General features: G+C 42.7%; 1 protein-coding gene across 17 annotated transcripts; it reads left to right on the top strand.

Annotated features, from left to right (window-relative positions):
* The first annotated feature begins 71,656 nt into the window (after positions 1-71,656).
* On the top strand, positions 71,657-284,021 carry EPB41L3 (erythrocyte membrane protein band 4.1 like 3). 17 transcript variants are annotated; one of them, XM_079943276.1, is made up of 23 exons: positions 89,652-91,271; positions 197,165-197,358; positions 200,294-200,491; positions 232,328-232,432; positions 233,957-233,999; positions 239,178-239,253; positions 241,263-241,481; positions 241,840-241,927; positions 247,476-247,628; positions 251,877-251,974; positions 252,685-252,860; positions 256,070-256,290; positions 259,995-260,558; positions 265,431-265,484; positions 268,372-268,407; positions 269,116-269,307; positions 277,240-277,362; positions 277,973-278,356; positions 279,149-279,280; positions 279,763-279,861; positions 280,290-280,370; positions 280,644-280,760; positions 281,968-284,021. In XM_079943276.1, exons 1-22 carry the CDS (start codon positions 91,208-91,210, stop codon positions 280,752-280,754), a joined length of 3,411 nt encoding a protein of 1,136 aa, XP_079799402.1. In that variant the 5' UTR covers positions 89,652-91,207; the 3' UTR covers positions 280,755-280,760; positions 281,968-284,021. The 17 variants fall into 17 exon arrangements, with proteins under 17 accessions (XP_079799408.1, XP_079799407.1, XP_079799402.1 ...); XM_079943282.1 differs by lacking the exons at positions 89,652-91,271; positions 259,995-260,558; positions 268,372-268,407 and adding exons at positions 71,657-72,537; positions 156,921-157,004 and having other exon boundaries at positions 281,968-284,017; XM_079943281.1 differs by lacking the exons at positions 89,652-91,271; positions 259,995-260,558; positions 268,372-268,407 and adding an exon at positions 71,657-72,537 and having other exon boundaries at positions 281,968-284,017.
* Positions 284,022-288,358: the final 4,337 nt, after the last annotated feature.

Here is a 288,358-nt window from a genome sequence, read left to right as displayed (position 1 = left end):
GTCAGTGAGCCTGTGAGCAAAGTCCCATGGGCAGATGGCACGTGGCACCCAAAACAGATGCTACGTACAGACAGGAATCTAGGCAAAGGCTCTGCAGTGGGGAGCCAATGCGCGCTTTGACCTCAGTGGGGAGGTGAGCAGAGCCGTGCTTGAGGAAGATGAAAGCAGGGCCAGTGGGCGGGATGGCTCTGAAGGGGGAGTGAGAAGAGGAAGTGGGATCGGGGTAATCACAGCAATGACAGTGGTGACCACGACTCCCCGAGGGCTCACTCGGTGCCAATCCACTGTGATACCCACGCATTACACCTCTCACCTGTGCTCGCAGAACGTTCACCAGATGGGTAGTGACATCCTCATTCTGCAGAGGAGGAAGTTGAAGGGTAGTTGGATGGGGTAGTTGGATGAGAGGCTTAGTAAATTGCTCAAGGTCACAGAGCTCAAAAGAACCAACAGGAGGACATCTGAGAACAGTATTATCCGAAGGGCCTACCTAATTTCTACTGCTTCAGATTATAAAACAAAGGGCCATCGCGGAAACCACAAAGCCCATCTCTGAGGAGAAAACTATCCGATCGGGGCTCACCTGAGGATGAGCTGTCACTGGCGGGAATGAGCAGCCCTGTTCTGCACCCTCCTCAGTGACAAAGAAAGCATTTCTGATGGCTTTCCACAAAGAAATGTGAGGACGTGTGTCTCCCCAGCTTAAAAAATTCGGTGCACATGCCAGGTAAATAATTCTGAGAGGCTACTTGTTGCTGCATTTGGTTTCTCATCATCTTCTCCTCTGCGCTGATCTGCAGAGCCATTGGCACCTGTGACCAGGTCTGCTCAGTTCACCATCCATCTCAGCTATCGTGGTCCGAATGCAGGTTGGTAAAGGATTTCCAGACATAAGGCAAGATGTAAAGAAGATAGAATTTGTTAGAGGGAAGGGTCGCTGTCAGAACAGCAGGCCGACTTCCTAGTAGTCTAGGAGAGTCAAGCCTGAACATGTGCTATTGGTCAGTTTTTATAGCCAGAAAACAAAGGAATGGTCCGAGGTGAAAATTTCATTTACTGCTTGGTCGAGGCACATATACCTTCCTTCTATAGGGTGGGAGAGGGACAGGGCAGATGCCTTTCCTTATTTGGGACAAGTCCCGTTGCCCAGGTGGGCATCGCCCAGGTGGGCTCAGGAATTTCGTAACCATCGCAACATGGTGGGGAGGGAGAGTAAGAGTCCGGTAGGGGGTGTAACGCTGACACTTTTTCATGCAGGGTTGTCCTTTGTCCTTGGAGCACCACATCAGCCTTTTCTTCTGTATTTGTCGGTGTCACCAGAATGATTTATTTGATTTAAAACACACACACACACACACACACACACACACACACAGCAAGTAGGGGAGCACAGTAAAACCTTGATTAAGAGAAATGTTTGGTCAATGGGGTAGTTTGATTAATTTCATGTCCTACGAAACTGAGAGTTAAGTAAGAAATCCTTTCCGTTTCGATCCTTGTGATTGAAAACCTTTCTCAAACAAGCTGCTCCATCCTCCTGTCTTTGTACGCATAGAAGAGTGAACAACACCGCAGAATCTTCCTTGGGAGATGGAAAGTTTGGCAGTAAATCTTGGCCAGCCTTCCTGAACGCCGATGATAAGATGATTCATGTAGGTTTGGAAAGTATAGAACCTGGATGTGGGCAAATCCTGATACATTCCAGGAGCTGAGATTTTAAAATAAGTCTTTCCATTTTCTTTTTGTAATTTGCTGTTGAGGGGATGAAGAGGCTCTTGTTGATTGAAGGTCTTGATGGGTTGGAGGCCAGACCATTGGAGTTCCTGCTTTTCGTTTAGAATCTTAGTGAACAGCTGTTTGATTTATTTTCTAATTAAACTAATACCGTTTTCCAGGTTCTTGAGCCCACAGACTTGTGTTCTTCTGTAGATAAGAATACCTCATAAAAATAATGAATGTTGTCCAGAGAGTATTAAGTATAATTTTTTACAACATTGATTCATACTGTACATTAAGGGAAATACTGGCTTTTAAAACACTTGTGATTTTTTTTAAAGCAAGTAATATTAATTTATCTAAATGTGATACAAAAATGTCTGTTTTGGAGAGACAGCATAATATAATAGACTGAGTTCTGGCTTTGAACTGAGGCAGATCTAAGTGAAATTGCCGCTCTGCTCCTGCTGCGTGACCATAGGAAAGTCATTTAACCTCTCTGAGCCTCGACTTTGTCATCTGAAAAAAATGAAGATAAAAATCCCACCCGTCTAGGGCCAGGGTAAAGATTAAATGAAAGGCTGTGTGTAGGGCTTCCCTGGTGGTGCAGTGGTTGAGCGTCTGCCTGCCGATGCAGGGGACACGGGTTCGTGCCCCGGTCCGGGAGGATCCCACATGCCGCGGAGCGGCTGGGCCCGTGAGCCATGGCCGCTGAGCCTGCGCGTCCGGAGCCTGTGCTCCGCAACGGGAGAGGCTACAACAGTGAGAGGCCCGCGTACCGCAAAAAAATAAAAATAAAAAAAAATGAAAGGCTGTGTGTAAGAGGCTGGTCCCTAGTGGTTGACGAAGAAAATCAGATCTCCTTCCCGACCCCAGCATAAAAACGAATGGTATCATATATTTTATCATCAGACCCAAATAATCTTCGTATTTGTCGTAGAATGGTAATGCTGCCTGCTCAGGTCATAGCTGCCAAAGATTCTATTTGTGATCATTAAAGGGATGCCCAGGTATCTGGTTAAACATTATTTCTCGGTGTGTCTGTGAGGCTGTTTCTGGATGAGATTAGCATTTGATGGATTCTGGTGGATTCTGGAGGACAGATTGCCCTCCCTAATGTGGGTGGGCAACATCCTATCCCTGAAATAAACAAAAGATGGAGGAAGAGAGAATCGACCCCTTCTCTGCCTGCCTGCATGAGCTGGGACATCGGTCTTCTCCTGCCCTTGGAGAGGGATTCACACCATCGCTCCCCTCGTCCTCAGGCCTGCAGACTTGAACTCCAGCACTGGCTTTCCCGGGCGCCAACTCAACAGATGGTAGATTATCAGCCTGTATCATCTCGTGAGCCAACCCCTTGTAATAATTCCCATGTCTCTCTCCTGTCAGTTCTGTTTCTCTGGAGAACCCTGACCAACACACCATTTTCGGGAAGCGATCTCTACTAACCCACCTGGACTAGAGCTCTTTTTTTTTTTTTAAAGAAGTCCTTTTTCTTTTTTTTTTTTTTTTAATTTCTTTTTATTTCTTTATTTTTGGCTGTGTTGGGTTTTCATTGCTGCACACGGGCTTTCTCTAGTTGCGGCGAGCGGGGGCTACTCTACGTTGCCGTGTGCGGGCTTCTCACTGTGGTGGCTTCTCTTGCTGCGGAGCACGGGCTCTAGGCGCGCAGGCTTCAGTAGTTATGGCACGTGGGCTCAGTAGTTGTGGCTCATGGGCTCTAGAGCGCAGGCTCAGTAATTGCGGCGCACGGGCTTAGTTGCTCTGCGGCATGTGGGATCTTCCCGGACCGGGGCTCAAACCCATGTCCCCTTCATAGGCAGGCGGATTCTTAACCACTGCGCCACCAGAGAAGCCCCTGATTGACTTTTTTTTTTCTGTATTAATTTTTATTGCATCATAATTAACACACAATAGAATACACAGATACTAAGTGTTCATTTCAATGAATTTTGACATTTGTATATACCCACGTAACCACCATCCAAACTGAGAAACAGAACACTTCCACTGTTACCCAAGAAAGTTTCTTCAGGCTGTGTTCCTTTCTTTTTCTTTTTAAGAGATGCTTTTCTTTTGTAAGTCACCAATGTCTTTTTTATTTTTATTTATTTATTTATTTTTAAAACATTTTTATTGGCGTATAATTGCTTTACAATGGTACGTTAGTTTCTGCTTTATAACAAAGTGAATCAGTTATACATATACATATGTTCCCATATCTCTTCCCTCTTGCATCTCCCTCCCTCCCACCCTCCCTATCCCACCTTTCTGATCTCCCTGTGCTGATCTCCCTGTGCTATGCAGCTGCTTCCCACTAGCTATCGATTTTACATTTGGTAGTGTATATATGTCCATGCCACTCTCTCATTTCGTCTCAGCTTACCCTTCCCCGTCCTCATGCCCTCAAGTCCATTCTCTAGTAGGTCTGCGTCTTTATTCCCATCTTGCCCCTGGGTTCTTCATGACCTTTTTTTTTTTTTTTAGATTACATATATATGTGTTAGCATATGGTATTTGTTTTTCTCAGAATTTCTGACTTACTTCACTCTGTATGACAGACTCTAGGTCCATCCACCTCACTACAAATAACTCAATTTCATTTCTTTTTATGGCTGAGTAATATTCCACTGTATATATGTGCCACATCTTCTTTATCCATTCATATGTCTATGGACACCTAGGTTGCTTCCATGTCCTGGCTATTGTAAATAGAGCTGCAATGAACATTGTGGTACATGATTCTTTTTGAATTATGGTTTTCTCAGGGTATATGCCCAGTAGTGGGATTGCTGGGTCATATGGTAGTTCTATTTTTAGTTTTTTAAGGAACCTCCATACTGTTCTCCATAGTGGCTGTATCAATTTACATTCCCACCAACAGGGCAAGAGGGTTCCCTTTTCTCCACACTCTCTCCAGCATTTATTGTTTGTAGATTTTTTGATGATGGCCATTCTGACTGGTGTGAGGTGATACCTCATTGTAGTTTTGATTTGCATTTCTCTAATGATTAGTGATGTTGAGCATCCTTTCATGTGTTTGTTGGCAATCTGTATATCTTCTTTGGAGAAATGTCTATTTAGGTCTTCTGCCCATATTTGGATTAGGTTGTTTCTATTTTTGATATTGAGCTGCATGAGCTGCTTGTATATTTTGGAGATTAATCCTTTGTCAGTTGCTTCGTTTGCAAATATTTTCTCCCATTCTGCGGGTTGGCTTTTTGTCTTGTTTATGATTTCCTTTGCTGTGCAAAAGCTTTTAAGTTTCATTGGGTCCCATTTGTTTATTTTTGCTTTTATTTCCATTTCTCTAGGAGGTGGGTCAAAAAGGATCTTGCTGTGGTTTATGTCATAGAGTGTTCTGCCTATGTTTTCCTCTAAGAGTTTATAGTGTCTGGCTTTATATTTAGGTCTTTAATCCATTTTGAGTGTATTTTTGTGTATGGTGTTAGGGAGTGCTCTAATTTCATTCTTTTACATGTAGCTGTCCAGTTTTCCCAGCACCACTTATTGAAGAGGCTGTCTTTTCTCCACTGTATATTCTTGCCTCCTTTATCAAAGATAAAGTGACCATATGTGTGTGGGTTTATCTCTGGGCTTTCTATCCTGCTCCATTGATCTATATTTCTGTTTTTGTGCCAGTACCATACTGTCTTGATCACTAATTGACTTTTTAAAAAGCTGGCCTTTTTTTAAAAAATTTTATTTATTTATTTATACAGCAGGTCTTATTAGTTATTCATTTTATACATATTAGTGTATATATGTCAATAAAAAGCTGGACTTGACTTGTCAAGGTCCTGGAGCACCCGGAATTGTCCATGCATCGCTGGTGAGGTGTAAAGTGTATCCATTTAGGAAAATTGATAAAGTTAATCAGACACTTACCGTGTGACCCAGCAAGATCACTCCTGCATACACTCAAGAGACATGAGTGTGAATGTCCCCCCAAAAAAGACTTGTACAAGAATATTCACATCAAATAGAGACACAGATGTAGAGAACAAACGTATGGACACCAAGGGAGGAAAGTGGCAGGGAGTGGGGGATGATTTGGGAGATTGGGATTGACATATATATACACTAATATGTATAAAATAGACAACTAATAAGAACCTGCTGTATAAAAAAATAAACAAAATAAAATCAAAAATTCAAAAAACAAAACAAAACAAAAAAACTACCCATTCTATCCAGCGGTAAGAAGGAATTAATGGGAGGTTTGTATATCGAGGTGAATCAATCTCCCAAACGTAATGTGTGGCAAAGAATATGGCGCAATGGCATTTATATAAAGTTTAAAAATACGAGAAACTGTAAAAAAAGTATAGTCACATCAGATCTAGTCTTAAGAGCCCAAAATTAAAAACAGACCAAATGTCTGTCAAGTGGTGAATAGATGAACAAACTGTGGTTATGCATACAATGGAATATTGCCCAGCTATAAAAAAGAACTACTGTTCCATACAACAACATGAGGTAATCTGAGACATGTTATTTTAAATGAAGGAAGCCATGTATATGAGAAAATATATACTAGATCATCCCAAAGTTCAAGAACTTCAGTGGTACATGGAGGAACAGCGACTCGCTGCAAGGGTGGAATGGTGGTATTGGCAAGAAAGGACCCTGAGAGAACTTTCTGAAGTGACGGACGTATCCTAAATATTGATTTGGATGACGGCTGCCCAGATAGGTACAAAACTCATCAAGCTATATCGTTAAGGTGTGTGCACTTGATATTTGTATATTATACCTTGAAAATAGACTCGAGATTCTCTTCGGCAATGAATACCTTAAACAAACTCTCAGGCCATCAATGCAGTCATTTCCAGGAGCCGGAGAAGCCTAAACACCTCTGCCACCCCCTCCGTCGGCTCTCCCTGGTTGCATGCACGGGCATCGCATGCCTCTCTGATAGCAGACAGCTCCAGCCATTCAGCAGATGGTGATCATATTTCTGCCCCGTGATGAGATACAGGAAGAATACAGTAACATCTCCTCATTCTGGATTTTATAATGTGGTGACAGGAAGTCTCTAATCTGGTGTTGGGGAAGAGATTAGAGCATAGATAGTTGTGCGTATTTTGGTCCAGCTGGCGTTTTGCCTAAGAGCAAGAGGACCTGGTCCTGTATTACTCAGGGGACGGGAGCCTGACACTCCCCAGAGGAGCCTTTGCTTTACAAGGCAGTCCAATCACAGAGCCACCCTGCTGGGGTGGGGACGGGAGGTTCGCACCCTGAATCCCCACACTGTGACTTGGCAGGGTTTTCCTAGCACATCATTCCATGCCTTCCTCTGTTTTCCAAGAGTTTGAGAACATGTTGTTGAATTACTTACTTTTGTGGAACCTATTAAATTAGAAGTCTCTTTTCTTAACGTAACAAGTAGATTAAAATGTGAGTAATTTCATAGTCCGCAAAGACAGCCAAATGTTGATTTTGTTCTTTAAGTTGTGCTCTAATGCACGTTCATAAAGCAAAAGCGAGTTTCTTATGAACAAGGAATTACTGTCTGCTGGCAGGACAATGGCGGTGGCGAGGTTGCTAGGGTCCCTACTCACCCACCCTGAGGCCACCTAAAGCTGCCCACGTACTCTGGGCCTTGTGGGACCTGGTTAAGCTCCAAGAGGGCTGGCACCTTTTACGTGAATTTAGCCCAACCCGTGGGCAAAGACTCCCTCTACTCCGCGCTTCTGGAGAGTAAAGATTATTAACGACACCTACTGTTTCTGAAGTACCTCCTGTGAGCTGGGAATGGCTGGTCACTTCCTAGGCCTCGTGTTACTTAACCCTTACAACAGCTTTGGGAAACTGGGCTCGGAATTAGGGGCTAAGATTTAGTGATCACTTAGTCCAAGGCATTTAACCCTCACAGCAACTCCCCAGAGAGGGAACAATCCTTCTCCCTGCTTTATGATGAAAAATTTGAAGTTTAAGAAGCCAAGGAACTTGTCTGGAGGTCATGCAACCCATAAGCTGCAGAAACGTAAGATTTAATTCCACCTAACGTCAGCCTCTGGTCTCGCCAGCCTCACCCAACCTCAGACCAGGTTTGCGTCAAGGAGGGTGACAGGGAATAGGGGGAAGCTGGGGCACCCAAAGGCCAGTTTCCTGGATGTGAGGAGAGCAGGGCTGGGAGAATCTGATCAGCCACAGAGACCGGCGCTGGAGAAGGAGAGGAAGTAGCCCAGTAACCGCGTGCGTGCGTGTATGTCTGTGTGTGCACGTGTGAGTCTGTGTACGCACGTTGGTGGTGGTGATGACCATGGATGTGGAGATATGCGCGGTTGGGGAGGAACATTGGGAGGGATCCCTGGTTTCTGTCCTAATTTTGGAAACAGGTATCCTGTTTCCATGGTGGCCAGTCTCTAATGGAAGGGTCTGGAGCCAAAGGGAGGTGGTTTTCACTCCCAGAGAATTAAAGGGCTTGGCCACCAAAAATAAAACCCGACCCTATGTTCCGAGATCCCACAGGAAACTTTTTAACATGGCTGTTGATTTTGAAATGCTAAAGTTCTCTGTCTGGAATTATTAAAAATTCCTGTGTGTATCATTTATTTCCCCAAGTGGGATATCATTTCCTAGAAGGCCTGCGTGGCCATGCCTGTCAGCACCCCAGCAGGCCCTCCCGGTTCCAGGCACCCCTGACTCACACAGCAGGTGCCAGTTTGTGGCCTCCAGGTGGCCGTCCCCTGAGCCAGTCTGCACTGCCTGGGCCACAAGCGCGGGACAAATGAAGCCGTCAACCAATTTCTGGCAGGAGCATCGCCCGGGCTGCCCCCTGTTGGGAGAACTCAGAAGCTTGATCTATACTGTCTCCTGTGACTCCCCAGTGGGATTTTGCCCCAGATGGCGGCAGGCTGTGCCTGAGGCAACCTTCCTCCTCTCCCCCCCTTCACTTTCTCTCATCCCCGCGCCGCTCCCAGGGCTTCCTACGATCCTCTCCCAAACACATTCCCCACCCTGGAAATTTTGCCTGTGTTCAGCTCCCGAGAGAAATCCAACAAAGACAAATCTGCACTGACGTCATCAGGATTCGGCATCCAGGTCAGTGATCCTCAAAGTGTGGGCACCAGGCCAGCAGCATCAACTTCACCGGGAATTTGTCGGAAATGCAGATCCTCAGGCCTCACCCCAGACCTACCGCATCAGAAACCCATGTAGGGGAGGGGGTGCCCAGAACTCCGCATTAACAAGCCCTTCAGATGATTGGTTTTTCACGTCTTGTTTTTTTTTAGTTTCCAGCTTTATTGAGATGTCATTGACATATAATATTATATAAGTTTAAGGTGTACAAGGTAATGATTTGATGTATACATGTATTGCAGAACGATTGCCACCATAAGTTTAGTTAACACATCTGTCACCTCATGTAGCTACCACTTGTGTGTGTGTGTGTGATGAGAATTGTAAGATCTACTCTTAGCAACTTTCAAATATACAATAGGGTATTGTTAACTATAGTCACCATGCGGTACATTACATCCCTGTGACTTGCTTATCTTGTATCTGGAAGTTTTTACTTTCGGACCACTTTTACGCTTTCCTCACCACATTCTCGCCCCCTAACCTCCACCTCTGGCAACCATCAATCTACTCTCTATATCTATGAGTTCTGCTTTTTTTTAGAATCCACATATGCGTGAGATCGTGAGATACTTGTCTTTCTTCATCTGACCTATTTCACTTAGCATAGTACCCTCAAGGTCCATCCATGTTGTCACAAATGGCAGGGCTTCCTCCTTGTTATGGCTGAATAATATTCCATTGTGCGTATTCTACAACTTTTTTACCCATTCATCCCATTCATGGACACTTAGTTTGCTCCCATGTCTTGGCTATTGTAAATAACACTGCAGTGAATATGAGGGTACCCAAATCTCTCTGAGACAGAGATTTTGTTTCCTTTGGATCTGTTCCCAGGAATGGGATCGCACAATTAAGTGTGAGCACCACTGACCTAGACATAGTACAAGATTCTGTTGTCACATGAAATAGAGAAGGAAGGAGGGAAAGGAGTCTGCGGCTTAGTCATGACCAGTCAGAGTGAGAACTACACATCTCAGAACCTTCCCAGAGAAATCTGCTGCGCCTTTCAGGCCAGACAAGGTAAAGAGGAAACCTGTCCCGGGCGAGAGCTCGCCCTGCGGTGGGGCTGACCCAGGGCAAGCAGGGAACTGCAGTGTAAGGCGCCTGCACTGAAGTGGGTCGTCTCTCCAAATACTGCACTCGATTTAACAAGGCTTCATCTTTGCTTAGGACCCGGTAGCTGACAGTCAAAGCCTGTGTTCTTTGTTAATGAGCTTTTTGGGGATTTACAGTTTTCCTTCCTTCAGTTATCAGGCGTGACCCGTTTTTGACATCAGACGTGATCACAGAAGCAGCAGGCTCCCGCCGGAGAGGCAGTGGGGAGACCAAGTGCTGAGGGCCGCGCTGAGTCCAAGCCCCACGTGGACACTGCGAGGTTCATCAGCCCGCTTCCCAGTCCCCCAGCTTCCCCACCTCAAATCACTCCATCACACCAGCAAGAAGAGGTCGGAGCAGATGGCTGGGGCAGGTTTCAGCGACCATGGGAGGGCTGAAAGAATGGCCCGGAAGTGACCGAGATGTTTGGGGCAAGGATGGGGTAGATGAAGCTGCAGGACGTCCATGGGCAGCAAAGCCGTAAGCGCCGGGCTGAAACTGCAGGCTTCGCTCTCACACCAGTGGTGGCCCTTTATGCAGAGCGCTCGTCTCACCTCGCGGGGGAAAATCAGTGGAACCCAGGAGGGGAGCTTTCTCCGCTGTAGCAGAGCAGCTGTGCTCTCCGCACCCCCAGAGCCACAAACTTTAAAGAACTTTAAAGCCTTGCCACCCACAGATGTGTGACGTCCACAGGTGACCCTCCTTTCTGGACCCCGAGTTGGGACCAGCAGTTCTCACCCTATTCTTTCAGGTCTCTGATTCTTTACTGGCACTGATTCCCCACCACAGAGCCTGCTTTATCCGGTAACAGGGCAGAACTCCCTGTGCAGATGTCCAGGCCAGCAGCCCAGGGCAAGTGTGAGACTTGGGGGTCCTGACTGCTGCTCTGTCCCTCTCCATGACACTGCCCTGCCCTTTAGTCTCCACTGGCCTCGGCCTAAGCTCTGAGCGGCGTCATGCTGGGGTGACCTCCTAGTCGGGGGTCTCAGATGTCTTGTGACCATCAGCCTGTATTAGTGACACCGTCTACCTGGGGAGAGCTGCTCGCCCGAACATCACTCCCTCTGGCACCAAGAGATCAGAGATGAGCAGACCCTTGCCCTGTGCTAATGGGCTGATGGGAGAGAGCACTTTGCCTTTGGCCATCTGACTGCAGGTCCCTCATCTGTGAGCTAGCCCATCACTCATGCTAATGGAGGCCACATCTTGGGGAAGGAAGGGCTGCGAAAGACGTGGGGCAGGCAGACTCATAGCTGGCCTCTTTACGGGCAAGTGAGCACGGCTAGTGTGCTGTCTCTTGTTTCCAGGACAGGGCTCCTGCAGGACAGTTGTCCGAGGCTGTTTTAAGTGAAGACATTTGCTTTCCAAACAGTATCAATGGATTACAGTAAGCCAGGAGTCTAGATTCTTATCCCATTTTTTTTCCAATCAAAAAATAAATTAAATTGTAAAGGATTTGGACAGAGCCAGCAGCTTGCCGTGTAAAAAGCTAACAGCCTCAGAGGGATCATAAAGACAACCTTCAAACTGCATCCATCATATTCATCCTAAAGAATTAAGCTAATTAACCCAATCCCACTTAGCAAATTTTAAACAGAGGAAAGTTATAAAGTGAGAAGTACTTTGAAAAAGAAGTGATTTACTAGAAAAAGGTAACCTCAGTGAAACTGGGTAGCATTATTTTTTAGTTCATAAAAAATAATGCTACCTTGGGCTTCCCTGGTGGCACAGTGGTTGAGAGTCCGCCTGTCGATGCAGGGCACACGGGTTCGTGCCCCAGTCCGGGAAGATCCCACATGCCGCGGAGCGGCTGGGCCCGTGAGCCATGGCCACTGAGCCTGTGCGTCCGGAGCCTGTGCTACGCAATGGGAGAGGCCACAACAGTGAGAGGCCCGCGTACCGCAAAAAAAAATAATAATAATAATGCTACCCAGTTCAAAAAGTAAATTTTAGTTCAAAAAGTAGATTTTCATTCAAGTTTTATACTTATTTGTTAACATTTTTGGATTTTTAAGTGATACATTTCAATAAAAATATAGTACTTCCTTCAAAATAAATAAATAAATAAATGAACACGCGTTGTTCACGTGGTTTTTGTCAAGATGCCAGGAGGGCCACCAAGCTCCTCAGAGGTTACCTCTGTGTATTCTTTCCTGGCCTTGCTTACCAGGAAGGCTGTCACTCCAAACTCTGTGACCTTCAGGAGTCAGTGGCTTTGAACTGCCCTGTGTTAACCTGAATGCGTGTCAAGGGGGGCCTGGGACACTTGAGCCATTGGTGACTCTTTCCCATCAGAGTGGACCCAGAGCCACACTGGGAGCCTGCATTTCTATTGTAAATTACAACCTTTGCCACACTAACTGTCACCAACTCTTACTATTTTTTCTTTGAACCTGTTCTAAATTTTGGAGTACTTTGCTCAGATGCTTTGCTTCACCCACTGTAGCTATGAACGTGTCTTTCAGACAAGACATTTAGAAACCGACTGACATACCAGTGCTGAAGCCATAAGAAATGCATGCACTGCAGCACACACAAGAGAGGAACGTGCAACCAGCTTAAAAGACGGGCAAAGCGGGGGGTCCGTTTGTTGAAATAAACATTATATCCTATCATTGTATGAGTTCGTTTATTCTGTTCCAGAAATTTCTCATAACAAACTGTAAATTCGTTCATTCTAACAACATTCTCTAATTTCAGTAAAGAATGCAGGCCATTGAGCCAAGCTGCCCAACCTCAAAGCTGCTCCTATCACTGGAGACAGAGGCTTATTCCTCCTGTGCTTCAATTTCCTTTTTGAAAATTTTAAGTTTGAATTTGTTGTGTTTAGAACACAATAAACTGAAATCTCAAATTAGTGGAGGAAATGATGCCCGAGAAAAATGGTGCCAGAATAATTGGTAAAAGATTTTAGAGTGTTAAACGTTTTTAATAAAAATGAAAGAAAAATGAAAGAGACAAAGAGAGAGGGAAAGGAAGAAAAGGAAGGAAGGAAGGAAGGAAAGAAGGAAGAAAGAAAGTTAAAAGATTAATTCAAGAAAGTATATTTGGAACATAACTATAAAGGAAACTTTTGATAGATTTGATAATGTAAAAAATTAACTTTATCAAAAAACAAAATTGAAAGGCAAACGGTCAGCAGGGGAAAAAAATAACCTTTTGAATATAAATGTATAACAAAGAGTTGCTATCTTGGGCTTCCCTGGTGGCGCAGTTGTTAAGAAACTGCCTGCCAATGCAGGGGACACGGGTTTGAGCCCTGGGCCAGGAAGATCCCACGTGCCATGTAGCAGCTAAGCCCATGAGCCACAGCTACTGAGCCTGCGCTCTAGAGCCCGCAAGCCACAACTACTGAGCCCGCGCACCACAACTATTGAGGCCATGCGCCACAACTACTGAAGCCCGCATGCAGAGCCCATGCTCTGCAACAAGAGAAGCCACCGCAATGAGAAGCTCTCGCGCCACAACAAAGAGTAGCCCCTGCTTGCCACACCTAGAGAAAGCCCGTGCACAGCAATGAAGACCCAACGCAGCCAAAAGTAAATTAATTAATTAATTTTTTAAAAAAGAAGAGTTGCTATTTTTATAGAAAGAGCTCTTAAAATCAGTAAGAAACAATGAACACTCTAATAGAAAACAGACAAAAGAAATGAACGAGAAATTCACAATAGAGGTGGTGCAAATGAAAACTAAACCTGTGATAAATATTCCACTGCAACAGGAATTAGAAAAATGCACATTAAAAATATGACATGTTATTTGGTATCTATTTAATTTGCAATATTTATAAAGAATAGTAATAATAACGTGTTGGTAGTGGTTTGGGAAAACAGGCATTCTCATATGGAACTGATAGGAGCATAGGTTTAGTAAAGAAAAATTTCAATTTTTGTACAGTTTCAGCAAACATTTATTGAGCACATATGCATCTGGGCCAAGCACTGGGTCAGATTTGGGGATATAACTGTCAACAAATCTGTGAAGGATCCTGCCCTTCTTGGAGCCTGCAATCCAGTTGAGGGAGGTTGGAGGGAGAGAGGAAAGTGATGGAGAGAGAGTAATTAGGACATACCTAGTATACATTAGTGCTAATGATAGAACAATATTTACATTTCACAGCCTTAATAGCCCCCGCCTACATGGCCACAGAACTTCAGGGAGAATATATGCCCACCCATTCACCCTCAACAGACTCCCTCCAGGTTTTTAGAGGGGAATTTCCAAGAGGTTTCTCACATATTCAGTAAAAAACAAACAACAAAGCAAAGCCAACCTGTCGATATCCTTCCGTTCCTGTCTCCTTGTTGTTCTCCTGAGCGGGTACTTCACCACTGCCACAGCTACAGGAGCACTAGGACAAGAATTCTGCCCTGCTCAGGGCAGTCTCTCTGACGTCCTCCAAGCCATAAAGCAGAGCTGAGGAAGGCTCTGTTCTATTCAGGTCTTCCTTCCCCAGAGGAGTCGTACCCTCTTCTATAAAGAAATACGAACTGTCAGATTTCTGTACAGAAGCTGGCTTTCTTCCCAGGATCAACCCTAGAGAAATTACAGAAGCTAGAGGGAAGTATGTGCTCCAGGAACTTTTAAAATTGAGAAAAGCCCTGGGAGGACGAAGGTTGTTTTGAACTGATGTCCGTGGGAGCAAGTGACTGGAGGCAGCAATGAGATAATGGGATAAGGGAAGAGTTTAGGTCCTACTCTCCATCCTTCCTTGAGATGTCCTGAGACACCTTCTCCAACAAGTCAGCAGCCACAGTCCAGGTCACTGTATCAACAGGACACCATCGGGGGTGATGAGTTGATGAAAAAAGAGAAAACAGGGAAACAAGACAGAATATTCATTACAACCCACAGCTAGAATTCTAGACAATAGTAACTTGACGGGAGAGAGGGCTGGAGGAGTGAGAGACCAGAAGGACATGAGAACGTGCTCAAGTACTTACTAGTCAGTGGGGAAATAAAGATATTGTTGAGCTTAGAAAAAATCAATAGGGGTAAATAATCATGAACAATTTTAGGTTAAGGACACACAAGGACAAAAACAGAATGTTTAGCTTTTAAAACATCAGAAGAACACTCTATCTAAAGGAAAAGAGGAAAGGAGAAAACAGAAACAAAACAGAGAAAATGAAAATGGAGTACACGAAAAAGAACGGCAGAAACAATCCCTGATATTATAGTAATCAATAAATATAAATGGGTCCAACTCGCATATTAATTAATCTACAAACTAAATATAATCTTATTTAAAGTTCCAGTTGTATTTTTTTAATTCAACGAACTTAGCCTAAACTTTATATGAGAATACCAACCCAAGAATAACCAACTCATCTCTGAAAATGAAGAGTACAAAGTAAGAACTTATCTAGCAGATTTCTTAAGACATTATAAAGCCATGGTAATAATGACATGAATATGGGGATAAGAACAAAAAGAGAGCTAGAGACGGATCCACACACGTATACAGGATCACCATAGGGGACAGATGTGGCCTCACAGATCAGCTGGGGCAGGATGAGTTGTTCAGGGATGGGGCCGGGACACCGGCTCACTAAATGGGGGAATTAAAATGGAATCCCTCCCTGATACCACATGCAAAGCCAATACCAGATGGATTAAAAGTGTAATATAAAAACTCTGAAGCATGGGACTTCCCTGGTGGCTCAGTGGTTAAGAATCCGCCTGCCAATGCAGGGGACACGAGTTCAATCCCTGGTCTGGGAAGATCCCACATGTCGTGGAGCAGCTAAGCCCATGCGCCACAACTACTGAGCCTGCACTCTAGAGGCCATGATCCACAACTGCTGAGCCCACGTGCCTAGAGCCTGTGCTCCACAACAAGAAAAGCCACCGCAATGAGAAGCCTGCGCACCACAACGAAGAGTAGCCCCCGCTTGTCACAACTAGAAAGAGCCCGCGTGCAGCAACGAAGACCCAATGCAGCCAAAAAAGAAACTCTGATGTAGTCGGAACACAATGCAGTAGAACATTTTGTGACTTTGGAACAGGGAAAGACTTCCCATACCACAAATCTTCCATCAGACACACCCAGCAGAGTTCATTTCCCTGTTTTCCTGCTTGGTCCCAGGGCCATGACCAAATTCTCCCCTGAAAGTGCATTGGGTGTACCCATAGTTTTAATTACCATTCAGACAGAATCCCATTTTATAATCAGCTAAAACCTCCTGCCATATAATCTATTTCCAAGAAACAGAAAACAACATTATAGGAAAATCATGATGTTATATTTAAAAACCACCCAAGAGCAAACATCAAAATATAAACTAGAGAAACAACAGATCTCTTCTGGTGGTAAGATTATGCATTTGTCTGTTTTTACCTGGGTGCTTGCATACAGTTGGCAAATTTTCTCATCTGGGAGATAGTACCCTTGTAAGTAGGGGGGAAAAACCTTGTTTCCCCAAACGGGCAGGTGAAATGGGAACGTTGCGTTGAGTGGGGGTGGGACCACATTGGTCTGGAGAGAAGGTGTTGGTAGCTGCACCCACATAAAAGAAACATCGGTTTAAACTTCTCCAGGACGTCACGCAGAACACTCAGTAAACGTTGAATTGACTAGACTTGTTGTGCCTGAAGTCACAACTTCTGGGACAGCTCAGGAATGAACCTGCCTGAGTGTGTGCACTTTTATAGTCCAGCAAATACACCTGTGCTTGTACACACACACACACACACACACACTCCTCTGGACTCTGTGAATCTGTCCTGGTGAACCATTGATGCTGAGTGTCCCAGGGGCTTCTATTTCTATTTCTACTGACATCTCATTCCACCAGTTTGCTCCTAACTGGGGGCGAAAGAAGCTTGGTTCACTGAATTGAGAACACTCCTCCACTTAGACTATTTTACAAGCTCTCCCTCTTCGATAAATACATTCATATGTTTCTATTGAAAAGTTGTTGAACTTGTGATTTTCAACTCTGAAGCTCTCACTTTTAAAAGGTCCTTGTTCTCAGATGTGAAATCTGATGAGCATCTTCTAACTCAGCAGCGACGTGGTTCATGTGGGTGTTAAACGCACCCCATCCTCAGCTGAGGGTCATCAGCTCCCGAGGTCTAATTGCTTTGTTGTTAGTCTGTTTGGTATCCTCAGGAACTGTCACTTTGGAAGTGGAGTCTGATCAGATACTTTGTATATTCAGAGAGAGAAAGAGAACTGGATTTGCAACTTTAGGACACTGGCCAGACTGAGTATTTCTGTATATTAATCACACACGTGTTGGCATCTGTTTTAAAGCAAGCACTGTGCTGTTCTAGGGTTTCAGGAAAAATCGTGGCCTCCCTTCCTTTTTCTTTTCCCTCCCCCCTCCTCTCCCTTCCTTACTCCTCTCTCTTCTTTATTTCTTACCTCCTGCAGTGATTTAACTAAGAAACTTCTATGCCCTTTGGCACTCTGCTACTTGTTTTAAGATATAAAGCAGGATCCTTTCCCTTGCTTCCAGGAACGTGGACCCAGATAGAGTGCAATACCCTGGCACACACACAAAACGTCAAAACCCAAGATTAAGACTTGATGGCATGAAATTACAAGACAGAAGAGACGTGACAAGATAGCAGGATAAAAATAGATGGAAAGGAAGCAGGTTGTCTAGAGACCGCCCAAAGAAAAAGGAGATCATTTTTTCGCTGGGAAAGGCTTTTCACTCTCTAGCCAGTTAAACAAATGAGCATTATGGAAAGACCATAAAAGAGACAGAGGAGCTGTGTTTACTTGCAATGGATCACGCTGAGTGCTTAGCCAGGTGAGAGCTTAGATGGAGTGAGAATTAAGGTTTCTGGCAAAGCAGAGGTGAACAGGGCAGGCACGTGGTAGGGCTGGGGAAGGGACCACAGCCATCTGACTGAGACAGGAGTACCTGCCGGGCAATGAGGGAGAAAGGCAGGTTTTCCATCTGCCTCCTTTGTCCCAGTGAAGGCGAATTCACAGAGAATTTGGACAGGAGCCCAGAGGAGTAGGCTGGAAGTACTCATTTAAAACACGGCATCACGGCACACCTGTCAGGCAGTGTTTCCAGAGTGTTTGTGACTAGCAACTTCCCTGGACCCAACTTACATGGCCATCACAATTAAGGGGAAAATAAATCCTAAAGACCTGTGTCTGGAGCATGGTGAATGAGGCCAAGTCTATTTCATTGGGTGTCTACTGGATTCAAGGTTTAAACAGATTCAATCGATGTTTTAAATTAATCATATGCTTTGCGTCATTTTTCCATAATTGACCGAAATTGAACACAACAATTAGCTAACAGGAAGTATGAAACAATATATTTTCTCCATGACTGTACCTTAAACCTTTTATTCTAGGAAAGCTAAGGATAATTTCTGGAAGCTATTAAGCAACCGTGGCTGCTGAAAGAAGCTTACTAATTTTTAAAAATCTCCCTGGTGTCCTAACTGACCCACCCTTCTTAATAATAAAATCAGTCTTGCATAAAATGTTTAATTTTTAAAGGAATTTTAGGGGGTCATAGGAAAATTATCTGGAGACTCAGAATATTTTGTGGTCTTTAGGTACAATCAGTAAAATACTTTTGGAAGTTTTCCAAGTAAGTTACATACGTGCCACTGGAAACCAGTAAGCGGCCTTCAAAGTGCGTGGGTAAGGAGATACAGCTGCTCGACAGAAATAAGACAGCACCGTGAACTTGTCATTGGGCGAGAGGGGCAGAGACCCTGTCCCAACCTGCACTGATGAAAGTCCTCACGTACACGCAAATTCCTCCGAGAGGGAATGGTGGGTGCCTCGGCCACAGGAGATCCTGGTACTAACCAATCATGGGATTCTTTCTGCTGAGTCTGACTGCAACCTCAGAATTTTTCTCAACATGGTGCATTAACAGGTAGTACCCATTTATAAGATCTGTTATAGGAAATGGAATCTATTTGCATTCCTGACATGGATCATACCTGCATGATGTGCAGGTAGCACACTGACAAAGTAAAACATAGACTAAAAGCCATATGGACAGCGTGGTGATGGAGGGGTGGAGGGGACGGTTATTAGGGTGAATCATATAAAACTGTCATTTTTGTAGGTCAAGTGTAGGTCAAGAAATAGCAGCGATTTCATCCAGTCCGATCTGTTATTTAATGAGATGAGGGGGTGGCACTGGAGCTGATTACTCAACAACAGGAAGACGCAAGCACGCGAATACAAGAGAAGAGCACGCGTGTGTGAGGCGCCAGGGCAGGAGGAATATGCAGGATGGAGGGGCAGGTGGGCCAGACTGCCAAGTCACAGGGAACCAAAGAGAGATGGGAGAGAGGCATGGCCTGAGATGAGCGTGCCGGGGCCTTAGGGAAGAGGATGGACTTGCTTCTAGCTGCAATGGGGATTTTAGCAGGAGAGTCATATGATCTGACAAAAGCAAGTGTTATCGATAAAAGAGAGCTCTGGCTGCCGTATGGGAAATAGTTAAGAAAGGGTGGAAGCAGGAAGTCGGGTTAGAAGGATACTGCAGCAGTCCAAGCCAGGGAACAATGGTGCCTTGAGCAAGGATGGCAGCCGGGAGGCAGGTGAGTGTGGCTGGATTCCAGATACACTTCGAAGGTTGAGCTGCCCAGTCTCATGATAGTAACAACTACAATAGTATAGTCATAAGCTGAATCCACCAACAATTACTGTCTGTCAAATACTGGCTATGTGCCAGGCCTGTTGCTAAGCATTTTGTGCACATTATTTTAATTCACACAAAAAGTCTACAAAGTAGATGCTATTATCATGCACATTCTGCAGATGAAAAAACAGCTCAGAAAAAAAAATTAAATAGCTGATCTAAGAACATATGGCCACTAAGCGGTAAAACTGGCATTCAAAATAAATGGGTCTGTTTCCCAAGGCAGAGTTCCAGAATATTCTAAGTTCTCCACATCCAACCAGAAAGCCACAGGTGGTAAGCATATGTAACGGATGCCTAAGTGAGGAGGCTGGGGAAAGGGACATTTCCACGGAAGACATTCCAGAAGTGAAAAAGGGACGGAGGAAAGGACAGTAGGGGTGGGAAATATAATAAAACAAAAGCTCTCCTTTGAGCTTTAGTCAACGAGAGCTAACTAAGCACCAAGATGTTTCTCTTCTTTTTTTGTGTGTAAATAAGTTTATTTGTATCCTTTTTTTAAGCTTCCATATATAAGTGATATCATATGATATTTGTCTTTTCTCTTCTTAACCAACCCATTCCCACCCTATAATGTACACCAATTTACCAATCAAGCCAATATATCCCTCATTCAGATATAGCCTCTTACCCTGTCCTCAGCTGGCCCATTTTCTGTACGGCTTAAATATACCCAAATATTCAGTCTCTTCCCCAGTTTCATCAGAATTTGCAGGAAGCCATACAAAATGTTACGTGAATACCACAATCGCCCACAATGACACCTGAAATGTTTGTGTCCAGTTGACTTGCCTTAAATTCCTTTTTGCTCCTGCACAGTTCCAGTGCATTGGACCCCAAATCATTCTGGATGAGTTTGTTCATTCGATGGGAGGCATATTTTGAGTTTGAGTTGGCAACAAGAGGTATAAACAGGAAAAAAGACCACTCGTATTGGGCAGTAGAGTTGAAAAGCCAGCGGAGCCAAGTTATCATACAGACGAGTTTGTCCTCATCAAAAAATGAGCAAGGTTTTGTTTTTATCAGAGGCTTCCTGAGAGGGACAGAGCTATAGACCTCAGAGATGCTAAAAACACAGCTGTGGCTGAACATGCAGGACGTCTACACCTGCGCAGTGTGGAAAGGGCTGGAAGAACCCTCTTGCTGTCGCTTCAGTGTCATCTTTGAATTCAAAGGACACGTTAGAGTCTGCTCTTAATAATCCATCACGGGATCCTGTCCTGAGTGAGTTACTAACTGTTACCTGCCCTGCCCTTTTCAGGAGCTGACATTAGCACCCGCCTTGGGGGGAAACTAAGAGAGACTTGTGTTAGTACCTGAGTGTATACACCTGACCGCATTCCACATTCAAAGTAACGCAGCAGAATATTTCTCTCCTTTAAGTGATTGGCGTCTTTTCCCTTCCATAAGAATGACACTCAAGAGTGACATTCATATATAACTCAGTATAACACTTCTTAGAATCAGCATTTACTTGCAAGCCTCATGCCTCTCTGCTGGAACCAGAGAGGGCTGCTTTGTTAACTCGGTTCTCTGCCGGGGTTCCCAATAAAGCTCACTTCATATGAAGAATAATGTGATTATCCAATACGACCTTCCTATCAAGACTCTGGGCTCCATGTTTTACGTCCTCACATCAGACAGCAAAATTAATTAGCTCACAGCATTCAGAGGTCTGGGGACTTCGTGAGACAAGGGTCATGGAGAACCCGGGAAAGCGTTGATGGTAATGAAATGTTAACAGCTAATCATACATCTGAACAGGAGAGCTCAATATGACGCTGCAGAGCCTTCCTCTCTAATTGCCTTGTGGAGCAGCAAAATTCTTCACACATGAAAAAATGAGGCGCGCAAACACGATAACAGGACCGTTGCTTCTGAAAGTAACCAGGACAACCGGGGCTGTTAAGAGATGTCGGGTTTGACCTCCATCCTCCTGTTTGGGTGAGTCCCTTGGCCACTTGGCATCACTCTCTTTACATCTAAAAACGAGGAGTCAGTTTGGTGGTCCATGGCCATCAATTACAGCCATACCGCGGCAAGACGGTCACCTTTTATTTTCCAAGCTACAGAAGCTTGCGGACAACGTGTCTTCCATCTCACTTGTCTGTGATGTTTATAAAGCCAAAATGAATATTTTGAGTCTGAATCCATAGAAGGATATGCCTTCCCTCATTGGAGGAAGTATTGAAATGGAGGTGGCACTGTGATGTTAAGCCCAAATGAAGCCGCTTCACACAGGCACTTGGGATCAGTTAGCCTCACACTTTTCTAAGGATGGGGGTGCAGATGACAGAGAGGTCCTGAGCCTCTGTGATTCCTTAATAACCACATGTACCTGCCCGCAGCCCTGGAGTGGGCTCAGGTGTGCAGTGACAGAAATGGGAGAGGTTGTGGTGAATGTCTGCTGCTTCTAACTGAAAGGTGACATTTTCATAACAGTGCCCAGCTTGTTCCAAAGTCTCTGGATAAAATGGGCCATTGCAATAAAGCTTGCACAGGCGTGTTTGCACAGCAGACCAGCAGGATCACACCGGGACCCAGATCTCGGTAGAACTCTGGGTTATCAGTTGAGGGGGCTCACAGCTGAAACAAACAACCCTCAGGGTGCAGTGTCTTCACCCACAAAGGGTTCATTTCTTGCTGCTCTCACAGTTCTCTGTGGCGGCAGTTGGGTTTTGGGGTGCTCATGGGAGGACCCAGGCTCCAGCCATCTGGCGGTTCTGCCCTCCCCCAGGACAGAGCTTCTCAAACTCAGCACTACTAACACGTTGGGCTGGAACATTCTTTATGGTGGGGGCTGTCCCGTGCATTGTAGGATGTTTGCAGCATCCCTGGCCTCGGCCCACTAGATGCCAGTAGCACCCTTGGTTCTGACAGCCTGAAATGTCTCCAGATATTGTCAAATGTCACATGAGGTCCAAAACCACTTCCTACCTTCCCACCGCCTTATTCCCCCACCCTCGCTTAAGAAGCAGTGCCCTAGGACCACTGTCCTCCACTAGCTCCTCTATATCTCACCACTAATAAAAGACAAGAGAAAAGGCCCATCGCTCATAGATGCCTCGGCCTTAGGTGACACCCCCCCACTTGGGCTCTCATTTCACTGCTGAGAACTAATCATATATCCCCACCTAGAATCCAGGAGGCTGAGAAATGCTTCTAGCTGAATGCTCATGAAAAAAGAAAGAACTGAAATCTAATGAGAGCTGAAATGAGAGAGAAATACCGACAGGAAGAGGTGGGAGGGACAGAGAGGATGTTAGTAACACACAGGTGTTCCCAGGCTTTCTCTGCTTCGTGGCCTTAGTTCATTCTGTTCCTTCCCCTCCCCATCCTTTTCCAGAAGATTCCATCAGGACCAACTGGTTTCTTTATCTTTCTAGATGTAAAATGGAGGGGAAAAAAAGATAAAAAGGCTAGAAGGAAAAATAGGCAGGCTAGGTCTATGGGAGAAACTTTAGGTTCAGCTTTGAAGGAGGAGAGTTTTGGGAGGAGTGAGGTAGAGAGGGGGGTGGGACGGTGATGGTCTATGAAGAAAGCAGATGTGAGAGGAAAAGGGAATTTTTTAAAGTGTACACGTCATGATATTTAAGAAATACAATTAGAAATTTATCTTGAAAGAACTCTTTAGTCACTGAACTATGTTCTCTTGACCACACATCTCATGGGATATGCCTTCAATAGGGTTACAAGTAACTGGGGTTCAGATGTATCTAGATGGTGAGAGAGTTCTATGACTCAAGTAAAAGAATAAAAACAGGGAAGCTTTGGTCCATGACTGGAAACAGGTACACATTTTCCTCCTGTTACAGGTCCAAAGGAAACCAAGCTTATGGTAAGCAGCATGTGAGGGTCCATACTAGAAAGTGAAGACGAGTTTTAGGGGCCGAGACAGAGAAGTGCGCAGAATCCCAGAGGTCAAAAAGACTAAGCCTTCCCCAACTTTAAAATGCATGTGATATGAATCTGATTAAAATGAAGATTCTGATTCAGTGTGTCTGAGATGGGGCCCGAGGTTCTACATCTAATGAGCTCCTGGGGGATGCTGATGCTTTTGGTCTATGGACAACAATTTGGGTAGCAAGGAAGTAGTAAGACAATAGGTACCTGGAATATATCAATACAAATGACATTGACGCTGGTGAAAAGTCATTTGCTCAAGTAGACTCAGAAACTCACATGCCTTGAAAACTAGATGTTATCTCCGTTCTTTATACAATTTCTGACTTTGCTAGAGATGGCTCCAAGGTTTTTGAACATCTGAGCTGCAGGGTATTTAAAGGTGAAAGGGGAGAGGGAGAGGGCTCAGAGTCTCTGGGGAGCACTGGAAAGCAACAGAGCATTTTTATGAAAAAGCGCTGAACTGGAATGTCCTCACACTTCTTCTTTCCCAGCAACAGGTAGCTGTCCTAATCCTTTACAGTGAAATTGCTATAATCCTTTATAGCAAAATGGCAGAGCTCCTGACAAGTCCATTTTCTTCCAGCCAAATGAGACCCTGACAATATAACTAATACTTGCTATCGCTAGACCGCTACCTTAAATTCTTTGCATCACTGTGACCTGAACATTTGAAAATTTGCCATGGGGGGGCGGGGGAAATGTACACTTTGCCTCTAATACGTTTAACCATTGAAAAGGATTTCAAATAGACTTTTTCACACCTATACCTATTTGCTTAGGTGAATCCTTCCTTTATTAGTAAAAACATTGGCACCAAATTCTATTTCGTTCCAAAACAATTATAAAATAAAACACTGATATCCTTGGGATGTTTTCCCAAATGTACTCTGAAATTGTTCATATTCAGAGCTATTAAGAGAATTTCTATCATAAATGTTACACTTTCTAACATGCTAGCTTTTTAGGCAAATGCCTTTCAATATCAGGGGTGACGATCCTTATTACCTCATCCCATGCTAATAAGTGATTCATTTGTGGTGATGACAAATGGGAATTATTTTTGCCTCTAGGTCCTTATTTCTATGCAAATTTCCCTCTTATTTATTTTCAGAAGGTGGCAATTGCCTGGACAACCCGGATGAGACAATATCACTTTCCAGTGATAAGGCCACTCTCCAGTATTAAATAATGTTAAAAATAATGTCTTGTAAAATCATCCGAATAATAAAAATAAAATCTTAGCAAGCCCCATTGAGGAATAGGAATTCAAGACAAAGGTGTTTTGTGAAAAAGGAAAGGTAGCCCCCATAGAAGTGACTGGAAACTTTGGAAGCAGAAAACCTCCTCTCGCTCTGCTCCAAGAATGTTCCCTCCATGTTCCATGGCTGTCACCCAAACAGGCAGAGATGGAGTTATGTATACGCCAAAGATTCAGACACCTACAGAGAGGCACAGACAGCCAGAAATTTTTTGTTAAATCATTTATCTTCTCCTCATTTCTCCTTGGATTGCCTTGCAAAACACGCATTTGTGTTGGTTCCAGGCCTCTCGCTTTGGATTTACAGAACAGGTTTGGGGTTCAGAGATGTTCCCCATTTCTGTGCATAGGGGAGATCACAGAGAATCAAGTTCATGTTTGTTTAACCGGCACTTAGGGAACCTTGGGTTTGTGGCCACTTGCAGTATTATTGATAACTTGGAGTTCTATCTATCAAGTCACACTGACATTTTTGCTAGCTATCTACTTTTATGCTAATCATATTTAATGACTACTTTAAGATAAAGGCATCTAGATCTATAATGATTATTAAATAAAGCTCTTAAATTTTGAAATCAATTTTGATACTGAGCTCGTTTTTCAAGTTAAAAAAAAATCCTTTTTTAAGTTTAAAGAAAAACCTTGCTAAGGTTCCTAGTTAGAAAAATCAATACCAAGATTTTGCAATAGCTTTAGCTTTTGTTTGTGTAAATACAATTTAATTTTCTTCTTTTCCATTATGGTTTATTACAGGATATTGAAGATAGATACCTATGCTATACAATATGACCTTGTTGTTTATGTATTTTATATATAATAGCTTGTATCTGCTATTCCCAAACTCCCAATTTATCCCTCCCCACCCCCTTTCCCCTTTGGTAACCATAAGTTTGTTTTCTATGTCTGTGAGTCTGTTTCTGTTTTGTAAATAAGTTCATTTGTATTATTTTTTAGATTCCACATATAGGTGATATCATATGGTATTTGTCTTTCTCTTTATTTTTTCTATTATTATTATTTTTTTTTGCGATACACAGGCCTCTCACTGTTGTGGCCTCTCGCGTTGTGGAGCACAGGCTCTGGACACTCAGGCTCAGCGGCCATGGCTCACGGGCCCAGCCGCTCCGCAGCATGTGGGATCTTCCCGGACCGGGGCACGAACCCATGTCCCCTGCATCGGCAGGTGGACTCTCAACCACTGTGCCACCAGGGAAGCCCCTGTCTTTCTATGTCTGACTTACTTCACTTAGTATGATCATCTCTAGGTCCATCCATGTTGCTGCAAATGGCATTATTTCATTCTTTTTTTATGGCTGGGCAATAGTTCATAAAAAAAAAGAAAGAAAGAAAGAAAGAAAGGGAAGAAAGAAGGAAGGAGGAAAGAAAGGAAGAAAGGAAGAAAGAAGGAAAGATGGAAATAGGGAAAGGGAAGGGGAGGGAGAAAGGAAGAAAGGAAGGGAGAGAGACAGACATATGTAAGTATACAGGTGTGTGTGAATACATATTTCCAATTTCAGCAAGTTTAAGAAGAGCTGCAGGGAGGGGGAAAGACAAGTACAGTTGACCCTTGAACAATGCAAGGTTAGGGGCACCCACACTCCCTGCAGTCAGAAACCCTCCAATAACTTATTTTTTTTTTTTTTTTTTGCGGTACGTGGGCCTCTCACTGTTGCGGCCTCTCCCGTTGCGGAGCACAGGCTCCGGACACGCAGGCTCAGCGGCCATGGCTCACGGGCCCTCCAATAACTTATTGTTGGCCCTTTGTATATATGGTTCATTTTGGACTGTGAAACTTACTATTGAAAAATGTCCCCATACAGGTGGACCCCCTTGCTGTTCAAGTGTCAACCATAATTTACAGTTCAATTGGCTTGATGAGTCTTTTTCAATTACATTTTAATGTCTGTTTCTTCTAGAGCTTTCCATTTAATCCAACCCTTCCCATCATATTTCAGAAAGCCATCGAATCATAACAATACATAAAACCTCTCTATATTTAACGTTAAGACCCTTTGCTCTCCTAATTCTGGGCCTCACTGTCCTTACTACGAAGTTGGGATCCGATGACCTCAACAACTGAGTACAAGATAGTATTTAGGTTTGAAGCTGCAGATGGAGAGGAGAGAAAACTTAATTCATAACTTTAAGATCCTACGCTTCCCTTGGTAGGAATAACTTCGCCTCTCAGTGATCTGGGTCTGGGAATGGGAGGGAGGTGCAGAGAGAAGACGCCCCTGACCCTCTCCCATGAGCTCCCAGGCTGGGTTAGGCCAGGGTGGAGAGCAGTGTTCAGTCTCTGACATCTAATATAGAACATTCTGAAATATTTATTATGTTTTTAGGGTGCTGTGCTGGGTAGAGAGGGCGTAATGCAAGGAGTACATGATCCAAGGAGAGACACACATAAAATATTTAAGTTTTTTTAAAAAAAAACTATAACATTTTAACCATAAAGAAAAAATTTTTTAAGAAATTTTTCTCTAATGCGGGTCACGGGTCTCTTATTTCTTCTGGCTGATTCCAGACTACTTTTGTGATGCTTAAACCCCTGCACCAAGCACAGCCCTGCGAAGCTGCGAGGGGCTGTGAGCCAACAGGAGGAGCAGAGCTCTTCCTTGGGGTTGGGGGATCCTCCCAAAGCTTTATCCTGCTCAAGCCACCCCCTGCTTAAGGCTTTATGGCTCCCTTCTGTCTGTAGGATAAAATCTGTGCTCTTATTAGCCTGGCTGAAAAGAACCTGGACGATGTATCCAGGTCACCCCTCCAGACTCCATACCCCCCAGATTCTCCACTCTGACCCACAGAAAGCTAGATGCAAGTCTCCCAGCCCCCATGCTGTCCGTGCCCTGTGTCCTGAGCCCTCCTGTCCACCAGGAAGCCTCCCCGTGCCCCAATCGTCCCTCTTCATGTGCTCATGTCACACTGGCCCTCGCCTGCCCCACTCAGGTGTAGCACCTGTCACTTGACCTAACAGCCTACTTGCCTGTCTCTCTCCAACTGGGGCCTCCCCCAGGGACAAAACTTGCTGCCGTGCTGGTGTACAAGCCCCAAACTCAGCAAGTGCTTGTTGAGTTGAAGTGAGAAGCTCCTTCATCTTATGTGTTTTCCACTAATGGCAAGTGTTCTCCTGAAGTGGAGAGGGACGTTGGATCTGGAATCAGGAGACCCGAGCTTGAGCTCATCCTGCGGCATAGTGACAGCGATACCCAGTCATGAGAAGATAAACCTGAAAGCTCTTTAGGTACCTAAGAGATTATAGGCATATGATCTCCACAGATGAGAATCCCATCACACCAGAGGCTGGGCTCCAGTTTCTCCCTAGATGAAGCCCAGAGTGTTGCACGCCGTGGTGGTGCCTCTGATGCCTGGAACTATAGAGAAGGGGGCATTCTTGTCCCTCTCAGATCCCTCATAAGGGATAAAAAAAAATAGAAGGAGAAACAGGTGTGGCTTATTTAAAAGAGACAACACAGCATGTGCTATCTGGAAGACACACACACCAGAACAAGTCTCTATCTGCCCATCTACCCCATGCCCTTCAGGCCAGCAAGTTCAGAGCTATCATGAGTTTTCTCTAACGGTAGGCACACAGAGATCATACAGACCTAGTCAATAAGATTTACAATGAAGGTCTGAAATCCCCTTACGGATTTGAACGGAACTAGAAGAGGAATAATATCAAGAGCAAGAAAGATCTTTCCTTGAGTTTCTTTTGAGGTCTAGATTTGGGAATATGGGCCAAGATGGTGGTTATGATTTATCCCTCAGGAAAAAACGAATCCCCGCAAATATGCAGAGCTAAGAAGGAAAAGTAAGAAATAATCTAGCTTTGGGTGAAAATTAAGAGAGAAACCACTTGACTTCTTTCTGTTCTCAATGAGTCTACTCACGATCAGCACAATCAGGGTGCGTTACTCGTAGAAGACGGTAACTGACATTTTGACCTGCCAAGTACATCAGACAATTAATTAGGGAAATCGGCTCTTCACTAAGCCCATCTGGGTCTTGGGAGGCTTGTCTGATTGGGTAAGTCTCAGAGGGAAGGGAGCCCTATTAAACACAAAGACATGATGAGTGGGTTCTCAGTTCCTTAGGGATCCTGGCAGCTCTATACCAAGGCTGGGAAAACAGAAGAGACTCTGAAGCAGCCCCGTCAAGAGAGCATTTTCAGGTTCAGATGACCTTGGCTGCCATGTTGATCCCGCTTGGAAGAGGACTCACTCCAGAAGCACCCGTCAGCCCAAAGCTTGCTGACAGAAAATCCTGTTTCTTTTTGCTCATGACGCTCTCATTTATGCAAACCTTTCACGAAAGGTAATCAGTGTCACTCTCTACCCTATCCTTATCCATGAGAGCCTCAAAATTTTTATTTTGTATGATTAAATCCTCACAAAATCCATGTGGCCAAATCTATGAATAAGAGTTTCAAATGGGCAATGTTTGTGAGTCCTTGGATTCTCCAGTTATTCTCATGTCTAGCCTCTTCATGGGTGAGGCAGCCCTAAGCCCGGCATAGGGGCAGGACCCACCCTCTGAGAAAGCCCAGAGCCTCCGCGATTCTTCCCCCACGTGGGAACCCAGTTCTGCACATCTGGCAACAAAGACTTGATGGTCCCCAGACCATAGTCTAGGTATAAACTCACTCAGGGATTCTGCGATGAGTCCCTGAGTGAGTATATACCTAGACTTATGTGAGAGGGAAAGTGAGATAAAACTCTCCTCCCATTGATGGTTTTCAGAGAGTGAGCACGTTGACCCCGGGAGGCCGAGGGCGACTGGACAGGCGCGCTGTGACCTCCTGGCCCCTCCCACTGGCCTTCTGGGGGCGGGATCCTAAGCAGGGCAGGAAGTTCGTCCAGAGAGCAGCGTCCCTGCCCCAGGCTCGTCGCTCACCGACTTCCCTACGGCCAGGCCACATAGGGACCTGGGCCTTCGTGTTTGTGTCCAAAAGCTCCAGCTCCAGCCCGCGACGAGGTAAATTTGGCATTAAAAATGCTGCGTAAAACATACTATTAACCTTGCTTCCGTGCAAAGCTCATAAGGATGAGCCGCGGCGGGTTTCGGCTTTCTCCCCAGCGCAGCCCTGCAGGGACCATCTTTTACATTCCATTCTGAACTTCGCAGAGCAGGTGGCCCGACGCTGAAAGGGGACTCACGTCCTTGTCCATTAGACCGGGTTTTAAAACAATTTGCAGAATTTGTGGGAAAGTATCTTGTTTTCATCTCACAAGAATATGTGAGCCCAGGACCTGACCTACGTGAAGCTCTGCAGCGAAGTGAAGACAGAATCTCTGAGGGTGACTGAGATGCAGGCAGAAAATAGTGTTTGCTGGCACGCTGGGTTACACCAAAGGTATCCATCCTGGGTTAGCATCATTAACAGCTACTACACCACTGACGCCGGAATCCCCACGAGACCAAAAAGCAGGGGCAACCACCCCTCTGTCTGGCTTCCTCCCTTCCCTCGGCTTTAGATGAGCTGATTCCCTAGTTCCCATCCCATTGGCTTGTCTGGGTGTTTTCCTTTCTGCTCCCTCCTTCAGTGATGGTTAACAGACTTTGGGAACCCCTGCGGCAGAGGATACCATGCCCCCCGTCCAACTCTGGCTCCAAGCCTCAGGTTACACACCCTGGTGATGAGAAATGTGAGTTGGAGCAGGGCTGGGGGAGGGGGGAGTGGGACAGTGGAGCTGAAATGGTAAGGATGCTCCAGAGAGAATCTGCAGGGCACTCTTGTGGCCACTTGATTCTGGGGGTGAAGCTAAGGAAGGGCTTGGGGAGAAGGCGAGAAGGCAGAGGAGAATCAAGGAGGCATAAACACATAAGGGCCCTTCCTACACATCTTACCACCAAGCTGGCGTTTAAGAGAGGAAATGTAATAAAGAATCAGGATTTATTTCTCGATTGTGGCAAATGTTCTCCAAGGCCTGTGATGTGCAGTGTGTTACAAGTAGTTTTTAAACAATCTGAGAACCATGAGGGAGCTGCAGGGCCAGCGGGGAGAGTTGTAACTGCGCTTTCCAGGGAGTTACGTGGTTGGTCCGAGTTTTGAAGAACCGGTTCATCAGAGGCCAGAGGGCTGGGAGGTTTGTGCCTGAAAGAACACGACACATTTGGGGGATGTGTTTAGAATACCTGGAGCATAGCATTCAGGAATGAGGGTAGTGGTAGAAAAGATGCTGCAGAGGTAAGAAAGGGCTCTACAGTCATGATGAGGAATTTGAACCTCATGGAAAAATGGGTCTAATGACCCAGCGTACAGTTTAGAAATGTAATTTTCTTAGATTTTTTTTTTATTGAAACATAGTTGATTTACAATGTTGTGTTAGTTTCAGATGTACAGCAAAGTGATTCAGTTATATATACATATATTTTTTTCCAGGTTCTTTTCCCTTATAGTTTATTACAAATATTGAGTATAGTTCCCTGTGCTATACAGTAGGTCCTTGTTAGTTATCACTTTTTTTTTTAACATCTTTATTGGAGTATAATTGCTTTACAGTGGTGTGTTAGTTTCTGCTTTACAACAAAATGAATCAGTTATATATATACATGTTCCCGTATCTCTTCCCTCTTGCGTCTCCTTCCCTCCCTCCCTCCATATCCCACCCCTCCAGGCGATCACAAAGCACCGAGCTGATCTCCCTGTGCTATGCAGCTGCTTCCCACTAGCTATCTACCTTACGTTTGGTAGTGTATATATGTCCATGCCTCTCTCTCGCTTTGTCATAGCTTACCCTTCCCCCTCCCCATATCCTCAAGTCCATTCTCTAGTAGGTCTGCGTCTTTATTCCTGTCCTACCCTAGGTTCTTCATGACATTTTTTTTTTCTTAAATTCCATATATATGTGTTGTCTTTCTCTTTCTGACTTACTTCACTCTGTATGACAAACTCTAGGTCTATCCACCTCATTACAAATAGCTCAATTTCATTTCTTTTTATGGCTGAGTAATATTCCATTGTATATATGTGCCACATCTTCTTTATCCATTCATCCAATGATGGACACTTAGGTTGTTTCCATCTCCGGGCTATTGTAAATAGAGCTGCAATGAATATTTTGGTACATGACTCTTTTTGAATTATGGTTTTCTCAGGGTATATGCCCAGTAGTGGGATTGCTGGGTCATATGGTAGTTCTATTTGTAGTTTTTTAAGGAACCTCCATACTGTTCTCCACAGTGGCTGTATCAATTTACATTCCCAGCAACAGTGCAAGAGGGTTCCCTTTTCTCCACACCCTCTCCAGCATTTATTGTTTCTAGATTTTTTGATGATGGCCATTCTGACTGGTGTGAAATGATATCTCATTGTAGTTTTGATTTGCAGTTCTCTAATGATTAGTGATGTTGAGCATTCTTTCATGTGTTTGTTGGCAGTCTGTATATCTTCTTTGGAGAAATGTCTATTTAGGTCTTCTGCCCATTTTTGGATTGGGTTGTTTGCTTTTTTGTTATTAAGCGGCATGAGCTGCTTATAAATTTTGGAGATTAATCCTTTGTCAGTTGCTTCATTTGCAAATATTTTCTCCCATTCTGAGGGTTGTCTTTTGGTCTTGTTTATGGTTTCCTTTGCTGTGCAAAAGTTTGAAGTTTCATTAGGTCCCATTTGTTTATTTTTGGTTTTATTTCCATTTCTCTAGGAGGTGGGTCAAAAAGGATCTTGCTGTGATTTATGTCATAGAGGGTCCTGCCTATGTTTTCCTCTAAGAGTTTGATAGTTTCTGGCCTTACATTTAGGTCTTTAATCCATTTTGAGCTTATTTTTGTGTATGGTGTTAGGGAATGATCTAATCTCATACTTTTACATGTACCTGCCCAGTTTTCCCAGCACCACTTATTGAAGAGGCTGTCCTTTCTCCACTGTATATTTCTGCCTCCTTTATCAAAGATAAGGTGACCATATGTGCATGGGTTTATCTCTGGGCTTTCTATCCTGTTCCATTGATCTATCTTTCTGTTTTTGTGCCAGTACCATACTGTCTTGATTACTATAGCTTTGTAGTATAGTCTGAAGTCTGGGAGCCTGATTCCTCCAGCTCCATTTTTCTTTCTCAAGATTGTTTTCACTATTCTGGGTCTTTTGTGTTTCCATACAAATTGTGAAATTTTTTGTTCTAGTTGTGTGAAAAATGCCAGTGGTAGTTTGATAGGGATTGCATTGAATCTGTAGATTGCTTTGGGTAGTAGAATCATTTTCACAGTGTTGATTCTTCCTATCCAAGAACATGGTATATCTCTCCATCTATTTGTATCATCTTTAATTTCTTTCATCAGTGTCTTATAATTTTCTGCATACAAGTCTTTTGTCTCCTTAGGTAGGTTTATTCCTAGATATTTTATTCTTTTTGTTGCAATGGTAAATAGGAGTGTTTTCTTGATTTCACTTTCAGATTTTTCATCATTAGTGTATAGGAATGCCAGAGATTTGTGTGCATTAATTTTGTATCCTGCTACTTTACCAAATTTATTGATTAGCTCTAGTAGTTTTCTGGTAGCATCTTTAGGATTCTCTATGTATAGTATCATGTCATCTGCAAACAGTGACAGCTTTACTTCTTCTTTTCCGATTTCGATTTCTTTTATTTCCTTTTCTTCTCTCATTGCTGTGGCTAAAACTTCCAAAACAATGTGAATAAGAGTGGTGAGAGTGGGCAACCTTGTCTTGCTCCTGATCTTAGTGGAAATGCTTTCAGTATTTCACCACTGAGGATGCTGTTGGCTGTGGGTTTGTCATGTATGGCCTTTATTATGTTGAGGAAAGTTACCTCTATGCCTACCTTCTGCGGGGTTTTTATCATAAATGGGTGTTGAATTTTGTTGAAAGCTTTCTCTGCATCTATTGAGATGATCATATGGTTTTTCTCCTTCAATTTGTTAATATGGTGTATCACGTTGATTGATTTGCGTATATTGAAGAATCCTTGCATTCCTGGAATAAAGCCCACTTGATCATGGTGTATGATCCGTTTAATGTGTCTTGGATTCTGTTTGCTAGTATTTTGTTGAGGATTTTTGCATCTATGTTCATCAGTGATATTGGCCTGTAGTTTTCTGTCTTTGTGACATCCTTGTCTGGTTTTGGTGTCAGGGTGATGGTGGCCTCGTAGAATGAGTTTGCAAGTGTTCCTCCCTCTGCTATATTTTGGAAGAGTTTGAGAAAGATAGCTGTTAGCTCTTCTCTAAATGTTTGGTAGAATTCGCCTGTGAAGCCATCTGGTCCTGGGCTTTTGTTTGTTGGAAGATTTTTAATCACAGTTTCAATTTCAGTGCTTGTGATTGGTCTGTTCATATTTTCTATTTCTTCCTGATTCAGTCTTGGCAGGTTGTGCATTTCTAAGAATTTGTCCATTTCTTCCAGGTTGTCCATTTTATTGGCATAGAGTTGCTTGTAGTAATCTCTCATGATCTTTTGTATTTCTGCAGTGTCAGTTGTTACTTCTCCTTTTTCATTTCTAATTCTATTGATTTGAGTGTTCTCCCTTTTTTTCTTGATGAGTCTGGCTAATGGTTTATCAATTTCGTTTATCTTCTCAAAGAACCAGCTTTTAGTTTTATTGATCTTTGCTATCGTTTCCTTCATTTCTTTTTCATTTATTTCTGATCTGATTTTTATGATTTCTTTCCTTCTGCTAACTTTGGGGGTTTTTTGTTCTTCTTTCTCTAATTGCTTTAGGTGCAAAGTTACGTTGTTTATTCGAGATGTTTCCTGTTTCTTAAAGTAGGATTGTATTGCTATAAGCTTCCCTCTTAGAACTGCTTTTGCTGCATCCCATAGATTTTGGGTCGTTGTGTCTCCATTGTCATTTGTTTCTAGGTATTTTTTGATTTCCTCTTTGATTTCTTCAGTGATTACTTCGTTATTAAGTAGTGTATTGTTTAGCCTCCATGTGTTTGTATTTTTGACAGATCTTTTCCTGTAATTGATATATAGTCTCATAGCGTTGTGGTTGGAAAAGATACTTGATACAATTTCAATTTTCTTAAATTTACCAAGGCTTGATTTGTGACCCAAGATATGATCTATCCTGGAGAATGTTCCATGAGCACTAGAGAAAAATGTGTATTCTGTTGTTTTTGGATGGAATGTCCTATAAATATCAATTAAGTCCATCTTGTTTAATGTGTCATTTAAAGCTTGTGTTTCCTTATTGATTTTCATTTTGGATGATCTGTCCATTGGTGAAAGTGGGGTGTTAAAGTCCCCTACTATGAATGTGTTACTGTCAATTTCCCCTTTTATGGCTGTTAGTATTTGCCTTATGTATTGAGGTGCTCCTATGTTGGGTGCATAAATATTTACAATTGTTATATCTTCTTCTTGGATCGATCCCTTGAGCATTATGTAGTGTCCTTCTTTGTCTCTTCTAATAGTCTTTATTTTAAAGTCTATTTTGTCTGATATGAGAATTGCTACTCCAGCTTTCTTTTGGTTTCCATTTGCATGAAATATCTTTTTCCATCCCCTTACTTTCAGTCTGTATGTGTCTCTAGGTCTGAAGTGGGTCTCTTGTAGACAGCAAATATATGGGGGTTTTTTGGTATCCGTTCAGCCAATCTGTGTCTTTTGGTGGGAACATTTAGTCCATTTACATTTAAGGTAATTATCGATATGTATGTCCCTATTCCCATTTTCTTAATTGTTTTGGGTTCGTTATTGTAGGTATTTTCCTTCTCTTGTGTTTCTTGCCTAGAGAAGTTCCTTTAGCAGTTGTTGTAGAGCTGCTTTGGTGGTGCTGAACTCTCTCAGCTTTTGCTTGTCTGTAAAGGATTTAATTTCTCCATCAAATCTGAATGAGATCCTTGCTGGGTAGAGTAATCTTGGTTGCAGGTTTTTCTCCTTCATCACTTTAAATATGTCCTGCCAGTCCCTTCTGGCTTGCAGAGTTTCTGCTGAAAGATCAGCTGTTAACCTTATGGGGATTCCCTTGTGTGTTATTTGTTGTTTTTCCCTTGCTGCTTTTAATATGCTTTCTTTGTATTTAATTTTTGAGTTTGATTAATCTGTGTCTTGGCATATTTCTCCTTGGATTTATCCTGTATGGGACTCTCTGTGCTTCCTGGACATGATTAACTATTTCCTTTCCCATATTAGGGAAGTTTTCAACTATAATCTCTTCAAATATTTTCTCAGTCCCTTTCTTTTTCTCTTCTTCTTCTGGAACCCCTATAATTCGAATGTTGGTGCATTTAATGTTGTTCCAGAGGTCTCTGAGACTGTCCTCAGTTCTTTTCATTCTTTTGTCTTTATTCTGCTCTGCAGTAGTTATTTCCACTATTTTATCTTCCAGGTCACTTATCCGTTCTTCTGCCTCAGTTATTCTGCTATTGATCCCATCTAGAGTATTTGTAATTTCATTTATTGTGTTGTTCATCGTTGTTTGTTTCATCTTTAGTTCTTCTAGGTCCTTGTTAAATGTTTCTTGCATTTAGTCTATTCTATTTCCAAGATTTTGGATCATCTTTACTATCATTATTCTGAATTCTTTTTCAGGTAGACTGCCTATTTCCTCTTCATTTGTTAGGTCTGGTGGGTTTTTATCTTGCTCCTTCATCTGCTGTGTGTTTTTCTGTCTTCTCATTTTGCTTATCTTACTGTGTTTGGGGTCTCCTTTTCACAGGCTGCAGGTTCGTAGTTCCCGTTGTTTTTGGTGTCTGTCCCCAGTGGCTAAGGTTGGGTCAGTGGGTTGTGTAGGCTTCCTGGTGGAGGGGACTAGTGCCTGTGTTCTGGTGGATGAGGCTGGATCTTGTCTTTCTGGTGGGCAGGTCCACGTCTGGTGGTGTGTTTTGGGGTGTCTGTGGACTTATGATTTTAGGCAGCCTCTTTGCTAATGGGTGGGGTTGTGTTCCTGTCTTGCTAATTGTTTGGCATAGGATGTTCAGCACTGTAGCTTACTGGTCGTTGAGTGAAGCTGGGTGCTGGTGTTGAGATGGAGATCTCTGGGAGATTTTCGCCATTTGATATTATGTGGAGCTGGGAGGTCTCTTGTGCACCAGTGTCCTAAAGTTGGCTCTCCCACCTCAGAGGCACAGCACTGACTCCTGGCTGCAGCACCAAGAGCCTTTCACCCACATGGCTCAGAATAAAAGGGAGAAAAAGTAGAAAGAAAGAATTAGTAGAAGTAGAAAGAAAGAAAGAAAGGAGGGAGGGAGGGAGGGAGGAAGGAAGGAGGGAAGGAAGGAAAAAAATAAAGAAAGAAGATAAAGTAAAATAAAATATAATAAAGTTATTAAAATAAAAAAATAATTATTAAGAGAAACAAAAAACAGACGAATAGAGCCCTAGGACAAATGGTGGAAGCAAAGCTATACAGACAAAATCTCACACAGAAGCATACACATACACCCTCACAAAAAGAGGAAAAGGGAAAAAAATCATAAATCTTGCTCTCAAAGTTCACCTCCTCAATTTGTGATGACTCGTTGTCTAAGGGAGGGCAGGAAGGAAAGAAAGGACGAAAATAAAGTAAAATAAAATAATGTTATTAAAATAATAAGTATTAAGAAAAAATTTTTAAAAAAACGGACGGATAGAACCCTTGGACAAATGGTGGAAGCAAAGCTATACAGACAAAATCTTACACAGAAGCATACACATACACACTCACAAAAAAAGGAAAAGGGGAAAAAATCATAAATCTTGCTCTCAAAGTCCACCTCCTTAATATGGGATGATTCATTGTCTATTCAGGTATTCCATAGATGCAGGTCCATCAAGTTGATTGTGGAGCTTTAATCCGCTGCTTCTGAGGCTGCTGGGAGAGATTTCCCTTTCTCTTCTTTGTTCTCACAGCTCCCAGGGGCTCAGCTTTGGATTTGGCCCCGCCTCTGCGTGTAGGTCGCCTGAGGGCGTCTGTTCTTCGCTCAGACAGGACGGGGTTAAAGGAGCCGCTGATTCAGGGGCTCTGGCTCACTCAGGCGAGGGCGAGGGAGGGGCACGTAGTGCGGGGCGGGCCTGCGGCGGCAGAGGGCGGCGTGACATTGCGGCAGAGGACGGCGTGACGTTGCGCCAGCCTGAGGCGCGCCGTGCGTTCTCCAAGGGGAGTTGACCCTGGATCCCGGGACCCTGGCAGCGGCGGGCTGCACAGGCTCTCCGGAAGGGGGGTGTGGATAGTGGCCTGTGCTCGCACACAGGCTTCTTGGTGGCGGCAGCAGCAGCCTTAGCGTCTCATGCCTGTCTCTGGGGTCCGCGGTTTTAGCCGTGGCTCGTGCCCGTCTCTGGAGCTCCTTTAAGCAGCGCTCTTAATCCCCTCTCCTCGCGCACCAGGAAACAAAGAGGTAAGAAAAAGTCTCTTGCCTCTTTGGCAGCTCCAGACTTTTCCCCGGACTCCCTCCCGGTCAGCCGTGGCGCTCTAACCCCCTGCAGGCTGTGTTCACGCCGCCAACTCCAGCCCTTTCCCGGCGCTCCGACCAAAGCCCGAGCCTCAACTCCCAGCCCCGCCCGCCCGCCCTGGCAGGTGAGCAGACGAGCCTCTCGAGCTGGTGAGTGCCGGTCGGCCCTGATCCTCTTTGTGGGAGTCTCCCCGCTTTGCTCTCCGCACCCCTGTTGCTGCGCTCTCCTCTGGAGCCCCGAAGCTTTCCCCTCCGCCACCCGCAGTCTCCGCCCGCGAAGGGGTTTCCTAGCGTGTGGAAAGCTTTCCTCCTTCACAGCTCCCTCCCACTGGTGCAGGTCCCGTCCCTATTCTTTTGTCTCTGTTTTTTCTTTTTTTCTTTTGCCCTACCCAGGTACGTGGGGAGTTTCTTGCCTTTGGGGAGGTCTGAGGTCTTCTTCCAGCGTTCAGTAGGTGTTCTGTAGGAGTTGTTCCACGTGTAGATGTATTTCTGGTGTATCTGTGGGGAGGAAGGTGATCTCCGCGTCTTACTCTTCCGCCATCTTCCCGGAAGCCCGCCCCCAGTTATCGCTTTTAAATGTAGTATGTGTATATTTTAATTCCAATCTCCTAATTTATCCTTCCCCCCCTTTCCCCTTTGGTAACCATAAGTTTGTTTAGAAATGTAATTTTAATAACTAGGTAGTGTACACAAGAGTGGAAATACCTTGTGGGAAGGAGGCTGATAAGGAGGCCATTGAGGAAGGTCACAGAACGGATGATAAGGGCTGGTCTAAGGCAAGGGCCAGCAGAGAGGATGGGGTGTATCTGAGAGAATCTCGTGAGGAGAGTAAAAGATGTAGAGATATATTGGGTGAGAGGCTTAAGAGTGAAGGGGAGTCAAGGATGAAGGGAGGTGTGTGACTTGAGCAGTTCATTGTATTTTCTTTTCCAAGGACTGAGGGAACCCTTTCCCCTTTCTTTGATCTTGAAAGTGTTCATTATGAATCCCCTCCCCTTCCTCACCCTCCCAGAAAGGAAGACACAAAATCTTTCCAGAACTCTCAGGACATTCATTGTCATACTCATTCATTATACTCCTCCCCAGTAGGAAGCTGCTTTAGGCTGGGGGGTTAGCTTTGGTTAATATCGGGTGCCTGGTGAGGTGTACGTCACTGGCTCAGCCTTCTTCAGCCTTTCATTTCATTTATGAGAAGGGGGGAAGAACCAGAATCTTTTCCTGCTTGAAACAGATGCTAGCTCATTCTTGGACACAGCTGATCAATAAACATTTAAAACTCAAGACCTCGTTCCCATCAGTGTTGCACCATCCATAAAGTTGGCATTCCAAAGGGACAGGGCCCTTCCTTCTTTGCCAGGTTGGGAGCCTATAGTTTTACAGTAATGCAGCCTATGCAGTTGAGTGTGTCCCTTTTTGATTCAATTGTAGTTTTGGGCTCAAGGAATCTCACATTGTCTGCTATAGTCTTGGCTTATCACCAACGACTAATGCACAGTCCTGTAGCTGTGAGCCCATCGTTGGCTGGAAGGATTGGTCAAGCTTCTAAGAGTTGACTTGCAAACAGGTAGAGGGGATGCTGGAACTTGATGCACGGACCAAGTCAAATATTCTGAGCTATTCTGCAACAGCGAATTGCTTGTGAGGCACCTGTTCAGGTGGTTTTGAAAATCTTTAAATCATTGGTTTGTAAAAATGCTATTAGTCCCTTGACTGTTCCATTTACCACAAACTTTTACATCTATAAAAACCATCTTCTCCATTTAAAATGTATTCTATACTCTTTCTAATTCATTATGTAACTCTGGGCTAAGAGAAGAGAAACATCTGTCTTCAGCTGTTGTTTAGAGTTACTCCACAAATGTAGATTTCCATTAAAAAAAAAAAGAAAAAGGAAATAGAATCTAGAACAATTCTTCTACCTGATTTTGATTGCACTTCCTCAGGGTATTTTTTAGTGTGGCAGGCATATTTATTTTTATACATTGCACTGTGATTTTCAATTATCTTTTTAAAAAGCCTTTATTTTAAAATTCATACAAAAGTCTTAGTCTGCTACAGTTTTGTGTCTTAATCAGTAAAGCGTGGTTTAAATGAGTATACATGTTTATGAGGGCCTCTTAGATAATAAATCCCCTACTCTTAACAGTTCTGACATTTCTGAAACTGAACAAATCAACCATGATGTTTCACACAGCCTCAGGGTGGCCAGATTTAGCAAGTAAAAATACGGGATGTCAGGTTAAATTTAAATTTCAGATAAATAACAGTTTGGCTTTTTAGGATAGGTATGTTCTACGCACTATTTAGGACATACGTATACTAAAAAAATATTCATTATTTATCTGATATTCATATGGGGTGTCCTATATTTTAGCTGGCAAACCGAAAGCTTCTGTAAATTGAAGGTTAACATACAAACCCAGTAAGTCTGGCTTCCTTGACATTCTGTGTTTTTGCACAAGAAAATTTCAACTATTGGAATATTTTCTTTTGAAATGTAGCCTCTCTCTGTGTGTAAGAAGAGTGTTTTTGACAGGACAGTGTCATGCTTGATTCTTAGGAAATGAGCCTATAGACCATCTTTCAAGGAAAAACACTAAAGGAACCTGTAAGGGCAAATAGGAGATTCTGTGGTTGCATGAAAAGATGGTTCTCTCTCCATTTCACTCACAACTTGTGAAACAGAGCGAGGATCCAGTCTTCTGGGATTAATGCAAGTCATAGGCCATGAAGATCTTAGCTGGGTCTGTAACTAGGACTGTCATATGCTCTAAATTTGGGCTTTTTGTAGCCATTTCACTAAACTGCATTTGACAGAGACAAAGGATTCCACTTATATTCCAATGAAAATTGCTTTACTATTAGACAGACCCTCTTAAGCATGTGTCACTTCATAAGGGGAAGTTAAGGATCATTCTTTTCATAGGATCCCACGTAGAAAAAAGCTCCTATTATCTCACTTCCAAATTCCTTTGAAAAGTTGCTGACCTTAATTTCCCCCTTCTTTCCCAGGATGAGAAGATTAAGAGAAAAAAAAAAAAGAGACTCACATGTGCATGAGGTCATTTAAAGACAGCCCAATTAATAAAGACATTCTATGGCGTCCATGTTAACCCAGCCCTTAATTTGCTACCCCCTACACTGCCTTCTGAGTGCTGGTTAGTATCATGTGTGGACCTTAGCGATGGAGCTTTCCTAGGTGAGGAAGCTGATGCCCAAAGAGGGGCTTGCCTGGGCCAAAGTCACACATCGAATAGGAGATCCAATTGGATCTCACACTCAACCTTCCTGAATCTTTTCCCCAACAATTCTTTCTATCTCATCCATTGACTCTATACGTATAGGTGAAAACTCACTCAGGTGTATGATTGTTTAAAGAGTTGCCAGCTGGGACTTCCCCGGCGGTCCAGTGGTTAAGCCTTCGCCTTCCAGGGCAGGGGGTGTGGGTTTGATCCCTGGTTGGGGAGCTAAGATCCCACATGCCTCATGGCCAAAAAACCAAAACATAAAATAGAAGCAATATTGTAACAAATTCAATAAAGACTTTTAAAAAATCATCCACATCAAAAAAAAAAAAAAGGTCACCAGCTCACCCATGTTCACAGCAGCATTATTCACAATCGCCAAGAGTTGGAAGCAACCCAAGTGTCCATAGACGGATCAATGTGAAAAAAAAATGTGGTCCATACAGACAGTATTCAGCCTTCAAAAGGAATGGATTTCTGAGATATGCTACAACATGGGTGCACCTTGAGGACCCCATGCTAAGTGAAATAAGCCAGGACAAAAACTGTACGACTCCACTTACATGAGAGACCTAGAGTTGTCAGATTCATAGAGACAGAAAGTAGAAGGGTGGTCACCAGGGGCTGGCGGGGAGGAGGGAATGGGGAGTTATTCAGTGGGTACAGTTTTAGTTTTCAGCAAGATGAAGAGTTCTGGAGATTGGCTGTCAACGTGTGAATGTACTTACACTACTGCACTGTCCACTTAAAAATGGTTATAATGGAAAATTTAGTGCTATATATTTTTTACCACAATAAAGAAAAGCCTCATCGGACAAATGAATCTGATTTTGTGAGAGTCTAAGGCACTTGCCTCAAGTGCTTTGCCGATAAGAATTAGGTTTAAAATTGAGAACAGACCTTAAGTATTCAACTATGTAAAAGATGTAAAAGTGGTTAAGAAATCTGTATCTAGGGTGACGTTGGTGACCTTTGAGAGGAAGGATGGAGCGCTTTTCAGGTGGCCCAGAGTGGAGTAGGACAGAGAGCTGCATACAAGGGCTCTGAGAAGGCCATCCTGCCCCAGGGCACCCCCCTGCACTCTGCCCTGTGGTTCAGGAGATTCAACTCAGTCAAGTCGCCCTGGAAGAGTTACATTCTAAAACTGCTAGAGCCACACCATTGTAAAGTAATTATACCCCAATAAAGATGTTAATTAAAAAAAAAAAAAAAAAAAGATAGCCTTTAAGCGTATAAAAAAAAAAAATAAATAAATAAAACTGCTAGAGCAACACACTGGGCTTCTCTTCCCGGCTTCCCAACAGGTGTCCACTTTGCAATCTCTTCTCTGCACTGGATGCCCCCTTCTTTGAACTCCCAAAGCCCCTGAACCCTTTCTTCAAAGCTCTCAGCAAGGGATGTGATTTACGTGCTGTAGTTCTCTGTCCACCGCCAGCTCCCTGAAGGCAGGCATGGTTCCTCCCTTGTTTTTCTTGTGACTCAGCAGCTGCCGTCGTGTTCGGTACAGAGCAGGCTCACAAGGACTAATTTCTAAATGTCTGGGTCAGTCAACAAGCAGCTGAGAAGAGCGGTGGGGCTGTGAAGCTCAGCTGGGTGGTGGTGAAGCCAACTTGCTGAAGCCATCACTGAAGTACTCCTTTGCATCTGCTCAGCAGCTATAAAAATGGACTATTCTCCCCAGACTCTACAGCATGATGTGAAGGGCTCCTACAGGAAGCACTGAAGCTGTAAAATCAACCATTTCCAACTTTTAAGATGGGGGACGTTTTTAAAAAGCATATCATTTAATCGTTCATATTTCAGTCCTAACTATTTAATAGCTACAAATAAAACACCGTAAAGCTTCCCTTTCTGATACTTAGTGAGAGCCAGCACTAACTGTACAAATAGACACAACCACACCTTTCAGTGTTTTAGCAGAATGTAGTCAGTGTGTATGTGAATATATATATTTCCAAAACACTTTTTGCCCATAACCTTAATAATTGGACTTATTAAATATTCTTTTCGCTTCTGTGGGCATTAAAATGGCAAATAATAATCCTTTGTGAAATCTCCCTCTGTGACTGCCAATGTCCTGTAGATTTTCTGTGTAGAAAAGAATTTGAAAAAGAATAGATATATGTATATGTATAACTGAATCACTTTGCTGTGCACCTGAAACTAACACAACATTGTAAATCAACTACACTCCAATATAAAATAGTTTTTTTAAAATTTTAAAGAGAGACATTTAATTTAAAAAAAGAAAAAAGAAAAGAAAAGAAGTTGCAAGGACAGATGATTGGACTGAGTATGGTCTGGGGCTGAGATTTGAGAGTCTGCATTTTAAGTTTTAAGTTACAATGTTTTAAGTTACAATGTTACAGGTGTTTTAAGTTACAATGTTAAGGTGAACCACTGAGAACTGAATCTAGGTCCACATTGGAACCAAGATTTATTCACTGCCAACCACCTCCGTAGAAAAGCAAAACAAGCTAATGAATTACTGTATTACAATAAGTGATTTTAACAGAAACATTTTCCTTTTTTTTTCTCCTATGAAATTCCTTTTCTTTTCCTCCTATGAAAAATCAATTCTAAACATCTTTGTCTAAGGTTCAAAGGTTACAAAGCCATTTGAAAAGTCATTAGCTTGTTTTGGAAGTTGGAAATTGAGATGTTTCAAATACATATTCAACAAAATCGGGAAACATTGAATTCTCCACTTTCATCTTTTCTACGGAACAAAATATCCAAGGATTTAACAAAAATTACATGCACCTAAAATTCTCCTCTAATGAGGAAGAAGACCACCCAATCTCTCTTTATTTCATGTGCAGTGTACACTTCAACACCATGGTGACATTTCAGATAAATTTCTGATTGGATGAAATAAAGTGGATTTTTTGGTTATCAATTGGCTTCATCCCTAATGGACATTTGTTCTTTTTCCCCAAAATTCAAAAATAAGGACTTCCTGTATCTGCCCCTTGCTATTACTACATGGTTCCCTTTAGATTATGTGTCACCGTGAGACCTCAGGTGGTACAGCTTCTACTCTGAAATAATCTGAGAACGCTGTTGGCAGTGCCTTGCCTGGAATATCATAATTTGATCCCATAATACAAGACTTTCCAGTCTGGTATTTAAAAAAATGAAAGCCAACATCTGCTCTCCTTGGGGTCTAAGCTAATTGCTCTTAACTCAGCAAAACTACCTTTTCATTTCTCCTCCCAGATAGCTAGTTTTTATAACTGACAAGGAATACTCAGAGCAAGATTTGTAAAGCAACAATTTCTTGATGGATGCTAATGATTTCCAGATGTCCTAGTGTCTCCGCTCTTCTTGTTGTAGCATTTTAATATTTCCTTCAGCCTATTTAGGTTTTTACCACCAAAGTTCTTCTGTCATGAAACGATCGCAAAAATTAATAGCGTCAACCTCAAGTGCTGGCATCTATCTAAGCTGAAATAGGGATGGTAGAACTGCAACACATAGAAGTCTTATCAAGATGAAACATGGAATAAAATAACACAAAAATAATCTTTATGAAAAAAATCTTCCCTTGAATACAGTACGGCAGTTCCTCAAAAAATTTACAGTAGAATTACCATATAATCCAGCCATTTCCACTTCATGCAAAGAAATGTTCTTGGTAGATTACAACATTTACGGGCTGTTGCAGCAACTTAAACTGGCCATTTCCCTTTATTTTTATTCCCTTTTCCCCTTAACATTGTATTCCCTCTGGTCTAGAAACAGTTCTCCTTCCAGAAAAGGAATGCCTTGAGGCTGGCAGTGTTATCAATTTTATTCTATTCATAAATTGTCCAGCTTTAAGCATGCATTCGTCCAGCTCACTTCAGAGCGTGAATCAGAATAGAATATGCTAGATCTCGCTCCAAAATAATTTCTAACACTCCATCACATCCCTTTCAGTCTGGTGAAAAAGGACTCTAGTTCTATGGAACTAGATTTTTGGCCCATTCCGTGTGAAGAGGCCTCTGGTCATTGCCATAGAATTTAAGTCCAGGGAAAGAGTTATGGAAAGCAGATAATGCGTGATGAGCTTACAGACAACAGTGAGGTGTCTTGGTCTCCTCATCTATCATTCTAAGGGCTATGGGATCAAATCCCTAAGAAAGTGTGACCTGAACCCTCTAATATTTTGTTTGGGATTCCATTGAAACAGAAAATGAGCTCAAAATAGAGTTTTAACCATGTCTAATAGCCTAGAGGAATATCTACTTTTAATGAATGATATATAACAGTTTAAAAAATTACATTGTTCTGTTCCCCTGTATCTCAAAGGTACTGCTTTAAAATTGGGAATATCTGCACAAATAAATATCATAATAACATTGTTAATGTCATTTTGATTACAAAAAAAATCTCACACTTCGTCATAGACATTGTCTACAGAGAAATGTTAACCATTGTGCAATTGAAATCAGGCTCATGGTCTGAAAGATATTAATTCAACTTTAAAAGTTGTAAGATGATTTTAATAGAAGTTTATGTAACATCTGTCAGCATTACTACTCTATTTCTCCTGATAGCAAATTTACCAGACAGTCTTAACACTGGAAAATCAAAGATTGTTGGGAAAGATTTTGCAGGCCAAGAAAAAACTATAAGGTAAGATTTTCTGATATTATAAAATATTTGAAAGCTATATCATTTCATACTTACGAAGTTTCCAGAATTTATCTATCTCCAATCTTTTCAATCATCTTAGCTTTAGAATATTTTCCAACTACTCTACACTCAAAACTTAATTCACCCATTTCTCAAGCATTGAATGAATATAAAAGATCTCAGTTTTTTATGCCACTGGGGAAGAGCTTTTTCAGGCATGATCACTTGCATTGATGACTCTGTTCTGGCACTCGGTAATGGAAGCAATAGGAATTAAAGTTTTTGAATGTCAGGACATCATTATGGTTCCAAGATTACCCTCCTTTTCTGTTTCCTGGTTTGCACTTGACTGTTCAAATGGAACAAGTAACTAAGTTAACCAACTCATGTAGCTGGTTCTTACAGTCAAGAAAGTTCCATGGAGAGGGCTACTCTACAAATGTGCAAACTGAGAATAAGATGCTGATCCCAGAAGGAAAAGATATATGGGAACTAGGTCAGGAGTTGATTTTCCTCTTCAGTTTTCACAAGGGCCTTTTCTACCTCTACTGCTCTTGTCTGATGGTGATCCAGCTCATGAGAAGTCTATTTTAGCATCTACCATTGTGGCAAGAACCTCTCGATAAGCAGAACAGAAACAGCTACAATGGTAACATGATTTCAACCAGAAACTAGATTTGCCTCCAGGGAGTGAAGGCAGCTCTGTGCATATTAAATTCTGTATGTGGTTGAAATCTGCTTCTCGTTTACTGGGTCTGAAAGGGAATAAAATGCATGTTTGGATTTTTAGGTCCTTTATCTGTCATCAGAGGAATATTTTCATGTGCCTTATGTAATTCTTTCAAAGATGACACCAAGAATAACCTGCAAAACTTATGCTCTTTAGATTTGCTCAATTCCATCCAAATATAGCAGATAACGTTACTGCATCTATCTTTAATGTCCTGAAGTATTCCAAGTTTGACTTAAGTAAAAGAGAAAACATTCTTCTTTCTATTATTTCCTGACTTGTGAACAGCTATTTATTATAATTCTTACTGGCGAAACTTTCCTTTGGGGCACCTAGAAGGTGCTCATAGAATGCCCCTTGAGGCCTTTTAAAAATACAGGTGCCAACCACATATATAGTCAACTGATCTATGATAAAGGAACAAAGGCAATACAATGGAGCAATGATAGTCTTTTCAACAAATGATGCTGGACAGCCACATGCAAAACAGTGAATCCAGACACAGATGTCACATCCTTCACAAAAATAAACTCAAAATGGATCACAGGTGTGGAGAAAACGGAACCCTCTTGCACTGTTGGTGGGAATGTAAATTGATAGAGCCACTATGGAGAACAGTATCGAGGTTCCTTAAAAAACTAAAAATAGGGCTTCCCTGGTGGCGCAGTGGTTGAGAGTCCGCCTGCCAATGCAGGGGACACGGGTTCGTGCCCCGGTCCGGGAAGATCCCACATGCCGCGGAGTGGCTGGGCCCGTGAGCCATGGCCACTGAGCCTGCGCATCCGGAGCCTGTGCTCTGCAATGGGAGAGGACACAACAGTGAGAGGCCCGCGTACCGCAAAAAAAAAAAACTAAAAATAGAATTACCATACAACCCAGCAATCCAACTACTGGGCATATACCCTGAGAAAACCATAATTCAAAAAGAGTCATGTACCACAATGTTCAATGCAGCTCTATTTACAATAGCCAGGACATGGAAGCAACCTAGATGTCCATCGACAGATGAATGGATAAAGAAGATGTGGCATATATATAGAATGGAATATTACTCAGCCATAAAAAGAAACAAAATTGAGTTATTTGTAGTGAGGTGGATGGACCTAGAGTCTGTCATACAGAGTGAAGTAAGTCAGAAAGAGAAAAACAAATACCATATGCTAACATATATATATGGAATCTAAAAAAAAAAAAGGTTCTGAAGAACCTAGGGGCAGGACAGGAATAAAGATGCAGACATAGAGAATGGATTTGAGGACACGGGGAGGGGGAAGGGTAAGCTGGGATGAAGTGAGAGAATGGCATGGACATATATACACTACCAAATGTAAAATAGCTAGCTAGTGGGAAGCAGCCCCATAGCACAGGGAGATCAGCTCGGTGCTTTGTGACCACCTAGAGGGGTGGGATAGGGAGGGTGGGAGAGAGATGCAAGAGGGAGGGGATATGGGATATATGTATATGTATAGCTGATTCACTTTGTTATACAGCAGAGACTAACACCATTGTAAAGCGATTATATTCCAATAAAGATGTTTTTAAAAATTAATTAATTAATAATAATAATACCAAACTTCCAGGCAGTTGTAAGGATTGAATTAAGTAGAAAAAAAAATGGATCACAGACCTAAATGTAGAACACAAAACTATAAACTCCTAGAAGATAACAAATAAGAAAACTTAGATGACCTTGGTTATGGCAATGACTTTTTAGGTATGATACCAAAGGCAAGAGTTCATGAAAGAAGTAATTGATAAGCTAGACTTCATTAAAATTAAAAACTGCTCTGTGAAAGACAACGGCAAAAGAATGAGAAAACAAGCCACAGACTGGAAGAAAATATTTGCAGAAGGCACATCTGATAAAGGACTGTTGTCCAATATATATGGAGAACACTTAAAACTCAACAATAAGAAAACAAACAACCCAGTTAAAAAATGAGCCAAAGACCTTAACAGACATCTCACCAAAGAACATATACAGATGGCAAATGGGCATATGAAAAAATGGTTCACATCATGTGTCGTCAGGGAAATGCAAATTAAAACAAGACACCACTACACGCCTATTAGAATGGCCAAAATCCAGAAAACTGATAACACCAAATGCTGGTGAGACTGTGGAGCAACAGGAACTCTCATTCAGTGCCGGTGGGAATGTAAAATGGTACAACCACATTGGAAGAAGTTTGGTGATTTCTTACAAAACTAAACATACTCTTACCATATGATCCAGCAATCTCACTCCTTGATATTTACCCAAAGTAGTTAAAAATTTATGTCTACACAAAGCCTACACATGGATGTTTATAGCAGCCTTATTCATAATTTCCAATACTTGGAAGCAACCAAGATGTCCTTCAGTTGGTGAAGGGATGAATAAACTGTGGTACATCCAGACAGTGGAATATAATTCCTTGCTATCAAGCCATGGAAAAGCACGAGGAAGCTTAAATGCACATTATTAAATGAAAGAAGCCAATCTGAAAAGGTTATATACTGAATGATTCCAACTGTATGACACTGGAAAAGGCAAAACTATGGAGACAGTCAAAAGATCAGTGGTTGCTAAGTGGAGGGTGGTGGTGGTAGGGATGACCAGGAGAAGCACAGAGGATTTTTAGGACACTAAAAACACTCTATATGATACCATAATGAAGAGTATATGTGATTATACATTTGTCCAAACTCACAGAATATACAACACTAAGAGTGAACCCTAATGGAAACTGTGGACCTTGGGTGATACTTATGTGTCAATGTAGGTTTATCAACTGTAATAAGTGCACCACTCTGGTGGGGAATGCTGATAGTGGGGGAGACTGCACATGACAGCGTAGGGATATGGGATATCTCTGTGCCTTCCCCTCAATTTTGCTGTGAACATAAAACTAGTCTAAAAAAGTAATATCTTAACTGTCTTAATACATTAAAAAACTCGCCAACAAGAGATGTCCAAATTCTTACTTGAGTTTTACTGAAACCACATTCCTGACAGTGGGGGGTCACACCTGTGTATTTGAAAAAAGACTCCACATAATTTTGATGAGCATCTTAGTTGAAATCATTGGCATTGTATTAACACCTGCTATACAGACTGCGTTTAACAATGAGACATTTTAAACCTTTGACATGGATACTAAATGGTGGGGGATGATGGAGGAAAAAGATTATATTTTACTCCTTCTTCATTAACCATGCCTCTTCTGCTGGTATGCGAAAACACACAACAATGTGGGAATTCTATTACTATCATAGATCTGCTTCCTTAAAGTTCTAGTGTTAGGTGTGATACCATTTTTTAATGCCCAGTACTGCTTTTCAGTACATCAACTGAATGAAGTCTTTTCCGTTGTCTCCCCAATCTCTATTTTCCAATTTCTGATTCTGTTTGCAGTTTGGACACGCAATATATTCTTAAAATCTATTTAAAAACTGCTTCCAGGTTCTCTGAACAGGACCCTGGAGAAATGCTACAAAACGTGCATCACAAATTCTATATAATATAGATTTCCTTTTTAATTCTATATTACATCATTGGGTTTTTTTTTTAACATCTTTATTGGAGTATAATTGCTTTACAATGTTGTGTTAGTTTCTGCTGTATAACAAAGTGAATCAGCTATATATATACATATATCTCCATATCTCCTCCCTCTTGCGTCTCCCTCCCACCCTCCCTATCCCACCCCTCTAGGTGGTCACAAGGCACCGAACTGATCTCCCTGTGCTATGCGGCTGCTTCCCACTAGCTATCTATTTTTCATTTGGTAGTGTATATATGTCCATGCCACTCTCTCACTTTGTCCCAGCTTACCCTTCCCCCTCCCCATGTCCTCAAATCCATTCTCTATGTCTGCGTCTTTATTCCTGTCCTGCCCCTACGTTCTTCAGAACCTTTTTTTTTTTAGATTCATACATATATGTTAGCATACAGTATTTATTTTTCTCTTTCTGACTTACTTCACTCTGTATGACAGACTCTAGGTCCATCCACCTCACTAAAAATAACTCAATTTCATTTCTTTTTATGGCTGAGTAATATTCCATTGTATATATGTGCCATATCTTCTTTATCCATTCATCTGTTGACAGACACTTAGGTTGCTTCCATGTCCTGGCTATTGTAAATAGAGCTGCATTGAACATTGTGGTATATGACTCTTTATGAATTATGGTTTTCTCAGGGTATATGCCCAGTAATGGGATTGCTGGGTCATATGGTAGTTCTATTTTTAGTTTTTTAAGGAACCTCCATACTGTTCTCCATAGTGGCTGTATCAATTTACATTCTTACCAATAGTGCAAGAGGGTTCCCTTTTCTCCACACCCTCTCCAGCATTTATTGTTTGTAGATTTTTTGATGATGGCCATTCTGACTGGTGTGAGGTGATACCTCATTGTAGTTTTGATTTGCATTTCTCTAATGATTAGTGATGTTGAGCATCCTTTCATGTGTTTGTTGGCAATCTGTATATCTTCTTTGGAGAAATGTCTATTTAGGTGTTCTGCCCATTTTTGGATTGGGTTGTTTGTTTTTTTGATATTGAGCTGGTTGTAAATTTTGGAGATCAATCCTTTGTCAGTTGCTTCATTTGCAAATATTTTCTCCCATTCTGAGGGTTTTCTTTTCATCTTGTTTATGATTTCTTTTGCTGTGCAGACGCTTTTAAGTTTCATTAGGTTCCCTTTGTTTATTTTTGTTTTTATTTCTATTTCTCTAGGAGATGGGTCAAAAAGGATCTTGCTGTGATTTATGTCATAGAGTGTTCTGCCTATGTTTTCCTCTAAGAATTTTATAGTGTCTTGCCTTACATTTAGGTCTTTAATCCATTTTAAGTTTATTTTTCTATATGATGTTAGGGAGTGTTCTAATTTCATTCTTTTACATGTAGCTGTCCAGTTTTCCCAGCACCACTTATTGAAGAGGCTGTCTTTTCTCCATTGTATATTCTTGCCTCCTTTATCAAAAATAAGTTGACCATATGTGCGTGGGTTTATCCCTGGGCTTTCTATCCTGTTCCATTGATCTATATTTCTGTTTTTGTGCCAGTACCATACTGTCTTGATTACTGTAGCTTTGTAGTATAGTCTGAAGTCTGGGAGCCTGATTCCTCCAGCTCCATTTTTCTTTCTCAAGATTGATTTGGCTCTTCAGGGTCATTTGTGTTTCCATACAAATTGTGAAATTTTTTGTTCTAGTTCTGTGAAAACTGCCAGTGGTAGTTTGATAGGGATTGCATTGAATCTGTAGATTGCTTTGGGTAGTATAGTCATTTTCATAATGTTAATTCTTCCAATCCAAGAACATGGTATATCCCTCCATCTGTTTGTATCATCTTTAATTTCTTTCATCAGTGTCTTATAGTTTTCTGCATACAGGTCTTTTGCCTCCTTAGGCAGATTTATACATAGGTATTTTATTCTTTCTGTTGCAGTGGTAAATGGGAGTGTTTCCTTAATTGCCCTTTCAGATTTTTCATCATTAGTGTATAAGAATTCAAGAGATTTCTGTGCATTAATCTTATATCCTGCTACTTTACCAAATTCATTGATTAGCTCTAGTAGTTTTCTGGTGGCATCTTTAGTATTCTCTATGTATAGTATGTGAGATTACTTTCTGATGGAAAAACAAAACTTTGTTGTAACTGTCCCATGTGATAAAAAAAAAGTGTACATGCATTTCTGTTTTTTCTGCTTTTCCACATGCAAGAAACAGTAGCAAAGCTAAGACCAAGGAAGTAAAAACAATACACCACCTTTCCCTCCCCCATGAAACACTATCACCACCAAATTTTCTTCAGCTGATGGAACGAGGGAGTTAACTGCAAAGCCAGAATCCAAACCTATATACCTGGGAAGAAAACCTTAGGGACCTTTTCTCCAGCAGTGGTTCTCAGAGACTGACCAGACAGCAACACTGGCATAGCCTGGGATCTTATCAGAAACTCCTGGTGAGCCCCAGCAATCTATGCTTTAATGAGCCCTGCTGAAGTTCAAGAACCTGGTAAATATGAATGCCATTACCACTCAGGCAATAGGAGCCCACGGAGGAAGGTGGGAGTGGGGCAGGATTTTCAAACAAGAAAGCGTGAGTGAAAATGAACCATTGCCTTCTGAATGCAATGGAATGGTTGGTACAAATAAACCAAAGAAATAGAAATTAAATTAATAGAAAATTAGTGTCTCTTCATTTTTCTTCAAAGAGCATCTAATCCAATTAATATTTATATTTTGTTGCTGTTTTAATTAAAATCAATTTTTATTAAAAATTCTAAAAGAAACGTACTGAGCGCTAAGTATGTTGAGAGGGCTTTAAGTGCACCTTCCCATTTCGTTTATACATCATCCCACACGGTGGGCACTATTATCCCCATTTTACAGATGAGAAAACAGCTTGAAGAGGTTAAAGTAACTTGCCTTAAGTCACAGAGCTGGAGTAAGCAGCAAAGCCTGAATTTAGAAGTGGGTCTATCTGACTCAGCATCTGAACTTGCTCAGCATTTGTTGTCCTCTGTTGGGTGGATCTTCCTGGACAATGAACTTGAGGATAATCTTAGACCCTAACCCAGAACCATGTGTGACTCACCTTGCTCCTTTACCCCTTGGATACCAGCTGCTTCCACTTTCTGTCCATTATTTCTACTGAAAATCCCTACCTCGTGCCTCCCCCTTCGACCCAGGTTTTATTCTGCTGGCCAGTGAGTTTTCCTTAATCATGACTTTCAACCTGTCAGAGCCAAGTTCAAAACTCTTAAATACTAAATCTCTCTTTTCTTTACGTCCTCCTGTGAGGTCTCACCTGCAGCAATGGTTCAGGTGCTCTCCTGGCTACAAACCTTGGTCTGTTACCACCTCTCCTCTCAAATCTGTTCCCTCCTCCCTAGATGGGATAGTCTCCTCCTGGTCTCAGGAACATTCGATGGCCACCCAGCTCCATTCTTCAGCTCATGTTGTCTTCTAGACTGGAATACTCTCCCCTTTCTCTTCTGCCCATTCAAATCCCACCCCTGCTCACCTCCTGGCTTGAGCCCACCTTGACCCCTTCCTCCCCTGCCCTCCTTCAGCTCTCACTGAAATTAAAAACTGGTGCTTCTGGTCTTTTTTTCCTTCACCTCAAAAAGTCATCCTGAGAGGGCTTCCCTGGTGGTGCAGTAGTTGAGAGTCCGCCTGCCAATGCAGGGGACACGGGTTCGTGCCCCGGTCCGGGAAGATCCCACATGCCGCGGAGCGGCTAGGCCTGTGAGCCATGGCCGCTGAGACTGCGCGTCCGGAGCCTGTGCTCCACAACGGGACAGGCCACAACAGTGAGAAGCCCGCATACCACACACACACACATACAAAAAAAAGTCATCCTGAGAGCCCGTAGGGACAACTATCCTTGTCCAGTTTGTCACGTGCCCCTACTTTACATTCTTTAAAAATATGTTGTATGTTCTTAAGGGGAATAACTCTCTTTTCAGTGGCAAAAATGGAATATCACATACGAGGTGCCCAATCCTTTGTTGATGCAAGTTCACTGATGTCCACTGCACTCAGCTGACAAGTTAAGTTTCAAGGCTGCTGGTTACTGTGGGATCATAGCTTCTAGTCATTGCATAAAATGAGATGGTAGTGATCTCAGTTTGTCTAACTTCAAAGGGAAGCCAGGCAATTCATGTGTCCCGTGTCACTTGGCCAGTTCCTGTGAAACTGGACATTTCCAAAAGAACAGTGTGACTTGCAGCCAAAAAGAGAGTAACATATTTCACCAAGTCTTGGTGAATTGAGAATGGTCTGACTTTTTAAATTTCCTTCCCATCTCCCTTGCCTCTCTCTCTCTTTTTTTTTTCTCTCACAGCTTTATTGAGATATAATTGACATATAACATTGTGTAAGTTGAAGGTGTACAATGTGTTGATTTGATACATTCATATGTTGCAAAATAATTACCACCTTAGCATTAGCTGGCACTCCCATCCTGTCACATAATTACCATTTCTTTTTTTTGCAGTGGGAATATTTAAGACATACCCTCTAACAATATTCAAGAATCTAATATGCTGTTAGCTATAATCACCGTGCTGTACATTAAATGCCCAGAACCTCTTAATGCTATAACTGAAAGTTTGTACCCTTTGACCGATACCTCCCCCTTTCTTCCATCCCCCAGCCCCTGGCTCTACTCCCTGTTTCTCTGAATGTGGCGTTTTTAGATTTCACATGTAAGTGAGATCATGCAGTGTTCGTCTTTCTCTATCTGACTTATTTCACTTAGCATAATGCCCTCAGGTTTCATCCAAGTTGTCACGATTGGCAGGGTTTCTTTCTTTCTCATGGCTGAATAATATTCCATTGTATACATCCCGTATCTTCTTTATCCATTCATCCACTGACAGACACTTAGGCTGTTTCCAAGTCTTGGCTGTTGTGAGTAATGTTGCAATGAACCAGAAGGTGCAGATATCTCTTCCAGAGAGTGATTTCAGTTTCTTCATATAGACAACCAGAAGTGGAATTGCTGCATCATATGGTACTTCTATTTTTAGTTTTTTAAGGAACCTCCACACTGTTTTCCACAGTGGCTACACAAACGTACATTCCCACCAACAGTGCGCCAGGGTTCCCTTTTCTCCACACCCTCACCAACACTTGTTATCTCTTCCCTGCCTCTCTTTGAACCCTGTATAGATGTCCCTAGATTACCTGAGGGTCAGGTGTCATTTCCTGAATCACCTAGCAAGAGGAAAGTTGACACTGTGCACCCTGACCAACATCTAATGAACAATCTAATGTTTTACAGTCATGCCTTTTCTCTGAGAAAAGTCTCAGTTAATCATTGCTCAGAATAATAACCTTGGCTGGAAAGAGTTGAGAGTCCTATTACTGAGGTATGCTTTTTTTCTTAAAGTCATTTTCACATCTTTAAAGGTAGTCTTATGTCATTAAAAACTCCCAAAATGTGTCTCACTTCTTTCTGATCTCCCCTTCATGTTTTACACCCTTGTTAATTATCTGAGGGATGCAGAAAGTAGCACATAAGTGAAATTTGCCAATGCTGACAAATTAGATCGTTGCCAAGGGTTCAAAGAGAGGGAAGGAAGATGGTAGGAAATAAAAAGTCACACCGTTCTTAATAAATAATGAGAAAATGTCTAGCCATTGACATGAGTGACTCATCTGAAGGATTAGCACCCTAACTTAGACACACAATAATCCTGCCAGGGAGGACAAAACTCTGCAGCAAGACCTGGTTTCCATATTCCTTGGTGTAAAATGCCAGGGCGGTTGGCCTGTGGCATTTTCAGTGGAGGCATTTGATGCCTTGATCTTTTAGCGAAAGAACCTTACCAACCAATACTGTGATTTTGCACGTGACTTTGGAAGGCAGAGTCTGGCTAGGAAGGAGCCACTCTCCTGGCCCCTGCAGAGCTGGTCTTGGGAAGATTCCAACAGTGTGAGCCCTCGCTATCTACCCCTCAGCCCGACATCATGCAGAGAAGCACGGGGCTCAGCTGTGCCTGTAGAATCTTGGGGATGATCTCAGGTGGTCAAGGCCAAGTTGGGGACCTAGGTGGCAGTGAAGTTGCTAGTGTTCCCCTGTCCCTTAGACTTCTGGTGGTCTGGTGGGGGGGAGGGGCAGGTAGGGAGTAGACAATCAGGCTTATCCTTTTTAGCCAGGTGGCTTTTCATTTCCTGGCCATCTTCCCCGCTATCACCTATTAAGCATCTACCTGTGCAGAAACTATTATTTCACCTTTTCTAAAATCACCTGGCATAGCACATATCAGAACACCATTCTCCAGGTGAGAAGAATACTTTCAGAGGGACGAAGTCACTTGTCCAGATTCACACGGTTAGTAAGTAGAAGTCAAGACAGTCAAAGGTTGACCTCTAAACTCAAATCTTTCCATTTCACAAGGCTACTTCTCACCTGCATTATTGAGTGGCTACTCGCTGTGTATAAATATAGATCTGTGCACACATGTCCCCGCCCCCCCCACCACGTGCTAGCCCAGTCCCTCTAATTCCTAAATCCACCACCTTTCCTCTGAGTTTGTTGTCGCTGTTACAGCTCAGTCCCTTCTGGTTCCCTGTGGCTTCTCCGTGGAATCTCCAGCAGCAAGCAGCTCTGAAGGCATTTTTTTTTTTCCTGAAAAGTCATCAATTCCCACCCATCCCCCATTCCCTGCAGAATGAGCATCAAAGGAAGACATTTTTTTGTCCTTATTTTGATGGCATTTCAGACACAGGGCTCAAATAGCCACAAAGCCCATTAACTGAACTTCAACACAGTGGTAGAACTAAGAAGTTTTGCTTCTATGAATTTTTATCTGCTATTTCAATACTAGAGTTCTTTAACTATGAAGATTCTGATCTTGACAGAGGACTAACTTTGTGAGATGTAGGAGGTGGGAAAAAAATAGACTTCATCTAACTATGAGAAAAGTATCTTAAGGGTTATTTAAAAATCTTCCTTTTCCAAACACCTTTCCCACCTACATTCCAAGTTAAGAAGAATGTTACCAAATATCTTTTCCTAAAATATATCCTTTGGAGTCTGTGAAATAGCACTGTTATAAAGAGTATAAAGAGCTTTAAAAAAAAAAAAAAAGGAAAGGGAAAAAAAGAAGAGGATTTATTTATTCCCAGAAAATCGTTCTTAAAGTGTGGTCTTGGGAACCCTGAGCAGTACCTGACACCCTTTCAGGGCGACTGCTGAGTTCAAACAACCTTCACAACAAAATTAAGACATTGTTATCTTTTTTACCCTTATTCTCTCATGAGTACAATCCAGTTTTCTGGAGGCTACGTGGCATGGAATGACATCATCTGACAGCTTGTATTTTGATGTTTTTTTTAAATTGTAATTTGGTACACCCACTATGAAAAACAGTATGGAGGATCCTTAAAAAATTAAAAATAGAACTACCATATGATCCAGTAATTCCACTTTTAAGAATATATCCAGGGCTTCCCTGGTGGCGCAGTGGTTGAGAGTCCGCCTGCCGATGCAGGGGACACGGGTTCGTTCCCCGGTCCAGGAAGATCCCACATGCTGCGGAGCGGCTGGACCCGTGAGCCATGGCCACTGAGCCTGCGCGTCCGGAGCCTGTGCTCTGCAACGGGAGAGGCCACAACAGTGAGAGGCCCACATAAAGCAAAAAAAAAAAAAAAATATATATATATATATATATATATATATCTCCAAAGGAAACAAAAACACTAACTAGAAAAATATCTGTACCCCATTTCATTGTTGTACTATTTACAGTAGCCAAGCAATGAAAACAATCTAAGTGTCCATCAATGGATGAATGGATAAAGAAGTTGTGGTGTGTATATATATACACCACATTATATATATAAATGGAATATTATTCAGCCAAAAAATGAGGAAATCCTATCATTTTTGACAACATAGATGGACCTTGAAGGCATTATACTAAGTGAAATAAGTCAGACAAAGACAATACCGTATGATCTCATTTATATGTGCAATCGAAAACAAACAAACAAAAAACTTCCAAGATTATAGAAAAAGAGATCAGATTTGTGTTACCAGAGTCAGAGGATGGGCAGGGGGAATTGGAGGAAGGTGGTCAAAAGGTACAAACTCTGGTTATAAGGTGAGTGAGTATTAGGGATGTAATGTACAAGGAGATGACTGTAACTAATGCTGCAATATGATATACAGGAAAGTTGGAACGAGCAAATCCTACAAGTTCTCACCACAAGGAGGAAATTGTTTTCCTTTTCCCTTTCTTTTCTCTTTTATTTTTATTGTATCTGTATGACAAGATGGATGTGTTAGCTGAACCTACTATGGAAATCATTTCACAATTTATGTAAATCACGCCATCACGCTGTACACCTTAAACTCATACAGTGATGGATGTCAGTTATTTCTCAATAAAACTGGAAATAAATAAAATTTTCACTTTTATTTTCTAATATGATAAATGTGGATATAATCCACATAAGCAAAAGCTCTTTGGGATCCCCAATAGTTTTTTGTTTTGTTTTGTTTGTTTGTTTGTTTTTTTGCGGTTCGCGGGCCTCTCTCTGTTGTGGCCTCTCCCACTGCGGAGCATAGGCTCCGGACGCGCAGGCTCAGCGGCCATGGCTCACAGGCCCAGCCGCTCCGCGGCATGCGGGATCTTCCCGGACCGGGGCACGAACCCGTGTCCCCTGCATCGGCAGGCGGACTCTCAACCACTGCGGCACCAGGGAAGCCCCCCCAATAGTTCTTTAAGAATGTAAAAAGATTGTAAAACCAAAGTCTGCGAGCTGCTATTCCAAGAAAGACTTGCTCATTAGAAATTGGTATCTCGTGAAATATCCTGAAAGAAGGTACCATGTCACCATGGTGGTGAGTCCGGTGAAGGTCACAGGAGGAAAAGTAATACGAGTTCCGGTATTCCCAAAGACGCTCCGAGGACATCGGGCTGGGACGCACTTCTGGCAGGCTCTCTGCACACACAGTAGCAAACTGAAGCGATGAAAAGAAAAGAGCAGTAGTCTACCTACGATCTGAACACTCATTCAGAGCAAACACTCAGCAAAAGTGAGTGGATCTAGACGGGGAAGTCAAATGACAAATTCAAATGAAAGTGCGTGTCCACACACGTTGGGTTCGTTTGGCCACGCACAAGTCCCGGAAAGCAATCCGAGACGCAGCTCTATTTTGCAGCACCTCAGTCCAGAAGCCAAATCAGAGGCAAATGCTATGCCTGCCTGGCACGGGCTCTTCCTGCCTCCAAGTGACAGTTGTGGAGGAAAGCTACCTTTACACAGAGGCTGCCGGTTCCATCTTGTCGAGGAAGGCGCTCCTAGAACGAGTGAAGCAGTTCTTTCTCAAGGTTGCCTCATCGCCTGTCTTGCAAAAGCAGCCCGATTAGATATTCTTTGTGCCATCAAACAACAATACTACGTTTGGTGGTTTTGTTTGCACCGAAGGTTGCAATTATCTGATAAAATAAGAAGTAACCCTGATGTATTAACTTCTTTAGAACTTTGGGAAGTTGAGAATAAAGTGTCCACTCTTTTTTTTTTTTTTAGTTTTTATTGGAGTACTGTTGAGTTACAATGTTGTGTTAGTTTCAGGTGTACAGCAAAGTGAATCAGTTATACATATATATCCACTCTTTTTTGGATTCTTTTCCTGTATAGGCCATTACAGAGTATTGAGAAGGGTTCCCTGTGCTATATAGTAGGTCCTTGTTAGTTATTTTATGTATAGTAGTGTGCATGTGTCAATCCCAATCTCCCAATTTACCCCCCCATACCTCCTGGTAAGTTTGTTTTCTATGTCTGTAACTCTATTTCTGTTTTGTATTGATAGATAAACTCATTTGTACCCTTTTTTTAGATTCTGCATATAAGCAATATCATATGATATTTGTCTTTCTCTGACTTACCTTACTCAGTATGACAACATCTAGGTCCATCCATGTTGCAGCAAATGGCATTATTTTGTTCTTTTTTATGGCTGAGTAATATTCCATTGTATATATGTACCACATCTTCTTTATCCATTCCTCTGTTGATGGGCATTTAGGTTGCTTCCATGTCCCGGCTATTGTAAACAGTGCTGCAATGAACACTGGGGTGCATGTATCTTTTTGAATTATGGTTCTCTCCACTCTTAAGGGAAAGTGAAAGCTATCTCCTGGTATTGATGGATGTACTTAATGTTATCAGCTTTCTACAAAGCTCTATACAGTTGACCCTGGAAAAACATGAGGGTTTGGGGGGCCGAACGCTCTCCCTGCCCCAGTTGAAAATCGTGTAACTTTCCGGTTGGTGGTTCCTCCATATCCAACGTTCCACATCCCTGGATTCAACCAACTACAGATCATGTAGTTCAAATTTAGTGAAAAAAAATCCACAGATAGGTGGACCTGTGTTCTAACCTATGTTGTTCAGGGGTCAACTGTACCTCTAAGTAGTAACTGAGAAACTCCAAATTATTCTAAACAGTCATTCAAGACAACATCAGGAATGCTTTATGCAGAAGGACATTTCAAATATCCAGAAATTCCAGGTATTTGTGGTTAGCTGTGTGTTCTCAGCAACCACTGCTGGACAGAGAAAAGGCACCCAAAGAAACCCTGATGGTCTTCTTACTGCTTAACTCAAAAGGGCTCAAGCAGTGGTTGTACAATGTCAGTGTCCTTACTGCCACTGAACCGTGTGTCTAGAAATGGTTAAGGTGGTAACTTTTGTGTTATGTACATTACACCACAATAAAAAAGAAGGGGCTCAAGTTGTAGCAAAGGAAAACCACTCCAACCTTGCTCTGAGCTGCCTAAATCAAGACAATTTCCAGGGCTAGGCAGGTGGAACACGCCAAACCACATTTGATACGGCCTGATATCAGCAGGCATAGATCCACACTGGGGCAGTAAAATAGATATACATCTGTACTCTGAACACGGAGATTATTTTAATCACCGCATGTGTAGGTATTGTAAAAATCATCACATAGTGAACAACAGACTTTTGCACCCTGGACTGCCCTTGCCTTACTGGGGAGCTATTTGCACAATCTAACACTTTGTATGAGCCATCCTTATCATCCAGGTTTGACTGCAACACTTGTGCAGCTGTTTGGACTATTTGGACTCATATCTAGGTATCGATTTGCAGAGTCAGTATTCTAACACTCGAGCCCTTGAGAAATATGGCCTGAGATGCAGGGCTACAGCGTTTAAAAATAAGTAAAACAGCGTTCTTATTGAATTTAGAAAAATATATACAAGCACAAGCTTGTCAGAAATTTAAAACAGCAATTTTGATAGTGGGATAATCTGCGGATGGGAAGTGGGAAGTGTGGAAAGATATGCAGTCTTATTTTAAATCAGAAATGGAACTTACCAAACAACAAGTAAAATGGCCTTTAATATAAAATGATTTTACGCATCTAAATTTAGCCAAGGATAAACCAGCCAACAACTGAGGACATTAATTGTGTTCCAGTCTTCTAACCAAAATAGGTGTGGGTTTGACTCACTGAATTAAGGTATAATTTTTTTTTTTAATTTACTTTTGGCTGCACTGGGTCTTCGCTGCCGCGCATGGGCTTTCTCTAGTTGCTGCACGGTGAGTGGGGCTACTCTTCATTGTGGTATGCGGGCTTCTCATTGCCGTCTTCTCTTGTTGCAGAGCATGGGCTATAGGCATGCAGGCTTCAGTAGTTGTGGCACGTGGGCTCAGTAGTTGTGGCTTACGGGCTCTAGAGCACAGGCTCAGTAGTTGTGGTACACGGGCTTAGTTGCTCCACAGCATGTGGGACCTTCCTGGACCAGGGCTCAAACCTGTGTCCCCTGCATTGGCAGGCGGATTCTTAACCATTGCACCACCAGGGAAGCCCCAAATTAAGGTATAATTTTATATACAAAAGGCTTTTCAAAATGTGGTAAAGCAGACAACTAACTCATGTCTTAAGAGAATTTGGAAACTATTAACATTATAAATCAGAGGATATTTTTCTTCAATATCCAGTGAGAAGTCTACTCACAAATATGTACGCTTTTTATTTTTAAAAAATTGTTCCAGGATGTATGGTATAATGGCATTTAAAAACTACTCAATCATTTTGCCCAATTCTAAGGTATATAATTGTACATCTAAATCATAGCTATCAGTATATTATTAGAAAAGCCATTCCAACACAACGGGCTATGTTAGCATTAAGGGTCACAATGGTTTTTCTAAACTTTGTGAACTACAAACTGATAAATATGTTGTCATGAATAATGGACAAGTTTTGTAAAATAACCATAAGAAATGCACTGAGCTTAAAAAGAGGCAGTACAACTCTGGAGAAGTAAGATTTGAGCAATACAAATGTTATTTGTTACAGTTTTCTCCCAATCCATGTCATGGATGTATTCATTTAAAGAGAAAAAGAAATATCAAAAATATAGGTCATTAACATTACTTGAGGCAGGTTTTCCTGACATCAGCCAAGAAGCCAGCAGCTTGTCCTTGATTTTCTCCACGGTAATGTTTCTAATAAATACATTGTGATGACAATAAAATCATCTGAAAAAAAGGACAAAATATCTCTTCTCTCTTTATTAATTGAGATTTTCCAGACCCTTCTTTCATTTTTTCATCAAAAGAAATGCCAAATTTGGCTTCCTGACCTCAAACTTTATTACATAGTTAAAATCATCAAAACAGTATGGTACTGGCACAAAACGGCCACAAAGACCAATGGAACAGAACTGAGAGCCCAGAAATAAACCCACGCATATACGGTCAACTAATATTTGACAAGGGCTCCAAGAATGTGGTATCTATCTATCTATCCATCTGTCTGTCTATACAGTGGAATATTACTCAGCCATAAAAAATGATATCCTGACATTTTCAACAATATGGATGAATCTTTGGGGCACCATGCTAAGTGAAATAAATCAGAGAAAGACAAATACTACTTGATCTCACTTACATGTGGAATCCAAAAGATTGCACTGATGGAAACAGAGAGGAGAATGGTGGTTGCCAGGGGCTGAGGGGTGGAGGAAATGGGGAGATGCTGGTCAGAGTAGAAGTTTTCACTTATAAGATGAATAAGTTCCAGGGAATCTAAGGAACAGCATGGTGACTATAGTTAACAATATTGTATTGTATACTTGCAAGTTGCCATGAGAGTAGAGTTTTAATATTCTGGCTAAAACAACAACAATAAAATGGTAATTTTGTGAGATGAAGGATATGTTAACTGATCTTATTGTGGTAAACACTTTGCAATAAATATGTGTATCAAATTATCACGTGCTACACCTTAAATTTACACAATGTTATATGTCATTTGTCTCTCAATAAAGCTGGGGAAGAAAAAGTTGCCAAATTTGGGATTCTGTGGGAGCCATTTTAGGCTTCGTTTGTGAAGGAAAGGTAAAGAAAGGGTCAAAAAAAAAATCCATGACCACGTATGAATTGACGTATATGGCAGATCTGGTACTTTCGATGTTGTTTGTGCTTATCTTTTTTGATAAAGGGAAGGTTGTCACCCTTAATTCTGTTTACCAGGAGAATTTTATTTTCCCTATATTGTATTATATAATTTAAATCAAGGAAGAATTCTCCCAAATGATGAGGAAATCTGTGACCAAAGTAGTATGAATGAATCCATTCTATCCAAAATATTTTTGAGCGCCTGCTGAAATAATAACTTTGTTTCTCATGCACAGAGAATTCTTCTCGGTGCTTTGTGCCTATAAACTAAGTGAACCCTCACAATTTCCTGCTGTGTCCCAATTTGATGGGTAAATCCAATCGAGTAGGTATTTCAATGGTCCCTTTTCGCTGCTGAGGAAGTTGACAAACAAAGGTGTTAGGTCAGTTAGCCCAGGTCAGAAAGACAGAGCTAGGATTCACCCTGGGGGCAGTCTGGTGCCAGAGCTGGGTGAGAATCCACACAGGATAGCTTCTTTCTAGGTTCAGAAGTTGTAGATAAAGGGAAACACAAAACAAACAAACAAAAAACCCATCCCATCTCTGTCATCACGGAACTTACTGTCTAGTCTGAAAAGCACACCAATCAATCAATACTGAATGGTGAGTGCTGGGAAAACCGCACAGAAGGTTACGTGGAATCTGATTTAAATTGAGAGGTGCAAGGCGTGAGGCGAGTCCTCTCAGAAAAGTGCATTTCAATTGGGCCTCGTGGGTTGAAGAGGCTTTGGCAGGAAGAAGAGATGGCAAAAGAAGGCACAGGGCAAGTCCAGAGAAGGAGGCTTGGAAAAGGTGGGCAAGCGCTCACTGCCATCCTGGACTCCAAGCGAGGGCAGAGCGCAGTGGGAGGAGGTACAGTTGCTGGGTGGGCTGGCAGCAATCCCAGACTAGGTTACTTTAGGCATTTTCAAATTTTAGCTAGGGTGAACCGAAGGTCATTGAAAAGAACTAAGCAAAGGAAGAATCCCTGGGCTGGTATGAGAAGAATGTGCCAGAGGCAGCAAGGGTGGAAAAAAAACAAAAACAAAAAAACCCCCACAGCAGTTAGGAGCCTACTGACAGCCCAGGCAAGGGAAGATGGGGGTTTGGAAACCGTGGCGATAGAAGAGGTGGACACCTTAAGGAAATGATCTGGGGGCGGATCTGGCCAAACCTGACAGGTCTCCATGTGACTCGAGGCAGCCCCAGGAAAACCCTGAAACACTGGAATAAATATCCTTTTCTTACAGATTTGAAATTCTGGATTTTATTTTTAAAATCAGCATTGTTCTTTTCATGGATCAACCATATGTGAAATAAGAGAACGTTAACAAGTTTGCTTAAAATCTGATGATGGAGCAAACCTCTGCAGCAAATCCTACCCTTTTCAGGTGTCTCTCAGACAGTATCTGCCTAGGAAACTCTTTATAACATAGTTCCTTACTGTTCCAAAGGAGCCCTTCGTGTTTTAGAGATGCCTGAGCCAGACCTCTGTCAGATCCTTCTTGTGGCACCTTGGGTCTGGCAAAGTTCTGCACTGGCCCCTCCCCAGTGGACGGCCCCAGCACCCAAATAATTGACAGGATGAAAAGAGCCAGGGTGAGGCCAGAGACAGAGACTGACAAGGTCCAGGAGCCTTACTAAATCTCACTTAATGAAAATAAACATCACCAACCAGCTACAGTACGTGGCTCCTCATGGCAAAGAATGTAGCTCTGATTTGAAAAAGACAAAAGTAGAAACCAGATTAATATTCAGTCCAGTTATCAGCACCGGCTTAAGGTGAGCCAGATGGCAACAGCGGCCAATTTTAAATCCATCTTATATTGTATTTCGAAAACTTCTTGCTTTGTAAAACGTGGCAAAGAATTCACTTTTCAGATAATTAACTCCAACGTATTGCTAAGTTCGTATGCCTTGCCCCAGATCAGAAAAGAACCTAAACAGTTTCTGCATCTCGAGTGTTTTTTTCACAGGCTGGCATGCATCAAGCCAAGAAGCAGGAAACGTCAGGTCCTAAATCTTTACAATGAGTTGATGATCTGCAGTTGTGTGGAAGGTTTATTGCTCAGTCACTGCTGTTTGATATTTTTCTGCCAAGGGCAGAGCGTACTCTGGACTTTCTGCTCTCAGCAACTTGGTGAAACTGTTATTTATGATGTATAGTTTTTTGTTTTTCTTTTTAAAGGAAAACCATTCTGGGGCTGGTTTATGCCATGCCAAACCTAGCAAGTTCTGGAGGCATCATGGGAGATTCGATGGTTTTAAGTATTACAGTAGGATTTCACTTGGGGGAAAAGCTGGTCAGGAGGATGGGAGTATCTGACTGTAAAAAAAGAAAAAAAGTACAGGCTTCACATCCGTGTTTTTAAACTTCAGCTGTTATTCAATACAAGTGGCTTGAGAAGGAAGATGGTGGGCGGTGATGACAGCACACTGTCATTCTTAGGGCTCTTTCTAGTTTCGAAGCCCTTTCATCAAATTATTTCATTTAATCCTACCTATTCGATGAGGTCCTCCATGCCGTTCCCAATTTATCTAAGGAGACTGAGATTCAGAGAGGTTAATCCTGAGATTACACTGCTGGTAAAAAAAAAAAACAAAAAAAACAGCACTGGGGAAGAAGTTGCAAGACATTTCAAGAAATCACAACTTTATTTGACTTTTTGCTTAACATCTTGAAGGAGCAGGACATCAGTATTGGGAGGAAAAGATTTATGCTGCAAAGGCCAGTCTCCAGCTTGTGCATCAGGAGGCCTTGAGTTTTGCCAGGCTTTGTGTTAGCAAGGATGACTCCTTCGAGAAAACATGGAAAGGTCTTCCCTTCGAAAGAATGCATAAGCCAGATAGCTATTTCTGCAGAACCCAAACTTCATCTCAAAGGCTCCCACTAATGAGATGAATTTAAGAGAAATAAACCTCTTTCCAACTACCTCATTCCATTAAGGATGTGCTGAAAAACTTTAAAAGTTAGAACACCTAAAATTTCTATCGGAGCTGTATCTTTCATTCAATTCACTGAGTTCTACTGCAATATCTACCCGGACACCTTGAGGGAATTACAGAAAATAAAAATAACTGTTTTTGCAATTCCAAATATAAATCACTGTATCATATGTGTTGTCTCCAAGCAGCGTCGTCAAATAATAGTAGGACTGGCCTCAGTCAAACCTGGCTCTCTGAACAGTTCTGAAATGTACACTCAGATTCTCCTAAAGTATGCAGAATAAGGTACATTAAAAGTTGGATGACTAATCGATGCTGAAAATGTGTCCAATATGGATGAGTTTCCATTTCATTTTGTATAAATGTTTTCTAAGGACTTTCAGCTTATAAGGCCCAAGTTGGACCCAGAGCTTTAATAGTAGGAGAAAGAGATTCATTTCCCTTGTGAGCTGAGTTGCCACTTTAGAAAAAGATGATGCTAAATTTGAAATATCATTAACCCCTTTAATGAGTTCTTTCTGCTCCAAAAGACTCCTGTTTCACAAGAGGAAAATATCCAAATTCCTCTTAACAGACTGCATGATCTTAAAGAATATATTTGGAAATATCTGTAGAACTTTTCATTTTGATGTCTGGTGGTATGTACTTTCACCTTTTGGTCCACTAAATGGTCAGATGATACCTAACAACACTTTGTTTCCAGATTACCTGCTTTACCTCATATTCATCAAACACGTAGTCCTTTTCTGTCTTTACACCCTTGATACTCTTTTATTTACTCTGCTTTAATTATATAGACCTCTCTATGAAACCTTTCACGTTTACACAATTAGGCTTCAATTTCTCAAGTCACATTGGCAACCACTTAGCCTGTGGGTGTATCTAGTCAGTTGTAAATGTGTTTATGTGTTCCCGGAATTTCACCCATTCGTTTAACAAATATTTATTGAGGGTCTATTGTATATCAGGCTCTGATATAGGAACTGAGGGTGTAGCAGGAAACAAAAGAGACCAAAATTTCCTTTCTTGTGGCGTTTATAGTCATGGCAGGGGAGGGGCAGACTGTCAATAAGACGATCCATGCAATGTTGGACTATAATACATGCTATAGAGAAAAATCAAGCAGTGAGAGAGAGAGAGTGGGTTGGAAGGAGGGAGTGTAATTTCAAATATGGCTCCCAGAGAAGGCTTCACTGAGGAAGACACATTTGAGCAAAGACCTGGAGATGGTGGAAATTAGAGGGACCCCTGAGGAAGAGCATCTCAGGTAGAAGGAGGAGAATGCAAGTTTCAGGAGCATCTTGGAAGCCAGTAACCTGGAGTGGGTGCCCAAGGTGGAGAGCAGGAAGACATGAGGAAAAAGAGGCATTGAGACCAAAGAGGCAGATCTGTTTGGATTTGGAATTTTTATGTTGACAAAGTAGAAGCCATGGAGAGGGAAGTGAAAATGATATGACATATTTTGAAAGCATGATTTAGGCTGCTGGGCTGACGATAGTCTTTAGGAAAGCAAGATCCAACACAGGAGTCCAACATTGGTGTGCTATCTATATATCTCTATATAATAGATATTGAGATAGATTTCCCTCTATATGTTTCCATAGGTATATAGTTATAAATGGCTATATAGAGAAATAGATACATAGATAGACACACACATAGCAGTAGACATAAATGCATGTGTGCCTGTGTGTAAACATTTGTCAATTATTTCCTACTCTATCCGCCGAGAGAACCTAGAGGTTACGCCATGCCAGTAGCAGTGAGCATGTTGGGTGCCCAGATCTCATTCCTAAATGCCATCCTCCATGGAAAGGAACCAGGGCTCCTTGGAGCGCTGATTCCAAAATGATCCCAGAACATCTTGATGTGCCAGAAAGTTAGAAGGTACCCAAAGGTACCCAAAGAATGGGGACATGCCAGAGGGACTGAAGAGTCATCTTAAAGAGACACCCCTTGGCCAAATCTAGGTGATTTGAGCATCAAGATAAATAATGAAAGTAACAAAATGATTCATTGGATGGAATAGGAATTCCTGAGTCTAGACTGACATAAATAGATAAATGCAGGGAAGGGAAATATTTTCTACAGAAGAATGCCGATTAATAGTTGCAAAAGGAATGAAGCAAATGGGGGATAGTCATTTGGCAACCATCGTGGTGGGGGTGGGTGCTGATTCAGGCAGGAGTCATCAATGCCGGCTAAGACTGGTTGAGTGAATTTTCAATGAGAAACAGAATATTGATGTAGCCTAGGAGTGTATCCCTACAAAATAGTTATCAATTACAGGGCAAAATGCTGACTTCATACTGGAGGATTCCAGCGTCCGCCAAGCCAGGTGATCAAGGTTAATATCACAACGCTGGAACACTTCTTAATGTAAATGAACTGCCTAGAGTACAGTATCATTTCTTTGTTATTCCTGACAAAAATGTATGACCTGGGTCAAACATGAAGAAACATCACATGGATCCAGGTTGAGATCTCTGAAATCTACAGAATGAAAGGCATGTAGTTTTCAAAGCTGTCAAGGGCATGAGAGACAGGAAAGATGGAAGAACTGTAGCAGATTAAAGGAGAAGAACCAGACGCATCACCTCCATGTAATGTGTGACCCTAGACTGGATTCGGGACCAAAAGTGAAAAAGAGCCATTCTGTGGAAAGTTGGTGAAATCTGAAGGGGTTCTATGGATTGGTTGTTCTGTGCTTATGTGGGAGAGAATTCCAGTTTGGGGGAAATATACACACTGGAGTATTTAAGGATGATGAGGCATCATGTCTACACTTGCTCTTAAATGGTTCGGAAAAAAGAATATTGATCATGAGTACCTATCCATCTAGAGAAAAAGAGAGATCAATGTAAAATGGTAACAATTAGGGAAACTGTTTCCTCAAAAAAAAAAAAAAAAGAGGACTTAGCTCATAAGGAATAGTTTGCAGTCTCTAAGTCAAGAATATTAAAGCATGGTTAGTTTTAGCTTTCTAGGTTTACAAACAAAGTTGTTAGATTTGGCCTAAAGTCTGAAAACCAATGTATTAAATACTTACTTAAGAGGAGAAAAAAAAGAGTCAATCTCCCATTCAAAATAGATACAAAAGTGCAGGCCTCGCTAAGACATTGAGAAAGGTATTGCTGGCAGATGGGGCTGGAGCACTGCGTTCTTTTTTAAGGAGGTCAGAGGCAATTTGGAGGGTAAGAGATGGTGAAAGATTGTGAAACCAGGTCATATGAGGAAAGGCTGGAAGCCCGGGGCACTTTAGTCTGGACAAAATAACTCACGCAGGGGACCTGTTATTTGTCTTAAACGATCTGGAGTGCTCTCCTGTGAAACAGGGCTTAGACATTTATACGACCACCATGGGTAGAAACAGAACCAACCAGTAAAAAAAAAAAAAAAAGTACTCTTCCACATTTCATCTTCAAGTAAGGGAGAGGGAATGGATTTGGGGTTAGTGAGATTCTCATCATAGGGAAAGCAGAAGCAGGGTGAGCACCTGCCAGAAATATTCTATCAGAAACAAATATTAAAAGTCTTAGGTGACCTTTAAGCCCCTTTTAAACACTTTACAATAACACCTACAATTTATTGAACGCTTTCTATATGCCCAGCGTTACAGACGCATTATCTCAGTTAATCCTTCCCTCGGCTCTAGCAGACAGGCACCCTGATCCCCTTCACACAGATGAAGAGAATGAAACTTAAACAGCATGTCTCACTTGGAAACCAAACACATCACACAGAAGTGTTGGAGCCTGGAGTCAGCCCTATGTGTGCTGACTCTGTATGCCACTCCGGGACTTTTAGCTTCATATTTCCTGCCTCTGAGTCCCAACGACTCTCTTTTGTCTCCTCCTTCAGAATCTTGAGCCACTGGCATGTTCAATGGACCAAAGACCATCGGTTGATTTCTTTCACTGTCCACAGATGCTCCACTTCTCTCTCTTGTTGCTTTCTCATCCACTTGAGCCTTTAAGCTCCTTCCCCACTATGAAGGAAGTGCATCTTGTCTAGTTGTTTGTGCCTCCCTGGCTGTCCACACATCAGATGTTTAGATGGATTAATATCACTACGGCTGCCATCCACACCCCAGCCCACCCCACCTCTTATCAGGTAAACCTCCGGGTATTGAGTTCAGCTGCACTCACACTTGAGCCAAGCCACACCTTCATTCTACGCAGGGTTTCAGCCAGTTTAGGTCAAAGTGCAGTGCATTTAGCAAGCACTTAACGTGGAGTATGGAAATATCTCCTCGTGAATGCTTTGCCTCTGAATTGCGTGGCCCTAGTCTCCTTGGGTTTCAAGAAGTTTCGAGAAGATGAATAAGGACAGGCTTGCCTCTTCTTGAGAGAGGTAAACGTTAGCACTTGGCTGCAGGGAAAAAAAAAAAGTTGGCTACTATTTTCCGAAGGGGACCCAAGATGTTAGGATCTCATGAAACAAAATCTGCCTTAAGATGCAAGGAACTAGTGCCATGAAGCAGCATTCCGAGTCACTTAGCCACAGTTGACAGGAAGTGGCTACTTGACTGGTGCCTACTGCCCCCTGACTTCCTTTAATGAATCCCCTTTCCTCCCCCTCCCCTTACTGAGGAGTCTACAAAGCACAGCCAGACACGACCACGTGTGCGCGCTTGTCACGCTTAACAGTGCCACACCTGTGCTCACAAAACACAGGCGTGTCCCTGATGGGCTATAAAATGTGCTATTTGGGAAGTTAATTTTGAAATGTTATTAAACTAATAGGTACTTGGCAATGTACCTCTTTCCCATAGATAAACCTAGGAGTGAGACGTTTTGGGTTGATTGGATAGCTTTCCAGAGTGGTACTTCCATCTTTTTTATGTTTTTCTCCTCCGGTAGGCTTTACCCACTGAATTTTCCAGAAAGCGTGACTTCAGGAGGTAGTAAGCTGCAGAGGGAAGAGTGCGCATGAATGCCCTGGGAGATGGCGCAGTGAACTCCTGTCCCAGTCTTTGGAGCAGCAGTGGGAGGGAAAAGAAAGATAATGTGCCCTTTGTTTACTTAAAAGTCCCAAGAGTTGTGCAAAACGCAGGCCTCCTATGTGCACCGGCAGGAGTTTTCATGGCCTGGACTCCGAAGCGTAGAATCAAGCAAGCACGTGGCTGATAAGGCTGGGCCTTCAGGCCTGGAGGTTCCGTGGGCACCAGTGGGCGTGGGTGGCTCAGGGGCCGCTGGAGCCCAAGGCTCCTCCGCGGCACTGATGCAGGTTGGGTGAGAAAAAATTGCGACCCAGGACTTATCTTCATATTTTAGCGCTTCGTGTGAACTTGTGCGAAGCTTAAGCAAAAACAAAAACCTCCAACCACTCTCCGACTCACATCCCTGCATGCTTGCCTCTGTGGCTTTAACTCTTTTCAGGGATTGCACACATTTAATACCAGCAAACGAAACCGAGTTACAGGGTCCCCTTCAGGCACACTAAGGGCATTTCTCACATCCTCTTTCTCTCTCTCTCTCTCCTCCAATCCGCAGCCGACACAAAATTACGCGTGTTTTAGTATGTGTGCCCGATCCTTCCCCTGCTTGCAAAAGCCGGAGCAGCTCCTAGAACTCGCCAGCTATAAAGCCCGGGGTGGCCGGGCAGGAGCCGGGCACCGCGAACCGCGGCTCTGGGGCAGGAGCGGGGCGGGGCCGAGCGCGGGGACCGCCCGGGCGCGGGGCGCAGCCAACCAGCGGCCGGCGAGGGCGGGCCGGCGCGGGCCGAGGGGCGCGGGCAGTCACAGGCGCCCGGCGCGCGCTGCAGGTGGCAACTTGGAGGTGCCACCGCCGCCGCCGCGAGAGGGCCCGGGTCTGGAGGCCCCTTCCAACCTCTGGGCGCCCTTTCCCGCCGCCGAACCCGAGTCCGTATCCGGGACAATCCGAAGGAAAAAGCCGCTGCGCAGGGACCTGTGAGCAGCCCTACCTCTCCTCTGCCCTTGCGCTACTTTTTTTCTTCCAGGAAGGTTGTGCCGGGGAGCGGCGAACAGGCTCCGGGAGGGGCCGGAGAGGGACGTTCCCGGTGACCCAGGTGAGCCCCTTTCCTTCCCCTACCCCATCCCTCTTCGTAGACGGTCGCAGGTCGGGACTCCAGCTCTCCGGGTGGGCAGGGGCTGGTGCGTGGGCGCCTGCCCTTGGCTCGAGGTCGAGGAGGGAGAAGGCGAGGAAGGGGCGAGGCTGGCCCGGCCGGGGGCTGCCTTCCCGGGCCCGCCTGGAATCCGCAGGGACGGACAGAGAGGGCTCGGCGGTGGCCGGAGGGCTGACACCCTGGTCGCAGCGGGCCGGAATCGCCCCCGTGCGCGCCGTTCGGGAGCCGCAGCGGGAGCCGGGCGCGGCGCCTCTGCGAACCTTCGGAGTGAGCGCGCCGGGTTAGGCGAGCGCACGAATCTTAAGTCCCTGCGAGCCCCGAGTGCCGAAGGACGTCATCCCTCTCTGCCCCGCAACTCCTCCTCCGCCCCTTCTCGCCTCCACCCCTCCGCGCCGGCGGCGCAGCCTGTTCGGAGATTCCGTGTCTTGGCCAACGCGCGGAGTCGTTGCTGCTGTCACTCCCCTCCCTAACCCTCGCCGGAGATGGAGCGCCCCGGGGTCTGCCTCCCCTAGCAGTTCGCTGAGGGCGAGTGGGGCAGGCCAGTTCTCTGCGCCGAGGGCGGGGGTGGGCGCGGGCTCGCTCTCCAGTGCTCGCTGTATCCATCCCCAACCCCCTGCAGCTTGAACCGCTGGCCAAGGGAGCGGAGTCTCTGTAGCCAGACCTTGCTCGCTCTGGGAAATTGGGGGCCTCCTAGGATGTTGCAAACCTCGGAGGAGAGGCGGGAGCCTCTGCCTCCATCTGGGCGTTTCAGCCCCTGCCGTGAAGTGAACATTGGCTCTGACCTCCGCCTACGGGCTCTAGCATGGGGGTGCTGGCGGCAGTGTGTGTGTGTGTGTGTGTGTGTGTGTGTGTGTGTGTGTGTGTGTGTGTGTGTGTGTGTGTGTGTGTGTGTGTGTGTGTGTGTGTGTCTGTGATCCTCCGTGAGGCAGAGGCGCAGGAGCCCGCTTCTCCTGCCCCGCCGCGCCGCAGGGCTCCGCCGCCCCTCGCCGCGAGCGGCGCGCAGCTGCATGCCAGCAACTCAGCGCTGCTGGCCCCTCTCCTCCTCCCGCTCTAGCTGCTAGCCCCCCCCCGCCCCCCACGTAGGCGCGACCCAGGGTGAAAATCATCTGGCCGGAGGGTGCGGGTGGGGGAATCGAGTCGCTCCCGAGGCGAATGGGACAGGTTTCCAAAATCCAGAGGAACGCCGCTCGCCGGGTATTTCATCTTCCCGCGGCTCGGCTGTGAGGACCTCGGGTAGAGTCTGGTGGAGGCGAATCCGCACCCCAGGGAGGGTGTCGTGTAACTCGGGAAGCCGAAGTTGGGGTCGCTGAGCATCCGAACTGCCTCTGGCGCGTCCTGCGCGGAGGCGGAGGAACCGGGGGCTGGCGTGCGGACGCGCTGCGCGGGCGGTGAGGAGGCTGGGGACCAGCTGCCGGAGGGCGCCCCGGGCCGCTGGAGCCGGAGGGCTAGGCGCCGGCGTGGGAGGGCGCGTCGGGGCTGCGGTGGGCTCGGGGGCGCCCGACTAGCGCTGGAAGTTGAGGTCGGGGTCCGCGCCGCGTGGTGACAGCCCTCCCGGCCCCTGCGGATTCCCGAGCAGCAGCCACGTGGCGCGTTCGGTCTGCGCCCCGGCCCGCCGGCCGCGGCTTTCGCTTTTCATTCTGCAGAAGTAAAGCCTCTGCGTCCCGAAAGCCAGGGGTGCTGGAGGCGAAATCCTCCGGGGAGCGAGGGCGGCGACGAAAAGAGTCGGAAAGGGAGAACGCAGGATCCGGCGGGTAAAGCCGTTGAGCGCCAAAGATCCCCGAGGCAAGGCGAGGCTGACCCAGGCAAGAGGTCCGGCTCCTGGGCCTTTGCGCCGCTCTCCCTAGGGGACCGAGGGTTCCAGCCTCCTGCGCCCCCAGCTCGGGCTCGTGGACAACTGTATAATTCCCTCCGGAGTGCATTGGATTAAGACTGGGCGGGGAGAGGGCTGGAATCCATGAAATGAATGAAAGTAGAAAGGACTGTAAATCCCAAATATAATTCCGGTTTAAATCTAAATTCCGTTTGATTAGAAACAGACTTTAATCTGGTAGCGCAGGGTCTGGGTGCATTTCTCCTAATGACAGTGACTGGAGGGCCCGGCAAGGCTCGTCCTTCCCAAGCTGGAATTGTGCTAAAGGTGGAGGTTGGGAAGGGGTGGGAGTACGGGTGCACATACCCTTAATTTACAGCAGGGAAGCGGTCAAGTTCAGGTTGGTTGGGAAATGACCTTGCAGGCCTTCTTCCCCTTCTTACCTGCCACAGGCATTTCCCACCTGGATCAATTACATACGTTCAGAGACTTAAGCGACACCAGGGGGTTAAAGATCCTCTCCTGTAACGTTAGTTTCCAAAGAGGACTTTTAAAGAGGATGCTTAGAGCTGTGGTACCCTCAGGAAAACATTCTCAGTTCAGAGGAGCAGGGGTGGAAAGCGAAATTTCACAACTAGACTGTGATACCTCAGCCCCAATAAGGGAGGTTTCCTCCAGACTGTGGTGTACGTTATTGAGAGCAGGGCTCTCTGTCTCACGTTTTCCCCCCAGGGCCTGGTATATAGTAGGTGTTCAACAAACATATACAGACTGATGCTTATCATTTAAAATGTTGGCCTGAAAAGACATTTAATAATTTCTAGGGTCAGTCATTTTTAAACTCAGAATATTAAACCTATTATAATAGTCATTATGAGGCCAAATGTGCACTGTTTACCTGTATTTTTAAACTATTTGGGATTTGTGAAATCACTTTAAATAAAAACGCACTTAAGGTGTTAGGAAGTTTAGAAATAACAGCATGACCGTTGCATGTTTAAAGTTCCTCTGTGACAGTCTCGGATTGAATACCTCTAGAAATGGAGATCTCACTACTTTCACAAGGGTTCTATCCACTTTAGATAAACTCATTATTCAAATGTTAGGAACTCAAGGTTGAACGTGACAGGGCCTCTGCCCATACATGCTGGTTGGCAGGGCCAAAAAGGAAACGTGGTTTTGGTGCTACTGGGTAGACAACGGGAGAAAGTCAAGGGATCTCAGCGCTTTGAGTGGCAGCAGCAGCAAGGGGCACTTGACTTAGGATGGTCCTGTGCTTTGGCTTTGGAGGGGGAAGAGAACTATATAAACTGACTAATAAGAACTTTCTCGAAGCTCGGCCTGCTTATCTATTCCTTCCAGTGCCATCTCCTGAGCTATAACACTCAGCCCTCTCTCTCTCCTACACGCCCACGCTTCTTACATGTAAGAGCCGTCTCCAAGCCTCTGTGTTCCTTTTCTTCTTGAATCCTAAGATTCTTCATGCTATCCCCAACACCGCATTGCCAGCTCTGCTCACAACACACTGAATATTAACATGCTATCTCTGAAAATTTTTTAAAAAAGAAAAAAGAGGAGCAAAAACTCAAGCAGGGAATGATTTGTGTAGAACTTGAAGTCAGGGCGGTTGGCAGTGAGTGGTTCATTAAAAAGATCCAGGGATGGGCTTCCCTGGTGGCCCAGTGGTTGAGAGTCCGCCTGCCGAAGCAGGGGACACGGGTTCGTGCCCCGGTCCGGGAAGATCCCACATGCCGCTGAGCGGCTGGGCCCGTGAGCCATGGCCGCTGAGCCTGCGCGTCTGGAGCCTGTGCTCTGCAACGGGAGAGGCCACAGCAGTGAGAGGCCCGCGTACCGCAAAAAAAAAAAAAAAGATCCAGGGAGCCGGATGAGTCACGGTCCACTGTGGGCAGCCACTTCCTCATCATTTTCACCTGCCACACGGTGAGAACCCATTTATGACTCCAGCGTTCTCAGAGGCAGTGGGATGGAGACTGTGAGAGCGAGCACATGGAACGTAGAATTTTCCAGTTCAGAACCAGTTAACCAAGAACAGCAAGACCCACAATTAGTTAGAAAACACGCCTTTCCACGGAGAGCTGCTTAAGGGGCTGGAGATTGTAAAAGCCATCGAACCGTGCTCTTCACAGTAAAGATGGAGGAACACCAATGGCTGTTAGAAAGTTTCTGATTTGTCATTTTGCCAGGGACTCAGGGAAATGGCTATAGAGAAATCAAAGCAGCCACCAGATTACTGAGGGGAAGAAAATCTTTGTGTTTTAATGCTACTTGAGTAGCACGTGAGGCTTTTGTTTGACAGCATTCGGTGTCATGATGACATGAGGTACAAAGCAGGCCTGATAGATGGGCCACTTGTGTGCTGAGGGGCCGCCGGTCACAGAGCCCAAAGTTAATCCAGAGGCTCATATCCCGGTGGGATTGCGGACAGAAATCAGGACACCGGAGCTAGAAGTACAGCATCTTGGAATCCTCAGTAGCGAGAGAGTGAGCAGCTAACTAGGTTAAGCGCGGTGATTTGATAGGGAATAGCATTGCATATAACTGGGGTCCATTAGGAGGATTTCAGTCAAGTGACGTGAACCCAGATCAGAACCGGAGGAAAGATATGAATGGGCAAAGGAATGCCCAGTAGCACTCACGTTGGGAATTCGGAAACAGAAGGAGGGAGAGAGCTGCCGTGTCTCAGTGTGGTGGGGAAGCACGGGCAGGACTCAGAACTCAGACCCCTCACTGCTGCTCCATCGCGTTACGTAACGTCTCAGAGCCACAGTGACCCCATCAGTAAAATAGGGATAAGGATACTTCCTGGTGAGGAATCAGTCACATGTAAATACCTCACATTTACTTGTTATTATGGCGTGTTATTTCTGGCTCTTAGGTTAGCTACCCTGGCAACAAGCTTCCGGTTTGCTAGACCCAGGAGTATAGGCTGGCTGGATGAATTATCACCAGGTCTTTCTCTTCAGCCTCCATTAGAAATCCAGTCGCACATTTCCAACTGCCAAGTAGATATTTTTACCCAGCTGTTCCACAGTCACCTCAGACTGAATAGGTCTAAAACTTTCATTCATCAATTTCCTACTTTCCTCCCTTATCCCAGTACATGTCCTGAGTCGCCAGGCAGGAAGCCTGGTCTTCATTTTTTACATCTTCTTCTCATGTTGCTGCCCTGGAGACACACAGAAATGCCAGTGGTCTTGTTGTGGTGACTCCCACTGTCACTTCCTTTCTATATTATTGTCACCAGTCCTTCCCCAGACTCTTGTCACCTCCTGCTTGGACCGTTGTGGTCATCATCCCATCCCACTCTCATCCCAGCCCCCTAACCCGGGCTTCCAGCTCAGTCCTTTGATTGGACAGTTTTGATCACGTCATTGCCTGGCTCCAAACTTCAGGTCTCTCCTATTTCCTGAAGGATAAGATCTCAACCCTGTATATCTGTGTTCACAGCCCTGTGTCCAGCACTCAGTGTGATCTCCCGCTGGCCCTGGCAGGAAACCCATTGCACCCGTCCCCGTCTTGGATGCTCACCTTTAAATTTTATTTCTACGTCCTTTGCCCATCCACTTCCTTCAACGGAAATACCCTTCCTCTCCGTATCTTCATCTTGAAATCCCACCGGTTTTTCAAGGTCCAACTCAAACACCACTTCCCTTCTGAAGTTTTCCCTGATCATTCTCAGAAGGGCTCCCTCCCCTTTCAGCAGATCTTTGCATTTTCCTCTTATGTGGCACGTACCAGGTCTTTATTCTGTAGTGTGTTCCTGTTGATGGGACGACTTATTCATCTTTGTATTCATCATTGAGTGGTGCCCAGAGTGGAGACTCCATCACTTTTCATTCACTGAATGGTCATGTTGTGATGCCTGAGAAACACAATGAACGAAGGATGCTCCAAACCCAAGTCAAGTCCGTAGGGAGGAAGAAGCAGCCAACCCTTGATCGGGTCTTCGAGGGTGAAGTGAAAGAGAGGCAATTATCTGAAAGTCACACACTACCCTCTACGTCCTTTTTGTCTAATTAAATGAATAACTTAAGCTTTGGTAGCTGGAGGAATCTGTGTCATTATTGACATTCTTCATTGTAGAAATGAGCTTCTAAGTCATGTGAGTTGGACGGAGTTTTCCAAAACAGACCAGAATGTGGGGAAGCCAAAGCTGACAGTGACTGGGGCTGAAAGAAAACAGATATCCTGGGCAAGATGCCTGTAAATGCTGAACGTATCCAGAAGGAGGGAAGAATTCTTGTCTGGGGCTCATGAATTTGTCTGATGTAGAATTCCTTTTAGGAAGCTTTTCATCTGATTCCTCTCATGGCTCCTTGATTTGCAAAATATACATACTATATTATCAAAATATATAATCATGCATGTGTTAATTAGCATGGGTAGTTGTCAGAATGTTTCTGATCGAGAAGAATAAAAGGACTAAGCCAATCCTCTTGTGTATACAATATGTCTGAGGACAGGTGGAAAAACAAATTATTATAAAAAGCTTGCCAGCTTGCTTGTTCTAGGAAGAGAAATGCTTCCAAACAGTCTTAAATATACAAGCCTTCAAACTTCAGAGGATAAATCAATCCTCATCAAATAAACAGCCATTGCACACGAGGAAGGAACAAGTAGGAAAAAAAAATAGGACATGATCAGGTGCTGAGGTTTTGAATAGTTAGGACTGAGACACTTATTATATAATGTTGGAATTACACTCTCAAACCTCTTCTAGAATCTGAGCAATTGGATGATCTAAGTGATCAAGGGCTGTTGTATCTGCGCTATATAATTTTTGACACATGGTGTTTTAAAGATTTTTTTTTTGATGTGGACCATTTTTAAAGTCTTTATTGAATCTGTCACAGTGTTGCTTCTGTTTTATGTTTTGGTTTTTTGGCTGCAAGGCATGTGGGATCTTAGCTCCCCGACAAGGGATCGAACCCATACCCCGTGTACTGGAGGGCAAAAAGTCTTAACCACTGGACCGCCAGGGAAGTCCCCACACATGGTGTTTATAGGGTTTACATAAATATATTACAAAATAGAAAAGATGTTGGTCATCCACTGGGTGAAAACATTTGGCCACATGTGTGATTCTTATTCAGGACACTGTTCGATACTGTCTAATGGAAATGACAGCGTTACTATATCACAGAGAAAATGAAAAAAAAAAAACAACTAAATGGCATCTCAAAGTGAGACACAATATTTTAATTACTAGTCTGATAGTTGTGTTTGTTTTTTTTTAAATCAGCATTTTGCCGTACAAATCTGTCTCTGTAACCTCTTCGATATAAAAGTCCATCATGGAAGATTCACATGAACTAATTCAAATACAAGCAAATATTTGTTTTTTAAAATTTTATTGAAGTATAGTTGATTTACAATGTTGTGTTAATTTCTGCTGTACAGCAACATGATTATTTTATATATATATATATTTTTCAGATTCTTTTCCATTATGGTTTATCATAGGATATTGAACATATTTCACTGTGCTACTCCTTGTTTTTATCCATTCCATATATAACGGTTTGCATCTGCTAATCCCAAACCCCCAATCCTTCCTTCCCCCACCCCCCATCCCCTTTGGCAACCACAAGTCTGTTCTCTATATCTGTGAGTCTGTTTCATAGATATATTCATTTGTGTCATATTTTAGATTAAACATATAAGTGATATCATATGGTATTTGACTTTCTCTTTCTGACTTACTTCACTTAGTATGATCATCTCTAGGTCCATCCATGTTGCTGCAAATGGCATTATTTCATTCTTTTTAATGGCTGAGTAATATTCCATTGTGTGTGTGTATATATACACATATATCACATCTTCTTGATCCGTTCATCTGTCGAGGGGCATTTAGATTGTTTCCATGTCTTGGCTGTTGTAAATAGTGCTGCCGTGAACATAGGGGTGCACAAATGCAAGCAAATATCTAGTCAGAGACTAATATTCACCTTCAAAAGAGAACGTCTTTCTTTCCCCCCAGCAGCCACAAAATTCTGCAGCGCCAAATCATCAAACCAGGAGCCCGTGCGGGCAAAGACTGTTTGGATAAGCTAGAGGTCTGCGTTAAAACAGACCGAGATACATTTGCATTCCACCGAAGATAGTTGTTTTTTTGAATGTTGGATGCCCTTTTTAGTTTGGGTTGTGAAAAACCCAAAATCTATCTTTCTTATAGAAATCTGTCTTATAGATAAGATAATATCTATACAAAATGAGAATGTTTAAAATGCATCACGTGCAGACCCTAAAGAGCAGTGTGAACATGGTGATACAACATAAAATGAGCAGGAGAGCCTTGCTGTTATGGTCAGTGCCCATCCCACTGTATAGGAGCTCTACGGAGCGTACCTTTTGGGAAAGAGGGGAAAACAACGATCATATGTGGGTGGATATTGGGCTGGGAACACGTATGAGGTACCACACTTTGCCTGTTTTCCCTCTGTATCTCAGTGTCTTCCTTTCATGCCAATTCCTGAAACACCCTTTTATCGAAGTCTTCACAATGACTTTCAACACGGGTCCTTAGAAACTGTTTAAATACAGTAATGTCATTTTTGGAAAGCATTCTCCCTGCTTTCACCCACCTTCTACACGTCTGTGAAGTAAGCTTCCATCCCCTGCCCATACACATATGTCAGTGTCTCTATATTGTGGAGATATATTATTCTGGATTTCTCTGGAAACAGAGCCTGAGATCAGGATTTGAGTGCCAAGTGGAGACAGTCAAGCTGCCACACTCACCCAGCTGCACTCCTGTGCCCGCAGCTTCTCCTGAATGTCTGGGGACACATCACCTAAGTGTTCTGAGTCTAGGTTTCTTCTGCAAAACTAGTTTAGTCATACCTACCTAGCAGAGTTGTTATTAGGACTAGGAAAAATACTTATAAAATGTCTGGTATACAGTAAGTGCTTGAACAAGTGTACCCATTCCTTTGTGTCCTATGATGTATATTATATTAACATTTAATTCAGCATGAAATTTGTATTTAACCAATCAAATTTTAGTCTCAATATTTGTGTCTCAGACTTTTGGTTCTGACTCTATTTTTTAATCATTAAAAAATGAACTGTAATCCTGAGTATATTTAAATGTAATTTTCTTTTTGGCATTTTTCAAGTTTTTTGAAAAAATAGTAACCAGGGCTTCCCTGGTGGTGCAGTGGTTGGGAGTCCGCCTGCCGATGCAGGGGACATGGGTTCGTGCCCCGTGGCTGGGCCCGTGGGCCATGGCCGCTGGTCCTGCGCGTCTGGAGCCTGTGCTCCGCAATGGGAGAGGCCACAACAGTGAGAGGCCCGTGTACCGCAAAAAAAAGAAAAAAGAATAACCAAAGTACAATGCAGTTAGGAAGATAAACCTGATAATCCTACTGCAAAAGTTTCTGCATTTTAAAATCAATTAGACATTGTTATTTTGTCATGTATAACAATTGTTATTGTTATATTATTATTATTTGTTATGAATGATGCATCGTTCATACCTTCTCTATATGTGCCTCATTCATGTTGCAATAATGAGTGGCGTAGACATTTATCCTCTGTCTGCAGTAAGATGATCCATGACAAGTTCATGTGGACGCCTTGATCTTGAGGTGATGAACGTTGACCCTTTAATCACCAAGATAATTAGGTAAAATGGACAGAGCTGATCTATTTCTTGGAAGAGCAGTTTAATTTTCAGTGGCTATATCAGTGGATATAACTTTTTCCAGGCCAAAAAGCTTAATAACTTTAAGACAACTGACTCTGTCACCACCTGCAATTGTGGTAATTCTAAACGGAGTCAGATTTCTCCTAACTGACCTTAGGAATCCCTGGGGAATCCCTCCCCTGCTTCCAAGACCACATCCCCTCTGTGCTGTCTGTACCCCCCCCCCATTTTCACTTTCTTTTATTCAAGCCACGCTAGTGACATTTGACACTAAAGATCCCAGATGCACCAAAGGATGCTGATAAACCCACTGTGGCCTGAACCCAACAGAGAGGCACCCACGTGGCCAGGAGGCGACCTCAGCTCTCCTGAGGTCTGGATTGGGTGCAGGTTCTGGATCACTGCTCAGTCGGCTGTGTTATCCCCGTGGCCCGGGAGGTCCGGCATTCATCCCCTTTTCTTGGAGACACCACCACACAACAGTGCCACTTGGTGGATTCTGGGATTGAGGTGAAGTGGCTTTTTCACTCAGGACCTAGGCACAGGCATCTGGGTGTCAGGATGGAGGATGGAGCCAGGCATGCTCTGTAGCACACTCCAAATCTGTTCCAGCTTTCAGGGTTTCACATGAAATCCTTGGCACATAGCAAACGCGTGAACAGGTGTACCCACCTTGCAAGCTTGTGAAATCTTGGAGTTGATCAAATAGGCAGTGGGGAACCACGGGAGGGATGTATGCAGAAGAGTAATACAGGAGGCTAGAAATAGAAAACTTACTCTAGCTATGGGTGGGGTGAGTTTGATGGTGTAAGAGGACAGAAAGCTAGGTGGGCAACTAGGAAGCTTTCCCACCTAAGCACCACACCCCACACTAACCTGGGACCTTGATTCTCTTCTCCTTTGACCTGGGTTCTTTCCCAGGAGGCCCCTAACTTTTGCTCCTATGGTTAGATGTTGGAATAACAAAAGCTACAAATGTCAAGATCTCATTCTTCAAAGGTTGGGTGGCTCAGATACTTTCACAACTTTTATGAATCTTGGGGAATATTATCATATTCCAACGTCATCTATGGAATACGTTGTATTTATAAAGGATGAGTAACTTGTGCTATTCTTAGCTATTTGCTTCCTTTGAAAAACATATTAAAGATAAAAATGAATTAGGTAACTCAACAGTGAGTAATGCTGCTGAAGTGTATGTGTGACCCAGATGTCAAAACCTTTTCACTCAGTGAAAAAGTATCACGATGTTTTGATTTATGTCTCGTACTTCTGATATATGAGTATATGCCTGTCTTTCAGGTTATTTCATGTAGTATTTTGTCTCAAGTGTAGCTTTGCTCGCCCCTAGATATGATTAGAAGATAACTGAGTGTGTTTCAGGAAAAATAAGCAGTGATGTCATTTTCCAGATTGTGGGTTCATCAGCACTTAATTTCCCTAAGATGATGGTCTATTCATCTTTATGATGGAGTTACAGCGGCTCCAGCTTTCGAATCCACAATCCTAAAGCATCATCATGAATTAAAACCCTTTTGTTTTTTAAGCCTGATAACATCACATAAACTTCATGATAGATTTTACATGTTAGCATTATTGAAACACAATGTTAGCCCAAGGAAATGAAAATATCACTTTGCACAGGGTCTGCTGTACAAAAATACTAAGTATGCTGTGTAGTAGAAATTACCACAACATTGTAAATCAACTATACTTCAATAAAATAAAAAATGAAACAAGACAAAATATATACTAAAGAATTCTTTAATAACAATAATAATAGTAATAGTATTATTATTAGGAGCACAGGTAATATAGTTTTTGTTCTCCGGATAATTGGTCACATTAGCCGGACGACAGTCAATGTCTCGTTTTTCGGAATTGGCTCGGCACTTTCCCTGTTTAACCATGTTACCCAGGATTTCATGTTTATTTTCCTCTCCTTTCACCTCTCTGCCTAGATTTGGATGATCTCAGAGATATTCTGAATAATCTTTACAAAGTCTGGCAAGATGATTTATCTGTGTGGTTTTCACCAAAATCTATTGAAGTGATAAGCACAGGCTAAAGTATAGCACATCTTTCAAAATGCTTTCTCCTGGACTCCATTTGGCCTAAGGAAATGGGGTGTTGGTTACATCTGACAGCTGTTAGTCTAGTGGAAGGTAAGGATCCACTGGGCAGGGCTGGAAATGTAGCAGGTGGCTTTAGTGGTGAGCTGCTTGTCTGATGCTCCAAAGAACAGCTGGGCTGAGCCACCGGTGACATCCTATCGGAGTGCAGTTCACTTACTACCTGGAAATGAGTGGATGTGGAAAAAGTATCTGACCCATAAAATTATTGCTCTGACCAAAAGTATAATTTTAACAAGATTGAGAAAGAGAGTTGAGAATAGAAAAAAAATGAAACAAGGAAAATAACCATTCTCTCACGTTATACTTCACTGTGTTGGATGCCAATGAAAGTGAGTGCTGGGTATCAATAAAGAAAGTTGCATTGTGTTCATAGAAAATTAGTGTCAAATAAATATGCTCTCCCTCTTTCTCTGCCCACTGCCTCTGAATATTGCCCTAGTCCCTACCTCAAAACAACAACAACAGGCTTCCCTGGTGGTGCAGTGGTTAAGAATCCACCTGCCAGTGCAGGGGACACGGGTTTGATCCCTAGTCCGGAAGATCCCACTTGCCACGGAGCAACTAAGCCCATGTGCCACAACTACTGAGCCTGCACTCTAGAGCCCATGAGCCACAACTACTGAGCCTGCGTGCCGCAACTACTGAAGCCTGCACGCCTAGAGCCCGTGCTCCACAACAAGAGAAGCCACCACAACAAGAGAAGACACTGCAACGAGAAGACCGCGCACCGCGACAAAGAGTAGCCCCGCTCGCCCCAACTAGAGAAAGCCCATGCGCAGCAATGAAGACCCAACATGGCCAAAAATAAATAAATAAAATAAATTTGAAACAACAACAACAAACAAACAAAAACTCTTTTCTTTTCCTTCCAGTTTTATTGAGATGTAATTGACCTACAGCACTGTAAAAGTTTAAGGTGTGCAGCATAATAATTTGACTTACATTCAACATGAAATGATAACCCCAGTAAGTTTAGTGAACATCCATTACTTCATATAGATAAAAAATAAAAGAGAAAAAACCCTTTTCTTCCTTATAATGAGAACTCTCAGGATTTACTCTCTCAACTGTCATATATAACATACAGCAGTGTTAATTGTACTTATCATGTTGTACATTATATCCTAGTATTTACTTATTTCATAACTTTGTACCTTTTGACCACTTTCATCCAATTTCCCCCTCTCACCCGACACCCACCTCAGGTAACCACAAATCTGATCTCTTTTTCTCAGTTTGTTTTTTGTTTTTTTTGGAAGTATAATTGACCTACAACACTATGTCTGTTCTTGGTATGCAACATTGTGATTTGGTATTTCAATACAGTACGAAACGATCACCACGATAAGTCTAGTTACCCTCTGTTAACATACAAAGATGTTACATAGTGATTGATTGTATTCCCCGTGCTGTAGATTTCATCCCCATGACTCATTTGTTTTACAGCTGGAAGTTTCTACCTCTTGATCCCAAAACTCTCTTAACAGCCAAGAGCCAGATTTTTGTGGGGCTGTCCTTTTACATAGAGGACATAGTGGGTGTTCAATAAACGCAAAGAACCATAGTGACTTGATTTAGCGTCGTGAACCGGGATGGAAACGAAGCACATCCGTTCACTCGTTTTCAAAAAAGTTTAAGTTGCTGAGTTCATCAGAGTGATAGTTTAAAGCTCCTGTCTCTGCTAAACCTCTCCTTGTAACTTCAGCGAGGGGTTTGATTTTCCCTTAACACCCAATAGTCAGAGAGCTGTGAGAACATGCGTTCCACCCGGGCTGAAAACGCTAAGCTGCATTCCAGATGCCTTCTCTTCACGGTCCGATGCGTTCCTGGTTGTAGCCACAAGCTGAATTTGTCCGCATGGGGTTGCTTGCTCGAGATTTATGGTGTGGTTCTCCCCCACTTTGTGTTGACTCTTTGTTCACAAAGAGACACGCTGAATTCAGAAATATGCTTTTTGGCATTGACCTACTAAAGTATCAGTTTGCTCCTGATATGAAGGCCAGCATCAAAGATATGGACAGGACAAGGTCAGTGACCTCTGAACATCTTGAAGCCTTTCATTTTTCAACTGCACTCATGCCGGGGAGAAGCCTGGCTTTAGTAGTCCTGTGCCCTTTGGAACAGGTTGAGCAATGCTGCCTACAGAGTCTTCCTTTTCATTTGAGCCCAGGGTCTTTGGAACGTTTGCACCTCCCCCCATAAGGAATGCCCGCAAATCTCATACTTTGGCAAGTTTTGACTCTCCTTTTCTGAGTTATTTTTCAAAGCAGAAGGCAAGCAATGATCACAGGGGCATTTAATGTTTGTAGTGCATTTTGGTTTTTAGAGCATAGAAATGCTTGTGTTCTTCAGCCTTTGGCTTTTTCGGTCCTACGGGTGAAAAGATTAGATTGATAAAAGGCAGAGACCTACTTTTGGAATATAGGCATTCCCCATTTTACAGATGAATCCTTCTTCCAAAAGTGCATTTGTCAGTATTTGTTTGGAATTTTGAATTCTTTGCCCGGAGAGAAGATGTTGAAAATTATGGTTAGGTTTCCAGGCTAGTTCAGACAACTATACTCAATCTATGTCATGAGCAAATTTTGAAACTATTAGTACCAGTGGTGGGACTCAGACAGGAAGCCAGTGGGGCCCCAGGAAGCCATGGGGGCAGCTGAAGGCGCAAATCTTTGGATGCACAGATAGCATCCGTTCCTGAATCCCTCATCCATCTTCTGCCCATTTCTCTGGGCTCTGATGTCCACATACTATCTTGAGTCACACTTCTATGCTTATAGTTAGGCTTTCTTCCCAAAATACATTCCTCATTCCAAATGTATTACCTTCTCTCTTTCTCAAATAAAACTACCATTTTCTTAATTCTGCTGCTCTAACCTGGTAATAGTAGGAAAGCCACCTGATTAAATTAATCATATTTTTGTATGTGTGCAAGGGATTGATAACCCCATAACCCTTCATGCTATTTGCATTAAAAAATAGAATGTCTCACAGGTGGCCAACAGGCACATGATAAGATGCTTAACATTGCTAATCTTTAGAGAAGTGCAAATCAAAACCACAATGATGTATCATCTCACACTGGTCAGAATGGCCATGATCAAAAAGTCTACAAATAATAAATGCTGGAGAGGGTGTGGAGAAAAGGGAACCCTCCTACACTGTTGGTAGGAATGTAAATTGGTACAGCCACTATGGAGAACAGTATGGAGGTTCCTTAAAAAACTAAAAGTAGAGTTACCATATGATCTAGCAATCCCATTCCTGAGCATATATCTGGAAAAGATGAAACGCTAATTCAAAAATATACATGTGCCCCAGTGTTCCTAGCAGCACTATGAACTGGAAGCAAGACAGAGAAGCAATCTAAGTGTCCAATGACAGATGAATGGATAAAGAAGATGTGATGTATATATATATATATATATATATATACACACACACACACACACACACACACACACATAAACGCACGCGCGTTTCAAGCAAATCATCACGGGTTAGAGGATTCTGTTTTTAGTCTATTCATGAATTACAGGCATCCGTCTTCGCTGTATACTCATTCACTTCCTTTCTGTTTCTCTCTCTGTTACATATACGTCGTAGTTACCTAAAAGTTGAGCAGCTCTTGGATGGCCAGTTGTGATGGGAAGAAAAAAGGGAAGAAACAAAGAAAAGGAAATGCCATTTACTGAGCACCTACTATGCTCCAAGTATTCTGATCAAAGGGCTGAAAATGCCTTTATTTCTGGCTTTTCCCACACCTCTGTAGTAATGTTGAGACAACAAAATCAAGGCTGTGGTCCAATGGTTAGGACTCCGTGCTTCTACTGCAGGGGGCACGGGTTTGATCCCTGGTGGGGGAACTAAGATCCTGCATGCCATGTGGTGCACCCCCCCACACACACAAATACAGACTATCTCTATGAAATCATACCGGTTCCCTCCTTCACACCCTAATCCTACCCCTAACCCTTAAAACAAAGCACCTTTAAAGAAAAGCTATAATTAGATCCATTGAGAAGTTTAACTCCATGCATTTTTTGCTCATATGTCTTTAGCATTTTTAAAGACGTGCCCTCCTCTCCTGATGTTCTACCATCTCAGTCTTGATGGAAGGTTCTAGCACCTTATCAGTTGCTCTCTTTAAGGTACAGGCTGTCCCCTCAGTGATGCTGTTCCGGCAGGCGTCCCTGGAAATGTACTTGGATAAGAATGTTTGCTATGACCAGCCTTGTTTCCTGGCTGTGTTCCATCGTCCCCTTCACACACATTTCCTTACCTTGACATGCCTTAGATCTGTCTTCTCTCACTGATTTTACGAACGTACAATTATTTTCTTGTTATTAAAATCATAATCACGCTTTCAGTTGCTACTTATTCCTGGAAACTGCATATTAAGATTATTTTTATCTTGCCGACACTAAAGTTAACAACTCATAAATTTTATTTTATAGTCATGGATATTAACCCCATAGCTGGCTGCCTCTAGCTCCTGGGTGAAAAGAGAAGTGAGGTTTTTTTTTCCCTAAGAGTTAGGGGAATGCAGAAGGGACTTGAAGGTGGATAAAGCTTGCAACCACTTCTGAGGGGACAGGTACCAAAAGGCCAACAAGGAAGCAGAGAAGGTTTGCAAGCAGCAGGGGAGGGCCTCACTGAAGTCAGGAAGCTCCATTTCCTCCCACCCTACAGAGCATCCTTAGAGCTCTGAGCCTGATTTTTGGTTCCACTGGAATGTGGGCTCCTCTATAAACATTTGCCACTTCCCAATTAACCATAACGTGGGTTTTAAAAGGTAAGCACAATGCAGGCACTGCACTGACCATGTAGAGGAAGTTATTCTTTTTGAAAGCAACCTTGAGATTCATTATAGGTTGATGAAGCTCTATGTGGGAGCCTTATGAATTCATTTTCTATAATGAATCATTAGAGGCTGGAAACGTAGGTTGAACAGTGAGTGATTCTGTACATCTATCGCGTACCAGGAAAGAGACAGTGACTGCAGCCTTCTACACGTATAGACTAGTCTGACCCTGTTCTTAGGTAAAGACCAGAGTCCCACACGTGGCTTCTGGGGTCTCCTGCTTCCTTCTGCAGCCTGGTCTCTCATCCTTTGCCCTCCTGATCTGTGCTCTCGACACTGCAGTTCGCAAACATTTTGGTCTTAGGACCTCTGTTCAGTCTTAAAAATGATGGAAGACCGCAAGGAAACTTTGTTTATGCATGGTATATTTATTGATATGTATTGCATTGGAAAATACAGCTGAGAAATTTTTTAAATACTTATTTTTAATTCACTTACAACTAAAAGTCCATGCCACATAAACCCAATTCTTTTTTTTTTTTTTTTTTTTTTTGCTGTACGCGGGCCTCTCACTGCTGTGACCTCTCCCGTTGCGGAGCACAGGCTCAGCGACCATGGCTCACGGGCCCAGCCGCTCCGCGGCACGTGGGATCTTCCCGGACCGGGGCATGAACCCGTGTCCCCTGCATTGGCAGGCGGACTCCCAACCACTGTACCACCAGGGAAGCCCGGCTTTTTGTTTTTAATTGTAGTCATATGCACATAACATAAAATTTAGTATCTTAAGCATCTTTAAGTTCAGCAGCGTTACATCCTTTTGCATCGCTGTGCAGCTGCTCCCAAGGACCCTTTTCATCTTCCCAGTGAACTTCAACTCCCCATTTCTCCCTCCCCCCAGCCCCTGGCAACCACCATTCTACTCTCTATCTCTATGAATGAGCCTACTCCAGGGACCTCGTAGGAGTGGAATCACACAGTATTTGTCCTTTTTGTGTCTGGCCTATTTCATTTAGTGTAATGTCCTCAAGGTTCATCCATGTTGGGGCACATGTCAGAATTTCCTTCCTTTTTAAGGCTGAATTGTATTCCAGTCTATGTACGGACCACATTTTGTTTATCCATCATGTGTTGATGGACATTTGGGTTGCTTCCACTTTTTGACTATTGTGTACAAGGCTGCTATGACCACAAGTGTGCAAGTGTCTCTTCGAGACCTTGCTTTCAGTTCTTCTGAGTTGATAGTAGCTTTTGATGTCATGGATTAGTAGTTTACATCTGTAGGGCAGAGGCCCAGGAGGCCCTGGTTGATCCAAGGATCACAGAATTCCTCTAGCATGACCTTGGCACTGCCTGGTCTTCCAAGGTGACTGTCATGTGGAAAGCCTGTGACAGATGCTCTGTCTTAAATGAAGCCTGTTTGGGGAGTTCCATCTACTTGATATTATGTTTTATGTGACCTTACGCTGTGAAATTTCTTCCCTAACAGAGCAACTATTATGGCTTGTAGGGTTGAAAAACAACATAGCCTAGAAATTTTATGCCATGTAAAAGTTTTTCATGGCCTCTATAAAAAAGATAATAATAACTTATTTCTTTGGTCTTTTTATTGATGAATTCAAATTATATTTTATGGCTCTGACCTTCAGCACATTCTAAAATGAGTTATAATTTATATTCTTGGAAAATGTATAATTGGAATTATTTTAGTCAAATGCTTGTGGGAACGTGTAAATAATTTTACTGGGTTTTCTGATTTTGATTTTGAATTAGCCTAAGTCTTTACTTGGCCACAGTCTCAAACTCCCTCCCCGTCCCCCCCATTCTAGTCCAGACTTGCTTTAATTATTTTTATGTCCCTATATGTTCATACAACTCTTTCATGGTCTCTTTCTGGAAACATCTATTACATATTCAAATGTGGTCTGCATGCATTTTCTCTCATTTGCAGCTGCTCAATGAAAATGTTAACAAGAGATCCCTTTGTATCTCTTGGGAATTATCTACCTTTGCTTTTCTATAGCAACTTTGTCCTTAACCCACAGTGTCTTGGCAATGGGGCAGGTTTAGAAAGGAGAGAACTCGTATTACCATGCTCAGAATAGGGGTGAGTTACCACCAGTTGTTGGATTATTTCTAATCTGTGTTTTCTTCTCCTTTTTGCTCACCCTCCCTGTCTTGCTGCCCCTCGGAACATGGCATGTGACCTGCCCATCACCTGGAAAACTGTTATCTCTGCATGTGACACGGGCAATGTGGGTGAGTCCTGAAATTAATGTTTAAGCTGTTGATTTCTCTCTCTTGTCTGGGGAAGAAAAAAATTGCCAAGTGAAATTGTTTGATGCGACAATATCTTTAGCATCTTAATGCCCATGTGCGTACACCCCAAGCACATTAATGTTTTGCCGTTGGTTTTCTTTATTTTTGGAAGGGGAAGGTTTATATGATTTTTTTTTACGTGGGCCTCTCACTGTCATGGCCTCTCCGGTTGCGGAGCACAGGCTCCGGACGCTCAGGTTCAGCGGTCATGGCTCACGGGCCCAGCTGCTCCGCGGCATGTGGGATCTTCCCGGACCGGGGCACGAACCCGTGTCCCCTGCATCAGCAGGCGGACTCTCAACCACTGTGCCACCAGGGAAGCCCTATATGATTTTTGAAGAATAGTTCTTTATAACAAATCAAATGGAATTTTCTAAGGCTCTTGTTCAATTGTTTCTATAAATCACACACTGCAAATATTCATAATTACCGTTTACGGCAGATATAAATGTGTTGGTTTTTGTAATGCTGGGATCGTTTTTAATATAAAGGCATTGGAAATGATACATTGTTGATGTATTTATATTAAATGAGTCATGAATCTTGACATGAAATCTTCCCACTTTAATTGGTTCTCAGTCGATGGTTTCAAAACGCAAGGTAGCAACACTGTTAAATATCAAATTCTAACTTTGCTCTTCCAAAACTGGGCAATAAGGATGTACTGGGCACTCACCTATTGCACATGCAGGACCAGGGAGGGGAGAGAGGGTTGATGTCTGCTGGTGGATTTCTTGCTGTGGAATGGAGACCAGACGACAGGCAGGTTTTGAATACAAAAAATAGATTTTTAGTTACATTTCTTTCTAGTTATCAAGCATGTGGGAAGCAAGATTTTTTAAAAAGCCTTTGATTAGCCTGATATTATAGAAGTGGCTGGTCCAATAGCTTCTATCCATTTTTAAAAGTACTTAGCATGGCTAATTCCCGGAAAAAAGAAATCAGTTGGGGTATATTTCCATAGGAAAATCACTGTCTTGGTTATCAGTTCCCCTTTCATCTTGGGTCTCCCTCTGCATAAATTTCAAATAAATTTCAGACTGCCATCTTAGCCAGTTGAGCTGGTGGGATTTCCCTTGTTGGGAGCAAATACATTTGTTATTGCCATCTGTTATTTCTGGAATCTCTAAAATTATATTGAATGTTAGCATGAAAGTTGGCATGGATGGTTGTAAGATTTTCTATTGTGGTGTAAGTAATTTGCGAATCCTTATCTTAGATGATTTAGTTGCCCGTAAATATCCTAAGGAATATGTATCATTTGAGTTTACTCTGTTCAGCTGTGAGTAGTTGATTTGACACAATTACCACCTAATCAGCTATTTTGCCTATTGGGTTATGCTATCATTTTTCAGTTCCACATCTAAAATCTCCTTTTGGGATTCACACTGTGTGTTTTCCTCTGTGTGTCTCTCTGGGTCTTTCCATCGCCCTCCTTCTCGTAAATGATAACCCCACTGGTCAACCATCCTTAAAATCTCACTTTCTCTTCCAATAATAATCAGTAACCAGAACCTACTTCTTTTAAATTAATCATGCCCCACATCTTGTGAATTCTTCTTTTGTCTGGGACCTGGAAAGCCTTCTGAAGATAACACTGTATTTGTGAGATGCTCTGGGAACCTTCAGAAATCTCTGGTCCTAAAAGCAGCAGAGTACAAGTCAGGGTGTTTGCTTATTATTTCTCATCGGACTCTGTTGTAGGGCATGTGTGTTCCCACCAGCCTCTCCTTTTCCTTCACTTTCTAAGGCTCCCTTCTAGTCTATTAAGGAATCTTTTGATGTGTGGGGTCATTTGGTTTTTTAATCTGTTTTTGTTCCATTTATAGGGAGGGGATAGGCTGGCTCTGCAGCCTAAAGAGTTACTGGTTTGGTCAATATGGGATCGTTTTCTTAAAAAAAAAAAAAAGCTAGTGGGTTTGTCACCCTGACATGGTTTACTTTTGAGGATGTGCACAATCACATGTCATCAGCACCCTCATTCTCAGCCTCACCTTCATCACTTCCTCTTTCCCAGGTGCTGGCTGATGGACTCCACATGCATCTCATTTAATCTTCCTAACACCCTCATGACACAGGAACTTTTTATCATCTGAATTTATGGATGAGTAAACTGAGGTACAGCTTGACCTGCTGAAGGCCACCAGGGTCCTAGTCATAAAATCTTTTCATTTAGACACATTTCCTTTTAACCATTTTAATATACTCTTGGACTCTTCTGTACCTTCAAAGACAGAATTTTGGTGCATCTCAGACAATAATTTGTCCCATACAACGAAATTTGTCTTTTATCCGGCAGTTATGTAAAGCTCTTTCATGAGTCATGGTAGGGAGTGAAGTGGGGGCAGGAGTGGTTATAGTAAAAGACTTGTCAATTAGTAGGGTGATTTGCCCTATGAAAGAGATTTCTGTTTCAAGAGGAATTGATATCTTTGTATCTGACAATATAATCATATTTTGATAGAACTAATAGTAGTTTTGCAGGAAAAAAAATCGAACAGAAGCTTAATTCTTTCCCAATTCATATAAACCCTGTACCTACAAATTCCATTTAGATTTCCAACTCTTGCTTTTGAGGGTTATTGAGCTTCTAAATCCATCATGAGTACTTCTCTAATAGCTAATTTTCTGCTTTATTAGTCAGGGTAATAAGACCCTTCTCAAAATCAGAGAGACATAAAAAGCAGAAAGTTATCTTGGTCGCCTAGCTCACCCTGCTTGAATCTCCCAAGGGTCTCCATTGACAAGGGTAGGAGTTGCTGGAGCCTGGCCACAGACATCTGGGACAAGATGCTGGGATTTCCAGTTACCCAAGGTGTGCAGATACTCATAACATCTTACCTGAGTTTTGCAGCAGCTTGCCAAACCCTTCTTTTCATCTTTATACCATCCTCCATCTTGCTCCAGAGAGACACAGCCAAGTTGTAGATCTGCCCATGCCTCCCTCTTGCTTTAAGCACCCCAGTGGTGCCATCTTGCTTCTGGTACTGCCTCTCCACCATAGTTTGGCAACAGCCTGGTGAGCATTAATCATTTGTCTGGGTGTCACAGGTAAGGGGCTGTTAATAATAAGTCTAAGTATTAAAGTTTAAAAAGTATTTTTTTAAGTAAAATAGACTGTTTTCAAGTTTACCTCTATGGCACTATTATTTGCACTCACTTTTATTCCATATTATTTCTTCTATGTGTAAGATAGATAAAGATCTATCTGTCTATCTAGCTATCGGATGCCACATCTGGCTATGTGCTGGGGATTGTGTATAAAATCATCAGCCCTCCTTATTTGTCTTATCACCTAATGGTTCCTGGTGTCCAGCTAATAATTCTGTTTATCAAGAGTTTCTGTAGTGCTTGTGAGTTGTGATTTTGTAGTTATTAACTTGGGCAATGTAATTTTACTCGTGGAAAATTTCTAGGTAAGAAGGAAGGCAAGGATAGATTAAGAGAGCTCCGACATTGTGTTGTATGCAGTGATGTTATGAACATTCTGACCCGTAATGACAGTAATTTTTGATGACCAAGTAAACATCAAAGTGGTGATAAGGAGTAGAACTTGCAGGAGGAAAAATCATATAACTAAAAAGTTAAAACCTGTACATTTCATTTGTTTCAATAACAAAAAATAACATAGTTACTCTTCAAGAGCCCATGTTTATTTACTTTTTTAATATTACCCATGTAATGGAGGTCTGAAAAAAAAGGCAAGGTTCTTCTTTCAAAATAAAACAAGATATTTTGAAAAATCTTATGCACTGAAGGTTTGTCTTATAAGATGACTGATTCTGTATATAGTAGATGATGTTAGTACTTACATGTTTATATAAGGTGTTATCCCTACCACCCTCATCCTCCTGAAATGTCTGTGCTGCTTTTTGCTTTCTATTCCCAAGTAATTTTGCTAGAGGTGAGGAGTTGGAAAAATCAGGAAGTATAAGATGCATGAAAAGTCATCTGTCTTGTGTCTCGGTCTGAAAAAAAGGTCAAGAACAAAGCTCTTTAGGATGACCCACAAGCTTCCCCCGATCCTGTTACCACCTACCAGATGCATCTGCCACTTTGCTTTTAGCCCCAGACTTGTGTCACTTGTCACTCCTGCTGTGTCCCATGTGTGTCCCTGCCATTAGTATCCCAGGAACTCACATGTATCCATGATTTCTCTCATTTTCTTCCTCCTGCTTCCCGCTCCTTCCCTCGTCTTTATCTAGTAACTTCTGCTTGTCTGTTACACACAGCTCCTGCAAGAATTCTGACCAGATAAGCATCCTCTCCTCCCACCCTACTGGGTATAAGAATCCATCAGACTTTTACAGCACCCTGCATGTGTCTCCCTGTGTCTTTGCATGTCATAAGGGAGTGATGGATTTATCTATATATGCCCTCTTTGGTTTCATAAAATCAGAAAGAACCGGGATTTCATCTTTAACAATTCCTTATGCCTAACGCCTACAATCTGCAGGGCTGTCACGGGTTGTGTTTCTTGAGGATAGATTATGAAATGGACATTGGCGGCCGTGGTGTTTCTTAGCAAGAGCTCCTGGGACCAAGGCCAAGGAGGAAAGCAGGACTGGGAAGAAGGAGAAGTTGTAATCCCCACAAAGGTCTCAGCTCACCCTATGGGGACCCCTATAGCTGGAATGACCTCCAGGTGGTTCCCAATTAGAGCAAGATGGCCTGAGCATCCTTACCCCTACTGGAAGGAGGTGTGACCTGTGCAAGACAGTTTTCTTCAGTGGAGGCAACCCCACAAAGGACTGACAGCTGAAGACTGCCTTTTGGCAGCATTTCTAGAAGCTGGAGGATTATAAATCCTTTGTCCCTGTAAGGGGATCTAGGCAGGATATCAATGGTGTCCACCGTATAGGCACAGAACTTTTTTGTGAAATTAACTGAAGAAGAGAAAATGCCTGTGAATTTGGGAAATTGGGGATAAGAGGAGGAAATGAAACACGTGGGTGATTTCTATCTGCTCTATTAATAGAAATGGTTTTAATAAAATGGATTTTTCTCTGAATAAGGAGATACAATTTTTTAAGACCCTTTAAGCTTTAAGGCTTCCAGCCCTAAAAGCAGCAAATGCATTGTTTGTAACTATTCCAAATACTGACATTTCTGCTCCTCATTTCATAAATATTTGTTGATTCCCCGAAAGATACACAGCACTATAGTAGCCAGTGTGGGACCCAAAAAAATTGTTTAAAGAAAAAATCAAATATCAAGGAGATTTCAAACCATTGGTAGATAAAGCTGTCTAGAGGATTGATCATAATGCAAAGCAGAATGAAACTTTGGAATGAGATGTCATACGAGCTGAGCTTTGACCCTCCAGAGACTTGAGTTTGACTCTTCCAGGAAATGGTAGCTTTTATTTTCTGCCTGAAATAATATCTCATTCAACTTTTATAGCTTCTACAACCAATGACGTCTATTTATTGGAAGGAGGGGTGCTCTTATCAAAACCTACAATGGCCAGTGAAATGAGAATCATAACTCTTTCTTCTCTATTCCACTTCCAGACTCTGAAAATGAAATAATGCTTGTGCCTCTCAGGCTTGGTTTCTGTAGGGAAAAAAGTCACCAAACATGGGGCTATATTTCAGTTCCAGGGCTGGGCCTACAGCCGCCTGCAGGTCTTGCTTTGTTTTTGTTTTTTTGTTGTTTTTGCGGTACGCGGGCCTCTCACTGTTGTGGCCTCTCCTGTTGTGGAGCACAGTCTCCAGACGCGCAGGCTCAGTGGCCATGGCTCACAGGCCCAGCCGCTCCGTGGCATGTGGGATCTTCCCGGACCAGGGCACGAACCCGTGTCTCCTGCATCGGCAGGCAGACTCTCAACCACTGCGCCACCAGGGAAGCCCTACAGGTCTTGCTTTGTGATGTTGGCTTCTAATCAGCTCCCAGGTTCACTGTGCACCCTTGTCCCCACCGGTGACTCTGAGCCCCGTGCAGGATGGAGGTGCGCCTCAGCTCATTTCCACTGTCTTTTTAAAAGCAAGTGTCTTTGTTCACCTCCCTTTCACTTAAAGGCGACCCCTGCTTCCTTTTAATGACTTCTATGTACATGTAGTTCCTTTGTTTTCTCTACCTTATCTTTAATTGCTAAGATGATGACAGTGCTGATGAAGAAGACTTTGTCTCTCTCTCAAAGCTTTAGTGAAAAGGAAAAAAAACAGCAAACTGAATTATAATAGCAGAGTTCTAATCTAAATTATGCTTATAAGGCAGTGTTGGTGATAAGAAAGTAGTTAAACATTACTTTGCTTAGAAGGAAATTGTTCTCAGGACGAATACGGAGTGTCAGCAAAATGAAAATTGATTCATCAAGTTCTTCCCTCCCTGGCATATAGAGAGTGAGATTATTAGCTCGGCAAAGTTATTCTACAGTCTACTTTAGTCTGTAGTTTTCTCTATCAACCATTTTTTTCCTGATGGTCCTAAAGTCCCATATTTAAAAGTTTTAAAACATCAGTTACCCATTCTCCTCTGCTGACTCTTCTGAAGATGCTACCCTTGAGATAAAGAGAGGAGGGCTGAAGGGCTGTAAATCTGTCGAGTCTGTATTGATCTTCCCTATTGGATTTAGCGTCACTTCCCTTGTATCCATCATGCCGGAAGTAGATACAAGGTGCCTGGCTAACCTCTATCTTTTAGGGAACAATTACAATATAAGCTTTACTCTGTAAGACTCTTATTATCATAGTATTAATACTGGCTACAAGACTGGCAAGAGGGATGGGGAAAGTGCAGTGTTTGGGGGAAATGTGTTAGTGTGTATTTTCTGTGCCACAGGGCAGGTCCCACTCCCTTTCCATTTGAAAAACTAATTGGAAAACTCCACCACATTGGAGGAGAAGGACAAATAGCTTTGCATCAACATGAAAACTTGATATGAAAATATGAAAAGTTGAATGACTGATTTTACATAAAAGCTGTCAGTTTTATAGATATTGAAAAAGGCTCTCTAGTTAATGTAGTTTGTCCAATTCATCCAGTCTTTGTTTTAACCAAGGAATGGCTTGAGAACCCAAAGCTCAGATAGTTTCTCTTCTTTTTAAAAAATCACCTCTGTCATCAAAGATTATCCACTCCAAAGTGCTATTCTTCTTTACTCCTATTAGCTTTGCTTCTATAAATTATTTATGTAGCAGAATAATTTGAATTTAGTAAATGGCTTGCAAAGGACAACATCAGCTTGCCTGTGGAAAATACGAAGCAAACATCAAAGAACATAATTTTCTTTTTTTCATAACTGTTTGGTTGAACAGGTATAAATCCCCAGTTATGATGGATGCTGGTTTCTTGGGGTAGGTGCTAACTGCCTCCATGCCTACCTGACCCTGATTGAACCCATTTCTTGGACTTCCTGGGGGAGAGTTTATGTGAGGTCAATGAATTGTACTTGTTCAAAGGTTACTCTGCTACATAATTCAGCTGTCAGCAGAACTAGGTCCGGCCTGGCCCAAGATTTTGTATAGGTCTGGGGAAAAAAAAATTAAAGAGACTCTGCAACATTTTACTGCCTAGTAAACTGACAGAATCACGTCAGCTGTGTCAGCACAAGCGTTGGGGAATTGGGCAAGGGTTCTTGCTGCTGGCCTGAACTTTGCATTTCGAGCACGTTGCGTTGGAAAGACAGCCCTGAGATAGCGCACGGGGGAGCTGACCTAGCAACGATGAAGGGAGATATTTGTGGGGCAATCGTGGTGCCTTTATCCATCAGCAGTGAGTGATGACTAAGTTTGGCGGGTTATCTCTGTCGCCTTATCTCCTCCAGCTTGAGTCCACCGAGAGGCTCTAGAGTAGTTAGAACCTATTTTTAACAGCAAGTCCTACCGACCCATAATTGAACATGAGATATTTTGGTTTTTGTTTTTGTTTTTTCAGTTCAGAAGCCCCTACCTCCTCAGACATTCCTAAATGTGTGATTAGGGCTTCCTACATTTCTGCGTCATGGACAGCTTAGAGGTTTGAACGTATTCTGTTTTGTTTTTTTATTTATTTTATTGAAGTATAGTTGATGGACAATGTGTTCATTTCTGCTGTACAGCACTGTGATTCATTTATACGTACATATACATTCTTTTTCATAATCTTTTCCCTTTTAGTTGATCTCAGGATATTGAATATAGTTCCCTGTGCTGTTATATTGGATGTTTTCTCTTTTACGCATGCTCTGATGTTTTTAAGAGACTTGTTTTTCACAACAGTGTATCTCTAATTGGAATGTCATGACGGATCTGAGGACTGTGCCCACTTTAGACACGGGAGAACATTAACATTGTCAAAATATCTTTACAAGGATCCAGAAAAGGTTTATCTCCCATGCCCCATATACCTCCTCCCCAGAGGAAATGTAATGTTTGCATTGAATTCAGAACCTTACAGCTCTTGACTGTAGCAGAAGCTTTGCACTCAGTGCTTCTCTGTAGTAAATGTTGATGGTCCTATTCACTGTCATGGTTTTAATTGTTAGAAAGAAAAATTCTTTTCTGATGGTACTGTAGATTTTGAGGGTACGTTCTTAAAAAATGAGAAAATATGAGTGCCTTTTGGGTTTTGCTTTCAATTGTTAATTTTTTTTCCTTTCGCTTTTTTAAATCACTCTAAATCTTGTACATGGGGCTCCACCTAGTGTAAGTTTTAGGTTAAAAAAATAGTATATCTATAAGGAAAGGGCAAACATTAGCTGAATGGACTCCTTTATGATATGAATGCAAAACAAAAGATAGTGATAATTTCATAAAATGCTTTTGTGGTTCCAAATGCTTCATGGAATTTAGGGACATAGAAACATTCTTTTTCATTCCCTCGTTTTCCACAAATTCTTACTTTTTTTTTTTTTTTTTTGGTGGTACGCGGGCCTCTCACTGTTGCGGCCTCTCCCGTTGTAGAGCACAGGCTCCGGGCACACAGGCTCCATGGCATGTGGGATCTTCCCGGACCGGGGCATGAACCCGTGTCCCCTGCATCGGCAGGCGGACTCTCAACCACTGCGCCACCAGGGAAGCCCCTCACAAATTCTTACTTTTATACCTTTTTTTTTTCAAGGCAAAATTACATTACAGCTGTGTGTAAATACAGTTTTAGGTTGTAAACATTTTCTTTGCCTATGGTAAATGGATTTAGATCCAATTTTCCGGTGGTGTAACAAGACAAGAATCTTAAATAAAACACTTTGGGATATCTTCACAGTTGGTAAACTTAGACTTACTACCTGAAATTGCTTTTTTTTCTTTTAATAAACAGGGACTTAAATTTTAGGCTAACATTTTAATTTAATACTTTCCATAATACCATTTGATTATATTTTGAAAGTGTTTATATTGCATCCAGCTTTAAGATTTCGACTTTTTACTTAGCAACCACTAAGTGGAGTTGTATTACTGTCAATAATATAATTTTTTACAACTTTGAAAAGATCACTATAGTGTAATATTCAGTTTCTTTATATTTTGTTCTCATAGAGGGGAATTCCCGGTGCTTATATCTATTGCCAGTGAGTTCCAAGAGCAGAATGTGTGTATGTCTCTAAAGGACTAAAACTAGACTGAAGTGACACCTGCAGGAAATTGACCTAGCTTGATGACATCAACAGCCAGGAGGTGCAGAGAGTTGAGAAATTCACTTGAGAAAAACGTCCCCTCGAGTATTTGGATTTTCTGATGTGCCGCATTTGCCCTAGAACTGACCCATTGTGGTTCCAGGAGGAATAATATTTCTTTTGTGCCTCCTGCATGACAGATGTTATACATATACAATGTGTCTACTTTTCCTCACACCCTGTGAATCAGGAACACAGATCTATTTTACAGATAAGGAAACTGAGGCTCAGAGAAATCAAATAACTTACGCAGGTGTGTCAGGATTTGAACTCAAGGCTGTGTCTCTCCATACTATGTGTGTTCTTTCTTTGGCAACCTATTGTTAACCTATGTAAAACTTACGAAATCCTTCATGATGCCAACTCTTTTTTAGGTTTCCAGTTAATCACTATTTTTATTCAAGACTGAATGTGTTCTAGATTCCAAGGGAGTTAATACTATTGTGTCCTCGGGAAACTTTCAATTTAGCTGAAGGGGCTGAGCACAAGTGTATTTTCTAAGACCATTTATTCCCTTCTACATTTAGTTAAGTGCCTGGTGTATGGTCTACATAATAAGTGCAATAGAAATTTGGATTTCTAAAAGCAAGGGGTCTTCTTTCCTACCTACCCCCTTCTCCAGCGATGAGAACTTTCCTTCTACAATGGAGGTGACAAGGTGAATCAGAGTGTTATATAAGAGCAGTGATTCTCAAAGTTTGGGCAGTTGATGCCCCTTTGCACTCTTAAAAATTATTGAGGATCCACAAAGAGCTTTTTTTAAAGTAATCTATGCCTTTTGATATTTACCACTTTAGAAGCCAAAACTAATAATATTTTAAAATATGCATTAATCCATTTAAAAATAACATTAGTAAACCCATGTTACATGTTAACACAAGTGACATATTTTTATGAAAAATAACCCTGTTTTCCCAAACCAAACAATTGAGTGAGAAGAGTAACATTGTTTTACATATTTAATAAATCTTCTTAATGTCTGATTTAATAGAAAGAAAACCACTGGATTCTCATCTGCTTCTGCATTCAAGCTGTTACGATACATTGTTCTGGTTGAAGTCTGGCGAGAAAATCAGCTTCACACAGAAATATCGTTGGAAAAGGGAGAAGTACTTTAATAGCCTTTTCAGATAATTCTTTTGGCCTTGCTGACCCATAAAAGGGTGTTTGAGGAACCCCCCAAGGGGTTCCTGGACCTCACTTTGAGAACTGCTAGTCTAAGTGAGATGAGACCTGGATTCAAATATCACTTCAGGTCTGTCACTTCCCAGATCTGAAGCCCTTGGAAGTGACTTAACCTTTGAAGCAACGTGTGCACAGGATCTGGCACAGAGAAGGCACTCAAATAGATGGTTGTGATGTGGATGTGATATCAGTAATAAAATGCTGCTGTTCCCCTGGTCTTGGGTGATGTGAAGCCCAGAGTCAGAAAACAAAGTCATGCTCAGCTCAGGGGTGCCTAGAAGTAAAACTCTGTGGAAGACAATGATACTATGGACAAAGCAGGATCCGTCTCATTCCTAGGTTATATAGCTTGGTCCATTCAGTTTGATATCCTTCCCATCCAGGATGAGGCTGATTTGCCGGCTTTTCGTACAATCTTCCTAAATTCTGAATACACTACATTAGAGAACTTGTGATGGTGGTTATGCCTGGAAGAAAATATAACAGAGATGGGGTTTCGTATTTTATATTCACATTTGATATGAAGTTCACTGTTTAAAGTATAATGAATAATTGCAATTTTTCATAAACGGTAGAGAATGAGTACTGTGGGATTGGAACAAGTTTTTAAAAATTCTGGGAAGGCTTTACAGATGCTTTTCAGCAGTTTCGTACATGGTGATGTTGAGTAAAGCACATTTCAACTATAATGTGCTCTGCTCATTTTCTTCTACAACGCTTTGGAAACAGTACTGTCAGTCTGACACGTGATACTAAAAGGTTATATTCCGGATGAAGCAGGACCATGGAGTCTGTTCCTCTGAAAGCCAAGTCGTATTACAGGAAGATGAATTTGCATGTCCTGAGTCAGAAGGGTTACAAGACAGGTCCAGAATACCGGTCAGAGATCCTAGAAGCAGGAAGACCAATGCGTGTAAACCAAAGCAGGCCTGGGAAGGGTCTGGTGGCATTGAGGGGGAGGTTAGGAACAAACAGCAGACTGAAGTTAGACCCCTGGCAGTCTAAGATGGGACAAGACAGAGGTGAAACTTTGGCTGAAGCCAAATCTTGTAGATCATGCTTTTATCTATGGTCTTATTTAGTTATAGGGAGGACTGGGAGAGGATATTTCCAAATGCTGGAAAATATACTCCTTAAAAATAATTGGGAAAAAAAAGTTATCTAAAAGGTTTATAGAAAAATATGTCATTATTAGAAACACTATGAAAGTGACCCCTTGAAAAGAATATTCTTATTGCATTGTCAGAAGGATGACATAATGTTTTTGTTTCAAAAGAACATTTTAGCCACAGCAATAAAACTGCCACAGAGATTTATCATTTAGAGGAAGAAAAAAAAATCAACAAAACTCTTAATTTTCTGCTTGGGATGAGCGGAATAAGAAATTCTTTTCTCTTCATAACTTCTGTGGTTTCAGGTGAAACTAGTATTGCCAACCAGTATGAATGTCTCCAGCTAAGACAGATTTTTGTGTCTGTGCTAGTCATCTACAAGCTTCAGAGACCCAGATGTGACCTACCTAAGAGGACCCTGCTAATCAGAGTGTGGTTAGAACCCAGGTCTCCAACTTGGCTGTGCTACTTTGGGTAGGTCACACCCAGCTTCTGAAGGTCTCTGTCATATATACAGTAGGAAATAAGACTAGATCATTGGTCCTCAAAGTGTGGTCCACAGACCAGCAGCATCAACATCCCCTGGAACTGGTTCGAAATACATTCCTAGGCCCCCTCCCAGACCTACTGAAGCATAAACTGTAGGAGCAGGACCCGGAAATCAGTGTTCTGACATGTTCTCCAGATGATTCTGTGCATTCTAAAGTTTTCAGGCCACTGGACTAGCTGACCTCTAAGGCCCCTTCTAGTTTCAATACTAGAAGATCCTGAGTCATGTGGTTCATTCTGGCCCTCAGGGAATAGTTGTATGGAGTAATCAGAACAGAGAATTGTTTTTCTTTAATAGATATCCAAGGTGGCAACTGCCCTAGGTGGCTCATTGCATTACTTAACGGTTTCAAGAAGCTCTTATACTTTATTGTTTATATAAAAATATATGTAGGACTGATTTTTAAAATTGATTTTTGGATTATGGTTACATTAAAGACTCAAAAAAAGCTGTAAAGATTCTCCAGTGGGGAGGTTGGAGGGGAGGAGAGCCACATACTAGAATAAACATTAAATTTATACACAATTTCGAGAGGTCCACAGATGCCCTAACACCCATCCCTGGTCCTCACAGACTTGGTTAAGAAAAACTGACTTAGAAAATTTTCAGTAAATTGTTAAGGAAAGTATAAGCACTTTTCCAGGTGTTCTAAAGGAGAGACTCATTCGATACATCTCCTCCAGTTTCCATCTGTTTGTCAAATCCGTTTTAAACACTTACTGATAGGGAAGGCGCTGCTCTAAGTCCTGGGGTGGGATATATGCTATTCACTGTGAGCTTTCACACAATTATATGCAGAAGTGGCCAGAACAAGTACCAAATGGGCCACAGATTCCTTCTGCCAGAATATAATGGGGGGCGGGGGGGCGGGGGGCGGGAATTCCCAAAAGAGATGGCACGTGAATTGGTCTTTGGAGATGAGCTAGATGGGCATTTGTGAGCTGAGAGGATGGCAGGAGGGAAAGCTGGAGGTCAAAGGTCGTTCGAGAGTCCCAATGGATGGAGGAGCTTTCCACAAAGAACCCATGGCTCCTGAGTTTTCTTCAGGGGCTACATGGAAATCTCTAGAAAGAGATGAAGTAGAATCCTTTCCTTCCTTCACTCATGTTGACATGCACAGTTGTCACTTCTCTGCTTTGGCGCCAAGGATTCTCTTGGAAACAATGTCTTGCAACTGAGGATATTGGATCTTAAACTGGGCTGCTCTCCTGAAAGAGCAAGTTATAACCATTTGCCCACAACACATTTCTTGAACTTTTGAGCTCTATTTTCACTTCAACTTTCAAGAAGCTAAAAGTTGGGTCATTAATCATTTGCTTACTCTCAGTGTGCCTCGTGTGAATTGATTAATTCTGTGTACTTAGCAGGTGCTCATAAGGCATTGCCTTTTAGTCTTTTAACACGATTTTAATTAATGCTTGCAAGAAAGATAATTTTCTACTCATTTCTTAGACCTTTTCAGTTCTAATGACAGCAGTTTTGTCTTGATGACCTCATGTAGCCCATCATTTCTTGGTTGTTTAATTTCAGAAGAAATAGGGCAGTGCAAAAGCGTCTTCTGATTTGATTGAATCTTCATCCTTAGTATTCACTGCCAGCCTATATTAGGACTTCATTACTGACAGAGACTGCTTAAATTCCCTGCAAGGGGAACAACAATTTAAAGGGCTGTTTTTGAGTCTTCCTCCTAAAAGTTGAGTGAAGGAAAATGATGCTATTGCCTTGTCTGAAGGTGGAAGATCAGAATTCAGGATGACATAATTAAAAGCTAAATAGCCTGTGTTAAAATCACCAATTAAATGAACTCTTATGGAAGATACAAATTATGTCTTTTGGTACATTTTATTACAGTCCAAGGTTTTAAAATAAAAAGTGTTTTTCTTTCCACCTGTTAATACTAGGTCAAACAGAATAGGAAGTCCAGTAACCTTACTTGCGTGAGTTAAAAGTAATCCCAAGGTCTTACCTAATGAAGTATTAGCACCAACATAGGAAAAGTGGGTAACAGATGTTTAGAGTGTAGTAGGGATAAGTTATGGATTGGAACCATGTCTATAGGATGCTAAAATATCAAACCGTATATGGTCTATGGTGTTGTGAGTGGTTCTCATCATTACAATCAACCCGCGAGTTAGAAATATTGCTGCCTGGGTCCCATCAATTAAGTCCATATCTCCAAAGCCTGGGCCCTGTTGTTGGTTTATAAAGGCTCCCAGGTGATTCTCAAGTGCAATTATTGCTGAGATGTACTGTTTTCCTGAGACCTGCCGTGGTTGTCACATTTGGGTGGTGATGTGATAGAAAGATGCCAACAGCTACAACTAGAAAATATGTTTTTTCTTTAATGGCAATTGATTCGAAAACATCCAGAGACTATTACATAAAGCAGAAGATAATGTGGCGTGTTGCCAGAGGTATGACTTTCCAGGCCCCCAAAGTTCCCGGTAGTGATGGACAGCTGGGGTTGATGACGCCCATGTGGAGTGAGTGTCTCTGGGCGCAGAGAGCATCACTGTTCCGTGAGTTCTGTGTTCCTGCTTTCCCATGCCTATGCCCTTCCCCCTCTGTTCTGGGGGGGCCTGGCTACCTGTTTGCTGCAGGTGCAACCTTCCCTCCTCCAACACATTCCTGGGTATGTGCTGCAAGGTTAGACGGAGGAACCATTGAGGGCCTCCCTCGCCAGTCCCGCCAGGATCCCCAGACATCTGAGGGCCATTCTTGCAATGGCCGGTTGGCAGTCTATCTAGCTTCTCTTTTAAAGATGAGAATGATTTTTCTAGAGTTTTTTGGTGGCATAACTTTTTAGGTAAATTATTTATAGTTAATTAGCTCATTTTTCTTTGTTTTTCAAAAATGAGAGACAATGAGGAAGTTCACTGTTGCTTAAAACATTTTTATTTGGGCTTCCCTGGTGGCGCAGTGGTTGAGAGTCCGCCTGCCCATGCAGGGGATGTGGGTTCGTGCCCCGGTCCGGGAAGATCCCACATTCCGCGGAGTGGCTGGGCCCGTGAGCCATGGCCGCTGAGCCTGCGCGTCTGGAGCCTGTGCTCCGCAACGGGAGAGGCCACGGCAGTGAGAGGCCCGCATACCGCAAAAAAAAAAAAAAAATTTTTATTTAAGTCTAGTCCCTGCTTAGCTTAGCATTCTTTCATAGGCAATTCTTTCATTTTTCTAGGAAGGGGAGTGGCTGTAAAAGATTACATCACGCATCTATTTTGTGGTGTTCTCCCTTTCCGGAAAACGACATATTGAAACCTTTTGAAAGTTTTTGTTCGATTCCATTTTTCTTTCACTCCTGACATTTCTTTTTACCCTATACTTAGTAGTCAAATAAAGGTGAGATTCTCACACAAGTTTTTACAAAAGAAAAATGACATATTCAAACTTTTACCAATCATTGCACATGCCATTTGAAATTTTACTTTCCTAATATTTCTTCCACTTTTTTCTCCCAAGCAAATGATTCCTCATGTTTGCACACCACCAAAACCTTTGTGACCTTGGTCTATGGGCTTAACGTGGAAATATTCATGGCAAATGAGGATGGGATATGTAATTAAGTCCCCGGGGTATGAGCAAGTAGTAAGCATTTAACAAATTTTTATTGAATAAGTGAACGGATCTACCATTTTAATTTTTCTTTTTCACTCAAAATGACTTCATAAATACTTTTCCAGGATGTACATAGCTCATGTATTTCAAATTTCAAATTATTTTATTTTATCACAATATATCATTCTTAGGTTACTTATAGTTGGAAAACAGCCATTTCCACATTACTGAAGGCATATTAAAAACATCTTTACACATACAATATTTTTCCCTTTCCGTTGCATCTAGAGGGTACCAATTCTAAAGTTGGAATTACTGGGTCCCAGCCTGTGATCAACATCCTGACTCTTATTGAAGATTGCACGGTTGTTTCCCAAGTTTATTGCACTCTTTTTTAAAAAAATATTTATTTATTTATTGCTGCATTGGGTCTTCGTTGCTGCGCACGGGCTTTAGTAGTTGTGGTGCGTGGGCTCGGTAGTTGTGGCTCTTGGGCTCTAGAGCACAGGCTCAGTAGTTGTGGCGCACGGGCTTAGTTGCTCCGCGGCATGTGGGATCTTCCGCGACCAGGGCTTGAACCCATGTCCCCTGCATTGGTAGGCAGATTCCTAACCACTGTGCCACCAGGGAAGTCCCTATTGCACTCTTTACAGGAATTTATAGGACTCCTAGCAACTTCTGCCAACATTATATTTATTATTTTAATTTGCATCTCCCAGCTCAGTAAGTGTGAGATGGTACTTTATTTAAATGTGTGTTGCCTTCGTTGTCTGCGAAGCTGAATATCATTTCAAAGTGTGTTATTTTAGTGCCTCTGGGTGTGAGCTGCATTTTACTCTTGTTAAGCTGAGATTAGATATTATCTTAAAGGATTTAAGTAGGTATTTCTAAGAGGCTTACATTCATAATATGGAGAAATTTATTGGATCATTGCATCTGTTTTTATTTTCATCTTAGTTCTCATTTTCATGTCCTACAGAATTATTTTATTTCATTAAGTTAAAGCCCTTAATAGATTATAAGTGTCAAACAGGGGCTTCCCTGGTGGCGCAGTGGTTGGGAGTCCGCCTGCCAATGTGGGGGACACGGTTTGGAGCCCTGGTCCCAGAAGATCCCACATGCCACGGAACAGCTAGGCCCTCGTGCCACAGCTGCTGGGCCTATGCTGTGGAGCTCGCGAGCCACAAATACTGAAGCCCGCGCGCCTAGAGCCCGGGCTCTGCAACAAGAGAAGCCACCACAATGAGAAGCCCATACACTGCAATGAAGAGTAGCCCCCCGCTCGCCACAACTAGAGAAAACCCGCGTGCAGCAACAAAGACCCAAGCAAACAAAAATAAATAAAATAAAATAAATTAATTTAAAAAAAAAAAGAGTCAAACAAACTCTAGCTGCTCTCCAGACTTAAAATTCCCTATCTCGCTCACTCCCCCTTTCCGGTCTCTCTCTCAGGCTTTTAAGCTTTCATTGGTTGCCTTTACATCATATGGAAATTTCATGGATGTCACATGAGGAAACAGAATCAGGAAGGGAAGAAGGACCATTAAGGCTGTGCGTGGTCTGAGCTGCTGGGGCACTTACCCCGGGATGGTCTTTTTCCGGTTATAAGGCCCATCGTCATTTGATTAATTTCTACCGTTACCTGCTTCCTGATGATCCCTGCTTCTCAAAGTTGCATAAAATTATTCTCCTTACTAAATGATTTCTGACATGGATGGTGACCGATATGGCTTACATTTCATTTCCAAGATGTCTGTTAAAACCTGTTCTAATGAATTTTTTAAATGTTATGAAGCAAAATCTGTAATTTGTTTACATTTGCTCAGGACATTTGAACAAGTTGAGGTCTTGCTGCTCCTTCTTGTGCAGGTAAAGAGCTAAAGAACTGTGAAGGTTCTGAAGAGATAAAAAATGACTATAATTACCTGGGACACTGAGGGTTCGAATACCAGCTGTGTCACGTTGTCAGGCTTCATGGACCCACCGAATAACCAAGCTGCCAAATAATTATCTTCGGAAATCATTTAAATGACCACGAGGAAAGCCTGTTTATCATAAACAGTACCCCACACAGAAAAACACAATGCAATACAGTTCGTTGATATTTTAAGAATATTTAGACTACCGATGCATAACATATGATCCTTGAATCTTTCAGCTTCTCTGTCTGATGTGGCTTGGTCAAATAAATGACTTTAAAAAAAATGCCATATGCCAAAATACAGAATTTTGCTCTAACTGAATGATTGAAGTAGGGAACACCTTTTAGTTATCTATTAGCTTGATTCATGGATTCATCAATCAAGACCATCCCAGGAAGCAGGAGGCACACTCAACTGTGAATTTTGGAGAAGGTAACACAGGGAATTTTACAGAAGCCAACAAGGGGTGTTGAGGCACCAGGACCAGAAGAGTAGCCAGTAGTTACCACCCCTGGCTGAAATGGTGAGGGGAGGAGGCTGTTCACAGAGCCCTCCATGAGCTGAAGGGTAGGAGAGAAGCCGTCCAACAAGAATGGTCCTTGGAGACGGATGCTGCCCCTGGGGGGCACATGGCACCAAAGCAGGGAGGAAGCCGGGGTTAAGTACCCCAGCCTCGCTCTCCTCTGCTTGAGTCCTGACACCATCTCCCATCCTCCCAATGTCAAAGCCAACCCAAGCAGAGGGTCCAGCAGCCTGAGTGATGCAGGTCCTAGGAGTGGACCCTCCCCCAACCCCCAACCCCCAACTCCCTGGTACCAAGCAAAGCAAAGTAGAAAATGGATCTGGGTCCCTAGAATAATTAGCATGATAGAATTTTGAGGTTCCCTTTGAGGAAATTTATTGGTAAACATGTTTAGAAGAGCAGTACGCAATAGAATCATGTATCTTTTAAATAGCTCTGTACTTGCATTACTTGTTTCAAAGATACATATTTAAGATCTTTCTATATTATTTGAGTAGCAGGACAAGTAGAGAGGTGATCATTTATTGGCAACGGCATCCACTTCTTGTAACTTACAACTGCAGAAGCCAATTAAGTGAACTTACCAGAACTCAAAAAAGAGCAAAAACTGAAATGCAGACTGCAACTAGCATGTTTATGTATTTTCCCCTTTCTTTTAAATTTCAGTTTGCACGTTGTCTTTCTTGAAAAGTTTCACACAATTCCTAAAGGAATAAAAGGGTCCTTCTATTAATCTGGGGGGATTACACCCTCCCCTACACAAGGCAGCCATTGACTATACAGTAAGAGTCACACATACCGCGGTCCAATTTTCTGAGTCATGCTGGACTTAGCATTATATTCACTTTTTAAATTCAAGTCAGCCTTCTCTTTGAAGCTGTTTGCCTTCGGTTTTAATTTGCTACAGACTTTCACGTTGAAGGAGATGAAATACTTTGATACTTTGGGGTGTCTTGCCATTGGTGGTTGGGAGTTATTTTTGTATATTTATTGATTAGAGTGCTGAAATTCTCCCTTTTCTGATGGGAAGAAGCATAAAATATTACTCAGGGAAGGTAACTAACATTTACTGAACACCTATTACGTTCCACAATCTTTTCATCTCTCTTTTTGTTCTGTATCCTTCATTTTATTTCACAAAGAAGCTTAGAATAATTTTGTTAACAGGTCACGATCTTTACCATGGCTCTATGCTGTAAGCGTGATTAATTTCACTTTACAGATGAGTAAAAAAGATCGAGAGAACTCAAGTGACATTGTAAAACTATGAAATGAAGCAAATATCTAAGTTAAACCTTGCTGTCTCTCCAATAAAAATGAGATGATCTGCTAATGTTAAACTAACTCAGTACCAGGACAACGACAAAATGTGCCTCACCCACGCATCAAAGTCTTTCTGGTCACACCTGTTTTAATGGGATGACATTCTACTGCAACAGATTCATTCAAGGAATTTGGGATCTGCCACAGACAGGTCTTAGCTGATCCATAGTGATTGCATCTAGGAAATAAAGACCCCAGCTTTTCACCAGTTTATACCATACCCTCATTTCCAGTGGTTTATGGATAGAGACCTATAGACAAGGCATGGTCCAGGTCAGAAACACATTATGTAAGCATGTAAGAATTATTTTCTAGGACCATGTCCCTTAAAATGGTTAATCTGAAATTTTCAGAGGCGTTTATCCTCTAAAAACATACCATGTCTCTTCAATTCTCAGATGCTCTGTGGTTAGCCCATTGATTTAATAACAGCTCTGGGGGAAGAAAACACTATCACGTTATATATACGAATTAGTTTCACATCCCAATTTCAGAGATATTGAAATGTTCAGAGAAAAGCACGTGGTAGAAATGAGGAAATAAAGAGTTCTTGTGACATCATTCTCTGGAAGTAAACTTTGTTCCTTGTGGTCGGCTGTATCCAGATGATATTCTGAAAAAGACAAAAAAAGAGGAAGGAAAAGTCCTCTTGATTTTGAATTTGTTCTGGATGACCCACTTAGACCGTGATTCTAATGGGTAAATGGGTCATGCCTGGGGCACCAGGCTCTCCTGGGCTGGCTCCCGAGATCTGGATTAAAATCAAGGCTCAGCCACAATGCCTGTGAACTTGCCCAGGCTTCATGAATACAGCAGGCAGATGAAGGCCTAGCTTGTAAGGCTGATGGACATTTAGAAGAGCTCACCTGGGTGGGGTACCCTGCCAGGTGGTCACGACTGTTGCTGTACATTTTCTATGATGGTTTTATGACCTGTTGGTCTCAGCCACCCTGCCTGGGAGTCAAACAGTAACTAAAAGAGTCAGAAAACATTACTTCCCTGACTCATCTCTTTGCCTGAATCTCAGGAATTCCAGAACCCTGTCCAGATTCTTCTTTCTAGTCACCATCATTCTTCCGGAGTATGTAAGGTACATCTCACGGGCTTGGGGTCCTTAGTTACCTTGTGGCATCTGCCACCTTCCCCTCTGCTGCTCTGGGTCCCTGCCATGACGTCAGCAGTGGCTCTCAGTTCCTGGCAGAGGCCAGCGACTTCTCTGGGGACCCTTCGCTGGCCTTGCTGAAACTCCAGCATCAGTGCTGTCAAATTTCACGTCCCTCAGGGATCCCCGGGGGACTGCTTTTAGTTGGAATTCACACTTTCATGACAGCTCCTGTAATTCCAGGGGGACACTTAAGTTTTTATGAGAGGTTAAAACAAGTGAAAATCATCACTTCCAGCTCAGTCACAAACTACTTGTATACAATCAATAAGTCACTTAACTCTCTGGGTCTCAGTTCTTCCTTCCTAAAATGAGGGCTGGAAGAGCTTATTTCTTTGGTCCTTTCCAGCACTAACATTCTCTGAGTTAAAACCATTTTGGCTGGTGTAAGAAAATACGAAGTCACATTTGTCATATTTAGAAAACAGTTTTAGAATCTCCTTAAACGTATGCTGTTTCGCATTTCAAAAGTAAGCATCTGTTTGATGTTGGGGGAAATCAAATTGTAGGCTGCAGATGTGATCCTGTTGTCTGTGGAAACATCTATTTAAAGCCTAGATCTCTAACCAAGTCTGGAGGCGGCTGCCAAGGTTTCTGTGTTCCTTTACCTGTTTTCTGGTCTTTGTGGGATGAAGATTTGGGGAATTTTTCCGGCTCAGGTGTCTTCTTTCCTCCTGTGTTTAGCACTTTTTCTAGCCTGGGATCATTTTCCAGCCTCCCACTGCACTTCCTCTCTGATGTAAGAGCAAAACATAGTGGCTGCAGACACCCGTGGCCTCGGGATTCGATTGGAGAGCAAACCCTGATGGTCTTTGGATTTGAAATCACTGCGGGGGGGGCTTTCTACTGAGATGCCATGAAGCAAAATGTTCTAGTTTGATGTAAAAACTCAACATTCCAAATCTTTATTCTCTTTTGCTTTTCCTTTTCTGCCTTTTCTATGAAAGGTGTAGGTTGTTAAAAAAACAAAATTCAGTGGAGTCCATTTGAAGATCTAATTGGCTTTATTCAATGATTCATGAATCAGGAGGCATCCCATCTGGCAAAGAGAAAAAATGTTCCGAGGAGCTGAACATAATGGGAGATCTTTAAAAGTAGAAGGGGGCAGGGCCGAGGAAAGAGCAGATTCCCTCACTTCCTTTGGGGGATGGAGGGTGGGACCGTAATCAGTGGATTACCTGCTACTGCTGACCAGGCAAGTCCAGATTGACTGGTTTAAGCTTACAGTCCTGGGAGAAGTTGAAACTGCAGTTAGGTTGGGAATGAAGTCTTGGTTTGCTTACCTGAGGCTTAGTACAGGGGACTCCATTTTGGGCCTGTTGTCTCTTTTTTTAAACAAAGTGAAACTACAACATCTAAGTTTTTTAGAAGGTTAAATTTCTGTGTTTTGAAGATCTGGGTGACGTTTGACGGAATGTCACGGAGCTAAATCATGAAGAGTGTGTGTGTATGTGTGTGTGTGTGCACGCATGTGTGTGTAAATGGGTGAAAGTGGGTCCCATGCACTTTTTCCCCTAGTAGTAAATATATCTGGTTCTCACCTATCTTAAAGATTCAAAGTTTGTAGAGGTTTTTTGTTGTTGTTTTCGGCTTTTTTTTGTTTTTTGGTGTTTGTTTTTTGTGTGTGTTTCTGCATCCCACTTCCAACTCTCATACCCATCTTACTTATTTACATCAACAGAAAGTATTGAAAATTGTAACCTGTTTACTCTTTCATTATTCTCTAGAACGCCTAGCTCTTAAAATCCAATTTGAGAGAATATTCTTATAACTGAACTTAAACTCAAGGGAGAACTTCATATTTAGACGCTGTAAGGGTAAATGCCCCAAACTAAAAGCCTCCAAAAATAGGATCTCAGAAACCAAATTTAGGAAGGCTAGACCCTCTATAAGTGATGCTAATAGTGAGTCGTATTTTTATTTTTTTATTTTTTTTTTTTTTATTTTATTTTTTATTTATTTTTTTTTTTTAAACATCTTTATTGGAGTATAATTGCTTTACAATGGTATGTTAGTTTCAGCTTCACAACAAAATGAAGAGTCGTATTTTTATAATAATAATTGGTACTATTCATTACGTGCTGGTTACATTCCAGACTCCATCTGCTATATATCAGTAACAATAAAGCGCAATGTTTTTTTGTTTGCTTGCGTCATACCAAAAAGGCTTAACGGATTGTTTTCAATTTAAAGAGATCTGGTTACAAATAGTGACAGATACGCTTGCACTCAGTCGCTCTGTGAGGCCACTGGCAAGTGTGGGCCTGACCCTCTGAAGAAGCAGAAAGTGAGGTACGACCAGAGGCTCCAAGGCTCGAGGATGTGGAGGACAGGCATGCTGGGAGGCATATGTGAAAATGCAAACAAGGATTATAACCAGGAGCCCCAGGAGGAAAGTCATGGGCCAGGTGCTCCAAAGGAATCGTGTTCAATGTAAGCCAAGTTGCTTCTCATTTGGACAACTCAATGACATATACTGGAGGAGGGAAGGAACACAGTAGTTTTTGATAATAATTAATGAGTCTTGAGCAGTGCTGGAAAAGCTCGGCAACATTTTGTGTGTTTGTGTCTGTACGTATGAGTGCATGAGTGTGTGCCTGTACATGTATGTGTCTATACATGTGTATATGGTATGTGTCTACACACATGTCTAAGCATATACATATGAGTATTATCTGTTCATGAGTATGTATCTGTTGTTGAGTTTATATACATATGTGCCTATACGTGTATATATGTATGTCTGAATACAGATTGTGCACGTGTGTTTATGCACATGTATGTATGTCTGTACATACGTATGAGTGTGTATCTATACATATAGTGTCCATACACGTGTGTACGAGTGTGTCTACACGTGTGTATCTAGGCATTTCTATGGCTGTGTGTCTATTCATGTATGGATATTTGTATCTGTATTATGTATGTATCTGTGCATATATATATATGTGTATCTTTGCCATTAAGAGCTTGGGCAATAGAACAGGACAGAACTGGGTTTAAGACTCTTCCATCCTAATTGTGCGACCTTGGAGAAATTTCTTGACCTCTTTTCCTTTCAATCACTTTATCTTTAAATTGGACATAATAATCATTCATGCCTCAGGTTGTAGTGAGGGGCATATCGAAAGATGTTGGTAATGCTCTGGCTTATAAGCAGCTAAAAGCATTAGTCATCACGATCGTCACCTTCATCGCCATCTCTAGTCCTCGTGTCCTGAGGACGCTGAGGCTGTGAGAGTGAGATACCCCCTTCCAGTGACGCAGGCGGTACATTGTAGGTCCGGGATGCTAGCCCCGGTTGGTCTGTGTATTGCCCAGAAGTATCTGTTAGATTGTGATATCTTTGCTGCCTTTCTACACGATCTGGAAAAAACAAGTTGATGGCTCTGGTTATGAGCTGTAGACAAGGTTGCTCCATCACCATGGGTGAATGGGAGTCCCTTGCACTGTTTGTACGTCTCTAGTTGAGAACAGGGCAATGGTCCCTGTCCTGGGCAGTGTGGGCTTTGGAGTCCACCAGACCTGAATTTGAGTCCTTAATGTAGCACTGTATGACCTGGGCCCAACTTTTGTTTATTTGTTGCTTTTTTCTTGCTTCTTTGGGTGTTTTTAGGACCTCAGATGTACAAATTGGACTTCTAGTAATCCTTGGTTAATGATACACTCTCATCTGTGTTCCCTCTTTATTTATTTGGTTATTTTTTAAATGCAATGAGACCACGTTCCTGAACAAAAGCTAGGATTTGACAGTAACCCAGTAAACCATCTAACCATTGGGCTGTTCCCTCATTTCATCCCAGCTCCGCCTGCATTGACCTCATCCTGAATCTCACGTTTATTACTCCTTTATTTTCCTGTACATGCAATCTTATTGCATTCATAAGTATTCTGAAAAAGACACTTTTAATCATGATTGTTTTTTACTTTCTGAAGAGGACATAATGTTGCATGTAATCCTTTGAGATTAGCCTTTTATTGGGGAGATTCAGCTCCATTCTGATATGCTGTACTACATTTACTTTGTTCTATTGTTTAATATTCAAATGTATAAGACATTCCATAGTTTATTTATACACTCACATGTTGATGGGGCATTTGTGTATCTTCAGGATTTTACTGGTGTGGAGAGAGCTGTTTTGACATTGTTGAACATAACTCTTCATGCACATGTCCAAGAATTTCTCTTGGACAGGAGTGGAATTGCTGGATCATAGGGTGGATGAATGTTTAACTTCAGGATATATTACCAAATTGTTTTTCAAAGTTGGTTGCCCCAATTGTCACTCTACTTGGAATATGGATCCACAGTCCTTTAACACTTGGAATTGTTAGACTTTTTCATTTTTGCTAATTGAATGGGTATAAGATGGTTATCTCATTGGGGTTTTAATTTACGTTTCTCTGACAATTAATGATGATGAATACTTCTTCTCATGCTATTGGCCGTATGTCTTTGTTCTGCCATGAAATGTCTCTTCATATATTTTGGTCACTTTTCTCTTGGGTTGTCATTTTCTTACCGGTCTGTAGGAGATGTTGGGCAAGTTACTTAATCGTTTTTGAGATAATTTCTGCATCTGCAAAGATGAGGATGGGACTTCCTTGGTGGTGCAGTGGTTGGGAGTCTGCCTGCCAAGGCAGGGGACATGGGTTCGAGCCCTGCTCCGGGAAGATCCCACATGCCACGGAGCAACTAAGCTTGTGCACCACAACTACTGAGCCTGAGCTCTAGAGCCCACAAGCCACAACTACTGAGCCTGCATGCCACAACTACTGAAGTCCGCGTGCCTAGAGCCTGTGCTGCGCAACAAGAGAAGCCACCGCAATGAGAAGCCCGCGCACCGCAGCGAAGAGTAGCCCCCGCTCGCCGCAACTAGAGAAAGCCCGCGCGCAGCGATGAAGACCCAGCACAGCCAAAAATAAATAGATTTATTTTTTTAAAAAATGGGGATGATAATTCGGTGTTCAGAAGGTTGATTTTCGGATTCATGTTTACATATGGTACCGTAAATACTGACATAGAGCACAACAGATGATCAAAAAAGAAAGTTAGTTCTTGCTCTCTGCTTTAGTGAGCAAAAACTAACTTTGGACCCTCCATTTGGTAGACTGGCTTTGTTGGAATTTGCCCCATTTGCTTAGTTGGAGAATCTCTGCTTATTGGCCTGGGCAGTGTAGTCCTCCTAATATTTTTATACTTTAGGGAATAAAGCAGTTCAATGAACTCAGACTCCCTTGGAAGAAATACAGGGAAAGAAAGTGGAAGGGCAGAACTTCAGTGGAGTCCTTGGAAAAATGAAGGAGAAAAAAAATCAGTGTCACTATTCCATTTTGCTCTCAATAGCCCTGTCTGTAGATGTTTGAAGTGTGTATTCGTATGGCAATGGGGGAAACTAAGGAGTTTTTAAATGCTCATCTACATAGTTAAACTGAAAATTCGATACTAAGCAAAAGATTCTGCGGTGCTGCTTGGGAGCCGGAGGTCATAGGAAGCCCTATGTGACTTGAGGTGTTCTGTTTGCTGCTGCTGAAGCTCCTTCCACAGCACTTTTCCGAGTGCTGCAGTCATGCAGAGAAGCTACAGAGGGAACCAGCAAGACCATTAGGAGACAGATCTGAAAGACACTGTAAGATATTGTGCAGTGATTTCTGCCTGCTCCTGGCTTGTTTTTCGAGCGCTGAATTCAAGGAGAGTAGCTGGATGTGGTAGGAAAACAATTGCTTTACCGTGGTTCTGTTTGTGTATCATTGAGTCTATTCTTGGAGGAATAGAAGCCAGGATGCCAGCGCTCCGGTCACTTTGAAATCGCTGCACTGCGGTATGCCGTCCTTCATCTGCCTCTATCTGTGCTCAAAGTCCCTCTTAGGATTTGGAGGTAACGTTTTCGTCTTCCTAACATGAATAGTACTTATGAGAGATGACCGTTTTTAGGGATTTACTCTTAATTGGATAAATATTTAAGCAAGTCCACATGTAAATTCAACCAGGGAAATGTGGAAATTCTTCTTTAGTGCCCGATGCCTCTGAAAATGTTGGTTCATTCATGACTTTGCTATGTTGATTGTTCTCTAGGTTTCCTCTGGTTTAAAAGCTTTGCTTTTCAGTTTTTAGTAGGAAAATCTGGAAATCGGAACAGACGAGGTTTAGCCACAATGTCATCTCACCTTTCCCTTTGTCCTTCTTAGTCTCCGCCAGTCTGATTCATCAGAAACTCTTTGCTCTAAGGATACATCTTAGAGAGTTTGGAAACAGCTTTTAGTTGTGATGGCAACTTCAGCTGAAGAAATGGTTAAGAGAAAAGTTTGAATGCTCTCCAAAGACAAGAATGCCACGGGCTTATGCCCAGGTTTTGCGGTTCCCAAGTTGTAATTCACTTTCCTTTGTGCCAAGAATTACACAGACGAAGAGTCAAATATAACTTAACTTATTTCGTAAGTAATTGTAAAAACAACTTCATTAAAACATGGATGATACATATACCTCAAAGGGATGAAGCTGTCAGTCAAGCCAGGAACCTATCTCAGGCTGGAGAATCTCATGTCTGGCTCCCTCGGTGGCTTTTGTCAGTCTTTTGTTGATCATTAGGAAAATGAATTTTAACAATAATTGGTGTTAGAAGTGACTAATTAGCAAGGTATGTATACAGAAACTCAGAGAGGGTTTTCAGTGGGCTCTTCTCCTGTTGAAATGTATTGATCTTGACATGTATTTAATCAAGAGGCTTCTTAATCTTTCCAAAGGGGCTGCTTCGTATCTGTCATCTTCCTCATCCTGAGAGACACGGGGCTTTGGATGAACAGGAACGTAACCCCTTTCCTGCCAACTACTGAGTTGCTAATTTCTCTTAATTCTTTCCTTTTCTGATAGTAACTTTCAAAAACATTATTATTAGCTGGGAGATTTTGGTGTGATATTTTGAGTATTATCCTTATATTGTACCACATTATATTTTCCTTTGATTGTCTGCTTCTGAAATATTTCTTACATTAATTTTTCAGTGAATCCAGAAATTTTTGCAAAACTTTCCAAAGTTAACTTTCTCTTATGGAAGTTACAGAGAAAATAGGCCTCTCTTAATAGAGCTGTTTTGCTTCAAATGAACTTTGATAGAATGTACCTTTTAGTTTCAAATTGGTGAGAAATTATTTGTACAGAAAATCCAAATCTTGCCCCTCGTTGTTATTGGTACCTGTAGTTTTAGTCACACTTTATTTATGTATTTATTTATTAAAAGATCAGTTTTGGGCTTCCCTGGTGGCGCAGTGGTTGAGAGTCCGCCTGCCGATGCAGGGGACAGGGGTTCGTGCCCCGGTCTGGGAAGATCCCACATGCCGCGGAGCGGCTGGGCCCATGAGGCATGGCCGCTGGGCCTGCACGTCCGGAGCCTGTGCTCCACAATGGGAGAGGCCACGGCAATGAGAGAGTCCCGTGTACCGCAAAAAAAAAAAAAAAAAAAGTTCGGTTTTATTTATTTATTTTTTATTTATTTCTTAATTTTTGGTTGTGTTGGGTCTTCGTTGCTGCGTGCAGGCTTTCTGTAGTTGCCACGAGCAGGGGCTACTCTTTGTTGTGGTGTGCAGGCTTCTCTTTGCGGTGGCTTCTCGTTGCAGAGCATAGGCTCTAGGCGTGCCGGCTCAGTAGTTGTGGCACACAGTCTCAGTAGTTGTGGCTCGGGGGCTCTAGAGCGCAGGCTCAGTAGTTGTGGTGTACGGGCTTAGTTGCTCCGTGGCATGTGGGATCTTTCCGGACCAGGGCTCGAACCCACATCCCCTGCATTGGCAGGCAGATTATTAACTACCACGCCACAAGGGAAGTCCCTATTCACACTTTATGTGTAAGGAGAATAAGAACCAGACAGGTTTGCATGACTCAGAATTAAACAGGAAATAGTGGAACAAACAGAGGGACCTAAGAACAGAAAGCAGTCTCTTCCCTCCAGGTTGAGAACTTTCTCCCCACCAGTAGCCATCCCTACGGCACCAGCTGCCAGCCCTATGGTACCAGTGTGGTCTAACTGAAGTAGTAGGCATGCACTGGAATCTGGTGGGCACACTTGGAGAAGTTATGATAAAGTCAGGTTATGAAGGGCTTTACAAGTTGGATGGAAGAGGCTAGAAATGAGAAAAGTTGTGTCAGGGGGTTCCCAAATTCAGTTACTTGCTAGGAGGACCCATAAGATTCAGCATCCATTTGTGCTCACAGCTGAGATTAATTACAGCAAAACGTTGCAGAGCAAAAGCAGCAAAGGGAAAGGGTGCGTGGGTGATGCCTTGGGGAAACCAGCCCTGAGCTTCCAAAGGTCCTCTGCCCATGTAGTCACACAGGACATGCCTAATTCCTCCAGCAACAAACTGACAACACGTGGAAAATGTTGTCCACCTGGGAGCTTACTAGAGACTCCACGCGCAGGAGTTTTATTGGGGGCTGGTCCCGTGGACATCCTCTGCCGAGTACCCGTCAGAACTCCAGGCTCCCAGAAGGAAAGCGGGCGTTCAGCATAAGCCACATCGTTTGTGCCAACAGTTTGGGCCCAGCAAGTCACCTGATCAGCTGGGAGCAAAGGGAACTCTTTCCCAAGCACCAGCCAAGGGCCACCCTTGCGAGCAGGGCTTTCTAAGGATAGCATCTCAGCCCTGCTGTGCACAGGAGCTGTTGTAGGTTATTGAAAGCTACGGTGACCTTGAAAACCATGGTTCAAAAGATTCCATTGGAGTGGAGTGGAGACCAGAGTGGAGTAGTTGGTGAGAGACTGGAGCCGGGAGATTGGAAATAATCCAGTCCAAATCTCAGCTATCAGTATGAGAATAAAAAGAGGAGGGATAGATGTGAGAGATAGTTGGCCAGGAGAATAAATGGCCTGGAGATAAGGAAGGAGGGAATAGGAAAATGTTTTCAAGTCTGGGAAACGAAATACCTGATAGGTTTTTTTCTGGCAGAAGACGATTACTTAGGTAGAGCCACTCAATGGGAAGGGAAACATTCTAAATTCTGGATATATTGATTTAATATATAATTCATATATATTATATATTATGTTTAGAATATATATTTATATTATAATATGTATATTATATATTATAAAGTAAAGTATATGTATATTTATTGTATATATTATAAAATAGGCATATTTTACCACCAATGAAATACATTCAAGATATTGGTAAATTATTAAAAAAACTGATTCTAGCATGAAATTCATGTCCATGGTATATTCTTGTGTCATGATTAGACAAGTAGAGTAAATCGCATAATAAAATGATTAGTGTTGAGAGGAAAATTTGACTTGTAGTAGCAGTGAAGGAGACACTGTTAACAGACATAATTTTACCCTAGAAATAGTATTCACGTCATTTAAAAGTATTTATTTTCGGCAACTTTTATTCTCCTTACCACTCACTGACAGTTGGAACGCTTTACCTGAGCTGTGTAATCTCATCTTGATTTTTTTAAAAACATAAATAGCTCATGTTTTCTTATGTGTTTGCAAGTAAGAAAGAAGTAGCCTGCGAGCAATCCCCTAGAGGTTTCTGTGCCGTATCTCCAGCCACATGGCTTCTGAGAGTCCACAGTTATATTTCCTCCCCATAGTTAATACATTAAATATCCAAGTCCTATTTATTGATTATAATATAACTGCTTTTGATCAGAAAAATAATCATTTCACTTAGCCAAAACAACATTTCTTCATTCTACATGTGTTGTTTTTTTTTTTTAATGAAGGTTCTCTCTCACTTGTGGGCGCAGAAAGTATAGTAACAGGTTTGGGATAATTTTTAGACTTGCATGTGTGGGGGACACATGTGATGCAGGAGTTGGGCAAAACTACTTCATAAATATGTATTGTGGAGACGACATTTTTATGTTATACAAATTGGATGTGTCATGATTTTAAATGTCACCTTCGGATTTAATGTAAGAAATTCCTGACTGGCATTTTCTCGACTTTCCTTAGAAGTGACCACGTAGCTATGGAAACTTACTTTCAGTTCCTTGCTGCTCAAGAGTGAGATTTTTCTCTTTCCTTCTGGCGAGCCCTCCCCGCCCCACCTACTCCTGTTCCTCAGAACTCTTGCCATCTGCTTTAAATGTCAGGACTCCCGTAAGTGGGGGGTGGGATGGGGCATCCTTCATTCTACTTGGATTCACAAAGTGGAGGTGTAAAAACAGGAAGAAGATTATCTTCTTTATCTTCCACGAGACTGTTTTGTTTGCTGTTAATTTTTAAAACTCATATCCTGTGTTGCTCTTAAGTACTTGAATTAGGCACACCAATTGTTCAAATAGAAGAAATGGTTGAGGAAGTCAGAGTTAAAAGACAATATGGGAATGAAAAAGCAAAGCCAGGACTAGATGAGTCTGAGAGGTGTATACCTTCATGCCTTGTGCATGAGGTAGGTTGCAGGTTTGGCTCTCAGGTTCCTAGCAGGGAAAGTGAAGAGGAAAACATGATCAGTGACAGATTTGAAATATCTGTAAGATAAAAACCCAAGTTTTCCAAATCCTAAAACCCAAGAGGAGATTCTTCTGTAGATGCTCTTTAAGGGTCATGTAAAGGACAGTAATTCGCCAGCACCCTGTAACAGATAGTGAGACTCATATGGCTGTTGGCCAGGATGGCATCAATATATGCTTATTTATATGCTGCACAAACCTACTTGAGCAGAAGCAGTTCTAAAAAGACCACCGATTCCCAGTACACAGTCCTGCCCCAAAGCAAAATTAAGGAAATTCAGAGGAATAGGCAGCCCTGTATCCTTTGGGTGATTATATCCATGGATGTATTTCTCCCAACTGGGATTTTAATAAGAATTACTCAGCACAGAATATTGGTTTATTATCTCTGACTAAAACCAGGAGTGGCAGTGTTGCCAGAGTATCTGGGGGTCAATGGAGGAAGTGTTGCTGAACCCAACTTGGGTCCGCTCGCCTGAGTGAAGCCGATCTGTTGACACCGGTTGTGGTGAAGGAAAGTGCAGCATTATATTGCAGGCACCAAGCAAGGAGTCCAGGTAGCTCGTGCTCAAAAGGCCTGAACTCCCCAAAGCTTTCAGGGCAAATTTTTTAAAGACAGGGGAGGGGAGGGGGGTTGTGGGGTGTGTGATCAGCTTGTGGACAGTCTTCTGCTTGGTTGGTAGTGAGATAATCGGGAATCAACATCATCAACCTTCTGGTTCCAAGTGGTCTGGGGTCTGCACACTTGTGGGCAGCATGCAGTTAGCTTCTTCCACCTGGTGGGTGTTTGAGTATCTGCAAAACTGCTCAAAGAACATGGCTCAGAATATTATCTATAGCCCTTGAGAAGGAAGTAAAGGTCCCTGACTTTGTTTAATGGCTAAACAATTATTATTATTTGTCTTGCTTGACTGTTTACCTTTCTTTCTGCATTTTCTCACTTCTCTGATTAAATTTACTCTTTGGAACTCGGGGAAGGCCTAGGAGGCTAGTGTTTCTACAGTCAAGAGGCAGGTGGAGGACATGGGGTGGGGGGGGAGCTCTGTTCCAGGAAGGCCCCATAGGGTCCTACTCGGCTACAGAAGGACACAGTTAATTTTCTATAGCAAAATTTAAGAACACATCTCTAAATGGTTGGTCACTGTGGCTTCACTCAGGGATGAAACAAGGGAGGACCCATAGCAGAGATAAACATCTTCCTCCAAAAATAGTCCTGGATCCACTTCAAACCAACAGAGAACATGATTCTATCTCAGGTTGTCTTACCTTTATAGCAGTTATTTGGAAAAGTTAAAAATTTGGGCTAGGAATCATGGAACAACCACATTGCTCAGAAATGAAATGTCATTAAAAGCACAGTATGTTATGCCCACTGGAAAGGAAGTCTTAAAATGCATCATACTGAAATGCAATGAACTACCCATGAGGAGCGAATCCTCAGGGGCTAGCATTTGGTACAGAACAGGCTGCAAAAATAAACTCCCAGACATGATGCTTAAATTTGGATCACATTCCTGCTCATTTCAAAATACAGGCAACCAACCTATAGAACGTTTGCATTCCTTCCTCTAAAGAATAATTTTTTAATAAGCAGGTCAGTGTATTTGAAAATGGAATTTTATTTGACATAAACTAATGGTTCAATGGTGAGGAAATTTAGAGCCCATATGTATTTCTAATACCTCTTGGAATGCTTTCAGACGTGTTCACAACCACTCTTCTCAGAGTACCTGACTTCAGAATGCCAGAAGTTTTCCACTTTACCCTTCAAAGTGTGCTAGTGTAATGGAGAAGTCCATTTCAAAGAAACGCACATAATTTAAATTCTCCATGTGTACTGCACTTATACTCAGAAAGAAAGAAAGTCTCTAAAAACTTGGTGTTTGATAAGAAAGAAATACAGACTATTCAATACAATGAAACCTATTTTATTTCAAGTATGACGAAGTTCGATGGAAAATGCTGATAAGCTTGCTTTCCATAATGACTTCAGTCTGCTCCCTAACCTGACATCTCTTACCACATCTCTGTTGCCAGGCAACAGCAGAGAAATAAAACCTGTGTGAGTAAGGAAAGTTTCCTATGTAAGAATGGGTTGTATTCTTTAAGCGGGTGAACTGCCCATTTAGAATTTTAAATACTGTTTTTCATGTTAAAAATATTCTCAGTGGCCATTCAGCACCCAAGCCAGCCACTGTAAGTCTGTTCAATTCCCGATGCTCTTGAAGGATTGAAAAGTAGCACCTTTCCTAGCCAGAGTGAATAGGATGGGTAGTAAACCCCTCTACCTCTAAGCATCCTCCTTATGAGAATTATAACAACTGTACCATAACTAACAAATAATACTCTTTTTAAAGACTCATTAGTAAGAGAAACACAAATATCATATGACATCACATATGATGATATGTGGAATCTAAAAGTATGATACAAATGAACTTATTTACAAGACAGAAATAGATTCACAGCTATAGAAAACAAACTTATGGTTACCAGAGGGGATAGTGGGGGCGATAAATTAGGAGTTTGGGATTAACATGTACACACTTCTATATATCAATATAAAATAGATAAACAAGGACCTACTGTATAGCACAGGGAACTATACTCAATATCTTGTAATAACCTATAATGGAAAATAATTTGAAAATATATATATAAGTATCTATAACTGAATCACTTTGTGTACACTCGGAACTAACACAACGTTGTAAATTAACTATACTTCAATTTAAAAAGAGTGAATTATCAAAAAAATTGATCATAGTAAATAAATTCCAATGTTTTGAGCACCAAAAAAAGACTCAGTGTACATTTTAGAAAGTTTGAATCATAAATAGTAAATATATAAAACAGCACTGACTACAAGTTGTGAAGGGGTGTGTCTTCAGCCGTAAGCGAAGTTCATCTAGCTGTATAGCTGGACTTTGCTATAGAAGTACCACAATTTAATTATACCAATGATTTGGTATGAATTATACCAATATATCGCCATGGGAAAATATCAATATATTAAGAATTCCAACTAGGGATACCAGATAAACATCCTCTACTCAGATGCACTGAAAGTTAGCTATGGAAAGCTGTCTCCTCTTGGGACATACACAGAGGAAAAGAAGCAAGATTTTCACTTCTGCAGAAGAGAAATACACATCTCTGGGTTAGTCACCAAACCTAGTGTTATGAACTGTGTAGTAAAATACATTTACCCCTTAAGAGGCCAAGAATATGCTCCTCTCTCCTCCCTCCCTCTCATCCCTCAGGTGGGCTACTCATTCACAATGGGGGTATCCCGGGTTTGAGGACTGCTTTGTATATTACAGCTCAGCAACATTTTAATCTAATTGTTCACAAGCCTTGCTGACTCTTAATTGCTGTTTTGGTCCTGCACACAGCAGTGACAGTGATTCCAAATTAGAAAGTGAGTGATTGACAAAAAGTGAGTGATTGAAACATTTGATTAACTTCATACAATAAGTACCAATACTTGGTAAAAATATTTGGAGGGAGCCGACTACCCTGTTTAAAATGCAGCCATCCAACTAAAAATGTTCTGCTCACCAAAACAGATTCTGCAGTTATTTCGTCTCCTTATTTTTTCCTTTAGTTTGCCTCTAGATCTGAAGGGCTAATTTTGAGTATTCCTATTCCAGATTACTGAAAATTGTCCTAAAAAGCTGTGCAGTCCTGTTGAAAGGAAACATTACCCAATCAAATCTGCAGATTATAATCAGGATGCATTTTATAGGGACTTCCCTGGTGGTCCAGTGGTTAAGAGTTCGCACTTCCAATGAAGGGGCTGTGGGAACTAAAATCCCACATGCAGAGTCGTGCAGCCAAAAAAAAAAAAAAGATACATTTTATAAAATTGTATTTATGGAAAAGTTCCTTAGGAGATGGCGTAACCAGCACTAAGCTCAGTCTTTTAAGCAGTTCCTCAAGTTTTTATAACCGAAAGTCTTGGTTTTCTTTTTCTAATTTTTCAGCTTGAGTTTCTTAAAGAATTCTGTAAGTTCAAAGTATGTCGGGGCTATGCCAGGGCTCTTTGAATAAGTGGTTAACACACAACAATGTATTCAATCACAACTTCTTAATTTGGAAATTCAGGGGTCTGAAAATACGGACTTGAAGAGCAAAATATTTCACTTGGTTCCTCCATTAGAGAACCTGGGAATAATCTGTATATATACTGCTAGGAAGATGCCTTGGGGAAGGTTACTGGAACTTCGTTAGTCTCTCCTCTTGTTGACAAATAATCGGTATCACCCACAGATGTTTTGCATTTAATCAGGGCTCCCTGGGGAGCCTCCTAGCAAACACGGAGATACCTCTGGGAAATCTAGATCCATATTTTCACACTGAGTGTTTCAAAAACTTTCTTTGATATTTCAACAAAGCCTTTGCTTTCTCTCATACCTGACTTTTTTTTTTTTTTTCTTTTTAACCGTCTAAAAGAATTGGTATAAACCATAGTGGAAGGAGATGGGAAGCTTTTGAGTATGGATGGGATGGTACTCCATTGAGGACCAGCAGTCTTCACATTTTTTTGCTTCTGTCTCACCTTAAAAAAGTTTGAAAAACTATGTACCCCTTGAACATTTTTAGGCTCACACCTAAATGCTTTTATGTTAAATTTTTTAATGTTAAATTTAAATGGTTATACAGCATGTGGTTTCAGCTATCATGCATATATTATACTTTTATAATCAAAAAAGTACATCACTCTTTTATATGTATCTTTCAATATCATAGCAATTTGCTATCTGTCATCATCTATTTTATGACAGGAACAAACTTTTCTCTTACAGGTATTTTGCATCATTTCTTTTTCTCCTTAAACTTTTATTTCTTTCTACTTCCTCTACAGAATATAACCCTCACGTGATATTTTTATGCTTGAAAGTATTTTATTGATTACCTATCATAATTGTCTGCAAAAAATGGGTATATAAATTGAAATTTGAACTTTCGTTTTATGTGACCATAACGTTCTAAGTTTGAAAAATATTTTCTGGATTAAGTGATTAATTATTAGCAGTAGATGCTTTGATCTAAACAACACCAATATACTACATACTATGATAAACAAGCATAAAAAGTAAAATGTTATTGGAAATTAATCTCTTTATAAGACAGAGCATTTTTTTCTGTTAGTTTATATATTTGTGGGTAAATATTACATAGTGCTAAGATGAGACAAGGTTCAGCAAAATCCTTCCTTCTTCCCTCCCTCCTTCCTTTTTTCTTCTTTTTCTTTCTCCATTTCGTAGCTAAACACAATCAAAATTGTTGAGGTACAAAAGTAGATGTAAATGGAAGAAGAACCATACTACAGCAAATGTTCCCCAATTCTTTGAATATAATATATATAATATATGATATGATATGATGTGAGCTACTTCATTTTGCCCTTCCTCAGTTTGGTTGAGTGGAAAAGATGAGAATTTACCTGAGTTGTGAAAGATTCGTTAATCAGTCACCTAAGTATTTCCAATCAGTGAAGAACTTGACTTTGGCAGTCTGTGGCTAGTCCCCTTTCTTGCCCTCCAGAGGGTCACCATCCTGGGATGACATGCTACACAGCTTAGGCATGGGAGCTGGTTTGCCTTTGCCTTGTCCAGTGGGAGGAAGGGGCTTATGAAATAGGAGGTGAGAAAGGAGAACCTCAGAATGCAGACGCTTTCTCAGGCAGATCCGTTTTAGGGTCTGGAGGTTAAGAATCCAGAAACTGAGTCCCTTACAACTGTGGCAGCATCTTCCTTCAAAATAATTTTGTGTGCTCCTGGAGGCATCCGTATTCCAGTTTGAAGAGCATTATTGTAGATGATAAATATTTTGCTATGCGGTAGTTTGTTTGAGGGAAAAGTTCTGATGATGTGTTTAGTTGTCCTATCAATGTCACCATTATTTGAAAAAAAAAGCCCTATTAGGTAGAATTCTGATGTCTGTGTCCCACCCCACATTGTCCGATGTCTCCCCGCTCCTCTTATTCAATACACAAACTTGATAGAGGATGTGAAAGGCTCAGGGAATCGGGGTTCCACTGGTACAAAGGAATTTAGTAGGAGTGGAGGAGTTGGGAAAGGAAATGAGAATTTTTGTTCCCTTGGAAACTTAGATGAAAAAGTGAGGTGACAAAGTTGAGCTTCCTCGACTTCCTGACCCATTACTTATAAACTTATATATATATTACACCTAAGCCCATCTTCCTCTCATTTCTGAGGATGAGGGGTCGTTCTCAGCTCAAGGACGTTGCTTCCACCTGTCCTCCATCCATCTCCTCCAGAATGTTGCCCGGGGACCCACCACCTGCTCCATTATTCCACCCTCTCTTCTGTGGTTCTCTCCCCTTGAGGTACGATCACGTTCAAGGCTATCTCATCCTCATCAACCCCTTTCCTTGATCCATTTCTTACTAGCAACTGTCTCTCTCCTTACCTTATCTACTTCCTCATCTCTAAAATGGCAGTAATAATAGTAGCTACATGATAGAGTTACTGAGAGAATTATATGAACTAATACGTGCAGAAGATCCAGAGCCCTGTCTTCCCCTGTAAGACGTCAACGGGTTAGCAATTCTTATTAGCCAAGTTTATGGATATTTAAATGTCTGCATTTCTTTCTTTCTTTTCAATCCACTGAATTATTTATCCCCAAAGGTCAGGAGAAATTGCTCAGGCAAGGCCACTTGTGACACTTGTATTTTAAATCCAGTGGACTCTTCTCAATCCCTATTTTTGTGGATGACATAACTAGCCCTACGTAGTCTCTCCCTGACAGTTTCCTCCTGGGTTTCCTCACAGCCATCCTCTCTCATACCCAGCCCCTGACAGTAAGTGACCCCAAGGGTTCTATCTTTGGCCCAGATCCTTATTTTTATCCATGTTGCCTCTGTGATCCTAATATCCCCTGATCTTCAAGCAAATATTTTATTGACTGTCAGAAATATGAGCTCAATACCTCGCACACAACTCAGATTCAACACGGACACAACATAATTGATCATTCATCTCACATTCTTTCCCACCTCCCCCAACAACGTATTTCTTCACCCCATTTCTTTCTTTTTTTTTTTTTAAGATGTGGTTTTTCTTTTCTTTTTTTGTTTTTGAAGATGTTGGGGGTAGGAGTTTATTAATTAATTTATTTATTTTTGCTGTGTTGGGTCTTCGTTTCTGTGCAAGGGCTTTCTCTAGTTGTGGCAAGCGGGGGACCACTCTTCATCGCGGTGCGCGGGCCTCTCACCGTCATGGCCTCTCCCGTTGCGGAGCACGGGCTCCAGACGCGCAGGCTCAGCGGCCATGGCTCACGGGACCAGCCGCTTCGCGGCATGTGGGACCTTCCCGGACCGGGGCACGAACCCGCGTCCCCTGCATCGGCAGGCGGACTCTCAACCACTGCGCCACCAGGGAAGTCCCGCCCCATTTCTTTATCAATAAATGGCACCACCACCAACCATAGTCCCCTAAGCTAGACACCTAGATTCATCACAGATCCCTCCTCTCAAAGTCACACAGTTAATTCAGTCAAAACCTGGGCCTTGGGTGGAAACTGTGTCAAGAAATGGGACATCAAGTCCTGTTGGTTTTGCCTTCTGTATATTTCTCAATCCATCTCATTTTTCCCATCCCTACTATTAGTGCCCTAATAATAACTTAATATAACCATGACGATAACTCATTTATTAACATTATGAGTTATTATTTCTTGCTGAAAGGATAGCAGAGCTCTTCTATTTGGGGCCCCTGTCACTAAGCAGTCTTAATCTCAACAATCCTTTCTCCCAAATGCCTTCAGAATGATAGCTCTGAAATACGCATCTAATCCCGTTGCTCCCCTGACTACCACCCATCACCCAAAGGTAAAATTCAAGGACTTACCTTAATATACAGAATCATCAATCATCTCGGCCTTACCTGCCTCTGTTCAATTTTTTTTCCCATCCTCCCTGCTCACAGAGTTCCCCATACTCCTGACTGTTTCAAAGATCCTGTGTCTTTTCTAAGTCAATTGTTCCTTCTGCCTGGAACGCCATTCCCCATCCTCATCCCATCCTTCTTCTGTCTAAACCCCTGTTCATCCAGTAACACTCAGCTCAGGCTGGGCTGGGTGTTCTCACAGCACCTTGGGTTATCTCCAGCCGAGCATCCCCAAGTGAAGTGAAAGGACTTGTTCACATGTCTGTTCTCCCACTGGACAAGTAACAAGTCTATTTCTCCCACCAAAGACCAGCTCTCTTTGTCCTTGCTAAGTACTAAGTAGTACTAAGTCACATAGTAAATGCTCAATAAAAACATCAGAAGAAAACTGCATAGAGACAGGGCTGGGAAGGTGCCAGGGGGCTCTGACAGGCCCGGAAGTGGTGGCGTGCAGACAAGAGCTTTGGGGACTTCTGTGGCTGAGTGATGGGGATGGGATATCACAGGGTGGCCAGTCAGAGACAGGCTGTTCATCATCGTCATTGTCAGTGTTGTCTCTGTCATCACCATCACTACAGTCAACATTGATTGGGTCCCTGCGATGTACCAGACACGGCTTGTTTCATTTAATCATCTTTCTAGCTCTGTGAGGTAGGTACCCTGAGTTGTCCCCTGTCTATTGATGAAGAAACTGAGCCTTAGAGAGATTGAGTGACTTGCCCAAGGTCACACAGCTCATAACTGGTTGAGGGAGGAACGGAAGTGGGTTATATGACTAATTCTTCTTTTATCTAAGCTAGTGACGATCCCCGTTTTCACTGTTTAACTCCTGTTCGGCCTTCAAGAAACAATTCAGTTTGTAAACAGAGCAGCTAAGCAAAATTTTTAACTCTTTTGTTAACTCTTATTTTGAAATAATTTTAGACATAACAGAGGAGCTGTAAAAATAATAAGAAAGTTCCTGTGTATCCCACAGCCAGCTACCCCTGATGATAACAACTTACATAAAAATAGTACAATAATCGAAACTGAGACATGGTTACAATACTATGAACTACAGACTGCTCAGATTTCACAGTTTTCCACTGATGTCCTTTTTCTGTTCCAGGATCCATTCTGGATCCCACCTTGCCCATTAGTTGACTTAATGCGACCTCCTTCATCTCCTCTAATCTTGTCTGTCATGGCCTTGGTACATTGAAAGACTAACTCTAGATATTTTGTAGAACGTCCTTCCATTTGGCTTTGTCTCACGTGTTCCCATGATTAGACTGAGGTTATGCATTTAGGAGAAAAACCTGTATAGGTGACGTGACCTCTCAGGGCATCATGTCAGGGGGCCCGTGACCTCTGTGTTAACATCTTATTATTGATGATGTTAACTTTCATCAGTTGGTCAAGGTGGTTCTGACTGTGAGGATAACACGTATCCTTTTGTAGTTAAGAAATATATGTGGAGAGATACTTTGAAACTAGGCAACTTACATTTTTACCCCCTAATTTTAGCATTCATCAATTGATCCTGCCTGGAGCCATTATTCCTGTGGTTTTCTAATGGTGATTTTTCTATTCCCTTCATTCAGCCTGCAATTATTAGTTGGAATTCTTCTGTAAGAGTTGTTCCTTCTACTTTCATGTATTTATTTGGTCATTTTTTTATAATAGTACAGACTCGTGCATATTTACTTGATTCTTTGGGTTATAATCCAATACTATTCTTATTTTTTTTTTTTTTTTTTTTGCTCAGATTGTTCCAGCCTTGGCCATTAGGAGCTCCTGTGTCCCTTCCATATGACCCCCAACTTTATTTTTTAGCACTTTCTTACCTTAAAGTCCTAAGGATGCTCCAGGCTCAGCAAATGAAGCACATTTTTTACGTTAATTACAACTATGTATCCTACTTGAAAATTAAAATTTCTCATTGGACACCTCATTAAGTCCAATGATAGCCTCTTATGAAGGATTTACCTCCTGCGGCCATAAGAAAGCCACAGAAGATACTACGTTCTTTGTTCTTTTCCCCCAATATAAAGTCATGGAAATTACTCTGTAAAGTATGGAATGTAACATTCAAGTCACATAACAAGGGCTACCATTCAATTTCCTTTCAATAAACGTGCAGACGTTCTCCTTCCTGATCAATGTACCCAAACAAATGTAGATTTTCAGAAGGGTGCAGTGGGGTATCCTGCAGTGTTGTCTAGAACTTTTAGGATCCGCTTTTAGGAACTTCTAATTCCCGTATTTAGATGAACTTGTACTTTACCTGAGGCTTTGACTTAGTTCAGTGACCCGTTGTCTCTTGAATTAAGTTTGAAAAAGTTAAAATTAAAAAGTTGCTCTTATCAGGCAGATTGTGCTGCCCGAATTGTTTCGTCCTCCTAAATGCTTCCCTGGGGAGCTGTTACTTACAAATTAATTTTAAGCTACGGACGACAGTTCTTCATTCTTAAAGTTACTGAATCTAGGCTAATGTCGACTGTGGCTGTCCCCCATCCATCACTCATCAGACTCTTGCTATGCAATTAATCACGGGAACCCACCGAATTTTAGGTTCAGCTTTAATCGGCTCTTGTGCTACCTCCATTTTTATATTACCCTTTTATACAAACACCTTAGATTACTTTCAACATTTCTGTAACTCAGAGTTGCAGGAGAACACAAGATTTTGAGAGGATTTGTAGGGACAGGAGCATCTTGGGGACAGTCCGTGGAGGTGCATATATTTTCATGTCTGGATGGTATCATAGTGTTTGAGACAAAGATCAAAATAAGATGGAAAAGAAAACTAGCCTATCTGTAGAGGTAGGCTAAATAACATGTTCGTGTTTTAGCATGCATAAAGGCGAAATTTTGAGTATAATTACCGATGTCATAATATAGGTGCAGTATAATGAATTTTCTCTCGTATTACTAGAAAAACTGTTAATTATGTGGTAGGTGAAAAATATTTCATTTAGATCACATACCAAGAATCTGAGATAGTAATTAAACTGTCAGTAATTGTGTTTAGTGTTCCTTGTTTTTTCTAGAGAAGCAACCAAGTAAATATTGCATGATTGATATGAACTGCAAGAAGGTTTCAAATTAAACCAAAGAACCGTGAATTTATAAACACTTACAGCCATAAGTTCATTTGTAGATTGATTATTTGTGACTCAGAAGACAATCTCCCATAGAAAGATTGTTGTAGTGGTTGGCTTCCCGGGTAACTGGACGGAAGTCTGTTTCATCCACGATGCATTTGAAGAATGGATAAACTGTAGTATTTCACTTCCACTGAATTGATGTTTTTCGCATGGCTGCTACGAAGCTTTGCTTTTGGGGTCCTATCTCTAGTGGAGGTTGAGTTGGCTAGGAGTTCACAGGTGGCCCCAATATAATATTTTCCTGGTGTCCTAAGATGGGGGAAGCAGCAGGACTCTGATGAAAGTAGGGACTTCCTCTAGTCGAGGTAGATACTCCAGGTACCCATAACTTTGTCTCTCTCTCTCCTTGCATAAAATTTCCCTGGGTTCCTCTCTTTGAGGAACCCAGGGAAATTTTTCTTCTCCATTCATTTGAAAACAGGGCTGTTAAAAGTTCAGACTTAATAATATGAGAACATTTCATGGTAGAAAACATCATCGTCTGTTCTATTGATCTCCAACTTTGGAGTAACTGTGGCTGCCTCAACTTCATAAAACCAAAACTGTAGCCAAATATTTTGAAGATCACAAAGTCCTCCGCAGGAAACAAGAAATGTATATTCATCTTCGTAAGGAGTGCATGCCAAATTTTTCTTTTTTGAGGTATTCTACAGAAACGGGTCCTGGAAACTTTTCACTTTAGCAACTATCATTTAATTAATTTCAGACACTGTGTAATGTTGGCAAGGAAAATTCTCCTAAAGTTCAAAAAACTCAGACTTGATGTAGTCTAATTGAATTAAAGCACCACTGTCAAAAACTAAGTACACTTGTAGAATATAAATGTCTGTCCTGTGGTACCCTCTGCCAGGTTATGACCCTTGGGGAAAATGAATGTATTTTTACATCAATGTGAATAATCATAGCTAACATTTACAGTGGGCTTCCTCTGTGCTAGGTACACTTGACATATTGATTCTCAAGCAATCTCAGGAAGAGGGTGACATGGTCATCCCCACTCTGCATCAAAGACACTGAGGCCTTGGATAATTTAGTGCACAGCCTGGAGATTCCAGAGCCAGGTTTAAACTCAGCTCTTAACACCTAGACTGTGCAGCTTCTGTATAATTAAATCTAATACATAATGATTCTCCATACTACCAGCTTAAACGCTCCACGTAAGCATAATGGTACCTGGATACACATGCCATTCCCTGCTGTTACCCATTTCCGGGTTTTTCTTAGGTTCATTTCTTCTTCCCATTTGAAAGGGTCTCAGAGGATTTCTGTCCACTTGCAAAGCCCTGTTCCAAGTGGTTTAGGCCCCAGGTTCCATTAATCCTGCATGTTTATTGCAGGGTTCTGTTTTGGCATGGATTAAAAAAGCTTGACCACTATATGATTAAAAAAATTTTTTTTACAAATATATCAGAGTGCATTCATTCAAAGGAATGCTCTCTTCTTGGAGAGGAGAGAGGGATTTGAGTAAACACCTCTCTGCAGACAAGTGCAGTCCTACCATTTACCTGGTTGTGACCTTGGGCAGGTGCTGAACCTCTCAACTGTAAGATGGTATGTACACACTGCTATATTTAAACCGGATAACCAACAAGGACCTACTGTATAGCACAGGGAACTCTGCTCAATGTTATATGGCAGCCTGGACGGGAGGGGAGTTTGGGGGAGAATGGATACATGTATATGTATGGCTGAGTCGCTCTGCTGTGCACCTGAAACTATCACAACATTGCTAATCGGCTATACTCCAATATAGAATAAAAAGCTTTAAAAGAAAAATGGTATAATATAGATTTAGGGGTTTTCTGAATCTTAAGTAATAGAGTGTATTGCAGAATACTTACCACGTGCCTGGCAGATAGCTAGTTCTCAATAAATGAGAGTTCTTTTCGTGAGTGGTTCTGTGGATCAAAGTCTTTTTGCAACTGCTTTTTGAACTTCCTTCCAAACTAGCGCATTAACCTCTTCTAAGAACTCAGTTGAAAGTGTTTATAGTTAAAACTCAGGGTTTTGTGTCTTTCTTTTTCTTTTTCTGATGGCCAATGGTTCTGATCCCAGTTGACCCCTTTATTCATTAGCCTGTTGCTAAATCATTTTGCCTCCTTAAAAAAAAAATCCATCTTCAACAACATGAGTATTTGCAGTTTTTGATGGGGCTCCCAAACACTGAGACAGGTGCGCTTGAGAACTTCTCAGATAAGTGCTTTAAAAATGCTTTCAGCAGGGCTTCCCTGGTGGCGCAGTGGTTGAGAGTCCGCCTGCCGATGCAGGGGACACGGGTTCGTGCCCCGGTCCGGGAAGATCCCACATGCCGCGGAGCGGCTGGGCCCGTGAGCCAAGGCCGCTGAGCCTGCGCGTCCAGAGCCTGTGCTCCGCAGTGGGAGGGGCCACAGCGGTGAGAGGCCCGCATACTGCAAAAAAAAAAAAAAAAAAAAAAATGCTTTCAGCAATGGCGACAAGACTGGGGAAAAAAAGTCTTATTAGGAGCAGCACACATGTTAATATATAAGCTTAGCTCGAAGCAGGTGTGATTAACTGCACTTACCCCTCTCCATCGGGCAACATAACCAAGTCAGATTAGCTGTTAAGGACTCCTGGCTGCTTCTTCCCAGCTCCTCTGTGAACTGGATTTATGAGTTCAACACACGTTCCGTAGGTCGAGAGCCATCCTTCTTCACCTTGTCAAGCAGGCAGGCTCTCCAGGGGCACCCTGCTCTGCATCTTGGAGCCCACTGAGGTGAGACAGAGGTGGGGAGACCTCAGGGGCCTCCTGGCTGCACTGGCCGAGGCAGGGTGGCCAGCAGGTATTATTGTGAGCTACCCTCATAACTGCATATAATGCCACCACCATTATATGAACTTAGAGCTAAGTGCTTTCTACATTATTTCATTCAGTCCTCTCGACGGTCCTTGAGGCAGGTTAGTCACTCAGTTTAGAAATGAGAAAGCAGATACAAGGAGATGAAGCAACACGGCCCAGGCCAAGGTCAGGGGCGCAGGCGCATGGAGGAGCCAGTGGACTGACTCCAGGCCCGATGCTCTGTCCAGCACACAGGGCCAGGGACAGATGGAGAGACTCGGTGTCTGCCAGGCTTCCCCGCAGTCCATCCCCGATGGCCGTACCGATGGCTCCTCTTTGCCTGCCCTTTAATTCTTTTAACTGGATTGATCACTGAAATGCAGACAGTGAATGTGAATCAGTGGCGAAGCTCAGAGGCTGATGCTTTGGGCGGAGGAAGAATTGCGTCATTCTCCCCACCGTAGGGACAGCGTTTCGGGCGCCACATGTTCCTACTCCCGCCACACCGCTGGGAGAAATGGCAAGGTTTTAGTTCCTGCTCAGTCCCTGTCTGCAAATGATATGGATAAATATTTGAGTGCCTGCTGTGAGCCTTACTTAAGTGTCCTCGTTGAGTCTGGGTCTATGCATTTGCTTTTCCTTTGCATCCAGAAGTAGTGAGCCCCTCAGTACCACCTGTGCAGACAGACACCTAACCATCATGGGCCGCACCGTCTCCAATGACGACAGTCTCGTGACGTTCATTTGTCATAAATGTTCACTGAGCGTCTCTGACGTGCCAGGCAGTGTGCACGGTGGGGACACAGTGGTGAGCAGCAGCCCTGGGGTTTGATTCTAGTGACGGGAGATGGTGGTTCATCAAACACACCACAATGCGTAGTTGCCATGGTGGTACTTCCGGAGCCTGGAACGAGGGTGTATGACCCAGTTATGGCAGTTGGAAAAGAGGAATGGAAAGGGGCCAGTCTGACCAAGCAGAGGAAGGGGGCGTGGTTCAGGAGCCCGGCGAGAACTCAGGGCATTGAGGCTGCGTTAGAGGGGGTTGTCCCTGCTCTCAGAACATTGAGATGCAGATGTTCTGAGCATCCCACTTATGTCTCTGAGAGCTCACTGTTGTCGGGTGGGGGGGGGGGCGGAATTGGAGACCCGAGAAGGGACTATTACAGGATGGAGGGTGGGGAGGGGAGATGTGCACAGATCCAGGAGATTAAGGTAAAATGCAAAGAACTGGGTGACAGAGCTGGTAAAGGAGCTGATGGAGTAAGGTGCCAGGAAGACACCAGGGTTTCTGACTTGCACGACTGGAGACAGTGGGGTCATTCACTGAGCCCTCTAGTACCTGGTGCTAGGAGTTATTTCCGGGCTTTTATTTAGGGTTAACGTGCCATGATACCCATCCTGGAAAGTACAGCTATGAGAAAGAGATACCTGCTTCATTCACAGAGCTTGCAATCTAATCACGGAGCGGGGGAGGGAGTGTTGAAGCTATTCTGTCTCCTAAGATTTGTTTAAAGTATGGCTGTGGCATAAACTTGGCAATGGTAATACACAAAGATGCTTCTTCCAAAGGGGTTGGGAGGTCTTAGAACTTGGGTGCCCTGGGGGAGGAAGAGGCTGGGGATTAGGAGACATTATTGGCAGGTAAAGGGATGATCTGGTGATCATTTTGAAAAGGTCAAAAGGTGCTGTGAATCACTGAATAAGACCATAATGCAGGCCAAGTGGAAAAACACGGTACAGGCTTCCAGCCTGAAATTACAGAATCTAAGACTCATCTTTCATGGGCGTGCCAAGTGCAATCAAAAGAATTGAGCCATTTACTGGGGGCAAGTGGGATGAGAGTGATTTGTGAAGACGGAGGGTGGACTGCAACTTCTTTCCCTCCAGCAGCCTCTTAAAAGTATCCACTGCCTGATCACTGCTACATCTTTATTAATATCACCATGGCAACCACTGATATGAAAAACGGTACTAGCCTGGACACTTCTGCTCCAGCTGATGTGACAACTCCCACTGCAGTGGTCATTTCCATTGTTTGCGGAGATGAGTGAGGAGGGTCCTACCTGGGCCTTGTGATATTTTCCTTTGTCCTGAGAAGACAAGTGCCCATTAAATGCCCCCTGATGTTAAGTGGCATTTGGGGAGGTGGCTACACCGTTCTTTATTTTCTTCTCTGAGGATGTGGCGAGAGATGCATCCTGCTGGTGTCCTCTGTGTTGGTCTGGGGTAAGGATGGGGAATCTTTTAGGGTGGTGGGGAGACTCTGCCCAAATCAGCTCCACTAGTGGATCTGGAGGAGGTATGCTGCATATAACTCTGCACACGTTTGGACCATGTATCCATTCCTCCTTATAGTTAGTTTTTTCCTTCTGGATCTCTTCCTTCTGGTGTTCAATCCCAGTCCTGGGCAACCTGACTCTGTGATTCTGCCCCTCTAATCACTCTTCTCCCCAGAGTCCCATCTTTTATAATCCCTGCTCCTTTCTTCATTCTTTCATTCAGTAAACACATATTGAAAGCCTCCCCACTGCCAGGCATTGTTCTCTGTGGCTGGGACACCCAGTGAATGGGACCCCAGAACCCCTGCCTTTGTGGGACTCACATTGAGAATGTCAGGGGACAGACAGTAAACATAATCAGTAAGGAAGTGCTGGGTATGTTAGGATTTTGTTTTTTAAGTAGCGTAGGGTGGGAGTGCTGGGTTAGCTGGGTCAGTTTATAATCAGGTCTGCAGGGGCTCTTTGAGGAGGTGGCACGTGATCAGACTTGAAGGAGATGAGATGTCAGCATAGCAGAGAGAACAGGCGAGGGTGGGCTGTGCCTGGCTTGTTTGAGGATCTACAAGGAGGTGAGAGTGAGCGAGGCACTGGGAGTGTGGTTGGTAGAAGAGGCCAGAACAGTGAGGGCAGAGGGTACAGTCGGGAGGCCTTTGGGGCTTTGGATGTGAGTGACGTGATCTGGCTTGTTTCACTAAGATCACAGTATCTTCTGTTTGGAGAATGACAACAAAGGTCCCAGGGAGGCAGAAGAGGGAGATGTGATGACACTCTTGCAGGAACCCAGAGAGGGATGGTGATGGCTTGCCCCAGAGTGCTAGCGGTGGGTGTGGTGGGATTCTGGATAGATTTTGAGGGTAGAGCCCCTAAAATTCACTCATGGATTAGAGCATTCCCCTTTGGCCTTTTTCTCAGACTCGAAATAGCAGTAGAATGCACTTCTTAGTAAAATAGATCCATCTGTATACATGGATTCCATGTGGGGTATAGCTTTTTTAATTTGATATTTTCCTTTATGTAGAGGAAATTTCAGCTGAACTGATGGAATTCTGTAGGAACAACTGAGCATTGTGGTTAAGAGCACAGTCTCCAAAATAAAATTGCCAGGTCCACGACTTCCCAAAGTGTGACCAGGACAAGTGTCTTAGCTGCTCAGTGGCCTTGGTTTTATCATCTCTAGAATGTGGATCATAAGAGTTCCTGCCTCACAGAACTGTGAGGAATAGAGATATAAAGCACTTAAAACAGTGTGGGCACATGGTAGGTATTAAAGAAAAGTTAGTAATAATTATTTTACTAGCGTTTGCCTTAAGTTCTTTTAGAATTGTCTTAGACTGAAAACAACCAGAGTATTCTTTCTATATTCACGTTCTTAGAGACTTTCAGCGGACTTTTCCTGTTCTCTAATATGTCCATGGTAGTAGAAATAGTCATTCCTTAACCCCATGCTTCTCTGCCTTCATAGCTAATGCAGTGTCTTCTCATTGCGTACATTACTGTAACGTTACTGTTTTTGAAAGTCGAAAAACAATTGAAGATTGCCGATTTCATGAGATTTAACCAAATGTGTGTATGTGTGCGTATATGTACATTTGACTGTAGAGGTAGAAGCCTTTTGGGTCTAGCTTGGGAGTCAGACCACCCAAGTTTGTATCCTGGCTCTACTGGTCATGGCCGTGTCCTTGGACATATTGTTGAACCTGATTCTGCCCCATTTCCCCCTTCTGTCAAATAAGGGCAATCATAGGATCTATCTCATAAGCTTCTCATGATGGTGAAACAAGGTATTCTCATAGACTAGCTCGTAAAACAGTTCCTTGCATAAGGAAATGCTCCATAAATTTTGGCTCTTAGTAAAAATAGTGATCCCTGGGCTAGGCACCATGATGTTGAAGCCCAATGCCTGAACACCCCTGGGGGAAATCACTAGCTCCAATTCATAAAATGTTAAGATTATATTTATTTAGACATGATTCCCTACTAGACCCCTCTGATTACATGCTGGAATCTCCTATCATCCACCACCTAAGATACTCATGAGTGTGTAAGTGTATTTTCTCTACTTCACAGAGGAACTTGGAATAAAACTGAATGATGTTTCTTTTCCTTTGGGGTGTTTGAAGAGTTGTTGAAATTCTAGTCCTGGTATTTACTGTTATGAGTTCTTTATGCCTGTTGTTAAATATGCCAGCATTTTATTGACACGTTACTATGAAACGGGCAGCCAGCTACAGTAGTAAGTTTCCCCTAAAGAGTGTGAGTATCAACAAATCTGATGGCAGGCACTGCTAAGGAAACTGAAGATGTGTTCAAAAAGCAACTAGCTTCACAGAGGACAGATAGGTACATGCATGTTTAATCCAGTGGCTTCTGCTCGAAGGTATAAACAGATATAAACTTCTATGAATTTCTATTTTTATGGCGTCCTTCTTTTGAGGAATTCTTAATATTCAACTTAATTTTATGCTTCAGTCTTCTCTTGCTCTTGTTTCTCAACTCTGCCTACCCTTAAAAACCACTTGGGGAATGTTAATATTGATGCCTGCCCTTCATTCTTCAGAGGTTCTGATCTAATTGGTTTCGGGTATATCTCAAGCATCAGTTATTTTTTTTAATATTTTTAAATTTAAACTTTTTATTATGAAATATTTCAAATGTACACAGAGTACAGAGAATTAGAATAATAAGCCCACATGTATTCATCACGCCATCATGATAATGAACTTCAGTTGCTATTTTTTAAAATCTCCCCTACGTGATTCTTCTGATGCACCGCCATGGTTGAGAACCACGGCTCTATTCTAATAAGACAGAAAATGGAAGGAATATTTCAATGGATATTGATAGCAAGAGAAGCTTAAATTTGGGGATTCCCTGGCAGCTCAGTGGTTAGGACTCAACACTCCCACTGCAGGGGTCACGGGTTCGATCCCTGTTCAGTGAACTAAGATCCCACATGCCCCATGATACAGCCAAAAAAAATAAAAAGAGAAGCTGAAATTTGTTCAAGGCCACACAACAGTTTTAAGACATCATTCAGTCCTCTGTTCATCAAGCCATAATGGCATTCTTGAACACGTATGTGGTATGGCAAGTGTGTGCCTGCTTGATTTTGTTAAAGAGTGGAATAGTTTGGGAATGGGCGTTGGAACAACATTTCAGAAAAGGGCTTAGAAATATAATGGTTTCCTGTTTAGAATCTTTAGACCTTGACTCAAACAATATTGTGCCCACCCGCTGGATGCAACGCAATAAAACCTAACTCAGAGATAAAAGTCTGATGAGCAAGGATGGGACAAGTGGAGGTCATGTAGGAAGGGAACTGGTCATGGAAATTATCTTCAGATTCATGGAGAAAAAGTAATGAACCAATGGCAGATTAATCTCAACCTATAATGGAGAAGTTTTGTAGGCTATTCCATAATATGTATACACGCACGCACGTATGTGTTTATATACATCTCAGTGTATCTTATTGAGTTGCTACCTAAACAATGAAAAATAGTGGGCAAGCCCTGGTTCCTGGGTGGCAAACACTTGGAAAACAATTTGATCTCAGGGATGGACAGGACTTTAAATATGCTCTTGCCCAGTTGCCCATCTGTAAGAGGAATCTCTTCTGGGGCATTATTGACAGATGTCACGTGGTATCTCCTTGATCCTTCTAGCTGGAAAGCCCACTGCTCATAAGACAGCTGGTCCATATTAGTATTATCTTTTATTGAGCTGGAATCTCATTCTTTAACATCACTTTAATGAAAGAAAAGATTTCTGATGCCTCCCATATTACCTTATATTATTTTGTTACTTAAATATATACAGATGTAAAACTAGATTTAAATTCATCATGCTGTAGTTCTCATCAACTATAAAACCAAACTAACCTTACAAATGATATGAAAAATACAAGATTTATAAAGTAACAACATACTAATGGGATTAATGATCTTGCTTTTCCCAAATAAAATCCCTCACGTTGTGCTTAAGGGTAGAAAGATGTAGCCTCTGGTCGATTTCTTTAATTTGGTTCACTAGCTTTCACTAATCAGCACAGGGTATGCCTGTCTGTATATGTATGTTATAGCAAAAGGTATGAATAACTTAAGGTTTCCATTTGCTGGGTTTGGGAAAGTCAAATCTCAAACTTAACTCAAACTGCCAACAGTTAGTTTTCCATTTACCATTTTAATGAGACATCTCTTGGCAACTTTTTCAAGAAGTTTTGTGTACTTGGAAATTAAGGTCAGAGTTGTAGTGTTATTGCAACCTTGGATAAATGGGCGTCAAATCCAATTATTGCTGGAACTGGGTACAGAACAATCTTTCATTGTTATTTATTACTGTACTTACTGCAAATGAACTGCTGTTGCAAATTGATGCATACGACGACAGGATCCAAACAATAACTCTTCTGGCAAAACGTGTGCTGACTGCCATAGTGTAGGCTTCCTACTGTTCCGCGCACCTACGTGGCTGAATGAGGCTGTCCTCTCACTTTTCTCTGTCCCACCTTTTGTGAAACATTGGTGTGAACAATACACCAACTTTTTGACCTGCGTCATTATTGCTGTACCCTGCTCACCTAGATCAGTGGTTCTCAAAACCAAGTGTGATTTTGAATCACCTGGGGAGCTTGTTAAAAGTGCCTGCTCTCTGGATCCCACCCCAGAGGTTCTGGTTTGCTTATTCCAGGGGCTGGACCCAGGAATCAACATTATTAACAAGTACTCCGAGGGATTCTGATATAAGTGGTACTTTTACTGCTTTCCAAGATTATTGTTGACACCCAAGTATAAAACTTAAACTCTTCACAAACCACCTGGATTGAGAAACTCTGGCGCCCTTCTCAGATTTCTATCATTTGCAAATAAGCCCTTTTTTGATGTTCTGATAAACATTTTGAACAGGAGAGAGTCAATAGCAGAAGCTTTCTTTAAGATGGCTTTGACCTATTAAGCACCAAATTTATTTCAAGGGGCAAAGATAGTCTAATGATGTTTTCATTGATTCCCGGAACATTCTGGAAGCTGTGGACTATTTTCAGGTTGTACCCACACTGTTAAGTATGCATGCACAGGGAGACACTGGACATAGCAAATAAAAGTCCTGGACAACAGGAATCAAAGTGAGCAGCAAAGCTGACGTTTTTCTTGGAGTAGTCATAGCTGCATGTTTCTTCAGTTTACAAAGTTAACTATGGCATGTTTGCCTAAAGAGGAGAACATAAATCTGGAGACAGAGTCAACAAGTTAATAAACCAGACATCTGCATGTGTCTTATGACCATTTTTTTCTTCCTCGGTTCATTCTTGCTGATTGCTGTTCGGATGCAATAGCTAGTTAGGATTCTTTACAACTTTACAGGAGACTGAGGGGCTCGCTGCCATTCATTTTATGTCTTTTCGGGGGAAGTGATTAAAATGTTAACTGTCTTGGCATCATTCAGTAGTGAGCATCTGTGTGGAGTATCAATATGGTCTCAGATGGTGAATCGCTTGGGAGTTGAATTTCCTAATATTACAGGTTACCAACTTCCATTACTTATATTTTGCCACTATATACAAAATGCCCAAATATAAAATATTCTTTATTTTTACTTAAGGGGAAGAGGATAGTTATTCAGCATTTAAACTTTATAAAGGACTGAGGATTAGAATAACCCTTAAAATTTTATTGTTAGAAATTATTCTATTTATTTATTTTTATTTTTTGGCCGCGCCGCGCGGCAGGAGGGATCTTAGTTCCCTGACCAGGGATCGAACCTAGGCCCTTGGCAGTGAGAGCAAGAAGTCCTAACCACTGCACCACTAGGGAATTCCCCAGAAATTATTCTATTTAAAAGGGCTGAGATTTCTAAAATTTACTAGAAATGGAGAAAGTAAAAAATTATTTCATAAGGGTATATTTTAATGCAATGAAACTTACATGATATATATTAGTCCCATCTTTTTGACTAATATTTTTACAAGAGTACAAAGACAGGAAGGAGGCAAATATGGAATTTTGATGAATAGGAATGATTTTTTATTTTTCTAATTTAATTTTATATTGGAGTATAGTTGATTTACAATGTTGTGTTAGTTTCAGATGTGCAGCTAAGTGATTCAGTTATACATATACATATATCCATTCTTTTTCAGATTCTTTTCCCCTATAGGTTATTACAGAATATTGAGTAGAGTTCCCTGCACTGTACAGTAAGTCCTTCTTGATCATCTATTTTATATAAAGTAGTGTGTATATGTTAATCCCAAACTCCTAATTTATCCCTCCCCCTGTCATTTCCTCTGTGATAACCATACATTTGTTTTCTGTGTGCACGGGTCTGTTTCTGCTTTGTAAATAAGTTCATTTGTATCATTTTTTTTTAGATTCCATATATGTGATATCATATGATATTTGTCTTTCTCTGACTTACTTCACTTAGTATGATAATCTCTAGGTCCATCCATGTTGCTTCAAATGGCATTATTTCATTCTTTTTTATGGCTGAGTAATATTCCATTTTATATATATATATATATATATATATATATATATATATATATATATATATATATATATATACACACACACACACCACATCTTCTTTATCCATTCCTCTGTTGATGGACATTTAGGTTGCTTCCCTGTCTTGGCTATTGTAAACAGTGCAGTGAACACTGGGGTGCATGCATCCTTTCAGATTATGGTTTTCTCTGGATATATGCTCAGGAGTGGGACTGCTGGATCACATGGTAGTTCTATTTTTAGTTTTTTAGGGAACCTCCATACTGTTCTCCATAGTGGTTGTACACTCCCACCAACACTTTAGGAGGGTTCCCTTTTCTCCACACCCTCTCCAGCATTTATTGCTTGTACACTTTTTGATGATGGCTGTTCTGACCAGTGTGAGGTGATACCTCACTGTAGTTTTGATTTGCATATAAATCATTTTATTTTCCATTAAGATTATGTTTTGATTTTTTGAAGGCATTGAATCTGTTCCATATCTTAACAAAAAAGGTAGAAAAGAGCTCTGAATCTTGTGGGGAACGATTTTTTAATGATGTACTAGCAGGGGGAAGTACATCATATGTACTTCCTCTCATATGTACATGTTTTTGTATATTTTGTGGTGCATTTGTACTTATTGGCATTTTAAAATTTCATTTTGCATCTGTGCTCTGCATGTATGCAGACCCCTGAAATGATGTATACAAACTTGGAATGAAGGAAGCATCTGGAAGCTTTGATGAGCTGTTAACTTGACACTATTCTTAGAACCTGGAAACTCTCAAATGAATTTTTATTTCAGAAGAATAAGCTTGTTGCTTTTGAATTATGCATTCATCCCTGTATTTCCCGTATTTATGGTCCCTGGTAATGCCGTGGCTAAAGACTGTGTGTCCTCATTTCAAGGACTTGATATGCAATTCAGGTGCCTGACATTATCCTGAGCATAGAATAAGTCTCAACTAGCTACTGCAAGTGTTGTTAACATTTTTTTTTTTTTTTTTTTTTTTTGCTGTACACAGGCCTCTCATTGTTGTGGCCTCTCCCGTTGCGGAGCACAGGCTCCGGACACGCAGGCTCAGCAGCCATGGCTCACGGGCCCAGCCACTCCGCGGCATGTGGGATCTTCCCGGACTGGGGCATGAACCCATGTCCCCTGCATCGGCAGGTGGACTCTCAACCACTGTGCCACCAGGGAAGCCCTGTTGTTAACATTTTACTAAGGCAACTGACTATGAGAAACAGTCAACTTAAAGGACTGAAGAATACGGAGATTTTTGTAAATACCACATGCTTTAATGAAGGGTAGTCTGAGACTGTCGACAGGACTGCATGCCTGTTCGATCTGCCGCATCTGTAGGGTTTGGTCAAGCCTCAGTGTTCTCCCAGTCCTCGTGTTGGAGGGCAACGTTCTGATGGGATCACTTGATAGATTCTCCATCATCTCTTCCTGGGGTCTTGTTGATGAGGTTGACAATACACCCTGACATCTTGTTGATGAGGCTCTAATACAACCGGCAAATGCTGCCCTTGCCTTGGCTGTCAGGCCACAGTTACCATTTTTTTTTCTTCTGCTTTTTCTTTTTTGGCCACACCATGCGGCTTGCGGCATCTTAGTTCCCCAACGAGGGATCAAACCGGTGCCCCCTGCGGTGGAAACCTGGAGTCCTAATCATTGGACCGCTAGGGAATGCCCTGGAGTTATCGTTGCTCATCAGGTAGCAGGGTACCAGTGAGTACCAAGGAGTCGGTATGCTGTGGATGCTTGTGGTTGGATGGAGGTTCGTGGGGAATCCTGTCTCTACGGCTTGGGATGAAGTTACACATTTATCTTACCTAAAGTTAGCTGTGTCCCTTTTCTCTGGATGGCTTGTTGGCCTTCAGTGATGTATCTTCCCTACAATAGACCAATTTCAGGAAGCCTATTGTAGGGTAAGCCTTAGTTATGGTGGCAGAGACCAGAATGGGCATCCTGAGACCTGGGCTTGGAGTCATGGACTCGTTCCCCACATTTCATGGAGTATTTCGGTACTTCCTGTGTGAACACAGAAAATTTAGAATCTGATTGAGTTCTCAGGCCAAATCTGCACTCGCTCTGGGACTGTCTGAAAGGCATTCCTTTGATCCCAGAACTACTTTTCTGTAACCCACTGAAACAGCACCATGAGGGGTCTCACGCTGACAAGAATAAAAAGTTCTCTGGGGGTACAGTGGCTTTATTTTTGATAGTGAGAGGGATGCAGGGTGACGTTGGTCTTTTATGAAACAAAGCAGATCCAACTATAATGGTATCATCACCTTGTCTTCTCCTTTGTTACTTTCCTTCTCTTTTCCATGTGGAAGAGCTCGTTATTTTATTTCCTGATGAGCGTTAAAGTGTAGGTTTTCCCTTATTGCTTTTACTCAGCAGGTATTAATATGTGTTAATGTCTTTTTATTTTATGGAACCCTAGTATTTTTGAAACATAAGGAATTTTGGAAATAGTCCTTTATTTTATATGTGAGGAAACGGAACCCTCAAAGTCAAGTGACAACTTAGTTCATTATTCAACGTCCATTCATTCATTTAGCAAAAGTGTTCAATGCTTGCTTGCAATGTACCCAGTGAGGCACTGTGGGGAGACAGATGACTAGCAGCGGCTTTGGCACGATATTCACAAGGTAGAAGGAAGAGAGTTTATTACAGAGATGCAGGCAAGTTACTGACGAGCTAGCTTTGTGCTGCTCATGAATTTTCATTTGGCATTTCTTTTTCTCCATATGTGTGCTAGGAAAAACAAAAAAAAGAATAGCGGAGAGCCTTGGTCAAACCCAAAAGGTTTCATAGTAACTGCTTCCCACATTTACTGTTAAACTGTGAAGCAGTATGGTTTTTACTCCAAATTTTGAATTTATGCAGTATTAGGATAAATAGCTAGGTACTTCTAACTTTAAAAAAATAATATTTAGTATTTGAACATTTTCTCCCAAGAAAATAGACATTCATACACTATTACTGATTTTTTCCATCACTAGAAAGATGAAGATTCATGAGTCAGGGAGAAAACAGTTTGCTTTCAGTTAAAAAAAAATACAGCAATAAAATGAATGAGAATATGAAACCATCTCTGTCTCGAATGATAATGCCAATGTGGTGTATACTGTAAACAATACAATACAATACAACAGTTCAACTCCACTTTTAAAGGAAAGTGCTTTACGGGGAGATCAGCTCAGTGCTTTGTGACCACCTAGAGGGGTGGGATAGGGAGGGTGGGAGGGAGATGCAAGAGGGAGGGGATATGGGGATATATGTACACATATAGCTGATTCACTTTGTTATACAGCAGAAACGAACACAACATTGTAAAGCAATTATACTCCAATAAAGATGTTAAAAAATGAAAAAAAACAGATAAATTTAAAAAATAAAAGAGAAACATTGCTTCATGTAAAAGAGAATTATAAATTGATATGAAAACAATTTTGAGAATTACTTTGGATTTATGTGATATCAGGCTTAGCTTGGTATTACAGGTTTACTTCTGTCCCTAATCCTAGTATTCCTTGCATTTTCTTCCTAACATTATGCAGTTAATAAAAACAATGGATCCTTTATAATAAACAACCTACATAAATTTAAAAAAGGAAAGTGCTTTAGTGTGCATATCAAAAAAGGAAAATAAATCCTTTCTTTATTCACAGATCTTATATGCAACACACACCAGCATATATGTACAGATGTGATACGTGTATATATATATATATATATATATATATATATATATATGTCTATCTATCTAACACTTGTGGCCCCCGATAGGAAATTAACACAGGTCATCACCCACAAATGCATCCATTATTTGAACTGACCCTTTATCTGTCACTTGAAAGTTTAGGTCCGTGTTATCTCTGGTACTTGGAACAATGCCATAGTCACCTCCTGTCAGCTTCTGGTATTTGCCCATCCTTTCTAGTCTTTGCAGTGTTATCAGAATAGTTTTCCTATAACATGACTTAAGTCACATATTCTTCCTCAAAAATTTTTCAAAGCTGCCTATCTACAGAATACAGATCCATAAACTCCACAGAAACATAGGAACCACAATTTTCCAAACTTCTCTCTTATACAACCTGAAAAATGTGAACAATACCCCCTCCCCTTTCTTTTTTTTTCATTTCCATTTTATGGTTTATTAAAGGATATTGAATAGAGTATAGAGTTCCTTGTGCTATAAGCCCCCCCACCCCCTATTGCCATCTTCCCTGTCCTGGAAACACAGGCCAAGTCTTCCCACCTCCCGGGGCCTCAAGCAGGTCCAGAAGCTCTGCCACAGCCATTTAACTCTGCACCACATCTTTGGCACTGGATTGCAAATGCAATACTTCTGTAAATCCATTTTTTTCCCTCCCTAAATGAGTCGGGAGCTCCTGGAAGGGTGACTAGGAGTAAATGGAGAGGCCCTTAACATTTTCATAAAGGTGCCTTGGTTACTTGGTTAGAGCTTAGATTCTGTGAGAGACCAGGAATAATTTCTTTTGCCCGCAAGTCGTTGTGCACCACCCCGCCCTCCATTTCAGTGGGAAGCGTTATCAATAATGACTTCTCTTTAGGCTGGGAAGCCCAGGAGACCACCTGTAACTGCAGGTTTAGGGTGGGGAAGGGGGAGACAGTGGGGAGGCGGGGGCTGCCCAAAGACAGGAAACCTCCTCCCTCAACCTTCAATTCAGATCTTCTCCATTAATTTAGTATTTCTGGGGCACCCACCCTGTGCAAAACGCCGCCAATTTGATTTCTTTTTTTCTTTCAAAAAGGGGGGGGGGAAACCCTGCAGTCCCTAAGCCAATAAATAACTCACCTGAAGGTCAGAAAACCCTCCCCCCACTCTCCCGGGGGTGCCTGGGAGGGATAGAGAGCCGGGCAGACATCGCAGTGGAAATCCAAAGGCTAACGCGATTGGCAACGGTCTGGAGGCGTCGTCCCCGAGCGCGACCCTGCGCCACGATGGGGAAGGCAGCCGCGGCGCGACGGTCCTGAAGTCCCGCGGCGCCCCCTCCCCCGCGGCCGAGCCTGGCCGGGCGCCGTCCCTGGGCGTGTGCCCCGCCGCAGCCCGCGGAGCCTCCGTGGCTCCTGCAAAAGGGGGCGGGGAGCGCGGCGAGCGGCCCGAGTCTGCGGCTTCCTCCCCACGCCCGAGCCTCCGCGCAGCTCCCAGAGGACGCGCGCCCGAGCCCGGTCCCTACGCCGCGGTGCGCCCGGGCCCCTGGCCCAGGCCAGGTAACTTTTCTGCCTGCGGAGCTAGGGGATCCGAGGGGGGCTTGGGGTCGCGAGGTGCGCAGGGCGGGCCGTGGGCGGGCGCGGGGCGGCCCGGCGGACGCGTGGCTCCGGCGCCGCTCGTCCGCCCGAACCGCGGGAGCCTGGCGCCCGCCCCGCCCGGACCCCCGCGGGGACCCCCACCGGGCCGAGCCCGAGCGCCGCGTATCGCGCCCGGGGACGTGCCCGCTCCGCCGGCCGCGCTGCAGCATCGCGTGGCCGGCGCGCAGCCTGAGCCCTGGCCTCCGGCCTGGGGTCCTCCCTCCGAGCCATGGCCGAGAGGGGCGGCTGGCTCCCCACGCCCCGGCTCTGTCAGTTTCCTCGCCCCCCCACCCCCCCCACCGTCCCGGGCGCCATGTTTTGAGTTACCCCTCGGGGTAGGGTGGGGGAGGGGCGCGGGGGCGACATTGCGGCGCCGCCCGGGGCGGGGGCCGGCCGGCGGAGGGGCCTGGGCGCGGCGGCTGCAGGCTCGGCGCGGCCGGGCGCGGCGCGGGGCCGGTAAGGTGTGCTCGCACAAAGCATCCCCGCTCGGGAGCGGCTGGCCGCTTTTATGTAACTTGTCCGCTTCCCCGAAGTGGGGCGGCGGCCCCCGGACGGCGGCGGGGGCTGCGGCCGGGGAGGAGGGGGCAGCGTCTCAAAGGGTTGGTTCGGGGCTGGGGCACCTGCGGGGCCGAGGGGCCAGGGGCGGCGCTGCTCACCTGGCGCCCACGAGGCTCCGCTGCCTCGGGAGGCGTGTGCGCGGGCGACTCTGCGGCGGCTGGGGGCGGGGAGCCCGGGGGGTGGGGGCCGGGGCTCGGAATCGCGGGAGTCGGGGTCTCAGCCAGTTCCTGGCGGGTGCTTCCCGGCTCCTTGCCGCGGGGGCCGGCTTTCTGGGGTCTCCCCTCGTCTCTCGCCCTCCTTTCCCTCCCCCTTTTCCGTCCTCTCTCCAACTCGCCCCGCCATCTCACCGCCGCCCCCCCCCCGCAACCGCCAAGTTCACGGCTTCTGCAATGCGGTGGGTGTGGTTACCTAGTAAATTGACACTGTGGTCCTTTGCCGCCGGAGCGTTCTCTCCTTTTCGGTTTTCAGATTTCCGGATACAAAGTTGTCTAGGGGTTTCTTCTCCAGTTCCAGCCTAGGGTTAAAGTTAGGGAGAGATTGTTGCAGAACAAATAGAAAGATAAAGAGAACATGTGGTTTTAATTACGCGTGGAGGCCGGCCTGAGAAATCCTGAGAGGGTCAGTCACTCCTGCTGATGCGGCGCTTGCATTACGTGTTTAAGTTGGGGTTTCAGATTTTTTACATTAGGCTTGCGGAATTGCTTTTGCAGATATCCTGCCCGTCCTTTTTTTTTTTTTTTTGGCCCATTTTAGGCTCTCTGGGGCGGCCAGGTGTGCGTTGGAGTTTCTCCTGGTAGCATTAGCTTTCCTAGCAGTAGAGTCAACAAATCCAGTGCTGAAAACGTTCTTTTTGAGTTTTACACTGATTTTTAATGTCTCAAGGAAACAAAAATGATAATTTATGGTCATCCATTTATGATCTGGGAACCCTGAACGCAGCACCAATTACAGAAAATTAAGCAGAAAAGCCCTATTAAGAAAAAAGAGCACATCAAAGCTTGCGTGAACTCTGGGAAATGGGAGGTGATTTGCATCGTGGCTCAAACAGTGTTTTTAAAAAATGCATGTTAATTTTGGTAGCAGACTTTTAAAATTTTAATTGGAGTAACAAAGTCCTTGTGAGAGGAAATAAATTCTACATTGAGAAGGCTGACTTTATTAACTTCAGAAGGCATTGATGAAAATAAAATAGCTGAATAGTAAATAGTCTCATTTGCATTATGATTTTCTGGTGGTTTAGAAAAGCAAAATACCAGATGCACCAGTTACTGCGTACAGTTTATGGAGCTAATACACTTTAGGCAAATAATTTTGGCAACACAGAACATGTTTTGTGAATGATTTATCAAGAAGCAGAAGAGAAGCCACTTAATTTAATTTGTAAGCCCCTTTGAGGTGAAGGATTGAGAAGATAAGAGGTCAAAGGTCTGTCACAGGGAACTGTTTACGTTTAATTTTTTTTTTTTTTCCTTTTTTTGCTGTACGCTGGCCTCTCACTGCTGTGGCCTCTCCCGTCGTGGAGCACAGGCTCTGGACGCTCAGGCTCAGTGGCCATGGCTCACGGGCCCAGCCGCTCCGCGGCATGTGGGATCTTCCCGGACCGGGGCACGAACTCGTGTCCCCTGCATCGGCAGGCGGACTCTCAACCACTGCGCCACCAGGGAAGCCCTACATTTAATTTTTAAGTCATTTCCTCTGCACGAATGCAACTTAAGTTAAAAGTAGTTTGTGTCATTTCTTGCACGGTGCTTGGACTTGGGCCAACTTTGAATTGTGTTCAAATAGATCTGGGATTTTTTTTACTTGATCAGATGCTATTTTATCTAGACATTGGTCTTGAAACATCGGTTGGTCAGATGCATCCAGGGGCCACTCAAGTAGAAGAGGGGCAGCCCTTCATGTCCCAGGAGATGTGATATTGTCTGTACTTTGTGAATCCTTTCTGGACTTACTGTTTGTTGGTTTAGGACAGGCATATGCTGTCCAGTGTATTGTCTTCCATGTTGTAAAACATATTTATCTTTTAAGTTAGTGATTTTTTTAAAAAGCCCTAAAATTCACGAATTAGAATTCAAGTCCTCTCCAGTAAAATAGAACTCCAAGAGTAGGCTGAAAAATAAATACATGTTTCTTTTCCATGAGAATTTGACTGTAATGGAGAGAGATTTCTTAAGTCCTCGAGTACCCTGGTCATCTTTCCTCCCCCGCCTCTTCCAAGTGTCCAACCACAGTCTTCCTCTAAATGTCAGCTTTATTATGGAATATAGACTTACTATTGAAAACCATGACTCAGATTTCTCTTTGGCACGACTTCATTTGGAGAGAGATCTTTGATGGTGCCACTGCAACATCTCTCTCTTTTGAAAGGCTCCGTAGCTACTAGTTTCTTGGGAATTCATCAGGCACTCCTGGAGGGCTCTGCTGTCGTTTGTTTTGCTGGGGCTTCAGAGAATTGTGTGCTCAGAAGCAGGGGCTGGAGCAGTGAAGTCACTACCCTGCCTGGTGTTGTGACATCACAATGGCTCCAAGGAAACAAGGGTGGGGCAGGCAAAACCAGACCATCTGAAGCATCTTGCTGGCTTTAACTTTGCCTGGTAAATGAATGAGACTCTCATTTCTCAAGTTGGACTGCGCAGTAAGTTATTGTTTGGAGAATTAGACGTGGATGCAAGCCTGCATGGGAAAGTGCATTTCATAGATCAGGGAAGAGGAGATTTTTTTGTGTGTGCAGTAGTAGAAATCATTGAATATTCTTCTTATTGAGGAAAATATTGTTTAAAGGGCTACTTAAAAATTGTATTTAAGTAACGAGTCTATATTGATGCAAAGCGTCAGTATATTTCTTACTCTCCTTTGTACCCAAATATCTTGCTATATTCTCGGTTTAGGTTATTGGTGTTGTCTTTCAAAAGTATGTGTTGTCTGTCAAGATACAGTCTCTTCTGGGTAGGCAGTGTTCTTTCCGATTTATTTTTAAGTGATGTGTTTGTAGTTGGCAATTAGAAAAAATGGGGGGGGGGAAGCGAGAGGTTTCACAAGTGTAGAAGATATCTGCAGTGATTTGGGGTAATTGATTTCTGTTTAAGTTTTTGCTTTATTTGCAAATTATTTTATAATTTAGCATTTTAGAATTTTCTGAAGTGAGAATTCTAGTGCAGAGATGATCACAGACACGTTGCACCCCAATTAGTGATGAGTCAGTTGCAAAAGGAAGTCTGAAATTCGGAAGCTGTAAAGCAAATTTCGTGTTTTGAGTCCAGAATTGAATGTGACGTGAGCATAAAGAAGACCCGAGAACGGCCGCAGCCCGAGGTCTTCTCTCCCCCTCCTTGGTTGGATGACTGTCCTTTTTTCACATGAGTGTATTATGAATGTGGGACCTCTGGGCACTTCTCACTTAACCATGTCACTGTCCCAAAACACATTTCCAAAGCAAAGGGAAGGAAAAAAGAAAAAGGGAGGAATGGCACAAATAGAGAAGTTGAAATTAGACCAGACCTGCAGCTTGCTTGGTTGAAATGTCTTCGGTACTGCGTTTTTAGACTTTACAGTGATTGGTTAAATTGCACACTTTAGAGTTGTAAGCTTCCATTAGCACCAAACCCCTAATTCTTTGGTAATTTGCAGTACAGAGAAAAAGCCGACAACTTAATTTTTAGGTGGTTGACATTTTGATACACTGTTCTTTTAACCCTTCCTTATAAACTTAAAAAAGAGAAAGAAAGAGAAAGCAGAAAGGTTTCTATTAAATCTAGAAAACAGATGTGATGTTTACTCTGCCGTGTGTGCTTGGTTTGCTCTCCACTTACATTGAGCGAGTGCTTGTTGTTTGGAGGAAATTATTTCCCTTGGAGTTTGATCCCCAGACCAGTATGGGTCTCAACACTTAGGGTATTGAGTAAATATTTATGGAATTGAATTAAAAAATGAGGCCATGTGTGACTTACACTTCACTACAAAAAATATTTGAAAAGGCTTAAAAAGCACGGCCCCTTATTTAAAACTGAGCGTTATCGGACTCAGGTACGCAGTTGTTATTTTTAAGGGCACCATCCTCTTCATAACAAGTTTGCTGCTCTGTCCATAGCTCAGACTAGACAGATTCTAGAGGTTTTGTCTGATCCGAGAAGAGAATACTGCAGGTTCCCTGAGAAGAAAGAATGGGATCTTTGAGAGAAGATGTGCAGGCGGGCTGCTTCCCTTCCTGCCAGCTCTAATTGGTGTCACGGAAGACATCAGTAGAGGGGAAATACTCAGAAGAGGAGGAAAGGGATCAGATTGGGGAGTGACAAAAGCTGAATTAGGGCTGGGCCGTGATATTGATCTTGACGTTGAACTAAAAAGAGAAAAACTATTTTCTCTGTAGATCTCTCTTCTTTGGTCATTTTCTATGTAGTGTTTACATTCTCCAACAGTGACTTTCTGTGTGTTTTAGTCAAGCCCCACATTTCATCCTTTCTAAAACAAACCTATTTTTTTTCACATTTGTACATCTCTGAAATTGGGAAATGTCTTACAGTTGCTCTCAGCCATATGGCAGAGAGAAAGCTGGCAACAGAATTCGTTGATGGGGCACACGCATCAAAAATTGGAGATTGGGTGTCAGTTGGTTGGAAGAAAATCTTGGAGACAGTAATGGAGCACTCGTAAGAAATAGTGCATCACCCATGAAGAAATATAGATGGTATTGTGTAAAAACATAGAGCACAGTAACTGAGTCGGCATGCAATTCAAAAGAGTTGGATTCTGACCTGGTAAAGAATTATTTTGAATATCTTGGCCAGTATGTTTTGTTCCTCTTTTCTTTTGCATGCACAGAATATCTAAATAAATCTAAAAGAGTTCTCTAAATAGAAAATTAAAATTGCAACATTTGAGTTACCTCTTAATTCGCAGAGTGCTACATATCTTGTTATTTCTTACAATTAACGGTATCATGAATTTTATGAAATATGGTTTGTCACTTGGCTATGCAAATTTAAGAAATGTTTTATAATGTTCAGTGCTTATTCACATGGCCCCTTCTATGTATTGGTAACTATGTTTCTTATGCGCATCCCTTTGTAGGAAAAATCGATTGAGCGGTCTTCATTTTCTGTTTTGGCTTTTCCAATTTGGTCCCTGGAAGATGGTTGGACTTTGACTAGTCATTGAGCAGACATTCCAGATAGAACACTCCAGAAGTCAAGAGGCCTACATTTAACTGGAATGTAGCCTTTATCCTGGGGAGTACTAGGAGATGAGTCTAAGGAGCGTGGGGCTTGATCGTGGATATGAAGCTAAGGGATATTTTGGACTTTGCTAGGTACTGGGGAGCCATTGAAAGTAGTGGAGTCGGAAAGAAGATGCTTGGTGATAAATGTAGGGTGTATTGGAAGAACAGGAGTCTGGAGGCAGATGGTCTTTTGTTAATGGAGTAATCCAGAAAGTTTCAGAAATTGACTGTAACGCTAACTCCTCTCAATGATGGATATTTTGGCAATTCACTACATATATTTTTTGTGGTCATATTTAGTTGAAGGTTAAATATTACTTAAATATTACTAAATACTTCATATTTAGTTGAAGATTAAATATTACTTTTGGACCGTTTAGGGTGGAAAAGGAGATGTTCAGAAGATAGAATGGTTTTCAATCCTGTTTATCCTTCCAGTTAAAACATCTTTGTTATTTCAGGTGTTAAGAATAATCCATACTCGCTGTAAAACATTTTCTAATATCGAAAAACAAGAAGAAGAAATCTTGTTGTCTAGAGATAGCTACTGAAGGTATGTTGGCAAAAATCCTCCCAAAGCTGCCTCTTTGAGTGTGTAATAGACTCTAGTGGGTCTTGGAATCAGACAGACCTGGGTTGGGCTCCCAGTCTTCCTATGTGGTTGCTTTGTGTCATGGGTCAAGTCTCTTGACTTATTTTATTATTTTTTTTTTTTTGCGGTACGCGGGCCTCTCACTGCTGTGGCCTCTCCCATTGCGGAGCACAGGCTCCGGACGCGCAGGTTCAGCGGCCATGGCTCACGGGCCCAGCCGCTCCGTGGCATGTGGGATCCTCCCGGACCGGGGCACGAACCCGCGTCCCCTGCATCGGCAGGCGGACTCTCAACCACTGCGCCACCAGGGAAGCCCTCTCTTGACTTCTTGAGTCTAATCACTTACAAAATGGCTGCAGTGCCTAAACCTCAAGGACATGAGGATTACATATATAATACACGCACAGCACTGGGCATAGTACCTGGTACATCACAAGTACCTAGTTAATAGCAATAGCTTTGTTCGACACAAGTACAGATTTGTAGACAGTTACATATTTGGCATGAGGAGACTTCTGACTTAAATACTAATATGTAACCTTTTTCTTTTTTATGCAACAGTATGTTCTGGGGAGCTTTTTCATCTATACCAATCTTTATCTGCATCATTATTTTTAATGGGAGATAAATACTTTCTTTGGGTCCTGTGCAATACTGGTAAAGCATCATTACCTTGACGATGACGATGGGAAGCCTTGTCATCCAGTCCCTCCCCCTCCCGCTATGTACTGCCTACACTTTTCATCATTGTCCTGCAGCACAGCCATCAGAGAGCTGTGGTGAAACAGGACATTCAAGCAAAATTAAAGTCCCTGACGATGATTGTGTACATCTCAGTGTTGTGCGTAAATATTTAGTCTTAACTGAAACAACCAGCCTTTAGCCATCTATTTCCCAGTTTCTTAACTGGAACTGTTGTGTAGAGGCTCTTCATGGGGGGCTGGTGCCCACCGTTTCCCACGTGCCTCCTGCACGTCCCAAGGGGCAGCAGACACCGCAGCCTGAACCCAAACCAGCCTGAACTCAAGAGTCAAGACGCTTCAGAGGCTGGGATATACTAGGAGTTATGGGGGCGCTGGCCCAGAGATAGAAAATACTAAGCTTCCTTTGGCCTTGTTCTGAGTTCCAAAGCCTCCCCTTCTCCTCTGCGGCAGGGGGTTAGCAGAGGTCAGGCTCACCTCACAGATTCCATGCAGAATCTCCAGGCGCATGAGCTGCTCTGTCACATTCTTGAAAAGCACATGGTTTGGATGGACCTTAGATTTACCTGAAATCCAGTCTTGTTTTCCCCCACGTTCATGCAGTTGAGGAAGACAGCTTTATGAACCGAAGGTGACGCTGTGGGGCATGGTACCTGGAATTCTCCTAGCCCCTGCCGTTGTGGACTCTGAGGTTCAGCACGGGCTTGGGAGTGGCCGGCTTTTATGCAGTTTTCATATGGAGAATTACATCATAGAGATATAGAGAGGTTTTGGTAATATCCTTACAGAGAATTCCTGTTTTTTTTCCCCCCACTTGATACCATTCTTTTGTGCTATTAGATTTTGACTTTTATTGACTTGAGTTTAAGAGGAATACTCTTAGTGGAATGCGTATAAAGTTGGAAAAATAGAGGTTGACTGATTTGTCTGCTCAGGACATTTGGAAAGTTTCTCCCCTTCATTCTTAAACCCTGGGTAGCAGTCATTCATGGGGAGGAGCTGTGTTGTAGAACAAAGGAAATACAGCGATTTAGAAGAGATACATTGAAACGTCTGTCAACCTTCAGGTGTGTAACTTTGGACAGGTTACTCCATTTCTCTGGGCAATGAAATGGTGATGCTGGTGCAACCTCAAGGTTGAAAGGAAACTTCTGTGTTGGGAGACATCTAGAGCAGTGTGGAGTCCGAGTAGGCATGTCATAAATGTTCTGCCATTTCAGCTCATAATGTTTACCTGCTTTGCAAGTTCCTAGGGACCTACGTTAATTGTGAGGCTCTAAAGATAAATCCTCAAGGGGAATATGGGATTTTGTAACATTCCACCGCAAGCTCCATCATCCAAAAGATGACCCTCAATGAGAACACAAAATTTTGTCAAATTTGAAACTGCAAATAGCAATAGTTGAAGTTTTCAGAGAATTAGCCACAAGCGGTTTTCAAATTTTCATGTGAAACAGTGTCACCTGGGGAATTTGTTAAAAAGCAGTGTCCAAGGACCCATCCACAGTTCTCACTCAGTAGATCTGGAGTTGGGTCCAGGCACCTGTATGTCCAGCAAGTTCAGTGGGTTTTGATGCAGTGGTCCCTGGACCGCATCCTGAGATCACTGTCTTAAGGAATCATCTCAGTGACTTTCCAGCTTACTGGCTAGTGTCTGGTAAACATCTGGAAAGATAATACACTGCAAATAAATGGTACTAATGGTCAAGAGAACGCTTAGCATAGAGGAAAGAGCCTTGCCTGGGTTTTGCTATGGTTGGTCCATCACTTACCACTTTTTTTTTTAATTTATTTTTGTTTTTATTTATTTACTTATTTATTTTTGGCTGCATTGGGTCTTCATTGCTGAGTGCGGACTCTGTCTATAGTTGTGGCGAGCGGGGGCTACTCCTTGTTGTGGTGCACGGGCTTCTCACGGCGGTGGCTTCTCTTGTTGCAGAGCACGGGCTCTAGGTGCGCATGCTTCAGTAGTTGCAGCTTGCAGGCTCAGTTGTTGTGGCTCACGGGCTCTAGAGCACAGGCTCAGTAGTTGTGGTGCACAGGCTTAGTTGCTCCGTGGCATGTGGGATCTTCCTGGACCAGGGATCGAACCTGTGTCCCCTGCACTGGCAGGCGGATTCTTAACCATGGCACTACCAGGGAAGTCCCCACTTACCACTTTTGTGGCCCCAGGAAATTATGTAAAATTTAAAAGGTTAAGGAAGTAGGATTAAAGGTTAGTTTTCTTATCTGTTAAATAGGGATGATAGTAATTATTTAGCATAAAGGTTGGGAGTATGAAATGAGTATCTTAAGTGAAAATATGTGGCTCTCTAATACATCTTCAGTTGGGGTTGGTTTTCTTTCCTTATGATTGATAATAGAAAACTGGAGTGAAATCAGTGAAGAAGAGATGCATCTATGAGTGAATGTGATTCTGCTGATCAAAATCATACCGAGTACTTTGGATCTTACAGATATTTTCAAGGTATTATGAAGTTCTTAACTTTCATATAGGGGCTACAAAACAAAACCGTTAAATTGCATCGATTTCTTAGGACCCAAAGACCAATTCAAGAGGGAGCTTGCAGTCTTTGGAGCTCCAGTTGCATTGCAGCTTAAGAGTCTTCAGAAGCTTTCCTGAGAGCATGGCGCTGTCTCGGTAGAGAGCCAGTAAGTCAGATGAATTATCAAAACCCCATGAGACATTGCCTTCCTCCCTCTCACTGCACCTTCTCCAGTCACCGTCAGACACACATCTTGGAGTCACCTCTCAGAGTGTTTTAACATTAGGAAAATGTATGTAAAAGGTAAAGGATGTAATATACAAATATTAGGAAACTAAATTTCATAACCGGCGGAATGTTCCTCTGAAACAGTTATCAGCTTTAGCGGTTTACCGTCATACCTGTTATTTCTAAATGCTCCTATTTAAGGGTTGGATTGCAAGTTGGTGATCTCCCTGCCTTCGCCCTTCTCCTGGCTAGAATTGTAAACGCCCTTGACCTTGCCATTTTAGTCCTGAAGAGCTTGTGTTGCTGGTCAGATGAAGGACGTCCCCCCACCCTCCCTGCCTCAGTGACTGTTTCACTGGCCCCCAGGATGGATCCACATCTTCTCCATTCAGACCAGCTTCTGTCCGAATTCTCTCTTTTCCAAATGAATCCAGTTCCAGTGTCTCTCAGCCTAACAAAATAAGCAAAACAAAACAAACCAACCCATCTTTTTTTGTTTTTGTTTTTGCGGTACGCGGGCCTCTCACCATTGTGGCCTCTCCCGTTGTGGAGCACAGGCTCCGGACGCGCAGGCTCAGCGGCCATGGCTCACGGGCGCAGCCGCTCCGCGGCATGTGGGATCTTCCCGGACCGGGGCACGAACCTGTATCCCCTGCATCGGCAGGCGGACTCTCAACCACTGCGCCACCAAGGAAGCCCCCAAACCAACCCATCTTTTAACGCAGCTTCCCCCCAAAGCTTACTGCCAGTGTTTCTTATCTACTGCTTGACCATGAGCGAGAGACTTCGTTGAAATTATGATTTTTTTTCCAGGCATGATATTCATTTGCCGATAGCAATAATTTATTTTAAAAGAGTCACTAACATATACCAAAATCCAGTTCTAAACTGGAAAGACTGATGATGTGACATCTTGAACCTTTGTAAAGTTTTCTTCCTTTTTTCATTAGCCATCTATCTGTTTATTCCACAAATACTTACAGAATGCTTCTTAGGTACCTGGCACCTTGCTCGGTGCTAGGGTTATAGCAAAGAACAGGACTTAACCAAGCCTCGGCTCTCCTGGACCCTGTATTTTAAGCTGGGGGACCAGCAATAAACAAATAAACAAATATGATTTCAGATTAGGATGAATGCTCTGAAGCAGGACTAGGTCACGGTGTCAATGGGTGTAGAGGGCTACTTCAGATACTGTCATTTGGGGATGTTTAACATTTTATTAAGTCCTTCCTTCTCGATTGTACCCCTCCTCTGCAAGTGTGACATCACACCTGGAAACGTGTTTTGGAAGGAGCAGTGAGTGCCCAGGGCTCCCGGGCACCCAGGCCGTCTCTGTGCCTGAAACACCTTTGGTTCAGCTGCTATGATGTTGGTGGTCTCACGGCGAGGGGCTTAGAGTGCGGGACCCATTTCCCCAGGGAGCACCTGCTGCTTCTGCTTGCTCACTTTCCTGTGGTCCTTAGGATGGAGCAGACTGCAGGAAGTAGGGGAGCCAGTGCCCCCAGGGATCCCTCAGGGAGAAGCCCTGGATACACAGCTGCTTTTCCACACGCCGGTGAGCTGCGAAATACACGTGTGTTTATGATATATGATGTCCTTTTATCCGTGGCATTTTATTTTTTTAAAGAAGTATATTGAGAAGCAAAGGTGACATTGCTAAAAATACCTCCCTCCTATGTAGATAAGGGGCTGTGTCTAAAATGGTGACAGGCAGCTCAGTTTAAAGCACTAAACATAGATTTGCCATTTTTTTCTTTTATGCAGCCTTTTCTGTAGACCCTAAACGGTTCTAATGTGTAGTTTCAGAGTGCTAGAAAAGTGATGACAGCTTTTTCATTCCGTTAATTTCTTCCCTTTTTCCTCGTACCAGAAATGATTCCACCGGTGGTACAGTATTCTTAATCATAGCGGAACAGAAATACTGGTGCCGCCTTGTCCGTTATGCAGAGGTCCATGTCAGGATGACCCACGGATGGTTAACTAAGAGACCAGAGGATGCTGAGATAGGGTTGAAGATTCCTCTTAAAAAATAGTGCAAAGTATTTCTGATACACGAAAGGTTGAAAGGTAGTATAATGACCACCTATGTATCCAACATCCAGTTTAAGAAATAAAATGTTACCCCAAATTGCTTATCTCCCCAAGTTCTCCACAGTTGTACCTCCCTCCCTCCTAGAATCGGCCATTCTTCTGATTTGGTGTTTATCGTAACCATAAAATTTCTTTATTCCTTTCCCACTCACTCTTTATAGCATCACTAAATTATTTGTGGTGTTGTTTTTCACGTTTACGCAACTTTAAACGGTGTCCTGTACCTGTCCTTCTGCAGCTTGCTTTGTTCATGCAGCACATGCTGGAGTCTCCTGTCTGCTGACACCTCCAGGAGCCCACGGTGTAGTTCTTATGTGTGAAAACCGATGCTTTAACCATGGTTCGTGGCTTCCTCCCCAGGCCTTGAACAAGGTTGTGCTTCCCACCTCAGAACGTGGTGCAGCCGGCTGCCCTGTATCCTCCCATTCTGCATCTCTGGATTCAACCAACCATGGATTGAAAAATATTTTTTTAGAATGCTCCAGAAAGTTCCAAATAGCAAAACTTGAATTTACCCCATCAACTATTTACATAGCATTTGCATTGTATTTACAACTATTTACATAGCGTTTGCATTGTATTGGGTATTGTGAGTAATCTAGAGATGGATTTAAAGCAGGGGTCGCCAACACCCCGGGCCACGGTAGCAGGCCAGTTAGAAACTAGGCAGCACAGCAGGAGGTAGGTGGCGGGCGAGTGAGCGAGCAAAGCTGCATCTGTATTTACAGCCGCTCCCCATCAGTCACATTACTGCCTGAGCTCCGCCTCCTGTCAGCATTATGGTGAGTTGTACCATTATTTCATTATATATTATAATGTAATAATAATAGAAATAAAGTGAACAGTAAATATAATGCACTTGGATCATCCCAAAACCACCCCCCACCCCGGTCCGTGGAAAAATTGTCTTCCACAAAACCGGTCCCTCGTGTGAAAAAGGTTGGGGACTGCTGTTTTAGAGTATATGGGAGGGTGTGCAGGGGGTGAAGCAAATACTACGCCATTTTACCTATGGGACTTGAGCATCGTGGACTTGCTACCGTGGATTTTGGTATCCGAAGGGGTCCTGGAACCAACCCCCCCAAGACACCAAGGGACGACCGTCCTTGCTGCTCCTCAGCCTGGACATCCTCCGCAGCAGGTTTGCAAAGCTTGCTCTGCACACACGCACCCACCGCCTCTCACCCCGCCCAGCACTGTTCCCCTTCCCTGCTGCTGTTTCCTCATAGCACTACCTATTTTACTTATTTATGTTTATTGTGTGCGTTCCCCAACCAGAATATCAGCTTCATGGGGACAGGACTTAATCTGTTTTGTTCACCGTGGACCCCAGCTCTGAGAACAGTGCTGGACACGTTGTAGGTGCTCAGTAAATAGTAAATGAAGGAGTCATTTAAAATGTGATGTGACCTTATGAAGGAGAATTCTCAATCCACTTTTAACTTTCATTTAGTGGATATGATTTTGTGAAAAATGATTTAATGTCGAGTTGTAAATATAACCTTAACAAGTGAGACTCCCTGATGAGAAGAGATCACTTGTGTGGCTTGAAGGATCTTTCTGGGATGTGAGAGAATTGGTGTGTGCACCAGATCAAGACCTTCCTGCTCTGATCAGTGGTGAGTTCGGCCATGCCTCCCAGAGTGACAGTTGGGTTCCAGTCATTTTCAGTTAGTTTGGACTTGCAATTCTTTATGCTCGTTAGAGTATAGTAATTTTTCCCCTCCCCAGGAATTAACACTTAGGCATCATCAGTATCTTCCCAGACATGCCATCTGGCCTGCCCCCTTCGTTCCCTTCCATTTTTTGCACAGTCAAAGGTAAACAGGTTTTTTTCCCTTCCTTACCAATGAATATTGCATTTTCTTGTAATTTGGAAGATAATTTGCACACCTCTCATTTTCACTCTTTGTATTCAGTGCTGGGAAAAATCAAAGCATGGTTGGTTTTCTGAGCTCTTTAAACATGAAGTAGATAAGAGAGGTTTTGATTAGGTGTGCATCCTAATTAAAGAAAAATGAATGATAAACGTCCACTTGGACCGCTGTAGATAATGACTCTGACATATAAGGATGGATAGTCGTGTTGTCCTATTGGCAAAATCATTTATAACTTGGTTTTGAAGAATTTCTTATCTAAAAGAAAGTTTTCATGACTGCCTTTTTTCTACTTCTTTGTAAAAAATGAAAATTTTCTCTAAATCTGAGTATTCTGTCTAGACTTCACGAGGGTAGAGATCTGCAGTTTCCCTTTATCTACCTCCAGGTACTCAGGAAGCGTTTATGTACCTCCAGGTGACATGGAATGGTTTCTCATCGTTGTTAAATTCGTTTTCACTTATGTTCCTTTCTTCTCAATGTCAATGGTGACTTGTTCTTGGATGAGCCTTTGCGATCTGCGAGATGAGTTGAACGTGTCGGTTGATAAAGGGGAGTTGATTGAGTGGTAAAGATGATAGCAACTTAGATATTCTCTAATAACTGAGGATGTTGGACGCCTGTACCCCCGCCGCCCGCCCCCCCTCCCCCGCCATCATCCTTCCTCGTGACCTGCTTCAGTGCACGACCCACAGGCTAGTTCGGAGCAATATGCACAGGTGCCCCACCTCTTGGGATCCGTCTGTCTTTGGCATCTCTGACTTTAGGAGGTCTAATGACAGCCAGGACTCAATTTGAAGCCATTATTCCTGAGCGTGGGCAGTCAGGTTTCTGTCTCAGGCCCAGATCAGCAACTTTGACGTTCTGAAACTCCTTTTAAAGAGTCTGTAATGACGGAGATAATTGTTTTTATGGCTTTCTAGTGAAATGGATTACCTGACAGAGCAGTCTTGTTTCTTGGCATTCTTTATCTGATACTGGAAAGAGGATGAGGTGGAAAACCGTTTCAGTAGAAATACCAGCATCATTACAGTCCTCGTAAGCATTAAATGTGCACTGACTCTTTCTCCTATACAAGGTGTCTTCTTGGAGGATGTACCGAGGACAGTGCGATGATTTTAATCCAGACGTCTGATAAAGGGAGGATTGCATGGTAAAGTAAATATCAATTTGGGTGTTCTCTAATAGCAGAAGAGTTAGGAGGCCTGTATGCCTTCTAAAACCATTCTCCTCACGTCTTTAAGTTCTGAGAAGATATTTGTCAATCTTTATTTCATATATTTTTCTTATCTCTTACATATGTAAGAATATATACTAATCACTTGTATTTTGCATATATGTGTTACGATTATAATTAGGTGTTATAATCAGTGTGGAAGTTTTAGCTCAGAATTGTGATATGCAGTAAATTACCTTTATATGTTATATGATGATCCCAGCTCAGTCACTTTTTACTCACAGTGCAGTCATAGGCAAGTTCCTTAATGTCTCTTCATCTCAGTTTCTTCGCCTATGAAGTGTGGCTGGTAATACTAGCCTTGCTGGGTGCATGTGAAGTTTATGTGCTGCAAAGTGCAGATCCAACATGGGAATCGTGGTGAAGTTGACCTCACTGTGTTACTGTGAGGATTGTTATTAATATTCCTAATACTTTGCAGAGTTGGTTTCAGAATGCCAGTCCCCAGGACTGTGCTGGTCCATGTGAAAGCTTTCCTAGGCCATGGTGCCCCTCTCGGGTACACTCCCCGTGGCTGTGGTTGACTGGGCCTTCTGCTGACCGCTCAGAGCAGGTGGCCCCAGGGCCGTCAGGCCTTCTTGGGCCCAGCAAGGAGCAAATGTAGGAAAGGGCACAGAAAGGGGGGACTTCTGTTGCTTGGCTGCTCTCATGTTTGTGTATCACTGTACATGGAATGAAATGAAATATGGCATATCTGGGTTAAAACTGGGTTTCATACAATGAATGATTTAAAGGTAAAGAAGTGAAAAAAGCTGGACGGTTGATCTCACACCGTCGACGTTCATGGTGGGCATCTTTCTTTCTGACCGACGCCTCCTCCCCATGGCTTTGGAGAACTGCTCCTCACTCCTTTCTTGGGATAATTTGGGGCTGTCAGTACTGGCCTCCTGCTCCCTGGCTAAATGAGAGGCAGGTGACCCAGGCCTTGGCATTGGGCTCCTTCTTTCCTGGGTATGTGATGTTCCCCTGGGATCTTCCATTTGGCTAGAGGAAGGTGGCTTTAACTTTCTGAGTGGTTGAGATCGAAGAAAGTGACATTATTGCTTGGCCAAGAGAGCGTGATGTCAACAAGAGAGGTGAGATTATGTGTTATTAGCAAAGTAGAATCCCCGAGGTGTTTGGTGAACTGCTCTGTTTCCTGGAAATGACCAGTGGAAATGGCCAAAACTTTTTTTGTTAATATCTGCTAAGGATAGTAGGAAAACAGCTGCTAAGAGTATAATATAGTATACTATATATAATCATAATATATAATATTAACTATATAGTATATATACACTGTATACATGTAGAGTATATATACTATATATATATATATATATATATATATACACACACACACACACTCTACATATATATAGTATATATAATATAGAGCCCAGCCAGTTTCTATCTGCATGACCAGAGGAAAGTTAACCTCTCTGTGCTTCACGTTCCTTAATTGGAAATAATGGTACCCACATCATAGGTTTGTTGTGAGAATTAAGTGAGTTAACATTTTTAGGGCAATATGTGTGTGTGTTGCGTGTGTGTGCACACACATATATATGTATATACATATTTCATATAAAGCACATTTAAAATATGTATTTAAATATTTGGGGGGCATTCTAAAGATGCGTGCATACTTAAAAAAAATTTTTTTTTAACAAAAGGTTTTAAAATTAAAAAAGTAGTAAGGACATGATCTTGGACAATCCTTCTTCCAAATGTTAGGTTATCAAGCTTATACCAACAGGTATTAAAATTTTTAAAAGCTGGATATATTTTAAAAATTCAAACAGAAAAATTACATTATTTTGCAGCAAGATTATACATAATTTATCTATATCAGTTTTATAGTATTAATCCTTTTCCGATTTGGAGTGCTGGTTTATTGTTTCAGTTGACAAAAGCCCAATTTATATAGTTTGAGGAATAAAAGAGGAGAATTCACAAGGAGGAGGCGTGGTAGCCCCGAATCAGAGGAGGATGAGGAGGGCACGGGAGAACTTGAAGGGACCCACTTCTGAGCAGCTTGTATTCGGAAACCATTACAGGTGACTTTTGGTTCAGCAGCTACATCTGACACCGTTTCATGTTCAATAATGTCAGTTTCCGGTTTGTGAAATCAAAGTATGGAAACCACTGCTTTCATGACATTTGTGGCCCTTGTGTGATGCGTATGGTATCTGTGTCTGTCCTTATCAAAGATTTTAATGGGAATTACTCATTTTGTATGTCCCTGTTTGCTAAACCTATGATGTTTTTGATGCTAGGTCCTTACTATTACTTATCTTTCAATATTGAAATATAACGTGATTTATGATGCATGTAGTCAAATAGAAAACTTGCCTGTTATTTTGTATCTGTCGCTTTGCTTTGTTATGATTCATTGTTTAAGATTTGGCCCCAGTTGGGATGACTTTTAAGAGCAATTTTAGTTATTCATGTTTTCAGATCACTGAAATTAGGCCCGGGTCGAAAACTAAAGGAATAGGTGTGTGCTCGGAAGGCTTTGAACTCTAGGGAAACTGTGTGATGAGAGGGTTGATGACTTTTGAAGCTAAGCAGAGTGCAAAACGACAAAATGTATACAGTCTCTGAAAGGTAGTCTGTTGAGTATACTTTGCATGACCGATACCTTCTTTCATCTGGATCACCATTTATATCTAGAGATACACATTGATTATTTTATTATACTGTAACTATAAACATCTGTTTGGCATTGAAAGGAGTATGTTTCTGCTCTACAAAGATAACTCTTTTACTTGTAAACAACCTCCTGAGGTCCCCTGTTTGTTTAATTGCATTCTTGCTACAAGTTAATTTTTTAACTGTTAACATTGTATATTATGATTAAGGGGGTTTTTTATGGCTAATGTGAGAATAGTTGCCAGTATTTCAATATTTTATGACTAAGTTAATCCCAGTAATATTTTGAGTGCCAGCTGTGTCAGTCATCTACATTCATTCACCCATTCATGGAACATTTCTTGAGTATCTATTATTTGCCAGACACTTTTCAACTTAGCAGTGAACAACACAAACAAAAAACATAGCAAACAAACAAAAAAACAAACCCAGAAAATCTCTGCCTACATGGAACTTATAGTCTAGTCTAATCTTCTGTTATCTCTAAGCCTGCAATACCTTTCTTGGACAGGTATTACCCCCTGTCTGTAAGTCTGGAGTGGAAGTTCCAGCTTTATACTTTTTTACCCTGGGGTGGGGGAGGGGTGCATGGGTGATGTTACGTGGAAGAGAAATAAAATCAAAGTTATTTAGTGCAGCATTTTCTAATTTTGTTCCCCCCAATAATATATGTCAAGAAGAACATCATCCTGTGTAACATAGTTGGGGAGGAGCTAGTTTAAAGTGTTTTGACCTATTTTATTATTAATCGGATTTCACATTACCAGTTTTTAGATATTTTTTTTTAAATAGCATTTTGATCATGGAAACATCGGGTTTAAATTCCTGGAAGATATTTTAAGTGGAAGAACACTTTATTACTTATCTTTTTTTATTTGATGGGCAGTAAACTTAATAACAAAACAGTATTCTGATGGAAAACCTATTATTATACCTGGGCATTTTCTAACCAGCAGAATTTAACTCCCAGGGAAGTGCTTAACCACCCTGACCTGGATCCGTCCTCTCTTTTAGGAGGCAAGCAGCTTGACTGTCTCTCCTTGATTAATACTCTGTGACTCGGTAACACGTCCAACTTTTTCAACTCAGGAATAAATCTACTGACCTAGTTTATTTGGCCTTGCTACTCTCTCCTTGAGTTAAAGCATATTTCTTTTGGGGGCATCTCTGGTTTGACACCTTTGAAACATTGTCGATTACTAGATAGTATTATTAGCATCTCATGATGCCCAGCCGGGAAGTAGGAATTGCAGCCAGGGATCACGGACAGGACCCTTGACTTGCCTCAAAAGGCAAAACAATCCCATTACTGAGCCGCCTTTGCGGCTTTGATCCCTGAAGACACGTTAGGTTGGGTTGTGCTCGTTTGTAACATTTGCGGAGCGTGGTGCAGGGATGATACTCGCCCTCCCAGTGTTCCCCTGAAGACGGAAGAGCGAAGCTGGGGGAAAACTAACCACGGGAGGAAGGGAATCAGGGATGCTCAGCTGAATCCACCTCAGTGCAGGGAAAGGAGGGTAAATCCTTTCTAAGGAAGAACAAAGACCATCCTGTGTGTCAGATGGACCTCGAGGTTGAAAGTAAGATGATCCCACAGTCACGTGCAGCAGAGGTCCAGCAGTAACTCAGCGAGGAGACACCTGCAGAGGCATCCTCCGAAGGGGGATGTCCCCGTGGTGCTCTGCAGAGCCTCCTTAGGGACCCCGAGTTGGGCAGGACACAGCTGGTGGCTTCGGCACTTTCTCTTGACAAAGGCGGTCAGCAGTTCAGAGGCACCACCCTCTGCTCTTAAATGTATGTGGCGCTAGATTTGTTCTATTGCAGTTCTTGGTTATAAGTGACTGTTTTCCCCGAGAATGTTTGAAAAGGAAAACAAGGGGAAACGACATATCAGGAGTTACTGAGATGTAAGATGGAGAGGAGAACAGGGCTGAAGAGGAAAGGGTTTCGTCATCATCAGTCCCCTCTTTACTGGAAGTTCTGGGCTGTGTTACCATCTTCCCAAGGACATACACGTGCCGTCTGCATCTGGACCTGCGGACGGGCTGCGCCGCACTGCCACATGGACTGGCTTTGCTAGGAACATGCTGTGCGCTTTCACCAGAAAACAACTGTTGAGGGTCTGTTGTTGTTTCAGTCCTGTTTTCCTCTCTCAAAGCCTAGCGTGAGTCATCTTCCCTGCAATTTTTCTCTCTGATCAACCCTATAATTTTATTGTAATAATTCTCTGTGGGCTGTCACTTGACCCACATCTGAGCTGCCGTGTTGGCCGAGCAAAAACATTGCCTGCTCGTTTGCCCAACAAGTGGGTTCAGACGCTTGAGCGAGCCTCTGCTTATTCGTGTTACCTTTTGAGATATATGTACCCAAAGAAAAAGCTCAACTCTTTTCATTCTAATCTTCCTTTTTATCTGCAAATGTGTCCACATAGAAGGAAGCTTATATTATTTCTAAGTAGCGAAAGAATAAGACACCCTAAAGGTCCATCCAGAGGGGACCGATTGCATCAATGCTTACCATCCCTGGGGTGGGGGAACGAGGCAGTGTTAAATGTTAAATGCATGGAGATCATTTTCTCCACCTAATAAGAAAACTGTTAAGAAATAGTATTCAAAACATGTTGCTTATTCATGAATTCATTCAGAAAAGATTTACCGAGTGCCAGGCATTATTCTGGGAACCCAAGACAGAAATGGGAACAAGCAAATAAAAATTCTTGCTGTCCTGCAAGTTATACTCTAGAAAACAAACAATAAAGGGTATTCGAGGTCTGTTTAGTGTTACGGACAAAACACAGCAGGCGAGAGGAGACAGGAAGGGCGGGTTGGCATTTTTGAGAGAGTGCAGCACTCAGGGAAGGCTTCAGGGAAAGAGGTTGCATTTGAACAAAGCCTGAAGGGGACACAGGGAGGCCCGTGGGTGTGGAGGGAAAAGCATCCCAGGGTAGCATCGCAGGATGGTTGAGCTCTTCACAGACTGAATGTAGGTGGAGAAGAGCATATTTCTAAGGACTGAGCCCTGCAGCTCTCCATTGTCTGCAGACCATAGAGCAGTCAGAGAGGAAGGGCAAACCGGGAGCCTGGGGCCAGGAATCCTAAAGGAACAAGTGTCTGGAGGGCAGGGGGGTGATGACTGTGCCCCTTGCGGGTGATGGATAAAGCATGGTGCAGAGTCTTGTGTACAAGATGCTTCTGTTTTGTTTAAAGGGGAGGGGTTTGTATCCATATTGGTGCTCCATTATGCCTAGAACATTTCTGGGGAAATACCCAAAAAACTTGACATTGTGTCCCCTGTGGAGGCCTACTGGGGCTCCAGTGAGGGGAGAGAGACTTTTTCAGTTTAAAAGTCATAGCTTTTAAGCCATTTCCATTATAAGAACGTGGGAGTTGACGGCAACCCTTGGCTTTCTCTCCTCTTTTCTTTCCTTGGCTCTGCTTTGAGGTATTCTTCTTGGGGGATCATGCCAGACCCTCACCCTGTCAGACTCGCGGGTGCAGTTCATTCATTCACTCATTCATTCGTTCACCCTGCCACAAATACTGTGTGCCTGGTATGTGCCGAGGACTGCTTGAAATGTTTGGTGATGTAGCCGTAAGCCAGAGGCACAGCGACATTTCTTAAGAGCAATACCCAGCCCTCCTCCCCCATGACTCATCCCCATTGGGTTTAAGGAGTCCCACGGGTCTTTGGGATTCCACCAAAATACAGTTCTCTTGCGTGTTCTGGCTTCAGACTTTTATAGGCAGTCCTTGAAGCCTAACTGTAATTTAAGACACTAGTAATCTGTGTGGAAAACAGGATTTGGGGCTTTCGGCAACCACTGAAACCACCACTTTACAGGTTACATTTTGGACTATAACTAACTGGCCATTGGGAAATGCCCGTACTCGAGTTTTAACTAATCTATTCAGCAGATTTTGTAAAACAATCCACTCTTGGTTATCTCTGCTTATAGGCGTACGTAGTAGTGTAAATGCATGAATTTTGACCGCTGGAGTTTAAAAAAATAAAATCTGTCTCAATTGTTTTGCTTAGGCAAATCATTTTTTAAAAATTTTTATTGGAGTAGAGTTGCTTTACAATATTGTGTTAGTTTCTGCCGTACAGCAAAGTGAATCCGTTATACATATATCCCCTCTTTTTTGGATTTCCTTCCCATTTAGGTCCCCACAGAGCACTGCGTAGAGTTCCCTGTGCTGTACAGTAGGTTCTCGTTAGTTAGGTAAATCTTAAGCTGTGTTTACATTCCCCAGGTTCACACGATCCGATACCCGGGACAGTAGTCTAGCCACATGCTGTGGAAAGGGGGTCCCGGCAGTTCAGTGTTGAACATTTCTGGTTTAGGGAGTCGTGGATTATAAGGAACACTGAGAGTTCTTAACATCAAAGATGGTTTTAAAGCCCTTTTTTGGGACTGGAAGGAAAAAAACCTCAGTTTATGGAAACATTCACATGGGAAACAGCTGATAGTGTCAGGAACCAGCATGGACATTCTAGTGTTTCCTTGACCATGTGACTTCCGGTCAGTAAAGTGAGTGGAACAAGAATTTCCAGATGCCTTCTTCCTAGAACAGAGGTCGGTAGCGGGGTCCTTGGTTGGGTGGGAGGGCTGGTCCTCACATCCATTCTTTCAGTACGTCCTTAAAGTATCCTCTTAATTTTGTCTTTGGCATTTCAAAAGCCCACAACATGGATGAGCCCTTGGTCTTAGTTGTTGTCTCCTTGTGCTTTCAAGTTGAAGAAGCCGGTAGTGAGGTGCGTTCCCAGTTGTGCCCGGGTGTCAGTCGCCCAGGAGGATAGCATCCATAGATCGTGTGAAATCCACCCCTGGGCCTGGGGCTCTGAGGGTGGTCCACAGACCAGAGGCATCTGTAGCATCCGAAATGTTTGTGAGTGCAGAGCATCTCACTGCCCAGAGGACCCTGCCTGTATCAGTCATCAGCTCTTGGGGTATCTGACTTTTTATGGGCATTTGAATTTCGGTCCATTGTAATAGTCATTTTTCTCGTCAGGGAAACAGTGATTCCGTGAGTTTGAGGCTGACCCTGGGCACAGGTCTCCCTCTGCAAGGACAGCAGGTCCTTCTCTGTTGGGAAAATCTACTTCTGTCCCTGTTTCCTAGGAATATTGGAGTAGATCAGAGGGGTGGTGGTGGATGGTGCTCTGTGTTTTGAAAATGTTCTCATTTTCTTAAAACTCAGGCCGCTTTTTGTTTGAAAGACTTACTCCAGCTTAAAGCTTGCTGCCTTCCTTTACTTTTTGACTTACTATTCTCGTTTCTAATGCTGTTGGCCTTGAGGATTTTGAGACAGGGTGGGATTTTTGCCTGCTTTCTCTTAGTTCCTCCTCGCCGTGCTGTTTTGGTTAACCTTGATGATGGTGCCTGGAAAGGAGAATTACGTAAAAGGCCAAGGAAGCTGTCGCAGTGGGTTCAGTGCCGGTGCGCTCTGCAGCTTTGAATCAGGAAGTTTCTCGTATGGTTCCGCACTTACCCATTTTTCATGCCTAGTCTCAAGTCCCTACCCACATGGCTGGCTCAGTGCATTTTAAAGCAGACCCCGCTCGTAGCACAGATCTGTCCCATAGCAAGCGGTGGAAGAATGCTTACTTGCTCTCCAGACCGAATTCCAATCCGTGTTCTTCCAACAGCACCGTCTTGAAGGGGACATTTTAGGGACTTCTGTACGGCACAGCTCTCTGAGCTCCCCTCAAGCAGCCTTGAGGGCAGCAGCTGGAAAGTCTAATTATAGGCTGGGAAGCCCCTGAGGAATTACAGAAAGTATTAGCAGAAGGCCTGCATGTAGATGACAGCTGTTTGCCTTGGGCACCGGGGAGCCACAGTGCAGAGAGAGTAAAAATAAAGTGTCCTGTCCAGCAGATGTTGGCCTTAGACATGTGAAAATTACCCTCCTTAGTGATAATACATCGGTGGTCCATCACTGTAGTAGTTTTGCCTCAAACCCTGTGGGCAAGAGAACATGTCCCTTCCTTTGAGTGTCCAGAATTGTGTGTTTGAGACACTTTTCTGTGTCTGTTGGTTTAAAGATAGCGGAGGAAGTCAACATTCTAGACCTGTGATGTGGAATATCAGAATCTTCTGGGTGCAGCTGCGCCCTGCTGCACTAATGGATTCTAGGACCGAGGAAATCCCACCTTCTTGTCAGAAACATATGGTGCGAGAAATAGTCCCTCTGTTTTTTTTAAAAACAACCCACCAGCACCAAAGTCATACCAAGAAAGTGCTAATGAGTCTTCGGAAGGAATACATTTCTTGGGCTTATTAGCATTTTTCATAGGAGGTTCATTTGAAAATATATTGTTTCTTTGTAACTTTCCTTAATGTGTTGACATTCCTTGATAAAAGTAAAGTGGATGTGTACATTAATAATGTGCGGTGCAAGTAAGGCTAGGTTTGTCTTTTAAAGAGGAGAAAACTACTTTGGAAATAAAAGGAATAATTATTTGCAGGTGGACTGTAGTGCTTATGCATAAATGGAGGGAGAAGATGTATTTCAAGAGTGATCTTTTCCTATAATGTGTATTTTTACCGTTTACGTGAAGTGATGTCTTACTTTGGTTATGTTGTCAAATTACTCTTGTAAAAAGTGCAAGAACACTTACGCCATTTGTGATTGGCCTCAGATATCAAAATGCACATCAACGCCACTTCTCTTGTTGCATTCTCCTGTAAAGGGAAAATGAACCTCGCAGTGTAATCAGTGGTGAGGATTGTACTGTGCCAGCAGCTGCTCTGGCGTTCTGTTTCGGTTAGGTTGGGGCAGGAAGGAAGAGTGCCTCATACTGAAATAATCAGCGCATAAGTGTCGGTGTCAGCAATGTCGCTGTAATTTAATACACAAGACGCACTGAGGGAAATGCTCATTTTCTTCCACTTTTGCAACCTTGTAATTATGCTTTTGCCTCTGCATTAACCAAACCAAAGTCATTATTACTTTTTGATTGAAGGAAGTTTCGAGTTTAAAAATGCAGCTTTAGTGTTGCCGTGTCTTTTCTATCATCCGATTTCTGTTAGGCCATACATGAAAATTATCTTGTTTTCTACTTGGGATCAGCTGTTATAACTGTAGATACTGTATTCTGTACATATTGGGTTTAGAAATCTGAAATATAAATGACAGACAATGGCTAACGTTTGAGTACCTAATGTGTACTTACATGTGCCAGACTGTATAAATTATCTCAGTTAATTCTCGTGAGCTGGTGAGATAGGCAGATCTGACTAATATTCCTATTTACTAAACTAAGACTCAGGGAGGTTAAGCAGCTTCCCCAAAGTTACACAGCTGATTAATCATGGAGCTAGTTGAACCCAGGTGGTCTGACTTTAGGGTTTTATACCCTCTCTGTTGTATTGTGTCTTCATAACGCATAGAGACCAATAAATGGTGTGAGCAGTTCCCTGCTGCAGTTGCAGAGGAGGTGCTCCGTAAGTATTTGAATGAGGGAAAAGTCTTTCCATTTGCTAGGCTGCCACCTTCAGTTTTATCTGGTCATGCCACCCTTCCATCTTCCTGGGTCCTTGAAACCCAGCGCAAACATACCTGGCTTTCTCTTCCCTCATTACACCAGACGTGTGGCCTTCATGCTCAGACAGTTAGGGTAGGTAAGGTGATGCTGCTATAACAACCCCAGATCTCTGCACCTTAACGGAGCAAAGGTTCACTTCTTGCTTGAGCTATACGTGCATTGTGGTTTGGCAAGAGGTCTTTACTCAAGGCAGTAACTGAGGGACCCAGATTCACAAGGATATGCAGTCTTACTATGCGTCTGGAAAGAGGTGAACGAGAGTTAGTTGGGAGAGAGCTCTGCTAACTGCACAACCAAGTTCCCAAACAGGAGCTCCACACACACCATCCACTGAGGCCCGGGCACCTTGCCTGTTGCCGTTTCCCTTGTCCCGCTGTATCTGTGGATCCCTTCTCTGCAGAATACACTCCTGTCCCCTGACTGGCGGCTCCAGCATTTTTATATTGGGGTGGTGTAACCAGGTACGCTCTTTGGAAGTGGGGAACTAGAAGATTTGTCTTGTACCTGCATTTGCATAGCCAGCCCTTTTTCACTTAGATTATTGGGGGGAGGGTGTGGAGGGAGGTGGCTTGTGGGGGGATTTGTAAATGATGGGGATGAGGGGGCAAGCTAAAGCTCCCCGTCCTTCCTGCTCTCCCCACCCCAGACCCTTCTCCACTTCCACGATGCTATTATCCAGGCCCTCCTCTTTTGCCTGGATCGCCGTTAACACGTTCCTCACTGGGCTAAACCCCAGGTCTACTCCCTAATCCATTCTGCACCTTCTAGCCTGTGTGATGTGTCTAACACACCAGTCTGGCCTGTCTACTCCAAGCCTTCAAACCTCGAACTTGTCCTCCTTTGATCCTGATGCGCGCTGAGTCAGCCCCCTTTGTGATCTGCTCCTGGGGCCTCCTTAGCCTCCTGGGTTTCCTCACCCTCAACCCCCTACCCAAACCCAGACACTCTTTTCCTGGCCTTGCTCTCTTCTTCGGGTGTCAGATTTCACTCTCCCTGGAAAGGAATTCCTGGTCTCTCATCAAGCTGGGTGCCCCTTCCCCACGTCTCCCAGCATCTGGGACGTCCCCACCGCGAGGCATTTCTCAGCTCTGTTTTAGAACTATTTGCTTGTCTGTGTTCTCTCTGGACTATGAGATCTTTGGGGCGGGGGCATTTATATCCATGTCTTTTGTGTGTATCGTTTGTCCCCCACGCGTTAGCACATTGTGCAGAGGTGGTTGAAGGAGCTCTGAGCAGGCAGTGGAATCCAGTCGGCTGGCCCCCTCGTTCTTCTTCCAAAGCTGTGCCTCTTTTCCTGTATTGCAGAATTTGACCGAAAGAAAGTTCTAACTCCTCCAGGATCTCCTTGTTTTACTAAAAGCTATTCTCAGATATTACTTTATTCAGAAAACCTTTTGAAATGATGTGGGTACAGATTAGTTTCCATACATTCTTCATCTCTAGCCAGGTGGCCCTTCCTGATTTTTCAGCCCTGTTCCTGGCATACATTTCTACCCGGGGGGCATCCTGTGTGGTCTGGAAGGCTGGGATGTTGAGGACCCTTAAAAAGTCACCACTTTGAAAATTAGTCAGTGTTTCAGATGGTAAATGTGAAAAAGAAACCTGAGAAAAGCTTCAGTGTAGTATTGTGAAATACAGATTACATATTTGACTGAAACGTATCTTGATTTTGTTAGAATCTTTGTGGGAAAAAAAAAAAAAACTCAGAAATCTCAGCCAGAGCCAAGTCTCCTCTCTTCAAAGACGGGAAAAACCAGAATTGGATCCTCTGATTATGTCTGCAGATAAGGGAACGTTGGGAATACATAGGGAAAAAAGCCATTGAAAGAAAAGGTGAGGACTTCTCTGGTTGTCCAGTGGTTAAGACTCCATGCTTCCGCTGCAGGGGGCACGGGTTCAATCCCTGGTTGGGGAACTAAGATCCCACATGCCTTGCAGTGCAGCCAAAAAAACATAAATTAAAAAAAAATAAAAATAAAAGGCGGACAAAAAAAAGAAAAAGGTGGGACTCAGTTCCTTTGTCTCTTACTGTCTCTTCAACTCAGTTTTTCTGAGGAGATATTGGAGAAAAGTCAGATTAATTCACTTGATTTTCACACACTTCCTGTTTTTTCCCCCCTCCCTTATAATGGAAGTGCTAGTACACATCAAACTCAACAAAAGGTCCACAGCAGGCAAGCACTGGAGGAGGCACGTGGGTGACAATCCACTGTCTGCCCCTGGGTTTATTAGGAGTGAAGGTCTCTGGTCAAAATAGATTTGTCAGTTCTTTGTACTTTCACTGTGTAACACGTATCTCAGGACTTGTGGAATGCTGACTGGTTGTGGACCCAAATTATTGCCCACTTGCATAAAGGGACAACACACAAGTATTGTCCCATCAGACACTCCTTTTTTAGGAGATTGATTCCTGCAATGAATGTTTCATTCCTCTCCTAAATGAATAGGTGAATGGAGTTAACATTTAAGAAAAAAATATTGATATATGTTTAATACATTTTATCAGATAAAATTTGAGGGTAAGTCTACTTTAAAATAAAACAACTGGGGCTTCCCTGGTGGCGCAGTGGTTGAGAGTCCGCCTGCCGATGCAGGGGACACGGGTTTGTGCCCCGGTTTGGGAGGATCTCACATGCCGCGGAGCGGCTGGGCCCATGAGCCATGGCCGCTGAGCCTGCGCGTCCGGAGCCTGTGCTCTGCAACGGGAGAGGCCACAGCAGTGAGAGGCCCGCATACCGCAAAAATCAATCAATCAATCAATCAACTACTAGAATAATTTTCATTATACATTTACTGAACAAATACGTGATCTGGGTACAAAGCACTGGAATAAAAAGGTAAAGCTGCTTGTTCCTGCTGAAGAAGAGGCTGTGGTCAGGGTGGGCACTAGGTAAGGGCAGAGCAGTTGTTGTAAGTATGTGGGCGCCGCTCCTGAGCACAGGGGAGGGGCTCCCCAGCTGCCTGGGAGTTGGGCTTGGTTTTATGTAAGGGCTGATGCTTCACCTGGGTCCTTAAGGAAGGAAGTTGGGACCTCTGGGCCCTCTTATCACTGTTCCTGAGCACAGTGTGTCAGATCTTAACCCTCCTTGGACTACATGACATGGGGCCTGTAGGTAGACCAGATAACCTAGAGATGCAAGCGTCCCCTAAGTCCTCAATACTAGTTTTGTAACAAAGTCATATAGTTCATATGTAGTCACATCACGTTAACACCTTTCCTGATGTGAAAAAGAGTTCTTTTGCAGAAGTACAAGCCCTCAAATATTATTTTAAAACCGATATTACAATACCAGCTTTCCCTGATTTCCATATTAAAGTACTGCCTCTGTATTAAGGGGTAAGTATGTGTGTTCTAGGAGTACAGGTACCTCCTGACCTAGGTCTAGGTTGATGATGGTTAGCTGTAAGTAACTTGTTTGATGTATTTAGCTGTTTTAACGATTACCGTGTATGTATAACATGTTGTTTAGTGGTAAATATAAACAATAGGCCAAATCAATATGAAAAGATGTTCAACATTGCTAATTACTAAAGAAATGCAAATCAAAACTGCAATGAGGTACCACCTGACACTGGTCAGATTGGCCATTATTAAAAAGTCTACAAATAACAAATGCTGGAGAGGTTGTGAGAAAAGGGAACCCAACCACACTGTTAGTGGGAATGTAAATTGGTGCAGCCACTGTGGAGAACAGTATGGAGGTTCCTCAGAAAACTAAAAATAGAGTTGCCATATGATCCTGCAGTCCCACTCCTGGGCACATATCCAGACAAAACTATAATTTGAAGAGGTACCGTGTTCATAGCAGCACTGTATACAATAGCCAAGACATGGAAGCAACCTTAAATGTCCATTGACAGATGAATGGGTAAAGAAGGTGTAGTATATATACACACTGGAATATTACTCAGCCATAAAAAAGAATGGAATCATACCATTTGCAGTTACATAGGTGGACTTAGATTATCACACTAAGTGAAGTAAGTCAGAAAGAGAAAGACAATTACCATATGATATCACTTATGTGTGGAATCTAAAATGTGACAAGATGAACTTACAATGAAACAGAAACAGACTCACAGACATAGAGAACAGACTTGTGGTTGCCAAAGGGGAGGGGGTGGGGGAGGGAAGGATTGGGAGTTTGGGATTAGCAGATGCAAACTGTTATGTATAGAATGGATGAACAATGTCCTACTGTATAGCACAGGGAACTATATTCACTATCCTGTAATAAACCATAATGGAAAAGAAAAAAAAAATAGCCAAATCAAAAATAAGATATCAGTCTCATATTTTCAGGACCCAGCATATAGCATATAAATGTTGCTGAATGATAGACTGAAGACATGAATGGTTCAGAATGAAGGGTGACTCTAAAGAGAATGATTAGAATCATTATTTTACAAACCGAAACAGAGCAGAATAATAGCAAAACAACAAAAATCCTATTAGTCGAAATTTGCCCAAAGTGCTCTGGAAAAGCAGGTGAGCAGAGCCATCTGAGGCTGTTCCGCGGTTTCTCTGTGTGAGTGCTGCCCCTGGTCTAAGCACATCCGGTTGGGGGCCTGCTGACTTAACTTGCTGATCTCCTTCGACTCCTTTCAGATTAGCGTGATTCCAGAGTAGCAAACCGTGCAGTAGGAAGATGAATGTCTCCACTCCCGTTTACATCTCCAACTGTTCCTTTCTTCCTGCCACATTTAACTCTCTTCCCTCAGATCTCTGCTGTCCTAGGCAACTGCCATGGCTCTGACGGACCAAGTGTCACCAGGAGGGGACGCCTTGCTGCGGACCCTCAGGACCCAGTCCTCCGTCCAAGGCAGTGAATGCTCAGGAGGAGGTCGGGAGGGGGGCTGCTGGGCCCGGTGAGGACCTGAGCCCTCCTCCGCCACTGGAACAGCCTCACGTGTCCTCTGGTTTATTTGCTCTTCTCACAGTTAAAGCGTCCTCTCGGGCAGTTCGAATGTTTGTGAAGAATTTCTCAGCACGGCTGGTCTCTGATTATGAAATTTATTGCTTTTATTACCTTGAGGTACTGCCTGACCGGACTCTGAAATCTGGCCTCTTCTAGGTTGGTCTTTGTGATCCTTCCATGGGCGACCTTTTAGCTCTCCAGGGCTGATGGCGCTGATTAGAATGAATATCATCATTGTTCTCGCGATTGAGCGCCGTGTGCTTTTTCATGTTTACGTGTGATCTTTGCTTCACTAGTCTGTGTGTTGCTATCAGACTTAAGAAATGGACACATCAAATAGCTGTGGTTCTTCTGAGATACGGTTCTGCAGAAGAAGCAGAGACATGGTGATGGGGAATGAGTGAATGTATGGGGAAAACAGAAAGGTGGAAGACAGGAATACTTTGCAAAAATTTTAGAGCAAACGGAAGAGATTTTAGTGGGAGGTGTATCTTCTGCTGTGGACAGTGTTAATAAAAAACTATACTGCAGTGAATTGTTCTCTTTTTCCCCATCACCAGGGGGAGAACATAGCTTGGAAAGTGGAGTATGTTTTCTTTTTGTTTTATCATGGCTTTTGGAAGCTGAATGAAAAAGAGAAAATATTTTTAGGACCAGATAAGGATTAGACTCTAGTAATTACAATTTCATAGTTGTGGTTCCTGGATACCCAGAACATTTATTTTCATCGTCTTTCTGGCTGACCGAGGGCATCATTGTTCTGTGTAACCTTTGTCTGAACTCCTTTTCCTTATCTCCCTCCTGAGAGAGTCCTGGGGTGGATAATTATCTCCCAAGCTCAGATTTGCAGCGGAGCTCATGTAAGCACATTACTGGAAATGACAAGTGCACAGAAGTGATAGATGCGGCTGTGATTCTTCTGACAGAGTAGCCAGGAGAGAATTGAACCTGTCCCTTCATTTGGTGTATTAATTATGAATATATTAGCACTAGCGATCCTATGAAACTGTAAAGGAGGAGATAACATTTCATAAGTTTTAAGGAACTTTGCCCAAATCATCGTTGGAGTTTAACAAAATGTTCATTTTTTTCCCTCACTAATATTGGAATAAATTCTAACCAGGAGATAGTAACAACAGGAATTGCTCGACTGGTTTCAAAATGATGGTCCATTTATTGAATGCTCTCTGTGTGTGTGGGACTGTATTAAATGCTACTCTATATGCATTATTTTACTTAATTCTCAGCAAGCATGAGAGGTATTTTACCTACATTTTACAATTGATAAAAATGGATTGTTAGAGAATTTGAGTAACTTACTCCAGTTCACGGAGCTGGTAAGTGACAAAGCTCAAATTTAACATAATCTGTTAGGTTTGAACACCTTGTAGGAGATCGGTGACAGATCCCAATTGGCCAGAGTGATTAATTGTGCTTATTAATATCTCTCAAAATATCTTAAATAATAATGTCCTTTTGCCTTTTATTGTTAATCCCCTTGAAAGAGAGGAGGCTTCTCTCAAACTGTTAATGCTGAATATGGGCAGGGTGGGTTATATTCTGCCTCTTGGACCTCACATCGATATTCTCCGTGTCCTTTGTTTGCTCTGTGGTTCTTTATGAGTTTGGACCAGGAGTGATCTGCCTGTGTCATAACCGAAACTGGGTCAGGACCTGGGACGGATGGGTCACTCTTTATAGCATTTTTCTGGATATCATAGACATTTTTGCCTTCTTGATTTTACAAAGAAAGGAGTATTCCTCTTTAGATAAATGTGGAGCAGGTGGTACGTTCTGCATGAGATAGGGGTCATGGTTAGTGTACAAGGACACTTCGACCCTGAACAGCGTGGGTTGGAAGTACGCGGAGTCCACTTACACGCAGACTTTTCTGAGTGGTACATACTACTCTTTCAGCCGAGGTTTGCTGAATCCAGGGATGCAGGACTGTGGATGCACGGGGAACCAGGTATACGGAGGGCTGACTGTGGTTATGTGTGGGGTTGTTGTTCAACCCACGCTGTTCAGGGGTCAACTGTGCTTTTAATTCCAGCTACTCCCTGAGTTGTCCAGTGGCCTGGCCTCCTTCAACGCATCCAGCCTGCCCTGCAGCCTCCAGGCATTTGGGGACCATCCTCAGAGATGGAATTGAGGAGCATGAGTGTCTCAGTTCTGGAGACCCTCAGGCCTGGTCCAGAGGGGCCCTAAAGAAGGAACCCATGCCAGTTGAGGAAACGTCTGTGATTCTGCGACATGTCTGGAGGAACCGGCTCCGCTCCTCCAATTTCCAAGGTGTCGCCACTAGAGATAACAGTGACCGTGCTTTCTCTGGCTAAGGACCCAGATATATTTTTCTCTCACACTGGACCAAAGCTTCTTTTAAATCCAGACTTTTGTCCCGCGCCCTGTTCTATTAAGGAGTAGTCCACAGTGGGTAATTTCCTAAGAACATTCTGAGAAATTAGTAAGAGAAACAACAACAATAGCTATAATGTACGGAGGATTGGCTGCACGCCAGGTGTTGCACAACCTCATAAGGTGGATGTCTGCTCATTTAAAGATGAAGAACCTGAGATTCGGGCGGTCATGCAGCCCAAGCACACACAGTTCACAGGGCCTCGAGCTATAATCCCAGCCCATGTCTGGTTTTCTTGACATTCAGGCTTGGGTAAATAAAAGGTTTTTGGTTGTGGGGGCTTTTTTTTTAAAAAAGACCCTGATGTATCTGTTACCTCTTCTATTAGATAACCAAGACCCTGACTCAGGGGTAAGTGCTCAGCAGTTTATGTGGAATTGAATTGAAAACACGGGCTAAAGGCTGGTAGGTGTCCAGATTTCACTACGGCGGAAACTGAAGGAGGCCTCTGAATTTTAATGAGCAGGGTTTTCCTTCCTCCCTTTTCTGTCCACTCCTCGTTCATCCTTTCCTCACTGGGAGCCCATTTCAAGTTAAGGGAGGTGCTTCTTTGGAAAGAAGAGGAAATAAGATTTACTCAACGTTAAGCAAGTCAGATGTTCTCAACCTTGTTTCAGTAATCGTCATCGCTAATACAGGTGGATAATACTCGTTCCATCAGTTACTGCTTAATAGTCTGTTAGGAAGAAGACTGCCTGTGACTGAGACAGAAGAACATAACTGTTGTGAAATAGAGCTTGGAATGAGCCTTGCTTTCTTATCGAAGTGGAGGTCTTAACATTCAAAAGCATATAGTCTGCATATACCTTTTGAGTAAACTAGCAAAACCAAAATGGCATATACATACGTGAGGCGCAAAACACAGTAAGGTTGCTGGGCCGATTCTGTGACCGTAATCAAAGTAAGCAGAAGCTGATGACCTTGACCAGGGCCAAGGAGCTATTGTGATCTACTGGTCATTTCTGTCTCCAAATGCAGTCGCTCAATGACTTTCTGGCTGTGAATTTCCTGATGGGCCATTGATTAGCAAACTTCAGTGCAAGAATCACCTGGGTGCTTATTAAAAGTGCAGAAATGCTAATCTCACTCTTCTCAATGCAGTCTGCATTTTAGAATCCCAGGGTAGTTTTTAAAAATGAACGAGGTTTTAAGACCTGCCATCAGGGATTCTGGTTGAACTGTGGGGGTAGAACCCAGGCATCTGTGTGAGGAAGATTCTCTGTACCTGTGGTGAATTCTGAGGACTGTGGAAGTTTACCAGAGCCCCAGGCGATGCTGATCCAAGTGGTCTGAGTACCAGCCTGTGCAAACCTTAAGCCTTCACTGGTTTGCTCTCGCCGCTGAATGGTGGTACCAAGTTATGTTAGTGACGGATAAATAGGCATATTTCCGAAGTGTTGAAACAAAATTATATTAGAACGAATCCATTTTTTTTTAAATAAAAAAACTAAAGATATTAGGATAGTCACCTAGATAAAAGAGTATTTTAAAGATGTCATAAACATCTCTTTAAGAAGCAATATTTTGTTGATTTGTTTTCTTCTGGTTACAAAAATAATACTGTTGTACAAAAACGGAAAAAGACAGAGTCACCCATGTAGAAATGATCTCTCCTAACATTTTGGTTTATCACTCAAATATGTCTTGTCTTGGTGAGTCTGGATGTTGAAAACCCCAGGCTTAATCCGTAGCCTTACCGGGCTAGTCATTACCACTACCCTCCCCAGCTGTCTGGGTTCCACGGCTCGCCCACTCCTTCCATCAGAAAGCGTTGTTACCTCCCCGACCTCAGAGGATACTTTATCTTCCTCTGTCCCTTCATTTTTCCTACTGTAGATCAGAAACATCACTGGGAGGCAGGAAAGCTCTCATTCCGTCCCGAACTTGTGTGACTCTTTCCAGTAAAGATAGAGCTTCCTGGTAAACGTGTTAGAACCGACGTCATCCTCTCTTCTTATTGGTCCATTTTGCTTTTGTACCCTGGCTTGAGACCTTTATCATCTTCACAGCCGGACCCTGGCAGAGTCTACTTTGAGGGAGAAAACACCCTTTCCCAGCCTACTTGAGTTTTAAAGTAAGGACTTCCTGTGGCTTCTTTAACTGCATATAAAGCTGCCAGCTAGAGAGATTTATTTTGCTTTCATTTTAAACAGACAGGTTAAAGGATTTAAAAGTAATTTCATTGTGAAAAGTGCAGTCATTTTAAAAAATTATCAGTGTTTGAAGTGAAGCAGGTTCTGCCGTGATTAAACCTTTTCTGAAAACCTAGACCATAAAGAATGTACGAAAATTTTTAAAGATGAACTTCATTTCAGCCTTTCTGTTTTTCTTCAAATTTATTTTTGTCTGTAAGGTTTTAAGTTAATCCCCACTGAACTGGAAATGTGTGGATTTAAAAATTGAAAGAGCTATTTGTTGGCTTACTTCCCCGTTAGAGAAAAAGAATCTGAATGGAACTTCACCCCTGTCATTTTTAGTACATTGGGTGGGAAATTCAACCCCCCAGTCGGAATATCTGATTGGAAGGCGGTTCCAGCAGGCTGCGTTTTTATCTACTGAGTCACCTGGAGCGGGGAGGTGGGGGATGTGTGCAGGAGGGGAAGGCGGTGGCTGAGCCAGTCTCCTAAAGCTTTAATTACACAGGATTTGTGGTGCAGATGGAGAACCCTTTCAGTGCTACAGGCACCCAGGGAACAGCCCTGGAGTAAAGAGAATCCTCTTTATCAGCGCCTTCAGAAAACTGGACCAGGCACTGTCTCCAAGCAGCTCATTTGTGTGCCAGGGAGCTCTTTTAAGAACGTTCTTTGTAATCTTCATCCATTGCTAGCATGGAGATAAAAGCTGATGCCTTTACGGTAAAAACAGAATAATTAAATACCTGGCCTCACATTTGTATTGAAGGATGAAAAAACTCAACAGCCTATCAGATCCCAAAGTGCAGAAGGATGCAGAATGCCAGAGGAGCGCCCATTTCCTCCTCCCTGTAAGAGTTGGGAACATTTAGTTAATTGTGCGGTGGCAGAGGCTCCATGATATGGAGCTGTGGTGAAAACCGAATTCTATTAATTTGGCTTTGGAATACATATATGTCCCAGAAAATGTGAGCATTAAAAGGGAAACTGATCGAATTTAGCATATTCTATGCGGGGAAGAGTTGAGAGATTTTAACCTGTATTTGTTCCTGTACATTGCAGTAAACCACAAAAGAGCCCAGGGGTTTAGGAGTCGGACTCAATTGGATCTGAGTTCCCAAGACATTATTTGTGGACACGTGACTTAGGGGACATTTATGTTAAATGAGGCTGATGTATTCAGTCATTCATTCATGTACAGGCATTCCTCGGAGATATTGCCGGTTTGGTTCCAGACCACCGCAGTAGAGCACCATCACACAAGTGTTTTGGTTTCCCAGTGCCGATAAAAGTTATGTTTATACTGGACTGTAGTCTGTTAAGTGTGCAGTGGTATTATGTCTTTAAAAATATGTATAGGGCTTCCCTGGTGGCGCAGTGGTTGAGAGTCCGCCTGCCGATGCAGGGCACACGGGTTCGTGCCCCGGTCCGGGAAGATCCCACATGCCGCAGAGCGGCTGGGCCCGTGAGCCATGGCCGCTGAGCCTGCGCGTCCGGAGCCTGTGCTCCGCAACGGGAGAGGCCACAACAGTGAGAGGCCCGCGTACTGCAAAAAAATAAATAAATAAATAAAAAATAAACAAAAATATGTATAAAACTTAATTAAAAATACTTTATTGTTAATAAGTGCTAACCATCACCTGAGCCATCAGTGAGTCATAATAGTAACATTAAAGATCACAGATCACAGCGTTACTGAACTGAGGCTGGGCTGTTCGCTGCTCGAAAGTCAATAATTCAAGAGGCAAGTGTCAATAGAAAGGAAACTTGCTTTAATCAGAAAAGCCGGCCCTCTGGGGAGAAGGTAGTCTCGTGTCCAGAGACCAACTCCCAAGATTCTGCTCAGCCATGACAGTTTTTAAACGGAAAAATGGTGGGGCGGGGAGTGGAAGAATCTCAGTGAATCATCCAGGCAAGAGGTTGGGGTCTGCATCATTCTCCATTGCGCGCAGGCTGGCTGACCCTCTCTTCAGATGTTGTCTTAGCCATGTGATCTACCTTCAGATTGCTTAGTGGGCTGTTGGGGGAAGAGCGCTAGTCATTCTTGAACTCCTGAGTTGTTCATTCATCTTTTTATCTAGGAAAAGAATCAACAGGTTAATTAGGTTCTTTCAAGGTTAGAAGGGAATAGAAATGGGCAAGCAGGAAACGGGGTAAAGGGCTGCTTTCAGCAGATCACCCTACAAATATAATAATGATGAAAAAGTCTGAAATACGGTGAGAATTACCAAAATGTGACACAGAGACACGAAGTGAACAGTTGCTGTTGGAAAAATGGTGCCGACAGACTTGCTTGATGCGCAGTTGCCACAAACATTCAATTTGTAAAAAACACATTTTCTACAAAGCCCAACAAAGTGAAGCAATACAGTGAGGTCTGCCTGTATTTAATGACCACGGGGCTGACAGTAATGGTTACTTTATATGATCTTGTAAGTATTAAATGGAAACAATAGTGGCTTGCCGGGAATTTTCCCATATGTTTGATTTCCTTTTCTCAGCACTGGAAATGCCTTTTTTTCTCCTTATGTCTTTATTGATTCGATCAAACATTATCTGTGCCCTGTGAGTCTTCAAATCCCTACCACCCAGGCTCCTTTAAAAGGCAAGATACAAATATTTACAGGCAGCTTACCTTCCGGGTCCTTAACAGCATCTACTTTCCCCTTGGTTTCCCTTCTCATTCTCACCACGTGTCCCTCTGGTGACTATTCCCTCTGGTGCCTGCATGAAGCTTGCCATTAGGAGCTAACCACAGAGATAAAAGCCTTGAGACATGCGTGCAGTTTGAGAAAATGAATCCGCCAGATCCGCATTCTGTTGCTCATCTGAATGTTCGGGGCACTTAGGTGAAAGGAAGACCAGCCTTGTATTCACGAGGCCCAGAAACACATACCGTTCGTTCGTTCGTTCGTTCATTTTTTCAACATCTGGTTGTAAGCATTTTCCTGGATAAACAGGCGATCAGAGCACAGGTTTTGTTCTCGGGTTGTTTGAGACAAGCCCTTTTTGTCCCAGCTGTCCTCAACCCTAGCCTCTAGAGAAGCCTGAACCCTGGCTTCTCAACCAGGTACCCCCAGATACCAGAGGGGATGCTGCCCCTCACTAAGGTGCAAAGGTTGGGGGTTTTGGCCATAACCTTGCCCCTATTTTGAAAATGAATGGTTCTGGGGGAGAGAGACCCATTTCAGAAAGAGCCAGGCAGCTCTTGTCGGTGGTGGACGACGACACAGGGTCTGACTCTGTTTTAATTTATTCACTCTCTCTGGTTCACACCTCATTTCTCACAGATGCAGAGTCAGATGCTGGGTAATAGAGAAATATGCTCCTGCATTAAGGTGCCAAAGATATATTTTTGCTAATAAGTTCTTCGCCAGAGATAGAATTGGCCAGCAGTACAGAAGAAACACATCATCTCCTTTTCTCTCCTAATTTTAGCCATTGAATTCTTGAAAATTTTAAACAATGGAGTCGGACAGTTATAACTTGAAACGTATGTTGATGGCGTCTTGTCTATTTGAGGCCCTCCACAAACAACGCTTTTAAAGTCGGAGCTGGTAAAAATCTAGACATCCATTTGAGGCTTAAAGCCACCATCAGTGGAAAGTTAATAATTGTTGAGACTCTAGAAGCAGGGTAGGTACCATTCGTATTTTCTCTAGAAGCAACAATGATCATTTTGTTTGTTTTCCAGAAACTAGCTGGCAGCCTGCTATAGAATCTCAAGGGCTTGCACTAGATTAGAAACTAGAATTGTGATGTTTTATATTTATATATAGATATAGATAGATTAAGTAGTAAAGATAAGTGCATAAAGAAAAGTAAGTAGTAGTGAAAATAGTGTGTAAAACAAAATATAATGTTACAGAAGTTTAAATTTACTCATGTTTGATTTACATTGAATAAAAGAATAAGGTAGCGTATCAGCATCGTGAATTATGGATGATCACATAAGACAGTGATTTTGAAAAGCTGTCTACTTCTGAAATAAGAACAGGAGGTTAAGAGTAGGTTTTATTGCTATTACCGAAGCGCAGAACTTGCGTGGAAGAAAGAGCTCTGTTATCAGAGGCAGAAACTCAGATTTAATTGTTGGCCTGTGCTTGGACAGATGGACACCTACTGACATGGAGAAGACAGAAGTGGAGCAGATGGGGGGCTGGGAGGGTGGGGGCGGGGGTGGGGGTCAGTGCTTTGGATGGAGAAGTGTTCAGTGTCAGGTGCCTCTGAAACACCCAAGGAAGCGAGGAGAGCAGTGGAGTCATATCTGTGGATCTGAAGCTCAGAGAGGTCAGAGTGAGGAACCTGTATCTTGGATGTGCCGTTGTATTTGAAACTGAGTGAAGGAGCTCTGATTCTAAAGACCTGCAGAGTTTAGAAACAGGATGAGAAGGTGGGTGTGAAGAGCAAATGGAAGTGAGGCAGAAGGAGGAGGAACATCAAGAGTGTGTCAGAAACACGGAGAAGTCAGAGATGGGAAGGGACGTCACATGGATTTATTGCCGTATAGGGAGGTGGCCGGTAACCTTAGTAAGATTTACTAGAATAATGGGGAATACTCTGAACGGTGAGTGGGAGGGAGGGCGTGGTGACAGCACAGGGAGGAAATTCCTTCCAGAAGTATGGCTGTGAGGAAGAGGAGAGAAGTAGGGCCATCCTGGAGGGGTGGAAGTGGGGGTTGTAGGAGGGTAGAAGGCAAGGTCAGGAGCAGTTGTTTGGGGTGAGTGTGTGGTGTGTGTGTGTGTGTGTGTGTGTGTGTGTGTTTAATGGGTGATACTGGGGCTTTTGTTTAATGCAGATAGAATCCGGTAGAGGGGTCAGGGGATATTACTGTCTTTTTACTTGCTTGACGTTGGTGGTTTGGGTGGATCAGTGGATGGTATCCAGGAGTCACAAACACTTACGCTGAGTATATAAAGGTCTACTAGCCTCTCTTCTGTACATTTATGTTTGAAATACAAAAGGGGGGAAAACAGCTTGTGTTTTTTTTTAAAAAGAATCGTCTGTTAGTCTTACAGTCCTCTAGGCAGGTGACTGGTGTGAAGGGTTTTTCTTTATGAAGTGCTTTGTTATTCTGTAGGAATCCTGTTTGATATGTAAAGGACAGAGATTTTTATGGAGCATTTTCCTGCACTAAAGTCCTAGGTCTGTGTCTTTTAATAGAATTTTCCTGTGTCACTGAATTCTCTTATCTGCAAGAGAGGTAGATACGTAAATTTGAATGCAGAAGCTAATTTAGCAGTCATTTTTTTAGGAGATGTTAAATTTAGAGATGCTACTTCTAAAAGTGGAAAAGATGAGAATAAACTGACTTTTTTCTTCTGCAGAGTAAAAAATTAGAGCTGAAAAGGAACAAAGCCTGAAACGCATGCCAATGACCATTTTTTATAGGTGAAATGAATTGGGAATTGGGCATGATTTCATTCACACCTGCACAATGCCGCCTTTTAAGCTGACTACCATTTCTTTTGGTAGTCATTTAATAAATACATCCCTGAGGAGAGGCATAATGAAATACAATTTATGTTTCTTGAAAAGATAAAGGACTCCTCTCGCCATTATCCCAGTACACGTAGTAAATGTCCTTACGCCAGCTTTTAGGGTTTGGAGTTCCTGGGATTCCAGACCTTCCTAAGCTGAAGCAAAACACAATTAACAAGGTAAGTTTAATATAAAGAAAGGGCACAGTTTAAGCCAAAGCTAAGCATAAGCATTTTGTGTCACGTTCCGTTTGTGATTGCAGGTGATGGTGTTACTTCCAGTAACAAATGACTGACAGTTATAGGTAGTCCAGAGTGAACCTATCAGAAGAGAAGGGAACATTGGAAAATAGTCATCTGTAGTGAGTCGGAAAGGAAAATATGCAATTTCAAGTGGCAAGGGTCATCCAAGAAAGCAGGGAATGAGTATCTTAGAAAAAAAAAACAAAACCCAAAACAATGTAAATATGAAAATCTCATTTTAAAAAATGTTTTGGCATTTGGGTATAAGATTGGAGGTGTACACTATAGAATTATTAAAGTAATGAGTTAAAGTAAGGACTGTATTTAGATGCTTATGATTTTCATCGTGTGCCATTGAAAAATCAGTTTATTGCTTGCTTATATTGGCCTGTGGGTAGGGAGGAAGATTATTAAAAAAAAATGTTTTGAAATTGAATTTACCGATTGAGGCTGTCGATATTGTTTACTCATAGGTAAACGTATGCCCTTTCAGATATGTGGAATTAAATATTGATTCTAGTGAGATTCCAGAATTTAAAAGCCTTACATTTTTAAGGTTTCTTACTTTACTCTCTCTCAACATCAAGGGAAGTTTTATTTTATTACAATTAGTCAAAAAAACAGCAATGATTTTTATTCCTTGTATTATGCATATAGTGCTGGGGGAAATGATATACCTGGGAAATATTTGACAAGGGCATAGGATTTTATTTGAGGTTTGAGGTTCTGTGATTTATGTGATGTGTGACAGGTAAGGTTTTATACGGTGTATTCATAGGTAGAAAATAATGGTAGGTTATTTTACTGTTTAAGTAGTTGATAGGTGGTTCCTGGGCTACGTCCATTTTGCATTTTTATTCAGCGTTTGTAGAGCTGGCTCCCTGCCTTCGGGACGATTTATAGAATTAAAGACAAAAGCCAGGTACTGAATGGTTTCATAGTGAAAGTCAAAACTGGGATTATTCCTTTACTGATTTTGCTCTTCTATTTCATATATAGTGAATCCTGGGGCTAATGTCATGTTTAGAAAGATTTTTATTTTAACACGTATTTAACCACATTTTCAAGTTTAGAGTGCACTGATGTGAGATGTATAATACCACAACGACTTTTGTGTAAAAAGTCCTTAGGTTTAAAAAGTAGTAAGGAAATTGGGAGAAGATGGTGAAAGAGGCAACAGGTTTGTCAGCTTAACCAGAAAGAAGATCTCAAGTTTCCGGCCTTTCACTGCCCCCTGCACCACCCCCAGCCCGTCCCCTACCCCCACCTCACTTAGTCATCACTGATTTCTAGTCCGAACCCCTTGTTTTATGGAAGGGGAAGTGGGAGAGTAAAAAAAAATTAGTCACCCAAGACCATACATGGCAACTTACTTGCTGCTGATTATTTTCTTGTATTGTATCTATAAAGATTATACATAGATTTTAAAGTAATTTTTTAATTTTGAGATATGATTCTGGTTTTCTGCTTCTGTGACACTTTTGACATCTAATTACTAAGTTACAGCCATTATCTGCTGAAACACAGATAATAACAACAGAGAACCCTAAGTAGGATATTTATAGAAGATAGAAAATATTGAAGGTATTCAAATTTCTTCAATAATATGATTTATATGCTAGAACTGTCCTGTCTAGGAAAAACTAAGCATCTTCTTAAAATTTGCTTTTTCTAATAGTCATTTATGTTTTACTTTGTAAATTCATGACCTAGTGGCTCTTAGGTTACTCTTTTATAGAGATTCTCTAAACCACCTGAACATTTTCTTTTTTGTGTTTCTGGAAGCCCTTTACAACTACTGATAAAAGCATTAGACTGTGAACAGAACAATAGTGTCTGTTACCTTGAGAGATTTGATTTTGAAAGTTGTAACTGAGTTCCGTTTTCTATTTCTAAAGAGTAGAAATATCTACTCTTTACCCACCCACTTAAGAGAGATCTTACAGTGGTTAAAAACTATGAGGAAGAGTTATTACACTTTTAAATGCATAGTTATGTAATAAATGGGGTTGATTTTACTTAGTCATTCATTAAATTATTATTGAAATACCCACTATGTTCTAGTTTTCAGATATAAACAAACATGATTTCCCCCCTTGAGTATATGGGGAGGAGGTTGAGAGATGGCTGAGTAATAATAAAATTTGATGCATTATGGGAAGGAAACAGTGAGGCACAATTAGGATAACTGTGCAACGAGGGAAAGCCTCTCTCAGCCAACACTTGAGGAATGAGGAGTCAGGCGCAGAGGAAAAAATGTTCTCAGCAAACAGAACAGCGTGTCCGGAAAACCCTGAAGCAGAACAAAGCCCTGATGTGGTTTACACACTGGAAGGAGACCACGTGGCTGGATCTCAGGTGGATGGCCGGATGGGCATGCCGCTGGGTGTCGACAGGGTGTTGAGGCCTCGGCTTAGCCATGAAGGCCATGGGAATTAAGAGTTTTGGTGTTAACTTCAAGCACATTGGGAAGTTATTAAAGGATTTTCTGTGGTGAGTGACGTGGCTGGATTTATGTTTTATGAAGGTCAATAGAATAGAGGTGGATAGGAATCGAGGCAGTGAAAAGGGAGTTATTGAAGGATGCAGAACTTTCTGTTGTATATTAATAAGGAAGACAAGGGAAAGGAAAATGTCAGGGGTGAGTTCTGCAATTCTGGCTGGAAGGAGTGGCATTGCCACTTACTGAGGTGGGGAAATTGAGGAGGGGAGAGAAATCAGCAGGTGCCTGTGAGGTGTCAGTGAGGAGCGTCCCGTGCACAGCTGGACACTAGTCTGAAAGCTCAGGACAGAGGTTTGGACCAGAGATGTGAATATGCGAGCCGTTGGCATGTGGGAAGTATTTAAAGCTCTGGGAAAAAAAATATAGAGAAGAGAAGAGGGCCTAGGAGTGAGTTTTCTGGGACATTCCCACATTTAGAGGTTGGACAAGGAGTAACCTGTAACAGTGAATGCAGAGGAGTCGCCAGAGAGATAGGAGGAAAGCAGGAGAGTGTGGGGTGTTCTGAATCATGTTGACAAGTAAAGTCTCATCACCTGAGTTGGGGCTGCTATGAGGTCAGGTGAGACAAGGACAGGCAAGAGTGGATTATCCTCTGTAGTGGCCACAAGAGCAGCCCCGAAGGAATCAGGCTGGAGTGGTGGCAGAGAAAGAAGAAGTGAGGAACTGAGACAGGGTCGACAAGACTTTTGAGAAGTTATGGGTAGAGAGCAGGGAAATATGGTGGTAGCTGCGAGTGGATGTGAGATCAAGAGAAGGCTACTTTGTTTTAGTAAGATGGGAGCCACTCAAATCTGGGTTTGGGTAGAATTTTAATCTGTGGAATGTGTATTAGATTCGGTGTTGGCTGGTTTACTGAGGTGCAAACAAGACAGAAGGATTCTGCCTTGTGTGACCATCCACAGCAGGTGGGCTGCCCTCCATGAGGTCATCCCGGGACCCCGGCTGAGGGGGGCGGCTCTGGCATCTTCCTCAACTTGGGGCTTCCATGATCAGGTCTGTAGTGATGACATCAGTCAGTATTTTCCAGACAATGGGAAAGGGAAATCTAGGGCAAGTGGCTTTCTTTTTATGAAGATGACCTAAATATTGAATACATTTTCTCCATTGTATCATGGGTCCAGACTTAATCACACGGCCCCAACTCACTGTGGTCTCCACCTGGGTGGAGGCGTGCCAGCTGAAACGGAAAATTTGATTACTAAAGGAAAGATGGAAAAAATAGATTCTGGAGAGAGTCTATTTCAGCCACAGACTCTGGGCTCCTTGAAGGTAGGTAGGGTGTAGGGAGTTACAACATATTTATCTCTGCCTCTAAACCAGGAGCAGTGCTTGACTTATATTTGGTACTCAGTAAGGGTTGGGTGAGTTGAACTGATTATTAAAATTAATCCTCCCCCTCCTAAATGGTAAAATTCAACCATAGGCTTTGAATTACACAATCACCACCTCTGCCTCCCCCTCCACTGTTTTTTCTGTAGACTTGACACTTCGCGGTATAAGCATAGAAATGCGAATATCATATTTGCCTTCAAGATTTGCTTGAAAATGTAAAATGTAAGAAGGAAAGAGAAAATGTTTTAGTTTTATGTAGATCCCTATCTGACTTTGCATTTGGACTTGATATTTACATTTACATTGGGTAACTGAGCACATGCCAGGTTGACAGGTCTTTTATTCAACAGACAGAATAGCTGGTGATTGTAAAAAGTAACCTTAAACAGAAAGCACAGATACCACATTTAGTTTATAAGATAGATTGGTATTTGTAATGTTTCCCTCTTCAAATTATTAAGCATCTTCCAATGTGTATTGTGAAAATAGGAACTAACTGGTAATTTTACTATGGAGTTTTATTTTTCATAAAAATTCTACTCATACTAACGGGTGTATCATTTGCTTAAAGTATTACACTAGCCCTTTGCTCATGGTATTTTTACCATAAAATTAGAATTAGGAAGGGAAATTATGCGATTATCTGAGATATTCATTTTTGAGATATTTACCACATAGCTAAGATGAGAAATTACTTAAAATGACATGGTGACCACTGGTATAGCAGCTCTCTTGCTGCTTAGAGCAAAAAATGGCTTTAATTATAGCGGTATGTCTATTAGTAGTAGGAAGAGGTAACAGCAAGAAATAGGTTCTTGGGCTTCCCTGGTGGCGCAGTGGTTGGGAGTCCGCCTGCCAATGCAGGGCACACGGGTTCGTGCCCCGGTCCGGGAAGATCCCACATGCCGCGGAGCGGCTGGGCCCGTGAGCCATGGCCGCTGAGCCTGCGCGTCCGGAGCCTGTGCTCCACAACGGGAGAGGCCACAACAGTGAGAGGCCCGCATACCGCAAAAAAAAAAAAAAAAAAAGAAAGAAAGAAATAGGTTCTTTAGATGTGATGATGTTCACATGAGATCACATGTCATTTGGCAGATGTGGAAACTGAGGCACAAAATGCTTATGTCTTGACAAGTAAGTTATAAGGAGATGGCAGTTATATTTTAGGGCACCCTTTTTAGGATGTAAGAGCAGATTATTCTATGTCAGGATCTGTTGTTTGAGTTCCTGATGGGATATGAGATGGACAAACTTCTTCAACACTCACGGGAAATAGGAGGGAACCAGGAAGAAGCCTTTGAGAGTGAACTTGTGATGAACGGGAGAGGTGATGCTACCCAGCTTCCCTCCGCCGTGGCCAGGGGTGGTCCGGTGCGGGACAGGTTCCTCAACACCAAAGAAGCCGCTGATGTACTGTGGTTACTCGTTCAAAAGGGAATAACAGGGACTTCCCTGGTGGCGCCGTGGTTAAGAATCCACCTGCCAATGCAGGGGACACGGGTTCAAGCCCTGGTCAGGGAAGATCCCACGTGCCGCAGAGCAACTAAGCCCGTGCGCCACAACTACTGAGCCTGTGCTCTAGAGCCTGCGAGCCACAGCTACTGAAACCCACACGCCTAGAGCCCATGCTCCGCAACAAGAGAAGCCACCGCAATGAGAAGCCTGCGCACCGCGGCGAAGAATAGCCCCCGTAGAGAAAGCCGCGTGCAGCAACGAAGACCCAATGCAGCCAAAAATAAATAAATTTAAGAAGAAAAGGGAATAACATTTACAGGAAAATCACAGAGGGGGAGAGTGTTTGTTCGCAGAAGAATGGATGGATTCACGGGTGTGGAAGGGCAGAGCAGGGCCCCTGGGAAGGGGAAAGGGAATGAGAAAGAGCATCCGCTTCCATTACTAGATCATCGTTGCCAGAGATTAAAATGTATCTCCAGCTGATTCAGAAAATTCATTTTTCTGAAATTAAACGTATCTAAGTTAGGTAATTATTATGACGGTAATGTCATTTCACGGTCATCTGTGGCAAAAATCTAATAGGGATAAAGCCTGTGATCGTTCCAAATTAGCATTTACTACTAAATGTTCCTTTTGAGACGTCGACGGGCACCCGTCCTTGTGGTGAATTGGACAAGGCTGTTGTTAGGTATGTGTGGTGGGATCGTGTTTGGTTCTTAGCGTTTCTCCATCTTTCCTGTGCTGGTTTCCTTCAGCCGTTCACTGTAACCTGCCGCCTTTCTTGCCTGCCTGGGGGAGGTCACGGCACCAAGTGATGGGCCCTTCCCGTTTTCTGCTTGCAGAACAATCGACCATGACAACCGAATCGGGATCAGACTTGGAATCGAAGCCGGAGCCGGAGGCCGAGCCCCAGGAGGGTCACGCGGGGGCACAGCTGGGGGCGCAGCCAGGAGCTGAGCCAGGCAGTGAAGAGCAGCCCCAGGCACTGGAGCAGTTGGAGGAGGCGGCAGCGCACAGCACACCCGTGAGGAAGGAGGTGAGCCTGGACCACCCCGCACTTGCGAGCATCCCCCCCCAAAACCCATGAAAGAATGTTTGCTGAGCTTTTCCAGGCTCTGCTCTGACCTTGGCCTCTTAGCACTAGAGGGAACCACCAGGGGTCATCTGCTTGGCCCCTTCTGGTCCTGGGCAGATGGAAAGTTAGGCTATTTTAAGGCTTTCAGTGAATGACATTCCACAGCCTTGCTTGGTGACGCCTTCCTTTGATGAAAGCATTTGAACTCACACTGAAATCTGGACTGCAGGTCAGTGGTTTTTGTCTGGGTTTACGGGGAGGCTAGACACTGCTCTGGCGGCTCTAATTATGCGCCCGGTTGTTTATTTAAGCCTTGGGTTCAGAGCTCTTGTGATTTTTCCCTGGGGCCACTCTGACCCTAAAGTTGCCAGCTACTTACAGTGGGTGTTCGTGCCTCTTTCCATCTCCCGTGGACATGTCTATTTTCAACTCTGTTACCTAAACATGTTTAAGTTGTCGTGGATATGTGATTATTCCTTTTAAAAGCTTTCCTACAAAATATAAAGCACGATTTATACCTGGGCCTTGAATGAATCCGTGTTTAAATTTCTTTGGCTTGAAACTTCAAACCAGGAATCAGCATGTTTTAGGGTCCCGACTCATGGGTTAAGGAAATCTGGGAGTCCCTACACATGGTTGACCTCTTACGGGTTGGAAGTATTTGTGTCAAGCCAGAAATTCTAGAAGATGTTAAGAGACATGAAGGAAGTGGCATGTCTTTGGAAAACACAACACATTGGTATAGCCTTAAACTACTGTGTGTTTACAGCCTGATTATTTTATTTCTTTTCCCATGGTATTTAAGTTTTTAAATGGTATAAAGAGTAATGGTATTTAAATGGTATAAAGAGTAATGTTTATTTTGGTATTTAAATGGTATAAAGAGTAATGTTTATTTTCATGCTCTGTAAATAGATGCTCTGTCTGATCTCAGACATTTTGTGCAGGGAGCTGGGGGTTATCCTTCAACCTGTCAAACAGAATCAAAGGAACAGGTGCTGTCATCATGGTTTTCCTTTATCTTTTCTTTTTGTGGAGACGTGATGGTGGTAGTGTTTTGTTTATTAATTTTCAGATCTTCAGAAATTTAAAGTTACTAGACTGGATTTTTCTCTCTTCTTTCCTAACTCTGAAATGAAATAAACGTGAAAGTGGGGGAAATCGGAGAGAAGGAAGAGTTTCCATACCCAGGCACGATTAGACATGTGTATTTAATAAATGGATTGACTTTCTGTAGTCAGACGTTTGAAACTAAAGAGGAGTGACTCGAAGCCACTGGAGGGAAAGGTGACTGGCGGCAGAGTCACGAGACTTTAGCCCTGCCTCCCCCCTGGTTATCTCAGTTGTCTCAGAACTCTTCCGAGTCCTCTGGACCTCAGCTTACTCATTTACAGAACGAAGAGATCAGAAAAGATAATTTTCTAAGATTCTTCCACTCTCAGATTCTCTCATTCACGCCGGGTGCCCAGTTATGTTCGAGGTAGAATGAAGTGTGCTTTGGTATCTTGTGATGATTAAAGTGTGGGCTTTGGCTGGATCTGAATTCCAGTTGACTAGTTTGGTGACCTTGAGAAAGCTGCAACTCTCAATATGGTCTTACTCTCCAGCCCATGAACTTTAGCCACCAGGCTGGTGGTATATTCATGAGAGAGGAAATTTCGTGCTTATGTAAGGGGCCCAAACTGAGTTTCAAAACATACCTTCCTTTGGACTTTCAGAGTGTATTTGCAGACCATGGAAGCATGGAAGCTGTGGTCTGGCCCTTGGGTTGAATGTGCGTTGACGGTCATTTAATACATAGAAAAAGGGCAGAAAAAGAGTTGTTGGAGGGGAGTGCACAGGGAGACTGCCAAGGGGACTGACTGAGGGGAGGACTTTATTGTTCATAGGATGTCCTCTGCAGTTCTGAGTCTAGCTTGGACTGGACTGTTGTGATTTGAAAGCAGATTAAAGCTTTTGGACAGGTTTGATCTGTTCTTATACTAGCTCATTACAGTGAAGGGGGAAGCAGACTTAAGGGATTACTTTGTAGTGAATTTCAGTGCTGCTGGCTTCATTGAATTGAGTTAGAGCTAAATCAAATATTTTAACAGTTGTGAAATTACTGAGAAGATTAATACTTGAATCTATGCACGCCTTACAATTTATAAGATACCTGGTGTGTTTATGGGACAGTTATGGGTCATGGAATAAAGGAGGATCCAGTGAATGAAAGAAGCAGAATACATTAGGTTAAATCTTAGATGCTTTATTTGTTTTTAAGGCTTATACTACCCAGTGCCTTTCTTTTCCCCCAATTGAAGTATAAATGCTGTGTTAGTTTCAGGTGTACAGCAAAGTGATTCACTTATACATATATATACATATTCCTTTTCCGATTCTTTTCCATTATAGGTTGCTATAGATAATATAGTTCCCTGTGCCGTGCAGTAGGTCCTTGTTTATCTGTTTTATGTATAGTAGTGTATCTTCGTTAATCCCAAACTCCTAATCTGTCCTTCTACCACCCTTTCCCCTCCAGTAACCAGAAGTCCTCTCACTGTGTCTGTGGAAGCCGATGCCTTTTAGAAAGTCAGGAGCCCACTTTTGTACCCTCCTTTGCTTAGTGGAACCTTGGTGGCATTTGCTAAGAGCTTAGCACTGCTAATGTAAATCCTTGAGTCAAACTGAAATAAGGCCCTGTGGGTACTTTTAAACTGCAGGAGTTACTTAAGTGTAACTGTTAGCGTTCTAAGTATTTGTATATGTATATCCATTCCTAATATCCTAATTCAGACATCCCTCATCCTTTAGGAAATAGGAAAGCCTGTTTCTAAAGTGCGCTGTTATTGCCTGAGCAATGCAATATTTATTTCCTGTCTTGCAGTGAAAACTGTCCATTGTTTGCTCTTCGCAGGTCACTGACAAGGACCAGGAGTTTGGCGCCGGACCTGCCAAACAGCCCGAATATCAGCAATTTGAAGACGATAAACTTTCCCAGAAATCATCTAGCAGCAAACTCTCTCGATCTCCATTAAAGATTGTCAAAAAGCCAAAAAGCATGCAGTGCAAAGTGATACTTCTGGATGGATCAGAATATACCTGCGATGTAGAGGTAAATGTATATTTTAAAACTTTTTTTGGTCCCAGATATTGAGAGCTGGGAAATATTGCTGTAAAGCATACAAGATGCCTCTTTGTTTTTCCAGAACTCTGGAAAATTACTCAGACAAAATTATTTCCGAAGTCTCTCACAGAGGATCAAATTACTGAAAATACTTATAAAGTCCCCAAAATGTTACAATCGAGAGAAAAATGTGGTCTTTAAATAAAAAAAAAAAAGAAGAAGAAGAAGAAATCTCTAATACTTTCCATGGTAGGAAAGACATTTTGGAGGCCTTAAAAATCAAGTGTTCTTTAATATCCTGACTATGAGCTAACATTGAAATGAATTTTACCTTTTCTGTTTGCGTAACTTACGGCCAAGTTGTTAATTGGTAGAAACTTGGAGATTTCTGTATACAGGAGCGGTAGGATGATTTGAACTGTGAATGTCCTTTTCTTGCTTGGAGAATGGGTAGTTTTTAAAATGCACGTGGTGGTGGGCATTGCAGCTCGAGTGTAAAGGGGTGTGCTCCTCTGTGTTTCTTTGTAAAGAAAACAAAAATTCTTCTGAGAGAAGGGGCAGGTGAGTGACTCTTGTCAGAGATGTTTGGCCAGACCAAGTTAACAAGTGAGAGTGACACAGGCTGTTGAGAGTGGCGGCAGTGGATGGTTGTTGAGCTCCCAGGTATCACGGGGACACAGGCCGGGCGTGAACTCTGGTGGGAAAACCAGGTCTGCCCTGTCCACCACCGACCGCGTCTTTTTCCCCCAGCTGGGAGGGAGCAAGCAGCTTGCTCTTTCTGCAAGTTGATTCCATTTCAGATTGAATATTTTCATTCAGAGAGCTACTCTCCCGCCTCCATCCCCTTGCCCTTGGTCCTGCATGGGCATCGCACATCCCTCTGTGCCAGCCCCGCCCACCACATGCCTCCAATGGTCCCCTCTTCTGCCCAGGGTGCTGAGAGTCTGCTGGCTCCGCAGCCAGCGTACATCTGTGTGTGGTCATGCATTTCCGTTTCTCTTTTCTCAAGACACAGCCAGCAGCAAGCCAGCAGCCTGATCCCGCATGGTGCACGTTCATTTGTCTCCTCTTTCTCTGCCTACAGCCCCCGTTTCATTCCTTATAGTTTGCATAATGCACTCATGCACCAGTGCTTTTCTTGGAACAGAAGATTCAAATCCATTTCACGTTGATAACGTCATTTAGGGTGGGGGTGGGTTATCAAATGATTACAGATTGCAGGGACGTAGAAAAAAAGTTTTAGATAAACTCTTAGATCAAAAGAGATTCAGTCTACCATATATTAATTTAGAGAATTTTTGTTCTCCTATAACCTGACAAATATTAGTGGGTTACTACAGGGAATAAAATATGCGTTCTAAGGTTTGCAGTGCACAGGTCCATTTCTTGCATTTCGCTGGCTCTGATTTTGGCTAATTTCTTAGCCCAAGGTGTTCAATTATTGATTTAGATGTTTATTCTGGAAATGAGAAGATCCAATAATCTACTTTTACCTGGGTTTTACTGTGAAGCTTAAAGCACTTCTGTAACCTTTAGCGAGGTTGCATTTTTCCAGTGTGGATCTCCCTTCCGGAAAAATTCATCGAAGTCAAGAGGAGCTTTTTTCCTTAACTTGGAGGCAAGTCTTTCTACCAATTGTATTTATGTAATGGGATAAATAGGGTTCCCTGGCAGTCCTCTGGTCACGACTACCAGAGTTTTCTAAAGAACAGTCTAGAAGAAAGTTGATAGTGTTTCCTGTAGGGAGAATAAATGCCTCAGGGCTGACCCCAGTGCACGTCATGCTGATCCTTTTGCTAAATTTATTTTATATCCCGTGCTGCAGATTCATTCCAGCTAATCTGTGTTTTTCAGTACAGCATTTTTGGTTTGTAATTAACTCTGGGTACCATTCAGTGTTACTTTTAACGTCACTGTGAAGACTGTGAGTGGCATGGCAATGTTGGTCAGCTATTTTCTTTTATAATAAGGTATTTTTATGAATTGGACAGATTCTTAAGAGTAACTTTTTTTCTGGGACACACAAATCCTTGTCAGCAGAATATTCTCAGTGTCACAGCAGAAGAAGGTGTGGCCGCTACTGACATCCTGACAGCCATGGAGAAGATGGAGAAACATGGAGATGCTGAAGTGAAGTGGGTTTGTCTGTCACCTACTAGCTGGATAAGAAAAATGGGTCGTGAATCGGTGACGTGGTTCTCAAGGTGGCAATGAGATGCTAGTTGAAAAAGCAGATTCAAAATGCTGGACTTCCCTGGTGGCGCAGTGGTTAAGAATCCGCCTGCCAATGCAGGGGACACGGGTTCAATCCCTGGGCCGGGAAGATCCCACATGCTGTGGAGCAACTAAGCCCGTGCGCCACAACTACTGAGCCTGCGCTCTAGAGCCCACGAGCCACAACTGTTGAGCCCGCGTGCCGCAACTACTGAAGCCCGTGCGCCTAGGGCCCGTGCTCCACAACCAGAGAAGCCACTGCAATGAGAAGCCCGCACACCGCAACGAAGAGTAGCCCCTGCTTGCTGCAACTAGAGAAAACCCGCACGCAGCAACGAAGACCCAACGCACCAAAAAAAAACCAAAACAAAACAAAAACAAAATGCCTCTGCTTTTAGATACAAACTATGAAAAGTAAAGCTTTGCTGGCGAGGTACACGGGGTCTAGCAGGTAAACAGAGGTTGAAAAACATTGTCCTAGAGAAGGTGTCCTTCAGCCTTTACTCTCCTCAAAACTGAGCTGTTAACTGAATCTTGGGTGAAGGCACAGCACACACGCAAAAACAGCTCGACAACTTTTTTAAGTGATAAGGGCTTTAGAAGCAAGGAACAGCCCATGTGTCAGAACCCAGGTTTCTTAAATGGATGGTGTGGACACTGAAGCAAAGTAGCAAGATAACATTTAGCAGGAGGGGAGGTAAAACTTCTCTCTGTTTTTAAAGATCAAGTGCAAGACAGAAATAGGTTTGGAGGAAGGGCCAGGCAGACTTAGTAACAGTTCGGGTGAAACTCAACTTTGGGTTTCAGGTGATTACAAACCCAGCAGGAACCAGCAGTGCAGTGTGGCTGTCAGGAATGTTCTGGAAATCACAGGCTGCTTCCAGGGAGTGTAGTGTCTAGTTTGTGGAAGGCAGTGAGTAGTCCCCGTTCCACTGCTGGGAGGTCCCATTTGTGTAATTCACACGTGGTACACATGCTCCAGAGCCGCCAGACTGGGGAGTGATTTCAAGGAACTTCTTGAATCTTCTGAACCTCATTTTCCTCACCAGGAAAATAGGGGTGAAATAAGGCATTGTTGGGAAGATGAAAGCAGATAACTGATGTACACTCTCTGGGATGTAGCAGATTCTTGATAAATGGTACCAGTTTAACAACGATAATAGTAGTGAACTCCGACTTAAGCTTATTCAGCAGAGAATTACAGGATGGTGAGTAGTTTGAAACCTTCCCATGCGAAATGATTCGAGAAAGAATGTGTTGAAGATGGAAAAAAGGTTAGGAGGAGACAGGATAGCTACTTCCAGTTACTTGGAAGGGTTGTCATTGAACGTCATAACATTTTTTAACGTATAGGAAGTAAAACTTAGGAAGAAGTTACAGGAAGTCAGATTTTAAATAAGCAGAAAAAGAATGTTTTAAAGTGGTCATTGTCAACCTCGTGATGATGTGTGCTCTGCTGTTGGGATTCCAGCAGAAAGCACAGGTGCATCTCTGGTAACCAGCAGCTCCTGGGTGTAATCTCAGACCCAGTGGCTTCTCATACCCCTTCCTGCTCTAAGATCCCGGAGAGAAGAGGCACCAAGCTCTGAACGAAGAAGCAGGATGGCCTCCACGACCCCTGCCCCCAACACGTGGGGTTTGAATTACGAACAGGATGCAGGAGACAATAACAGGCATAACGTTTGTTGCATTGAATAAGGCATCAAAAAAGGCATTTTATTTTAATGAACTCTCTATGCCTAGCTGTTGTTCCCCTGTGGCTTATTTTATGCCTTCATTATAGTTCTCTTTTCTTTTGAAAGCACAAGGTAGCATTTCCCCTTGCCCAGCAGTGCTACAGCGGTAGAAAGCCAGGACCCTGAAAAGCAAGACACAAGAAGCAGTTGCTTTCTGAGAGCAGTGACTGGACACTGATTAAGTCTGCAATTCCCGCCCCCGGTGTTCTGATGGGAGGACCTTACCGATTGTCCTGGAGTTTTCGAATTTCCCTCTAGCAATAGGCTTAGATCATTGCGGCATTCGGTGTTTTTCCATTTGAGAGATGTTTTTCCTCAGTAATTTTTTTTCAGACTCTTAGTCTTGATTATCTAAAATATAAAAAGATCTTGCAGGACTTTCCTGGTGGCACAGTGGTTAAGAATCCGCCTGCCAATGCAGGGGACACGGGTTCAAGCCCTGGTCCGGGAAGATCCCACATGCCACGGAGCAACTAAGCCCGTGTGCCACAACTACTGAGCCTGCGCCCTAGATCCCACGAGCCACAACTACTGAAACCCGCGTGCCACAACTACTGAAGCCCTTGAGCCTAGAGCCCGTACACCGCAACAAGAGAAGCCACCGCAATGAGAGAAGCCCCCGCAATGAGAGAAGCCCGCACACCACAACAAAGAGTAGCCCCTACTCGCCTCAACTTAGAGAAAGCCCGCGCACGGCAATGAAGACCCAACGCAGCCAAAAATAAATAAAATTAATTAATTAATTAAAAAAAGAAAAAAGATCTAACTATGAGTAAAATACAAGAAAGGGTCTTAACAATAAGTAATTTGATATACACGTTTGGGCAACGTTTGCAGCTACCGGATTGTCACATAGGCCAGCATAATCGCTAATACTGCTGTTCCTTTCTTGTCATTTTTACTGGACCATTAGAAAATGCAGGCTACTTCCTATGGCCAGTTTGTCATCATCGTTGCTGTTTATTTCTTGAACATGAATTTTAAAAGAGAAAATAAAAGTACCCCCTTCACAGCAGCAGTGGAAGCAGTGCTTACCATGTTTATTTCACGTTTATTTCAATCCCATTACTTCTGGGTTCCTGGACTCATCTGAGTCTGATTAGAGTATGATGAATTTCCTGATGACCATCCAGTTAGAAATGTTTCATTCATATCTAGTCTGATATGGTTTTAGGAAAATAAGTCAGGATTTGAAGTTCGAGTCCATATTTCCCAATATAGGTGTGCAGCTGCACATAGGAACATCTTAAGCCATTTTTGGGCGTAGTTTGGTTTGTTCTCCGTACGAAACCTCACCGGTGGAGGAGGCTTGAGCATAACTGCAAAAGAGACGGAAGGTGGACCGGGTGTTTCTCACAAGGTTCCACCCTGTTTCTCTGTGTGCGGGGACCTGGGCGCTCTCTCCTGAGCCCCGCACGTTGCCGTTGTAGTAGTGAGCGAGACTCAGTGCTTCTGAACCCCAGGCGACCCCACGTGGGCCTGGAACTCCAGGGAAATGCCAGTGACTCAGCCACGCTGGAGAGACCCTTGCATCCAGATTGGGGCAAATCTGAAAGCTACTCAAGTGCAGCAGTAAAACCTTAAAAGCCTGTCCCACCCCCTCCGTCAGGTTTGGCTGTGTCCAGAGGCCTGCTGGTTGATGGGCTCCATGACTGAGTACCATTCAGATCCTGCCGGAATCGGAGAAACGGTGGCGTTCACTCCAAAAAGCACTTCTGGATGCCACCCAGAGATGCTCCCAAGGGGCCAGAGAGAAGGGAGTTTATGGCACTCCGTCCCCTAAATGTGCTTGTGTCACCTTTTGACTACTGGTCAGGGAGGGACTGTTTAAAAAATCTCTAAATGCTGTGCCTTGCCCGTGATGCAATTGGCGTTTCAAGTCATACTTCTGTTTCATGTATTCCACTAACTGGGATTTGGTTGGAAAAACAAAATCAGTGTCTGAGTTTTCCAGCTTCTCTAGGTTACATGATTAAAATGCCTTATGATCCCTTCAGAAGTTCTTGACTAGACAGCAAATAGAATTGCCATAATCCAGAAAGTTGACTAGAACACCTATTGCCTTTCATGGATTATAAGAAATAGTAATTGTAAAAAATTCAAAATAAGAATTTTTGTTGTTATTGCAAGTATTGTTCTTTCAACAACTACATAAGTCAGAGGTTTTGATTCTGTGTAATTGTATAAATTACGATTTAACCTCTCAGTGGGTCTGTGCTCAACGTTATGTCTTTACGACATCAGACCGTCTGCCACGTGCTGTAACCGAGTGGCCCGGTCCTGCAGCAGCAGCTTTCCTGCGAAGATCAGGGCCCCCGGGGACGCCCGACCATGGCAGGGCTTTGATTAACTCGGTTCCCTTGTGTGATGACTCTTTGGTGCAACCATAGGAACAGTTACACACAAGGACAGTTAACAGGCACCTGCTTATTTACCTGACATAGTCAATGTTCAGCCTTCCCAAGGTGTTCAGATATGACCTCGTGAAGGTTTGATTAAGAAAAACAAACCCTTTTACTAAAATTGTTAAAACTTTTCTCCTGGTTTTCATTTCCAAAAAGTAACAGACTGATAATCCCTCATGAGTGCAAGCATGGTCTAGTAAACACCCTACATAGTATGAAGGTTAAAAACAAGTATAAGGGGCTTCCCTGGTGGCGCAGTGGTTGAGAGTCCGCCTGCCGATGCAGGGGACACGGGTTCGTGCCCTGGTCCGGGAGGATCCCATGTGCCGCGGAGCGGCTGGGCCCGTGAGCCATGGCCGCTGAGCCTGTGCGTCCGGAGCCTGTGCTTCGCAATGGGAGAGGCCACAACAGTGAGAGGCCCACGTGCCGCAAAAAAACCACAAGTATATTTGTCGAGAAATAAAACTAGTAAAACCCTGAGGCATATCACATACCGTGGGTTATGTTTTGGAAGCTGAGTGAATTTGAACCTGAGTGCGCACTGGGGTGATTGTTTATCAAAGGTAATAATCCCTGGGGGGTTCTTTTTGACTTCACTCTCAGTTGTCAAATGGAGTGAAGGCCCGATGGGAGATTTGTTTTCCAGGTGTTAATATTTCTGACATGCAGTGCCGAAACCCCAGGTTTGCTTTTTCACTCCGCTGTTCCCTTAACTCTTGACTTTCTCGTTGTATTTTCCAACTACTTTGTGTTGCTGATTTGATGAAATGAACTTCCGTGCTCTGCATTCAGGCAGAGGGGCTTCGTAAGCGAAATGTGCGTGCATAGTTTTACCTGTTCCAGTGTGCAGTGTCTTATTTATCTTTGTCCTTCGTATAACATGGTGGTTGACTTTCACATAGTAGGTATTCATTACCTATTTGGTGAAGAAAGCAATCTTCCAGGTTTAAGAATAATCCAAGTCTTCTAGTTCTCACCATCGTGTGATTGAACTTTGAGGTTTTACTTGGTATTTTTATATCTAGTTGACTTGCTTAAAATTTGCCTCCTTCAGCATCTTCCCCCTCTGAGAGTTTTCACATGTGCTCTAGAAAAAAATCTTTTAACTTCCTTTACTCTGTGGCCTTAGGCGATGATGGATCAGCCACTGACACCTTCCCCTGGGCTCAGCGGAGGAGGGTCCCGCGCTCTCGTGGCTGCTTCTCCAGAAATACATCCCCTTAGCACACCTGGGTTCAGGCTTAACTTGAGGTTTGGGGAAAGAGCATATAAAAGACAGAATTACCTGTTAGTGTGTGGAAATGTAACAGATTTCCGTATATTAGTTTTGTGTCCAGCAACTTGACCAAATTCACTGATGAGCTTTAGTAGTTGTCTGGTGGCGTCTTTAGGATTTTCTGTCTGTAGCATCATGTCATCTGCACTCAGTGACAGTTTTATTTCTTCTTTTCCTATTTGGATTCCTTTTATTTCTTTTTCTTCTCTCATTGCTGTGGCTAGGACTTCCAAAACTATGCTGAATAAACGTGGCAAGAGTAGGCATCCTTGTTTTGTTCCTGATCTTTGGGGGAGAAAAAAAGAATACGTGTTACTCCAAGTGCTATTCTTAGGTGCGAAGGACCGAAACCCTGCTCCTGAGTTCCTAATCAGCGTCATCCTGCCTGGCACCATTCTGCTTCACATGCCAGGTGCCAGCTCGTGTCCACTCTAACTCAGCCATAGCCCCAGAAGCAAGGGAAGTTCTTCCCTGCTTTAGTCCAAGGCATTTCTCATTCCCCAGCTTGTTGGACGGCAGCCGATCCCTCATATAGCGACCGCAGCCTCGCATTCACACAGGGCCAAGCCGGACAGGAGTCTCTGCCACCAGTGAGCTTCTTCAGCCTCCTTCCTAGAACTGGACCTTTATTACAGCTTCCAAAAATCTCTTAAGGTGTTGTCTCCACCAGGCACCTCATTCAGATCTCTGTATTTTCTTGAGGACGTTGATCAATTTGTACATGGCAGGCACCAAAATAGTTTTTAACAAGGGAGCGCATCATTCAAGTTTTAATTATGATTTGTCTTAACGAACCTTCTTTTTTCTTGTTTACAACAGTTCCGGTCCCTAGAACTGACATCACACAGTGTGCAAAAGATGCCAAGGAGTTTTACCAATTTTGCAGAGGCTTTGATGTAAAGTATTTCTTGAGGGCCTGTTACGTTTCAGGCACTGAAAACCAAGAGAGACAAAGACTTCAAGCTTAGATAGGGCATTGTCTTCCTCATAGGGTCCACAGTCTTAGGTCTGGAAGGGACATTGGAGATAACTTTGTCTCCTACCTCATTTCACTGAAGAAGAAATAGGCCCAGAGCAGTTCATGGTGTGCCAGAGGACACACAGCCCAGAAAGGGCCGAGAAGGGCTAGAACCCACATCTGCTACCCTCTGCTCCAGAACGCTCTTTACTGGGGGCATCACAACATCCAAAGTCTGTAGCAGCAGACAGAACAAACCGAAATACAGTATTTACTGCCAGCGTGGACTTGTGAAATAGTAGGACACAAAGAGAAATAGAAGGAGAAAGATCTGCTTTTCAAATTATTTAATAATGTATTTAACTATCTACTTTAGTTTTAATTCTGTGAGCATTTGACATCAAATGGACCAGTTTTTCTAAATTTTGTGATGAAACTTTCAAGTTCTACTTTATGTTTTTATATTAGTTATGCATGTAGTTTGGGGGTAAGGAGAAGGAAGTGAGGCCACACTGGGCTTCCTCCTCTGTTCACTTTCTCATCTCCTTTCCTTCTCCCCCCCTTCACCCTTACATCCTTCTCTCTCCTCCCCTCCCCTCTGCTGGCAGCCGGAAGCAGACACGCTAAAGGGGCTCTCCTTTTAATAAATGGGGCAACTTGACTCTGGCCTGAAGTGGTGTAATTAGGCCTCCTCCCTGGAAACAAAAGGGCCCTGAGGTTACAGGCAGATCTTATCCAGGAGACAGATTGAGTCAGTGGAAAGGATGTTACCTTCTCAAGACTTCTTAAACCTAGTTTCGCAAAAAGATTGCCAAGGCTTTGCTTTCAGCTGTGCTATCATGAAATAAGATACTCTGAGGTACATGCACCCTTATGTTCATAGAAGTGCTGTTCCCAACAGCCGAGACATGGAAACAACCTAAGTGTCCACTGACAGATGAATGGATAAAGAAGATGTGGTGTTTATATACAAAGGAATACTTACTCAGCCATAAAAAAAAAATGAAATGATGCCATTTGCAGCAACATGGATGGACCTAGAGATGATCATACTAAGTGAAGCAAGTCAGACGAAGACAAATTCGTATAATATCACTTATTTGTGGAATCTAAAAAAAAATGATACAAATGAACATTTACAAAGCAGAGAGAGAATCACAGACATAGAAAACAAACTTATGGTTACCAAAGGGGAAAGAGGGGAGGGATAAATTAGGAGTTTGGGATTAAAATATACACACTGCTGTATATAAAATAGATAACCAACAAGGACCTACTGTTTAGCACGGTGAACTATATTCAATATCTTGTAATAATCTATAATGGAAAAGAACCTGGAAAAGAATATATATGTTTATATGTGTGTGTGTGTGTGTGTGTGCGTGTGTGTGTGTGTGTGTATACACGTAACTGAATCACTTTGCTGTACACTAGAAATTAACACAACACTGTATGTAAATCAGCTATACTTCAATTAAAAAAATAAAAAACATACTCTATGAAGAGTAGAAAAACAATAATATTTTGAGTAAGAAGGGGAAGACAGCTGGGGAGGTATGATGCAGAAGCTCTTCAAAGTGGTGAAGGGAGCAGAGTTCCAGGCTCGACTCCCCTCGCTGCCTTGACACAGGATGACTTGCAGCAAGTTGTACGGCTGTTACACCATCCTGCTCAGAGTCTGAACTGGGCCCATAGTCTCCATGCCTTCTGGAGAGAAGCAGTTTTCACCAGTGATGTTTTTTTTCTAGTTTTCCTGATCAATTGCCACTTCATTTCATAATTACAGCATTTCCCCCGTGAAAGACAGGTTGTAATTTTCAAGATAATAGCATCTCCCTTTAGTTAGCATTTAAATAGATGCCTTTCTTTTCACAGACGTCGTCTTGGCTCTGCAGGAAGTTTAGGAAGAAGACCACTGGTATCGGCTACAAGATGGGAAAATCATTTCAAAGTTAGTTAATAACCTGAGAAGATCTCTACATGGTGGATCATCTCTTGAATTTGATATTACCTTTTTTATCGTTGTTACCTTCAGTTTCAGAGGCGGGTGTCTTTGACCTTGTCTCAAAATTCCACCGCCTACGAACAGCGCCCATGACCTCTTTGACTACAGAGCTGAAGTCTTGTAGAATCACAGGTTCTTAGGGTCGGAGGAGGGCGTGAACTCTAGTTCAGTCCTGCAAAATATGTACATGGTGTGTGTGTACACACACATTCCAACAAAATACAGAGGTAGTTTCAGGAAGCCTGGAGGGCAGTGTGATGTTGAGGCCCTGTTATAGGGACACGGTGAAATAGCTACAGAGAACCAGCTTGCACACACTTACTGGCATCCACGCACCAGCTGATCTGGTCTAAAAGGGAAGCGCACACAGGCAGCAGTTAGCGTCAGGATTTAGCTGCCACCGACGCCTTATGGTCCAGCGTTTCATTGGCACAAGAAAGGTGGTGAATACGGACTTCTTAGTTTGAAAAATGTTGTAACTTAAAAGGAGATATTCAACTGCACTCATGAATACCTTTTGTGGTATTCCTATGATCATGTTAATGTCTATAGCAAAGGAAGAAGGGAAAATCCATCCTAGTGATATTTCAGCCCAGTCGTCCTGCTGTTTGGATATGGCAAATAAATAATAGGCGATGGGGAAGTCAATGAGGAAATACGGAGAGGGAAAAGCTCTGCTAAAATGTTACCTAGTGAAACTGAAGAGCTTCCTTCCCTGCTTTTTTGTTAGTAACACATATGCCATGCCTGACATTTATTGGCCATAAACTAATAAATTACCTTGGCTAGTCTGGGCACTTATTTCGAGGCTAATAGTGTATTAGCTTTAAATGCAAGCTTCCTTTGGGGATATCGATACATGGAAAAGGTATTATTAATCATTCTTGCCAAGGTTTTATATTTTCCTTCTATTTACTGATTCTCTCAAGGTTTCTGTACCAGACAGACATGCTCAGATCATCTATAGTTGCTCCAGTAAACAGAGGGCCATTTAAAAATTCAAAATTAATTTAAAATTGGATACAGCTGTGTCAAATTTTTAACTTTCTTAAATAACTGGGGACTTGTGCTAAGACACTTGTTCTGTCAGTTTCTTTTTAAATTTTTATTGAAATATTGTTGCTTTATAATGTGTTAGTTTCAGGCATACAACAAAGTGATTCACTTATACATATATTGATATATATGTATATATATTCTTTTTTAGATTCTTTTCCATTATAGATTATTACAACATATTGAATGTAGCTCGCTGTGCTATACAGTAGGTCCTTGCCCTGTCAGTTTTTATGCTGCAGTGCTCGAAATATGCTGCACTGCTCGAAATATGTCCATGAAAGAATAGTGGAAATGTTGAACTCTAATTTTAGTTTTAATCCCTTCATCCAGTAGTGGAACCGGCATGTAGTGTTTTAGTAAAAAGGATCACTCACACCCAGGCTTTTACAAATGTGTTTATGAAACTCATAATGTACAGGTGTCTTAATAATTGAATATATATCAAGGTATCACGAATCAAAGCAGACCAGAGAGTTGTTGTACAGTAGAATACGTTTTCTCAGTTGACTCTCTAAAAAAGTGAATTAAAAAAAAATTTTTTTTTAATTTATTTCTTTTATTTATTTATTTTTGGCTGTGTTGGGTCTTCGTTGCTGCGCGTGGGCTTTCTCTAGTTGCAGCGAGCGGGGCCTACTCTTCATTGAGGTGCACAGGCTTCTTACTGTGGTGGCTTCTCGTCGCGGAGCATGGGCTCTAGGCGCGCGGGCTTCAGTAGTTGTGTCACGTGGGCTCAGTAGTTGTGGCTTGTGGGCTCTAGAGTGCAGGCTCAGTAGTCGTGGCACACAGGCTTAGCTGCTCTGCGGCATGTGGGATCCTCCCGGACCAGGGCTCGAACCCGTGTCTCCTGCATTGGCAGGCAGGTTCTTAAGCACTGTGCCACCAGAATTGCGCCCAAGAATTGAATTTTGAGCCTAAGAATATTAAACTGTGGGAGGCGGTATGTGACAGTAGCGCCAGCCTGGGTGGCGTCTTGGTTTGCCATTTGTTTGTAATGTGGGTCCCTGCTGGACCTACAGTGACTGGCTAATTTGAAAGGCTCGCTAACCTTATGGACCTTTCATGCTATAAAGCATTAAGGCCGATCCTTCTGGGCCTTGTCTCTAAGAATATAAATATAAAAGACTCTGTATAGAGAGTGGTAGGTTTTTAACATAGAAACAGAGTCATAGCTTCATACATTTTAAAGGCTTGCTTTTATCCTTCAATAGGTAAATGGATAAATAAACTGTGTTAGAACCCAGACAATGGAATAGTATTCATTGCTATAAAGAAATGAGCTATGAAGCCATAAAAAGATGCGGAGGAACCTTAAATGCATGTTGCTAAGTGAAAGAAGCCAATCTGAAAAAGGCTACATACTGTATGATGCCATCTACTCTGGGACATTCTGGAAAAGGCAAAACTATGGAGACAGGAAACAGATGAGTGGTTGCCAGGGGTTGGGTCGGAGGTGGGAGGGATGGATTGGTTGAGCACAGAGGATGTTTCGGGCAGTGCAGATTCTCTGTAGGATACTGTCGATACAATGATGTTATTATACATTTGTCCATGCCCATAGAATGTACACCACCAAGGGTGAACTGTAATGCAGACTAGGAGCTTAGGGTGTGTTACGTGTCAGTGTAAGTTCATTAATGGTAATAAATGTACCTGGTGGGGGACGTTGATGATGGGGGAGGCTGGGCACAGGTATATATGTGAGCCGGGGGTATGTGGGAAATCGCTGTACCTTCCCCTCAGTTTTGCTGCAAACCTAATAAAACTGCTCTAAAAATGTTAAGTCTTTTCAACAACAACAACAAAACCACAGGATCCTAGCCTCCACACTGTTAAGAGATTAACTCTTATCACCTAATAGTATATTAGACACTGGAAAGTATTTCTTAAGTGCAAGAAAGTGAATTTCATCTTGACTCTCCCTTTCTAGGGTTTTTTCCCCAACCTGGAAAGAATATTATCAGTGCTTCCATATCAGCTAATCATTCATCTGACAGTTCGGGAAATGCTGAATGATCGTATTAAATAGGAACAGGAGGTAACTGTGCTTGTGTTTTAAGATTTAACACCCATTTACCTAGAAGCTTGTTAGGACTAAGACACTGAGCTAGAAAACAGGAAATTTGCTTTTCTCACACTGTCCGGCTTACACCTGCTGAGATCAGACAGAAGATGCAGCTAAGGGTCTGTTGCTGTTGTGTCAGAAGCAGTAGGTGTTTAACAAGCCTGAATATATACTGAAAATAATTATACACACCCCCTTTCTGGCTTTCAGTGCTAGCTTCTTTTCCTGAGCGGACTCCCACTTCATGGTGAGTGAGGAGGCAGTGGTCCTTGGCTTCGGTGATGAACTCCTCAAGGTGTATAGGAAAGTATTAGAGAAGGGGTCTGACGAGGTCACACTGCTTTTCCTTCACGCTCGTTCCCTTCAGAAGTCCCTTAATGGTCTTTCTAGTTCCACTAAGCCTTGATTCTTTGTATTTTCCGGTTTCTTTCATAGCAACTCTGAGTAGTGTATTCGAAGAGGCTTCTTTACTATTCGGTTTTAAGTGTCTTATAAAGTGCAGGTCATCCTGTATTTGCCCTTGTGTAGCAAGTAGAGAATAGGGGAGTCTTTGACTCTTACCCTATTAGGAGTTTTGTGATGTGCTGGGTTTTAATAAAATAACTAGGGACACAATAGGAGCCACTCAGAAAAAGGAAAGAGTTGGAAATCTACTCAGCTCACTTCCATTTCATGCTGGGACGGATCCTCTGCTATTGTAGAGAGCTTTCTTGCCTGAAGAAATTGGGAGTGGCTGTTTGAGGCACGTTTCTTGGATTCTTCTTTCTTTTTTAGGATCTAGGTTTTGAAATAGGGCTGATGTATAAAAAGCATGACTCCAGAGCTTTAGCTGTCTGTAAATACTTCCTTACAAGCAAAGACTCCTCAACAGGGGTTCATGCTGTTAAAAATGGTGAGCACGTGTCCAATCACTTGTTGGCAGATAGATATTTATTATTAGAATATGTTGGCTGACTTTCCCTGCAGTGATATTTAAGTCAAGCGGCATTCCCTTATTTACTTATTTTTATATTTCCAGAATAATTCTAATTACACTCAGGATATTTACATAATTCTCTTTAGAATTTGGGCAGATAAGGAGATGTGAAAAGCACACAGGGAGAATTTGAAATGTCAGGAGCAGCTGAGGCTGGAAAGGAAGACCAAGGGCGCATGAGGGAGGATGGGCTTGACTTGCCAACAAGGTTGGGTATCGTTTGTATATGTTGCTTTTCTACTGCTGTGTGACAAATTACCATAAGCTTAGAGACGTAAAACAACACGTATTTATCACCTCACAGTTTTTGGCTAGTCCTCTGCCCAGGGTCTTATAGAGCAGAAATCATGTTGGGCACTGGTTACATCTTCGTCTGGAGGCTGGTCTAGGGAAAGATGCATCTTCATGCTTTTTGATGCTGTTGGTAGAACGTATTTCCTCCTGGTTGTAGGACTGAGGTCCCCACTGTCTTGGTGGCTGTCAGCTGGGGACCACTTGGGGCTCCTGAGTTGGCTGTCCGGTCTGTGAGTCTCCCTCCATCTTGGCAACAGAGAACCTCACTCACCTTAGAGCCCTCTACGTCAGGTCTCTCTGCCAACCCCACTTCTGCTATGAGCTGGAGAAAACTCTCCGCTTCTAAGGGCTCAGGCCCGATTAGGTCAGGACTACCTGGATAATGTCCCTATCATAAGGTCAGCTGTGCCAGCTAATGTAACCTCATCATTAGATTAAAGTAAGATCCACTCTATCCGCAGTCCCAGGGATCACGTGGGGCGTGTACACCAGGGAGAGGGGAAATCACAATAGGTGATGGGGTGCTTCTGAGGGGAGCTATTTGGCCATTTGTGTTTTGAAAACGTACTTCTACTAAAGTGGGACAGAGGGAAGAGAATGGATTTTAAAGAACTGTCTTGAAAATGAGCAAACTTGATTAATTGGATGGGTGAGCAGGGATGCCGGTAGTGGAAGAGACAGTAACTGATAATGGCGTCCACATTTACAGAATACAGTATAAGGAGAAAAGTTTGTGGGGGAAGATAGTGAATCTAATTTAAACCTATTGAACTTAGGGTGCTTGGAATATGAAAGTAGCAATCTGCTTTTGCAATTGGATACATTGTTTGGCCTTTGGAAGAGAAGTCAGGCTGGTAGGCTCTGTGGGAGCCAGTATCTCTCACACTAATTCACATGCACGAGTGAATGAGATCGTGCAGAGGGCCAGTGAATGAGTGCGAAGAGCATTAACAGCAGAGCTCTGGGCAACACTCACGCTTAGAGTTGGGGTGGGGAGTGTAGCCCAGCTTAGGAACCGGGCGTGCCTGACCCCATGGGGACATTACAGCAGTGATTATGGTCGAGTGGGTCTCCTTCAAACAGATCCAAGAGAGAATCTACACAGGCCAGCGTTCCCAGTATCACTTTCTAACTGCCATCCAGGCGTGGCACTATTGAACGTAGAAAACAGGCGGCCGGGGATTGCCGCAGGCGCTGTCCACCGAGAAATAATTTAGCGTCGTTCATTGTGATGGATTCTCGCGCCACCCTTTTATTTCTTTAGTTGGGCTTTTTGCTGTCTTCTGTACATTAGAATTTCAGTTATACAAAGTGTTAAGAACTGTAACATTAATATTTCCTGTAAGGAACGACTGATCCCTGTTTCTTGGAACAATGTAAGAAGGCTGTTAGGACCAATTTTACATTAGCGTGCTGTGTCATCGTGATCTTTAAGTAACTGTGAAGGGGATGGTGTATTTGGAAAGTTTTCTTGAACGTTTTAATCTCAGATTAGAAAAAAATACGTGCCCCCCTCACCCCCATACGTAGCCGCCCGCAGTTTTCCAGTTTGGGGGCTGTGGTCACGCCCTGCTGTTCATTCAGGAAATACCACCCCCTTCCCCACCCTCCGCCTCCTTCGGGTCCGGGGCCGAGGGGCATCTAGTGCTGAGCCCCGGGTTCCCTCTCTCGACGGCCGAAAAGCCAAGGACCCTTTTTCTCTTCAATTTTGTGGGTTGTATTGACCAGCCAGAACACTTTCAAGTTTTTGTTTCTTCTAGAAGAGGTCACAGATTCTAAGTTATGGGATCTTTTTGTTGGAACACATCACACTTCCATCAAGAACATTAGCTTCCTATAACCTGGTGCGATTTCCCTTGTCAGATGACTATTGTGGGTATTTTATTTCTAGATAAATGGAATTTGGGTCTTCCGTTTGTTTCTCCTGCCAAGACCAATCTATTTTGTTGGTGTTGCCTAGTGACTGTTTCCTGCAGTTCGGGTCCAGGATGTCTCTACAAATGGCAATTTTAAATGGCCGGGTTAGGCATTAATTCATGAAAGGCTTTGATCAGTGGGGGTTTCTTCTCGTTGACAAACAAGACATCTTGGCTGTGTCGGACACGTGACAGACAGCTGTGTTTAGCTGGTATGCACATTTGGGGTCACTTTCTAATACGGGTGAAAGAAATTCTGATCTCGAAGTCATATTTACACTTAGAAATGCACCTCATTCGCCCCGCGGCTGCGTGTAAGCATGAGCGATGGTATGCGGACGTACAGCCAGCACAAGAATTGGTTCTTAGGGTGGTGTTTGGGAAACTGGAAGGAATAAAGAGACTTGTTATTTCTTATGGGATGCCATGGTGACGGCAAATAAAGTCACTGAAAGAGCCACCACGTTCTTTAGGGAAATGCCCCTATACTGAACTTGTAAAGCACACGGGATGGTTTTCAAGGATTACCCCAAGCAAAATGCTTCAGTTCATATCTCCAGTTATTCTTTTTTTAAAAAAAAAGCACCATCGGGAATATCAGGTTTTGCTGAGCTTCCTTAATAGTCAAGAAGTCGTCATCATAGGGGAAAAAACCCCGTCCAAATTGTAAAGGTACTTTGTTTCAGAAATAACATTTGATTTTAACTTGGGGCTTCTACGATGTATACCCAGCCATGTTCTCACGAGGATTTAAGGTGTTTTACAGAAATACACATAATATAATGAGAAGAAGATAAATAGGCAGAAAGCGGGGCCAAGAGAAAATGAGAGGAAGAAGCCAGAAAGAGATGAACCCACAGAACGTGTGTTCAGAGCGCTCGCCTCACAGCGTCCACACAGTAAAAGCACTCCACTTGCTGGCTAGAATTTTCACTCCGGGTCCCGCCGTTTGAGAGAAGCTCTCTGTCAGCTTCTTCTGGGAGATTAGGAATAGCCGTCAGGAAAGTCTCAGTGGTGGTCGATTCTCTCAGTCAGACCTTTAAGAAGCGCTAACTGGGCTTCCCTGGTGGCGCAGCGGTTGAGAATCCGCCTGCCAATTCAGGGGACACGGGTTCGAGCCCTGGTGCGGGAAGATCCCACATGCCACGGAGCAACTAGGCCCGTGAGCCACAGCTACTGAGCCTGCGCGTCTGGAGCCTGTGCTCCGCAACAAGAGAGGCCACGACAGTGAGAGGCCTGCGCACCGCGATGAAGAGTGGCCCCCGCTCGCCACAACTAGAGAAAGCCCACGCACAGAAACGAAGACCCAACACAGCCAAAAATAAATAAATAAATAAAATTTAAAAAAAGAAGCGCTAAGTAACGATTTGTTTGAGATGATGCTTCTCTTTAAGTATCCGAGATGTGCAGCTTTCTAAGTTGCCGGCTCAGTGGAGAACTATATTTTTTAACAGGAGAGCTAGGGATGCTACTGACATCTCAGAAGAGGTGAGGGCTTGATGAGAGCGTGTTCGCAGAAAGACTGTCACCCACCTTCTCCAAGGACGTGGCCACAAAAATGCCTGAGGGTGAGGTTAAGACACACCTCAAACATTTGGATCTAGGCCAGTGTGGACACAAAGGATGCCCAGGGCCCTGACACTGTGGACAGAGCAGGACTTCAATGATTTCAGCTCAGAAAAACTTTAAAGCTTGAGCAGTATAAGTTCCTCTGTACTCTTCAAGGTAACCTCACAGGAAAATCTGTGCCTAGGTGTGTGAATGAGTTCATTCCCCTTATAGGATTATTAACTGTAAGCCCGTTAAATATTGTGACTCCTACGAAAATATTGACTTCAGTTTGAGAAAAGTTTTTAGGTGGCAGGACCAATTGCACGCTTAGTAGTTAACTCTCTAATCTGCTACTTAACCAGGCATTTTAAAAAGAATTTTTAAAGGAGAATCCAGGACGCATCCCGATCCTATGCATGGAACTGCTCTCCACGTTCATCAGACAGACTTACTGAGCAGGTGCAGGATTACTGATACCTGGGAGTTCAGGCTGATCTCATGCAGTTTAGTCACGGAAGGTCCTTAGAAACCATAACCCACCTTGGGTTTTTCTATTTCAGCGTGAGGGGTAGAGCGTGTATCAAATGAAAGTAATGGAGTGAAGCCCCAGCTCAGGACCATTCGCCCTTCAGGAGAAATTGAGAAATTTATCAGGAAGTTAACCTGCAACATTTGAGGTGGAATTTTAAAAGCTAATGGGTCTTAAATGTAAGGCCAGACACTATAAAACTCTTAGAGGAAAACATAGGCAGAACACTCTACGACATAAATCAAGACATAAAGCAAGATCCTTTTTGACCCACCTCCTAGAGAAATGGAAATAAAACCAAAAATAAACAAATGGGACCTAATGAAGCTTAAAAGCTTTTGCACAGCAAAGGAAACCATAAACAAGAGGAAAAGACAACCCTCAGACTGGGAGAAAATATTTGCAAATGAAGTAACTGACAAAGGATTAATCTCCAAAATATACAAGCAGCTCATGCAGCTCAATATCAAAAAAACAAACAACCCGATCCAAAAATGGGCAGAAGACCTAAATAGACATTTCTCCAAAGAAGATATACAGGCTGCCAACAAACACATGAAAGAATGCTCAACATCACTAATCATTAGAGAAATGCAAATCAAAACTACAATGAGGTATCACCTCACACCAGTCAGAATGGCCATCATCAAAAAGTCTACAAATAATAAACACTGGATATGGTGTGGAGAGAAGGGAACCCTCTTGCACTGTTGGTGGGAATGTAAATTGATACAGCCACTATGGAGAACAGTATGGAGATCCCTTAAAAAAATAGAACTACCATATGACCCAGCAATCCCACTACTGGGCATATACCCTGAGAAAACCATAATTCAAAAAGAGTCATGTACCCCAATATTCATTGCAGCACTATTTACAATAGCCAGGACATGGAAGCAACCTAAGTGTCTGTCAACAGATGAATGGATAAAGAAGATGTGGCACATATATACAATGGAATATTACTCAGACATAAAAAGAAACGAAATTAAGTTATTTGTAGTGAGGTGGATGGACCTAGAGTCCGTCATACAGAGTGAAGTAAGTCAGAAAGAGAAAAACAAATACGTATGCTAACACATACATATGGAATCAAAAAAAAATGGTTCTGATAAACCTAGGGGCAGGACAGGAATAAAGACACAGACGTAGAGAATGGACTTGAGGACACGGGGAGGGGGAAGGGTAAGCTGGGACAAAGTGAGAGAGTAACATTGACATATATACACTACCAGATGAAAAATAGATAGCTAGTGGGAAGCAGCTGCATAGCACAGGAAGATCAGCTCGATGCTTTGCGACCACCTAGAGGGGTGGGATAAGGAGGGTGGGAGGGAGACGCAAGAGGGCGGGGATATGGGGATATACGTACGCATATAGCTGATTCACTTTGTTATACAGCAGAGACTAACAAACATTGTAAAGCAATTATACTCCAATAAAGATGTTAAAAAAAAAAAAAGCTAATAGGTCTACCACCTGCAGGGATGAAATATTGTCTTCTTGCAGAAATTAGGAAAAAAATCCAACACTCTAGATCTGGCCAGAGCAGATTATACCCATGTGGTAGAAAAATATAAATAAACTGATCCTGAATAAATTTCAAAGAATGTAGCAGTTTTTTGAAGAGCTTTGAACAGGAAATAAACCCCAGATGCACTTATTTCACTTGATTTTCTTTCCTGTTTCAAAAAATACTAATTTTGCTCTCTGCCAGGCTCAGGGGTACGTGTTGGGAATCCATTTGCAGGTAGAAACTGCTTACCTGAGCGGCTGGCATTACCATTACTCAAATTACAACACAAAGCAGCGTGAAATTGCCGCCCTGACAAGTGCGATGCAGAAGATATAAAAACACGTTCTCTGAGACCTGGTCCTGGAGGTGGGGGGTGGGTAGAGTCCTGAGGAAGGGGTGCTTGAGGAGAGATCTGAAGGCTGGACGGGTGGAAGGGTCCAGGGTGTGAAGGTGGCTTGTGCAGACTTTGGCAGGAGGAAGCCTAGGGAGAGGGGCTGGAGGAAGGTTGTGTGATGGAGTAGGGGGTCAGGGGAGGCCAGGGGGCACCGCGGGGGGAGCCAAAGAGGCAGGCGGGACCTCCCCCACCATGATGATGGGGTCTGACCGCATCCTCAGTCTGGCTGTCTGTGCTCTCACTGCTGAGTCTGATAGCCAACTTCTGGTCTTCCCACATGGGTATATTCTCACAAAGAGTTTTTGAATGTAAAGACAGAAGTGAAAGTACATTTGATAAAATCTCGGGCTCATCTCCTTTGAATTTCACTTGACATCCTCCTGAGCCCCCAAGATCGCAGGCGTCTTGCTGCCCTCAGTCCTTGTTAAGCCAGGAGGGAGCTGGCAGGACTGACTTAGAGGCTCAGCCTTCAGAGAAGGGAGAGCATCACTCAAGTCCCGAAGAACTTCCCAAAGTCCCTCAGCCCCGAACCTCCCAGTTCAGCTCTGAACACCGATAAGGTCCAGGAAAGACAGCGGCAATCTTGTGAGCCCAAGAAAAATCAGAATAATCTGAATGTGTCATACTTTACTTTTTGCTTGAACAGAATGGTTTGAAGTTCTCCTGTCAGTGAAAGAACGTTACAGCTGTTTGTTAGGGCAAAGGGCTGTACCTACTTTGAAAGCCCTTTGTCTTCTGGATTCAGTTTGCCTAACCATTTCAGTTTTTTATGTGAGTGTTATTTACTGCCATTTGCTGATGCAATTCGTGCTTTAAAAGTAAATAACCACAAAGCTCAAAGAAATCACCATCTGAGATTCAGGAGTCAGCAGAGACCAACATTCCCTCGTGGTTAAATGAGCTCTTGGGACGGCTGCGGTGAGGGGACCTTGTGCTGACCCGAGGGGACGGGTCTGATCTGGTTCTAGAATGAGGCCTGGGCCTCGCTTCTTCACAGGGCAGAGCAGGCTCCTCCCACCCCCGCTCCCAGGTGTGGGAACTGCTGGGCCGATAGGATTAATGCTGGCTCTTCAGGATTGCGAGCTCAGGAGCTCAGGATGCCCCCGATAGAGACAGCGAGGTCCAAAAGCAATCCCAACCTTGGACGTGTAGACCTGCTGGTACCCCAGGTGGTCCACACTGGCTATTGCACGTGTCCGACAAAGCTGGAGAACATGTAAGTAGAATCAAAAAGTTAGATGCTTACAAAGGCTTTTTCTCCCCAGCTACTGGATTTTAAATACTAATCCAAAATATGATATGCTTTCAGTGAAGGCCAGACCGACCTTAAGTGTCATTGAAAGTGTCATCAGCTGTCCTATTTTTTTTATTTATTTATGTTTTCATTATAGGTCTTTCATAGGTTTTACAATTATTTTAATTTAAAACCTCTATTTTAACTAGCGAAATGATATAATTACATTTTTTAATTATGTGAGTGGTTTGCATAATAACCCTGAAATCCTTCCTCTGTGTGCTTACTCACAGCCTTGTCCTGTTAATAAGAGGAAATAGCTGATGGACACTGGTTCACTTAAGACTTATTTGTTTAAAGCACTTACTGTTATTATATGGTTTTGATCTTCAGTGCCTTATAGGACTGAAAAGTGGCCGTTCTACAAATTCCTACTCGTTAAATGTATATCATTAAAAGTTGTGTTTTCACTGTCAACATTTGCATTGCCTACAGTGCTTTATTTGACCACATGAGTTATAAATCACAATTTGGGTTTTGTTTGATTTTTTTTTTTGAGAATTGTCTTGGAAAGGAGACATAAGTACTTCCTCTCCCAGGAAGAATTTCACGAAGTCCCGCATCGTTCTGAATTAGGCCCTGTAGTTCTTTTACAAGATTCAGGTTTAAGTCTGTCTCTTTCAAACATCCCTCTTCCCAAGGGCTTCCTTTTCTGCATTCGTTTGGCACACATTGGCTTAGTGACCTGAATCCTTAGCAGATTAACAGCAGGAAATGTTGTCTGACCGCTCGCTGCCAACATCTCATATGTGTGATGTGAAACTCTTTGTGAAAAAGCGAGCCCAATGTTTTTGCCAGGAAGAAGCACGCTTCACTGAAAAGCTATCATCTACCACGGTACATGGCTCTGAGCACAAAAGTCTGATTTCAAACAGAGGCTGAAATGGTGACAACAAATGAAGACAGGAACAGATTGTGGCTGAAAGAAAAAGGCATCTTTCTAAAAAAAGGCGGAGGGGCTTCACGTGCGCAAATGGACTCTTGCCGTGTGTGTGCTAAAAGTATTTTTTCAGAGAATCTCTGTCAAACCTAGGTCGACTCTACTGCATTTGAACTCTGCCTACTTGTTTTGGTTGTGCTGCACGCCATGTCTATGATAATATGTAACTGTCATGTTTTGGCCTAGGATGTACTAAAATGTGCCAGTGTACCCAGTGCCTGCTGAAAACCATTTTGTATGTGTTTGCAAAGGATAATTGAATGTACCCTTGGTTGACTGATAATAATAGTTCTTTCAACCGTTTCTCCCTTTTCCCTGTACAGTGAGATTTATTTTTCACAAGAGACATGGGATGATTTCACTGCAGATGAAATAGGCATCAGTGGTATGTCAATCTCTATACCAAATTTCAGCCTTAGAAAACCTAAATGTATTGGGCTTCTTATGAAAAGGGCCTACTAATAATCGCCAGCATTTATTGGTTATCGTTTGCCATGGGCTAGGCAATACGTATGCTTTCCTGTGTTTTATTTAATGCAACAATCCTATGAGTAAGGACCAATATTATTTCCATTTTTTAATGAAGGCAGTGAAGTTCAGAAAGGTTCAGTGACCGTCTCACCTCACAGCCAGCTAGTTGTAGAGCCAGGGTCCAGCATTGGGGTTGTCTGATGTGCCTCACTTAGAATAGAATGGTGGGAAAACCAACTTGAACTGGATAGGAATAATATCTTTAAAATTACATTTTGAAGATATTTAAATAATGCTAGATGAACTCTCAGTTTCTAGACAGTTGAGACATGGAAATAAATCACTGTTGTGGGACTTCCCTGGTGGCGCAGTGGTTGAGAGTCCGCCTGCCGATGCAGGGGACACGGGTTCGTGCCCCGGTCCGGGAGGATCCCACATGCCGCGGAGCGGCTGGGCCCGTGAGCCATGGCCGCTGAGCCTGCGTGTCCGGAGCCTGTGCTCCGCAACGGGAGAGGCCACAATAGTGAGAGGCCCATGTACCGCAAAAAATAAATAAATAAATAAATCACTCTTGTGTTTAAAAACTTAGCAAGACCAGGAAGTGGTCCCAGGTTCATATTTTAACAGGCCACTTCAGATCTTTATTGCTAACTGAACTGAGTTTAAGAAAGTGACAGAATAATCATTGATTGACTTAATAATGTGAAAAGAACTATTATGGTTTTCTAAAAAGCTGATTGCTTGTGAATTTAAAGAAAGAGCTAGCAAGATAGGTAACATCTAGGCAGAAAAAAATCATCTCTGCTTCTCACATCAGCCCTCTGAATTCACTGCCCGGATCACGCTTGGGATTTAGTACATAGACTAGGTCCTGCCCCTCTGGGCATGGATCCTGGCAGTAGTGACGGGGATAATGGACTTCCTACTGTGCTTATTAAACTTGGCATTGAAAGTACACTTGAGACAGAAAGCCCCAAATGGAAGTAGATGCGCACAGGGCAGCTGGGGCCATATATTGCTTCTTAGACCTTCCTGGCCTCAGATCTCAAGTGTTTTTGGACTGTTGTCACAGACCAGACACCATCATCATCTTTTATTCCTCTTGGTATTTTCTAAGTGTAGATTTTTTTTTTTTTAATCCACCTAAATTTCAGGGCAGACTGTGTTAGAACGTTTTTCTATCTGACAGAGCAAAAAGAAGACCCAGGAAAAAATAACCTACACAGAGTCCAGGTGTCCGATTTAGGCTCAAGTTTAAGCTTAGCTAGTTTGCTGAGCTCTCCACGTGCTCCTATAACACCAGGCAAATTGCGTTGCCATCGTTTAGAAATGAAGAGAATTCCAGTTGACCTTGAGAAGTGAGGAGACTGGAAAAGCATTCAGTGTGGAAATATGCAATTAGGGAAGGAAGCATGAAAAAAAAATGATGGCATTTTTCATCGAGATTAATCGAAGATAATGTGAGGAGAAATTCCTCCTTCAGATTCATGCCCGGAGTGTTTATTAGGCGCATATGTTGAATGTCTTCTGTGTTTAGGACACTCTGTCGGGGGCATTAAAAAGGTTGCACAGTTTCCTGTCCTCAGGGAGCAGAAATACAAGTTCACAAAGTGCAACAATACACAGAAAGATATAATTTCAGAAGAAAATCAGCAGTCCAGTTGAAGAAGATATATGATGGAAAGAATAAAGTGCTTACAGGCTGGCGCTCCCTCAAATTTCAAAGCAGCTGAAATAAGGGTACGGAAGTGTCCGTTTCCCTGAAGGGTCTCAATATTATATGTTTCCTTGTATTAACGCACGTGGTATAAGCCTGAGCCAATGTAACAAGAGGCTTTTTTTTCAGTGACGGTTTAAAGAAATGCGCACATAGATCCCGCGGAGCCTCAAGGATATATCCACACGCCCTGGTGCTGATGGCTTTGGTTCCCCTGCCCCTCCGCATTTCTCCCCGCCCAAGAAGTAGGGACCATTGATTAGCTCCAGTTCTCAGGCAGAACGACGTGCTCTGCCTCATTTTCTTTGTGATAGTGCAGCTTCAGATAAATAAGAACTGCAGCCCGTCTTTCTAAGACGAGAAGATTATACTTGACTTTACAAATTTCTCTAATTTCAGCTTTTAGCCTTTCCCCAGGCTGATTCATAGCTTTGTGAGACTGAAAGAAAAGACAGATTCTGTTGAAGTCTTGTGCTGGGGTTTAGTACAATTTGTGCTACCTGCTTGTGCGCTCATGACTTGAGCACAGACCAAGACACGATTTCCAGGGACTTGAGGATCAAGGCGGCGCTCATTTTCAGAGGACGCGTCCACAGGTGTGCCGTCTCCTGGTCAGCTGTCAATCAACAGCAGCTCCTCCCTCCATCCTCCCCTGGGTTCAGTGCCCAGTGTTTGTTCCTCTCCATCACCTCCCTAACCTGCTGGGGAAGATGTGAATTCTTTTACTTGTTCACAAAAGAGGAAATCAAGACATTTGTTTACCTACCTGGGTCATTTTTTAGTAAGGTAGCAGGTTCTTGAGTTAAAGTCTGTATGTTTTAGCTCTACCGAGGGGGAGCTAAAAAAAAAAAATTCGAACTCAAAAACATTTCTATTTTGTGTATTTCGTTCATAGCTTTAAATGCAGGTTCATTGTTTGGCTGGTTTATTGGTTGGTTTTATAGGTTGGTGGTTTATCATTGCTCATTTGTAGCATTTTATTTCAGCATGTGGCTCGTTTTTCATTTCTTGAGAAATTAACGTTTCTTAAGAAAATTTGTTGGAAAGGGTGTCTTAAGATTTTAAGACTGTGTGTGTGTGTAAATAAAGTTGATCATAATGCAGCTATCAGTGTTGGTACAAGAAGGCCTGAAAGAAACTGGTGTGGATCTAAATCTGAAGAAGTTACACATTTCCTCAAAAAAAAAGAAAAGAAAAGAAAAATTGCTTTAGAGTCCTCCATTTAAGAATTTTTAAGTTGTAAACTTAAGTGTACCTTTTGACCATGCCTGCAAATGAGATCTTGAAAACATACAAAGGCCTGGTGCCCACCTTCAGAAATTCTGACTTATTTGACCTGAGGTGGGTTCCTGGATATTGGCATATTTTAGATGCTCCCAGGATCCACGGTTGAAAAACCACTAGTTTAAAATTTTGCTTTGGCAACATTGGTTATGATATGCTAGTGACAAAAATTTTAAGTTTCATCACGTTACCTTTTTATTCTCTTAATGGCATTTGACCAAAATGAGGCTCCATAAAAAATAAATATAGGAGGCACGTTGCCACCAGGAGTGTCTTTATAGTCAGTCGGGATATAAGGCGAGCGCACAGAGAGACAGCTGTGACAGAAGGCAGAATATAGAAGGTGCCCTCTTGGTACCATAAAGTGCTCTAATGTCCAAGGGTGAGAGAAGTCACAGTTGGCTGGGAGGACAGGAAATGCTGTAAAGAAGTGGGACTGGAGAAGCATTGTGAAGGATGAGAGTTGACAGGCAAAATGTAAGGCAGAGCACTTGGGGACATTTAGAGCATCAATATGGGTAACACCTGTAGTGGACTGAAACACGTCAAGCCTGATTTAGCCCGTGGGTTCATAGCTATGATATAAGACAAAAATCCTGATTGGTGACTCCTGGATGGTGCTAGAAAGCCAACTCGTTATCTTGAAATTGGGTAAAGGAAAAGGTGTGAGCATTGATCCTGGCTTCCGTCATCAGACTATGTCACTGGATAAATAATTCTGACAAAGAGAAGTGTCTCTTCATAGACATACTCCAACTAATAAATGGGGGACCAAGGTTCGGATTCAAATATCCCCATCTTGCCACCTCAGATTAATGGGTCTAGGGCAACGATCGTTAGTGACTGCTAATATCACAAAAAGGCAAGAGTTAACTTTATGCCTCGTGGTGAAATTGCACAGCGTCATTTATGGAAACCAGTCGAACAAGAATGTGGTCAAGCTTCTAGATTCACTGTCAGTTTACAGGAAATACAGAAGACAAAAGAACATGTTAAATTACACCATGGAGATGCAAACAGCAAGTCTAGACTGAGCGAACTCTACAGGCAAATGACCTGGTCTCCTAGACAAGTTAATTTCAAGGGGAAAACCAACATAAATGGAGAACTTGCAGATTAAGAGAGACCAGAGAGATATGTCAGCCGATTGCGGTGTATGGGCTAATCAAAGAAAATGAAAAAGAAAAAAAAATCTTTGAAATAATTGGGGAAATTAAAGTCCTGACTAGATATTTGGTGATATTATGAACTGATTGCTACTTTTGTTTAGATGTGATGAAGTTATTGAGATTACATTTCTTAAAAGAGCAGAGTTACATACTAAGATAAATAAAGACACAATTATTTGCTGAGATGCTTCAGAGTACCCAGGGGGAGGATGAGTGGAGCAGAACTCCAGAGGAACCAAAATTGTCTTCAGAGGCATTTGTTAAAACTGGGTGATGAGTATGCAGGCTTTCGTGATGCTGTTCTACTTTGGGAAATGTTGGAAATTCTCCCATCCTAAAACATTCTGAAATTAGTTTTTTTAAGTTGTTAGACAAATAAAAGTACAAATAAAAAATTTAATGTAAACTTTCAGGTGATGCCGGTTGATAAGACCTTGAAAACCAGTGTTTTACCAACATTGTAAAAATCTTGAATTATCTTGGACTTGCAGGAAGTTTCATTAATGCTGCAGAAAAGCTTATTTCATCTGCTGTGTTTGAGTGGTGATGATGGACGTATCCTCGTCTTCTCTATTTCAAAGAGAAACCCAATTTTAAGTGGAAAAAGAGGGTAGAGAGAGGGTAGTCCACCATTGGTTTGTTACTCCAGGAAAGCAAAGTCCACTTTCCTTAACGTCCAGGTGTTAAAAGTCAATGGTTATGTAGACTGCGAATGCATCTGAGTCAGAGACGTGACTTAACAACTCACAGGAAACAGCAAATGAGACTAAAAGCTGTTCATCGTCTCCAGTTAAGTAAATTACCCATTGATTTTAGAATACCTCTGTCCAAAAAATGTTTTTTAATCTACTGAATTCTGTTTTTTTTTTTTAACATCTTTATCGGAATATAATTGCTTTACCAGTGGTATGTTAGTTTCTGCTTTATGACAAAGTGAATCAGTTATACATATACATATGTCCCCATATCTCTTCCCGCTTGCGTCTCCCTCCCTCCCACCCTCCCTATCCCACCCCTCCAGGCGGTCACAAAGCACCCAGCTGATCTCCCTGTGCTATGCAACTGCTTCCCACTATCTTCTACTGAATTCTTGACTCATTATAGCTGTTATAAACATACCCAATGAAAGTAAGATGCCCAGATTTGATGACTTAATGAACATCCTATCTTTGGGAACCGAATATTTAACATAAATTCTCTAAAAGGCCCAGTGACGGTTGAGCTTCAGTCATATTTTAGATGTTACTACCTAAAGATGCACACAGTGTCAACATGTAGAAATAATTGACTTGAGAAGTTAGATAATGCACTAGAAAAAAATGACCTGAGTAAGAAGAATCAAGAATCTGGGGGAGTTGGGAGTGATTGCGGAGGGGATCCTGTCTGGGGCTGCAGAATAGTCCCATTTGGTGTCCTGTACCGACTCCATCCATCGCCAGGGTCTTTGTCATCACGTGTGCGGCGGGGCTCTGAAGCCGCATTTGGGCTGCACGGGGGAGTGAGCTGTGATCGTTAGTGATGTTGGCCATGAGCACAGGTGCCCAGTTACAGCCTCAAGCCCGTGATCACCTGGCTCCATGGAGTCATATATCCTCACTCAAGGATGAGAAGGTGAAGGCCCACATAACGTGAGAGACCTTTCCAGTGTCATCCAGCTGGCCGGCGGCCATGGTGATGTTTGGCAGATAGGAATTTCATTGTTTACATATAACCATCTATAGCGGATTCTAGACAACCCCTCCTAGTTCTTAGGGCCAAAACAAACAGAAACAAACCCAAAAACCCTTCAGAGAAAAGAATGGACCACTATGTTATTGTCTTAAGGACTGTTTATAGTGTTCAAATATGTTTAAAATAGTAAGAAAAAATCTGGTCTGTTCAAGAGAGAGCTGTGGTTCATTAATAGTAATCAAATGGTGAGAAGCCAGAAAATTAAGAACCAGTTAGTACAGTGGTCTGTGCTTGAGCTAATCATTCCACCTGTTAGACAAAAGGAAGAAGACAGCAGCCAGAAGACAGCTAATAAAACAATGCCCAAGGCCGCCGGCAGCGTGACCAGAATAATTCCTCCACTGAGGGCCTGGCTGGGGTCTGCTGCTGGCTCAGAGGATGTAGAAGGCTTTGTAGAGGAAGGTTTATTGTATTTGTTTTGGTTTGGTTTGTTTTTACTCATTGAGAAAGTACTTGGCCAGACGCTGGTATGTATTTGTGTGTGTGTGTGTGTTGTGTTGTAGTTAAAGCAGTTAGACAGTAAGCAGATAATTGATATCTGAAGAAAGAGCAGGGCATATTAATACTAAGGATGCTTATTGGTACCACAAGGAGCTATATATGTGCTCCTACCACAAAAATGCCTAGTGAGTTCTGTATTACGTATTCTGCCATTTATCAATCACGTAGGCTGATAATATCAATGGCTGACGTTTGTGGGATGCTTGACGTGTTATCACTGGACCAAGTTGGAATACTTTGTTTCATTTTAATGTCAACCATTAAAAGAAGTAGATGGTTTCATACCTGTTTTACAGAGGGAAAGCTTCGAGGTCCGCACAGCTGCAAGGGACATAAGGAAGACTCAAAGCCAGGTTTACCTGTTAAAGCCACCGTCATAGGCAGCACTAAGACTGCCTCTCCCATGTAACTCCTCTGGACCTCTGTGTTCTTATCTCTAAACTGGACATCATACCAATGGAAGCATCAGAAGAACCAGTTTTTTTTGGTGCAAACTTTATAATTTGTTAAGCGTTATTCAGAAGCAATATGCTGTTATTTACAAATAAAGGATTTAAACCAGTGAGCAGCATTTCATTGTCATACCATTTATTTATATCCATTGAACAATGTTACACAGTTTAGCTAACATGTAATTTATTTTCATACATTATTAAACTTCTTTCAAATACAACATTGATTATTCAGCTGCTTACAATTCAGGCTTCAGTTTTGTATCCTACATTTATCTTTTCTCCTAAATAGTCATGCTTGAGGGGACTAAGTAATTTCCAGTATATTTGCGGTTGCATAGTAATACATACCACTTACACGTCTTCTGGATACGTACTCTTTGGTATGCCCATTGTTTATCAATTTTCTTATTTTTCTCTTACTACATTAAATCTTAAAGACAAATACACTTAAGGTACGAGATGTGAAATGTTGGTACTGCACAAACAAAATGTACTTTAGCTTAATTGCTTCCACTTAATCCATCTCAGACTCCAAGGCCAAGTTTAAAAGACCTTTGATGAAAATATGATACTGCATATCACCATAAATTAAGCTGATGGATTTTTTTCCCCAGATGACTGCCTTTTTTCTTTCTCCAATCGACTGCTTTATGGCCAAAAATACAGCACATATGTCTACATCTTACATTTATAAATGATCATTTAAATCTTTAAACTTAATGAACATGTTTGTTATGTTTAATAGGAAGGATTTTCTCTAAAAAAAAAATTCAGAGAAAGTTGAACTCTGTGATACAAAATTGAAATTTGTGGCTGTACACAAGAACTAATGAAGTTTAACGGGCTTCAGAGAGTGATCCACAGCTAGACTTTCTCAGTAAGGACTGGGGTAGAAAGTTTGCAGGGGACTTCCGCCTGAGACAAGGAATGGGGTTAGTTCTTCTCAGGCTCAGAACCTGATCACGGGGGGGAGTGAGCGTGGGTATCATGAAGCACAGCTGTGGGCGGCCCTTTAATGCTCTCACCGGCAGGATTTTTGTGTCTCACAATATATTTGAGGCTTCGAGCACCACTTCATTTCCCCAACTACTTCCGTGTCGAAATCATCGGCAGGTCGCCTGTACTCACTCACTGACAGGAGTTATTTTTTTATTTGTTTGTTCTGTAGGAGCTGCCTCTTACAGGATTAGGTCCACTTTATTGAGCCTTTTTTCTAGTTAAAAAAGGAGCTGGTAAAGTGATCAGACCTGCTTGTTGTTTACTGAACAGTTACAATGAGCAATATTTTAAGTTTTACCCATTTTTGTTCGTGGCAATTGACAGAACATTTTTGGTGTGTGTTGACTTGTTTTTCTGTTTTGTTCTCCACAGAAACGCTCCAGAGGCCAAGTGCTGTTTGATAAAGTATGTGAACATCTGAATTTGCTAGAAAAAGACTATTTTGGGCTTACATATCGAGATGCTGAAAGCCAGAAGGTGAGTGGTTGAAAGCAGTACAAAGTATTGCGGCTTCAACTGCGCTTCACTGCAAGAAAGTGAACTGAAACTGAATTGGTAAATCGTTTTCTCCACCTCCCCTCGTGCTCCCTCGCCCTCACATTTATTATCCAAGGCCCTAAATGCTGTTAATCACCTTATTTCTTCATGAAGGAAATTATTGACAACTTCCTTTAATCTTGAGTCTTTTGGAAACAGTCAGTCAGTCAGTGTTTCTGCTTTTCATGCTTGAGTTCTTGATGGTTCCAGAAAAGCATTTTATATGGTGCTTTGGGGGGATGATACATTTCCATGGATTTGAGCCAATGGGAATCACATAAATTGATAATTATACAGAAAACATGTTCGCTGGATGCCATCTTATTAATTCATCTTATTACACTTTCATATTCTTGCTGAATCACAATGTGAGATGAATCATGTACAGACCTGATGTACGAGGCAAGCAGTTAATGTATTCAGTCCACGTTTAATGATACATGTAAAACCTCTGTAGACTCTTATACCTGCTGCAGTCTCTTCAGGCCTTTATCTCACTTATCCCCCCAACTGCCTGAAAGATAAGGAGGAAGAAATTGTTTCCTTAATGCTGGAAACTGAGCCACAGCAATTGTGCTCATTAAATGTCGCTTGTTCTGTTGTCGTTTGTTAGTGAATCATACTTTATCTTTACTGAATTCCATGGTTGATGTCTAACTTCATTATTAAACACCTGAGTGTTCTAATGAGGAAAATCATAAGTGGCAAGTGTTCGTTTGTTAGGAAAGCATTCTAAGAAGGTGCCTTAAAATCTATAATCACAGAAGTCGCTGCATGGGACTGAACGGCTAGGACATCAGTGGTCAAGTTACATGCAGAGTCAACTCTCTGTGTTCTTGGGTCCTGCATCTGCAGGTTCAACCAACAGCAGATCAAAAATATTTTTTTTAATTCCAGAAAGTTCCAAAAAGCAAAATTTGAATTTGCCAGTGCACCAGCAAGTATTTACATAGCATGTCCATCGAATTAGGTATTATAAATAGTCTAGAAATGATTTCAAGTATATGGGGGCGCTGCATAGATTATATACAAATACCGTGCCATTTTATATAAGGGACTTGAGCATCCTCAGATTTTGGTGTTACCTGGGGTTCTGGAACCAATCCCCTGTGGTTACCAAAGGATGACTGTATCTTTAGCTCATGCTTGTAACTTGTTTGAACATAGAATCCACCATTTTTTCTCCTCTGTTTCTGTGCTAGCTTGAATCCCTGAAGGCACTTGTTGTAAAAGAAAAGAACTTTGTCAAGCCTGAGTTGTGTGCACACACATCTTCTCATTAGACCAGAGCCTGGGCCCTCGCAGGACTAGCGAAGGGGCACCAGATGTAGGGGAAGGACCCAGCTGGGGGACCCTTCCGGCAGCCACTCCTTCTCAAATACGTTTAGTTCATCTCTACCCAGTCAACACTAAGTCATCTCCATTCTTCTCTGATTCATATTCAGACTCTCACTTCTTTTTCAGAATTGGTTGGACCCTGCTAAGGAAATTAAAAAACAGATTCGAAGTAAGTTCTTTTGGATTATTATGTGTAGAAATAGGAAGATTTTCAAAGAGTGGGGTTATCTGAAATGGTAGCTCATACCCACATGGCTGGTGTGAATACGGTATTTTGAAAAACAGATTAAGATCTCAAATTTTATCTTTGGCAGGTTGGTCTCGCTCAGATACCCATTAGCAATTACTGCGACCCGGGAATAAAATGACATGACACTTGACCTATTTCCTTGCCTGTTCAGAGATGTGAGATATGATTTAATCAAGTGATGCCCCCGTTGACAATCATCTAAAAGTTTCAGACTTAATTATTAATGTTGTATTAAGCCTAACTGCCACCAAAGTATGCAAGGCAAGCAGTAAAAGTAATAGTCATTTAATAGCTTAGAAATGGGGTAACCAGTAAGACTGCAGTTTACTGTCTGATGACATCTTCTTTTCTTAGCCCTAAAGGCAATTTAAGAAATGGACATTTCCTAGCGCACGAATCAATTACATGAGCCACTCAGAAAATTTAAATACAGGTAGCTAATAAGTATTAGAAAAGGTGCTAAGTGTTAGTAATAATTAAATGCAAATTAAAATGTGACATTTTTCACCTATTCAGATTAGCAAAGATTTTAAAAGTTTAACGATGCCCTACACTGGCAATTTTGTACACAATTGGTAGAAATATAACCCTTTAAGAAGGCACTTTGTGTCAGATTTTATTAAAATTTAAAATGTGCTTATTCTTTGACCCCTGATTTTACTTGTAGAAATATATCCAGTGTCTGCTTAAGAGAGGAGTGTGTACATATGTGTCCATGTAGGAAAGTTCATTATCATACCATTGGCAATAGAAGAAGACTCAGAGCAACTTAAATATCCATTTATAAAGAAATGATAAAATCGATCATGAAATAGCCATACCTTGAAATACTAGGTAGCTGTTAAACAGAATGAGGTAGAATAAATATGTTTTAGCTCTCATTAGTGAGACCTTAGAGAAATAATTCATATTTGTTTAAAATGAGTTATGCATATATAGATATGTGGAAATACCTGTACCTCCAGAAGTGGCACTGCAGGGTAGGGGGTTGAGAAAGAGGAATTTTTTCATTTTTATTTTTAAGCCTTTTCTGTAGCTGTTGCTTTTTACTATGGATAAATGGTAAAACATGGATATACTTTATAATTTCAACTAACTAGTTAATTTTTTTCAAGCAATTCATTTTTTATCAATAAAATCTAGTTTAATTTTCCAGAACAACTGATTCTATTTGAAGATTAAACTTAAGACCAATTTATTAATAAGAACAGCATTCCCATCAAAGTTACTATTAAAAGAGAGAGCAAATCTTTCTAGTGCCTTTGAATGCTCTGAGGTCTCAAAATACCCTACATGCTAATAAAAAGTAATTAGTAGCGAGCAGTTTGAAATGGCTTCATACTAGATAATATCTCAAAAGAAGCAAAAAATTCACTATGCTTCTAGATATTAGAGAGTCTGATGATTCTTTGTACAACGAAAACATCTTTACCATATTTTTGAGAGGAATTTGGTGTGGTCACTAATCAGAAACTTGATAGTGAAGTAGTTTGATAGAACTAAATTGGGATTAAAACCAGGGACAGCTACAGTTGTGATAAGAAGGTGAAAACTTCAGAGTCCTAGTAAAAACTTTAAGATGATGAATATGTTCTAAGGATCTTTTTATGGAGTTATTAAAAGCAGATGTGCTGAATATCTTAACATTTCATGTGCTTTAAGTCCCCTGTATTCACCTAATTAATAAAACGCTTTTTCGTACTTGGTTGATTTTATAATTACAGAGCACTTTGAAAATATATTACATGTTCAAGAATAAGTCATTATACTGTTACAAGAAAGGCTGTAACAACAGTTAATTTTCTTTTCTGCTGTTAATGGAACTCTTTTTTTCCTTCATTTCCCATTTATGCTGTCTCCGGCCTTCCTTTCTAAGAGATGAAGTTTAGGGGACAACTGGAACATGAGATTTAAAGGATATTTTCCTCATGTAGTTTAGGCAGTGTTTGTGACAGCAACATAAAGAAAACCAAGTGACAATCATGCAGATAAAGGAGGAGACAAGAAAAAATTGGAAATTTTTAGGAATGGAATTTGGTGTTTTTATCTATATTCCTTATTGTTTCCCATGCACAAAATGCCTTCTTTCCACAAAAGGGACATTCTATCAAGGCAGAAAAGTATTATCAGAGCTAATGTAATTATTGTACAATCACCTCCTCTTTCTGAACATAAATATCAACAATAAAAGGATCTTTCCATTATTTTTATGCTGTAGGTCCACAGTAGGTCTCTAGAATGAGATCTTCAAGAGAATGGCAAATGGCAGTCAAGCTGAAAAAGATTTTAAGTTATGAATTTATGAGAAATAGAAAATCCTGAGCCTGAAGAGTTTGTTCTTATGAAAAAATTCTTATTCCAGTCATCTTTTACGCCTAGCAGATCTAAAATTTCTAAATATATTCTGATATAGAGTATATTTATGATATAGTAACTTCATGATATAGAATATATGATATATAGTGATTTATGCTATAACTGTAGTATATTTAGAAATTTTAAGATTTGGCAGACATAGAAGACTAAAATTAGAACTTTTTCATAAGAATGAATTCTCTTCAGTGTCACAGTTTTCCGATTATCATAAATTTGGAATTTAAAATCCTGTATCAGCATTATAGATGTCACTTTCATGCACTCAAGCGCTTGCATTTCCGTCCCTAACCAGAGCCGTCACTGATCAGACACAGGCTCGCAAACCTATTTATGGCATAACCATAGCCGCCCAGTGATGCGTTTCCACCAGATTCTTTACGAGGATACGTATTTCCGCTTTAATCTGCCTCTCTCATTAATTTCAAATGTTACACCTCATTTCACTGGATTTTTTTTTTTCCTTGATTGTGGTGTAGATTGTGTTTTCCATAAACTTTCCCACCGTTTCAAAATAATGTCCTGCAAAACCTCATATTTGATTGGGTTATAACCTTAGGAAAGTAGATTTCCTTGGGATTAGTGATTTTCAAAGTACGGTCAAGTGTATTAGAACCATTAGGGTGTTTATTAAAATCACAAGTTCCTGGACCATAATGCACATCTCTGGAATAAAAACCTCTGAGTAGAGCCTAGGGACTGGCGTTTTTAACAAGCCCCTCCGATGCTTCTTAGGCCCACGATCATTTGAAAGTCACTTTACTGTAATGAGGATTTTTGCATTGAAATATCTTTCTTCTATTTTTATTCCCTCTTAGTTTCCAACTTCGAGTGTTTACCCTGAATTTATTATGAGTTTAATTGCATTGCTAAACGATTCATTGGATTCACTTTGAAGTGGATAAAAATTATAAAAGAGCAATAAATCCATTTCCCATAACGAATCCATTAGCTTTCATTCCAGTTGCTTGCAGGGAGACCAGCTCTCATTATGAACCTCATGGCTGGCAAGCATTCCATTTTAGCAGGAGGTGAATAGGAATCAATAGGAAAGTAAAACCAAATCAGACTTGTTAATTTTAGAACAACAAGAGGACATTTTTGAGAACAGTGGGAAGAATAATCGCTAGAAATAGGTTTGATTGCCAGATATTTTATGGCTCGTAATTCTTACAGCCCACGTTTGGGGAATATTTTCTTAGTGGTTTAGAAATGACACGAAACACCCAGTAATACCCGGTCCCTATACCAAGTCCTTTATAAGGCAGCTCAAATGGTGTCCCTGCCAGGTGGACCTCTCAGTGTAATATGAGTAGTGGTGTGCAGAGTAAACCAGAATTAGCGAACAGACTGTGCCATGGATGACAGGAATACAGGTGACCTCTGCAGCTAAGTATTTGCTACTCAAGCAAGAGACCAGTTCAAAGGAAGGAGCCGGGAGGTACTTAGGGTGTTGTCCCTTTCTTGTGAATGTTTGGGAAGGACTCGGGAGAGAATGGAGCTTCCAGGAGTCACTGAATGGGAGAAGGGGGTGTTTGGAAGTCTTAGGAGGGCATCTGAAGCATGAGGGCTGGACCACGAGGTCACGAATCACAGAGCAAAAGGAAGACCACGGCTCGGAGGAAAGGCCTCCAGCACCGAAGCTGGGAGACCAGGAGGGTCCTCCAAGCCGCTGTTCAGAGCGAGCAGGGCCTGGGCCCTTGGAGTGTGCTTACTGGGTGGGGGTAAGAAATGGAAACAGTTCCCGGCGAAGGAGCCCCCAGGCTTCAGTAATGGACCGCATTTATTGAAAGGCCAGACAGAGAGACCAAGGTGAAAATAAGTGACAGGGGTGATCACAGAGAGAGTAAATGTCAAAAAGAAGAAAAGGTGGGTTTTATTCTCATTTACGGTGATAAACATGGTTAGGTATACACAACTAGAGAATGCATGGATAAAACGGAGCACTCAGGAAGGCTTGTAATGTCTCACGTTTACATACGGACGGTCTGGGGAGCAGGTGCCTGTGAGCTGGCGTCTGGGTGACCCCCTTCCCCTCTGGAGAGGCCATAGGAGATGCCACAGGAGGAGCGGCGGCCGCGTGCAGTGAGGACCGTCCTGATCAGGGGCTGAGGTGGAGGGCTGGGTTTGGTAATGCACAGTACATACCCCCACTGTCTCTTCCATCAGAAATTTCCCCAAGTAAGAAAAGAACTTTCCGAATGGCCCACAGAGCAGCTCATCTCTTAATATGACAGCAAACCTTTCCCATAAAATAAATACATCCTTGACATGTATTATTATGGGATCTGACCTGTCATAACAAAGCAGAAAGGACAAAGGAAATGGGATTCTGTCTGTAATGTTGGTATGTGAGCTCTCCAGAACTTCAGAGAATAGGTCCGGTGAGCCCTAGACTCGTCTGATTGAGGCTTATCTGTCTCGTTTACTTTTTTTCCCTCTTCCCAAGGCCTTTGTCCCTGAGAAAGGGAGGAAGTTTAGTCAATTTCCTTGCTAGTTATAAACCCCAGCAAAGGATTTGATGGGGCAGAAGATTAGAAACTGGAGGAAGTTTCAGAGTTACCTGTGAATTTCACTGAAAGGAGACTTCCCTGTTTTCCATTGATGATTAAAAGTTGCCTGGGTGCTAGTGACTGGGGTTAGGGCCGTTCTAGCCACCGCTTGGTATAATAAGTACAAAGGGATCGTCTGAGACTTTATTCTGATTTTTTCTTCTCTCCGCAGGTGGTGCTTGGCACTTTTCATTTAATGTGAAATTTTACCCACCAGACCCTTCCCAGCTCTCTGAAGATATCACCAGGTATTTGAAAGTTGGCAGTGAAAAAGGCAGGCATGTTGGGAGTCGTGCTCCTGTTAAATTCTCGGGCGGAGGGCAGGCTTACATCTGGTGACCTTACAGTCATCCATGCCGAAATGGCAAACAGAAGGCAACTGAATGAGAGCAAACATCCGATGAGAAGATTTGCCAGATCGTATCTGTTCCCAGTTGAATCTTTGGTGCTAAGCTGGTACTTCCCTCTGCCTGACCCTGGTGGGAAAACACACAGAATTGAGTTGCTGTCGTCTACCCACCACAGTCAAATTCGACGGGATTCAGCCTTAAATGATACGACAGTTCCTAGTGCTCCTCCTTCAAAACTTAGAGCAAAAGTGTGTCTTCGGATGCTTATGCCTTTTTGTATAACCAGTCTGACACGTGGTGGCTGTTTTCAAAAATCACACAGGCGTGCACACACACACACACATGCACATAAACACGTGCACGCCTAAGAGTGTACCTTCCACACCTTCTGTATACAAGGAAGACGTTTCATTCGTTTTAGAGAAAAGGCATCAAGAAGGGAATCTAACAGTCTGGCCTGGTGACTGAGCTTTGAGTATAAGGAAGAATCTCTTTAGGAAGCCATTCTGGGTTTGCTGTGTGTCCCTCTAGGCCTCTTCTAATGCTTTCTACTTTGGAATCCTTGGTTTTTTCACTGTGTTTCGTAGTCAGTTTATAGCCAGTCAGAGTAATGCTGTGCAGTGTGGCCTTACAACCCTTCTTGGCAGGCTTTTCAGGAAAGAGAAATCGCTCAAAAAGCTTTAGTCACTTGCTGTGATGAAAAATCGTTTCAGCAGACATGTTTGGAGAAGGGGAAAAACTAGTTCCAGAAGATTTCTTTTATATTTTCATTAAATCAAAAAACAATTTGTAATTTCTTATATAAAGATACTTTTTACTAGTTGAGGGACTATTTAATTGTGGCTAATTTATGGTTAGAGAGCGTATATACACTTTGAGTTGGAATCTAGTGCATGATTCCTTTCCATTTGTGTCATGTGTGTAGGGCCTATGAAATGTGTAGGAATTTTTGTATCTGGATTACATGGCATTTACTTACATCATCAGCTTAAAACCGTATTTAGAGGGGACCTTAACGCTTTATCATATAGTCCTCAGCTTCAACAGATTAATGGTTCGTTTCTTGTGTGAAAGGTACAAGGTATATTTTATTCTTATACTCGTATGCTGGGCCATGAAGACTGTTAATAAAATTCACCAATGTTCCCACTTACCTTGGAGTCTTCTACTGTTAGTATATCTGTCACTCTTAGAAGCAGAATAACAGGGAAGGTAAAAGTCAGCTATTAATGGAGATATTTGCATATGATGTTGGCAAAATTTTATGGAAAACGTTTCACAGTCCCCCAGTTTAGAATTGTTTGCTTTTAGTGATGAGATTTTAAGGTAATAATTCTTCAAAGTTAGTCTTTGTAACGGTTGAGTTCTAGGAAGTTATCTAAAGAAGAAAATGAGACCTTGACCCAGGAGAAAGCTCCTCTCGTCAGGAACGCAGGAAGTGGCAGGTAGTGTTCATGACGGCGCAGCCGTTGAGTTACCTGCAGTTTGTCTTGGGCGTGTGGCAGGACCTTTCGTCTAGATAGCAAAATGAGACTTCCTTTAGGTAGTTGGGGCCTAATCGTTATATTTAAGAGCACCATTTTTATATTATAACTTCCCCCACCAGAGATTTTGTTTGACTTTCAACGTTATCTTAATGTTAGAGAGATAGTCTGTAGGTTTCTTTTATTCTGTGTCTCATCAGTGAATCCCTGTATTATTATGAACTTGCCTCTATATGCCCTTAGATATTGTATTTTGTAGCTAAGTATCTTCCCCTGGTATATAGATCCAGATACAAATGCTAGACAATGTGTCCTAGTGGATTATTCTGCAGGGAGAGCTTGCTTGCCGCCCACTTTGTACTGGGCAGTCTCCTTTCCAGTCTCCTAACGCTGGCTTTCTGCCCGTCCTCTGGCTCCTGGAAGGTACTACCTCTGCTTACAGCTGCGCGATGACATCGTGTCTGGCAGGCTGCCCTGCTCCTCTGTCACCCTTGCCACGTTGGGCTCGTACACCGTCCAGTCAGAACTGGGAGACTACGACCCAGATGAGTGTGGCAGTGACTACATCAACGAGTTCCGCTTCGCGCCAAACCACACAAAAGAACTAGAAGACAAAGTCATCGAGCTGCACAAGAGCCACAGGTTAGCGGCAGGAACCCCAAGAGCGTCCGTTTAAGCTGTGCTCGGTGGGTGGGCATCCCCTGCACCACCTGCTTCTCCTGGGACTGAAGTCAGTGCCTTAAGGGTGGGACTCAGCAGAGTGAGGTTCTAGGCCTGGTACAGTTCTGGGTAGTCAGACTCCTACTCGGGTCGTCCTTGTGATGTTTCTGCTAAAAGCCATTTTCCTGGTATTCTCCCCCCGCCTCCCCCAGAGTACAAATCTTTTGGTGCCTCTGTGGGAACTTGCAAGGGAGCTAAGTGGAAAATATTATGGTTCCACCAGGTTAAAAAAAACAAAAAAAAAACCAGCATTGTAATACCTCTCATTTTTCCTTATCAGAGGCATGACGCCCGCAGAAGCAGAGATGTATTTCTTGGAAAATGCCAAAAAGCTCTCCATGTATGGGGTGGATTTGCATCATGCCAAGGTACGCATATTTTAAACTCCAGGCCTTCTATCTAATTTTATTTAACAGTGTCCAGGACCCAGTTGTCACAAACGTTGTATGCCAAGTACTGTGTGTGACGCCCACCAGGCACTCAGAAAATTCATGTTCAATTTTAAAAGCTCTCTATAAAGTTTAGATACTGTGACAAATCATCAGTGCTTTGAAATAAGATGGTTATTTTGAAGTTCAGTTAACATTAACCAGCCAGGCTAAGATTGCCTAGCCTATCGCCGTGGTTCTGTGACTTCTCCTGGGGACAGCTTTGATCCATCTTCTGAGCTGATAAAAGCTCTGAGTTCCAGAATAGCCCTGCTCTCCATCTCGTCACTGTCACCATTTTATTTTATTTATTTTTTTGCCTAACTTGTCTTTTAAAGAAAGAAAAAGAGGGAAGAGATAAGAGAGCAGAGAGAACTGGACAAGCACTATAGTTTTGGGTTTGTTTTGTTTTGAACTTTCTCAGTCACTGCGTATAATCAAACGGATTCTCCATCCTTACATACAGCACATTCATTGTAGTGTTTGGTCAGTTTATTTTCAGGACATTCTCTGTAATAAATAATTCTGCTACAAATAAATCCTCTCCGCCTGTCCAAAAAAAAAAAAAAAAAAATTGCCTAGTCGACGGGTGAATTGTTGAGGCTGTATCTTGGTTCCAGAGTCTTGCGAAGAGAGAAGTCAGGATTGGGCTGGATTAAGGTTGGGAGGATGTGTCAGCAGCTTTAACTCCACGTCACACTTCTTCCAGAATCTCTGTATCTTTCAACAGTGAGAGAGTGAGCGTATGGACTGTTAGTCTATTATCTGAACAGCTGTGAATAGAAGTGCCATGGAAGCAGAGGCAAGGTTTCCCAAAAACTTCTATCAGCAAAACATAGGAAGTGTGTTAGGCTCTTAGGGATAGGTTCTGGTACTTCAGCAGCACTGAAAAGATCAGTACTTGAAGTTCGGGGACAGCTTCTGATTTGGGCTGACACGAGGATGTCGCTCCTGGGTGGGGATGTGGCTTTACTTCGGGTGGACAGAGTGGTCATGATCACACAGTCCGGGGCTCACAAGAACATGCACTTAACAGGCTGCCAGCCGAGCGAGTGTCTTACACAGTCAAGTTTGGGGCCAAGAAATGAAGAGGGTTTCAGCCAGCTTTGTTTAGGCAAACGTCTCAACAACCCTGGGGACCCCTAGGAGGAAAATCTGTGATGTCTACGTTCTGTTGCTGCTGCATTTGGGGACCTGGCAGATTGAAAGTGAGTTTGGACAAGACGATGGTGAGGATCACATGAACGCAGGTCGAATTGGTTGTGTCTGTGGATCATTTTGTACATCACTCAGGGTGAGCACTTCTGAGGCCTGAAGGCCTCCACAAGAGCAGAATCTCTGAGGATTGGCTCTCACCAGGGATGCTGGCACCGGAGAGCCAAGCTCGTTGACATTTGTGTGTAATTACAGCAGCAGGTGTAGCTCTGTTTACTTGCCAGTTAATTATTACATGTTTTCACTTACTTTGTGCTCGGATAACATAGCATTTTATAGTTTATGCCAGATATAAGGTAGGATGAGGATTTAAAAAGAAAATAAGGACACGCACTAAGACTGTGTTTCTCTTAGAGTTTTTCCCTACGTGGCTGAAAGATAAGGAAACAAGACAGAAATGAAGGTAGCCTGGAAATTTGCGTGACTCGAAAGCTGTTTTTGAGTTACATTACACACGACGACTCAGTTACTGCCCAGGGGAAAATAAATAAATAAATAAAAGGTGAGGGCCTCCATGTAGGAGAAGGGCAACTCAGCATGTATCTGTGTTCCTATCAGGAAAAATGAAATCACTTAACATGGCTGCAGCGACTGAATTAAAATAGATGGCTGCTTTGTCATTCAATAATGTGATTTGAAATTATGCCAATTAAACCAATTAAAAAAGAGAGAGAATTAAGGAAGTGCCAATGCAGCCTGTGATAGGATTTCATGTGAATACTAAGCATAACAAATGATTTGGTTATGGACTTCATTTTCTCATGCAGACGCGCTCCATCATTTCAAGAAGGAAGTTTACTGAATTAAATTAGAGCTAATTTCCAGTTAATAAGTGAGATGCTTCTCTTCTGTTGGTAGTATTGAAAGGCCCTGAGCTCTAGGACCTAGTTAGAAATTCGGAACTGTGATCTTGGACTCCACAGCTCCGTATGAAGAATAAATATCCATGTTAGGTGAAGAAGGTCCCTTGGTTTGGAAAACCTGTTCTAAATGTCTTAGGAAGACGGTCTCTGCTTGTTTGTCATTTAATGTCACTCTGAATAGGCTCTGTCAGAGTCATTTATTTCATATAAGACTCTGAAATGTAGTTATAAATCCATATCGGGTATCCCGTGGACCAGGGGATAATAAAGGATGGGAAAGTTGGAACAGCGATTTTAAGTTAAGAGAATAGTACCTTCGTTTATTTTAATTAGGATAGGCTGAGGCTGTCCAGGGCTTCCTTCAATGCTCCCTGCTAAAGGGAGCATTAAATATGTTTATTGATAGGGAAACACATGTCCCCAAGAAAGACCACGATGATAGCTTTTTTTTTTTTTTTTTTTTTTGCGGTACGCGGGCCTCTCACTGCTGTGGCCTCTCCCGCTACGGAGCACAGGCTCTGGACGCACGGGCTGCTCAGTGGCCATGGCTCGCGGGCCCAGCCGCTCGGCGGCATGTAGGATCTTCCCGGACCGGGGCACGAACCCGTGTCCCCAGCATCGGCAGGCAGACTCTCAACCACTGCGCCACCAGGGAAGCCCTGGTCATAGCTTTTGATACAGAAGATTTATCAAGCTACTACCTCAATGCTATGGGCTGCGGCAGTAACCTTGATATCAAAAGTATCCTTTTTTTGGTTGCTGTGCCATGAGTGAAATGGAAGCGATCATCAATTTTAAGCTCCACTTATTCCTGCCATTTTCTTTCTTCGTTTGCCTTTTCTTCCGGCAAACAAGTAGTGGCGTAACACGTGCTAGGCAGGCGCTGTGCTGACCACGTGGCCAGGTCAGCAGGATAAACAGAGGCTGCTCTCCACCAGCCTGGGTCTGGAGAAGGAAGAGGAATGGGGTTAGTGGCAGCACCGCTGGCTCGGGCTTCGGGCTGTGCTGACGACATTAATGCTGTGGGGACCCAGAGAAGTGTGTGTGGGAGACGGCAAGGGAGGATGCATTGCAGGAGCCTCCCATCTTCCCCACAAACGGATTCCACCTTCTTGTGATTCAAAGATACCAAGGAGTGATTTAAAGTCGGTAATAATGGAAGAGGTTCTGAATGCCCAGAGTGCTTGCTACACTTACGTTCTTCATCACAAAGAAAGTGACTCAAGGAGCCGTTACCCCAGCAGCCCTGCTCGCGCAGACATTTCTGCTCAGGACCTGGGGGGTCGCCTGTGTGGTCCTGGGAGCAGGTCGGCTAGATCTCAGGGTCCATCGTGCCCCCCACCCACCGCCCTACTTCCGGCATCAGGTCATAGCTCTGTAAATTGCTCTTGCAGGTTAAAGCCCTTGATAAATGGTGGCGGAGCCTTTGAATTCCCCTCAAGTCTGATTATGTTGTAATATCCTGCCGTCAAGTCCTTCCACTTCCATAGAGTGATTTTCGTGTCTAGTGGGGTGATACGTTTCCAAGGAAAAATATTTCATTTTAAATCAGTTAAATTGTATGTGTAACCTCACAGTTCCCAGAGAGGGACCAAAATATTTATTTCTGATTCTGGAAATATTCGTCTTGTGCTTTGCACTGGAGGGATTTAGGAAGTCGGTCCCTCCCACTCCCGTACAGATGAGTCAGAAGCCCCCTTTTGGATTCTTTCATGTCTCCCTCCCCGCGTTTGCTGGCACTGCAGTGACTCAAAGTGGGACAGCCCCGCCGATGATTGTGTCTCAGACCTCAGCTTCACCTCCACAACACCCTGCTTCCAACAACCAGTGAGACACGGAGGGTGGGGACCGCACATCACACACAGCACCGCCTTCTGTCCTTCGTTCTCACCCCACTCACGACCACCACAGATGTTCACTTTACCCTAATTTCACTGGGACACAATATTGAGGGGGCATAGACTGCTCGTGGGGTATCTCCTGAGCTTTATATAACATCTCTGGTGACCTCTGGGACCCCTCATTGCACATCCCTAGGAGATGACCCAAAGATGGACTGTGCGAGCAGCAAAAGAAAGTTGCAAATATAGCATGATCCCACTTTTGTTGGAAAAGAAATCTATATGCATATATTAAATGCATCTATATTTATGTATGTGAGCCAAGTGGTTAAGTGAGCACCACTGGGCGGTGAGTGTGTGTTGGGGTCCTGTTGGGGAGTACGCTTGTACTTTAAAAAGACTATTTTATATTCAAATTTTACTCTGCCAGTAATGGTATACAAAAAGAGAATCAAGGGCTTCCCTGGTGGCGCAGTGGTGAAGAATCCGCCTGCCAATGCATGGGGCACGGGTTTGAGCCCTGGTCTGGGAAGATCCCACATGCCACGGAGCGACTAAGCCCATGTGCCATAACTACTGAGCCTGCGCTCTAGAGCCCGCCAGCCACAAGTACTGAAACCCGCGCGCCTAGAGCCCGTGCTCCACAACAAGAGAAGCCACCACAATGAGAAACCTGCACACCACATCGAAGAGTAGCCCCCACTCACTGAAACTAGAGAAAGCCCACACACAGCAACGAAGACCCAACACAACCAATAATTAAATAAATAATAAAAATTAAGTTAAAAAAAAGAAACGCAGACCTCTCACTGTTGTGGCCTCTCCCGTCGTGGAGCACAGGCTCCAGACGCGCAGGCTCAGCAGCCATGGCTCACGGGCCCAGCCGCTCCGCGGCATGTGGGATCTTCCCGGACCGGGACACGAACCCGTGTCCCCTGCATCGGCAGGCAGACTCTCAACCACTGCGCCACCAGGGAAGCCGCCAGAGAATCAAGACTTTTTAAAGGAACAAACCCCAAAACACTCATCGGAAATGATGGGGGTCTCTCTATTAGTGTACGTATTAGTTAAAAGCCCTGCCCCTGGAAGCAGGCTGCCCATATTCAACTGGGATGGACACTTAACCTTTCTGTGCCTCAGTTTTCTTGCCTGTAAAGTGGGAATCATAATAGCAGCTATCTCAGAATTATCCTAGTGAAGATGAACAATGTACGTAAAGTGGTCAGAGCCGTGCCTGGCACTCAGTAATAAGAACTGAGGCTCTGATCGTTACTGTTACTAACACACCTTCACCTGGGTGACCTGTGTGTGCAGTGTTGACATGCTGTGTAAGTCCAAGATACGTGGGTGAACAGTTTACACTAACAAACCTCCATAGTGATAAATATCTTCGCTCAAAGGCTGTTATTTAGTGGGAATATTTTTTACAGTGCTACAGTGCTTTGCATATTTAGATGAGAGCTGCAGGTAGCTAATTATAGGTTCTGACCTGGAGGCTTAAATCGTGTACCCGCCACAAGTGGAAATAGGTGAGATGCTCATCCAGCGTTTCTTGCTGCCATTTTCCAGGATTCTGAGGGAGTTGAAATCATGTTAGGAGTGTGTGCAAGTGGCCTGTTGATATATCGTGACCGACTACGCATCAACAGGTTTGCCTGGCCAAAGGTTCTAAAGATTTCATACAAACGGAGCAACTTTTACATTAAGATCCGGCCGGGAGAGGTGAGTAGACCCCAATTTGCATGTATGTCGGGAAGAAAGTTACCCAAGAGCAAACAAAAACGTAAATTACCTGCTCACACGTTCTGAACATGGCAGGACATAATGAGTTATAGCTAAATGCCTAAGAGAACTTATTGTAGGTTTGTCCAATAAACAGTAATAAATAAGATGTTCTCTTCTTTTTTATTGTGTTGTTCTAGTTTTTCCCCACTGCATACATTAATTGAAAGGCTTTCCTTTTTACATATTTCAGCGGAAAATCAAGATTCATGAATAATGTTTTGTATTTTTCAAGCTGCGCTATCAAAGAAACTCTTAGTTGCTAAACCTCTTTGTGAATAGAGAATAGGTTTCTTCCCATCGGTCCTGTTGATCTGTCTCCGTGTCCCCTCTCTTGTCCTCCAAATCTGATAGTACCCTAAAGGGAAGAGCTTAGAGGTAGCATGCATCAAAGTATAAGAAAGATTAGAACAAGTGACACCGGGTATAAATTATGCAAGTTCTGTAGCCTAATGTATTTCTCCCCTTTGTTTTTCAATCAAGAGAGGCTAATGAAAGAATCAAAATTGTTAATTAATCCTTGCTCCTTAGGCAGAAGCATCCATCCATGGTCAACTTATGTCCTCCTTAGTGGTTTGACATAATATATAGTAAATATCTGCTGTTTTCTCATAATAGATAATAAATAATGTCCAAGTTCTAATTAGTATAGTTAATATAATGGAGGCAGTTGAAGCTCTAAGACTGCAGCTCGTTTAGTTTCTGAACATTTTCTGGTACAATATAGAATTATCTCCTGTCTTCAGAATTAACCTCACCACTGGTGGAAAACACAATTTAAAAATCACTGTATGGAATATAATGTACAGCATGGTGACTGTAGTTCATAACACTGTATTGTGTATTTGAAGTCGCTAAGAGAGTGGATCTTAAAAGTTCTCATCATAAGAAAAAAATTTGTAACTTTGCGTGGTCATAGATATTCACTAGCCTCATTGTGGTGGTCATTTCACAAAATATCAAAGCATCATGTTGTACATCCGAAACTAATATAATGCTATATGTCAGTTGTATCTCAGTACAAAAAAAGTTTAAAGACTACGACTATAAAGCAAGCAGTCGTGTTTAACGTAAATATAAAATCAAACTTGTCTATGAAGACTGAAATATTCTACGAGCTATCTGAAATTGAAGTCATTTTTTAATATTTCCTAAAGATTGCATGTCTTACAACCAAGATATGTTTGATTTATGAAACATTAAGTGAGCATCTATATATTGCCAAGCTCTGTGTTGGACATTGAGAATAGAAAGATAAATACGACCTTATTCCTGTCCTATAGGGAGTTTGTGTTCAGCAGAGAAGACTCATACACTTGCAATTACAGCATCACGATGCAAGTGTGATAATATTCCGTAGACGTGAAATGAGCGTAGATGTTGTGAGGGGCCAGAAGGGGAAGTTGGAGCAGTGCATCATGAGACCACAGTGAGCCATGGGAACTTTAAACTGGGATGTGACATACTCGGTGGATATTTTGGGATGAAATTCAGCAGCTTAGTAATGTGATGTGATAGGACCTAAACTAGGGCAGAGGCTGTGGGAATAGAATGGAAGAAGCACATTTGAGAGAGAGGTTTCAGAGGCAGAACCAGTAGGTCCTGGAGACAGGATGGGGCAAAGATCAAAAGAGGAAAGAAGAGGGCTTCCCTGGTGGCACAGTGGTTGAGAGTCCGCCTGCCGATGCAGGGGACGCGGGTTCGTGCCCCGGTCCGGGAAGATCCCACATGCCGCGGAGCGGCTGGGCCCGTGAGCCATGGCTGCTGAGCCTGCGCATCCGGAGGCTGTGCTCCGCAACGGGAGAGGCCACAACAGTGAGAGGCCTGTGTACCGCAAAAAAAAAAAAAAAAAAAAAAGAGGAAAGGAGAGAGTCCAGGATAATCAGAGGGTTTTGGGTTTGCATGAGCGAAGTCAATGGTGATAATATTACTAGAGAGAAAAAGGGAGAATTTCAGGAAAAAAGATTGAAATTCCTTTTGGGACAGAATTTGGCGGGGGGGTGATCCTTGCATAGTAAGAAATATAAGATTTAAACAGTGTCATCAGCTGTATAATACATTTTATTCAAAGCCTTAGGTCTTGAAGAAATTACCAAGAACAAGGAAGTTAGAGGGGAAAAAACTCTTAAAACAGAAACTCTGGATAATACCACTTTTTGAGGGAGGGGTAGGCGGAAAAGGACCAGAGGCAGATGAGGAAAAACAACCAGAGAGGAGAAGAAGGGCCAGAAAGAGTCATGGATGATAAATAAGGAAGATGAGATTCAGGGAGCCTGGTTCACTCGGATGAGAACTAAGGAAAGTGTGTTGAACTTGACGATCAGGTCTTGTCGTGGCAGTAAGGGTTCAGGAAAGAGCTAGAGCCCCCGGCGGGTAGCAGCAAGGTGAGGAGTGAAGTAGCAGCGGCTTCCCTTCCTGACACTTAGCAGTGATTCTGGTTCCGCAGGAACACGCTCAGAGAAAGTCGTTTTCCTCCCCTTTTTTACAACCATATTCATAGGCTGAGAAGAATGAGAAGGAGAAGGAATTACTGGTGGCACGAAGGCTCTGAAGCGGTTGGAAGAAGTGGATACAGAGCACAGAGAGAGAGAGATAAACGTTCAAAAAGTGCAGGGATCTCTCTCATCTTTGTGCTGAGTAGGACAGAGCAGTAAGAATCTTCCCGGCTTCCCGCTTCTTCCGGGAAGAGCTAGCTGACTCTTCTGTAAAACCCCTGGCCTTAGCATGGCGTGTCGTCCATGTGAGATGCAGGATGAATAAATGGTGGATGGTTTAGTCAAGGTCCCTTCCTCTGGCTTGTCGGTTGACTGGGTCCATTGGACGGGGGTGAGTTTCATGACCGTCCCTGGACAGGAATGTCAGACAGAGGGAGAAAATGGGGAAGGCGACTGCATTTAGAGCCACCCGTCATGTACTTCCCCTTCTCCCCCTGGCCAGTCCCACTCAGTGAACAAGAAACAGAGGTCCGGAATAGCTAAAGTTCACATACCTCGCACAGGACCCCTCCCCTTGGTTCTTTGCCGCATAAATTACTTTTGCTATCGATTATACCAGTAGTCTGGGGGGTTTGAGCTCTTTGGGGAAGCCTTTACTGTTTAAGATGATTGCCCTCTGGTGGCCTGATGTATTCAGAAAATAAAAAATATTTCTTGCGTATCTGCCATAGTAATATGAAAATATATTACTCAGGAAGTTAGCTACCTCACCCTGAAAAAGCAGATGGCTGATGGAGTATCATCTGAACTCTAAATGCTGAAAAATATGAAAATGTGTTCTCCCAATCCCTGACCTTACGCAGTCGGCCCTCCGTATCCCAGGGTTCTGCATCTGTGGATACAACCAACTGTGGATTGAAAATATTCGGGAAAACAATTCTAGAGAGTACCAAACAGCAAACCTTGAATTTGCTGCATGCAGGCAGCTGTTTCCGTAGCATTCACATTGTATTTCAACTGTTTACCTGGCATTTACATCGTGTTAGGCATTATAAGTAGTCTAGAGATGATTTAAAGTATATGGGAGGGCTGCATAAGTTATATGCGTGTATAGTATGCTATTTTATGTAAGGGATTTGAGCATTCACAGGTTTTGGTATCCACAGGGGTCCTGGAACCAATCCCCTTTGGATACTGAGGGATGACTGTATAATATTGAGAGACGTTAGCATTTAACATGATAATCTATATTAGAATGCACAAATAAAATCAGCAGTATCTGATACCAAGTCATCAAATACCTAGGATATGCGCATATTTCCAGACCAGATACAAGGAGAAAATGTCATCCTGAGAATGCTGTTTTATTCATTTCTTTGCGTTCCAGCTGAAGTCGTGATGTCAGAGAGAAACTATGACGATTAGGCTTAGAAATCAGATCAGGACAAACTGGTCTCTGGAAGGAATACAAATATTCTTCTTTTTTTGCATTTAGTTTTCATAAGATTCATCCTTGTACATGAAACTTTTACTACATGCATAATGTGGTTGTCTGTACCTGCAGCATTTTAAGGAGATAGATAGATTTTTTTAAACGAGTGAATGTGTATAGCATGAAATCTGTGTATAGCAATTGATTTAGGGAGTAAAGAAAAAAATTGTGGGTGGTATTTTGACTTTGTCTATTATTTGCTTTCATGTTATTTATGATTGCAAACTTCACTCTACTCTTCAATATGTCTTTTAAATTTAGTTTGAACAATTTGAAAGCACCATCGGGTTTAAGCTGCCCAACCATAGAGCGGCCAAGCGTTTGTGGAAAGTGTGTGTGGAACACCATACATTTTTCAGGTGGGTAGAGATCACTTTGGTCTTTCCTAAGGAAGAAGTAGAATGGTTGGAATCACCTACTGATAACTGATAAGAGGTTGTTGGAAAGAAGAATGTGACCACAAGATCCTTTCTATTCCTTCAAGTTCGTTGCCGCCAGATTTCTTGATAAATCCTAAAAGAACTTCTGACGAAATTTGAAGGATTTTCCTTAATTTGTTGGATACTTATCTGTCTCATCTCCCCTTCATTATCTTGAGAGGTTTTTCATTATTTTTCTAGAACATCCACTTCAGATGTCCAATCCCTTCCTTACTCTTTCAGTAGCTTTTCAATACCATGCACCCCTTTGCCCACATCCAGTAAGTACTAAAGCCCTCAGATTTGTGTCTACAAAGTAATAAATGGTCACTGTTCTTCACTAACATCCCCTACTTAATTGCTCTCTGGGTTTGTAGAACCACAGACTCTCCAGTTCCATAGGATGTTCAAATTCACCTAGTCCAGCTCCACCCCTGTTGTGCTTCTAGCCTCTCTACAACATCCCTAGTTGATATACACTGTGTGAAGTGATTTTTTTTTTCCTTATAAAACCAGGTTCACTGAATGGCAGGTTGGGGGTTCAACCCTGAGTACACAAAGCACTTTACCTTTCAGAACAGAGTGATAAGTTAGCCTTCTTAGTATGTGGCTTAATAGTCTTGCTGATGTTTTTCCTTTAATATCTCCAGACTGTTGTTACCAGAAGCACCTCCAAAGAAGTTCCTTACCTTGGGGTCCAAGTTTCGTTACAGTGGCAGAACACAAGCCCAAACCAGGAGAGCTAGTGCACTGATAGACCGCCCGGCCCCTTACTTCGAGCGTTCGTCCAGCAAACGTTATACCATGTCTCGCAGCTTGGACGGAGGTAGGCACTGCTCCCCTTAATGATTGCTAGTGGCTACCGAGCAGCGAGAAACCATCGTGAGCCTTTGATGGACACAGGTGCTCTGCGATCGCATGAAAGGAAGAGCACTCGTTGGTCTTCAGCTGAGTGGCACATTTTAACCAACCCCCCAGAAAAGGTGCCTGTGGGAGTCCTATGTCTGTTCTTGGTGGGTTTATATGAAATCACACAAAAGAATGGTACTTGGGGAATGAAGTGGCTTTCATAAGCTGGCACCCTGAATTTGGAGAAGGGTGCTCTCATTCTAAATATAGCAATCACATACTTATAAGTAATTTGTTTCTCTTTTCAGCAGATGGTAAATGATTATCAGGTTGGTTTTAGATGATTTGTTTCCGAAAGAAAACTGTGCATTAGATTTATCTCTGTTTCTTTAAAAATGTTATGAATAGAACGTGACTTTTATCAGTCAGTGAATAATAGCTGATAGAAAGGATGACATTCAAATAACAGAGCAAAGGGCTCTAAGGAAATTATCCTGGTTAATATTAATTACTACACCAGCTGGACTGGGAGAGCGTTGCTGTGTAAATATTCTGTACCGTGAAGTCAGATGTGTGAGTACCACAGGGAGAGAGTCACTGCATCACTTAAGTAGCATTTTTAAGGCATAGTAATGAGGTTTTTGCAGGCTTTTGTTTTGTAGAGCAGTCTTCTGTGGCTGTCCAGAGGTACATGCAGATGTACTTTCTGCTCCAAGACATGGCAGCTGTAGGAAAGTCGGAACCTCTATATCCGTAGATGTGAAACCCACAGACACCGAGGGCCAACTGTATTCATTGTACGACGTACACCGTTTTGTGTAAGGGACTTGAGCATCCGTGGGTTTTGGTTATCCACGGGGGCCCCAGAACCATTCCCCCCAGACACCAGGGCACGACTGTGGCCAGACCTCTGCCTCCTAATCCAGAGCTCCTTGGGGGTGAGATGTTTTATAGGAGACTTATCCTGGGCACATAAAAAGAGAAGTTTCTAGCATGTGTGTACAGTTTTAATAATAAGCAAAAGCATAAATAGAAACAAATAAAAGTTACAGGTGCCTGGTATCACCTCCCTCCTGGCCTTTTTTGCTGCCCACTCACCATGGAGTCTCAGTTCTTCCTTCCATTTGGCCAAACCCCGATGTGGCTTGTAGGGAAGCGAACTCCCTGGATCGCCGGATTTAGAAGACTTTACTGTCCCAAAGGGATACTTAGAGGAAGTAAAAATTGTGTTATTAGTGCTGTATCGTTGTTATAAATTATATTAGCGAAGTGGGAAGAATGTTCGCCTAGCGTAGGTAGATAAGTTCAGACCGATGTCCAGACCGTCTCTCTGTACAGCGGTGGGTGGATGAAGTACTGTCTGCAGGTCCCAGCTTTAGTCGTCATCTGTAAGGTGGGATCGAGGCCACCTCTGACAGGTTGTTGCGAAGAGTGAATAAGACGTAGGTGAAAGCAGTCTTGTTACAGATGTAATCATAATGATCTCAGTAGGTATATTGATAATCATTCTTTAGGCTTTTGTGAGCTGGCCTAGGAAGTCAGTCTTACCATTCTCTACCTTCTATAACAATGTCCCGTTTTTAGAATCTCTGAGAGCCAAACTTTTGGGGAAAACTGTTTATTAGGACCATTTTGAGTCAGATTAAGATACTGGAAAATTCACATTGACAATGACTTTCTTTTGGCGGCGCCTCATCTCCTCTTCCTTGAAGAGTCTGTGTAAACTGGTGTGTGTTCTCTAAGTCAGTGCTGGAGGAGCTTGTGTGGAATCACAGCTTTTTTTCCCGGATGTCATCCACTCTGTCCTGCGATGTGAACCCAAGGGGACACACTTGTTGTGAATGTTGTTTTCCTTGTGACCTTCTGTGTGATAATGATTGCTGAGAAGACGGAAGACAATTGTGAAATCAATGTACTAATTCCATGCTGTCTCTTTCTCCCTGCCCCAAAGTGATGTTAGTATGTGTTGTCTCTCACTCCTTGGGGTCCTGCCAATTCTCGTATGTTTTCTGAGCTGCTGCTCGGGGGGGCCATGGCTGCATGTTGGAATAGAAACTGCTTTTTGCAAGGTTGCATCGTCTGTTAGAACAGCCTAACAAGCCTTTTAGGAAACTGTGTCTCATATGAGCTTTTTCATCATCAGTAAGAGATGTAAAATATCTTAGTGAAGGTATTTTAGTAAAACGGTTCACTATTCAAAGGATTTCAGAGCTTTTTCTTACATTTATGTTTTAAACTTCCTAAAATATGAAAGCAGATTAAATTTTGCCTACGATTTGAAAAGCAGCCTTTCTAAATTTCAGTAAATTTTATGGTACCTAAAACCTAAAAGAATGAGTACCAAATTTCAAAAGTCTAACTAAATTAAGCATCTCTTTCACTGAGACATTTTAGCTGGGACGAAAGGCTGGGTGTTCTCTCTTACGTTTGCGTGCTTTGCACTTGCATGAATTTCATTAGCAGCGTTTGTCTTGTTTTCCCAAAATACTAGAGATGAATGAATGTATGCATATCGTGGTAGTCTTTTTAAAGCACAGTAGAAATTAAAACATTTCTGCACTTCAGTTGAACAGAGTTACCATCTGAATTCTATAATCTCTGCCCAGTAACTGGTTACTTTTCATTATTACTTATGTAGCTTTTATATTGTAGAAGTGATAGACTTTCCAAGCACTAATAGTGGTAGTAATAGTAATAATAATTAAAGAAAACATTTCAGTGCTCCTTAATGAGTGGCACTTGCAAAGCTCTGTTTAAAGTCAAGTGCACTAGGGCAGTTGTCTGTCTACTGTTAGTTGTGGAACTTGCCCCAAGTGTCTGGTGCTGGTGCCCCGCCAGTTACTCTGTGGGTAACAGCCTCGGTGGCACTCAGCCCCCCATCCTTCCTCTCACCTCCACCCTCACACACATCCTCACCAGAGAGCCTGAGAAGTGGATGGAAATTATTCTGGTGGCTTTGAGAGACGAGCATTGAAATCACACTTAAACGCAGTTATGGGTGACAACAGAAGGATGAATCTGTGGCGTTGCTTAGATGAGAGTACCTGCAGGGCTGACCTGTCTTTTGAAGAGAAACCTGGTATTTTATGGGGGGATTTTTGCTGTAACGGGAGCAATCGGTGGTGTCCGTCTGTCTTCTGACTTAACTGTTTTGGTCTTTATTTCTCCAATTGTATTTGCTTTTAGCATCAGTGAATGAAAACCATGAAATATACATGAAGGATTCTGTGTCTGCTGCAGAGGTTGGTACTGGCCAGTACATGACAACAAAGGGCATCTCTCAGACCAACTTGATCACCACTGTGACTCCGGAGAAAAAGGCAGAGGAGGAGCGGGGCGAGGAAGACGACAGACGGCAAAAGGCCGAGGAAGCCACACCCGTCGCTGCCGTACGGCCCGAGGGAAAGGTACATCTCCCCACTGTCTCCCCGACCTGTGCACTCTCTAAAGAACTCCTGAATAAGACTGAGGACGTAAGCCAGGAATGTGAATAAGACTTAGGCTAATTCGTATCTCAGCATTAGTCACCTTCATGTTGTCAACTTTTAAATTAGTATGTCCTCTGTCAACACTTTTCCTCTACAAAAGCCCTTTCTAACTTTCGGGAAATTCTTATTGAACAACTGAGGTGCTACGTGAGACTTTCAGGACAGCTGTCCTGTCTGTAGATCTTAGAAATACATTTGGTAGTGAATTACACTTTTCTGTTTGGGCTCACAATTCAGAACTGTCACTAAAGCTGTTTTCTTTGTTTCTGGCCCCATCCTCCTACCCAGGGCTGTGTATTTGTCTAGATGCACAGTAATTGCTTTGCCCTTCTTCTGACCGCCGGTAGCTGAGTGACCACAGCCTGCATACTTATACACTGTTTCCACTGTTTCTCTCTCTCAGTCTTATCATCTTAACCTAACCATCAGAGTAGCCAGTGGATGTGTTTTGGAAAAGGGATATTAAGGCCAAAGTTTGCAAGGGAAGACGGAGGGCGAACTTGGCAGTAATTTTTCCAGGGTGTTTTATTCATTGAACTTGGTCACTTCATTTCATCCAAAAGTCAATTTATTTTTAAATATTATGTTTATTTCTGGAGGTCCATCACTATAAAGCAACTTTCCAGGAAAATGAAAGTCAAAAAACATGTAGACAACCTGCTTCTGGTTCGGGATTTTGTATGTCGCAGAGCAGCTCCCTAAAAGTCAAAGAACATGCCGGGAGGTTTATACATAATAATAATGGAAAAACAAGAGTGGGTCTTAGAATGTACAGAGTACAGAGTGAAAGGAAACAGCAGAATAAAAATGCCGTATAACTTAGAGGTTATGCTAAAACTTAGGTAAATTTGATTCAGAAGTGCTCTTTTGCACGTGGGCTCTTCAAATGCAGAGTACGGGGCAGAGAATCAGCTGGGGCTCTGTAGAAAAATGCTCCTTTGGATAAGAATTTAACAGTGACCTCTAAATGGGCAGATTGGCAAACGTATCATCATTCTGTTTATGTTAGACTATCCCAATGACCCAATCCATCATCCTTTTTTAGGGTAAGATTATTTATTTGCCAAACACAAAAATAAAAACAGGATAGGACATAATGGAAGGATATTTGGATCACTTTTGCTGTTAAAATGCGCTTTGTTCTGAATTTTGTTTTTACACTCTTTTCGTTTAAGGCGGGTTCTAACTAGGTCACGATCAGAAGATGATATACTTGAAAAGCCAATGTGTCCCATGATTTCTGAAAGTCGCCCAGGCCAACACTCCATTCTGAGGGCTGTGTAAATATGATTAAGTGCCCCATAAAAGTAAATGACTTGTCGTTTGCTCCATAAACGCTCCACTCCCACTTTGTTTGATTTTAAAAGATCAGCAATTTGTTTACATGAGATGGAGCCCTAAGCCAGCATCACTGGGTGCCTTTTATGCCATGGGAGATTAGAAAGACCAAGAAGACTGTTCTCTTAGAGTCGGAGCCTCTGAGAAGCCAGCACTGTGACCCTGATGCCTTCTGAGAGGTCGTGGCTGAGGCCTTGTGCTGAAGGAGCTGAAGGGCTGTCTACATCTCCCCTGCTGCAAAGCTGTCTTTAAAAACCACTCTAGGGCTTCCCTGGTGGCACAGTGGTTAAGAATCTGCCTGCCAATGCAGGGGACGCAGGTTCAAGCCCTGGTCCGGGAAGATCCCACATGCCGCGGAGCAACTAAACCCGTGAGCTACCACTACTGAGCCTGCGCTCTAGAGCCCATGAGCCACAACTACTGAGCCCGCGTGCCACAACTGCTGGAGCCCGCGTGCCTAGAGCCCATGCTGTGCGACAAGGGAAGCCACCGCGATGAGAAGCCCGCGCACCACTACTAGAGAAAGCCTGGCGTAACAACGAAGACCCAACACAGCCAAAAAATAAATAAATAAAATTAATTTTTTTAAAAAAAGCCGCTCTAAAAACCACTCTGATCAGCAACATGGAAGATTAAGCCGTCATTTCATTCTTCTCTGTCTTCAAAAAGTAGCGTAGAGGGCGCTTATTTTTTAACCAAGATGAAAATGTATTACTGAAAATAGCTCTTAAGTGACTGGTCCCTAGATTCCTTTGAGAGGAGGTGTGTTTCCCCACTAACGATCACCCCAGGTGACGGGGCAGCCTCCACGGGCAGAAGGCGGCTTGTAACTTGTACATTATTCTCAGCTCAGTGAGATTTGTGCAGCGTCTTGTTTAAGACACAGTGTTTAATGTCAGATGTGAGTATTAGGAAAAGACATACTTGTCTGATACCGAAAAAGAGACACTTCTACATTCTACTAGATCCATGATATAATTTTATTTGTGCATTTTCTTACCCTCTGTCTCTATATTTACCAAGTCAGGGTTGGATTACCGTCACAAAGCAGACCAGATAATGTCCATGCTCTCAGGACACTAGGCAGAAACACGCATGTGAGTACACACACACACACACACACACACACACACACACACGAGCAGAAGTTCAGTCATCTTCAGGCTCCAGGTGACCTTGTCTTGAACTTGGCTATAGCAGCTTCCACGCTGGCCCTGGGTCCTGTTTGGCATTTGCTTGTCTCTCCCACCCCTCTCGCTCAGCATCCCTCCACCACCTGCAGAGAAAGCTGGCTGTGGTCACGGAGACTGCGGGGACCAGGAAGGGTGTAAAGAACCTTACTTGCCCTGCACAAGCCTGCATGCCCCTCCCCAGGAGCACTATTGTGGGGTTGCCTGCCTTGATCTTCCCCTTAAGGACTCAAACCAGGCGGCTTAAGCCTACGGCTCCTCTAAGAAAAACCGGAAGGTGGGGAAATTGTATCTTTCTATTATTTACGGACCACAAGTAATACAAAGTAAGTGCAGATAAACCACATCACAAGAAAACACGTCCTTTTTCGCTAGTTAGCTTGTTCGAAACCACTTCTTTAAGCTCCCCCGTGTACATTATGGGTAAGGGGCCAAAATCGTCGTTTTCAGAAGAGCCTCGGTGCTTTATGGAGAGGTAAGGTTCCTACGGCGTTCACTGTGGAATTCCCTAATTGGAGCTGCTTATGGGTAGGAGTGGGGTCAGAAACTTGGTGATTTGGAAACCCACCTGCTTTGGCTATGACTGACTAACCAAGGAAAAGTAATGCTAGAGATTTTGTTTTTAATCATCAAAAATTGGATTCATTGTCATTTTAATCTAACTGAACCCTAGTAACAGATCTGGTCGCTGGAGATTAGGAGAAGTTATTGAAAGTCTTGGTTTTAAGTTATCAGAGAGTTACATTTGCTCTCAGCATCCTAAAAATTTCTAGAGTTGTTGGTCTAAACAGAAGTTTTGGATCGTATGAAACGTAGTCATGAGATTACCCACAGATCTCTTTAGTTCTGATTTTTTTTTCAAGCCCACCCTGTGTTTGACTTGAAGGTCTAATGGGAAGACGATGGCCGTTCGTGGCAGCGTTGGCATGCCGCTTGAATACTTTAAAATTCACCAACAACCCTAGTGCTGAAATTCTTGTTTGACGATTTTTTTCTCGGTACCCATAAGAAAATTAACTAATTGCAGTTTTCTTTTTGTCCTTTTGCACCTCTGTTCGCTGCTTTCTGTCTCTCTCGCTGTCTCTCTCACATCAGTCACCCGGGCTTGGCACTGACTCATGTCCCCCCTCCCCCCCATCAGCCCGCTCTCCCCCTGCATCTCCCACAGGGCTCCGCAGGAGGTGTAAGGAGAACGGGCACCCCCCGCCGGGGGTCGAGCCGGCCAGAGACCCCGGGCACCTGCACGGGGAGCCCACCTCAGACTCTGATGGCCGAGGGAAGCCGTGCCTGGGGGACCACGATGTGGCTTTTAGCTGCAAACAGCGGCGGGGCAGAGGGGCCACGCTGTTTTCCTTCTCCTTGCAACTCCCCGAGTCTTTCCCCTCTCTCCTGGATGACGATGGCTACCTGTCCTTCCCCAACCTTTCCGAGAGCCACCTCCTGCCCCAGAGCTTGCGGCATTACCTCCCCATCCGCTCGCCCTCTCTGGTGCCCTGCGTGCTCTTCATCTTCTTCTTCCTGCTCTCCGCCTCCTTCTCAGTGCCATACGCCCTCACTCTCTCCTTCCCTCTGGCTCTGTGCCTCTGCTGCCTGGAGCCCAAGGCGGCCTCCTTGAGTGCCTCACTAGACAATGACCCGAGTGACAGTTCAGAGGAAGAGGTGTGTACCGCGGCATAGAACACACGTCCCTGTCGTGCTCGGGGCCGCGGTCCGAAACAGTCTCAGACGGCTGCTGCGATAGTGGTCCTACTTTCAGAGCCTCATTTATCGTCTGTGCCAATCTGTGCAGAGGTTTTGTGTGCAGGGGGTGCGACCCGGCCCCGGGGTTAGGCACAACACCATGTGGATGCAGCAGGCTGAGCCCGGCCCGGAACCGCACTGCCAACCCACCGACTCCAGCGGGTGGGGAAGGACTCAGCCGTGAGCCAATTGTAAATAAATAACCCGTTAGCTACGTAAGAACTCAGGGTCGACTTAAAGGCTCTGTTCAGTTCTCATTCAATAAAGGGAATGACACAGAAGACGGATGAGTAACTTTCAACTAGATTGGCGGCAAGTTACCAAAATGTACCCTGCTGTAATGACGCACAGTGGTGATACGCACCAGGTAAAGATGCTCAGGGCGCGGCGGGAGACAGCACCGCCGTCGAGGTGCACCACCACCCTCGGGGCAGCTCTCCAAGACTGTAAATGCCTCCCTCTCCTCCCTGGAGATTCTGAAATGCCCCCGCTGCTCTTTGATTGTCATTGCCAGACCGTCATTGTTACTCCACGAGGGGAGCCCAATCCCGTGGGTGTGTTGGGTCAGAAAGAGGGGCTTGAGCAGTTTAAAACGCTCCGTGACATTGGTCATTGGCAGGGCCAGAAACAGGACCAGAAAGAGCGGCAGTTGAAAACAGCAGTTTCCAAACACAATCAGGAAAGACTCCTGTTAGGTTTCCACACGCTGTAAAAATGGGCTGAGATTTCATGAACACGAGCAATGCCAAGGCATGTGTTGGGCGGCACCCATTCTCTCAGTTCCGGCGTGAGGCTGGGGAAGCTGGATGGGCCTCTGCGGCTAGCGACCAGGAAAGGACTTGAGCCTTCAGCCTCCATCCGTGAAAGCAGGCTGCCTGTCAGTCCCCCGTCCCTCATCCGAGCCATTGGGGGAGGTGACATCCTAGCAGGTAGTGTTTCCTCTTAATTGCTCCCCTTTCCCTCCACTCCATTGCCCTGTGAAGAGCCCAGCGGTTTCCCTCTGTGCAGCCTTTAAATAGAACGCAGGGAAAAAGAACAGAAGTGCCAACAGGCCCCTGGCTGAGACCCACCCTCCTGCCTACGCCTGCCCCCCGCTCCTCCGGCAGTTCTGGAGGGTTTTGTGTCAGGAGCCAAACCCAATACACCTAGCATTCAAAAAGAAAATCGCAAAGTCAAAGCAGCACTAAAAAAGGAAAGTCTATTCAGTCCTATGCTCAGCTAGAAACGGTAATCCGAGCTGCACCTGTGAGTAGATAGCATTGTGAGGTACGTATCTATATTTAGTGGTATTATGACTGTTTCTTTGCAGCAGCAGGAAAGAAGTGGGAATGGTCTCCAAGACGTTCCCAAGAAAAGTTTAGGCTTTTCAATTTGATGTTGCCGAAGAGCCCTTTGCAAGGTTCTTGGATCCTCTGTGACTTAGCTCCAAATCTATCTATGTGTAACTATTTTCGTACGTGGAAAATATTTTAAGAGAAAAACCACTCTAAATCCTAGGTTTGAATATCACCGTTTCTCATAGTAGCAACATAATCAAATAACGTAGGTCCAAACCTACAGTTCTGACGAACGCAGTATTATCTACAAAAACTGTTTATAATATTAGCTGGTTTCCAACCTGCTCATCTTTGTTCCTTTAGCAGTGGAGCTAGGCATCAAGCTAACAGAAGGCGAAAAGATCGCCATTTTATGTTTTTCTGCATTTTAAATAACTGAACTTTTATGTAGCAAACCACACAGATCTTGTGCCTAATCCAGGGTGTACATCTTGTTGTAATCAGTGCATGAAAATTAATGTTCAACTTGGGCATGTCTGCATTACATCAGCAAAACAAATCACAGCAGTTACTCCTCGCAAGCTGGAGGCCGCGTGGCTGGTGTTCCCCACACGTAAACCCTCCTCTGAGACCGTGAACCAGCTCTGGCCGAAGCGGCCTTTCTTGTCCTCTGCTCCAGCCTCGGTCACCCATGACGGCTCTCCTGCCACATGACTTTGTATTTGGCCATCTGTTCAATGTCGTCTCAACCCCAAGTGTTAAGAGCTGTGAGCTCTGGTTCAAGCTGAGCTAGAGAACTCAGATGTAGGTCATTCAGGTAAAAAAAAAAAAAAAACAACACGCGCCATTTGTTGACACGGCCTGTTTTAGTCCCTGGGCCTCAAGCGCTTTGGCAGCTAAACCGGGTGACTCTGTAACATACGGTTCAGCTCCGTCACTCTGGTTTTGCAAAATCACTAATGACTCTAATTCTTTTTAAATATTTTATCATCACTGCTTACATCTGTCACGTGTGGTAGTGGCTTAATTAGTCCCAGCCCTTCTCAAGAATGAAACCCAGTGCAGAGAGCTGTAATCATTTCGAACTACAGAGCTGTTAGCTTTTTTTTTTTTTCATTTGTCCTTCTAGAATTTTGGTCAGATAAGGAGGGGCCGAATGCTAAATCATCTACATCTGTCCAGAGACGTAAGATGAATTTAGCTCACCGTAATTATGTGTCAACTTGTGAAGAATTTTTTGATAATACCAAGAAAGGAGGTGGATGACGTCTAGAGGAAAAGATTGATCACTTGATTTAACATTTTAGAGGGTGTAAACACATTATATGATAGTCCATGGCATGCCATACATTTTGCAGTTTTTCTTAGACATAGGATATTATATAAATAAAAGTTGCTGTAAAAGCTGCTTTATTCAGCCTTTAAGACTTCAGTCATTAACTGTATATTGATCAGGCACTATGTTTGTTGAATGACTGACTGACTAGGTGCTGAGTAGGGGATTGAGGGGGTTTAGATATGGCCTAAGCTGCGATTTATTTGTGTATAGCTAGGAAAAATAATAACAATACTTAGGAAATACTGTTTTGCTATCAATATTTATGATTTTTATAGGCATTTTTAGCTGTGTGTATGTGTCAGGCATCACATAAAGACTTAGTATCTGTTACCTGATACAGTTAGGGCTATGGTTTTCCCCATTTTCCAAGAAGGAAATTGGGATTAAAATATGAAACCTGCCCCCTGTGCCACAGAGTTAAATAAATAGCAAGGATTTGAGCTGATGTCAGTCTGTCCTGAGACCCCCTCACTCTTGACCATGGCGGTAATTCCAGTGCCAAGATGCCTGGAAAGCTGCTGAAGTGAATTCTAAAGCCATAAGGGAAATAATCAAAGTAGGAGGAGAAAAACTTTCAAGAACTTTCGAGGCCTTTGACACAACTAGTCAGCGCACTGAGCCCAAGTCGTTCTTATTGGTTCTTGAAAGCCTGAGGTTTCCTCGGGTTATCCCATACCCTTGAACAGTGACCTGCTTCTCTTCCTAAATCAAACTGGCCTTGCCCTAGACTGTCAGTTGGTGAAGCCATGCTAATGCCCTAGCAGTGATCACCCTGATAAGAAAATTAATAGCCACCCCCTTCCAGGTGTTGCCAAGGTGGTCGGGTCATGAAAGCTCTCAGCATGCTTTCTTTACCAACCTGCTGAAAAGGATTTCCCTCTTAGGCACAGGTCTGCCAGGATGGAGACCTCAGGGGCACAGGCCAAGCATGAGTTCCAACTCCTTTTCTTTTAGGAATATAGAAAAGGAAAGTTTGGGAGAGGATCAAGAATTCAACCCAGCCAGAGTCATGTAGACATAAAGAGCACTGTCTCAGCCCTCCCGCTGGTAATCCATGGTCTTTGCAATGAGAGATTATTTTAAGAGACAGATTCACAACCTTAGAGCCCCCAGTATGGATTTTTGTTGACAAATTACTAATCGCACAACTTTGCTCAAAGGACTTTGAATAATGACTAGTTTGAGAGTTGAGAAGGGAAAGTCAGGTAATATTATATAGGACGTTGAGATGTCCCAATTTCAATGGCTGTGGCTCATCTCTCCTCCAGAAAAAAAAAGAGTTTTTGTTGTAAATCATAAACCACTATAAAAACAGATTAAAAATCAGTCTTGAAATTACTATTGTAATTCTCCCTTGAAAACCTAGGCTCTGTCAAATGCTGTGCTTTGTTTTATTTGTGTCCAAGTAGATGTCTCTCTCCCTCCTTCTCTCCTTATTTTTCATTACTATTATTTGCTTCATTTGAATGTTTATTTTGGAACGAGATATTTAATTACATACTTCTCTATACCTCTTTCTATTGGAGGGTGGGACGAAATAAACAACATATAGTCTTAAAAAATATCTAGTTAGCAATCCTACTTGAGAATTGAGTTACATTTTTCATACATAAAACATATGCCTGTGAGTCACTGGCATGTGCTTTTTATAATTAAAAGGTAATGCAGACAGCCTGATGGTCTCAGATGGATGTAAATTACCAAAATGGTGTAAATGAGGGGCTGAAAGTCCAGTGACTGTTAATAGTAGTTTTTTATTTAAATTGACATGTTAAGTTACTTTTCAAATGTGACCTATTCCTAGAATTTTTTTAAAAATATATGAACAGCAATTTTATTTGCATTAAACATTTCTAGGAGCTCTTTCTAGGGGTTTCAGTTAAAAATGGGGGAAAGAATGACATGGCAGCAGACATGTCAGCTTGGCTAATACACGTCCTGTGGTTACGCAGGCCGTGTGCCTCTGGTCTTCCTCTGAGTGTCTCTGCTGATGGAACCTAGCTCTGGCCTTTCTTTGGCTTTTGTTAGAACCTGCATTCTTGTTGGGAAGGTAGTGCGATACAGATCACAGAAAAAGGGACTGAACTGTAGGCCCCAGGCTTGCCCGCTTGACGAGATGGTTTGTTTTCTCTTCCTGCCTTCCTCCTGGAACCTGATCACCTCTGTGATCCACAGACCGACAGTGAGCGCACGGACACCGCGGCTGATGGGGAAACCACCGCCACTGAGGTTGGTACAGTCGCTGTGGGTGCCGCCCGTTGCCTAACAAAAATGCTGGTTCTGCCTTTAGGAACTTTGCATGTTGCCTTTTAGGGTGGAGAGAAATTCTGCTTTTAACAGTAGGAGTTAAATATATTCTGCTGCCTAGACCAGTGGTTCTCAAACTCCGGCCTGCATCAGAGTCATCTGGAGGTTCCCATCCTCCTGTTTCACATTCAGAAGAAGGTCTGGGGTAGGACTGGAGAATTTGCATTTCTAACAAGTTCCCAGGTGACTCTATCCATTTCAGGGTCACTTTTTGAGAACCCTTGGCTAAATTGGTGATACTTTTTAAAAAATTTTTATTGGAGTAGAGTTGATTTACAATGTTGTGTTAGTTTCAGGTGTGCAGCAAAGTGAACCAGTTATACATACACATATATCCACTCTTTTTTAGATTCTTTTCCCATATAGGTCATTACAGAGTATTGAGTAGAGTTCCCTGTGCTATACAGTAGGTCCTTATTAGTTATCTATTTTATATGCAGTAGTGTGTATATTTTTTTAAATGTATTCCCTTATCCCAAATGTTTACACATGATAGCCATAATTGGGGGTGGGTGGTACAATTTATGTAATTAGCTTATTGACTAGATACAGATATACTTTAAAATCCCAAATGGTCAAAATGCTTGTTAAAATTATACTACTTCTCTTAACTCATTTTTCATAGCCTGGATGTAGTCTGGGTCACCCAAAAGAAATGAATTTTCCAAGGAAAAGAAAATGAACAAATTACTGTCAGTACTTTATTGGAAAAAAAATTATCACATTGACCAGTGATACTATGCTCTTATTTATCCTTTGTTAATTCTTTAGGGTTCATTAAATATGTGTATGGCTTACGTTTTCTAAATCTTCTCTACCAGTAACTAATTAAAATTTCTGTAAAAACAATATTTATGTATAGCAATGGAAGTCAAGATGTTCATTTCCTAAAGTGCTAATAACAGAATTTTTTTTTTTACTTTGTGATAGTGTTTAACATTAGGTTGTTTTTTCCATTATCCAGTCATAACAATATTTTCTAGTTGGGTATTTAAGAAGAACTAAAAATGTTATAGGTAGTATCTACACATCACTTCATTGAAACTATGTTCAGAAAAACATTTCAAAATGGAGTTTAATTGTTTCGTCCTTTGGAAATGCCAGAGTTCAGTTCAAAGTTTGGAAGTCATCATTTTTTAATTTAGAGATAATACTGTAAAACTATCATACTGGTTCTTTTAAGCAGTCACATGTAAACTGATTACAGGGTAATCATTTTCTATACCAAATATAACAATTGCATCTTAATTTTGTAAGAATTAGTTATATGTAACCACTGATACTTTCAGTAAATTTCATTGTAATCCTAAGGTATGCTGTAAATGAAAAATATTTTAATACTACTACTTTAAATTTCTCTTAATTCGTCCCAGCCTCTCCTCCCCTCCCCCTCCCCGTGTCCACAAGTCCATTCTCTACGTCTCTATTCCTGCCCTGCCACTAGGTTCATCAGTACCATTTTTCTAGATTCCATCCGTATGCGTTAATATACGGTATTGGAGGGAGTAGCATTAACATATATACACTACCATGTGTAAAATAGGTAGCTAATGGGAAGCTGCTGCATAGCACAGGGAGGTCAGCTTTGTGCTTTGTGCTCTGTGACGACCTAGAGGGATGGGATGGGGCGGGGGCGGGAGAGGGAGGCTCAAGAGGGAGGGTATATATGTACACATATAGCTGATTCACTTTGTTGTACAGCAGAAGCTAACACAGCATTGTAAAGCAGTTATACTCCAATAAAGATGTTAAAAACAAATGACTCAGCTATGAGAAAATAAAATACTATAAATTTCTCTAGCAGTTTTAAACTTTGTTATACAACATTTTAAGCATGCAAACGAAGACGTATAACATAGGTAGGTTATGAAGCTTAAAAATAAAATGAAGAGCTATGAACCCACCACCTCTGTAGAATCAGCATGCCTCCAGCCCTCTAACGCTTCTTATAAACGCTCCCCCTTCTCTTTTTTCCAGAGCCAGTGTAACAGCAGTGCAGGGTGGGGTGTGTAGGTTAGAGAGTCTGGTCCCCATTGAGACCCAGACAAAGTGATCCATTTGCTGAAGGCCATGTGCTCTGGCATCACCCACTTGTCACCCATAATTTCACTCTGGACCACGTCTTATAGTTGATTTTTGTAGTTGATGGTAGTCTATTTAATTTCCTCACTTACCCCATCCGTATCAGCCCTCTCCTCTCCCAAATTTGTTTTTAAGTAGGTGGGTTCAAGAAATTCAAAGATCCAAGAAATTTTTTAATGTGGGAACCTCTGTGTTAAGTTCTTTGTGCCTCAGTTCTCCAGCCTCTGTGTTAAGTTCTTTGTGCCTCAGTTCTCTGGTCTACAAACTGGGGATCATAATAGCTAACCTCATAGGATTATTGTGAGGACTCCTACACTCCAAGGGAGCTCTCATCATTGGGTATTCATAGCCGTTTCTGTGAATTTTAATTTCGATGTCGGCTTCCCCCACTTCCTGAACTGTTGCTAACGTCTTTTAAGGACAGACCGCCAAGTCCTAGCTGTCCTCCCAAGTCCTCCCAAGCACACGTGTGGGCTCATCGTGCTTGGAAGTGTCCGGGTTAAAATGTCAAACACCCAAGAGGCAAGGAATCTTTTGCTCCTGTCTTCTTATTAAGCTTCACAATTTGTGTGTGAGAACGTTGTGGTTTATGTATAAGAAAGAAATGTCTTCTCACATAAGAGCAAACTAGCGCCCCCGTGTAGCTGGCTTATGTAGACCCATCCTTCCATCTTAGAGTCGATGGCATGGTAAGACTTTATTTCCCACTCTCTCTTGATGCTGGCAGTCGGACCAGGAGGAAGATGCAGAGCTCAAGGCACAGGTAGAAAATTCAAAACCAAACACAAAAGCAGAAACCAGCGTGTGATAAGTCATTGTCTGTGGTGTCCAGATCTTGCAGCATGCTCTGTGGTGGTGACTGTGTGCTGGTGCAGTGTGGAGGATGACACTTGTTCCTGTGACTATCATGTCCCTTACCTTCCTTTCTTCTCCACTTTTTTCAGAATAGTCTGATTAAGCGAATAAAGGGTGAAAATGTGTATGTCAAACATAGTAATCTTATGTTAGAGGTTGGTATTGGTATATACCAGTGCATGCTTGTGTGTGTTGGTTTTCCTTTAGTGGCTTAACCTGTGGGCTCGTACCATGATGCATGAAGGGTGTGTCCTCACCTGTGAATACGTGCGGTTGACTTCTCAGCTTCCTCTGATTCCTTCCTCTCTCCTAGACGTAGATCCCCTTTCCTCCGTGTGTATTTATTTTAATTCTCTGGTTACATGTGAATTACACTGTTAACAGTCGACCTTTGAAACTTTTGATTTTTATGCTTGCGTGAACTAGATTTTGTTTTCCTTCGGAAATATCACATTTTCACCAGAGTGTTTGTGGTAGTGTCATGAGCCCTGATCAGAATTCTTTTATTTTGACTACTAATGAGATAATGACCTAACTTTTAAGACGAGAGAGAGCACGCAGAAAGGAAAACAAACGTAAAACGTTGACTGTTGGATTCTTTATGTTCTGAATATAGGAGCTAGATAAAACCCAAGATGACCTGATGAAACATCAGACCAATATTAGTGAGCTGAAAAGAACCTTTTTAGAAACCTCCACAGACACTGCCATCACGAACGAATGGGAAAAGAGGCTTTCCACCTCCCCCGTGCGACTAGCCGCCCGGCAGGACGAGGCACCCATGATCGAGCCGCTGGTACCTGAAGAGGTCGGTATTCAGGCTTTGGGTTGCACTTGTCTTCTGTCCACTAGCCTCGCTCCTCTGCAGGGTCTGCAGGGAAAGGATGTGGCAGGATTCTGAGTAGAGAATCTCACCCCTTGTCTGTGTATAGCCAGTACAATGTTATAGCCAAGGAGTGAGTAATCGCATCCCGTGGTGCTTTGGAACGAACAAGGAAACTCTGGTTCAGATCTGCTTATTCTAGATTCACAGCTGGGAGACATTGACCTACTGTATTAATGAACCAACAGTTTTTCTGAATGTACTTCCGCTACTTTAAGAAATGCCTTGAAAATTCATGACTGTTTCTCATCAGTTGCAAGATGAGCATGCCTATTGAGATTGTCTAATGTTTGACTAAACAGTGTTCTGAAGTTGATAACATTTCAGGGCATACTTTACTCTGGGACTACTACACCAGGTTTTTACGGGTATACTCAGTTTTTTATTTCATTTTTATTTATAGCATATACATATATTTTTAAAAATTGTTTATTTTAACTGATTTATATATATAAACATATATATTATATTATGACTTATAATCAGTTTTTATTTGGTTTTTAATAGGGAAAGTAAAGGCCAGAATGTCTTTTTGAGTAAGTCTTCCATGTAGGAAATCGCTCTTTAAATGTACAGTAAGATAGTGGATTCAGCTGGTGTTACTTCAAGGCTCCCATTGTGTGGGACCCACAGTGGCAGTGGTACTAATCTTACTGTCAGCTGTTACATATCATCTTACTTTATCTGTCTTTCAAAAGAAGTAGTTTTTAAAATGGCATCTTTCTAGTATAATATTAACTTCTTTCTTCCCTTGAAAGCTGTTTATCTAAAGTGACCACAATCATGATGTTCATGACAGTTCCAATCCCACTTAAAAAAAAAATGACAAGGTATATCACCATTTGAATTACTTTGTAAAGGGCCTTTTTATGCAGAATGAATGAAAAGTCCTGTGACCAAAGTATTCCTGTACCGTTAAACATCGGTTGCATTCAGAGTGTTTGAGTTTCAAGACACAAAAATTTCAGATTTTCCTGATTGATTTAAATATTGTAGTTCCTGCATTGGTAAGACTGCCACTTATGAGTTATGGGCAGATAAGTTTTATTGTAACTGGTCAAGTTTGGTTTACCCTATTTCTACGAGGGCTGGAAATAAGGAAGGACGTGCTGGCTCTGAAGATGGCAGATACTGGATTACGTTACAAAAACACAAAATAAATAGCCACTGAAAAAGTCAGGCCTCTCCTCCCCTGCTGTCACTCAGGGACACGCGAGGTAGCAGCCCTTTGAATGGAAGTTCGGGTAGTTGCTTGGAGAAGTTTAAAGGTGGTGATAATAAACAAGGGACTGTCGAAGTCTAGGTCATTAGACTAGTAAAAGAAATTGTTTTCACTTATTAAATGCTCTGATTCTTAGAGAATAACGGTGATGACCCCAAAGAATGTTAATAACTTAAGAGGTGATGCTTTGAATACGCTGAACTTACCCTCGATGTGGATGCCTTATCCCTGTCGGTGCAGAGAGACTGCAGTAGACCTAAGAAAGGATTGTTTTAAAAGGATTAAAGGATGGAGGAAAGATGTCCTCTGCAGAAGCACAAAGTGGTTTGGTTACGTAGACTGGAGACCAGCAGCTGGCTTAGTAACTGCTTTCAAGTGTCTGCTGAGTGGTGAGCAGAAGCTGTACCTTAGGACTCCACTGCCACCGGCAAGGGAGGAAATTATTGGGAGACTTGCTAGATGTAAAGAAGAGCTTCTTAAAAACAAGGCTGGCTAATAACCCTGGTTATCAGAGGGGCTCTGAAAAAGCAGCTCCAAGGAGCTTCAGGTCCCAGAGGAAGAGAGGTCCCTTCTGGGAGGTCAGGGCTATGCGCGCTTCCCTCGCCTTGGGGCTCCCATCTGACCCTTCTCCCGGAGCTCTTGGTGACACCCAGTTTATCCTCCATTTGAGGGCCCTGGAAACAGCCCGGCAAGTTCTTATGCTCCAAATTCTTGTTCATTTCTATATTAAAACTTAATATTGGCTTTTGTTATTGGTTTTGTGAAAAGCACAAAAGATAATTTTATCCTCCCAGCCAGCTAGGCATACACAAAGCATGTTTGTTTAAAAACACCTAAACAAAAGATTTTCATTTTAGAGGGGAGGTGTTTTTCTAAGTAAATTACTCATTTGATGTTATCCTTTTATTTAATATGACCCACTTTAAATTAATTAAACAATAATTGGCCAGTTTAGAAAGAGGTCCAATTATTTCTAAAAGAAAATATGTAACTTAATTTTTTAAAGTGACTTCTCAAAGTAATATTGCTTGTGTCAGAAGGGTAAAGGAACTGATTCAGTGACGCCACACTTAGTTGGATTTTTTGGGGAATCTCAGTGATACAATGTTGTTTTGAAAAAAATGTGATGACTCCTGATTTTTTTTTTTTTTTAAAGAAGATGTTGGGGGTAGGAGTTTATTAATTAATTTATTTATTTTTGCTGTGTTGCGTCTTCATTTCTGTGCGAGGGCTTTCTCTAATTGTGGCAAGCGGGGGCCACTCTAAATCGTGGTGCACGGGACTCTCACTGTCACGGCCTAAAAAAAAAAAATTGCTCAAGGCACACCTTCCCAGGTAAGGTGAACAGGCAACAGCCTGTTTAGTGCCACATTTTTGCTTTTTTGTGTTTTTTGTTGGTGATTTTGCTATTTAAAACGATCTCCAGGCATAGTGCTGAAGTGCTGTCTAGTGTTCCCAAGTACAAGAAGGCTGAGATGTGCCTTATAGGAAAATATGTGTGTCAGATACGCTTTGTTCAGGATAAGTTATAGTGCTGCTGGCTGTGAGTTTGATGTTAATGGATCAATAATAGATATTAAATAAGGGGTCTTTAAACAGAAACACACATAAAACAAGGTTATGCATTGATCAGTTGACAAAAATTTCATGACCAGAAGCTCCCAGGAACCTGACCCTGTCTTTCCCCTAGGAGCTGTGGTTCAGTACTCAGTAATTCAGTGTTCACAGCAACTTTATAGAACACAACTGCCATAAGTAACTAGAATCCACTCTCTTTATGCATTTTTCTGCTTTCTTGTCCAGCTTTACTTTTGCTATTCAGGTCTTGGATGGGCCTTAAATTGGGCAAAATACACATTCACTGTGGATCATCTATTCATGGATAGAGAGAATTATCTCCATTCTGCGAATCTGACTTCTGTGACTTTCCATTCAGACCCTGGGGTGCGACTGTAGCCGCGTATTACAGTCACCTACAAGATTTTTAAAATACCGATGCCTGGGTTCTACCTCAGAATCTGATTTAATTAGTCAGAGGTGCACCCCACACATTACTCTTTTTAAAAGCTCTCCACATAATTCTAATTCACAGCCCAATTTGAGAACCCCTGGCCCGAGCAGAAATGAAAGTCCCAGCTCCATAGAGACCCTTAATCATCTGAGCAAGTAACACCTCTGTGAATTTTGCATGCCACTGTAGGGCCTTGTGTCCCAATTATGACACAGGCATGAACGTTTAAGGAACTAAATGAAATAGTCAGGGTGTGCATCTGACTCTGTCTTAACCCCTAGTAAATGTTTCGATTATCAGCTTTTCTTTATCAGTACCTCTTAACTTCAGCAGAACTCACTGGATTGGGGTTGACAGTATACAGGATTTACTGATAACATCTATCCCCTTATGTTACCCTTTTCCGTTACTATGGGACATGCACAGTTCTGGATGCAGACAGTGTGGACATTTTTACTTACAGACACAGACGTTTTTAAAATTAGTTGATGTCAGATAACAGGATATGCTGAAAACCACTGCTGTTGTTTTTTTAAGCTCTCATTGTAGGAAAATATTTAGTTCAGTGATTATAATTAGAGGCCTAGCCGTGGTATTCTGAAAAGTGTCTATAATTTTGACTTCCTGTTTCTTATTTCTGTTTATAAAAGAGGCTATGATTGAAAGTTTAAAAAATAAATCCACATTGAATGATTCCACATGGTACATTTTGTCTCTTGCAATATCTTTCTCCAAAATGGGACAGGACAGGGATTTTTTTTCCCCCTTTGAAATGTCTTATTTGTTGCTCATTTAAAAGGAGCATATGAGGACGATGCTATCAAAATCTGTCAGCAGGTCATTCCAGATAACATTCCAGATGCTCCTCTATAACCTCTTGCAGGCGAACGATTAAATATAGTACTGATTGCTTTGTAGATACATACCTAGGAATTTTAAATACCTCTCATAAAATTATATTGCTTATCATCAACAAGAGGGTTTATTTTCAAAGTTCCATTTGTCTAGAAACTTTGAACTTTTCTATTATTATTTATAGATGACTTTACCAAAATATCCTTTTGTTCAGTATTCTATGCAGTCGTGTGCTGTACACAGAGACAGGCTCGGTAGCTAACGTATTGCCCCTTGAATTATGCCTGTGTAATACTAAAGGAAGCAATAAAAAGATGAAAGGAAAAAAACTGTTCTAACATAACATACGTAATGTCCTTTTAAATTTTATATGTTAAAGACAAGCATGACTTCAAATACTTAATTCTTCACCAAGATATTCTGAAGTTGACTTTTCAGGATTATTTGCCATGTTATAAAAGTTCAAATAAAGCTATAACCTTATGCTTATTTGTGGAATAAAGACATCAATCTGGGCATAACTGGGTTGTTGAGATTAGTAGCTAATGCAGTGACCCACGTGTGTTTCCTTTCTCTGTATCAGGCGGCACTTCAGTAGGGAATATGATCAAGAATTTGTCAGACATGGAAGTGAGAATTTATTCCTCACTTAATTTTTTTTAAATCTTAACATTTTCATTTTAATACTCACTTTTACAGTACTGCAGATTACTGACATATGAACACTACTGAAATGCCAGAAAGCTCTTTATGCCACTCTTGCATATTCTGTGTTTGTAGAAATGAGAAATGTTTGAATCCTAAAAACACCGGAGATTCAAAACATAATCTGTTACTCTTTGGAAATAATTGTTAAATGTTGAGATGGCTTCCGACCATTTTCCAAATTAATAGGCACTAATTTACTTCTTCAGAAAAAAAAAATGAATGAGTATTATATGTGTAGCACAAGAAAAGAACTCTCTTCCTAACTTGCCTTTTTGGAAACTGTCTGCTTCCTCTTCTCCAACCCAACCCCCTTTATTCAAACAGACCAAAGAAGAAAGAGAGATTTCTGAAAAGGTTCTATTTTTGCAGCAAGGAAGCTCTCCATTCTTTGAGTCTCAGGTAAAAAACAAACATTAAGGAATTTTCCAGAAGGAAATTGCTCTTCAGATTTCAGTGTCATTAAAATGTCTGTAGTTTTTCCTTTCTTTTTAAAATTTACCTTGTTTGCCACTAAGGTAGGTATATCATTTTTGCTTAGATTCTGGGGAGGGAAGTAGGGAATTTTGTTACTAATTTAGTTATCCGTTAGCTATCATTTCTTTGTGGCTTTTGCTCCTAGGTGATTATATCTGTGTGTGGTCATTGAAGCATTATGATTATACTTTGTAATGATATTACTGGACCTTTTAGTACCTCTTTCACCCATAGAGTGATGCTAATTTAGATGACCTTGACTGATTTTGAAAGTTCTGAACTTCTATTGGTTTTCCCACTAGCCGAGTGTGATAAAGAGAATTCAGGAAGGAGGCTCTGTGGTTACCTCTCGTCAAATCATTTTCCAGAAAACTGTCCCATCCACCCTAGAGGTTATTTTTCGCTTCATTTTGTTTAATCCGGCACCAGCCTATAGATGGATCTGTAATCCTTTCTCTTAAGGCCCACCTGTTTCTAGATTCAGGCTAGGATAAATACGAAAGTAGCAAACGTCCAAGTTTAAAATGTAAACCAAGGTGCTCCCTTGCTCCTGGCTTGGTTTCTCTTCCCTCTGTAACCTGTTAGACTAGTTACCTGCTAACGTCCTGGTAGGCTCCCCAAATACAGAAGTTTCATAACTTGCATTTCTTCTGCCTTATTGGAACTAACACTAAGGAAACTGGCAAAGAAACTCCTGAGACGATGAACTTCGGTTGTAAATAAAATCGGAACAATGTACAGACCACTGTGACCTGTTTCTAAGAGGCTCCGACAGTGTCCTAACAGTGGGAAATAGTTTATTACAATGCCTGGAACACAGGTGCACTGAATACTTATTGGATAATAAGTGCTAGAGTGGATTCCGTCTCCCATATAAGGAAGTATAATTCACAAACATGGAAAATGGTTTTCACAGAAATTTGTGGAAATGCTGGCACGTTCTTTGTGAGAACAACAGATATGAAGTACAGTGTTCTATTTCACATGGAAAACTGTCTTTTCTATGTCCACACAAGTAAAGCTAAATAACTTGTACAACAGCTTCAAAAATGTTGTTTAATCTTGACATACAAAATGATCAGACATTTAGCATAAGATCAGATACAGTCTTTGCAAAATTTACCACCAAAGTATTTCAAGAAATCTGAAATTGCGAGTGTACACGCAGACCGTATTCCAAGTTGCAGGTTAGAGTTAATAAATTTCAGATGGGAAGAGATTGTAGCCATAATTAATAAAAATAACCCCAGCCCGGTGCGGTCACCTCCCAGGCCTGAGTGTAGCTCTCACCCTGATTGCCTTAAAGGATTCTTATTTTAGAAATGAGATACCATCAGAACTTCTAATTTAGCTTTTATATTCCAAATATAGGGCACAGAGGACTGGGTTATTGTAGACAGAATACCCACTGAGGTAGTTGATGGTGATTCGAAAAAGATTGTGACGTACAAGGTGGTGACCGTGAGCGCTAGAACCGATGACATCCCCGCCGACTCGTCAGGATCTAGCGCCACTGAAGTGCAGAGCTTTGAAGACTTGGCCCGAGAAATGCACTTGAAGGAAGAGAACAAACAGAAAGTATACACACTCGGAAAGTCCTACGATACCGTGTCTGGAAAAATTGTCACTATGACAGGAAAAGTCAAAGAAGGGGAGAAGGTGGTGTCCCCCTCCCCTCTTGAGCCAGGGCTAGCCGAGCTCACGAAGACCCCCCGTGTCCTGGCAGAGTTCGAGGTCCTGGGAGTCCTCACCGAGGACAGGACCAGGAGGGGGCCTGAGGTCCACACTCCAAAGCGGAGGCTGTCGGAGTCGCTGGCCCCCATCAGGGAAGCCGAGTCCCGGCTGCAGAGCCCCGAGGATGATGCTCTTGAGAAAAGCCACGTGCCCGGGAGGGATGCCAGTCTGGAGGGCGAGCGGCTGGGCAGAGCGGAGCCCGAGGCCGAGGCCGAGACCTGGAAGGTGGGGCCCTTCAGTCCCCGCAGGAAGAGCCTGTCCCAGTGGAGATACTCCCAGGAACCGGCCATCACCGTCGCCACCACCCAATACGTTGTCACAGAGTCGGCCACGTCCCAAGTCGTGGTAACCGGTGCTGCCTTTGGGCCGCCGTTTCCGATTCCAGCATGACGTTTGCCAAGGCAGCCCTTCCACCCCGAGCCTTTCCATTTCTCTTGCTGTTTGGCTTATGTTGAGAGCCGCCAACCCAAGCTTTTTTGTTGTTTTCATGGTTAAGTCACTACCGCGGTCTGACGTGAGCATTGAGATACCTGCCGTTTTATTTCCAGCTCTTGTCCCCGAGGTGGGGTGGTGCTGCCGGGGCTTGAGGTGCCGGTGCCGGGTGAAAGGATCCGCTTCACCCAGCACCGCCCTAACCCCAGGAACTCTCTCCGCTTTACCAAACCAGAGCCCCTGCTCACCCCGATTTGCTGTTGATTTCCCATCCCTATGTGTTTCCAAATCTGTCTGTAGATCCCTCCATCCCTCGCCCTGGGTCCCGCGCCTACAGTTCTGTCTAACCAGCTGTGAATGAGTACATGCCCTCCTGTGTCCCGACCTCTGTGCTTGACTCTCCATTTCTCTGTTCACTCAGACTAAACAGTCTTCTGGAGAAAAGCTCATGGATGGCTCTGAAATCTTCAGCTTATTAGAGTCTGCGAGAAAACCGACAGAATTCATAGGAGGGGTTACTTCCACTTCTCAAAGCTGGGTGCAGGTGGCCATCTGTTTCCATCCTCGGTGTCTCTGTCTCTGCCTCTTTGCCTTTTCTTTGTGCCTTTTTGGGGTGTGTGTGTGTTGCATCCAAGTGGCTTTGCTTTAAACACCTGAGAGGGGTCTCCACTTACACCCCTCTGTGCCTGTCCCACGTTTGCATCACATGTCTTTAGTTCCATTACAAGAACATACTTCAGATGTTCAGAAAGCAATCGTGCTGAGACGTTTTAACAACATTTAACTTCTTAAAGCATTTTATGTCACCTGTTAGGTCTAAGGAAGCAGCCAAAACCAATATGCATGTGCTCCAATGCTTTCATTTTGTTTTGGTTTTTTAATTGCGTTTTGTACTGCACTCTCGTTTCTTTTGCAACATCCGAAGAAGCAGCACAGGTTCGAGGCTATGTGTCAGGCAGAGGGCAGGCATCAAAGACTCTGGTGGGGGGAATGAAAGCTAATTTATATTTTCTCTAAGCGTTGCTGGTTATAAGCACTGGTACTGGCTTTAGGTACCCTGGTGAGTGGCTGCTTTTGTTGGTTTTTTTTTTTTTGCTTTCTGATCTTTGCTTTGTGGAAAGTCACACTGACACCACAATTTTTTTTCCATGCAGAAAATGGAAACCAAGATGGAGTCTGGCAAAATAGAGACGGAAACAACCCAGCACCCCCAGCCACTTAGCACCCAGAAGGTTGTGCAGGAAACGGCATTGGTGGAGGAAAGACAGGTGATGAATGCGCATGCAAGTGGGGATGCTTCTTACGCAGCTGGAGATGACATGGATGCTGTGACCCAGGCAGCATCTGCTGATGTATCTGATGTGAAAGGGAAGGAGGCCTCTGCTCTGACTGAGGGAGCGAAGGAGGAAAAAGGGGAGGTGGCCGACAAAACTGTCCTCGAGCAGGGAGAGATGGCAGCTGCTTCCCAAGAGCCAGAGGAGGAGCAGAGTGCAGCCATCCACGTTTCTGAAGCTTCGGAAGAAAAACCTCATTTTGAGGTAACTAGCGGTTAATGTTACTTTTAGTGCTGAAGTAAGTCCCTGAAATTTAGTTAAGCATAAAGGCAGGGCTAGGTTTAATTTTCTTCCTTTTCCAAGAGCAGTTTGTTTCTCCTCTGGTTGCCTTCTTGCACGGCAATTATGGGGTCTCCATGCTGGTCTGGGATCCCATGCAAACATATATAATGATTATTCACAATCTAAAGTTCCAGGAAATGGTTTCCACTCTCTTTGCAATTACCGTAACTGGCAATAAATCTGGGCGATGCATAGCCTGCCGAGATATTAGAAAACTGGATAAATTTATTTCTGATCAGTGTACTTATCCAGAAGGACCAAAACCAGGCTTGCCCAGGCACCAAGTGCTAGAATTTATTCTTTATTCTCTTTTATTGAAATTCCTGAAGTACATGGGGGCGGGGTGAGGGGTGGTGGTTCAATGTCTTATTACTTGTTCCTTCTGTCTAAGAATTTTTTCAATAAAAAGCTAATTTATGATTTTTTAATCTATTAAAATTAGTTTATGAGATAGAGGAGAGGGAATGTAAAAAAGTGGGTTTTTTCCATTTCCTTCGAAATATTTTCTTGTACCTGAAACATTCCATATGAATTCTGGGAGACTGACATGTATCTGTTGTGTGCCTCATTCCCCAACTGCCCCCCACGTAAAATGTAAACATTTATTTCATACCAACCTGTGCTTATATATATCCACCAAGAGGGGAGGGAAAAAAACAAAGGTATGTGTTTGCAAAATTTAATAGCCACTCTGCCTGCTTCCCATTGGTATAGTCATCTACTGTGAAGACAGAAACCGTCAGCTTTGGCAGTGTTTCACCAGGAGGAGTAAAGCTAGAAATTTCCACCAAGGAAGTGCCTGTAGTTCACACAGAAACAAAAACCATAACATATGAATCATCACAGGTAAGACAGTCTGTGAAGGCCAGAGCCCTGGCACCTGTTTCACCCCTTGAATGGCTTCATGCATTTAAGTGTCACTACATGATATTTAATTTGTGAGACTCAGAGGACCCAACTCTCTCTGTCAAGAACGGTGCAGTAATTGTAATTTTATTACCGATCAAGGAAGAGCAGGTGACTTAAGCAGGTCTTCACATAACTTGACATGTAGAAAGAGGCTCAGAAATCTATCTCCCTGCCATAGATAAGGAAGAACACTAGCTCAGCCAGCCCCTGCTCACATTTCTGAAGTCCCAGCTTTTTCATGAGGGTTAACAGTGGCCAAGTTTGATTCGGTCCCTAGTCTGTGGCGGCTCCCGGATGCTGATGGAGCAGCACAGTGATTGTGCAGAGAATTAACTCATCGCCGTGCCCTGACCCAAGACAGCAGCCGTCTGGAGAGGTGACATCGATATTCAAGTGGCGTCTCCCCTTTGCTTGCTTAGGTTGATCTTGGTGCCGATTTGGAGCCAGGTGTGCTCATGAGCGCACAGACGATCACATCTGAAACCACTGGCACCACGACCACCACCCACATCACCAAAGTAAGTGGAGTGGGAACGGATACAGGAAGGTATCCGTTCAGAGCTTCTGGGTTGGGCCGCACCAGCGGATAGGTGAATACCAGGATGCCAGGCAGCTGCACTGGAGCTCTCACGGCTGCTGTATTTGTGGTGCCTCTGTCCTCACATGCCAGGTTCCGTTTAAGAATATGCATTCTGATGCCCTTTGCATAACCCTTAACTCCAGTGCATAGCATATGGTAGATGTTCCGGAAACACCAGCCAGCCAAAACCCGAAGGACTCTATTCTGGCTTCACTTCTGAAGTGAACCATTGTGAATAACTGCCATAGGATTCTGTTTCAGTTCTTAAAGAATGAATGATGCAGCTTAAAGCTGTGTCGGCATTTTCCGCCGTTGCCCCCGGTCAACAGCGACGGTAAATTCATAATGCTTATGTGTTGCTTTCAGACTGTGAAAGGAGGCATTTCAGAGACGAGAATCGAGAAGCGAATCGTCATCACGGGAGACGCGGACATTGACCATGACCAGGTAGCGTGTGAGAGAGGGTAGATACCCCGGCAGGGAGACAGAGAAACACTAGCTGGTCGTACTCTTCCCAGAGCTGTCCTTCTAGTCCAGCCTGTAGTCTAAACAGTTTTCTGAATTAACTTTGCAGTATGCAGCGTATGACCCCCTTTGCAGTCATTGTATCCCATTTGTAACTTGTGTATATAGGTCTTGCTCACGAGTCTCCACCCGGCTCTGATCTTGCACGTCCCGCCTCCTTTTTGTCTTTGCCCTTCTGTGATTTCCTGGGGATAGGCACTGGCTCAGGCAATTAAAGAGGCCAAAGAGCAGCACCCTGACATGTCAGTGACCAAAGTAGTGGTCCATAAAGAGACAGAGATCACCCCTGAAGATGGAGAGGATTGAGCCCAGGTAAGAGGTGGCACTGGTTCTCTAGGCTTGGCCTCGGCTGGCATGTGGCCCAGGGCTTCCCTCTCTCCCTCCCCCTGCCTCTTCCCTCTCCTTTTTCTCTCACTGGCATTTGCAGGGCTCTGGGTATCAAGAGGATGGAAAATTGGTTTGCGGCTGCTGCTTTCTTTCATATTTGGAGGCTCCATACTGTGGACTTTTTACCTCCCCTGCCAGTTAGAGGATAAGGAGGAAGCAGAGTCCGCTTGCCTGGTCCTGCGCATGTTCCCTCTTAATGCATGCTCTGTGCTCCTCCCATTATCCACATTTGAAAGGTCGGATCTGGTTTCACTTGCCATGTAGCCTAATCAGAGCTAAGATGGTTTTGTTCTGACAGGTGCAATTCGCGTGTTCCAAATACTAGGGAAATAAAATATAGCCTGTTCTCCTTCTGTTGGCTGCGTTATCCCGTCGTAAGCTTTCTCTTCCACCGTGTTTGGTGCTAGCCTGTTTATGTTTTTGTTTTTGCTTTGTTTTACAATTTGAGACCAGAGCACTCACTCTCATTGTGGATGTCATCTATTTCCTGTATTCTTTGGGATGATTTTTTTCCCGAGTGTAGTACCGTGTCTCAGGAGGAAGCAAAAATGCAGTCTTGTGGTCCTGCTTTCCTCCAGAAAGCACGTGCCTTTCCAGCCACTGTTTGGCCGACCTCATGAGCAGACAGCATCTTCTGTGTGTGCACAGACTTGTCATGCATACTAACCCGCCCCTCGAGAACTCGAGGGGCCCTGAGCATCCCTGGAAGGCTTTGAATGCTGAATGCAGCTCCTTGCACACTTGGTTATGTGATAAAAGTCTCTTAAATGCTTTACATGTATAAATGAAATAAGTACGTTCTCTAACGTTGGTTAATGTTGACTGATGAGTGGCTTCTCTCAAAGGGAAAAAATATAAACATCACTCATTATATTCAAATTAAGAAGGTAATTTGGAAGATAGAAAGCAAAAAAAAAAAACCAAAAGAAGGTTCTCTTCAGCGAGTTGAGCCACTTGGGTGACGATGTGGTTATTTCAGAGAAAGCCTGTCAGTGGCGTACACTGGTATTTTACAGTATCTTGTCAAAAAGAGCATTTCATAACCATACAAGATACTTCTCCCATGACCTCGATCTGAGGGAAACTCTCAGGTGTTTTCAGACGAGTAACTGATCAAATCTCTCTTCTGCAGGAATAACCTAGGCTGCACCTGAAGCCAGTCACGCAAACCATTAGAAAACCCAGAGTCTATGTGGAGTTTCCTCTTCTAACCCACTGATTTGCATCTGCCCATGGACAATTTCAATCCAGAAGAACTGACCTTGACCATTTAATAAAGACGCTGGCAGAGACCTTCCCATAATAAAGCAATCTGAGTCAGGCTCACTAAACTGACATTGCATGAAGCAACGATACAATTACAAAACAAGCAGCATTTTTACGTTTCACACAGTGTCTGAGTTCTCAGCTACACCTGCACGTTCATAACCAACAATAGAAACCGTGATCTCATGTAACACATAGAGCAATCCATGCCTTTCATAGCTGATTATTATTAAAGTCTAAACAAAATTGCAGTTTCTTAGGTGACAGATCTTTTGTTTACAGATCAACAAAGATTACCCTAAACTGCTAGAAGCTGTCTAGTCCCGTGTGTCAGGTTTTTCCCAGATTAGATGTGCCAATAACCGAGTTTATTCATTAAATAACTTGAATCTTGTACTTGTTTCCTCTGGTTTATTACTCTCACCTGTCAGCAGTAACGACTCTCCAATCCTCTGGAAATATTTAGCGCTCACAATCCTGCTTTGTGTCATCTGATTTAACCGTTAGAAAGTAGTACTGACTTTAGCGTATCAGTGTGATCTCTTCCCCGTCGTCCGCTTTGGTCTGCGTTCAGTCTGGAAAGCCTCCCAAAGTTCCCTAACAAGTCCTAAATATGTAAATTGTCATTATTTTGGAAAGAAGACCTGTATTTTTGTTAGTTCACCATATGATGAAATTTCACTCCGGGAAAACCCGTTGGGCTCCTGTTGCTTTGTTTTCTTTCTTCATTTCTTCGTCCTTTTATCTTTTTTTAATGGATTTTTCTTCTTTTACTTGAAAAAAAGTGTTTTATTTCCAAATCTGGTCCATATTTGCAGTCTAGTTCAGAGCCAAGCCTTAAACTGTACAGAATTTCCACTGTAATAAAACTATTTAGTGTTTAGTTATAAATAGCCTTCAAAAAGTTATATTCTCCATTTCACTGTCAACCGCATCGCACAGCCATGGTGAATGTATGTTTCCGCATAGCAAAATAAAAATGGTAAATGCATTTAAACCTCTTATTCTCTAAGTGTACTACTTTCAGGATTGTACGTGTCTGGCCCAGAGCTAACATTTGCATGACATCAAAGGCCTCATTCATCTTCAGGGTAGAGAAAGCCTGTCTTTTTCCAGGATAAAAAGTGTAGACAGATGGGGAACAAAATACGTGTAGATAAATGGTTGGTTGCCTGTGCAGGCCTTGAAAAGTACAACTAGTATCACAGAATCTCATTTTCAAAGTTTTCGTTTTTCTGTTAGAAGAGAGGCTGTGCTCTAATCCCAGTGTTTCTGGGGGTTTTTAATTACCAGAGAGACACCTCTGCCTCACATCCTCTCCAGAGACGAGCAGGTTAGCAGCTGGGTCTGCAGGGCGGTGAGTGTTCCTGCAGCTCATTGACATCCAGCTGCTCGCATGCCTGGGACTGAGAATCAGCCTTTCTGTTACCAACCGCCCACCTAACGCCTAAATGCAGTCGCTGGCATTTCTTACCTCACTTCTGGACTTCTCAAAATCTCTAAAAAAAATGTTTTATTCTTCCTCAGAAAATTACTAGATTTGACCACAGAGCTTAGTTTTACTGAGGGGAGTCAGTCTTATCATTTATCTCTGAAGGAGTTCTCAGTTCGTACTTGCTGTCAGTACTAAGCATTCATTTTAGGAACTGAAGCATCATTTTCATTGTGTTTAAAGCCAATCCAAAGAAACGTGTTGAGAAAAATTAACACTTTTTTGATATGAAAATTAACCCTTTATTGATATGCCTGCATCTGATATGCTTACTTTGTGTCCAAAGAGTTCACTCTTTTATTTTTCTAAAATTTTTATTGAGGTATAATTGACATATATTATTTTCTCGGTACAACATAATGATTTGCTATTGTGTATATATTCTGAAATGATCACCACAATAAAGCTGGGTACCACGGTCACCATACATAGTCACAGTTTTTTTTCTTGTGATGAGAACTTCTAAGGTTTACTCTCAGCAAGTTTTAAATATATAATACTATATATTTATTTCTATTATTAATTATAGTCACCATGCTGTCCATGTTTGCCGTGTTTACCAAACCTAGTGTTTTCAGGTTTCTCTGTCCTCAGCAGTGAGGGCTCATTCTTTCTTGGGTTTTTTTTTTTTTTTTACAATTTTTTAAAAAATTTATTTATTTTTGGCTGCATTGGCTCTTCGTTGCCACGCGTGGGCTTTCTCTAGTTGTGGCGAGCAGGGGCTACTCTTCGTTGTGGTGCGCAGGCTTCTCATTGGGGTGGCTTCTCTTGTTGCAGAGCATGGGCTCTAGGCATGTGAGCTTCAGTAGTTGTGGCATGTGGGCTCAGTATTTGTGGCTCACAGGCTCTAGAGCGCAGACTCAGTAGTTGTGGCGCACGGGCTTAGTTGCTCCGTGGCATGTGAGATCTTCCTGGACCAGGGCTGAAGCCCGTGTCCCTTGCATTGGCAGGTGGATTCTTAACCACTGTGCCACCAGGGAAGTCCCATTCATTTTTATAAAATTCTACATTATCAAGGGAGTTACACATTTTCAGCTTTCTTTTCCTTCTATTATGCTCCTCAGAATTTTTCCAAACCACTCCCACATACTTGGGTGTTTGTGACAGCAGTGCCCTATTTCTAGAACCAAAATCTGTATCTTCTTTTCACTGCTTTAGTAACAAATTAACAGCACAAAACAGCATACATATATTATCTCACAGTTTCTGTGGGTCAGGAGTCCAGGCATGGTTGTACTGGGTCCTCACTGTAAGGCTACCATTCAAGGTGTCAGCTGGGCCTGGGGTATCATCTGGAGGCTTGACTGGGGAAGAATCCACTTCTTTTTTTTTTTTTTTTTTTTTTTTAATTTAATTTTGGCTGCGTTGGGTGTTCGTTGCTGTGCGTGGGCTTTAGTTGCAGAGAACGGGGGCTACTCTTCATTGCGATGCACAGGCTTCTCATTGTGGTGGGTTCTCTTGTTGCAGAGCACAGGCTCTAGGCGCACAGGCTTCAGTAGTGGCTCACGGGCTCTAGAGTGCAGGCTCAGTAGTTGTGGCACACAGGCTTAGTTGCTCTGCGGCATGTGGGATCTTTCCGGACCAGGGATCAAACCCATGTCCTCTGCATTGGCAGGCAGATTCTTAACCACCACACCACCAGGGAAGTCCCAAGAATCCACTTCTTTTTTTTTTTTTTTTTTTTTTGCAGTATGTGGGCCTCTCACTGTTGTGGCCTCTCCCGCTGCAGAGCACAGGCCCCGGACGCGCAGGCCCAGCGGCCACGGCCCACCGGCCCAGCCGCTCCGTGGCATGTGGGATCCTCCCGGACTGGGGCATGAACCCGCGTCCCCTGCATCGGCAGGCGGACTCCCAACCACTGTGCCACCAGGGAAGCCCCAGAGAATCCACTTCTAAGTTCTCTTTGGTTGTTTGCAGAATTCATCTTCTTGTGGTTGTGTAGGACCCTTGGACACTTGCTTCTTTGAAGCCAGAAATGGAGGAGGACACCCTAGAGTGAGTCTGCTAGCAAAACACAGAGTATTATACAATATAACGTAATCAAGGGAGGGGCTTCCCATTACCTTTGCCATAGTCCGTTGATCACAAGCAAGGCACCGGTTCTGCTCACAGCACCAACAAATTTAAAATTCAGATTTGGAGATTAATCAGTCACTATCTCACATTCCCTAATCCAACAGTTTTAAAGCTAGATCCCACTAATGTATAAAACTGGCTTGTGCTTATTGCTAAACTCTTAGGTAATCTCAGAACATTTGTTTTTAGCCATTACTACTAATACAGAAAACTGTTGCATTGTGTGAGGTGAATAAAATACCCTAGTTACTACACTTGCAGAAACTGAAGATTTCTACTACAGTTAGCTCTTTGCCTCCCAGAAAAGAAATGTTTGCTTCTTAGTTTGCTCTAAGATTCAGGTCTAGAGTCATAAGAAAACAGGAATTTGTGGGTCTCTCAAATGAGCAGAAAAACAAGCACAAACCTAAAGGCTTTGTGGTCCAGCCTACTGGTAACCTGCAGTTCCATGATAATCACACAGGGATCTGCAGAAACATTCGTTGTGGAGTTGCCAGGCCCTCAAAATCTTCATGATGTTTTCTCTGGAGTCATAGAGTGAATTATCAAGTCGAGGGAATAGCCCTCCTTGCATGCTTTCTGTCCACTTGCGGCCAGCATGGAGCTCAACCCAGTAGTGAGGCCCCAGCCTGTGTGGACACTTCTGCTCCTTCCTCAGTATTGCGATTAATGGATGGCGCTACACTGATGCTGAGACATCACTGCCCCGGCGAGAGACATGAGGGCAGCGCTAGTAATGTGGAGATTTCATGCAGTTTCACTCTCCCAGAAGAATTTTCCCATTCTCTCTTCCCTGTTCCTTTCAGATTTCCCAGAACCACCATGTCCCTCCTGCTGGACACAGTGCGTTAGATCATGCACCTTATAGAATTGTTCAGTCCATTTTCTTTTTAACAATTACTCTAATCCATTTCCTTCATTCCTTCTAGCACATCTATTATGTTATTTTCTAAGTCAGGATCAATCCTAGCTATTTTTAAAAAATCAACATGGAGTCTAGAACAGGGATCTAAAATTGCTCTAACTTACCAATGAGGGTTAGCTGTACCTCCACAAATGCTCTTTTATCTTTCTCACTCCAGTAAATTAACCTGTGTCAGAAGTGTCTGCTGTGACTTGCCACAGAGGTGGCCTCATGTTTGAATGAGCATTTACTCATTAAGTAAAACTGGGTTATTCCGTTTTTTTATAAATACATTTTTGTGGCAGGCCATTGGTGCATGTAAAATTGTATTCTCAGAAATGACATTTCATTTTGACAAATCACTTCTTATCAGAGCTGATTAACTCTGAGGAAGAGTGTCGGAGTTAATGCTTCCCCACGAGTGTGGTTACACACACGCGTGCACACTCACAACAGCCTCTCACGTTTCTTTGAGATAAATGTAATCTTTTAAGGGATTGGACAGGTTCTTGTATTGCGAGCTTATCAGCCAAGATAACATGGGGATTTTCACAGCACCCCATGCAACAGGGAGGAACCACAGTATTTGGGGGCTGAATTTCCGGCTTACACACTCTCTTTGAATAATACTGAAATCTCAGTCACCTCACCGTGACATGCATGTGGTAGGAAAACTGACTAATTAAAAGGATTTGCCATACATCTTATGACTCTTTACTGGAGGCTTGGGAGATAGATAATTATGAATGTCATGTCTCAAGCAACACTGAAAACATGAAGTTGAGAAGACATTTGCTAAGTCAAGTCACCTCTTGTTTGACTATTGAACACAAGGATGAAGCAGTAAGTGTTCATGATACCAGTCTCCAAAGCCGTTTGGCCGTTTGGACAGGGTCTTGGTACTCTGGCCGGGTATCAGGCCTGAGCCTCTGAGGTGGGAGAGCCGAGTTCAGGACATTGGATCATGAGAGACTGCCAAGCCCCACGTAATATCAATTGGCGAGAGCTCTCCCAGAGGTCTCCGTCTCAATGCTAAGACCCAGATCCACTCAAAGACGAGCAAGCTACAGTGCCGGACACCCCATACCAAACAGCTAGCAAGACAGGAGCACAACCCCACCCATTAGCAAAGAGGCTACCTAAAATCATAATAAGTTCACAGACACCCCAAAACACACCACCAGATGTGGTCCTGCCCACCAGAAAGAGAAGATCCAGCCTCCTCCACCAGAACACAGGCACCAGTCCCCTCCACCAGGAAGCCTACACAACCCACTGAACCAACCTTAGCCACTGGGGGCAGACACCAAAAACAACCGAACTATGAACCTGCAGCCTGCGAAAAGGAGACCCCAAACACAGTAAGTTAAGCAAAATGAGAAGACAGAAAAATACGCAGCAGTTGAAGGAGCAAGATAAAAACCCACCAGACCAAACAAATGAGGAGGAAACAGGCAGTCTACCTGAAAAAGATTCAGGGTAATGATAGTAAAGATGATCCAAAATCCTGGAACTAGAATGGAGAAAATACAAGAAACGTTTAACAAGAACCTAGAAGAACTAAAGAGCAAACAATGATGAACACAATAAATGAAATTAAAAATTCTCTAGGAGGAATCAATAGCAGAATAACTGAGGCAAAAACGGATAAGAGACCTGGAAGATAAAATGGTGGAAATAATTACCGCAGAGCAGAATAAAGAAAAATGAATGAAAAGAATTGAGGACAGTCTCAGAGACCTCTGGGACAACATTAAATGCAACAACATTCGAATTATAGGGGTC

Source organism: Stenella coeruleoalba, assembly GCF_951394435.1.
Source record: "Stenella coeruleoalba genome assembly, chromosome: 14".
NCBI lineage: Eukaryota > Metazoa > Chordata > Mammalia > Artiodactyla > Delphinidae > Stenella > Stenella coeruleoalba.
This window is presented reverse-complemented; position numbering and strand designations above follow the sequence as displayed.

What these genes read in the sequence shown, in the direction of transcription:
- EPB41L3 (XM_079943276.1), top strand. Translation starts at nt 91,208, where the DNA reads ATGGCATGTGACCTGCCCATCACCTGGAAAACTGTTATCTCTGCATGT. An exon ending in CTCTCTGAAGATATCACCAG is followed by an intron (nt 239,254 to 241,262) that starts GTATTTGAAAGT and finishes GGCTCCTGGAAG; the next exon opens with GTACTACCTCTGCTTACAGC. An exon ending in GTCTCGCAGCTTGGACGGAG is followed by an intron (nt 252,861 to 256,069) that starts GTAGGCACTGCT and finishes ATTTGCTTTTAG; the next exon opens with CATCAGTGAATGAAAACCAT.